We start from the raw sequence: 285544 nt of genomic DNA, 5'->3' as shown, positions 1-285544 counted from the left end.
GACATTTTTAGAGAATGACAACTTATATTTTTTAGTGGTTCAAGTAGGTAGCTGCGTCAGCATGTGTAGGCTGCAAAGGAACAAGTAAAGATTTATTCCATGCTGAAAAGAGAAGAAAAGAAACACAAAGTTCCGGCTGTGGAGCCTTCTTGGGTTGTGTCACTGCGTTTCTTTTCTCCTCTTTTCAGCATGGAATGAAACGTTACTCGTTCCTTTATATTTTTTAGATTATATGTTGATTCACTACAAGAGGGTAAATCTTATTTACCACATGTTTAAGTGAAGGAAATGGAACAGATCAAAGAATAGTCTATCCATCTGTCCATCAGATAACCAGTACATATCTGAACAAACTCAGGGAGTCATCTAGTTTGGATAAAAGCAAAGATTTTGTGCACAAAAGTACTTGTCGTCAGGTAAACGTGTTTATTGCTGGATTTGTCTATATCTGGTTTCAAATGCATTCTCATCACACAAGCCTGGACTGAGGTATTTTACAAATATTAAACAAGTACAGTAATTCACCTTACTGCTTTTAAAGTTTAGTATAGTACTTTCCTTAAACATGAATTTCAGTTACTAATGTTTTCAGAATCAGTGACTCGCACTCTCTGTCAGCTTTGAAGCATGAAAATTGACTGATTACTGACACAAGCCCCTGGGACCATGCATCATAGGAATTTTTCAAGGAGCAAAGCTTCCTAATATAACATCAAGGATTTTAGGTTGCACAATGGAGGGCCAAAGAACTGATGGAAATGTCAGAGAGTCTAGGCCAATGCTTATTTCTCCCATCAGGAATCTGCCCCATCTGCACGCACAGACCACAGCTTCAAGTCCACATTTTAAAAGTTTGGCCAATGTCTGGACAAGATGAGGCCACATTTCAATCTGTTAATTAACCATTGCAAAGGAATTTCCAGAAGGTTCATTTTAGAGAAATACTTGCACAAACATTTGCTCAGTGGGGTTTAATGAAGCACAACATTTGTAAAAAATGAAATGAAATTCAGTTCATCTGTCAATCTGAAACATCATCAAGCCAACAGGGGTAACATTGATGGATCATCGCATCTTACCTCTTTAACATAAAACAGAGGAACTAAAGCTTTTGATTTTTCTCTGGACTATACAGATACTTTACAAAGAAGCGGAGGGTTTCATGAGCAGTCAGAAACATTGCCGCTACAGTTAATAAATGTCAGAGATATATCACATAGCTCAATAATTCAGACTCAAATGACGACATGCCAGAAAAGTATTTTCAATGCAAGCACACTTATTCTGTCTGTAGTGCAGACTAGACAAGAAATTCTTCAGAAATCTGCTTGGTGCTCCTGGATGAGTTAGGCTGTCAAGATATCTTCAGCCAAAGCTTCAAGCTATTGTCAGCATTTTCTTCTTCATTTTTCTGGTACTTTAATCACCTCTACATCCCTGTTCATTTATGGAAATATTACTCAACAATTTGAGCCTGGTTTTGTACACAGTGGAATCATTCCAAACCACACTGGCATCTAATGAAAACAAGCCAGTGACACAGAGTGCGTGACTCATTAAGGGCAATTTTAAAATCACTAATTTCTAGTAATTTACAAAACAAACTAAGCTGATAAAATGCACTGTGAAAACAAATCCATTTAAGTTTTCACTGTGGGGTCCACTGATTATTAGCTTATTATTTAGAATATAAATAACTTAAATAAGTTGCAAAAAAAGCAATACACATTCATAATATCCATGCAATTGTGCAATTTAAATACACATTACAATAAAAAAATATAATCATAATAATTCGACAAATACCCTCTCAAAGTTATACAACTAAATATATATATACACACAACAACATGGCTAAGTTTGAATGAAGCCTTTATAAAACCCCTTTTCTCCGGTAATCAGTTTTTGAAGATTAAAGTGGGTTCTAATATCATTATGCATTTCCTACATATAAACGTGATCCATGTTTCATGATTACATGGATGGTAATGGGCATAGTCACACTGGTATAACCTACCACTGTACAGTAGTCTTTAAAAGGCACCCATGGATTATTAGATTTTCAGAATCACATTCACTTTTACAGTAGATCTAACACAAGAAAGTTCTGCTTGTTGAAACAGAGGCTTGTTGTCTCATCCGATCATCATGATAATATGATGATAATCATTCACCTATACCTACAGCTATGTGGTACATGGGGAAGTAGCATGGGTGTTTATTAAATGGATTCAAAGATCTGGGATCATGTTTATTTATAGCACCATCTGATGTGAAAATACAAGCTTTCCTAAAATGGGCACACATGAAAAGCAACAGTTTTGTGAAGATCATCGCCATCAGTGCATCTTAGGAGTTCTCATTAGAATGTAAGTACATACGGTGCTCTCTATTTTATTTGCTTTTCTCATAAACCATATATCTGAAGCCTGTCTGGATCTTATATCATAACCTGATATTCCTTTAAAAGCTGCTCTCGGTCTGATCTCCCTGCTAACACTTCTCCCACAACTGACCAAAAAGCTCCCACAGTCCACCATTTTTGCCTTAATGTTGATGCAGATTCAAAAAGTACCAGTGCCAAAATGATTTCTCTCATGAAAAATGTTTTAAAGGCATCGGCAATAACAGCCGATGTGTTTTCTGTGTAGAAGATCCACCCTAAATGCTTAAGGATGTAGTGAAACACAAAATGACCTCTTTCATTACACCACCTAACCTATGAAAAGCATGTTTTTACTTTGCTCTTTGGAAGAAATATTACCATGGCTGTTTTTACAGCTGCCGCTGTCAAGTCCAGGGTCTAAGACATTCCTCGAGTTGCAAGGCTGAAGAATGAGAATGTTTCGAGTAGTAAAACAAATTACATTATTTCACTTGGTCACAAAGTGGAATTATTCATAGTCACTTCTTACATCATGTCTTCGCTTCGGTCATTTATTTTTATTTAATGGTAACGGAAGACAAAGAAAGTCAACCAGAATATGGGAGAAACTCTTAATCTGATTTTTTTTTCTGTTTCAAAAGCACAGCAATACCAGGCAATTAAGATCTTCATATTTCTCTGTGAGATTCCATACCTGGAATCCAAGAAAGTTAATGTATGACATGGAAACAAACCATTTTGCCAAGTCTTAAATCAATTTCCTGTTTAATGTACTGTATGTCCCCCAAAATTGTGCTCAGTGCCTGTTTAGACTATTAGCAAGTTCCTACACTTCAATTTTAGCATGGCTTTGCTTCTCTATTTCTTTTTTTTCTGGTAAAGTGAAAAACCTTTATCAGATACAGTTGATGGGTAAATGGCACTGTTCTTCATTTAAATGTGCAGCATAGTCCTCTTTGTGTTGGTTTTACAACGTAATAAGTCCGACTTGTGATCTAGAAGTCCAAACTTGACAGCATTCTCAAGTCAAGTCTGTTGTTTTCCTTTCCTCATTTTGGATTCATTTCCAGGACATGTATTGTTCCCACACACCATATCCTCTAACTGCCAGCTGATGCCACATTAAATAAATCAGCTCAATGGTTTAATTGGAGAAATTGATAACATCTCAGCTAAGAACGGCCAAAATGAGATGATCTGCAATGGGGGGTTGTCCATTCAATTTCATTTAAATCACTCTTTCAATTTTTTTTTTAAACGTCTCACTTGATTTCACACTAAGAAACATTTGAAAACCGGTGCCATTTCCTATCTGACAGCCACAGATTTTTCTCTTTTACTTTACTGGTGGCACTTGACCACACAGATTCTCTTTTTGAAGCCCAAAAAAATGATGTCATCTTTCTGAAATGAATGCTTCTGATTAAAAAGGTCCTTTCTTTGTAAGGCTAAACTAAACTGATGTGAAAGCCGGGGGGGGGGGGGGGTGCATCTACTGTATATCATATAGTGGAGTATTTTGTGAATCTACTGTAGGTCAATACAAATTAGTGGACAAAACTGAATGTCAAAACTATTTGCCAGCAATTCGCTAAATAGTGCATTTCATTTGAAAAAAAAATAAATCACAACCCATATACATTTTTGGTAAAAAAAAAAGCTTGGTGATTAGTTGTCACATATGCATAGTAAAGCCAAATTTGAATGTAACCAAATACTTTTGCTGCATCACATATGTATTTATTTTAAAAATGGCAGCCGTTTAAATAAGTCATTACAATGAAATATTTCAAAGAATTCCAGATGTTTATACATTCCACGCAGGTGGCTTTGTGTTAAACATCGCGCCCTTCAGAATGTTTAGGAAAAGACTGCTTGGCAGGAGGCCATTACCTGACCTCAAAATCTTCACCTGAGGAAGCGCAAGTGTAGTGTAGGTGAACTACAGTCAGAAGCCATGATAAAATCCAAGATCTTCTGGGCTCCACCCTTGTCGGCGGGTTTCAAATGAATAGAAACAGGAAGCATTTGGCAAACAAAAAAAACATTGGTTTGCAATTTGTGATTGGCCTGTGAGTTGAAGCTCTGATGCAGTCCAGGCCCTACATTTAAAAAACAGCAACATTTTAACAGTAATTTAAGCGCACTTAACCAGCTCTAGAGGACAGATCAAGTCACAGGAGAACAGGTCTTCGCTGCGCTAATTCTTTTGTGCCGGAGATGAGCTGGAGGCCTGCTATCTCACCTCCAGCTTATTCACCTGCTTTCTCTGTGGTCTTCCCAGCCACTTCCTTAACTGACCTGATCGAAAAAGAATTGCCCATAAATGGAGAAAAGTCCTGGCCCACACTACGGTATGTGCACAGAATTTATGTGTGTGTGTGTTTTGGTAGAATGCAGAAAGGCAAAAGATATGTGTGTGTACGTGTGTGTGCGTGCATGTGTGTGTAAAAAACATTGAAAATTTAAGATTGTTCCACCAAAGCCTCTTTGCATTCCAAACCTTTCAGCTTCTTCAAGTTGCTTGGCATGAGGAGAAGCCAGACTTTCGGAATTTCAGCATTTCATTTTCGAGGAATGATATCTGATCAGATTAGGCCATGTGGTTCAGAGTTTTCCCAAGAGAATCCAGGGAGGCAGGATGGAGAACAGAATACCTGGACTGTCATTATGAAACACTTCTGCAGCAACCAGGTGAATTAGTAATGATAAGTCAAAACTGGCCAAAATCATCACAGACATAAATATTATACAAAGACACTTAAACCTAATAAAATCATCAACATATTCAATTGCTATTTGTCTTGGAAACAATATATGGTTTATATACTGTAGCTCCATCTCCACTTCAGAACATGGCAGAAATAGGTCCAAGAAACTTGTATGATGAACCAAGTGTGTCTTAATCTTAAACTGAGGCTCTTCCTGCACAGCATTACAGTGCACCTTACCTTCCACTGCATCTAACAAGGGGAACACAAGTAATTTTACAGAGCAAAAAAGTTTGTTTTTTGCTTCCAAGTAGTGATGGTTCTGTGTTTTTCCCATCTGATGTTATTCAAACACTGCTCTAAAGAGAGATGAAGCCCCCCTAATGTGGAGGCTGAAACGCAGTCTCCTGTATGGACGTGATTACCTCCACTGTATCCGTATCCTGTCAGATCTGTTATTTGGGAGTAAGAATGGCCAGACATAAAAGCTTAACGTTAACAAAACAGATTAACTTTTTGGAAGTAAGGAATTTTACAATCAATGAGTTAAATTAATCACATTACTCACCTCCCCCCCCCAAAACAAATTACAAGCATGTGAACAAAATGGTTCAATCTCTACGTCTGAGCAGAAACATTTCCATATTTTGCCTCAACCAGCTCTGCCAGAATATCTTCTTTGATGCATTCAGTAATGATTTATAACTACGGATTACAATAAATCCCTCCAAAGGGTTATTCAGAATTCCAGTGATGGTGAGCATTCTTCTCAAGTTAAATATCTAACATATTTTATGTACAGTACCTCTCTGTTTTATGCACAATCTACAGTTTTCCCCCTTCAGTGGTACCACTCAAGGATGTCTTTCACCTGCCTGTACTCACAGTGTAATGTAGGATAACTAAAAAAAATCTCCTAGAAATGACCACAGTTTTCCATTCCTTAACAAACACAGATAAGAGCCACATCCGTTTGAAGCGGGAGACTTTCAAAGTGTCCAAGTGTCATTTCACAAATCTGTTCTTGCTAGGGACAAAAGTTTGCAGACTTCATTTCCAGGAGTGGACTTCTAACCCTTGTCCATGACGACATGGGCTTGTTCTTTTGGCAGTCTAATTTATGAGCAAAGGGATAAAACGTCCAAGCGTGTACTTCCAGCTGTTTTAAGATAACCATGCAATATACATTTTCAGCATGAGGAGCCGAAAAGTCACATTTAACATCTTTTCAGCTCTTTGTGGGTTATTCACCATAGCCCGGCCTGTTAAACGTACACATGAAAAACTGAGGAGGTGGCCAGTCCCTGAGATGAAACCAAAGAAATAATAAAAACTCACCAAAGGAAATAGAAGTTTAAAACCCAAAAGATAAAGAAAGGTTTGCGAATCAATCTATACATTAAAGCCTTTTTTTTGTAGTGTGTATATATTATATTTGTAGTACTCATTTATAATATATTTCCAAAACAGCTGAATCTTTGCAAATGTTTCCAATGCATGAAAACAGTTCACACTTTATATACTGTCAGAATCCCTGGCACCCTTTGAGATAGTGTAGACACCAGTCCACTTTTAGTGGAGCTCTTCTAAAAGCACAAGTTTGAATTTGGAAACCTGAGCCTGCTGGATATCCCAATGTCTTCATCACAGCTCCCAACCCCCTTAAGTTACACTTTAGCTATAACTCAACAGGGAAACATATAACAACCCTACGTTCAGGTTAGCTTCGGCCATGTTTGCAGTAGAAAACTAAGATGTTACCTTATCTTAAAAGTAGCTCTCTTCAGTGTATTAGTTCAGTAAAGTATTAAACAAGGATCTGTATGCCTGCCTTTCTTTGCTTATTTGGCAATATGGTGGACATGGATCCACATGAGAATAGTATAATCTGAGAGGATTAATAAATTCATATAAATTGACATGGTTTACCAGGTAATAGTCAAGAGACTCAAATTAAATAAATTCTGCCTGTTTCCTTGTTACCATTCAGACAGATATAATTAACACCATTGTTTCATGGTTATTGTCTGACTATTTCTCCAAAATATGTTTCACAGCTTACAAATACTGGCAGACACAGCAGCTAAGGCCGTCTTCTGATATCATGCTCTTTATTTAGTCTGTTTTCATTAAGAAAACAATATTTGGATGTGTCAGGACAGGGTAATGGCTTCCAGGACTTAGGTTTTGGCACAAAACACCTCCGATTTGAAGTACAATGGTCAGCTTCAGAGCAATCACTCCAGTGTTCAATTCCCCTGCCTGAATGTTCACATGTTTCTGCAGTGAAACACAATTTCAGGATGGCTGTGGCAAATATTCCTTATGGCACAGTTTCACAGCAGGAAAACTGTAGTTCTTCTGTGTTTAGATAATTTTTTCCTTTACAAAAACGACTGGACCCACACTGCAGCAGAACTATAAATTATCAATAATGACCATTCAAGAAAACTTTACAAAAAAAGCATTGTTTTCTGAGGTACAGCCTGAAAACAGTAACAGTGTTTTGCAATATTTCAACTTTTGTGGTGCTGAATACCTCATAATGAATTTCAATGCTCTCAGCTCATTTTCTCCCTTTACTCAAAAGAAAATGTGTTCTAGGCTCACATTCAATTTACCAGTCTGTATTATTACCATGCATTTGCGTTAAATTGTTCTAATTACCAGGTACCTGTCAAGGGACTCAAACTGAATAAATCCTGCCTGTTCCCAGACTGTCCTTCCTTGCCACCAGAATCGGAAAACATTACGAAAAAAAATGTAAAGGGATCAAATCTCTAACTGCAAGGATACCTCAATTTGAGTATTATCTGAGATGTTTATTGCTAAGAAGACTTCGCCCATTTATTTCAAGCATGTGAACCCCTTCCATAACTCCAGATACATAATGTAGGACACACACAACATGTAATGCAATGCATACAACTAGTGCTATTACAGAGACAATGTGCCAAAACAGCTTTTATAATATATGAAACTATACAGAAATTATACAGTACACAAAATGTGCTAATTTGATAAACATATGATGCACGGGTAAAAAAAGAGCTGTCTTTTTTCCATTCAGTCATTCTGTTAATTCTGCGGGAAGCTCTAATCACATGCAATAGTAGGTATGTTGGGTTAGGTCACCGAATTCTATACATTAATGTGTTGGAATGTGGTGAGCAGAACAGTGCTTCACAGATTAAATATGAAACAGTCCGGGCGGTTTCTCCACGGTCACCACAATTTTCGAGACACTTTCAGAGCAAAACAAACATTGCCATTTGCACATACTATTAGGTTGTCAAAGGTTAAGCAAACATGTCTGCTGCACAAGGAAAAAAAGAAGGCCTACATTGGCAGCCCTTCATCAGTACAGCTGTCATCCATGAGGCCAAGAGACAAAGATGATTTTGATGCAAAATTTGCGAAGTTTTCATGTTTTCAGCACCTAAACCACTGAGAACCTTCATTGCTGTGGTCCATACAGGAAAAAACAGCAAATCCAAACAGACGTAGCATATAGAGAGAGAGTGGGATAAACTGGTATTATTTCTAATTTGTTCAAGCATTTGTAAATACCCGATCAACAATGTGCTAATGAACTATTATATTAATGGCCATTTGCGATATTGTTCATTTCTACAGTTTTGAACATGAGTTGAGTCTGTGAACATGCATCTTGTGAAAATCTGTACAGACTCTTACAGCTTCTGTTTTTCCTAAGAGTTTGTTTTCACATTGGAAAATCTTCTTTTGTTAAGCTGTATCTTCAGACTAACCAGACAAAGATACTACACATCTACATTTGATTCTGCACCACCTTCCTCCCCCAGTGCATTTAAGTGCATACATACTATACATATGTAAAATCTATTATTAATTACATTATACCGCCATAAAAAAGGCACTACTTTCAGCAAAACTTCAAATCAAATTGAAATCAAATATTCATTCCAAAGTACCCCTAGTCTTATAGTAAATGTTATCTATACTTCAACAAACCTTATGTAAAAAAAGAAGTCACAGTGATAAATTGGAAAAGAAATCTGGGAAAATGCTAACTTTATTACCATCTCTAGAATGATTAAGGTGAGAGAGAAATGCATCCTGGCTGTATATTTTAACAATTCTCATAATTTCCCTGCAGACATTATAGTTCTAGCAGTCGTTTTTAACGGGGATTCAAAACCGAGGGAGTTTTTAAAGAAAAACTAAAAAAGGAGTTCAATTCTAATTTTACAAAGGAAAAAAAAAAGGAAAGCTCTTGGCCCACTCCAAAAACAATCCAGACGAGAAAACATATCTTCCTAGACAGGACTAAGTTAACCTCCTGCTGTTTTCATCTCAATGATAACATTAACTCCCATGAGCCCAAGACACAGTAAAACCTTAAGAACCTGCAGACTATTCTGTGCTCCACAAATATGGTAACGTGGATCCAGTCATATGCTATAGCTCTCAGCCAGTGTCAATGAGTGGCATAGCCTGAAACTGAACCACCAACTCCAGGCTGCACTTGTCTTGCATTCCAGACAGAGACCGAGTCTCTTAGGAACCTTGACGGACAAATAAACCACAATTGCTTCACAATTACTATCTGGAAGGTAAAAAGCTTTCCATTTTAATATAGTGCAAGTCCCTGAAGACAGACCACAAGACTTAGAAGATTTATAGGTATATGGAACTACAAAAGTGCAGTGTTAATAAAACAAGTTAATGTAATAGTTTGAGAAAAGGTATGTTTTTTTAGGGTTTTTTTTTCCATTTTCTGTTCTGTACCACTAATTGAGAGCATTCTATTCCCTCTATACACGTGCTTCACTTGAGGAAAGGTAAATTGTTCCCAGGCAGCAATCTGCATGTTTTCTGCGAAGACTCAGCAAACTTAAATGCCCAGCTGCTAGCTCCAACTAGTCTGTGCCAGGGCCATGACTGAGACTCTTGACCGCCAGTGCCAAAAATCACAACAGCTGGAATGCGTGGACTGAAACAAGATTTTTTTTACTTAAATCCTTACTGAGTGACCATAAAAGGCTGAGAGAATTGTTCAAAGACTTTGAAAAAATGTTCATGTTACCTTTAGGTACTAGAAACAGCACAGAACATGACCTCGATGCAGAATACTTTCTACCATGACAGTTTAATTCCCAATTTAACCCATTTTCAAAACCCATACAGGAGCAGAACAGATTGCATATACAAATTATTTTCTTACAGCAAAGTGTTTGCTAAAATGAATGATAAAGGGCATCTCTGAATGTAGATATGGACCATTTATTTGAATTCTTTTTGTAGAAGAGACAACAACATCGTAGGAAAAAAACAATGTAGCTTTATCTCAAATAGAATTTCAGTTGGTTTTACTGGTATCTGAAAAAGTTGCATTTACTTGTATTTCGCTAGCATATAATATTATAGTAAACCATCCTCTGCTAATATATATAATAGTACCATTAGATTTACTAAGGTGGAGCTAAGCTACATGGAATTCAGACTAGGTGATTCATTTAGCATAGTCTGATTAATACTTAAAAGTACTTAAGGTAGCATGGAGCTAAAATGTACACCATCTTGAATGTAAGAAACTTAAACTCCTCTCTAAATATTACAGGCAGACAGTGCAAAATACACAGGACAGGAGTTACAAAATTCATTACTGACTAATTTGCAATTAAATAAATAAGCAGTTGTGCTTATTTAAAAAATCTTCTTATGTTTGTAAAAGGCACAAACACATCCTCTCTTTTCTCAATGGCATAGGGCACTAATCTTTTATTGCCTAAACCTGTCTCATTTACCTCCTAAGAGCACAAGACTTCAGAGCACATTATGGAATCAGCTTCTCTGTCACAGGCACCTGTGTCTGGGCTGTATGTATGCTTAAGCTTAACAGCTAGCTTGCTTTTGGGGTCTCCATTCTTTAAGAGCATACAGCATGCTCCATTCACAGTTACACAAAGCGAAAAGGAACCTAATTGAAAGACAAACATTTAAATACACTCTTGGGACTGCATCTTTTTATCTTTGTGCCAAAATCTACGGATGTCATATTTCAAATGTAAAGCAAAACTCAATGACTGAAACCATGCTTGTTTGTTAGTCACACTGCAGTCAGAGCCTGCTGTCCAACCATTGCCTCAGGAAAACATCCTAACTATAAGAGCTTTGTAGCCACAACAAACAAACTCATGAAGTCAAAAGACTGGTGTCCTGACGTGAATGATTTTGAGAACCACTCACACTGACATCGCTATAACACCTCATTGTGTTTGGTACCCCCTACTGTAGTGATACTAGACCTTTTAATAACCAGATGCAAGAAGATCACTTAGGTTTAGTGAAAATTATGATATTCAAAAGATTTAGCAAAACATAATCTTCACTAGAAGCCTAATGACAGGGATTGACTGGGAATTGTAGAGGTCAAAGGGCCTACACAGGGCTGAATTCTCTCCCCACTGGCTGCTGAGATTGAAAATGTGCACTGATTGGGAATTTGTCCATTAATATCCATTCCAATACATGTTTCAGTTTTAAGAACATTGTTGGTTATCATTTGCTCTGACTAAAATTTATACATTTGAATCTGCGATGTATGCCTTGTGACTAACTCCGTTAAAGACATAATCACAATTTGGGTGACTGAGAATGTGGAATGTCGAAAGGCTGCCATGTCTTGTTATCAGGTGCTATGTTAACACGATTACTTATTAACACCAGCACCCCACCCCAGGTCCCTTAAAATGGAAGGCCATTGCAAGGAGATGGAATTAATGGTTTAACACAATCAGTTGTACGGGTTTTTATAATGAAAATAATCACCCAGAATTAGAAGAGATGAACAAAATAAAGAAGCAAACAAATCTCAATTTTAAAGTCAGTATTTTGTCACCTGGCATGCAGTTTAAAGTCTTTTGCGACTAGCTTTTTACGAATGTGTTTTTGGAGATATTCACAAAGTCCACAAAGAATTCTAAAACCAAAAACTGTACAGTTTAATTCTTCTATTTTATACATAATTACAAAAACTGGGGGAAATTCTTAAATGATTTTAACCATCCCCACTGGAATGCAAAGAGCTCTTCCTGTACAATAACAGATGTATGTCTAACTCGCTGATAATCTTTTTCTCCCATGAACAGGAGAAAGAATATCATGCCCTGTTCAGTCATCAAACAGGAACCAAGCAGTAAGACAGCATGTCTTTGGGGGGTGGCAGGATACCAGAGCACCCAAAGGAACACATGAAAATGGGGTGAACGTGCAAACTCTAGATAAAAGCTGCCCCAGCCTAAAATCAAACACAGGGCTTGAGATCTATGAGGTAGCCGTGCTAGTTGCAAATCCACTGTATCACCATAAGAGTTAATGGCATCTGCGGGTTTTGCTTTTCTTTTTCTGCAGAACAGGTCTGATTTATTAGGCACCACCTTATCTTCACCCACCACCACCTAATCTCCAGCACCACCCTATCTCCATCTACTGATAAAACCTTATTACGAACCCTTTCACTTCTGAATGCTAACTGCATTCTCTGTGGTTTCACATAGAAACTATACCGCAGTGAAGCTGAAAGGGTAGATGCCACATTTCTAGCAGAAGGTCGCCACCTTCTGGCAGATCTGTAAAAACAGCAAACAACAGATAAGTAGATTTTTTTTATAGTTTAATACCAGATCAGAAATCGGACAGGAATCGATTTCCCATTGTGAGCAATAGAGTAAATAATTTAAAATCCTAGGGCTTATCTTTAAATTAAAATAAAATGATCATGAATTCTTCTTAAAAATAAAAGCACAGTTGGAATAGGGAATGACAGTACACTCGCATAAAAGGGAAAAAAATCTGCTGCTGTTTTCTGCCCTTATCTAAGTGTTTTAAATTTAGTTACATAGTATTTTCATCTTTTGTCATTCAAACCTTGTATTATATCCATACAAAATTCAAGGCCTGAAGGCCTAGGTCATTTTAAGCATCTTTATAAAGATATGGCTGAAGAGTGCTTAAAGTGCAGGTAATAGTCACACTTTCTCATTGATGTTTTTGTTTAACTTAGCTTTTAGAGAATAACTGTAATCATGAAGGGCAGTACAAGACGATTCAGACGTCTTCAAACATACAGTGTGACGCTTATTTGGTTAAATAAGAAGGCCACACTCTATCATGAATACAAAATGAAGGAAACAACCAAGCAACAAAGAGGAGACAATATTTTGTTTATATGTCAGCAGTGGCACACCAAGAGCCAGAATTATTTCTTGTGCTGAATCTTCATCCTGCAGTCACAGAGCTGACCTTTTCTGACTGCTCTCTCTACCACCCCTTCCACCGTATCTGTGCAGTACTCCTTCAGGCTTGCATGAAGCACAGTGGACACCAGCAAGAACAAGAGCATGCAGACTCTGAGCCCTGCAGTGACTATAATTACGAAAACGTGGTCTGCTGTGTTTATCACTACCCTCATCAGGTTCAATGGGACTGCCACCAGCCGTAGCTGAAAAATACCCTGTTCAAAGACAAGGAGAAAGGGTGGAGAGTTGGGGTGAGTTAAAATGTGACCTCTTTTTCTGCATCCTTAAAAAAAACACTTTATAAGATGGCAATAGGTTTTTGTTCAATGTATAACACCTTGCTAAAAAAATCAAATGTAGTGGAGCTGAATGTATAAATCCACCACTATTAACATTCAATAAGTCTGCATAGTGATACAAAGATTCATATTAAAGTAGACAGGTACATTCCTGCAATAAAGGAACAAATGACAAAACAATTCCAGTTCAGTCCTAGCACAGTACAGAAAGCATGATTTCTCTAAGGTACAACAGCTCAAAACTAGTTCTTTTGGTTACTGTAAAAGTCTACTGATAATATCCCTTACCTTTTCTTTCAGTATAATCATACACATTCGTCCTGTCATGCTTGCGAGTTTCCATATCACCAGTATTAAAACGGCAGCTACAATGATCACCCTCTGTAGCAGATTGTGCCAGCATGTTTTCAGAGGCACCAAGGGGCTTGTTATTTTGTGAAAGACTGTACGGTACAGTAGGGGACCGGTTGCCCATACAACAAGCCACATGACCTTCAGCATTGACTTCGCAACAGCAAACAAAGATGGCTGCATTCAAATAGTAACAAGAAAAATTTTTAAAAATATTAATAACATCCACATCGGAAGTGTCAGCAAAATATGCCAGTTCTGTAATTATAATCCTTGTGGCCAATACTTTTAAGGGTGGAGTAAAGTGTGTCATAGATAATAATGGGAATCTTGTAGATGATGAAAGGGAAATGGTCAATGTATTAACACAATTGCGGTCAGGTGATTATCAAGGAAGAAAATAACAGCAAGTTCTACATCATATTACCTTAGAGGAGACAGAAGGTTTACAAGACTCACTCCAAAATGTACTTCCTTCCCAAATTGCATGCTTTATAGTCAGGCAGAACAAACAAGGAAACAAACCCTAGACACAGCATTACTTCATACTTCAAGACTTACCTCTGGTAAGATCCTGCCACCTTGAGGCGATTCTTCATTATTGTAGCTGCAAGGCTGAGGCCAGCCCTGCCTGGGCACAGGGAGAGGAGGAGTGGCTGGGTGAGACTCACACCAACGGAAGACAGGTGACTTCTGGTTACTGGGTGGATCCACAAGGCCTTGTGCCCACTGGCAGACCCTGTCTCCATACTGCTCTGTCTTTCTGATCACCGTGCTGTAGAGGACCTCTCTGCTGCTGAGAATCTGCAGAACCACAGAAAGTCAAACAGGCTGGAATACATGACATGCTGTAGAATATAGGATGAAAGGGAAAAAAAAAAAGAATTTCCTACAGTAATTCGAATCATGGCTTTCATCCGCGATAAAGCACCATGTCTTTGTTTCAACAAAACCTACTGGCGTTTTCATAGATTTTAAAGAATAAAATATTAGGGAAATGAGGGATATTTTATCGAAAACACAAAGGAACTGGTTTATGATTGATAATATAGCAATTATAATTGGAAAAAAGGGTAAAAACCAAGAAAAGGAAAATATTAGGCACACCTAAATGAAGAAAAAGGAAAAATACATGAAGACATTGCACAATAAATAAGCAAGAAAAACACTGAATTTTAATCTTTCTTGATCAGTCGAGTTTCACTGTGCACATAATATGAATATTTAACTTTAAAACTAGACAGTTCCCCAGAAATTGAACCCAGAGCTGCAGAACTGTGAGAACCGATGCTAACCACTGCACCGCCCTGCCGCCCAGATCCCTCATTTTAGAGTTTGTATATGTAGTGTTTGCATGGCTCATCTTATGACAGCTGCATAGAAATCAATTGGTTAACAAATGAAGGTCATTCCCATCAAATGGCTGAATTTGTATATTTGGAGCAAAACATATCAGTCATAAAAGTGCCCTAAATGTAATCCCTCTTAACTGTATATTATGTAATTACAACTACTCAGTCGACATGATTTGCGGTTTTTAAAGGTCTCAGTCCATACCGACTCACCAGAGAGACTATGTTGATTAGCTGGGTGGCCAGGCTCACTAGGGTGGGCGGGGGTCTCGGCTCGCTCTCCATGTCTTTCACCCGCAAAATGAGCTCCACAGTCCCAGCCAGACCCGCAGCTCTCCGGCACCCTTACTGTACGTCATGCCAACGTGCGGAATCGGCTATTGTTTGATGTGCTGCTTGTAACACTGAAATCGTGTCGTCACAAAGAGGAAAATGTCAGACAAATATTTTTTATAAGATATTTTACTCTCCATACACAATATCAAGGAGTGAGCATTGGTACTAATCGGTGGAATATAATAGCAGGTAGGCGTCTGAGTCTGAGTAAAGTACCAGTAAAGTTTTAGATGACTTTATGGTAACTGTCTCGTATTTCTTACACATTTTTGCGATTAAGTTGATTTTTTAAAAGTATTTTGATGGTCCATTTGCGGCTCTGAGAAAATATCCTCTTTTGAATGATTTATGGGTGTGTAAAAGTACTCGTGTCTGCGCTGCCATAGTTAGCAATGCACCTATTAACCCACCCATGTTTCCAGAAAGCTGATTATTCCTCGTCAAGTTTGCAGCAACCCGGAACCTCTCTCTAAAGCACAGAGCGCAAGGAGGGACTACACACGGGATGCGAGTGCATTACTGAAGACACCCGGGGACGCAATTTAGAGATTCCACTGAGCCAGTATGTTTTGGTAGGAAACCAGAACAGGCCGATTCCACCCAGTAAGCGCCACAGTACCGAATCGAACCCAGGACCCAAGAGTACAAGAGCTGTGTTAGGCGGCAACAGCGCTACCTTCACGTCACCGTGCACCGCTTAAATAAACCCACTGCTCACAAAATCCTGGACTCAGATTTACAAAGCACGCCGTCTTCACGTCGTTTCGAGGATAGCCTAGCAGAGAACGATTCGTCGCCTTTTGGGGAGCTAAACACTTTCTTCTTTCGACTGCCTGGGATATGACATTGTAACAAGAAAGCTATTCTCCATACGGTTGAATATCAAGCACGTAGCCTCAGCATTGTTATTAGCGGCATAAGCTCTACAGTCTTAATTAACAAGGTGACTGAAACTCGTATAATTCCGGTGTTTTACAGGTTTTGTCGGGGGAGTCCTTTTTTCTTCCTATGGGCACACTATGGCGTCTTCTATGTAAACTACCTTTAGTATATATACATGAATATATCTTTCTTGCAATATCATATCCTAATATTATCAGTTATCTAATAAAAGCCTAACACGTGCTGTTTCGCAGTTGTTAAAGGACACTAGAGTTCTCTATGTGAACATATTTTACAGTACGTGATCAAGGATGCAAGATGCAGCAAACATTCGGTGCATGTTCCAGTGTTATTTGTTCAAATATGGTGAATAATATAAAAAGACTGAAATCTGCTTACTCCATTTTCTTCAAAGCTGTCCCATCGTGCTGCATCTGTATGTTTTCTTGGTCAATTAAGCAGCAGAATTGGAAGATATGAGAGAAGTTCATAAATTGGTCCAGTTTTGTCAATGATTGGGCTTATTTAGCATGTTAGGAGCTGAGGTAGTATGAAACCTAGTATATGCTGTACCAAGAACAGAATGGGACAGCCCTGCTTTTAAGTGTCACTATATACCATAAATACTTACTGTAATTACCCCCCCTGCGACATTATAATCCCAATTTAACTACTCCTTCAACAAAGATATACCTTGCAGTTAGTATGAATTCAGAACATGTGGGGAGTAAGCAGCACAACATTTTCCAGACTACCATGATATATTTCAGGTGAAGTCAATCCTGGAACTATTCCAGTGCATGCTTTTGCTTCAGCAATTTCTTAATAATCAAGGTGTTCTTCAGCACTTGACTTAATTAAGCCATTAATGATCTGTTCAGTTATCAGCTTATTATAACGTTCCACATCTGTAAGTGGCATGGAATGGAAGTGGTCGACAAGCTGTGTTTCCGGTATTCGTGATTTCCACAGCTCACGAGAGACTTCATTTTCTGTTTCTAGGACTGAAAAAGATGAGCATGGCTGAGGCTGGCAGAACATTTTCAGAAGTGAAGGATGTAATACTTTCTGCTCATAAAGAATCGACTGTGGAGGATAAAATTGGTTTCTATAATAACTGGGCAGAAAACTATGAGCAGGTACACTATGTTCCACAGTCATTCATGAAGTACAACACAGTATTGAGACACCACATACTTTTCCTGTGCATTGAAGGAGTCTGGTTACTATTGCCTGATTAATGACATGTTACCCATAGATCCTTTCAATTTCTGTTTTTTTAATTCATTTATTTATACTTGGCATTGCCCTTTCACCAGTACCTGCACAGGCAGCTGTGAATAAGGGCTGTGAAGAAGATGTATAAGGTATTAAAGGAAGATGCCCCATAGACCTTAAAAGGTCAGCCAGCCCTCAGCCTGTTGTCTTCCCTACAGCCTGAGCAGTCAGAATGAGGGATGTCCTCAAAAACATTTGTATTTTAAGACCTCTGTAAGATTGCTCGGATTGTGTTTTCTGATGCAGTTTGTAATTGGTCATCTGTGTTTCCAAAATGCAAAACCAAGCTGTTTTAAAACAATGTGTCAATTAACAAGGTGAAGAGAACAGAAAAGTAATGTTTTTGTTTTCATTTGTATATAGTGGTGGAAATTATGTGCAGGAACAAATCTTGCCTTTTAGTAAAATTCTATAAAGAAAAACTGGTGCTTCACTTCTTTTGAAAGTCCTTATTTCCCTTGTATGTGATGTGCATTTCCAGGATGTTGCGATACTGGATTACCGGGCTCCGTCCCTGGCTGCAGAGTGTCTGTCTGCTGCATTCCAGGCAGACAGAGGGAAAGCACTGGTTCTGGATGTAGCCTGTGGTACTGGCCTGGTTTCCACCTTGGTAAGAAACTCTGGGCATTACTGCATGAGGCAGGAAGAGACTGGAACCTTCCCTTTAAATTTAAAATGCATGTCGTTCTCAAAGCAGTGGCCAACAAACTACCGAAAAACACATTTGAAAGCTTAAAATGTTGTGAAGGAACTTCCATTCAATATTTTAAGAGGTCTTTCCTTGTAAGAAAAGCCCTCAATAAACATTGCAAGTGAGAGGGACAGGAAAGTTGCTCATTGGGGTCTGTAAGTAAAATGTTTTGCCAGTAGAATTGAGATAGGAGGTGTTTTTCAATCATCGCTTTGCTATGTCAAGTTTTTTTAATGACAGGTGTGTGAAGTAATACAAATGTTTGTCTTTTTTAATTAGGTTGGCTGTGCATGACGTGTCTCTATTAGCCTGTGCTTGTAGTTGCAGAAAAAGGGGTTTCAGAACTTTGCTGGGGTGGACGGCAGTGAGAAGATGCTACAACTGGCCAAGAGCAAAGGCCTGTTCCAGGACCTCAAGCAGTGCATTCTGGGATCTGCACCACTCCCAGTTCCAGCTGGTATCTACTGTATATAACGTTTCTCACTTCCTAAATCACACATGTACACAGATACTAATAGAGATTAGACTGTTTACTGCTCTGGCTGCATAGCCTTAAAAGTACACAGGGGGGGTTATCTATGATAGCTATTTAAAGTGCTTTGGGATTCTTTAAAAAAAGATGCTATATAAACCCTATATAAACCAGTAATCCTCAGTTCAAACTATCACTTAAAATATAGGATAGTACCCAGTTCATCCTCCATTGAAGAGCAGGACCCAATTGAGTGATGCCAATGAACCATTAAGTGACAGCAGTCCCACTACACAGTAGCTCACGTGGAGAATTGAATTAATCACATGCTAAATTGTGCAAGAGCAAAGTGGAATTTGACTTCAAGACACCAGGGACGTCACCTCTTGCCACACAATGCCCCAAGGTGGCTAGCAACACCACTTCCATCAGCAGCAACCTGGATTTCTTTAGAGCTCTCACATCCCAGTCCCTGCTTAGCTTCTGAGATCTGGTGAGATCAAGCTACATAATGATAAAAGTGCCGGAAAAGAAAACGTACCCCCAACCTACTGAAGACTTTCGTGATAATGTGCCTGCATGCAGATGAAAGAGCGGCTGTGCTGTGTTTGATTGGAGATAAATGACTCAGTGTTTTCTTTTTGGTTTAGAGTCCTATGATGCTGTTGTCATTGTTGGGGCTCTAGGTGTTGGACTAGTGCCTCTCTCAGTCATCAAAGAACTGTGGGAAGCTGCAAAGCCAGGTGAGTTGGTTGTAAAGCAAAGGGGGTAGTTATTGTAGAATTTGCACTACCTTGTCCAACTGAATAAAATATTAATAATAAGTTCAACCATCTGTATTTCTCCTATTATTACAATAAATCACCTTGACAGCTTAAGATACAAAAAGGATACAGAGGTGTTAACACTTATTCGTGGTAATAAACGTGGGAGAAGGGAACACTAGAGTGGGGGTGGAGGAACAAGGTTTTCCCTCTTCTTGAAATATACATTTGCGGTCAAAAAGGTAACTAGAGACCTTGCAGTAAAGACCCTCACTCAGACTGCAGGTTGACCCCCGTGATCTGATTGAGTTTGTTGGTTGCTAATTCAGCAGCCGTCCCACCCATCCAAGTCTGGTGTCGGCCTGAGGGCTTGAGAGGGTGCCAAACAGAAAAAATACTCGGCGACAGCAAAATGAAGAAGGATAACGTGAGCACCCTTTCTCAACCCTTGCTCAATGCTTGTAACGAAAACCGAATTTCATTGCAGGTGGTTATGTGTGCATGACGACAAGGGGCAACACATCCAATAAGGAGTTCAAAGCCCAGCTCGAGTGTCTGCTGAAGGAGATGGAGAGAGAGGGACTGTGGGTCTGTGTGTCAGTCACAGAAGTGGAAGACTGGGAGAGGGCTGTGTCTGCCGATGAAACAGGCTACATACCTGGGGCTGTGTATCTGTACAGGAAGAGTACGCAATAAACACATCTCTGTTGAGATTCACAGTTCGCACTGCCAGCAGATTAAGAACAAATGAGAATGGTATGACTCGTGGATATTGTTATGGCTTGGGCTGAATGTGCCTTTCTTTTTTCATGTGTTACTTTAAATATCTCAAGAGGATTAAATTTGTATCTCAAATCTGTGAAAAGCATTTTGTTTTTAATACACAAAGCAAATCTGAAGTGTGAAGAAAGCCAGAATTGTAATTAAAAAACAATTGTTCCCACAAAGACGGGCTGTAAAGGTTTATATAAAATACCCAAAGGTGTGTTAACAGTTGTGTATAAATAGCAATGACTTCATCTTATACATGCAGTTATATTGCAGTATTTATTCCCTATTTGCTTCTACACTGAAATCCATTCCAATATCAAAGTACATTGACGTTGTCTAGTTCCCCAGTAGCACAAGATTCTTTAAGTGTGCAAACAAATGTTTGTCAATGGTGTCAATGACAGAGACGGACACAGCATTGCATCACACAAGGTTTATTTTCAAAAGTAAAGGTGCTTACAGAAATTTTGCAAAGAAAGAAGAAACCTTACATTTGTATAAACTAGTATCTCTCCACTAATAACATGCATTAAAAAATCACTGAGATTGGTAACAATCAGGTTATTCAAATTGAAAGATCAGAAAACAAAAGACAAGCAGCCCGGATCTGAAGTGAAGGCGGAGTTATTTTACATAAGGCGCATGTTGCAGAATATAGAGCAAACACAAAAAAAGCTTTAACATAGTAAGCAGATTTATCCCAATAAGCCCATACCTGTCAATAAATAGATCTCTCCCTCTTGGTTTCCCAGTTCTACTCTACTGAAGCAAATAAGCAAAAACCGCTAGTCAAGGAAATCTCTCCTCCTGCTCTCCTGTCTGCTTCTCTCTCTTTCTAAAGTCCTCTTGCCACGCAATCAGTGTGGCAGGCATCAATCTCCACAGACTGAATTACCGACTGTTTGCAGAGACACAAGGTGTGTAGAAGTAACGGCACTGGGAGAAGAGCAGACCTGGAGCAGAGGGACAGAAAGAAATGGGAAAGGAAAGCAAAAGACAGAACTCCCACTCCTGTCTTGCCACGGTAAAGAAATTTTCATTTCCACACAGTTGCATCTCTGTGCTTATCCTCATTACACTGAAAAAAGGGAGCACTGGAATGATCAAGAACAGATTGTCGCAGGTGTTCAGTATTCGGTTCCTTTTGTTCAGTTGGAGAACACCTGCTGCAGAAGACAGTGCCACCACTGACCAGCTGAAGCCACCCAGCCAATACAGAGGGCTACTGCCAGATCTCTCCTCAAAGACACAAAGTGATTTAAGCCCTTTGTTGTGTTATGTGCTGTCCAGGGTACAGGAACAAGCACCACTATTCCTGCCAGGATGAAAAGAGCTCCGGAGATTGTTTTTATCTGTACATTTCCAAAGCTTAATCATGGCCTCCTCTATGAATTGGTTTCATCACTCTGTTCTCCTCTCCACTGATAGCTGAATTGTGTTGAGTGGAATTATTAGAATTACTAAAATGACGTAGATCAAAATGGAGAAAATCCCTGTGCCAAAATTCCCAGACAGGTCCAGGAGGGACATGTAAAAGCTACACTGCAGTCTGCCTTTTACTGTGATGTTCTCAGTCCATCCACATATCAACCCAGTACCCCTGGAGCTCCCCAGTGTTGTTGTCAATGACACCAGTTGCTCTTCACGTAGGCAAGCACCTAGTCAGGGTGGCAGCAACGCAACCCTTTGATTGTTGATCTCCAAAAAGCTCAGCACAAATGCAGCAATCTCCATCATGCTCTTCTCCATGATGGGGCATGAGTTCCCATGAGTGAAGCTGAGTAACAAGACAACAGGAGAGTTAACCTGTGTTGTCAGATTCCTTTACAAGGTGTGGATATCGTGATAGCAGACCTGCTTAATAATTGTGCCCCCAAAGCAATCAATTGCTAATGTTTCAGAACAGTTTTTTTTTGTATCCCTTAAGAAGGAAATAATCCTACCTTCTGTCTTGCTGTTTGGGGGGCACTATGTACAGTGAAGATCATGTGTTGCCAAAGGGTAATGGATAGGTTTATTAAATATATACAGTCTCAAACTGTAAGGACCCATGTTAATTTACATGTTACATGTTACATGTTAATGTAAGGACCCATCTTTATAAACAAATCGTATACACCTGTTTCTACATCCATCACTATATTCCTTTCCTTTGTATTATGATATCTCTTAAGTGATATGGTAAATAGTGCATTATGCAGGACTGATTATAGCAATGACACTATGTTTTTCATGCTGAAATGAATCACTTTTCCATTTCTCCCTTGATTGATCTATAGTATTTGTTGATCTCCTTTGTTATTGTTTGAGATGTATGTGCACACAACTTTCTATAGAAAATAATAATTTTGTCATGCTTTACAAACCTTTACCTAATTGATTGTCCTTTTAAATACTGTAGATAAAGCTCGATATGTGAATGACATTGAACTTGTTTTAGCAGTGTAGTGTTTCATAGCCGTTCAGGGACGCCAAATATGTAATCATAGTGGCTCTCTGAAGGCACCAGTTCTGTAGGGTTTGGGCATTTACTGAGACAATTTTCAATTGTAGCAGTAAATCACAAAGTTGATTCTTTTGATGGCTTTAGAATCCAACCATGCGATATAACTCAAACAACGCACACACACAGGTACTAATACACGAGGATACATTTATTAATACATAGAATATGCATGTAAACCTAACAGATCTTATCGTGAGGGTTATCAGAATACAAAAGGTATATATTCAATCAGTTACGAAGTGTTACACATCAAGAGGACATACGTTCAGTATATCATTCATTAAGACCGTTTCGTAAAGTGAACTTGGTTACAACTTCTACATTAGATACTCAAAACAAGTACATAACTCTTAGGAATTAAATTGATATCAACTGGTTGGGATAACAATTGAATCCTCGAGCTGTAATGCATTGAAGTTGAATACTCATCCAATCTCTGGGGATTCAGATCTCCTGCGGGCACAAAGAAACAGTTGCAGGCTGTTGCTGTCCAATCCGCGCTCTCTGGCTCGGTGCCAGGTTATGCTGTGCGGCTTGCGACGGTGCGCTGCAGATGCTCACTGGCCGGCTAGTTAGTGTTGGTTTTAACTAGCAAAGTTTGTGCACAGGAGAAAAGATGACTGTGGGTCCCAGCAAGTCAGGAAGAGGACCGGTTCGTTCCTGATGAAGCTAGTTCTGAATAGTGATTCAGCTGTCCACAGTCCTGACCTGTCCACGAGGCCTGCTGCTGGTTACTCTCTGGCAACCTCCACTCTAGACTCTTAGAACAAAGGAAAGTTCTGGCACTCGGACACACTGGCCGTTCCGTGGTTGTCCGGGCTGAGTCTCAGGATGGTCAGGAGGCGCGCTGCGAGAATGTCCTGCCCTTGGGAGCCTTCTGCTCCTGGGCCGTCCTGCCCTGGAATTCTCCTTTGAATTCCCTTTAGAACAGTCCACAGAATCCTCTCCAGAATCTTACTGAATCTCCCGAATCTGAATCTTGTTGAATCTCTTGTTGAATCTCGAGTCTCCAGGCCTGTGTTGCCTGTTTTTACCTGGAGGAACTTCAGCTCGTTGATTGGCTGAAAGTTCCATGGGCATCAGAGTCCCACGTGGGTTACTCGGCCCTACCAGTCCCTGATTGGTTGACCACGGTGAGATATGAGTCACTTACTCCTGACACTTAGGAATGCAGTCCAGATGTCCAACTGGCACTCCCTAGACTGATAGGCGCCAATGGATGACCATTGATCATGATAGCCAGGCTTAGCTAAGTGCACCCCCCTTTGGGAGCTGTCCTAGGAAACCTTAAATCACCCTAATGGTCTCTCTGTGGCTGCACCACAGAGATGAACAGAGAAATGGGGCCTCATTTGGGAAGCTCAGAAACACTTAATTCTGCCTTATTATTAAGCCTCGCCGCTACATATCCCCCCTTTTTGAAGGTCACGAGGTCCTGAGGCGTTGTTGCCTTCAAAACAAAAACAGAGTTAAGTGATGTCCCTTGCCATTAGAACATTAATCTTAAATGTCCACATTACTCCTCGAGAATTCATACCGGAACCAGCATTGGATGCAAACATTATGAACAACATCTGGAGTATGTATAAACACGGTAGGAGACATTATCTAAGTCTAGGAATTACACATCAGGAAGTTCACTGTCAATATCTGATACCTCTGTAGGCAGATATTTGGGGAGAAGTCACTTCCTTTCTTTTGACATGCTACCTTTGACTCATTCATGCTACCCGGAGTACATCTTGATGTGAGAGTACAGCATTCAGAGTACATCCAGTCATGATCCAGCTACCCGGCAGTAGTGTTACAATAACAACAGTTCCTGTTCCCAGCCCCCCGATAAACCACAACACCTGTGTTGGGTATCTGCTAGGGTGGTTTGGAGGTTTGTTCCATTAAAGCAAACTAACTACCTGTACCTCTTCAGGGCTTACTGTTTCTTGGATTTCTATCCAATTCCTTAGTGTGGCACCTGAAGGCATCCATGACCTCAAGTTTGGTCTTATGTTGTCTGGTTCTAGACCGTACAGTGTTAAGTTACCATGCTGTACTATGGCCTCCTCAGGAACTTAAAGGAACTGTTTTATTAGGTAGCTGCATCATGCCTGTCACAAGTCACAGTGTCAGTTAAACGTGGTGTGCTGACCAGCCATTTACTTCCCACCTGCTCTTCATGGGGTTCATTAACCTTCCTCTGCTCGTTAGTAGCTTTACACCCTTCATTGGTGAATCGTTTAGACACAGCCAATGGATAGCTTTGGTAGCCATACCCATCTCAAGATTTGGAACCGAATTCAATCTTGGATTGCCTTCTGGGTGAGCTATGAGCGATGGGGTTAATGTCACATACTCCTCTACTGAGAAGAGTGGAATCAAGTGGGTTGGGATTTGTGCCGTGGCTAGACTGGCTACAGTGGCACTAAACTCCCTTAACAGGTCTTGTGTCAACATTCTGGCCTGTTGCACACAAGCATAAACCCACTGTATAACACCAACAATCATGTCCACTGGTTGGGGAATAAGGTTTAACCCTGTTGCATAGGAGGTTGCCTGTAGGATTTTCCCTAAGCTTTCCAACTTTTGCTGCTGTCGATACAGTCTGTCACTACCCTCTGGCCTCTCTGACACCTGCCTTCTTGGGGCAGTCAGGGTGAGAGTGCCAGTAGCACACAAACCTACCAAAAAGAGCAAATGCACAACAGTGGTGGCAGCAATCAGTCCTCCCAAAAGTCTTTTAGGGTGGCTGATCCCAGTCATCTCCTTCTGAGTGACTGTTGCCTTTCTAAGCTGGCGCAGCGTGTACATGGTGTCTTTCTCAGTATGCCATGTGGCATCTTGGGCACCAACATCCTGGAAATCTGGGGAGATCTGACACAGCTGCTGATGCTGCTCCTCCATTTCCAGGGCATCTGCTTTTTCGATTTGTTCATGCCGGTGCTCTAGGAACCCTGCAGGGGGCGGTGCAGCGGTGGACCATGCCTGACCCTCGGCTGAGTGGTCATCTGGAGCACCTGAGTGATCTGGGATTGTTACCCCATTCTCACTGTTCAGGTCCACCCTGCACACTTCCTGATTGAGGAATCCCTCTATCGGCATGTTTACAGTCGTTCGCTGGGGGTAGGTGTAGGACACCTGCTCGCTCCCCCCTTCCCTCGCTAGGGGTTCAGGGAGCTGCCCCAGCACTGGGATAGCTAGTTCATTGTCTTTGAACTTACTATCACCCACCAGGCCCATGTCAGTGCAGGCGGGGATTCTGACACCCCTCTTTGCGATGTCCTGCACTGGCAGGCGGGTGACTTGACCATCCAGCTCCAGTCTGGGTGAACCACTGTTGGTCAGACTCAGACTGACAGACTGAGCTGGTGGCTGTAAGAAAACCGGCTCGGCTTTCATTCCCTGTCCCTTCTGGGGGACTGGGTGTGTTGGCAACCCTGCTGTCGAGGCAGGAACAATCAGGTCAGTCTCACTCACTACCTGGTAGTTGTGAGAAATAATGTTACCTGACTGCAGGTTCCCTGGGTCACAGCAGAGGGAATCGGCATCTGGGATCAGGTGTGTCCACAGCGCAGTAGTCTCAGCGTCCAGCTGGACCTCCTGTCTAACCTGTGAATGTTGCACCAGGGGCACCTGGCGGTGGCCCTGTGACAGCTGCTCAAGCAGATCCTCACTAATAGAGGACCTCTCAGGGCTAAGGGCGAGGGCTACATCACCAACCTGCTCTCCTGCCATCTGGATCCCTTCCACCACTGCAGGGTGGTGGTCCTGACCCCTCTTGGGTGCCAGGGTGCACAGGGAAAGCTCCTTTTCATCGCCAGGTGGGGAGATCTGCTCCTCTTTAGGGATGTAAAAGGTGTGTGCTTTACCTGGTGGATCAGGCGGCTGCTCGGAGCACCGCTCCTGTGGCATGGAGGCTGTTGGGACCTTGGCCAGGGCACGACTTCCCTGTATATCCGGGGAACAAGAAAATATTTTTATTTCTTGTCCAGAGGGAACAGAAGGAATCTCCGCATAGGCTTCTGTGTTCGGTGGGCACTGTGTAAGCACAGTCTGCCTCTTGGCCCCCCTTTCCTTCTGTACAGAAGGCTTAGGAGCCTTGACCTGTTTCCACACTTTGCCTTTCTGGTGATCCACCAAAGGTTCCACTCTGAGTCGCATACCCTTTTCTTTTTCTACCCGTTTGAGCTTGCCGTGTGACATCAAACACCTTTCAACCTCAGTGTCAATCAGTGTCTCACTGGGTAAGACATCTCCCATGGCAGCCTTGAGGTAAAAGCTTCCTGCTTTTCCTCTGTGTTTTACTGCCTGCTCTGTGACTTCAGGGGTGGAGTCAGCACTCGCTTGGGAGTGGCTGACCTCATCCTGGCAGGAACCCTTCCGCTCAATCAGATAGACTGAGGGAGTGAGAGGGGGCGGGTCTCCGCCTCCTCCAGTGGAGAGTATCAGCTCATTCACGCTTCCGGCAGCCTTGGGGAGCGGTTGTCCCTGTCCTAATAAAGCTTGTTCAAGCCTGGCCAGGCGGGCGGCTACTGAATCCTTTTGTTCAGCCTTTTCTAGCCCTTTCCCTTCCCCGGTGTTCTCATGGCACTTAGGACGCTGGGTGCGGTCCTGTGTGAGTGCTTTGGAACGGGGCTTAGCCAGCTCAGGAGCCTGTGCTCCTTCGAGCAGGGGGGAATTAACCCTGCTGGCTCTGACGGCGAACACAGTCGCTTTAGCAGCTTTTTGCTCAGAGCGACTTTGGACATCATACTCCCAGGCTTTCTGCGCGAATCTCTTAATATCAGTCATTTTCATGGTCTGTGCATCTGTATGCATTAAGATCATCTTTCTGACTGACGGGTGGAGATTCGCAATGAATAAACCCTTGAAATGTGTGTTCTCTTCGCAACCCTCATAATTTCGCCCTGCAAAATAAGTTCGTCTAAGTCTCTCGTAATATTCGCGAGGGGACTCTGCTCTCTCGTGCTTAATGTTAAGGGCGGCGGCTATCGCGGCAGTCGGGTCAATAAACGCACTGTATTCTTCGATAAGTGCTTGACATAGCTGCTCAAAGTCATTACAGACTTCTTTCATCTGCCTAGCCATCCACTCATGTACAGCTCTGCTGGTAGTTTTCCTGACCAGAAACACTTTCTCCTGTTCTGTGGCGTTTGGCAGGAACTGCAGGTTATACCTGAGGTCTTGAATATAACTCTCGATATTATTCTCTGACACTGCGGGGTCAAATCTCTCTACGTCCTTCGCTAGCTCTCTCAGAGAATGGAGATTTATTCTCCTAGCTTCTCCGCTGACGGAGATATGACGGAGATCGTGGTCAGACTTGTCGCTGCTAGAGAGAGTGCTTAATAGCGACTCGAATTCAGACCTTTTAGCAACCATCGTTAAACTTAAAGAGTATTACTTTTAAGTACGAAATCACAGTTTTACCACAGAAAACCACAAGATCAAGTATGCAATCAACCCGGTAGATTGCAAAAGATCACAAAACAATCAAGCACTGCTTAAAGAGCAAGGGGAACTTTTTTCCTTTCGGCTTTCAGCACACTGTATTGTCGTGTATGAAACCCGCGGCGTTTTATATGAATTATTCCGCTTGGTTGATTCATTTCAGTCTTGCCACGCCCGTGCCAGGGACGCCATAAATGTGGTGTTTCATAGCCGTTCAGGGACGCCAAATATGTAATCATAGTGGCTCTCTGAAGGCACCAGTTCTGTAGGGTTTGGGCATTTACTGAGACAATTTTCAATTGTAGCAGTAAATCACAAAGTTGATTCTTTTGATGGCTTTAGAATCCAACCATGCGATATAACTCAAACAACGCACACACACAGGTACTAATACACGAGGATACATTTATTAATACATAGAATATGCATGTAAACCTAACAGATCTTATCGTGAGGGTTATCAGAATACAAAAGGTATATATTCAATCAGTTACGAAGTGTTACACATCAAGAGGACATACGTTCAGTATATCATTCATTAAGACCGTTTCGTAAAGTGAACTTGGTTACAACTTCTACATTAGATACTCAAAACAAGTACATAACTCTTAGGAATTAAATTGATATCAACTGGTTGGGATAACAATTGAATCCTCGAGCTGTAATGCATTGAAGTTGAATACTCATCCAATCTCTGGGGATTCAGATCTCCTGCGGGCACAAAGAAACAGTTGCAGGCTGTTGCTGTCCAATCCGCGCTCTCTGGCTCGGTGCCAGGTTATGCTGTGCGGCTTGCGACGGTGCGCTGCAGATGCTCACTGGCCGGCTAGTTAGTGTTGGTTTTAACTAGCAAAGTTTGTGCACAGGAGAAAAGATGACTGTGGGTCCCAGCAAGTCAGGAAGAGGACCGGTTCGTTCCTGATGAAGCTAGTTCTGAATAGTGATTCAGCTGTCCACAGTCCTGACCTGTCCACGAGGCCTGCTGCTGGTTACTCTCTGGCAACCTCCACTCTAGACTCTTAGAACAAAGGAAAGTTCTGGCACTCGGACACACTGGCCGTTCCGTGGTTGTCCGGGCTGAGTCTCAGGATGGTCAGGAGGCGCGCTGCGAGAATGTCCTGCCCTTGGGAGCCTTCTGCTCCTGGGCCGTCCTGCCCTGGAATTCTCCTTTGAATTCCCTTTAGAACAGTCCACAGAATCCTCTCCAGAATCTTACTGAATCTCCCGAATCTGAATCTTGTTGAATCTCTTGTTGAATCTCGAGTCTCCAGGCCTGTGTTGCCTGTTTTTACCTGGAGGAACTTCAGCTCGTTGATTGGCTGAAAGTTCCATGGGCATCAGAGTCCCACGTGGGTTACTCGGCCCTACCAGTCCCTGATTGGTTGACCACGGTGAGATATGAGTCACTTACTCCTGACACTTAGGAATGCAGTCCAGATGTCCAACTGGCACTCCCTAGACTGATAGGCGCCAATGGATGACCATTGATCATGATAGCCAGGCTTAGCTAAGTGCACCCCCCTTTGGGAGCTGTCCTAGGAAACCTTAAATCACCCTAATGGTCTCTCTGTGGCTGCACCACAGAGATGAACAGAGAAATGGGGCCTCATTTGGGAAGCTCAGAAACACTTAATTCTGCCTTATTATTAAGCCTCGCCGCTACAGCAGCAACAGGCAAAAAAGTGGTAAAAAGAATAATTTTCAATCATATAACACAATACAAGGAGTTCTATATTAAAGTTAATACAGTCTACATTTATCGAACTCCAGAAATAATAAGATTATAAAGATATTAAAATAGCAACATAATCTCCATTTATCATAGACTGTCTTATCTCCATGTTTCTCATTTTAAAAACAATTCAAAATCAAAGATTTAAATAAAGAAAATCTAGGTAGTGTACATAGCATTAAGGCTAGGAGATACATAATGGGTCTAAGGAGTAAATAATATTTTTCTACAAATATAGTCTCATAGCTAAAACAGAGTTACGCAATGTCTAATATAGTTAGAATCATGTTCTCCTACAAAGAAATTGGCTTCAAAACTCTTGTGTCACAATAGTTCTTGACCTGAGGACGTGTGAAAATGTACCAGACATTTGGCTGTGAATAATGAAAGTACAGTTTGTTTTGCAAGCACATGAGAATCAGGAAATGCATTAAATGTTTTGATATCCCTGGAGTCATAGTTCCTCTGGCTCCTCTGCTACTTGAGTAAGACTGCCCTCCATGCGAACCATCTGTCTGCCTTCAGTTTACACATAGTTCTTCATGGCATAGCTGCTGTGGGTGGTGGACTTGGCAGGTGTGTACCTCATGGGGTAGGACTTCTCCTCAGGAGGGCAGTTGCTACAAAGAACAGCCCCACCTAGAAGCAGGAAACCTGCTGTTCCCCACCCAACGTAGAGAGCAGCACCCAGCTCCCTCTTCAGTGCTTCAGGGACAAGGGGATTGTAGAAATCGTGGATGATGGAGTTGGCCGTCCAACAGATGGGGACTAAGGTGGTGACACCTGAAAGAAGAAAGGTAACTCCAGAAGCCAGCACCATGCGGGCTTTGATCCGGGGGTTGTCCAGACAGTTGGTGCACTGAGCTCCCATCAGGAAGATCAAGAATCCAAGACAGGCCAGCACAATGGTGATGACCACCAAGCCTCTGGCTGCCTGCAGATCAGGGGACAAATCCAACAGGGCATCATAGATCTTGCACTGCATTTGGCCTGTGGTCTCGTAGACACAGTTCATCCACAGGCCCTCCCAGAAGACCTGAGCCACCACGATGTTGTTTCCTATGAAAGCTGTCACCCTCCACATTGGCAGGGCACAGATCAATATGGTGCCCGCCAGCCCAATCATACACATTGATATGCCCAGAATCTGGAAAGCCATAGCTTCTACAGTGGCAGGAATCTAACTGAAAAAAAAGGATAAAAGACAAGAATTATTCTATTGACAGTGCCTTCATGCATACTCGAGTTTTGTTCTTGTAGGTCTAGAGGAGTTCATCACAAGGCAGAGGTCCTGTGTGAAACTGTTTCTTTAACTTCTGTTGGTTTTAGAATTATTACACAATATACTTACATATAAAGAATTAAGTCCAGAGGGGATGTTTGCAGGGTATTGTTAGTTTATTTCTGGCCTATTTCTGATTGTTGGATGATGACCTCCAATGTAAGGCATGCTGCTAATTGAAAATTGATTGCTGATCAATTACTTTAGCAGCTCGACAATTCTACTTCACATGAAAACAGCCTGGGAAAGCGCTAAACATTTTTTTCCTAGCCCTCCAATACAGTGCTCAAAATTGTTTTTCCTCAATTATTAACAGACATTCCCAGCATGATTATTAAAACCTTTCCAAGAAGCACATAGAGCTAAGGTTAAGTAGTTTGCCAACAATTGTGCAACACAGTTGGCTACAGTCAAAGTGTTAACCAATCTGAACTGTTTAGCCTCTGTTTCAATAAGAAAATATGCACAGCACCACTAGAGAGCACTGTCATACAGTAATTTCATTACATTAGAGCAGCTGTGGGATCAGATTTTCAACAGCTGATGGCGCTTCATTAACATAATTCTCTTAAAAAAAATCATATATAAAAATCATTCTCTTCTCTTTTAATGCAAAACTTTCAAACTAGATTTTTCACCACCATTTGTACTGACTTTAGAAAATGCCCACCGTCATTGCATATTCCTAAGTGAAGAACATTCAAAATATTGAAACAAAAATGTTCTTATTATGAATGAAGAAACTTTAAAAAGGAGAGACACAATCCTGTGAAAAACTAAACTCCCAAGTGTACATGTAAATCCACAGAACAACACCAACACTGTTGGAGTGTTCAGCCAGGACTTAAAACAAGCATTCTTGACATAGAACTGTGGAAAGCATTTTCATTTAAATAATTGTATTTCTACAAGGCCAAGATTGTGTGGTGATAACAATATTGTAACGCAAACGGCCGATATTAGAGGTTGTGCGAGCCGGCTTACCAGCACGGTGACGTCACCGCCCTTCCCTGTGAGTATGCGTTACAATATGAAATAAATCTGAAAGCAAGAAAAAATCCCCTCAACTCCCAGTACATTTCAGTATTTTGGTGAGCTCCAGTTATAGAAGATCCAGATTATTCTGTGGGCACTATTTGTGTTAATTCCAGATCACACAAACTCACAAGACAAACACACCACTGGGATCAGTTTCAGTTACAATTCTAGCTCTTAAAGCAAATTGAAAACCAACTAGAAAGGCACCAAGGACAAAGAGAAACATATTTCCGTCCCCTATCAGCAATGTATCCATGTCTGTCTAACCTGAGCAAGATTGTCACCTCTCCGTACTGAACACAGAATTCCAGATACACAAATGTCTGTTGTGACAACTTCTACAGCGGCCAATTTAAAACCTGTATAATATGCCCCATTTCCCTCTTATTCAAGCAGGGACAGCAGAGATTAACTAGATGATCAGACTTCTCCATTTGCAGGCGAATGTTTCTGTATTTGCTTTTACAAAGAACCTTAATTTATATTGCAAAGTAATTTAACCCAGCACCCACATCTCACAAAGAGTGTGGATGTTTGTTTCAGTTTTCTTTTGTCGTCATGATACTAGTGAAATATGTAAGAGTGACAAAAGTCGTCAGACTACTGTTGAAGGAGAGTTTGGGATGCTTTTCCAAAGTATTAGCTGTGTTTTGTTTAAGCAGCTGTGTAGTCTCAGACCTATGACCCCATAGTGACTGCAGTGAATATGTGGAAAATTGTATATCAATCAGAGAACTAAGAAGTTAAATTTTTCTATAATTTTTCTATTAAAATTCACACAATCTCTCACTTCATCAAAGTTTATTTATCAAATGCACAACAATACAGTGTGCAGCAGTAGTTGCTGGCAAAGAAATGTCTTTTCTGCGAGCTCACAAAAACACAACAATCACAAACACTGATTTACAAACACTGAATTACAAACACTGTGTACTTTCACAAGTACACAGGGGACAATTTAGAGGCTCCTATTAACCCAGCCAGCATGTCTTTTGAAATGTGGAAGGCCACCAGAGGACCTGGTGTAACCCCACATGAATACAGCGAGGATATTCATACCGCACCAAGAAGGAAGTAAGTTCGGCGTCTCTCGGCTATAAGGTGAGATACCCAGAGAAGACTCTCACTATGTAACATTTACCAATAAATTAAAAAAAAAACATTTCCTGGTTTCAGTTAACATTTTTTTCCCTCAAGAGTCACATACAGTATGCAGTGCATGAGTCATAGTTAAAAAACTAAGAATGCACTTGATTCTTAATATAACATTATATTATTGTTATGTTATTGATATAACATAACACTACATGTCTGACATATTGAATTATTGTTTTTTTTAATTCAAGAGGTTCATTATTAATTCATTGTAAAAAGTACAATTCTGTCATTTATTTACATGTACAATTCCAATAATTGTCACAAAAAGTAACCAAGAATAAAGCAGATATTGGTGAGTGTTCACATCAGTACACAGTATTTAACACATAAAGAGTAAAACTTTCAGAAAATTCCACATTGCTACAAACTTCATTTTATACAGAGACAAAAATGGTATCTGTGCGGTTATAATCAAAATTAAAAACAAAATTAAAGGTAAAAGGTCAATTTCACAACCAAACACAAACAATAAAGTATGTGACTTAACAATAGACTCTTTATTTGTAAATACAACACATCACAAAGAACATGCATGTAAAAGTATGCACACCTACATAAAATAAAAATTGCCTAGACCTTATCTACAAGCCATGCTTGTACGTAATCTTACAAGAAAAGATATGAAAGGTACAGACAGTGGTACATTTCCAAAATACTGACTTCCAAAAAAAGGCTTGTATCCATTAGAGGTCTCTGTACCGCTGTGCAGTCAGAAAGGGTTTTTTTATATTTTACGTGGAGTATCACACGTATGATTTGGCTGATGTTGTAGACCTTGGAGCAGAATATTTAAAAGAGTAGGCTTTCTCTTCTTTGTGTGGACAGGTGCTACAAAGCAGGCCCCCTCCAAGGACCAGCAGAACTGAGGCTCCAAAGCCAATGTAGAGGGAAGCGCCAAGCTCTCTTCTCTGGGTATCAGTGAGCAGAGGGTTGTAGAAGTCCCTGATGATGGCGTTGGCAGACCAGCAGACAGGAATCAAGCAGAGGACTCCAGTAGCAATGAAAACTGCACCAGCCGCAATACAGGCTTTCCTTTTAGCTTCTGCCTTTTTCACAAAGTTAGTGCACTTTCCACCAACAAAAGCCAATATGATGCCTATCATGCCCACCACTATGGCGACCACAATAAGGGCTCGGGCTGCCTGGAGGTCTGTGGGGAGAGCCAGCATGGAGTCGTAGACCTTGCACTGCATCTGCCCGGTGCTCTGCACCACGCAGCTCATCCATATGCCTTCCCAGAAGATCTGAGCCGTCACAATGTTGTTGCCGATGAACGCTGTCACCCTCCACATGGGGAGACAACAAATTATTACAACCCCGATCCATCCAACAAGAGCCAGCGTCACACCCATTACTTGCATTCCTACAGACGCCATCGTAAAATTTTGCCAACTTCTTCTTTTTCTGTTGTCTTTCAATTTTGAGATCACCCTCCTGCAGCACAGAGTTTGTGAACGCAGTCCCTCCCGATGTGATATGTTCAACAAACAAAAACTCACTTGAAAGAAACGAGCTGCTGGTTATATTCTGGCCTGAAAGGGAGGTGGTTACCCTTCTCGCAACTAGAAACCAGCTCCAAGCTAGAAAATTCCAGCTCGACAAGATTCTTTCAAATGTAGCACAATGAAGCCGAGAATGAACTGAGGCAGTCCCTTCATGCATTGAGATCAGTTTACTAGGTTTTGTGTTTCAAAGGATTTTGAAGAATATAAGCTGTACAGAAAACTAGTTATGGAGCCTCTTCATCTCTTTGTTGGGCTTAAACACCTCAACTTATGTGATTTTAACACGAAAAAGTGAATTGTATATAGTGCCTTTCATATCAGGACAACATTGTACTTTACAGTGCAGGTAACAGTTCATCAACTTTTGAGGTATTTATTTTCTAACCCTGACTTAGTCACTACTTGATAACTATTATGTTGCAATATTGGGTAAAACTAATTTATATACAGGGAGCAGGAGCCTATCCTGAAAAGCAACAGACACAAGGCAGGATACGCTATGGACAGGACACCCGTCCGTCACAGGCACACTCAGACACAAAGGCCACACTCACTGCAGGACCTTTCCCAGAAGCCAGTTAACTACCAGTATGTCTTCGGCTTCCCTGAGGAAACTGGAGCACCCAGAGGAAACCCACATCACCACAGGAAATGAACTCAGAGGCAGTAGTGCTAACCACTGTGTCACTGTACCTACGATTTCTATTAACCACTGCTCCATTTTTTACTAAATCTATTTTGTTCCATACGTCATCGAAAAATAGGGGTGATGTATTCGCAGAAAAGTCAGTACCACTGCCTCACAGTTCCAGTGTCCTAGATTCCATTTCAGTTTGAGGCACCTGTCTGCGTAAGATCACACACTCTCTAACACACAGGTTAGGTCTGGGGGAGGGGGGGTTCCATGGGGATTTTACACTTCAGTCATTTTTACTGTTTCGACAAGTACTGGTTATGAGACAGAAAAACAGAAACAAATGAGCCTGGCGGTTCCATTGACCTTGTCTCATTTGTGCTCTTTTCTGATGTTAATAATTTTCTAAAAGTGATGCTTTTGCTAACTTACAGCATGTATTTCAGTTTAACATAGCACATCAATGTAATATACAGCATCATTTGCCTTTAGGCTCCTTTTTTAAAGTTTTCAGATAAAATAGTATTTAATTTATGTGGGGCACCACAGTGGAGCAGTGGGTAGCAACACTACCTCACAGCACTGGGGCCCTGGGTTCGATTCCTGGGGTGCTATCTGTGTGGAGTTTGCATGTCTCATTGTGTTCATGTGGGTTTCCTCTGGGTGCCCTAGTTTCCTCTCACACTCCAAAAACATACAAACATGGAAGGTTAATTGGCTTCTGGAAAAAATGGCCCTGTTGTGAGTATGTGTGTATTGATGTCTGTGTGACGTCTGTGTGTGCCCTATGATGGACTGGTGTCCTATCCAGGATGTACCCTACCTTGAGCCCATTGCTTGCTGGGATAGGCTCTGGCTCCCTTGTGACCCAGAATTGGAAGAAGTGGTTAGAAAATGAATGTAATGTTTCCTTTGTTGAAATGTTGAATTGTTTCTGTATGTTGCATCCAGAAACCTTGCAAAAACATTACAAACGTTATATCATTTGGCATAAAACTTTCATTTAATAATATGTCAGTGTAACGAATAACTAGAAGATAACATGCAAAACTACATTACTCTTGGATGAGGTCAGAACTGTTTTTTTCCAAAAGCAGTTGAACCGGTTTGTTAGGTATAAGCAACAAGGTGTAACAGACTTGCAAAGCAGGTTTTCAGCTATCATTTTTATAGGGAAATCCTACAACTGCGCATCATGCATTTTCCTGCCTACGGAGGAATGACAATTGAGATTTTGTGTAAACGTTTCATCAGTATCATTCTTAAAATTTCACATTTAAATCATTTTCGATAAGAAGCCTACCTACATAGTTTACATGGCTGATACAAATATGCATTCACAAACACTCAATATAAAAAAATAACTTGGAGAAAATCTAGTTTTTTTTAAATGAAACTTTAATCTTTCTCCTCAAAATGATAAATACAGAAGGTACATTAACATTGGCTAAAAACGTCAAATGAGCAGCTTACTGTTTAGAATTGATATATGATAAGAAAATGCTAAGACAGTTCAAGACCAGAAAAATGATTCCCAGACGTTTTACCTAAAATGTCAAAAGATATCCAACAGAAGAGAATCATTGTGAACATCCTTTAAGTATTTAAATGTATGTTACCATTAGTAGGTATTCTTTTATCAATGCATATTTATGATTAAAATAAAAATATCATACAAGGAAGTGCTGAAGGAAATTATCTTAGGTTCTGACAAAGAAACAACATTCTTTGCTTTTTCTATTTGCACCCTACTTCCATTCACTTTCACTGTGTGCCGATTTCAAGTAAAACACTTTGGGACAAATCAGTTTCCTCAGGCTTTCATTGTTTTTTGTCTTTCAGGTTGCAGAAAACAACATAACTAAACTTAATGTCCAAAATCATCATGATTTCTGTCTCAATCCGCAGAACACATGTAGTTTAAAGCATAAAAAAACAGCCCTGTCGATAATACCATCTCTTACAAACAACAATGTATTATCTTCACATTAACAACCGTGACAAAAGAAGGACAGAAGTGTTGCTGCACAAGAAAAGCAGTTAAGATGATCACAGCTCAGCATCAAGATGAGTACAGTTCATGTTTCTTCTTATGCACTTAAAATGTCTTACACGTACGCTTTGCTAGTTGCTGCAGACCTTGCTTGGGAGTACTTGACAGGGTATTCGTCCTCATTTTTGGGTGGACAGGAGCTGCAGAGCAGACCTCCTCCAAGAAGCAGAAGAGCTGCGGCTCCCCAGCCAATGTACAGTGAGGCTCCGAGCTCCCTTCTCTGAGCTTCAGTGAGCAGAGGGTTGTAGAAGTCTCTGATGATGGCGTTGGCAGACCAGCAGACAGGGATCAGACAGAGCACCCCTGCGATGATGAACATAACGCCACTGGCAATAGCTACTTTGGCTTTGGACACCTCATCCTCCATGAAATTGGTGCACTTTCCACCAACGATGGCCAGCAGGATGCCGAACGCAGACACCACAATGGAAATCACAGTCAGGGCTCGGGCTGCCTGGAGATCCTGGGGAAGAATTAGCAGAGAATCGTAGATCTTGCACTGCATCTGCCCCGTGCTCTGCATCACACAGTTCATCCACAGCCCTTCCCAGATGATCTGGGCCGTCACGATGTTGGCGCCGATGAAAGCCGTCACCCTCCACATGGGGAGAGCACAGACTATGATCACTCCAAGAAATCCAATCATGGCCAGAATAAGGCCTAGCATCTGCCTCTTAACTGACACCATCGCTGTGTCTTTCCTTCCTTCTGCACTTCGGCTAAAAAATAATGCACTTGCTGCTGCTGTTGTCTTCGTCTGTCTAACAGTGTTTCACAAGTATACGATGAAAGGATGTGATCGACTAGTTATAGTCTTTCGCGAAGGGAGGAGCTTTCGCTCTTCGTCCCCTGAAACTTGCTCTCGATCAAAGATTCTGGTCTAGCGAGATTCTTCTCAGTTCTCAGTACAGAAAGGCACAGGGGAATGTAATCAGGTTTCGGTCTAGCTACACCTTAGCCTCCAAGGGTTCCAAATATTTGAAACCGGTCAGTCTATTGACAACAAGAACTACCTTTTCATCCATTGTCATACCTGTACAGCTACTCAGACCTGCTTTGCAGCAGAAGAAACCCATTACAAATTCAAATGTAACATCTAGAACAGCCATAGTTAGTTCAAAACCCAAGGCTCTGTAAGTACATTTTACTTCATTATATGTGAGAGTTCAGCTTTTTAGCAGACTTTTTCAGGACTTTTGCATGCTGAGTGGAAGGTCATTATTTGTTTTAAAGATGAATAATTTTAGCTGCAAGGTTTCTCAGGTTTTGGACGCAGCCCTCTTTAACTTACAAGCCCCTGCTTTGAATACAAAACCTGAAGCAACGCCAGTGTCTCTGGAAGAATGCGGATCACCAGACGAAACACATAACAGAGCATTGTGAGGCAAAGAGTCAAGAGAAAGGGAGATGGGGAACGATTTGAATACAAATTGTTGAATCGAAAACGCTTGCCACTGAAGTATTTTTCATAGAAAGAAATGTGTAGACCAAATGCAAGTTCAGATGACCACTGAACAAGACAACTTCAATTTCCAAAGAGATTTAACATGAGTGTAGACATGTTAGAATTGTTATAATGTTATAATTATAGAACAGAGATAAACATTGCTTGGTGTATAGACAACAAGCTGGACATCCAGATATAAAGCAATTACTGTGCTCGTGTGCCTACCTAAGTACTTTGGTAGAATATCACCAACAACCTCAATGATACATCAAACTACAAAGACAAGATTTACGCAATAAAAATGTTTTATTAACAGATACATTGAAAACCGTATAAAACACTTGAATTTGTACATGAGATAGAATAAAGTAAAATATGGAGTGCAAAATGTGTTAGAATATTCATAAAAACAGTACCAGTACAGTATTTACTGGATATATCCTACAGCTACAGATGACCCCTTTGTCATGAATATAATTGATGTAAGAATCTTAAAAATGACCAAATGAAATGTACTTTTTAATTCTCTCGGGACACTTTACATGCTAGTACATTTTTATACAATTATTACATGTGTCACATATTCACATATTGTTTTTAATTAAGGTTCACGTTCAAAGCCATCTGTCTGTATTGTTCTCACATACAAAAGAAACTTGTCAGTTCTAGAATGCTAGACCCCAGATTCAGAGCAGAAGTCATTTATCAAACAGCTGACCTCAATGCAGAAGAAAACAAACGCAGACATCAATAACAGATATATTAACGTAATTTACACATGTAATGTAATTTTCTGGATTGCCGTCCTCCCCAGAACATAATATTGCCCCGTGTTTCCAGGATTGTCTCCAGGGTACCCCAGCTCTTGGCTTTCTGCGCATGGATTGGTGTCAATCCTTTTGTAAAACACAGTTCCCTGATCTTAAAGTTATAATGATTCTAAAGACCAGTGGAAATGCCATATGAGAAGCAAAAGTGCAAGACATAGGAAATACATCTATTTTTAGAATTTTGAATATTTTACAAATACGGGCCAGTTGGTGGTTTTGGCATGTATGACCCAACATACTGTCTGTTTGGTCCATATTGTCTGTACTGTACATATGGTCCATATGGGTGGTTGGTTACAATAGATCCTGTTTGTGAATACCTGGCACTGTAGGGTTGATACTGGTACCTGTCGTCTTGGGGTGGACAGGTGGTACAAAGCACAGACCCTCCAATTAACAGAAGACCCGAAGTTCCCCATCCAATGTAAATTGCAGCGCCAAGTTCCCGTTTCTCAGAACTGATAAGCAGAGGATTATAGAAGTCACTGATGATAGTGGCGGCAGTCCAGGAGACTGGGATCAGACAGAGAACCCCAGAAATGATACAGATGACTCCCCCAGTAATGACAAGCTTTGCTTTTGATGATTCGTTTTCCATGTGCCCAGTGAATCTTGCTCCTAGGAGAGCAACGAAGATGCCGAGGGCACCCACTACAATAGAGATAACAATCAAGGCTCGGGCTGCTTGGAGGTCCTGGGAGAGGACCAGCAGAGAGTCTTGGATCTTGCACTGCATCTGCCCCGTGCTCTGCATCACACAGTTCATCCACAGGCCATCCCAGATGATCTGAGCCGTCACGATGTTAGCTTGGATAAAAGATGTCACTCTCCACATAGGAATAGCACAGACTATGATCACTCCAAGAAATCCAACAATGCACAGAACTAGGCCCACGATCTGCCTCGCGATGAGCCCCATTGAAATGTTCTTTCTCCTTCTCCAGCACCGCCAGTTGCTGGTGTCTACCTAACAAAGCGCCTTCAGTATTTTCAACTTCTAATTATATGCCTTTGCAAAGGGAGGGGTTTGCTCTCGCCCTGTTGTAGAGCAACAGGATTCCAGACCAACAAGATTTTTTCTGTTCTCAGTGCTGTGTGAGGGAGAGGGGAATGTAGTCGGGGCAGTGGAGATGGGTCAACTACACACCTGGGTATTCAAAGTCTTGCAGGAAAAGTGAGCTGACTGGTGATAACATGACTGCCTGGGTTGTTTTATTGCGAGACCTGTATTGCCACAGACTGGCTTTGCAGCGAAATCAGAATAGCCACAGATTCAAAAGTAACCATCAGAAAAGATTGCATTAGTCTAATGGAGTACATTGTATTGGTGTTTGTTGGTGCATATTGGTGCACAGAGACTTTTTTTCTGATCGTAATTCCAATACAATGTTGTTCTGGACAAAATAATGTAACTTACAATGTGTCTGGACATTAAAGCTTTAAGATAAAAACAGCAAAGTAGTAAATGTTTAAAACAACACTTGGAATGCACACAAGTCACGTTAATCATTACAACACACTGGAGTGCAGGGTAAGGTACCACTGAGTTCAGTCCTCATGTTTTGAATGAAAAATAAATATGCATGAGGCAGAGGTGTATCTGGGAAAACTGAACTTCAAAAGATAGTTGTGGGTAAATGTGGGCCAACAGGGACAAAGCAATCTGAGTGAGAATGTACTATTAATAACATTGAACAGATTGCTGCCGTTTTCTCTCACTGTGAAGCACAATACACCTAGCTTTGAAAACATTAAAAGCATGCATAAAAGTCTGTTGATGTACAAGGTACATCTACTGACAAACTAGTAACCTTCAACTCACCCAATCAACAGAATCACGACAGCATGTATTAAGATTAGTTCAGCAGTTAGATAATACTTTATTAATCCCGTAGGGAAATTGATGTCATTTTATAGTAGGGACAACCCTACAGTGAAATCAAGAGTGTGATACAGTTCGCTCCCCTCTGCCACTTCATCCCTGCTTCTTTAGAGCCATTTTAAGCACAGCTAAAGATTGAGAACATGCAGCAAAACTATTTGTAACTATAGACGAGTCTAGTGTCAGTTCCCTACTGTAGAGCACCTGTGGGCTAAAGCTTTCTTTGCAAACCTGAGATTAGCTCCCCAGTGATAATGAAAACCAATAAAAGACGTTGTAGAAAAAAAAACCATAGGTCCACATTCTACTGGGTAACATTATCTCTTAGCAGAAGAAACCTTAAATCCCGACTGATTACAGTACGAAGTGTTGGCAAAAGGGAAAACATTCCAATACTCTTAGAGAACGTAACCAAGAACCTCGTGGAAATTTTTCGCCGCTCCGAGCTCTTAAATCGTGGGACCATCGCTGGAAAAAGTACAATTGTTTTATTCAAATCCGTCTAAATGCAGACATCACCTCCAACTAATTCAGCGTCGAGCTGTAATTTGAAAAGAGTAACGAGTAAGGACGTTCAAGGGCGATAACCGAAATATAAATGGGAAAAAAGCTGAAGAGTCGCTCGACGGTTGAGAAAATGAGCGGAAAGCCCTCGGAACAGTGATCCCCGCGCTCCACAGAAATCAATGTGGGAGTAAGCGTTTATAGCAAACCGTTAAAATTTAGAACCGGAGGAAACTGAACCCGGTAAAGAGCGACTGTCGGAACAGGGCGGTGCCAGCATGCTCCACGCGCTCTTAATTACAAGGAGCGAACAACCACAAAAACCTTAAGTTAAAAGCACTCTAGAATAAAGTACTGCCGTTGTAGAAGGATGGTGAATACACTGCAGGCTAGTGTGCCTAGCTACCCTTCCCCTAACCCGTTTTAAAGCATCCGAGAACACGCAAGCAGTGAGGCGATATGCCAAAAGCATGGCAACATGCATTGAGGGTTCTCCCGCTTTTACATATATCTAACCGGTTAAAGTAAGGAACCCCCCCTCCGCCTACTTGGAGAGTAGAAAGTCCCCCCCCCTTCCCCCAGACAGTGGGGTCTAAACCTCGATGCTCAAGCTTGTATAACGTTAAGTAGAAGTAGAGGAAATAAGTCAAGGTATTAAAGACTTTGGGATTTTATTGCATTTCTCAGCTTTGATTAAAAGCTAGTTTAAAACACTTTACAAAACTTCAAGAAAGTCCAGCACAATAAAAAAAAAAAAAGGTACACCAGGAACGTCCACCTGAATTTGGAGTCAGTCTGCAAGCCAGCGGGGAGATGAAACCGGAGCCTCTGCGGCACGCCTGCCCGACACCAAGTCTAACTCGTGAAGTTGGAGGCTTTACACATAAGCCCCTCCAGTAGCGTTGGACCTTGCTGCAGAATATTTGGCGATGTACTGACGGTCCTTCTTCGGGGGACAGTGGCAGCACAGCAGCCCTCCTCCGACGATGAGGAGCCCCGCGGCTCCCCAGCCAATGTAGAGGGAAGCGCCAAGCTCCCTCCTCTGGGCATCGGTCATCAGAGGGTTGTAGAAGTCTCTGATGATGGTGTTGGCGGACCAGCAGACGGGGATCAAGCAGAGAAGCCCCGAAACGATGAAGAACAGCCCGGATGCGATGCCGATCTTGGCTTTGGTCGATTCCTCCTCCACGCAGTTGGTGCACTTGCCCCCGGCCACCGACAGCAGGATGCCGAAGATCGCCACCAGCACGGAGATGACGACCAGGGCTCGGGCTGCCTGGAGGTCTGTCGGGAGAGCCAGCATGGAGTCGTAGACCTTGCACTGCATCTGCCCAGTGCTCTGCACCACGCAGCTCATCCACAGCCCTTCCCAGACGATCTGGGCCGTCACGATGTTGCTGCCGATGAAAGCCGTCACCTTCCACATGGGGAGAGCGCAGATGATGATGTCTCCAAGCCACCCGATCACCGCCAGCGAAACTCCCAAAATCTGCAGCCCCACAGACACCATTATAAAAGTGGTCTTTGCCCTCCCTGATTGCTTAACGACTACTAATAAGTTTTCATTAAAAGTGCTCACAACAGCAAGCCCCTCGGCTGTGGTTTATATACCCCCCTGAAGGGGCGTGGTTGTTAATCATTTAAAATTAGAAACGTCCGGTGAAGTTAAGTGTTTGGGGCCACCACCTGCAGTTTTCTTTTGTTCTGTGAATATTAGGATTAGGACAAAATGTTTGTGGCCGCCCTGCCCTTGATAAATTAAAATCAATTTGCCTTTTGAAAATCAGCATCACACCCGTCAGTGGTTTAATCGCCCTACAAACATTTCAAAGTTTTATTTCTACTTTTTAGTGCTATTGTCCTCCCAGTGATCGGAAACAAGCTTTGATTTCTTTAGATTGAAACATTCATGCAGGACTCTGTCCATTTGTCCTTAGCATACATAATTATAGAGCCTGTATCATTGATGTTTACATAAACTAATTCACTTCAAAAAGTTCCAATAATCTAAGTTAAATAATTTTAATATGGTTATGTTTGTATTTATGTGAGTGCATGATTCGTTTGCAAATTAGGAGGCCACTCGGACCATGATTAGTTTGATTGTTAGCAGCTAATTGATCCCACGACCTCATCTTGCAGTTTCTTAAAAGACTGAATGGTATCGGTTTCATTAACATGAATGGGCACCGTGTATCGAGACTCACTTTCCACAGCACTTGTGTAAAGACGTGTCCCGCTATTCTCATTTTTAACCGCAGATCTCTAGTTTCAATGTGTCCTCTGATGAGTGCTTAATGATTGATTTTGATGACATTCATAGGGTTAATGTTGTCCAATTAGGAAAATAGCATTAGTGAGACTGAATATACCTAAATGCTATGAACTACTATTCAAACTCGATTGAAGACAGATGTAAATTGCGGGAATTCATGTTTTTTCAGATCTTGTAAACTTCACAACGCTGAGAGACGGAACCGTCTTTATAGACGTCTACATACCATTTATACATACATTTATACATACCAGTATAAATGAGCAAAGACAACCATTTCGCCCGTATAACAAATTAATAATATTGGGCATTAATTAATAGCGACTGCTTGTTTTTGAAATAGTCCTTCACTGTGAATTGTGCTCCTTCTAAGATTAAAAATAATATTATAATAATTACGCCTAACAGTTGTATACAGTAAATTAATGTCAAGTTGTTTTTTACACAAATTCCCCTAAATAAATACAGTAATCATCTCTATCAACACGTGGAAGTATAAACGTAAGATAGAAACGAATTATCCATCCATATAAGATAAGAAATAAACTATATTGCACTTTTAAAACTAAACTTCTCAAAGCGCATTCCTATACATATTGCATAAGAAATAAATTAATTAACAGACAGCTCTCAATTTATACACCGTATAACATTTATGAAATATGAATTGTACCAAAGTTAAAACAATCCTACTTTCATTTAGTTTTGACTAATGATTATTCATTTGTTAATGAGTTGCGACGGGTTTCTTTTTCATTATATCAGTTAAATCATATTCTAATGTAGTTTTTGAGTATCCATGGAGTGATTCCATTAAAATCCAAAGTAACTTTATCCCGTTATTTTTGTACAGGTAGCGCTGTGACTAAATTCTAAACACCCCCGGGCTTCAATTACTTTCACCATTTGCTCATGTTTAAAACGCAATACATTTCAGTCTATGATTAATTCTGTGCGGAATTTCGCAGAAATGTCATTGAATGTAAAAATGTTAATATTCTGACTTTGACTTTAATGGGTATCTATAAATTAATGCTCTAATGACCAGACAGGGCGCAAGTAAAACACTCAAGAAAGGCATTTTGTCCTTCTAGCAAACGGATTAGGGAATTGGAGTAAAGAATTTGGGTTAAGTCTTTATTACTATACTTTTTAGAAGTACAAGAAAAATAATGGGGTCTTCTAAAAGGGTTTGTCTTTCTCTGTATATAATGTGGTTAACTATACCTCACTTTGTACTATAATTTAAGGAAATAATAAGCAAAAAGGAAATAATTTACAAAACAAGGAAGCACAATAAATTTTACAAATACGTTTTCATACATCGAAACAGCGTGAGATGTTCAGCGAATATTTCAACATTTCTTTCTACAGTGGAAAACTGTTTGAAACTACAGTTAAACCGTTTACTGCGTCACCCCCAAAATCAACAAGGCAGACTGAGATGGACATCGAAAAGTAATAGACTTTATTACAAAACCCTGACTAACGCTTTATTACAAAATCCACGTTGTCACTGACCATACTTTTTCTTTTACTGACATAGGAGACTTTAGTAACAATCTCAGCTACAGCTGTAAATATAAATCGGTACTTGAAGGCGGAAAGTTCGAACAAAAGACAATGAGACTCAAATAAAAAAAATATATATAAACGTCCATTAAAAACTACTTCAAACATATTCCCTTCCCACAGCGGTAGACCTTGTAGCAGAATAGGTAGCGGTGTACGGGCGGTCGCCTTTGGGACACTGAGAGCACAGCAGTCCTCCTCCGAGGATGAGGAGCCCCGCGGCTCCCCAGCCAATGTAGAGGGAAGCGCCAAGCTCCCTCCTCTGGGCATCGGTCATCAGAGGGTTGTAGAAGTCTCTGATGATGGTGTTGGCGGACCAGCAGACGGGGATCAAGCAGAGAAGCCCTGAAACGATGAAGAACAGCCCGGATGCGATGCAGATCTTGGCTTTGGTCGATTCCTCCTCCACGCAGTTGGTGCACTTGCCCCCGACCACCGACAGCAGGATGCCGAAGATCGCCACCAGCACGGAGATGACGACCAGGGCTCGGGCTGCCTGCAGATCCTGGGGGAGAGCCAGCATGGAGTCGTAGACCTTGCACTGCATCTGCCCGGTGCTCTGCACCACGCAGCTCATCCACAGCCCTTCCCAGACGATCTGGGCCGTCACGATGTTGCTGCCGATGAAAGCCGTCACCTTCCACATGGGGAGAGCGCAGATGATGATGTCTCCAAGCCACCCGATCACCGCCAGCGAAACTCCCAAAATCTGCAGCCCCACAGACGCCATCAAGATATGCGATTCCTCAGGCGTTGTTTCCTTTGCGCAAAGAAACCCCTAATTTCCTCCGAAAGCGGTTTTTCAGAAGTGATTTGTTTTCACATATAAAGGGTACCCCCTCAAAGGGCGGAGTTTGGACCCTCTTACGTCCGGTGATAATTAACTCATTCAGTTGAATAGTCCATCTTGGTTTCGGTTCTTTTGTTCAGCAGACAATACAACTGGGAAAGGGACCACTGTGTGAAACTGACAGGCCAATATTATCTAAGGAACAGGTAAAGGTTTGTTCCATGCTAAAAGGAAAAAAGGAGACACAATGTCTCGACTATGGAGCGTTCTTCAGGTGCAAATATTATCTTCATCCATTCACATTCAAACCCTTGTGCGCCGATCTTGTGCTTAAACACCTTAGGTCCCAGGTTTTGATTATTCATTTTCACTGCTGAAACGATTCCTTAAAAAGGCAGTAAATACGCTTTCTAAAATGTTAACTATTAGTACAACTCAGCTCCAATTACTTCTTAAAAAGTTCAATTTGCGTTACAATGATTTTTTGTTGGTGAAGGCTCATACACCATTTTTTAAACCCTACGTTTCCCCTTTCTTCTGACTATTTGTTATGTGTGTGTTATGGGTATGTAGTTTTACTTATATGTGTTTTTAAAGTAATAAATACTTATTTTCTTATTATAGGTAAACGGGATACTTTGTCCATCAGTAATATTATAGTATACGTGGATACTATAATAAATATTCTCTGGGAGACATTCTTTCTCATGTGTTGTGCTATTAATTAATTTTTAGATACTTTATAGCTAACTCAGACAGCTGACAGCAAAAACATAGCTCTTCTTACATTCGTGTAAATCATAAACCTACTTTCCCCACGAAAAATCTCCTTGCACCTCCCCCAAGAAGGACACGACGATGAGAAAAACAAACAGCAAGGAAATAATTACATGAGTTCACACCGGGTTGCCCAGGTTTCTGCGCAGAAACTGCTGGGCACTGGACGCTGTGTAGACATACTCAAGTCTTTCTGGTGATTTTGTTAACCTCCTGTACTCTCGTTGTACTGTTCAAAGGTCACAACAAATAGGAGAGGTTATCAAAGCTGGCTGGAGAACTTTCCTATAGAGAGAAAACGTGAAAACACTACACCATAGTCCTGTCTCTTTCAATTGAAATCAGCCTGAGCATCTAATGCAACGTCAGCTTTTAAAATGTTTAAAAGTAGATATATGCGACATCTTAAATCACACAGGTTAGACTAGCTAAAAACTAGGTAACATTTGAAGCACAAATTCAGTGTTTAAATCAGGTTGTGTACCACCTCAATAATGGCTAAATGTCAATGTCATATTCTTTGACAAGACCTTTCTGACGTCATTTTTGAACTAAGTTTTCAGGAGTTTCAAGAGGAAAGCAGTTCAACGTACACCTCACGGAATTAAGATGCTTAAATCCAATTGGGATGTTTCCATAATTCATCACATATATTAGGTTTAAAACGTTTTTATATCACTACAATAATACACAATGTATTTTAAAAAGGAGCATTTTAACAGTGTTTGAATTGTGTGAAAATATAAAGAGATCACTTAAAATCCAGTAGCGCTCTTGAGTGAAAAATGGAGGTTGGAAATGTCCTGCAATGTCCTGCAATTATTCAAAATAGAATAATTCAAATAAGTCATATTCACCGTCAAATCCTTCAAAATAAGATAAACGTCTTCAAACAAAGCAGGGAACCTGTTAGGCAAATGACAGATGTAAACGGAACAATGCGCGTTTTTCTTTTCAAGGCTGTTGTTCACGCGTTGCAATTTTGTCCAGTAAACACAAAGATAACCGGTTTTACAACCAGCACCGAGAGATGCACTTTCCAATGTCATTTTAGAAGGTTCAGCTCTTTGACCTTGAATATTCAAACAAAGCTAAATTAAAATAATATGTTTTAAATAGAGCAGTGCTAAATAAACCAGTAATATATGTCGAATTTTCTTTCTTTAAGGAGACAATTGATAACCCAATGTAAACTGTTTACTTTAAAACTGAGGATTCGATTTTACCCTCCAGTAAGGATGAAAACAAATAAGTTTCCAGCCTGGCAGGATATTGTGTTCACATAATGCATTCATTTCCCTGAAAGCAACCAGCTTTCCATCCTTTCAAGGCAACCACGTTTCCCTGTATATCCACAAAGAAAAAGCAGTGCAATAAGAAAAAGTCATTCCGATTTTTTATTGCAAGATTTTAAGCTGTAATTTTCCAAATAATGAAAGGTTTCCTTAAAACCAAACGCATCAGGTAAAATAAATGGAACGAAATATACAAATTAAGGAGCAAGATTACTTTAACTTGCAAAAACCAACTTTACTAGAATAAAGCAGCTGTCCTCAAAATGATCCATTCAATAATATCGCAACAGAAGAGTAGATTTCTTTCAACAATACATATGCTTTGCCTGCTCAGCTATAAGATTTAAAAATAGACAACTTATGAAAAAGGCACAAAGGTCCCAAATGTCAGTTTCAGCTACCTGGCATAAGGGATCTGGAAAAGACAGAAACAGCTCTATTCAACGCTTCAAAGTCCTTACACATAGTTCTTAGATGTGGCAGTAGACTGCACTGGGGTAAAGCGACCCCGGTAATTTTGATTTTCTTTGGGAGGACAGTTCCAGCAGAGCAGACCTCCTCCAAGAAGCAGAAGAGCTGCGGCTCCCCAGCCGATGTACAGTGAGGCTCCGAGCTCCCTTCTCTGAGCTTCAGTGAGCAGAGGGTTGTAGAAGTCTCTGATGATGGTGTTGGCAGACCAGCAGACAGGGATCAGACAGAGCACCCCTGCGATGATGAAGATAACACCGGAGAGGATGCAAACTTTGGCTTTAGTTGCCTCATCTTCTATACAGTTGGTGCACTTGCCTCCAGCAACGGATAGCAATACTCCCACGATGCCCACCACAATAGAAATCACTATCATGGCCCGAGCCGCTTGGAGATCCTGGGGAAGAATTAGCATTGAATCGTAGACCTTGCACTGCATCTGCCCGGTGCTCTGCACCACACAGTTCATCCACAGCCCTTCCCAGATGATCTGGGCCGTCACAATGTTGGCGCCGATGAAAGCCGTCACCCTCCACATGGGTAAAGCACAAACAATTATGACCCCAAGCCATCCAATCATGGACAGAGTAATTCCCAAAATTTGGATTCCTACAGATGCCATCACAATGCTTGTTTCTCCTTGGCTGTATGCAAAAGACCTTTTGGATGTATTTGTCCTGGTGAGCACTTTCCAAATGTTCGGTAAAACAATATGACCGTGTATTTATACACTTTTTGAGTGGGTGGGGTTGTGGTTCATGCAAACAAAGAACAGTAGTAATTCGAGATTGTATGGGTCTTTTTGTTTTGTTTCCCAGCACAGTGAAACAGGTGACCTCAAACAGCGCGGATGTACTCTGATGATTTTCTCCCAAACGGAATGGTTTTAAGAAGAATAAAAGCTATTCAGGTTCAGGCCTCTCACCATGTCTTAGATGTGATATGAATTTAGTTTTACCACCAGAGGGTCAAAGTTTCAATTTGAATGTTTCAGCCAGTCTGAGATGTATACTTAATTACAAATTTCTTTTTAAGGCACTTTGCTGTGAGAAATTCTGAGCCTAACTTTAGCTTTACCCTAACGTAAGTAAATCAGTAATATATTAGTTTAATGCAATTTGATTCATGTTTATAAGGTGAACTAACAAAGAAATCTGAGATCTGAAAAATATGCTCTAATTGCCTGCTTTGCTGAATTAATTACTGCCTCGCATGCCTTACATTTATAGATCTCTTTTCTTCCTAAAGGATCCTGAGGTGCTTTACATAGAGGGCGGCAGCTATTATCTGCAACTGAGCTGCAGCACAGACCTGATTGACAGGTTTCAGCCATTATGCTCCAGCAACCTCAACTGCTGATCCAACAGATCAGAGAAGAGAGAAACTGCTCCACCATGTGAATTAAAATATTACAAATATCCCATGTTTAAAATCTTTTAAATTTTTTTATTTCAAATTATAATTGGATTGCAGTGCTTTAGTAGTCTACAAATAAAAATCTGAAAACAATTAATAATTCTAGATTTGCTATTAAAATCACCTGGTGTAAAATTATCATTTTAAAGGCGATGAAGCTCAAATCTACGTCCATATTAAAGCTGACACTGAAGTGGCTGTCTCTGCACTAACTGCATCTCTGACATTAAAACATTGATGACTCAAAAGTTCCTTTATTTAAACTAAAGTCTTTACAGCACCTCCCATCAAGTATGTTAAGCCAATGCAGTAACCATATCTGTGGATGGTACTGTTCTTGAATTTTAATCTCAGCTAAAGAACTTGTAGGTGATATTTGATCCAGGCTTGATGTTTGTGCCACATGTGCAAAATATTTCAAATATCTCATTCTTCCACCTCAGAAATATAATCAGCACATCTTATGTTGTCGCTAATTGTTGCTGAAAAGTTGATCAACGCTTTCGTTGATTACAAATTGATTACTGTAACATTTCAGAGAGTCACCTTTCCTGAGCCCTTTCAAATCCAGACTCAAAAACTTCCTCTTTAGGGCTTTTATTTAACCCTTTAAACCCTAATTGTAGTTAGGTGTTAGGTTTACATTACCTGTAAAGCGCTTTGAGTGGGGTGTCCAGAAAAGCGCTATATAAGTGTAAGCAATTATTATTATCATTGTTATTAATTATTATTATGTATTTCTGCCGTCTCATCTCATTGTGTGCTTTTTGCTTTTTTTTCTTACTGTAAAGCACTTTCTTAAGGTACTTGTAAAGGCACTATATTAAATAAAGTTTACTATTATTTTTTAATAATTACAATAACAATAATAATAATAATAATAATAAATCTGAATTCAGCTCTGAGGAGGTAGGCTGGTATAATAAACAACACTGTGCTAGACTTCCGGAATATTTCCTATCATGACAACAATGAATCAGGTCTTCAGTTCCGCAAGAGGAATTCCAACATGTTACTGCAACCCTGTCTAGACAAGCATTGACAAGCCCAGCTGACAAACCATCTAAAAAAAGATTAAGCATAGGATAGGAGTTCAGCTATTCAGGAATGATTGCCTATGTTATATTACGCTAGACCTCACATATAACTGAACATCATGTGTTACCTGGTTATTAAAAAAATATTTATGACCTTTATATTTAAAAATGTATATGGGATAAAAGCACCCGAAATCTGTTGTGGCTAGTTTGCTTCTGTTATTGAGCGGACGATATCTAGAAGGCATCTATTTTCGCAGAACATATTGCAAACCCAAATTCTAGAAATGGGAGGGGCCAGGGTGAAATTAAAAATAAATCTTCCCATTGCAAAGTTCCTGAGTGGAGACTGAACCACACCCAGGTACTTTCAACTTTCCTAGGAAAACATCCTAGGAGGTGCACAGAATTACCTGCAAGACTCTTGGTCTGGAAGGCTTTGTTTAACAATTACCAAATAAAAAAATAAAATACTGTTTTTATATTCTCCTGTCTATACGTTATTTTACTATGAATGTAAAACATTTAATACATAAGGGTATGTGTTCTTATTTTTCCTCTTATTTGTATTTGTGCGGTTAAAAAGGAGAAGAAAACTAAGCCCAACTGTCTTTCATCACAGACATTTTGTTTATTTCCTGTATGTGGGTGTAGATTCCAGTATTTATCCTTAGGATTTTAATATTGCCTTTTGTACTAATATATTTCAATGCTGAAATGATGTGACACCATAGAAGCACAGATATAAAGTACAAAACAATTTATTTACAATGTGTATTGTATTATGTCACATGTTAGATATTCAAATAACAAATGTTTAATTAAACAAGACCATACAGTGTCATTATTAGCGGTGTGTGTACATAAAACACATTTCCACATTAGTCAAGGCTTTTCAAGCAAGCCAAGACAATAACATATACAGACTTGAAAATGCTTAACAAATATAAAAGCTTCCAGTCACTAGATATTCACAATAGTTCACAATATTTTTTTTCTCCACAGAATCCAACAGGACACTGTTTTAGCAAAACATGAAGGTTTTGTCTCCCTTTACTCCATCAATATAAACTGTTACATACATGTACAACAAAATGTAACAACAAATTTAAAAACAAAATTCTCAACCAATCTTTCAGTGGCACTTTTGTTCCATCCACAGAAAATCTATATTTGTCTGTTTGTCCGGACAGAGTTGCAAAGTGAACACATGACCGTTAACACTTACAGAACAAGTCTACAGTGCCAGTTTCAAACAGCGGGAACATAGCAAAAGTCCAAACCAAAGTCCTTTAACTCTTTTCATATCCTGATTCTCCTTTACACATAGTCCTTAGTTGTTGAGGCAGGGTTTCTTGCAGCAGAATATTTTGCAGAGTAGGATGGATCTTTGGGTGGACAGTTGCAGCAAAGCAGAGCTCCTCCAATGATCAGCAGGGCAGAAGCTCCCCAGCCGATGTACAGGGACGCACCGATCTCTCTCTTCTGGGCCTCCATCACCAAGGGGTTGTAAAAATCTTGGACGATTCTGTTGGCAGTCCAGCAGGCAGGAATCAGGCAGAGGAGTCCAGAAACGATGAAGACCACACCCGCGGCGATGCCGATCTTGGCTTTGGTCGACTCATCTTCCACGCAGTTAGTGCACTTCCCGCCGGCCATGGACAGCAGGATGCCCATGACGCCCACGATGATAGATATCACCATGAGGGCTCGTGCAGATTGGAGGGCTTGGTCAAGAGCCAGCATGGAGTCGTAGACCTTGCACTGCATCTGCCCGGTGCTCTGCACCACGCAGCTCATCCATATGCCTTCCCAGTTGATCTGAGCCGTCACGATGTTGTTGCCGATGAACGCTGTCACCCTCCACATGGGGAGAGCGCAGGCAACGATAGCCCCGATCCATCCGATAATGCCAAGAGCAATCCCCAAAAGCTGTAGCCCGGCAGCTGCCATCTGAAGTCTTTCTTTTTCTTCTCTTGGTTCAGGTGAAGCTGTACTTAGAAATCAAGAGGAATGTTTCCTCTGAAAATCTCCCTCCAAAATGTTCTCTGAAATGGTGAGAGCAAGTAATTATATGGATCCTCAGATGGGAGGGGCTGTGTTATGCAGTGATAGTAGAGGGAAGAGAACTTTCAAAGCGGGCTTCTGAGTCACCCAAACCATTTGACTATCTGTCAGAGTACAGAAAAATGACCAAATATGGTCACTTCCTGTGCGACGTCCTGGGGCTGTTCTGAGAGGTGGGGGATGAAAGTCATTTGGTTTCAGCTTAATGAAGAGACCTGTTCTTTTTTCCATTGCCTTTAAAAAAATCTTTCATTTACAACAAAATATTGAAATACAATACTTTTAAAAATAGACACAGCTGGGACTACCTTTTAAAGAGACTAATCTGCACACCTTTGAGGCATAGCAAAAGATCCTGACTGCTACAAGTTCCAGATGAAGGATAAGATCTCCAAACTCTAGCCTCACAGGCAGGCATCCGACAAGCAATTTGTTTTTGCTTCTTGTTAGGTCAGTAAATATAGCAAGGCTTAAAGATCCAATGTATCTCATGTGACAAAGACCCCAATCCACCCGGTACAAAACCCTTATAAAGTGCATTTTACAAATATTGTTGTGTCATTAGCAACAACAAAAAATATTTTGCTTCCTGGGGATTTCTCGGTTGCTCTGATACAGCAGTCTTTTATCAGCTTTAGAAGGAGTTGAGTTACATTTTTACGGCGAGAATGAGGCACCTGTTGGGGGATGGGATGGAGCTGAAACTCTGAAACCACTCAGGCAAGGAAGAAAGAGGTGTAGTTTGTGCGAGAGAGTCAGGAAGTCTGGTCTTCGATTTTAAAGACTCAAGTATTTGTGTGTTAAAAGGTGAGTATTTCAAAACAAAATAAAGTTTTAGGAGGTTATTAAGGGGGCACACTTTCATTACTTCAATCAGTCTAGTTTATTTCCAGCAAATTCAATCAAAATCCAGAATTACAAGTTTCTTTATTTTGCACTGCCACATCTCACATCAAAGTTCTGCCTCCCTAAATCAGGAGGCGGCAACTGTCTGCGTCACACAACAGTTAGATCATGGGAACAGCCAGAAACAAGATTTCATGCCTGAAGGGAAAAAGATATTGGTGCAGTCTTTTGAAATACTGGAACATTTTGTATTTCAGAGCTACGGTAATCATTTAAAATGCAAGAAAAATACAGTTTCAGAGTTCAATTGTAATGTTTTCAATTTGGGTTCTGTTCATTTTGTGTGTCCAGTTCAATTTTAAGGACATTAGGCCAGTTCATGCTTTAAAAGTGTAATCAGAATACTACCCAGAGCTAATTGTCAGTGTCTAATCTTCATTGGTCTGTACACTGATTTTTAACATTTTCAGTTCCATTCATCAAATACTTAAATAATGGGGTACAGTTCAGGAATTGTCCAGTCATAGTCGTAGAGGGCCAAGGTGTCTGCAGTTTACCTAAGTCTTTTTAAATTCAGCTGCACCTGAAGAGCTGGGAGACATTATTAAATTGGTGCTGTTAAACCATTAGCCAGCTAGTTTCATTCATTAAGTGCTGAGCTGTATACACACACACTTTCCGATCAGGACTGGACACCCATGGAATATACCATTCTCTTAGCTTGTGATTGCACTGTAATTGATGAAAGCAGATATTCTGAAATGAAATTAATAAATAACACAGTGAAAGGTAATGCCAAGTAATTGCTTGTGGATCTAAAAAATATCTGACAGCTTCTTTTTATACATTCATATATTATGGAAGATCTGAATCTTCAGTAAATGAATGCAAAGTAAGATATAATAACCAGTCAGAGGCAATCTGAGCATGCTTAGATCAATGCATTCAGAAGGGAGCAGCAGCTGATCACAAAAAATGACAGAGAAGTTGCAGGTTTTGTGCAAAACAACTATGTTACGCTGTAATGAGCCACAAGAGAAGAAGACTGATGTGTTAAAAAATGCTGTTACATTCTGAACTTTAATAGTTTGGAATGAATAGTTGAATAGTTCAGTTGTGCTAATCTGTTTTTTACCAATTTCACTTGAGAAAAGTTTGCATGACTTCAGTTTCTTTTTTTGCAATGATTGATTACTGCAAAACATTTTGCCGAGCTTTGGTACAATGAAAAAGTAGTTTTACTGACAGAATTATCTTTGGTGTATTTCATAAACTCAATAAGCTTTAATAAGAAGCTCAAGAGGGGATAACTAACCAGTGCAGAACTAAAGACTGTTTCTCTGCATTTGAATGTGATCTTGCATACAGTACCTAGTATAACAGATTTATAAAGGCTACATAACCACACTTTAACTTTATGCAATAGTATTCACAATCCTTTACAACCTTTATAGTTTATAACATAGTCACACTTCATTCTTCATACATTAGAATTAGTAGTTTTCAACTATAATTGAAAATTGTGCTTACAGCCATTGCCTTTCAAACAGCCTCTCCAGTCTCTTTATTGCACAGTGTAATTCTCTGCCCATATTCTGAAAGAGAACTGACCATTCCAATTCTGACATTTGCTCAGTAATAATAACTGGAGTCTTGTTTTGAGACCAATCTCACTATTCCAAACCAAAACTCTTGCTGCGTTCAGCCCCAAGGCCCGCAATGTCTTTATTGTTCTTTGTGTTTCTGAGGGAGAAAGAAATTCTTTGCCCAACTAGGATTCAAAGAGGTGAGAAGGAATTCAAGTTAGCCAAGCAAGACTGTGAAACTGAAATTAACTAGATATGCATTTGCCATTTCCAGTTATTTAGTCTTTGCAGAGGAATGAGCAGTAATGCAAACTGTCACCACTATTATTCTTGTAGGCGTCTTTCTGTTATATGCCTGAATATGAGGATGAAGAAACATAAATCATGTACAAGCTTTTCAACTGCAAGACAAGCAATATTTTAGAATCACTGCATCCCAGCATCACACACACTGTATCAAGTAAGCTGCCCACTATGTAAATCGGACAGGATTTCATTGATCTTGGATGCACTGAAACTACATTCGACAAGTGACGCCTAGGTATCGTAAAAAGAACATTTGAAAAACTCAGAGTACCAAAGCAATATCCTTATTTAATACTCATCACTCTTTGTCCAAGGTGCATTGAATGGTGACCTCCAAATCTTAAAAAAAATCTATACATGAAAGCTTTGAGACAGAAAGAAAAGAAAATTCAGAATTCTGACCTGGCACCAGATGTCGGCAAGTCCACCGGGATTTTACAAAGGCTCAGCTTTTCCAGGAAGCAAAGGGAACTTTTAATTCTAACTTCTCCAGGTATAAAAACAAGTAGAAGTCTACAGAAGAAGGTTATAAGAAAAATGATAGAAGGATTGTAAATAAACCAAGAAAACTGGGTTGTTGTATTCTTTAAAGAGAGAGAGAGAGAGAGTGTCTAAAATAGCTGATTGTTTCCCAAATGAATGAAGGTATTGTGTTTGAAAGCCAAACCTGCAATTAAGGGTCCCTTTTTCCAGGGCGTCTCTTGATAAGATCGTATCCTCAGATTGAGTTTCATACGCAGGTATGCATGAAATTTCTACGATTAAGCTTTCGAAGAAAGATATTTTGAAGAAAATGTCTTTTAATCTAATCCCAACACCCCAGAACAAGAAGGTCATCCAAATACTGGGCCTCCCCATTAGCTCAGAAAAAAAATTGTCTTGTTCATGTTCTCGTTCTTGTTTTCTTGTTAGATCTATTGCACTTTTTGAGCATCTTTACAGAATATTGCTTTATAGTGATTCATAATCAAGTTGCTAGCCATTCTTTAGATGTTTTTCTACAAATGCTAGAGGAGCAGAATCCTCAAAGAGACTTCAAATTCTACATTTGCACAAGTAAAATCAAGGTTTAAAACCATAAACCATAAACAGGTACTGTACTTCACCCTTATTAGGGACAATCTTCCTGATATAGTGAACTTTGAACAGTGAACTGGAAGTATTCATGTATCTAACGAGAAACACTATTCATTGTGACTATTCCTGTGTTAAGAACATGTGGTCATGACAGTTCCTCTTCCCTCAGCATTGTGAAATGGCACAAGTTTAATAATATAAGTTCCTATAATTAATACCTACAGTGTCTATTAAAAGAAGTAGCCTTTAAAGATAGGGTGCATGTTAAAAGCATACATCTGCATGGAGTTATGAGTATGGAAATCAATTAGGAACATTAGTGATAATATTAAATAATTCTTAAACAGTTATTCAAACTCATTGTGACTGCTTTTAACACACATTGTAACACAGAATGGTATTCCTTATAATACAGATGAATATGTGTATTATATGGTCAGAGTTGGCTGAGAAACAGCTGTCTAATTTTGAGTTTAGGTAGTTGAATTTGACACACTTGAACAAGGCCAAAACCGAAACATTGTTTTTCTTTTCTTTTCCTTTCAGCACAGAAAAAATCTTTACCCATTCCTGCGAAATTTTGAGTTTATATGAGCTGAAAAATGGACCGAGAAGCCAAAAGATCATTTGGTCTCCCATAGCACTGTGATAAATAATATCTTTCAGTGAGTACATGCGGAACACAGATTCTTTTTTATTTTCTGAACATTTTTGTTCCACCATCAATGTCCTTAAAATGTGTTGTGGGTTTAACCTTAAGTGTCTGCTACCAAGGCATCACGATATTCCTGAAAAAAGCATCTCAGTGAATTTGCATCTCAGTGTGGGTTAGCGGTTAACACGGAAATATAAAATTAATTTACTACATAAAAATAAGTCAGCTGGCATTGCTTGTGTTTCCGTGAGTGTACCTCATTTAGTTCATGCAATAAACAATTGCTTTTTCACTGAACACATTCCTGTTCCTGTTATTTAATGCTTGGTGGTCATGGCCACACAAAAGATATAGAATACAGCAGTGTTCAGTGACAAAAGGTTCATGTGTCTGAAACCCAGTCACTATTGTATACCTTTTCATACATTCTACACAGATAGGACTGTATTATCTTAGTGTTTCATAGCTTTCATTGAATATCAAAAACCACTAAGCAGGCTGAATTGAAGACATATGATCTGGGTCAAATTAATATCATTACACAAGATCAGACATTTCTATGTCATAAGGGGTCTTCAGGAGAGGACAATAGGAAATTCCCATAGAGTGATGTTTGTGTGTGTATGTGGAGGGAGGAATGGGGGGAGGGGGGGTGTTGGTAAAGTGAAAAGTCCATAAAGTATGACAGTAAATTCCTGCTTCATCACCTCAGACTGGCTCATACAGCGGGGCTGCATTCACAATTTATGCATGTGAACCGAGTGAATTTATAGTTCTTTCAATCAGAATGTAGGGCACACAAGGCTGAGAATAAATGCACTGAGAGGTAGGAGTGGAGCTGACAGTTATGCTACAGTACCTGTAACAACATGTTGTGAGCAGGCGAGCACACCTTGTTTCCAAAGCTTATTGCAAGTGCAACACAAGACCCACCCATGCACCTGCCACACCTGCTCGGGTTCCTCTTTTCCAGCGTTTTGCGTGCAGAAACTGCAGCAGTACCCGCACATGTGACACGTCTTCATCACGTCAGGGACGGCTCATTGTTGAATGTTATGCTGCAGTTACAAAATCTATGACATCTGTTGGATAGGTAGCCAGGATACATTTCAAAATCTTTCATGATTTACAAAGAAACCAAATACAATCATTTTCAATTCCGAAGCATAAGTACACTGATACCGTAATGTTATAAAAGTCTGTACGCACTTCCCAGCCTCTAACACAGGATCAGAAAATGTTTTTAATTTCTCTGCCTAAATGATCTGAATCTATGATCTCAAGTGTTATCATGTGATTTTGTCAGATGTTCCAGTTGTGGGGTTTTCATGAAACTCTAGCGTTTTTAAGTCCCGTCTGAGCTGGTATCTGGTTTCATTTATTTTGAGCTTCCACCCTCTACATTAGAGACTGGAGAGCAAGGCTTCATAGCAGGTGGGTCTTGCATTCAATTTCGTTCAGCGACAACTTCTCTGAGTAAAGTTTGTATGCCCTTCCTGCCCTCCTGTGGGTTTTCTCTGTGTTTTCTCCTACATCCACGAACACACACACACAGGGCATGGGACTGATCATAGCTCAATCTGAGTGCAGTGCACACCTTCTCGGTAGAACTTTTATGAGACAAGAATAGAAGGAAAACTGCTACCTTTTTTAATTTATCTAGCATTTTCTTCAGTAAGGAGAAGCTTTATCATTATAGCTTTATGTTTCAACCCAAAGAAGGGGTATGTAAATAACACACCTAGACGTTTTTGAAAATATGCATAAACAAGCTAGTGACATGTCACGACAGGTAATGAGTGCGACTCCCAGCTTTTGTTTTGAACGAGCTGGCTGGAGCCGGTCTGTTCAGCAACTTTCCAGCCCCGCAGTGTTCTCAGAGCTTCAGCCACACCTTTCTGCATCTCTCCTGTTCGCGTGAGATACACTGTGAGGTGACTGGTGTACTGATAACATTTGTACAGGACTGACTCACAGAAAGTGGTTTCAGTTAGCGGTTTTTGCATCAGACAAACAAATATATATATTCCTCTTACCTTTAATTACTTCAGACTTTGCAATTCTGTGGTATTTAATTCTTCATGACCTTAGTTTTTAAAAACATGTGTGCAAATACATATTGAGGCCACTGAATAATGCACTTTAAGATATCAAGTATGAATGTATGAATCTGTTTAACATCACACTGATAGTTGGGTACAAAAGTTCATTTTATTTTTGGAAAGTGCATTTTAGGAGGTTTTAGCAAAGTGCCAAACAAACACAGCGGTAAAAAATGGACAATATATTTAACATAATAATATATTTATTCATGACAAATATTTGGCTTCAGTTAATGACCAGGCAACTAATAACACGAATAATACTTCTCGTATCATGGGTTATAAGGGTTTTATACATGACTTTGAAACCCCTATACTGAATTGTTGCCAGTTTCATCCCTTCATAATGATATTAAGAAAGGTCCTCACTCAAAAATGCTGATTACAAAAAATGCCCTACTTTCTAGACTCCAACCCACAAGACTGAGTGTTTAAATCCTGAGTAGGGTCCTGCTGGTTATTTGCTCTGAACTAAATACCCTGATGGAATATTTTTAAAATATTCAACAAAATAAGAAGAGAATTAATTCATCAGCATTCATAAGGCAACAGGAATAGCAACAATATAAGTATTTAGAGAACATCTATTTCTCCCAAACAGAATACATTCATAATTAGTGATACAAAGCAATGATTCCCTAGGGCAAAAACCTAGAACAATCCATATCCATATCATTATTTAATATCATATCATTTATTATTGTGATTGCTAGTGTTATTAAAAGAATTTGAGAAACTAAATTAATCTGGGAGGAACTGGCATCCCATCCAGGGTGTATTCTGCCTTGTGCCTGTTACTTGCTGGGACAGGCTCCGGCTCCCCCACAGCCTTGGACTGGATCAAGAAGTTGAGAAAATGGGTGGAAGTAAGTCAGTATAGGCTTTCTATTTTTAAACCAGCATCAGCATAATGTAAATTAACTTTAGGGGATTTAACTTTACTGAAGTTCTCAAAAGAAACACAGTGTAAAAATTTCCACCCTTTTGTTATGGAGGATGCATTGTTCATTAGATCGTTTGAACTTCCAAATAATTAGCACACAATGAAGGCTCAGTCTCTGCGCGTGAATGACTTCATTCTGTTGGGCTCAAGGGCGATGGAACAATCACGGAGCAGAAACTGTCTCTCCCTGCAGTTTCAGTGGCTAAGAGGCGCATGTGACACTGCAGTCACACCCAGAGAATTAGCAGGTATTGTCATCAGTTATTTAATAATGCATGGCTTCCCGTCTGCGTTACCCAGCATTACACAGTAATCTAGTCTCAGATCACTGACCAATCTGTACGCTAGATGAGCACTCTGACATTAAAATTAGCATTGGAAAGGTGCATTAGCGATATCAAAGATAAAATAGATCTGAGAGCTCCTGGTTTGGCAGGAGAAATGTTACAATTGATATTAACCATGTGCACTCCAAGTCCTTTCCTCATGGATGACAGGCCAGAACATTTTGTAGGTCTCCTTAAAATTCTGCACCACAGGAAAAGACTACATTTGCTCAATAAATGACACCTGAAGAAGGCTACAGCCTTTTCTTTTCAGCATGGAATAAACCTAAATTTATCTGTTCCTTTGCTCAATAAAGTCTTATATGAGACCATTTAAGCCTCATTCACTGGTCTGAAGCTGATGACAATGTAAGGATTCTGACAAAACCTCCTGGTCTGTTTGTCTTGAGATAAGACTTGAGGACTTCAATCCCTAGTATCTCCTTTGGCTATGAGTAAGGGGTTCCAGTTTTCTGATTAATAGGTACAAATTGAAATGTTTTTGGAATGAAACATAAAAAAGTGCCAGGTATTTTCACAGCACTTTTCTTTTATGGACATCTGGATAGTATGTTGGCTTCTCTCGCTTCTTAGGTAAACACCAAACACCCAAAGCACATCCACATTTTCTGACATTTTAAAGATGCTGCATAGCCAAATCATTTGTTTTCTTTAAATGATGTATGTGCATATACATATATATTTAATCTTGTTCTTTATCATGCAGTTCTATATGAAACAGTACTGCTGCATCTTTTAAACTAAAGATTTTAATACATTCTGGTTTCTACTCAAGATGGTCTGGAAGACCTGGAAGTGTATTAGTAATTTCAGATGCTAAAGACCCGATTGAGTAAGAAGGGGTGGGAATGGAGGCTTAGATTATGTAGGATTGGTTCTGCTAATTCTAAATGCTGCATACATACAAATGCATGATATATACAGTATATACATGCTATATATTTTTATCCTCAAAAAATAAAAAGGTTTATCTCTTTCACATAAGATAATTGGTTGTAAAAGCTGGCAGACAGCAGACACTGTAGAGCAAGAAAGACAATTTGTTTATTCATTAAGCACATAATGGTTTGGGACAGATTGCTGATGAAAAACCTGTTTTGTTCTATTAGAGGCCCAGAAAGGTGAAACCTGTATGGCAGATGAGAGTGGAACACCCCTATTGACTTTCATGTCAGTATAGAGAGGCAAATTTGCATGCTGGCCTTCCACACCTATCCATTAAAATGCACTTACTTTCCTTTCTCACATGAACAAGTGGATGCTCAAGAGTATAACAGCAGCATGAGACCTGATCTTGCAGTTACAAGAACCCTAACCACTGCCCCACACTTCTGCCCACATACACTAAAACTGGAAAGATTAGCTTGGACCCCGCATAAGAATTACTTTATAAAGCTTTCTGCCCACTCTGCTTGTGGACCTTTTAGTATTGTGCTGCCATATGCTCTCTGCACTTTGCAATGCTTTATCACATTACATTATGTCTTTTCCATGTTAACCTTTGTGTGGGAAGATACATACCTCGGTATAGCATTAAAATACAAGCAGAACTTATCAGTACTGGTTGCCAGAAAAATCATCCTGGATGAACGATTTCTGAAAAACAGCTGGAGTTCAGGACCCTAAAACATAAAGGGGGCAGAAGACGATGGAGAGTAAATGGTTCACAGCACACTGATTCCAGGAACAATTGTATTTCATGTGCAAAGAAAAGTTAAGGGAAAAAAGGCACTCTGTAGCTACCCAGTTGGATAAGCTATTAACTGACCTTTCCAGACCCTGAATTGTAATCTCCTTTGTCAACAATGTTTCTTTTAGAAGAGGGCTACTCAGACCCACAGTCCCCCTTAGAATTAAATTCTAGTTGATATTTTATTTCACGAACTTTTAAACCTTTTCTACCAGATATCACTGCTCAGAAACTGGATTGGGAAAGGGTTGTTGAATTCCCCACAGGGCACACCTGCTCAGGTAATAAAAAAAAAGCTCCCTTGTGCTCTTTTGCTAAAGGTGTTCTCATGGTAACTGTTCCCTCCTGCAAGCTCTTGCTTGAACTATGAAGGTTTTGTTTGTGTAACTAAAGAAGGAGGTTAAAGCACCCTTGATTATCTGAACTGGTTCAACTGGTTCTGTGTTCCATAATATGTAAACTGTACCATGGAATTGTATCAGGTGGATACATGGCCTAAATCCTTTCACAGTTTCCTTGGAAATCGTGCACTTAGGTTCTATGTAACATTTTTACAATTATTTTTTAACATCCCATCCCAAGATTTGCTTGGGAGTTCACTTGAACAGAAAAGCCCTATGGGTCAGAGTTAGCACCAGATTCAACAATGAAATTAGAATTCTTTCCCCTCTTTACAGCAGTCCCTTCAATTCAGATTCAATTCCATTTCCAAAGCTTTTGAATTCAGCATAAATCTGTTTATAGTTTGTAGCCTGGCCCTAAACCAACAAGGAATGCACTTTATATCTAGAAGCCTTTTCAATCTATGTTAAAAAAAATCAGTGAATTGTATTTTTTGTAAATACAAAACACCTTCTTATACAGAACAGAAAGCATAAAGAAGCAAAAGCCTGTATTAATATGCTCTGCCAAAGCCTGGCCAGCCTTGTCATTATCAGGGAAGGAAAAAAGAATTTTACAGTAGCTATAGGATTCAGCAAAATGCCTGAATGGTCCCATTTGCCTGTTTCCTCCCGGCTGGGTTAATGTTCAATAGTGGTTGACTAGCCAAGGTGAATATTGAGTATCTGACAGTACACGCTGAAACTATGTAAAAAATTTAGTAACAATCATTTGAGAACACAGTCTGAGAGAAAACAGACACCAGTGTCCCCAGTGTTTAAGAAAATGTAATAAACTAAATAATAACTAAATGTGTGTTCTGTGGGGTTAATACTTCATAGTTCAGGTCTCTGAAGAAGCAGTTACCTCAATGTTAATTCTGAATCTTCTGTTTTAGGTTCCGTATTAGATCGTGAGAGATAACATTGTGGTTGAAAAGCAGGATGTATTTGTGTCGCATCTAATCAGTTCTGGAATTTATTTTAAAATATGTTTCTGATTATTTTATCCTCCCCACACCCCCAGTTTCTCCAGCTTTTCCTGCCTGCATCTGTTAAATTTAATCTTGTACCTGTAAAAACTCCCAATCTAGGCACCATTCAAACTGACCAACGAACAAATTTGTTTTTCTTCAGGGAGGCCCAATCACAGCTGAAGGGGACAGGTTTACTGCTGGCAGAGGTGTTTGAGTTCTGCTTTAAAGGGATGTTATCCATAATCCACCTGAGTTTCTGTGTATTGTGAGAAAAACAATGCCCTGTAATTTGACACAACCAACACAGAGACAATCATTGTTTTACTTCCTTTGAGTACGGAGCTGAGGATGATTAAACATTAAGGAGGCTAACCAGTTCTTTTATTGCTTTTTCCCAGAGTCTTAGCATTAAATAATGGGTCAGTGCTTTACAAAAACAAGAAAAGAAATTCTCTGACAGAAACAAGATTAATAGTACTATAAATGCTGAAGATGTGGAATTTAAATCACTTTTAATCACAAGCATTTACAGTGATCTTGTAAATTTACAAGGGGCTGATCTAAAAAACCCGATTAGCAAAACCACAGTTTAAGGGCAGTAAGAGCAGAAGCTAAATATAGTGGAGGAGTATGTGGTCTCATAATCTTTACATGAAACTTCACAATCTGGTTCTAACCATGTAACAGATATTGCAGAGATGAGTCTAACGCACCCACCATGAAACTCACTGTGGTTACTTTAAATAGATGATGAGTACCTGCTTTCAGTAAATAATGCAGGAGAAACAACCCAGACTGATGACAAAGTCCTCAGGAAAGGAGAAACAGAAACTTCATGTATGTGCAATTACATGCCTTAAGGCCTTTGAAGACAGCATGGGATGGCTTTCAGACAGTTTCTCCTATTTGCACTTAAGTAAAGATCCCAGTGAAGGCAATCACAAAACCCCAGAGACACAAGGACAGGGGACAGGATAGGAAAACAAGTCTGGAAAACATTTTTATAACTCATTCGTGAATGGGACACCTCTGAATTTTTTTCTTTAACCTTTTTCTGTTTTTTTTTTTTGCTGAATGAACCATCATTTCTGAATTTAGTGCACATCCATCAGCTAAGCTGCAGCCCATCCACCAATATAAATGAAACACCAGTGAGACATCCCAGCTGCATGCCCTTACAAAATCAAACTCTTTTAGCACTAACCACATTATCATTTCCACACAGCTGAGACACAACTTCAAAAGCAGAGGAGTAAAAATCAGCAATGCACAGACTAATATAGTTCGAACTATGCTATAGTTAAAACAGTTTCAATGATTGCAGTACCTTTTACAAATAATCAATAGCAGAAATTATCCTAATTGTATTTCCTGGTAGATAATGTTTACAAAGTTAATATTTCTTTAAAAGATATTTAAAAATCACAACTACATCTTACTTGATACTACACTATACCAAAATACTTAAATATGAGTAAAGCATGCAAAAAAAAATCGATAGTGTATGGAAGTGGTTATTAATAAAATCCTGGTAATGATCACAGGTTATCGGTGTGGTGAATTCAAGTTAGTATTTACCATTGAATTAGCATTTCATACATTCTGAGCTAAAAACAATTGGCAACAGTCTTAAAACTAAGGCACTAATTGGCTTTATTTTCAAAACAATTCAGTCTAAATGCAGTGAAAAACAAAGAATATACTTGGGTAATAATGTATTTGAGTTGTTATTATTATTATTATTATTATTATTATTTGAGAATACATTGTAATGTAAAATCTATTATATTATATTGGATATAATTTATACTTCATAGCTGGACGTGTTATTTATTAACAAAGCAGTTAATAGAAAGTGGACAAAACCTTAACCTTCAAGATATAACAGTCCTGAAGCCAGAAGAGATTTAGAAAATGATTTTAAGATCTTCAGAAATGGGATATTACCTAATACATTGCCGTATGAATGATGCATTATCACTAATACAAACACTGCTCCCAGTGTGAAATGTGAAATGTATGTGAAAACTATTCCAGAAAGGACAATTTGTCAGACTACAGATGCAGCATCTGCATAAGTGCAATGGGGATTACATTGTACTGAGCAAACAACATTGTTGTATTTGTTTTCCTTACCCAGCTGTGTGTGAACCAATCAGTATGATGTACACATACAAGCATCACTAGCGCCCTCTGTGACCAGGAGTATTCAGTAGATCTCAAGCCTGCTTGTTTCTTTTTGTTATCTAAAAATATTCTGAAAATGCGTCACATAGATTGTTGCCTTTCAGTTTCAGCAACAGACAAGTCTTTAAGGACTGTGGACCTACCTCTTGTCAATTCTGCATTCCAATTTGTCAACATTTCTGAAACACTAGGGATATACACATATATTCATTTCAAACCGCAAACAAAATGAAAGAACAGGAGAGAGGTAAGATATGTGAGGAAGCCATATTGAGCTCATCTTGTTTGTTAGGTTGCTAGTACCTGGATGATACAAGAATGACGTCAATCCTCTGTTAATGCAGCCCACAAGTTTCTGATATGGCTTTCACAATAACTTACTGGAAATCACTGGCATTCATAGAAATATGTTTTTTTTTTGTTTTTAGTATTTTTGCAAGAAGGCATAACAAGAAAATAAAATATACAGATTGCTCACAGAAAAAAAAAGTTTTAAGATAAGAGAAAGCATCTGGTTTTTGTACTAGAGAAGATCTCCCTAGTCATACTTCCTTCCACAAGCACAGTTCTGTGATTAACTGTTACCAAGTGTTACCAAACAGTATAAATCCTATTTTTCTATACATTTTCTAATGTCTAAAGGGGAACTACAGTCCCAATATCTCAGACACGTCATTAAATCTCGGTAAAAAATAAATGAATTGACAGCATTGCAAAATTTTACAAATTCCAAAAAAGTATTGTACTGTATACTGTATGGTCTCCATATTGTCAACAACCACTGGCCTGGGTGGTGCGGTGGCTCTGTGGCTAAGGATCTGGGTCTGTGGCTGGAAGGTTGCCATTCTGCATGCAGAGTTAAGAAGTACTATTTGTCAGAAAAACAGTTTCAAAGTAAAGAGCAATAATTCTCTTGTATTGTAAGAAATGTAAAAAAGCCTGCTTATTTACAATGTAATAGGGCCTTTTCACCTCATCGGTAGTTGTGTTGCCACGTTCTGAATCGTAGAAAATGGTGCTGCACACACCTGCAATTTTCAGCAATTTTGAGATGGAAATTTGTGGTATAAATTTAAAAATAGCATTGCAGTGCCCCCTTACGTGTAATATAAATAACGTGTAATATTAGACATTTTTTTTAATTAACAAAACTCATTTTCTGTTAATCCTTCTATTAACAGAACAGAAATTGTGACAGAAGTTTGGAAGAAGATTAAATTCCTGATCTTGTCCCAATCCCACTCTAGCATTAACATCTCATCGGCCGAGCTCCCCCATTTTCTTTCGTCTTTCTCGCACCCCTCCCTCCACCCCATTTTCACTCACGCGGGGGCTCCCTGACTCATTCCTTGTGAAAAGAGGGGGTACCATCAGCCTCGTGCTCACAGGCAAGCTTTGTCTCAATGTCTCAGTAGTGAGTTTACGTCTAATTAATTCGGATTTGACTACTCCCTGTCTACTATGTGTTTCACTTTGTTTTTGCAAAAAAAAAACCCCATCAAAGTTCCATTACACTGAAAGCACATTCCTAAAAACTGAGATTAAATGTAATTGGCTGACTTTCAGATTGAAACATAGCTTTTGTCTAATGGGAGAGGAGATTTAAGGCACTTATGGATGCTGTTAGAAAGAGCTCATTTATCACACTGACCTCTCAATCTCTATTATGACCTCTGGATCATTTTCAGTTGTTTATTAAACTCACAGACAACTGTCGCTTTCACATGCTCCCTATCAGAAGAAGGACGTGACCCGCTTCACAATGTGTACTTACATTCTGCAAGTTTACATGGCTGTCGCCTTCACATACAGAACACAGATGCAGCAAATTCAGTTCAATAATATTTCATAACAGACAGAAAACCGCTTGCCAAAGTCTGATTAATAACAGATTCTAGAACTGATTGCGTAATGAAGTGATTATAATATTGGAGACAGTCACTGTACTGTGCTACAATAACCTCAAACCCCCCCCCCTCTCCCCCCCCGAAGAAAAAAACCCAAGCATTAAACATGGCTTAAATTGTGTTACAATGAACACTCTTTATCCTTAATGGATTAATGGCTTAATCATTTATCATAAATCCCAATTATCCAACTACAGAATACAAACAAAACATATAAAAAGCCATCAAAACAGAGAAGCAGAAGCATCCTAAATCCAAAGGTTCTAGTGAATTTCTAATCAAAAGATGGCATTTCCTTTTAATCCTTCGTAGTGGTGTCTGATTACACATGAATGGCTGGCCCTCATATGGTCATTCTTCCAGTATCAGTGAGTTTAGATCTGCAGACTGCAGGGCTGGACTGAATCGGATTCAGCGGGATGATACTGTATGTCTACTGTATTTTACTAGATAAGAAGCACATTTGTTCTGTGTTTATTTAATGTTACAGTATTGGCATGTTTTATTATGTCGTAAAAAGAATGTTCTCTGATGAGCTAAGAACCCATTGACTTCTTTCTGTGTTCCTGCGTGTCTCCGGAGCTGGAGTGAACTTCCTTGTAAGTGGACAATTTGACTCAGTTCAAGGCATGTCTGAGTCGAGCCACGCAAGCCTTTAACATAATAATGAACGCCACCACCTTTGTGTGTCTCCCTCTGTTGCAATGTAATGTCTTTTAAAAAACAATCAGGGTGCTATCTCTTGGCTTTTGATCACTTATCAGTGTGTCAAGGTGTCAATGCCACTGGAAAGTGCCCAAAATCTCTCAGATGTAAGGTAAGATCAGATAACATCACTTTATTGGCCATATACAAGTTCTTGCATTCAGAATTTGTCTTTTCTCATACCCCCAGCTTGCTCTCAAAGGCATGGGCCAGGGACGATATTAAGGGAAGTGACATTAGGCTGCTGCATTAAAGAAAAATAAGAAAGAGAAAGAAAATAGAATATGCAAATACACAAAACATACCAATCGTGTGCTCATTAAATTAAAAAGCATCTAAAATAAGTTTCCAAAAATTCTTCGTTTTTAATTGATGCCATTTTTTCTTGTTAGTGTTCCATAAAAGTAGCTGAAAATTTTAACGAATGATCTGGGAAAAAAATGGATTTTTAATTAAATAAAAATAACAATGTCACAAAGCCTGCGTTTGGAGTCCCTGAGGGTACAGTCCACCCGTAAGTATTGTACCCTATGCTTCTGGAAAGGCTCTGGCTTGCCATATCCCTCACCAGGATATTGGCTTCCCAAAAATGTGTGGAGATAGCATCGCTTCCTGTCCCTGCCGGGATTCAGTCCTGTTCTCTCGGTGGCTCTGGGTGTGCATAGCTTTACTCCCTAATCAGCAGGTAACTCCAAACTCACTCCTAAAGATCAGGTCCTCCGCCAGAGTTCTACACTGTTCCGTTTTCAGTGGTGGGTGACTGAGCCTTTTTACTGATGCATGGAAATTCTTCTTATTTCGATTAGTGTCTGGTCTGTAGCTAAAGGAAATAAGTGCTAGGTTTTGGTGGCTGACCATACAGTGCGTTCTTCATGAATTTGCTGCTGCCACCTACTGGTATATTATGATGTCTGTGCTGCTGTATTGAAATTTGGTTTCGATCTAGCAACATTTGGTGTGCCAGACTGTGACCATTGCACAATGTCCCCTAAGGTCAATGTTTTTACACAGAAACAAACACTAGAGAGCCATAGCCTTAAGGCTACTCTTTTAGGGGAAAACAGAAAACACTCCCAGAGTTACAATGAACAAAGTTGCATCTTGGATAGATCCAACCTAGGCAGTGAGCACTGAAATTTAAAGAACCATGTGCATTTCCAACATGATTAAATGTATATGAAATACAGAATAAATAAAGCAGAAAAAAACTGAACTAGCCAATGATGTACTTTAGTTACAATAAACTATGCTATATTATCTTTGGTATAACCTGATTATTACAAATATAACCTGATTGTAAGGCGCTCTTTTTAAAGCCCCATGTTTCAAATTCTAAAATGCCTGCTTCTATAAAAAATTCAAAATGGTTGACACAGTATTAAAAATGAAAATAATTCCAAAACCCAACAAGTTTTTGTTTCATTGAAATTTCTATTTGCATGAGCATTTTAATAGGAACAGGGCAGACCAGAGCCTGGCTCACAACAGGCAGCTATGCAAACACAAGAGGAGATGGGAGATCAGGTCACTCCCAACTGAAACTGTCAGGCCTCCGGAGAGGAAGCAGCTAACAGAAACTGAATTTGCATGACTTCACTAGTGGAGAATTAGGGAGGGAGTTTTCTCTAAGTGTTAGGAGTACAGATGCTAGCTAATGTCCAACATTGATTTTTACCAAAACCATACTTATACTTCCTCTTATGAGGTACTAATAAGGTCAACTCTAATACAAATACTAATGCCAATAATTGGAGTTGGGATTTATTGTCTAAAGTTCTACAGCTTGATACTACCACAACAGAGTGATGGACAATCATAGTGTTTAGAAATATACTTGCTGTAATCATATCTGAATTACAAACATAGATTTAATATAATTATCAGTAGGCATTTACTGCTTAAATAATAAACGAGTAATGCTACTAGTATTCATGTGGTGTTGTCACAGGGCATCACTGGGCACCTCAGGTGCTCATCAAAGCTTGGAAGCAATTTGTAGATGTGTTCATTAAAAGCCATGTAAATAGACTCTTTAATTTGTCATTTAAAATGACCCGATTGGTATTTTTCATGATAATAACATGAATCACATGCAAATCAAGGGTATCCAGCCTTGAGCCGGGTCAAAATCTTTTAGGTTTCATTCCAGCTGAGATCTGGATGACTTAATTGGAGTTGCTTAATTAAGGGGAAGTAATATGGTGGTGGTGGAGGGGATCCCCATTACCTGTAAAGTGCTTTGAGTGGAGTGTCCAGAAAAGCACTATATAAGTGTAAGGAATTACTTAATTAATATGATATGTTCTGCAGATATCAGACCAGATACCCAGATTTAAGGCTATCTTTAAGTATTATGGCTCCAGGATCATCGGTGGCCACCTTAGCTATAAATAGTTTATTTTCAGTTCGACACACATGAAATAAAATTGTACCAAATACCTGACAATGCTGACAGTCCAATTCTGGAGACACTGAATAATGCTATATGACTGATATAAACCAGTGGTTCTCTCTCTGAATAATTAAATACACATCCATTCCCAGTGACTGCACACTGTATTCACAGGGGTTTAGACCTTATTTGCAGTGTCATGAAGGTGACCGTTTTGGTAAATTACCTTATTTACTTGAGCACACAGGGAATATTTTATCTTCATGTCTAAGTCCACACTTAATGGCGTTATTTGAATTGTCTAAACACATTAACCTCAAAACCTTCAAAATGTATATCTTATCAGTGAATACCTTATTGTTTGTGTCAATAATGTACAGTATAGGTAATGCTATGTTTAGCTGATAGGAGAACCTGCTTTGTGATAAGATGAATAATATAACCTGCAGAGTTATTATTCAGTATTTATTAATATCAGTCATGCAGTGCTGATAGGAGAACCTTTCTTGTGATAAGATGAAGAATATAACCTGCAGAGTTATTATCAGTTTTTTATTTATATCAGCCATGCAGTATCAGAACAATACCAACTATTTTAGATTTTCCAGCTGTAGTTGTTCATTACTATATTACATTAATAAAACTATTTCACTTAACCATGATTTTTTTTAAATTTTAAACTTTTAAAATTTGAAAAAGTATGTAAATACATTTTGAAGAACTTATGGGTTTGGACAACGTTAAAAAGAACATGGGATTGCTACCTGGGATATGGTTGGGGGGTCTTCCTGGTCTTCTCATAACACATAACACATATTTTGTTCAGCAGTTCCTGGTGCCTTTATTTGCTAACCCTGTCTGGAAAACATTTAATCTGTCTGCAAAGGCATATTAGCCAGGTCTGCTGTTGCCTTTATGCTACAATCCATAGAAATACCACATGCTTGACCATTCCTATTATTTTGTACAGGCTACTATAAGCATAATATTTTGTAATATTTTGAGAGGGTTGCATATATTGGTGGGTCAGTGTATGGTGTCTACTTAAATAAAACACACCCCTACACTATAGTATCTAAATCTAGATCCATTGAGAGTTGAAAACGTATTTAAAAAGAAAGAGGACTGCATTAAAGTTCTTTCCCCCAACATAATTTTATCTCAAAATAGTTTAATTTAAGCACAATTATTAGGCACTTCAAAATCCGACAGATTATGTTATTGATTAAGTTAAATAGCTAATTCAATTATTATTCCCTTTTGAAGACTAAGAGGCATTAAAACACAACAAATGCTACTGACTCAATATTCATTTGTTGGATTTTCAATGCTTCTCAGTATTAATTTACAGTACTGTATCTTATCTGTGTTAGCTCGTTAATTCGATTTACCAGTAATAAAGCCAATTCAAGGTCCGATATCTCTTAGGTTGCATGCAAATTTCTATGTCAGAGTATTAAAGGTGGCTGATACTGAAAATGAAAGCTGGGAAATATATCCTGTACACAAATTCAGGGGCAACGAAACGTGGATTTTTCCCTCCAAATGTGCTGATCCTGTAGTGTGTGACATCATCCCTGATGGGAGGTGCCAAGACCTGCCAGTGCAGGAGAAGAATAATGATACAACCTAAAGTGGCAACTTTCACATCCCAAAATATGTCCTCTTTTTGAGAGAATAACACGATGTGTTCAGCAGTGTTTACAGTTACAAAAACCTACCAGGATGCATCTTCTTGTGCTTTTGTTTCAAATATTTGTGAGCATGTAAACATGCCAGCTGTGTGTGTTTGTAACAGTGTAACAGTGACAGAGTGCTCTGGGGTTATAAACAGTTAACAGTTTTGTTCTACTTGAGGTCTCAGTGACATCATTGTACTGGTTATGAATTTTGTCTTCTCAAAGTCAACATTTCTTCCTGGTGTTAAGTGTTTGGCTTATAAAAAAAACTATACACCCTAAAGCTTTTCAGCCTAGGTTGGGAGCAGCATGGAAAAGCAATTTTGCTGTTAGATCCCATAATTTCTTCAGGCAGACTTAATTTGAGTTTTTCTGCAAAAAGCAGCTAATTATACTAATTTTGTATCCACTACAATAATATATGACAGATATTTAATTTAGTTTTTTTAACATAGTGTTCCAATGGCCTAAAGCTCAAACAATTCAACAGCACAATATTTTATGAATGCTGGAATAAAGAGGAACATATGTTTAGATCATGTTCTTTTCTTTTAGGCAGGTTGTTAATGTTTTAATTGTAAAAATTAAGTTTGGAATCTGAAATCAATGCAAGAGTTAAATGTTAGCGCTTGCACTTAATTTCAGTATCCCTTTCCTTGCAACCTTTAGAAACAAAGGCCACAATTGTATGGATGCACAGTTAAAGACTGCTAAGAGCAATCCTATTGCTAGGGTGATTCAGCAGCTTTTTCCAAGGTTAATGAAACTGAAAGGCATACAGCTCTGCAACAAAGTCTTTTTATCAAGAACAATTCCTTTAATTCTTTAATGAGATGTATTAATTAGTTGGTAACCTTTTAGTAATGAAAGAACTATGGCAAGGCACTGCTTCAACAAATATGTAAAAGTTGGGTACAGACAGTATACTTTTTAACAATGTATTTTATTTTAAAATTACACACACCGGCAAATAGTTACTTGCCATTTTTTATGTTAAAAATTGTGAACTGCACAATATGCTATTAATGTTAATTACTTCAATTATGACACAAATCTGTCATTGTTTCCTGGTTTTTATACCTTTAGTTTCAAGAAAATATTTCTAAGAACAATATAATGTGTCCTCTACTCTTTGAGAGAGTTTCTTCTTCTGCAAAAGCACTAGATCAAAATATTTTTAGAAAATAGTGCACAAACTTCACTTTGGGTAACTGTAGTAAAACGTAGACTAACACTTAAGACTAATGTGTGTTAATCTCTAATTGGGAGAGTGTTGCAAGATCAATAGTTTGACATTTCAACTGAATCAAGATAACTTAAAAAAATGGAATGTGGTCTTTTACTTTACTTTTTACTTTTACCTGACTAGTTTGTTCTTAACATATAATTCTAAAGTTTAATTAAGTGAAGTTTTCAAAGATACATCACCTTTAAAGAAGTAAAACATTCCCCCTACTGGTAACATTATTAAAATCTTTACTTTGGAATACTACGCGTATAATTTAATCTTATTTTATTTCAGTGCTTGCATCTTAAACTGACTCCACCTTCCACCTTCTTTGCAGTATAAAGAAGGCATATTCAGTTTCTCTCCCACTCCCTCTCCCCATTATCACCTATTCAGCACTGTGAGCAAGGGAGATCTGATATCGCCATCTAAAAGGGCGCTCCTCAGGCAGAGAGAACACCTGGTTTTCTGAGTTCTAGAAAAGTTTCCAAACATTTTTAAAAACGAAGACGTGACAAAATGTATTCGGCTGGCCTAGAGATACTTGGCGTAACGCTGTCTGTGGCTGGATGGCTTGGCGTGATGGTGGCCTGTTTCCTGCCAATGTGGAGAGTCACGGCTTTCATAGGGCAAAACATTGTGGTCGCCCAGGTGATCTGGGAAGGGCTGTGGATGAACTGCGTGGTGCAGAGCACCGGGCAGATGCAGTGCAAGGTCTACGACTCCATGCTCGGTCTCCCGGACCACCTGCAGGCTGCGCGAGCCCTGACTATCATCTCCATGCTGGCTTGCGTCGTGGGCATTTTCCTCTCCGTCGCTGGGGCCAAGTGCACCAACTGCACGCCGGACAAGGCCAGCAAGCCCAAAATCATCCTTAGCGCGGGCATCACTTTCATTGTGGCGGGGCTCCTGCATCTCATCGCCGTCTCCTGGACCGCCAATGCCATCGTCTTGGACTTCTACGACCCCTTGCTGGAGGAGACCCAGAAGCGAGAGTTTGGGAACTCACTCTACTTTGGTTGGGGTGCTTCTTCTCTTCTCATCCTAGGGGGAGCTCTGCTCTGCTGCTCCTGTCCACAGAAGGGACGTGGCTCTCAGTCGCCCACAGTGGCATACTCAGGAGCGAAGTCCGTCTCAACCGCTAGGCACGAAAAGAAAGACTACGTGTGAGCAGCCTGCAGCAGCAAAGTCTTCTCAAGTACCTCTGATGCTTCATAGCTTCCACAGGTGCTTGTAAGGACAAACCGGCATGTGTAGGATCCAGTAATGACAATTTAGCTGCAAAGCTAAATGGCTGGTGAATGAATGAACTCATCTGGTTTCATCTGGACATGATTAAGGAACAGCACAGGTTGTACCAGCTTCAGCTCTTCAGCTTATACAAATGTCGTGCCAGCAACTCTCAGTATTCATTAAGGCTTGCAATTTGTGGTTAGTTTGTAGACAGGAAATAATCTGCACCTCTACAAATATTAATCTGTAAAAAACTGAGCAATTGATATTAGAATTAATTGAGAACTGAAAGGGAGGAAAAGAGTGTTACATGTTATGTGTCAGAAGAACAGGTATTATGTAAGCAAATCATTAGGTATTTTGAGCAAAATAATCTGGTAAGCATATGATTATATCTGCCTTTATTCAAATACAAAGCCTCTCATACGAAAGTATTGCAAACATCATGAGTGCCCTAACTATTTCTGCGCAGTAGATTTTATGTTTAATATGCTCTCTACACATATGCAAAACAAACAAAAAAACAGCCAGACCAAAGATACTACAATGCCAATAAAGTGCTTTCTTCTTCTTAAAGAAAAAATAATAATAACCCAAATCATTTTTGCTCCAGGATTTAAGTATAAAATTATTTTCTTTGCATAAACTGAGAATCAGCTCTGTAGTATAACAGCTAACAGCTTGTATTTTGATAGTTTTAGGAGAGCAAAAGTTTTTAGGTGAACGGCATTTTTGGATAAATTGTTCATTTTTAGCATGGATTTTATTAGTGTTTTTTTTCTCATTTCCTTGACTGCATGTAGGTGATTTTTTAGTTACATGCACTAGTAAAGAAAATAGTGATAAAGCACTTTCTGAGTCTCTCGGAAAAATGTGGACTACTGAGAGTATCTGTTCAGAGTGAAAATGATCAATCAGCAAAGTGCGATTTGTAAATAGTGTATGTTAATTGGTTAAACTAAACAATAGTATGTGTGAAATCTTACCTGCCCATTCTGAGTTTAATTAAACTTCATTAATTTTCCTTTCATCATGTTTTGTTGTGTTTTCTCTGCTTTAACTGCTCTTTTCAAAATCCTTTAACTATCAATATTTGGTGGAAATCCAAATTATAGCCCATAGAGGATGAAAATACAATATTGTAAATATATGTTTAATTTTCTGAATGTGTGCATCATTCTTGTAACTTGCATATTATTTAACATTAATTTTATGACAAACATTATACATGAGATAATATTTAACCAGAACAAAACTCCATTTTTTTAAACCCTTTAGAGTACTAATTAATTTAGAATCTTACAGACATAAAATGATTATTTTCTCAATTCTGTAAGTTTTTTAATTTCCAATTTGAGGTAAAATATCTTGAATTTGTTATTGTACACATCACATTATATTAATACTGTTTTAAAGGTAGGAGAATAAAAAACCTTGCATCTATAGGGGATAATAATATTATCTTTGCTCTTAGACAAAAACGTTAGTACCTACTGTATGGTTGGCCTATCAGTGGAGTTTCTTTTTTATCCAAATGAAAACAGCACACTGTCGTAGTCACTCATTTACTAGGTCCAAGGTTATATCTGCTCCAGTGACTCACATTCCCTGTATTTACAGCTATTGATAGATGTCTAATTGCTCTTCAGGGACTACAAATTCAAGATACAAGATTCAAGAATACGCCCATTCCACATAAATTGGGATTTATTTGTTTCCTTTAACGTCAGAAGATTTAAATTCAAAAAGTCAAACCTTAGTATAGATTGGGTAATTTACATATGAATGACTAAATGAAAGTGGGGCTTAAAGCTGAAAGGTATTTGTTTAGATTAATAATGTTAAGCAACCGACTTTTAAAAGCTGAAGGCGTACTCAGTTAGCCTAGACCTAGCAGATGTGAGTACATTGCAGAGAGAGAGAGAGAATGGAAGACATGGGGCTGTGCACAGAAAATAGTAGGTCTTCCCAACTCTCTACAGAGGACTGCACTGTTGCAATGAGCGCTGTCATTTGAAATCTATACAGAATCCAAAACTCTTTATGCAACACTGGGCTTCAGGTGGTTTCGGTTTCAAGCTAGCAAGAGGAAACAACAGTGTGCTCTTTTTAATCCCAGGGATAAAAATCTTTTTCTCATCAGATTTCAGTCTTTAATAAGCAGGAAGTAAAAGCATATACACTGTTGCTTAGAACTTTATCAGAATGGGGATTTTAGTAGCTGTTCCAGGTTTCAGGTGCAACCCTTCCTGTCTGGGTGACTCATGATGAGCAGCAAAACAAAAAAAAATGCAAATTGATATAAATACAGTTTTAGCAGCTGGGCAGGCAGCAACTCGGTGTCATGCTGATTCTTTAAAGCCAGCATTGTTTGAAGTTTTATCATTATCCTCTATAAATGCAGTGTGTAATTAGCTTCTGTTGAAAGATGTAACATAATATGCCAGCAATTATTATTATTACACAACTTTTGATAGTCTCAACTGATTGCCCACATGTTTGCAGATTAATGAAATGCATTTTTTCTGTAAAAAACCCGGGGGGAGGACATTTTAAAATATTTTTTTTCTAATCTCACAAGATCTTTGGCCTTACACTATTCTCCTACATTTAGTTTATTTACTGTAGTTGAATCACGGAACAGCTCTGCAGTTCTTAATCTGGTTTAATGCTGTGCTCGACACAGATACCAGATACCAGAGAACCATGATTAAAAACCTACTGATAAATTTGATTTAACTCTACGTGTACAAAAAGGTGATAAATACAGATATGGAAAGGAACTTTCAGACATCACCTTGCACAGGAACTCAAAAGCCAAATCAGACTGACACCACTTACTAAACATCATTTTCTCATGTCTTGCTCAGAGGTTTGATATATATCTATAATCAATAGATGTATCCACTAGCAGGGGTGGCCCAATCAAAGCATTTGGTGTCATTGGTGTTAATTGTAACAGTGACCACCCCCTGCAGACAGATTTCACCATACACGTCTTAATTATGGAGTCTAACCAAAGCAGGCTGGAACTCTTGAACTTAAAAAAAACACACCATAAAGCAAAATGACACCACGTTCCACAGATGCTTTTTCATAACTGAAAAAAACAGATATAAGTACATTTCAAAACCAGATATAATTAATCCTGAAGCAATGTTTGAGTGATGATAGTTTAACTTAAAACTCTCTCTCTCATCCTAGCGTTAATCCCGCATCAGCAGGGTCCGCTTGTCAGCACGCCCGTCTCTATTTGGTGGTTTGAACCAAATCTTTGAGCTGACGTTGCCATTAACTGCGACCGAAACTATGCCACACATATGCTATAAAAACATCAGATGTCTTTCTTTAGCAAACCTCCGCACACATTCAAGAGCAATCACTTCTAGGGACAATATTTCATAAAACCAGATCAGTTTATCAAAAACAGATTTCTTCTTTACACGACCAGCCTGGAGAGTTCCTATTGTGAGCAAAACATTAACTGAAGCATTATGAGTGAAGCATTATGCTCAAGAGAACAACAGTAGTATCCCAGTAGAATCTGGACCAACAACTCTTCAAATCAGTGCTCTCCGTGAAGAGTTCCAATATGTAATGTTTTCTATTGGTCATAAACTGAAAAGAAATACTTAGGCTCGGTCTTTGTAAGTGGCTGGGGGGCAGGTTAGCTCGCCTACTGACTGGAAAAACAGTCTTAAAGTTGTCAAAGATAAGAAAAAAGGAGAAAACGACTTTGAGCTTTCGGCATTATTCAATGTTGCCAAGTAATCCTTGAAAAAACCAGGCTCACACTGGCAGCTCTTCAAGTCAAAGAGCTTTACCAAGAGTGCTTTGTGAGTGCCACTGCTGTAACACACATTATAAAAAGCATTTTCCTCAGTCTTTCACACACCATCAATTAAAGCAAAAGGAATAAAGTTTAGACATCCGAGGAGCTACAATGCATATTTTAGTATGAAAACTACCAAGAAGATCTCTTTCTAACTTGTGATTTAAAATGGAAGTGAAACTCTTTAGCATGTCAATTGGTAAGCAGTACAGAGTCCTTAATAATTATCAAGCTAACTGATGTTTTCATGTAGCCAAAAGCTATCTGTTAATCTTTAACCATATAACAACAGGGCCTTGGTCATTTATTTACTTTTCTCTTTCCATAAAGATGACATGGTGACAACTACCACAGGCAAAAGGTTAACTTGCGATAGTTGATGCTCAGAACACATATGAAAAACTTTTCAGCCCATCCCTACGTGATGTCAGCTTCGAGCTGGCTCCACCTTCTACCTGTGGAGAGTTATAAAGATACCAGGGGGCAGGGGGAGTAAGTTTCTTCACAGAGGAGAGTTTCCAGTGCTCAGGCTGATAAGCTTTTCCTTGCGATCTGATTCCACCAGTAGGGAAAAAAATCAAATTGTCGAGGACTAACACTACAAAGGGATGGCTTCACTAGGCTTAGAAATATTAGGAGTGGCTTTGGCAGTTCTCGGATGGATTGGCAGTATTTTGGCCTGTGCCCTACCCATGTGGAGAGTATCGGCTTTTATCGGAATCAACATCATGACGGCCCAGATCTTCTGGGAAGGCATATGGATGAGCTGTGTGGTGCAGAGCACCGGGCAGATGCAGTGCAAGGTCTACGACTCCATGCTGGCTCTCCCTCAGGATCTGCAGGCAGCCCGAGCCCTGGAGGTCATCTCTATCATCTTGGGCTTCTTGGGCATCTTGGTGTCCATCGTCGGAGCTAAGTGCACCAGCTGCATCGAGGATGAGGTGACCAAATCCAGGGTCATGATCACGACTGGCGTCACGTTCAACATCGCTTCAATAATGCAGCTCATTCCAGTCTCCTGGTCTGCGAACACCATCATCCGGGAGTTCTACAGTCCTATCATACCCGAAGCGCAGAAACGGGAGATCGGAGCTTCCTTGTACGTTGGCTGGGCGGCGGCTGCACTCCTGCTTCTCGGTGGCTCCATCCTGTGTTGCAGCTGCCCACCTCGGGAAACCAAATATACTCCTCCCAGACTGGCATACTCCACCGCCCGGTCAGGGGTGCCCAGCGGCTACGACAGGAAAGACTACGTTTAAACTCCTCGAAGTTGGGCTTTTGTTTTTGCCATGATTGATTGACGCCGACGAGCGTGGATCCACGGTAAAATAAAGACCTCCGGAGGTCTACAAAAGACGTCTACATCAATGATACAAACTAGAGTAATGCCAGCAAGGGCATTACTTTACTGGTTTCAACATTAATGCACACAGGTTGGATACTGAAAGGTAACTCCATTTTTTGTTGTTGTTCTGGTTTATATTGAAACTCCATTGAATAAATTGTAAGACAAAAATGTCTGTTTTAGTTTTTATATAGATTTTTATCTATTGCAGGACCATACCCTTTTTTAAAAAATGGTTTAGAAGTAAACGCTAGCTTGAAAAAAATGGTTTGAATCAGAACATGATTCCCACAAGACTGGGTTTTGTATTTGTATTCTCCTGAAGACTGTCCATAATTACTCATAATTGAGAAGCATTCGACATTTCAAAGCATATGAAGACCACAGTTCTCCTGTTTCTGGCTATGAACCATAGCATTACAATATGTTTCTGTAATTGGTGTTTAAAGCAGCTGTTAACTGTGTTGTCAATAAATGACAAGGATTTGGCAAAATACATAAATGTTATCTCATTTTTGAAAGAGGTGCTGGGGTAGCCAACTGCTGTAAAAGGTGAAAATATATACAGTAATATTTTAATATTTCATGAAAAAGTCATTTAACATAAGAACAATGGCAGATGTATTTTGTACCTAACCACTTGTGTGTAACATGTATTTATATAGCAGACATGTAAACAGTTTTATATTTTAATTTCTTTTGTAAATATAATACATTTTTCTAGAAATAATCTTGCCCAGTAATAAAATGAATCGAATGTCAATATGCTATTTGTCCCACAATGTCAATAAAATTTTTCAAAATTCAATATTGATGGCTGCAGTCTGTAGCTGTGATGTTATCCACAAAGGCACACATCTCAGAGGAATCTGATGCAAGCGATTTGTTCAAGTCCATGAAGTGGTCTTGGAACTGATGCCATCTCGGGCAAAGGTACAATACCTGCTCTGTTTACTATGCCTTACCTTGCACAGAGAAAATCTATTTTTGAAGCATCATAAACTCAGAAAGGGGTGGCCATCTGAAAAATGAGTCAACGCTAGTTACAGCACTCTGTGTTCCATCTTAAATATCACTAAACAAATATAACTGCTTTCCTGGACATAGACAGCTGTAAAACGACTGTGATTTCACAACAGGACTGAGTGGACGTGCGTATCCTCGCAACCCTCGTTTCTCTATTACAACGCATTGTTTAAAGTCAAACTTATATAATTTCTCTGGGAACATCTATATGTTCCAGAAATAAGTCTTATATAAATAATCTTTTTTTCTTTTCTTCTCTAATTCAATATTGTGTTAACAAAGATTTGTTTAACCTAACTTCTTTCTTATCATGATTGTGATATGGACAAGCCATAATGGGTGGCACCGCGGTAAGCATGGCTGTATTGCAGCACTGGGGCCTGGGATGTTCAGTTCCTGGGATGCTATCACTGATCCCTGAGTTCATGTGGGTTTCTTCCAGGTGCTCTGGTTTCCTTTCATAGTCCAAATACAGCCTGGTACGTTTATTGGGAAACTGGCCCTGGTGTGAGTGTGTGCATGTTGTGTCTGTATATAAACATACAAAGGGCACTGTATTGTCCTTTGAAAATCCTGTGGCAGTATAGAGGTGGAGGAGGAGCAGCTGAAGTTTCTTTTTTTGAGGGAACAGCAGCGGGAAGTCAGAATTACAGCCTACAGGTGCAAGTCCACAGCCTTTACAATCTAAGCCCCTTCCCTCTCCCAAAAATAAAATGAATGACATTTTAATCTAAAATGAATTCACTAATCGGGAAATGCTTTTTTTAGAATGTTAGTAATATTACCAAAACAATATTACCAAGCATTGTAATTGCATGAGGTTTATGGGCAAAGATCATCCTAAAGATGGCTGGCAGGTTCTTAAGGAAATGTCCTACACCTGCCAATATGACTTAGAATGACTCAAAATTGAAGCGCCCGTGTGGATGTTCACCTTGTTCACATCATCCATACACTTTGGCTTGCCACGTTTTGCTTGTCTTTCCCGTACCTCCTTATGCCTTTCCATGGTCTCATTGTGTGACTACATTATAACCCAGTGGGTAATTCTCTGGACTCCTGATTGCTGGGTTCCAGGTTCAAGTACCCACTGCAGACACTGCTGTTGTGCCCTGAGCAATGGAATTGTGCTCATTACTCCAGTCTACTCAGCTGTATCAGTGCAGCCCAGTTTGGCTGGGGGTTATTCCTAAGATGGGCAAGTTTCCCACCCACGGGAGAAGTCACAGGTTGGCTGCTTGCTCTGCAAACCAGGATAAACTGGTTTCAGATGCAATTCTGAAACTACATTATAATTGTACTATTATACTAAACTCTTACCATGGAAAATGTTTATTACGGATTAAAGAACTTGCTGTGTGTCTTCTTAATATTTCTGGTTTGTCTGTTCCTTAGAATCTATTGTATTGTGTTATACAATGGATAACATGTTAAATAATAAGGAGACCTGAAACAACAACACACACAAAGCCAGGTAAAAATGCAAAGTGTGATGTCAAATAATCTGCTCTCCTGACACCCAGGCGTAAACTCATCAATGGAAGGCAATAAAGTAGTTTCATTATGCAATTTCACCAAATATCATTTTCCATATACGGAATTAAAAACTAAATTAAAAAAAATAGAATTCCTAAAGGTACTTTGAAAGAGCCCAAGTGATTTCTGTAAAAGGTAATGACCTAAAAACTCATGATCTATTTAAATAACAACACTTGAATTAAAGCCTTGACTACTGTGCTTACTGTGTCAGACTTGCTAATTCTTCATTACTTAGCGTCAGTTGTAAAACTTGTGTGAGGTACCTTCCCTTACTTACAGTACAAACAACCCTGTACAATACTTTTATGTCAAGAGGGAAAATAGATCCCAGTCCTATCTTTCAACAAGGATTGTCAGAAGTCAGAGGTAGTGAATTGTATCTGCATGCTTGAAACACGGTTTGGAAACCATCCAAACTCTAGAGAATTCAGGAGCAGCAGAGTGAATGATTGAAATACTCATTAAAGAACATCAAACAGACAAGTCACTGAGCAGCCCATTCTTAAGAAAACAAGGTCACAACAAATCTTCCAGAGGACACGTCTTTGGTAAGGTACTCAGAAGGTTTGACAGAGAAGTTTAAGCAGAGGTAGCAGCACAGAAATGCTAAACTATCCCTGAAAGAGAGTCATTTATTACAGATTCTAATTGAATGGCCTTTTGTGTACAATTAAACACATATAATGAACTATTCAAAGACAATCCAGACATTTCACAAAATAATTTCATATTACGAGACAGGTTTTGTTCCTTAAGAGGTGGATGTGTAGCTGCATAAGTGTAAAGGAAAGTGTCAGTCCTTTTAGAATGATCTAAAAAAACTGGGCACAAACTTTTAATGCCCAGTTTTTTTAAATAAACTTTATTCTGAAATAAAAAGGATATACAAAATTGCACTTTATTAATGGCTCCAAGTTTTTAACAAAAACATGTAATGTTTTACTCAATGGTGAGTTATTGACGTTTTCTTTAATATTTGACCTAATGTCACCACAGTTAAGGATGTCGTTAATCAGACAATAGCATGGGGATGATGAGCCTAATGTCAGACATTTACTTCACATACTAACACTTCTTGTTCAGTCATTTTTTATCTGGAGACATAAGAGCTGAGGTGATCTGGCAAAGTCCAGACCTGCCCACATTACTTTCAAAACAATTCCTCCTTATGCTGAAAAAAAAAAAGATCTGCAGATAAAATAAAAATGATTTTGTTTACTAAGCAAAGAGCCTGCACATAACTGCAAACAAATCTTCTCAGCAGATAAATAGGGTTGTTCTGGGTTAGACCTGATGTTATATGTTATTCCATCATATATATGCATATTTGACTAATCTTTGGTCACACTGCATGAACTCAAACACAATAAAATGTGAATGTCTTCTTACATATTCTATACTACTCTTTTAAAAGAGAACCAGTTTTCAGAATCGTGTAGCTTTATCCTGAGTACACAGTACATCTGTCTTGCAAGCCATAGATAATCCATTGACAAATACTAACAAAGACACTCCTTGTATACTACACCTCAGTAAATAACCAAATTCACCGAACGAAAAAGAAAACTTTTCAAAGAATTCCTGAAAAGGAGTGGTTTCATTCCAAGCACGAGAGAAGCTATAGGACAGAATTATCTTTATGAATTTATAGCAAAATCTTTGATTAAGTTTCACCATGTTCTCACTGGAGTGAAGCATGGCACGACCTTTGTTAAATGACAGAATATCTGAATATGCAAAGAGTCAAAGGTCAAATGGGGCAGCAGAATATCAGAGCTCAATTTTGTGACTTCAAAGGTCTTCCTTCGAGTGATGACCGTGTCCGCCCAAAAGCCATCCTGACACCTCCTTGAGGAATGCCAGCCAGATTAAATAAATCCATGAAAAGGACAGGTGCATTAAAGATGCAGACATCTGCAAATACTAGCCTTGCTGTGTGTACAGTTTTGTCAAGATGGCTGTTTGGCAGGTTGCTCCAAATGTTCAAACATGGTTATTTGAAGATACTGAATTGATGTTAAACTGAAAGCAATTACCAGGTGCAAGGGAAATGATCTTGAATTTACCTACTGTCCATCCAGTGTAATACACCGGGAGCTGGCAAAAAATACATTTTACAAGTAAAACATATTTGTAGATTTAGCAATTGTCACAGCGTTTTGTGACCATTTTAACGCCTTTTTTTAGCTTTTTCTCTGATGATGAGCGCAGTGCTTACAGTATTTGTATACGAAATATTGTGACCCTTAGAAACAGGATCTGGTTGTACGTGTGTATACAGAACATGCAGTTTCAGTTTTACGTGCATGGTACGCCTGTTTTTTTTTTAAGAAAACCTGCTTTACTGATTCCGGCTTTGACAGAGTCCTGCTTTTAACGTAAAAAATAAAAAAGATTACAATTAATTATTTGTCCAAACATTATCAGCTGGGTTGTTTTTCTTTTATGGGCTCGTTACAAACTTTAACATGTAAAGTGCATCTGGCTTTCTTCAAAAACGAGTGCGAGACGTAAAAACCGATTATGCCGTGGTATAATATATTGAAAGAAGGGTTTTGGAAATGCATGTGTTCTATCAAACATTACAGACGTGCAGTGTGCAACACTCCTACTAAGTCAGTCACAGCACACACTGGTAGCATTTTATACCTCCCAGATTTCTGCTGGAGGTCTGCTTGCTATTCGTGCTGTCTGGCCGTTCGTCATGAGAAACAGCTTTTATTTGGCAGGAACAGGTTTCTTTGGAAGAGCGATACTATTGCTAATGCACGTGTTCATGACATTTGTTTTTCTTTTAGTTAAAGAAAAAAAGAACATTCTGCTCTCCTTGACTGATTTCTTCCTGTGTCCCGGGAAACAAACCAGCTCCTCACAGCGCTTTCAATCCCTTTTTTTTTTAAAAAAACAGTATTTTCGTTTTATCACAGAGCAAGTGCTATCTGATCCCTTAACCAAATGTTACGAGATGTAAAATGTGTATGTTTACTAGCTTGACAACCAGAGAGAATGTTTAATTATTACATTTATTACAGTTCTCAAAATATTGTACATACTGGAAGCCTAATAAAAATATATATAGCTTAAGCATCAATCTTAATGAACATGAACTGCTATGCTTACTGGCTCAACTACAAGAACAAAGCTGGAACATTGAAGAGGATTAAATATACACTTCATCAAAGACTGATTTTTCTGTTAGTCTTAAGTGCTTTAGGTAATACATCTAAGTTGGTCCTTAAACTTCTCAAGAGAAGAAATAATGTTTTTAATAATGTGCTTTTCAGGGCTGAATATTAGTGCAATTGTAATTTCTTTGCATGCTCTTTGTGTGTTTGTGAACACATCTTTAGCTTGTTGAATGACAAAGAATAACTTTAAAATCACAGTTAAAATGTGCACAGTTAAAACATATGAAAAATTCAATTTCTATTCAATTATATTATTTCAGATTCCAGCTCGAGTCTCCTGTTTTCTTGGCGGGCTGTGTTTCCTTTTCCTCCTGTGCTCTCACCATTCCTCATCCTTCTGTTTTAGTTTTAAAGTCCAAAAACTTTTACCTTTGCTGTTAATGAATAAAAAAAACCAATACTGCAGCTATTAAAAACTGATTCGTGGAAAACAAAAAGCTCAACATTTAACTGAAAATGAAAGCAAACTGAAATTAAAATGAATAAGCAAATGTTAGATGAAAGAGGAAGATTGATTGCGTCTGATTAATGTTGTCATTTTATAAATTCCTGTAAGCATCTTTACAATTCTGTTGTCTAAAAGCAAAAATACCCCCAGCCACAAATTATTGCTGCCTACATAAATGGCACATAAGCATCTTTGTGCAGGTTAACCCCACCCTTACTGACAGAGCTGTGTAAAGGGACAGGAGTTGCAAAGATCTTCAGCCCTTCCTCCACATGATGTAATCTCCTGAAAGGACTCCTCCCTCTACCTGTTCACTGATATAAAAGATACTTGTTTCCCAGCACAGCCACATCATCCCACAGAAAGAAACGGGATCCTGTTTAAACTACTGAGTACCACAAAATATTCTCCGGCTTGAATTCTCATTGTCTTAGAACAGAACTAGAAAAAAGAAACAGGAACAATGTCAGCAGGGTTGGAGATTGTGGGGATCGCACTGAGTGTGCTGGGCTGGATTGTTGCAATTATTGCCTGCGCTCTCCCCATGTGGAGGGTGACGGCTTTCATCGGCGCCAACATTGTGACGGCCCAGATCATCTGGGAAGGGCTGTGGATGAACTGTGTGGTGCAGAGCACCGGGCAGATGCAGTGCAAGGTCTATGACTCTATGCTGGCTCTCTCTGCAGATCTGCAGGCAGCCCGAGCCCTGACTGTCATCTCCATCATTTTAGCCATTTTGGCTGTCTTGATCTCCATCGTCGGTGCCAAGTGTACCAACTGCATAGAGGACGAGGGCTCCAAAGCCAAGGTGATGATCATATCGGGGGTGATGTTCATCATCGCTGGAATCCTGCAGCTCATCCCTGTCTCCTGGTCTGCAAACAACATCATCAAGGAGTTCTACAACCCTTTGGTAACAGACGCCCAGAGAAGAGAGCTTGGAGCATCCCTGTATATCGGCTGGGCTGCAGCAGCTCTCCTGATCCTTGGAGGGGCGATGCTCTGCTGCTCCTGCCCGCCCAAGGACAAGAAATATCCCGCCTCGCGAATGGCTTACTCTGCTCCAAGATCAGTAGGTGGCTACGACAGGAAAGACTATGTCTGAACCCTTTGAAGTGTAGCTTCCTTTCACATTGTTTCAACAGTCATTTTGTATTTAAAGAAAGAAACAGACAGCACGGTGAATTGAAGTAGGTCAAGGGACTCCGCCATGAAGGAACTCCTTTGTTGTTGCTGATATTTCTGCCTCTTTGCAATTTTCTCTCTCTCTGACTCAGCTAGGGATCTCTAGTAGTTACTGTTATTGAGGTGGTATCTGATTGCGCTAAACCATCAAATGCTTGCCATTCAGCTGACATAATATATCCTTTCTATGCTTTGTACATTTTTTACGACGTTTCATCTTTTAACAAAGAACTGCACATTTTGTACATTTTAACTGGAAACAAGCTACGTCCCAGGAACATATGGAGACTATAGGTGGGTGACAAATGTCTTGCGTAGTCGTTAGCTTGCAATATTTTCCTTGGTTGTGTATATTGTACATTGTATTTTATATTGCTTAACTGACAATCAATTTATTTAAGAAACAAAAAGTTGAGTAAATATATCAAACAACAATGTCAAAGAAGAATAATTTCAATTGCTTTCTAGTTTCACTTATATTGCATTTTGACAAACATTTCAGTGTTCAGGGAATGTATAAAATACTCAGGCACAAATGTTTTCAATTATATGTATATAGGCTTTATTTCATGCACAAATCTTTTTCAGTGTTGAGGTCATTATAGTAGATTATAATAATGATTTTAATCCTGACTACTGACTCCCTCTAAAGTGTTTAATGCTAAAAGAGGAGTATGGATGTTAATAAGCAATAGTTATCATCAACAACTATATTCATAAAGACAAGGAAAGGTTAAGAGACAGCTGCAGTTTGTATCTTTGCATTTGCTTTGAATAAGGAAACCAGAATGTAAATTAAATAAAAAGAACTATTCATATTCATGTGCCCCAGTGATAGTTCATATAAAGTACATACAAAAACACATATATAATATTTCCCTGCATTATGCAATTAAAATTAATGTTGTTAGATTATTTTTGTGAATTTTGTTTTATATTTTCTGTGTTGTATTTTGTAGCCTTTTGTTAAATAACATATGCTTATGTGTGGACAAAGTGTATAAAACGTTTAAAACAAAAAGCAAAAATGTTTTGACACAATATTTGTATGGGGCATGACTTTTGTTTTCTCATGTTTTTACTGTGTTTTAGTAAATAGAAGCCTTTCAAGTCATCTTGAGCAGTAAACAATGCCTGTGTAAAACTACACCATGACTGCAGAATAATTTTGGTATTTCACATTAACAGAGCTAACATTATTTGTCTTAAATAAAGATAGTAATTATTTGAAAAAAACATGAGGCTTCCTTTTCTCAAAACTCTTAAATTTAAATATGTTGTCCATCTTGTGCTAAAACGGTCTGGTAAAGAATGTTTTAAACAATGGAATGAATGGAGTATACAAACAGAAACATTAGTTTCTGTACTTCAAAATTGTGCTAGACCCATTTTCCAGACTCTCAAACGCTATATCTGGAGAAACACAGGATGAGGGTGAATTGATTTTAATGTTGATGACTGATAAATTAGCCATAGATTACCATTGAATTGATTATATCGATTATAATTGCTTATAGCGCTGCAAGGGACCCAGGTGTAATTTATTTACTGTTATAAAAAAGGATGACTCCCAGTTGGTCTTTTTTCAGAACCAACTATGTTTAATGGTAATGGTGAAGGACAGACCTTGGCACACTTTAATTATGTGAAATTTGGGCAAGAATTATTTATAAACTTCTGCATTGTGGGAGAGGTCTCTAATGAGTCATACAAATATCACCTTACCTTAAAAACGGCACTGTTACTCAATATGCATCATTGTTAAACACACAATCGGCTGTCACCTGCTTGTGTCACAACATGGTAGCTACTGTATCTCCATTAATAATGGCAGCACTCACTGGCACTTTCTAATTTCCTCAGAGAGAGAAGCTCAAAGACAATTCCACTTGAAGGGTTTTGCGACTTGTGATCTTTGTTACATGGTGCACACCTAGCTTTTTGTCTTATCACCCAACAAAGTAAACCTGTCTAATTGAATTAGCATCTGTAGCTCCTTTATCCTAGGCCTTCAGTCAATGCCTGATAGGTACTGAACCCAACTCACTTCAATTTCACTGAGAAGATTTGCCACAAAGTTCCTGAAATTACAGTACAAATAATTAAATGCAGTGCAGCTGCTAGTAGCCAAAAGCTTGCTTGCAAACCTTCAGATTCAAACCTTCAGTAAAAACCTGAAACAACAAGTATTTAATGTCTTTTTTTGGTAAAGGAAGCAAACTCTTCAAAAGTGTTTCATTTATTTTTTTAATTCAGCACCATGTAAAACAATGGAAGATCAGTCAAACCTAATAATTACTTTACACACAGATGTTGCTTTTACTATGTGTAGCTCTTTGTGCTGCACCTGTTTTCCTGTCCTCTGATTTGCATGGCTTATCTGACTGTAGCACATGGACAGAATAAGACTTAGCTATAACATTTGGGATGCGATATTGCCTGTTTACTATGGGAAATACCACTGAACTGTCCCCATTTGAAAGTGTTTAGGCCATCTTCACTGCACGAAAATGAAGTTTCCCAAGAAAATAGCTGCCAGCCTTGTTACAGAACAACAAAACTAAACTTTCATGAGAAACCGTTCCAAAATGGTAAATGAAAATGTTGTGATACTCAAATATTTAACAGTTGAAGCCTCCAAAAAAAAGAGTTTACTGAACCTCTTAGGCAGAGGAGAAATACCACTTGTTTCTCTAGACCACAGAGACAAAATACAGACCACAGAAAAAAATCAAAGACATTTGTTCGAATTGCATCAATCACTCCATTAAAGCAATGAAGTGATCAGGTTCTTTTGCCCTTCAAGTAATCTCTGACTTTCAGCAAAGGTGGTTTAACCTCTTGGGTTTCAGTTATTTTGGAAGAAGGACGCCACACTCTTTGTAAACTTTGTTTCCATAGCAGCAAAATCCCAAGGGCCAGCACACATTCATTTCCATTTCACTTAAAAACAGCTATGCCTGACTGCACACACTGGGAGTTTGCTGGTTGCCTGGTCTTTAGTTTCAACAGCTTGGTTTTATAATCTGCACAAAGAGGCGCTGACAAGATTTATGATGAGAACCAGAAATCTCTTTCATCCTCTTTGGTCTTTTTAGAAACATTCACCCGCGATAAATTCAGTGTAACGACTGCAAAACAGCATTTCTGACAAAGCGCAAAAGAGTTCTGTGCTTTACAAAACACACATATATTTATAAACATTGTTGTCAATATTTATTTAAAAACCCATGTGGTATGTGAATGCTTTGGACTATACTGTATACAACCAAAACTCCTTAGATTTTTTAAAAAAGATTAATTTGTAAAAATACCATTTGTTGCCGTACAGGACAATTAAGCAGTCTTTCCAAGAGTTCTGATCAAATTAAAAACAAACATCCAAGTGTTCCCAAATTTCCATCCTGTAAAAAAATGATTGCACATCCAAATGAATTGGTGGCAAAATACCTTGCATCACTGTTTGGAAGCCCAGGGGCAACTCCAACCTCATCAAGGTCATCACAAGTTTCATAACAACTGTTTGCTAACTTTAGCCAAACTTTATCAAGCAAATATTTGTCTTAAAAGTAGAGATAGCCACTCAAAATAACTCCTTTATCTTCTCATCCCAGAGAATATAGCAAGCACATTAATTAAAAGGGGGGACTGGTAAAGTATGTCAAAAGTTGTCAAAAAAAAAGTTTGTTCAAAAATGGTTTGTGAAAAAAACCCATCTTATTTCCATTATAGATTACAGATTGTTTCTTTGCTGGTAGTTTGGAATTACCTCTTAGAGTTGTGAAATAAAAACTCTTGGATTCAGGACAGATTTGGATAAGCACTGAATAATGGAAACAGTTGATAATAATTTATATTTCCTTACACTTATATAGCACTTTTCTGGACATCACACTCAAAGTGTTTTACAGGAAATGAAGAGTCCCCTCCACCACCACCAGTGTGCAGCCCCACCTGGATGAAGCAACGGCAGCCATAGTGCGCCAAAACGCTCCCCACACACCAGCTCTCAGTGGGGAGGAAATCAATTCATAGATGGGGGTTATTTGGAGACCATGATTGACAAAGGCCAAGGCCAAAAGGAAATTTGGCCAGGACACCAGGATAGCACCCCTACTATTCTTGAGAAACACCCTGGAAATGTTAATGACCATGGAGAGTCAGAACCCTGGTGTTACATCTCATCCGAAGGACTTTAAGTAGGTAGCAGCGTCAGCATGCATAGGCTGCAAAGGAACAAGTCAAGGTTTTAGCTGTGGAGCCTTCTTCGGGCGTGAAGCTCCACAGAGGAAACATTGTGTTTCCTTTCTTCTCTTTTCAGCACGGAATAAACCTTTACTCATCCAAAGGATGACACCATTTTTATAGTATAGTGTCCCCATCGCTATACTTTGGCATTAGGACCCACACAGACCACGAAGTAAGCGCCCCCTACTGGCTCCACTAACACCTGTTCTAGCAACAACTTTAGCTTTCCCAGAAGGTCTCCCATCCAGGTATTGGCCAAGCTCACACCTAATTAGCTTTAGTCAGTTGCCAGTTGGACGTTGCAGGGTGATATATCTGCTGGCTATACCAGTTTGCTGGCTTTCAATTTCATGTGCTTTTTACAGAAAGGTAATTGAATGACAAACTAAGCTACAACAGAGTAAAGCAATCCTCACATAAATATTTAGAACACAATTATATACAGTATATATCAGTTACCCTACATTTTATTAAGCCCTGTTAGATTGACAAATAACAGGATCTTAAGTGGGCTCCCTCTTCCTTGACCCATCAGAAATTCTACTTCAGATTACATTTTGTGTATGACAAAATTAAATATTTATTGTAGGGTAGGCTTGTGATTTTGCAACCACATTTCTTTGCTGGAACATTGTCAATACAGCTATATCTCAATAAATCTAGAAATTAGAAAAATACTCTTCACGGCTCGGAGGTCACGATGAGGATGAAACTAAGAAAACTTTGCTATCTAAATTGAAGCTGGGCGTTATTTTAAAACCACAAGATACAAAGTCCAGTGAATAGCTGTGGAGAACTGTTTAGGATTGGTGAAGATATATTATGTGCATTTTTGGCTGTGGATTAGATGAGAGGAAAAGCAGCAATTAATTATACTCATGGGGTGCTATTACTGTCAATACCACACTGAAAGCAGGAGGTCTCACTCATTTTGCACTGCAGAGAAGGCTGGATTGTGATCACGTCTTTAATTTAAAACACCTTACGATGCTTTTTATTTGGCCAAAAAGGTACAAATGTACAGTTCTGGACAACTCAGGATTTCAGGAATGTGAGAGGCTCAGATACCATCTCCCAGGTCAACATTGATTGATGTATTAAATCATTATTAAAGAGCTTGATTCATATGGCATCGCTATTAAAGGTCAGGAATTACAGAATTAAAGCTTATGAGCTCCATTACATCACTACATTTAAGCAACTTAATTTTGGTTTGAACTACTTTTTATACAAACTCAAGTCCATTTGAGCTGTAAACATCATTGATCAGAAATCAGAACACATGCAGAAAACCCACATGAACAAGGGGGAGAACATACAAAATCTGTTCATTTTGATCACTCAGCTTCATGATGTGTCCTTCCTATAAACATCATTTATCCATCCATTTTCTAACCACTATCCAATATAGACTCGAGGGGGAGCAGGAGCCTATCCCAGCAAGCAAAGGGGTGTAAGGCCGGATACACCCTGGATGTATGCCAGTCAAAAGCAGGTCACACACAGTCACAACCAGAGCTAATTTTCCCAGAAGCCATTTAAGCCACCAGTATGTTTTTGGACTATGGGAGGAAATCAGAACACATGCAGAAAACCCACATGAACAAGGGGGGGAACATACAAACACCACACAGCTAGCACCCCAGAAATTGAACCCATCTGAGACAGCGATGCTAGCCACTGTGCCTCTGTGCCCCTGCTACTCTCTCTCCATACCTGTGTAGCATTTTTATATTACCAGAGATCCCCTACTTCAGGTCTACCAGAGGTGGTAGCAGTGCCAAAGTCGCTCGAATTCTGAAGAAATTGTTTCTAAAATAAAAGGAAGGGAATTGTAAGATAATGAAAAGGGACTTAACAGCAGTGGATTAAAGAGCAACCTCAACCGTACCAATTAACATGCCCAAAAAGTTAAACTGATGCCAGCTTCAAAAATCTCTTTGTCTCTGTGTACTGAACCTTGATAAGCCAGGTGCATGAGTTCAGTCTTTGTATTTGCAAATACGGTTAGAGTCTGTTTTTCTTTTTCCCCAGGGATGCATTCCAGACAATTCAGGGTCGAGCAAAGGCTGTTACAGCCAAACAGATGTAGGTTAGTTCAGGAAAAAAGGTGAATTAGGGCTTGGCTGAAGGACTTGGCTTCTCTCTCTGTTTCTGGTTACTTTTTCTTTTTTCATTCTTAACAGCATCTCACAAAGATCTTGTTTAAAACCCACTCCTAGGAAAGACAGGCATTCTCAATAATTAAACAAGTGCTTGTCCAAAAATTGCAGGAATTGAGGAAGTCTAGAAGACCATTCATATTAAAAATATACTAAATGCATGCGATCTAGAGAGATTATATGCATAATCTTCATATGTCTCCAAAAAAGCAAAGATAAAATTATTCAATAGTCCATGTGCAACTGGAGAATTCTATAAAGCAGAAACAGATGTGTACTTCCCCATGCTTTTAAACAATAGTCTGTAGCGTGCCATTTATTATTGTTGGTTATTTGCTTAGCAGAAACACGCTTGCAGGAAGACGTATTAAATGGCAAAAGTTACAAAATAAATAAAATACAGAAGAAAACGAAAATTGTAAAAATGACAGGTACGTCATAGAAGCGTATGCTCGTGTGCACGGTGAAAAACACGTCACCCTACTGTAAATATAAAGCACCATCAACATATACATATATATCTTTCTTAATGAACTCAAAGTTTTTCAGACCGTCTGAAAAAAAAAGACGGAGCTTAGTAAACAACAAATGTGTTGCAACAGGTGGAATTCAGGGGCACGATTTAGAGTGATGTAAAAGTCACCGGCTTTTTGTTGCGCGAAACTTATACACCGTTACCAAATGCTCTTCAATTAAAAACCAAGAGCCTCCAGGAAACTCAATTCCTCTCTTCATCTGTGCTCTAGTGATTACAGCGAAACTGGTGTCATGTGACCGATACTGGGAACAGGGAAAAGAGAAGTTGCTAGGCACCTGACCTTATCAGAACTAGGGCCTTCCCTGTTTACACTGAGGATATAGCAAATACCGTCGCTGTTTTCATCACCTTCGTGGGCAAACAAAAGCGCTTTTCTGGAAGTATAATCACGCAGAGGTGCTACCGAAATCGGAGCGCCACTCTTAGCCCTGTATTATCTTAAATAAAACTAAAGGGGCTGTTTTTTTTCCAGACTCTGTGATTATATCTGAAACTATGGTGAATACTTTGAGAAGGAAAGCTTCCCTCTGGTTTTCAGGAACAATGATACTTGAATGACAAGCTTTGTTACTTTTGCAATATGTCAGATGACATATCAAATTCCACTGACTAACACAGTGGAGAACCCTATACCTTCATTTCTTGAAAAGAATTAGTTCTGAGCTAGAATAGTACAACTTTTTTTTTTTTACTTTTGCATTCACAACTTTTTATATCAATAAGATAACATAAAAATCTGTGATCATGGAAAAAATGGAAGGATATGACAGTCATCGCAGTGAGTAAACATTTGTCTTTCAATTGGGTCCACACAAAAGGCCATTTACCCTCTCAACAGAATTAGGAAGTGAGACTAGCAGGTAATCTGCCAGGTTGAGGTTTAGTTACAATTATTAGTACGTGAAGTAGTTTAGAAAAACAACGCACTATCATCCTAATTTGGAGCTCAAAAGACTACCCCACCGTTGCGTCTTTGGGCACAGTATTCAATTGCAAAGAGATTGAAATCAAACCAGCAAGACACCATAGAAAAAATACAGGTCCAGATCCCATTCCCTAATGGTAAAGCGTTTTTGCACTGTCAAAAGTTTGAAACATTTATTAATGCACACCCATCCTGTACACATAGTCCACCATTCTCATACTTCTGCTGACTCTCAGGCTATTAACCTCCCTCAGATTCCTGCTTTTGGTTGTAATATCCAACACCACAGGCCAGAATGATCCTATGCAGGGATTTTTTCTACTTGTGCTTCCTGATTTACTGTCAAACTCTCTGCTTTATGAGAGTTAAAGAGTCATTAATTTAGGAATGTTAGACAAAGCAATATGTAGTGAGTCTTTATCCTCCAGCCAGTGATGAGAGTTCTGGGCAGTTTCACGGCACAGGGATCTGAAGTTGGCACCATCACAGGAACAAACATCACAGAACTTATTGGTTTTACTGAGTGGGAGGGTTCTTTGATGACCACTTCCAACATTCTTAATTTTCTTTTATTATTACATCACCACAAAGCGTACACATGGGGGCATCCACCCACCCCAAAGTCCTGAGATACTTATCTCATTCGCACCAGGGATCAGATTTGTGTTTCCATCATCACAGCTAGTCGTGCAGAGTTCCTGTGGCACCGAGACTATAAAAACACCTTGGTTAGTGTCAAATTCTCCAATAACAATTGGATTTTCTCCCGAGAAAATGGGACACGCTCACGGCTGTAAGTAATGCTTGTACCGAGAACAACAAAGAATTTATATTGAATTTATATTTATACTAAGAAAGCATATTGCAGAAAAAAAACCCTGATGTTCTGCAAAGCACAGTGAAATGGCCGATGGTGAAAATACATCTGCGACAAACTGTCTGCGCAGACTATAAACACAAACCAGGAAATAGGAAAATAGCACAAAATTGATTATTTTTTTAAGAATGATAGCAATAAACAATTGTATTAAACCTGAAATAAGCAATAGTTTTAATATGCTATTGTCCTGAGGTACACATTTTATCCAGAATAAATTAAACTGCATGATGCTAGGAATCCACATTTCTCTCCATTTCTCTGAATTTTATTTTTATGTTCCCTAAAGAAAAGCCTACGCCTATGAAAATGCTGAGAAGCCGGTCTTTTAAACAGCTGTATGAGGCATTTCCTAGAAAACCACTATATCTATATTTACAGTACATTTATGATTATTGGGTCCCTAGGTTAACTGCTTTCTGGGAAAATGTTCGTCAGTGGGAGTGAATGCATGTCTGTGTCTGCGTCTGGCCCTGCTCCTGTCCAGGCTGGATACCGTCTTGCAGCAGCTGCTTGCCTGGATAGACTCCAGTGTCCCCAATGACCCTATACTGGATAAAGTGGTTAGAAAATGGCTGGATGGATTATTGGGTATCCAAACACTGCAAAGAAAAAATGGCCCCTTTACTTCTCCTACAGTAGGTTTCACGTGTGTCACTTGTTGGTTCCTATCGTGTCGTTAGGCGCTGTAATAATGGCCTAATTGCGGCTGTGTTCAATCAAAATTATGTGGAGGAGGACAGCACTTTCTACTTAGCTGGGTTTCCCATGTGCATAGCAGCGTACTTACACTTTTTAAAAATGAATGGGCACACGCTCAGCCTCCGGATCAGGGCACTAATCAGGTTAGGAGGGAAATCAGAATAGCATCAAATGGAATTGCAACAGCAGAGGCAGCAGTCAAGCTGCACGTAACAGGTTTGCAGACGGATCACGTTTGCTGAACTGTGCCCAGCCAATCTCAATGTCAGTGTTGAACTGTCGCCCTCTTCCGGCGTGTCTGCAGAGTTCAAATTCAATTTTGCTACAAAGTTAATTCTCGGGAAGAAATCTTTTTTTTCCGCGGAGAAATTCATTATTCGGCGGATTATTCTAAAATAAGCAAACAACCGTGTGCATTTGCACAGAAGAAATGTAAAACAAAATCTGTTTTTAAACCTTAGGTAGGAAAGCAACAATTCTACGTCTACAATGTCAATTTTCCTTTAGATATTCGTATTTTTATGCCAAGTAGTGGCGGCTTTTAAATCACAACAATTGAAGTAAAAGCTTGACTATTAAAACATTAACCAAAAACCCATCCCATGCATTGCTGGCAATGTTGTACCAATTTCATTTTTATTTAATAAAAAATATGAATTTACTGTAGGGTCAAATAAAACGTCTCGTACAGAGCTTGTTCGCGTTTTAATCGAAGACTCTGGGTAAACTATGAGTCAGGTAAAGCCTTAATTATACAGAGAAAGCGTATTTTTAATAACGTATTTCCTACAATGCGTACAGTACATTTCATAACAGCCGCCTTTTATTTAAATACCTGGAAAATTTGTGCACCAGCGTGAAACGTCACCACGTTCAGCCTGCGCGCTGGAGTGAGTCGACTTCCTCCGTGTGGTGCCCGTGTCTAATTTTTTTTTCCTGGATGTGTCATTTTGCACTCCTGCATTTTCTCCGATTGTGATTCTTACCTACACGTATGGTGCGGGGATAGTGGAACAGGACGCCGCGACAGCATGAGTCTCCTGTGTCGGATCTGCCCCGCGGGGCTGCTGCTCAGACGGACTCTGGGTCTATGTGCCGGTTCCGTACTTTTGGGGTCTCGGGGGCTGTGCTCCGACGCGTCCCGCTGGAGCAGTGTGCCCAACGCCAGCGTTGGTTCTGCCAGGTGTGCCCGTAGGAATTGCAGATATTTTCGGTAACGCCTGTTGGTGTTGGAAGAAACGAGAGAGGAGGGGGGGGGGGGGGACAAAGCAGGAGTGCGGTGCATTAATTTACTATTGCACTTCAATCGCGAACTCCAGATGCGGGTTTCGCGGACTCTGACCGACCCCATTGCGTTTGCTAAAAACTGAAGTCTGTGCAACGAGTGTAATGGAATAATTCGTGATGTAATACACGCTGCTGTACATTGAACTACTCGTTGTTGTTGTTGTTGTTGTTGTTTTAGAACAGCTTTTTAAAAACGTGTTATCATTTTATAACAACCTTGACGTTATGGGTGCGCCAGGATGAGTATCTGCTTTGTGTTGGTTGCGAGATCGTTTTATTTAAATAGATTCTGGCAGGCAGAAATCGTTGAACTCGTTTACCATCCAGGCCTCACCTGTCAGTTTCTGGCTCAGCCCAGGCCCGAGTCGCCGGGAGTGAATAAAAATAACAAAGAATAGGCAGCAATACACAGTCCTACAGCCCGAGGATTATTTGCAATAACAGTTTCAGGATCTGGTGGGAAGGTTGTTTTTTTTGTAGCATAGAATCGCCAGAATACAACGTCCTACTTGGAACTTGAGCGTTTTTATTGGGGGGTCCCCAGCGACACCCACATTTCATTTTAAAGGGGATGGGGTTAGAATTTATGGAGCAGCTGTCATTTTTTTTGACTTAGTCCCTTCACCGCTGCAAAGGAGAGGGAAAATTCCAGGGCTGAGGAATCCGGGCAGATGACATTAATATGATTAAGGATGTAACCTGCTTACATGCGCTTCAGGCGTGTTGGTGTGCAATGCGCGATTGTGAACGGCCGGTAACCTGGGCGTTTTTCCCTTCTGTCTTCCAGCCCCGTCAGCCTGTCGTACGACGTGTTTGACGGAAAAGGGACGGATGCCCCCCTGGTGTTTCTCCACGGCTTGTTTGGCAGCAAAACCAATTTCCACTCGATAGCCAAATCCCTTGTGCAGCGGACAGGGAGAAAGGTAGCACCGGCCTGCAGCTCCGTGGTTCCGTGGCACATTTCAGCTGGCGAAAGGATTTTTACGTCTGTAACAAAATCACTTTGCATAACCACGGCATCTTAATGTGTTTTACTTAATATTTCTCCATTATGTCCTGCAGATAACACCCCCCCTTCGATTTTATTTTTAATTCTGCTTATCTTAAGCGTTTAAAACCGTACATAAATGATACTGCACCTTTTTAAAAGTGGTGCACCAATACAGGTGAATTCGCTTTGACAAATATCCTAATAGAGTTGCTGGTCTGAACTGAACAGGGGACTATTTACTGCTGAGAATGTTTATCAACTATTTGTGTGTTAGTGTCCTAATTTTCCCTTGTCCAGTCAGGTGTTGACTGTGGATGCTCGTAACCATGGCAATAGCACACACAGTCCTGTTCTGACCTACGAAGCTATGACCAATGACCTTCAGCACCTCCTTAGCCAGCTCCACATCGGGAAGTGTGTTCTGATTGGCCACAGCATGGGAGGGAAGGTTGCGATGGTGACCGCTCTGCTGCAGGTAGGCCTTGTTTGCAGGTCAGGACTTGTTCAGATAAGGAGCAGGGCCGTTGAGCCAAAATATGAGGTTCCTAATCTGCCCAAATAGGAAGCTTTTAGTTTGTAACTCTTACTCTGTGGTAGAGATATTTATTAACAAAACGGCAAATTCAGTTACTGCTGCCTTAGCAGTTTCTGGTTTGTTTTGTTCAGTTTAGGCCTAGTTTTGCTGGTGTATTTTGGTGTTCTTTTTAAGCACGTAGAGCAGGCCTCCACTTAAATCCAGTTAGTACTTCAGCGTCGATCGGATTAGGGCTTTTTAGTGCACTTTAACCCTGGAGTGTCTTTGCTGGGTTTCTGGGGTGGCCCTCCCTTTAGTTTCTGTCTTGTATTGACTTGTCTTGAGTACGTTTGCCGGTGTGACCCCTACTCCTCTGTTTCTCACAGCCGGCCCTGGTGGAGCAACTTGTCGTGATTGATATCAGCCCCAGACGGACAACGGTGCGCACCATGTTCCCCTCTTACATCCAGGCCATGAAAGCTGTCAAACTAGACAGTAACATCCCCAGGTCCACTGCCAGGAGGCTAGCTGAGGACCAGTTACGTGCACATGTAAAGGTTGGTATTCTGTAGGGTAGTGGTCCTACAGGGCTACAGTGCTTCTAGGTTTTTTTCAAAGCTGTTATGTACCAAATGGTAATGATCTAGTTACTAGCCACACTGGGTTTGCCTCTTCCCTGCCCTTTGGCTTCTGGAGATAATAAGTGCAGTCCTGCAGTCCTGCAGTCCTCCAGGGCTTAAACTGTGCACTCCTGGTATTATGGATGATGTGCTTATAGTCAACATTTAAGTCTTTTTTTGCTGTATTTATCTCAAGTTGATGTTGTGTTATTTTGTATCTTATTTGATTGCATTGGTAGGAAAATTGCATAATAATGCATTTCATTTTTTTCCCAAACTCCCTGCTGCCAAGATTAAATAGGATCAGTTCAGATCCTAACTACCGCTTTTGTCCCCCTTGATAGGAACGTTCCATTCGACAGTTTCTCTTAACAAATCTTGTGGAGCAGAACGGTCAGTATTCTTGGAGGGTGAACCTGGAAGCCGTCGCTGAACATTTGGATGACCTTCTGAGCTTCCCTGATTTCAACATAACCTACGAAGGCCCAACGCTCTTCCTGGGTGGAACCAATTCCTCCTATATCAGGTAAAACTCTTAAACTTTTACATGTAAGGTAGCAGAAAGTATTATAAAGAACTAAACTAAGGATCACCTATATGGAAATAATATCCCAGGAAAGTCACCATGCCTTTAGAACAGGTAGGTCTCACCTAAAGAATTTGTTAGAGCTCTTTGAACAGGCAACGTTAGTGACTACACAAAGCACATGATGTTTGGAGGGCATTCAATAAAGTTCATCATAGACCCTTGGATCAGTTACCCACTAACTTCAAAACTAGCCAGATGGGCTAAATGGCCTGTTCTTATTTGTAACTTTATGATCTAACTGTATGTGTTTAATTACAATCTTTCAACTAAAATGTGGTTTAGCTAAATATACAAGCCGGATTAAATACGTTGTGAAATAGTTTCTTAAAGACCTGTTAACAGAACTTCAAATGCTTAAGTACTGTATATTGTGAATCTAAAAATGAATCATGATTGCTGTAGGCGTCCTTCAGAACAATTACAGAGTATTGGAACCTCTGTGCTTTTCCAGGCAATCACACTGAAAGGTATTACAAAGAAACCTCCTGCCCTTACATAGAAACCCATCTGTTATTTCTGATGTCTTTCGTCACGTTCGTGCAGCTCTGAGGATTACCCTGAAATCCACCGTCTGTTCCCCCATGCGGATATTCAGTACATACCGGACGCTAGCCACTGGATCCACGCGGACAAGCCTCTTGACTTCATCAGCTCGGTCATTTCATTCGTGCAGTCTTAGCCTCCCGCAGGGAGTCTCCGGAGACCACGGTGCTGCCACCGGAGAGGGAAGAAAGCCGGAATTTCCGTTGTAAACCCGCTGCATCACTGACCCTAGAAAGTTAGTGTTCAGTCAAAGAAATAATACATATTTCCAGTAATTATTGTGCTTTTATTTTAGTATTAATCAATGTTTGTGTATGTTAAAATAGATAGATATATATATTTTTAGTGCGGATGGGTGGATTTGGATGGCAAGGGTTTCCTCTTGACTCCTGCTCTCAGAGGAAGAGTTTCGTACTTCTAAAACTCACAGGGCGATCTGCTGTGTTGAAAACTATGCACTACTGCCTGCTTTAACTTTGCATTCCAGATCTGAGCTGGTATCATCCGAAGGGCATTGCTAGCTATGCAAAAGAAAGCAATCAGTGATGTGTTAGGTTTCTTAGTGTAATTTCCATATATATGAAAACATTTATACTGGATATTCAGCTACTGACTGTATACCTGAAGTATACAAAGAATATATCTCAGCTGCCTCAGAGCTAGATCTTAAAATGCTTTACAATACTTTAAAGTACTTTTACAGTTTGTCTAAAGGATAACTCTCAAGTCCATCATCCCATTTTTATCTTCAGAGTTCCCATTAATATACTTGATGTTCAGCATTTTTTTAAAACCTTTATTTTCAGCAAAGACATGGCATCCAAACAGGGAGTTCTTGGATACTTCAGAAACACAGGTCAGTCTGTGGGGGTAATATAGCACAACTCTATGATCAGTGGCAATGTTTCAGTTTAACGTGTCAGTGTTTGTGAAATCAAGTAAATATGTTTAAACTGCAGCTGTAACATTTACAATTATCCAAATGATGTAATACTGACATCCATTTGTGTATATAGTTTTTAATTTGTATTTTATACTGTTGAGGGGAATACAGCACTGCCTCCTGCCAGTGTCCTTGATGAATTGCTTTGTCCACAATCACTGTTACAAGACGGTTCAGTCATGTTACCATCTTTTTTGTAACTTAACTCATAAACATGTTAATATAAAACTACAGCTCAGCTAAATATTTAATTTTGCAGTGGTGTGTCTTTCTTGCTTGTGTTATTGTGTTAGGGTCTCTGGGTGGGATCCTACTGGCCTTTCTGATGAGATGTTCTCCACCTTCAGTGCTGTCTGTTGTGTGTCAGATGCACATCATTATTGAAATCCAGAGAGGGCCTCTTTCACATCAGTAATAAAATAATTGGCTTGCTTCTTTTTCTTTTCCAAAAATGTATGGACACTACAAGTCCAGGGATATGCGTCTCTGCAGTGTGCACATTATGTATGAAAACACTGGCCTTTTCATCTTAACAGCTTAACAGCATTACTCTTAAGCATCCAAACCATGTGAGCACTTAACTTAAAATCCATCCATCCAGCTGCAAAGCATGAAGACTGGTAAAGTATTTTTTTTACAGAATGTGAGCTATGAACCCACCACTTCTTTCTAAAAACTAAAGAGACATGCCTCCCCCCCCAAGATTTGAGGTATCTTGGATGAATTTGCGGATGAATACGGATGAAAATAAACCAGCTATTGTTATAGTGGGAAAGCAAGTAGTGGCTGTTAAAGTTCACTTAAAGCAATTGCCTTAAAAAACAGGTGTTTTGCTGAAAAACTTTGAAAGGCATCCTGATTATGCAAAAAGTGTGTTGAGATAACGCTTGAAAATGGATTTACCATAAGGCAGCCATCTATACAGCCTCTATAAAATGATTTTATTTCTTAGTACAAACAATACAGCTTTATTTGTCCCAGAAACACACATTTCAATAAACACAAGGTATAAAGCATGGAAAGTACTTCTTATACATTCTCTTGTGATTGGTGAAAATAATTATAAATCTTGTTTTAGATCTGGTAAGATAAAGGACATAGGTACTGGTAACATTCAACATCATATCTAAGGTCACAAGAATCACAGTGAGGTGTTTTTTTTACATATTAATAAAATACTATGGCTACATAATTATTTAAATGATCAGCTGATGTTTCACAATGTGCCTACAATTTGTTGATCAAACTTCAAAGGGTTACTTTTTTTGCTTCTTTCCTTTACACTTTAGTGATTACATTAGCTGTTTGCGTGTACAGTTTTCAACAGCTCCTTCATTGAAACACTTTTACAGTACTACTGACAGACAGAACAAGTAGCCCTGTGATTCTTTAATTAGAGAAACATTTTAGACATTTTTTTTACAATTTAATACTGTTGAATGTAACATTTTCCTTCTCAAGTTTTCAAAAGAGCATATTGGAACAGAGTATTTAAAAGCTACCACTGGCTCAAAACACCACCCAACGGAAGGGCTCCCATCCCCTCTCCCCAAGAGTAAGCTGACTCTCGGGAGAGTGAGCCTGTGTCTAAATTGAGATTGTGCTCTTATTGGTATCTTATTGCTCCTGTGCTCATACCTGGATTTCTCCAAATCCCTTCAAAGCAAGTTGCTGAAACCCGATGACAGGTAAGGGGTATTTCTGCTGATATTCCAGCTGATTAATGAAGGCTGCCTGCCTACTGTCAGGCTGTGGAGCACTACAGATTACGTTTAGACCAGGGATGTCTGATCTGGACATCCTTCTAGGGGTGTCCAATGCTAGTCCCAGCTCCCTAGGACCTCTGGAGATTTTCTAGTCTCTTTAAAGCACCAGCGCCTAACTAGCTAGCTAAAAAACTGCCAGTTTGGTCCACTTAAGCCAATAATGAGTTGAAATTAGGTCATTAGATACACCTGCACACCCAGGACTCCAGAAAATTGGAGTCTCCCATCAGGACCCGACACTTCGGCACATCTCTACTGTTCCCAACCAAAAAAGCACCAGCATTACGGCCACCCGCTGAAATCCATCTCTCACATTGCACCTTGACAGCTGGATTATGAGTCTCTGATATTGGCTGAGCACCCTTTCCTGACATCCATTAGAAGTACTTCATCTCGGCTCTGTAGCCAATCAGCCTAAAAGTCCAAACTGGCTTGTGTTGAAGTTTCCACACATCGAGGGATACTGATCAATTCCACACGTTTTTTTTTTCTGTCTGCATCATTCGTGAATTCTTACGAAGCAGGAAAGACACCAAATCAATTCATTGCTGTATCCTTCCTTTTTAGTTGTCTCGCAGAAAGAGGAACCGAACAATAGACCACTGTGAGTATATAAAGTAATGGCCTACACAGCATCTCTTTACACATCCTTAGAGCTAAATTCCTTCAGGATACAAACGGTAGGCCACTTTTTTAAAAGAAATGACTCCATCTTCCCACATGAGTAATAAATAAAAGAATCGGAAACGGATTCTTCCAAGCGCTCTCCAGCAGATACTGCTGAGTAACTGTCCCACTGTGTGACACAGTGATGTCCAGGGCTCAGGCTGGCCTAGCCTAATTCCCAGGCTGCCCCAGCTTTCCACCTTTCAGCCATTCCTTCCAGTGAGCCGGTGTGCGCCTGGGCTCTGAGGCCTGGGAAGACGTAGAAGAGAGGTGTCTGGTTCTCAGCGTTGGGGTGCTGGGCCGGCGCAGGAAGGCCAGGCGGCCGGTCCCTGTGGACACAGAGTTCTTCCTCTGAGCCTGGTCTGTCTGCTGCTGGCTCTTCAGCTGCTGGTTAATAATTACTTGGATATCATCCTGCCAAAACATTTTAAGAAATAAAAACAGTCCGTATTATTCAAGTGGACATTTTAAAAGCTCCTGTGGCTGAAAGGCCTTGAAATGTTTCCAGATGTTAGAAATTGTGTCTTTGGCTTCCCATTTAGAAAACAAATGTTACGCTTCTCTGAAACGATGAAATGATTGTATTCCGGCTGTTTTAACTATCCGTTGCCACTAGAGGGAGCACGATACACGGGAGAGAGAGAAGCCATCGGTGTGCAAATCTGAAGAAAGTGAACTTCGCCTTGGTACAGATCTTGGAACACAGACTTTAAACAGACCTGTGATATCTTCATATCAATTAGCCACTAGCAATCAAACAGGCTAGATGGGCAGAATCTCTCATTTGTAGACTCTTATGTTCTTTATATTTTCCATGGCCTCCAACAGATCCACAGCTGTCTACATCAGTGCTGAACGATTTTAATAATTATCATCGTTACTCTGCATTAGTATTTTATGCTTAATTTTCAAGGCTATATTATTTCGCAAAATCTGCCATATTTGAACATTTTAGAAAATGATCTTAAAAAAATAAAAACCCACTGTGAATTGTTGTGGCATTTTCTTATTTCACTGTTAAAATAAGATGAGATGAAGTCTTGAGATGAAGTGTTATTAAAGGTACTATATCAAATAAAGATTATTAATATCTAAATGTAGCCACTTAAAAAAGGCATGCCTGTAACCAAAGTAAAATTCTATGAATAGCAATGGTTTAAAGGTTAGATCAAACCAATTCTTGACCCTAATAAGTTTTATTTAAAGATGGCAGTTGGCTCCTCCTGAAACATGGCATCCAAGAACCTCCCAAGCATTCCTGATGTACCACTGGCACCCCCTACAGGCAGCTCTGAGTACTGTACCTGCCAGGCCTCCAGCTCCTGAGACAGCTCCAGCTTGCGTTGAATGGCTTCAAGCAGCTGATTGTTCAGTGACATCATGTCATTCTTGCACTTAATCAGCTCATTCTCCATGGCGTTCTTCCTAAACACAGAATAAAAACGTCCATTTAAATAATTAAAGTTTTGCTCATATAACAAAACAAATCCATTGCCGCAAAAGCTATCAAATTGACAATTTCCGATATTGTTTGAGCTGTTTTTCATTTGTAATCCTACAAGTATTTTTGAATATTAAACTGTTGTTAACTACGAAACCCAGAGCAAAGTATATTAATTTATCAAAAAACAATGGCTCACACAACAATGTAAGCTATGAAAAACACTTGCTCCGGTATATTTTTAATCAATAATACAATATCAACATTCTCACATGACACGGCTACTGGCTTCTGCAGCTCTGTGAGTGGGTGTCTCTACTCACTTGCCAATGGCCTCATCCCGATCCCGGATTGCCTGCTGTAGGATCTCATCAGCCTTCATTCTTTCCGCACACAGCATCAGCTCCGAGTCCTCTTTCCCAAGCAGAGCGTTCTGAAATGACGGGACAGAGGAGAATGCTGAGATTAATGCTAATCGGCAATGCAAGGTTCCAAGAACCACTTCATGGCTCCAGACGATCTTGAAACCACCCTCAATACAATAACCACAACCTTCATTTGTAAGTGTATTTTTGCAAGGTTCTCCTTGTACATTTGTCTTGAAGACACAGCAGTCCCCTTTCTGAGACTAAGTTCTCTTGCCAAATTTGTTTTGGTAACCTCCGAAGCATGAACACCATTGCTGTTAACAATTCTTCACAAGATTATAAGCTGCCTAATAAGATTCTAATTGTCCTTATTGTTAAATGGATAGTTAAAAGTATATTAATAATCAAAACTCTAATGACTAGTGTGTTCTGCTCTACTGGACTCTAGTATTGGGTGCCATGCTTTGGTGATGAAAACTTGTGAGACCACATTATCGCATAGTGGCACAGAGTTCAGAACCTAATCTTTCATCTGCAGAGAAATAACATGGAGCGGGGTCTGATGTATATGATTGTTTTCTATTCTGTTTTGTGTTGGTTTTTAAATTTACTGTCATCTATACATAAGTCTATACAATCAAATTAGGGTTTTTAAGGGACCACTTCATATACACTGTGTCAAATAGTTATTTCTTGTTCCTAACCTCTGACATTAGCAAATAAAGCCAAATGATTCAGTCAAACAAAATAATGTGAAGTTAGGATCCTGTGCTGAGATTTTGCCACTAGATTTTGGATTTTTCTTTTATGAGTTCACTCTGTCCACATTTTAGCTATATACTAACCATAAAACCTTTAGAAATATGTACCTGGAGCACATTTAACATTTTTATTAACTGGTCTAAGTCAGGTTTCCCAAGAGCAGATTTAAGCTCATGTGCCACCGTTACCTGATCTTGGAGCTGCTGTATCAAGTTCTGATTCTCACAAGGAATGCTCTTTTGCAAAACACTGGAGTGATTCAGCTCCTAGGAGACAGGACATTATACGGAGATCAGGTGTCAGTAAATCTATGTCACAGACATCTCTCTGTTGGTCTCATTGTGCATTGAGAACAAGTCAGAGGAGCCTTGGGGAAGGGAGAGGGCTCGGTTTCAGTATCAAATGCACCTCCCAAAATCACCTGCTCTTTCACTCAATCGGCTGACCACATACTGAAAAAACATCAAGCAACACAAAGGTAGTGACAATGCTATAGATAAAATGGCAGTGTAGAAAGTGTTGGGTCAACAAATAGGCTATCTGCAAAAATGTTTTTTATAATAAACCGATAAAATCTTTTAAAGTACGTGGTGAACTGGAATTCTATAAGGATATCAGAGAGTCACCTTTCCTGAGCCCTGTCAAATCAAGACTCAAAACTTTCTTCTTCAGAAGGCCTTTTTTTATCTTGTCCTGTTCATACTGTACCTCATGTATTTCCTACTGTCTTCCAAACCCTTATTGTAATTGTGTAATCCTGCTGTCTCCTCCCACTGTTCACCTTTTTTTTTTTACACCTTTTATATTACAGACGTGCTTTGATGACCAGGTGCCAGCATGTGCTTGAACACAGCTGCATCCCAAAAAGGATATTTCTCCCCCTCTCTCCTTAATTAAACCCTGTAGTCATCCCACCAATCCCATTCAGTCTTTTGTATTCACTAAAAATGAAAATGAGATGATGTAGGTGTGAGTAGTGTTTCACTGATTGCCTAGTCGTGACTCTGATAGAATGAGGTCAGCTCCTGTTCAGGTGGGTGTTGATGTAATTTTAGCTTCACAAAGAGTGGTGACACAGGAAGAACCTCAGCAGCCTCACCTGAGATGAGTGGCACTGTGCCAGCCTCTGTGCCATCTTTTTGATCTGCGACAGCATTACAAGCAGACTGTCCTGCTGGTTTTGAAAATCCTCAAGTACTTCTTCTGGGGCGCAGTCAGCTATTGGAAGCAGCAGCTTCAGAATGGACAGCACTTCTCTGGTCACCTGCAAATGTTGAGATTTAGTATTGACCACAGGAGACCACATTGCGGAACAGCCTCAACACCCTGAATTTAGACTTTTCAACCCCATTTTAAATGTTTCCAAATCAGAACTGGAATTGCCCAATACAGCTGAACTGAATGAAAACTGAAAACAACCTGTTAGGAAGAGACTGATAAAAAAGAGATTCTGACAACAGTAGCTTTAAGTTATTGGCACCTCCTGTCTGAAAGCAGTTAATGCACATATGCACATGGAACGTTTGCTACTAGGTTGTAAGTTGCTTACTAGGAGGAGTCAGTGTTTAAGAGTCATTCAGTGAATAATATTTATTGTTCCACATGAAGGGGTCATGCCCAATTTTGTCAAGAGGAAAAAAATAACGGATGTAAATTGTAAAACAAAATCCAAAATAAGCATAAAGGAAAAAAATGCAAATAAAGTCATAAAATAACATCCTACAATGCTATAATTGTTTATGCTTCCTGCCTATGACACCTCCAGGATTACTGAAACATGCTTGCTTGGAGACTGATGTGGGTGTTTTCAGGTGCGTTCTTTGCAGAGAGACAGGAAGCCTCTTCATATAAAAGAAAGGGCAGATTGAAAAACATTTTGAAATTCACTTTTTACTTCAAGAAAACCAACAATGAGAGAACAATATTTTATGGGATGAGTCACTTTGCTGTAATAGATTAAATTAGTGTGAAAATTGTTTGATTCTAGTGTATTATGAAGCATGAAAGGGGGGGAAATTATTTTGCCTTTTTGGCATCTAGCTTGGAGTACAGCATCTTACTCACCCTACCATTAACCTACCTAAATAATGACATGACCAAACTTAATTATATGCCTGAATATGTTAGAGAAAGGAGATATACTAAAAGGCATTAAAAATGCAACAAATGCTAATGGATCCAACATTCATTTGTTGCATTTTGCAATACCTCTCAGTATATTAAATATAATGCCAATGTTAAATTTCTATTTACTTCAATTTACGATCAAAAGCTTTGATGAAGCTCTGTACCAGACCAGGCCTGGAAGAATTATTTGATTGTCAGCATTATACGCAGGAAGCACAAAAGCACACTGTATTTGTTTTAATTTCGGAGATAAAAACCTCTAGTGCATCTTCGTACCCAGTGTTCCAGATAAGTAATTATGGTTGACGTCAAGTGTCTGGGATAGTTACAGTTACCAGGAGTGACAACAGTTCCTGCACATGTCGTACACAGTCGGTAACAAAAGCTGTTTTAAACTTCAAATGTACAGACCACAGAAAGAATGGCTCAACTGAGTGTGTGGGTTTTATTTTCTATTTATATACAGTATGTATGACTTGCTAATCAGAGGCAGTTTCCTTTAGGTTAACCACTACAAGAGACCCAAGTCACATGCCCATGTCACTGTGTGATCATGAGAAGAGGATAAGAACACTGCATAGGCTGAAGTGTTTTCTGCTCACTAAAATGACCAGGTTCATTGACGGTATCCTCCAATCCAATCTCAGATAAACAACCAGAACTTAATGCCACTGTCATTTCAGAGAATCTCTGTATCTTAGAAATGTGTTTAATTAAGCATAACTTCTGAGTAATAAAGATAACAAAAATAAGAGCAATCACACACAGCAAACAAAATGGTTTTGACAATCCAAACCCAGACAGATCTAAGTGAAAACACTATCTTAATAGGTTAAAAAAAGTTCTGAAGCATTTAGCAAATGGAGAATATGGAACTACCCCCCGGATGGGGTGCTAAACCCCAGCAATGCAGTCACGTGAACAGTTGAGGTAAAGCATTCAGTAGCTGTGTGTGCCGTAGTGACTCAAACCCACAGTTCAGAACACTAACCACTATTCTACACTATATTAGCAATATGTTTTTTATTAGCTTGTCAGACATTAATCTGGTTCCTCTTTTAATGATTAAGCAGTCAGATTGCTAGATGATTTCCATTAGATCGGATTTAAGAATAATGTGTCAGAGTGTGATTCACAGTCCCACTTTCTGCTGTGCTATTACATTACTTAATATAGACAGACATCCCGAGCTCGACAGAAACAAAATCTTTGAAACTCAGATTACTATAATACAGAATCGCACCTGAATCTGCTACTTCAAGTAGATAAGAACCTAAACTAACACCATTTCTGAAACCGATCTTCTGTTTTCTTTTGTTCTGCAGTATATACAGTAATTTAGCCTTGCTCAAACAGGTCCTACAGGACCTTATACAAACGAAAGAGAAGAGGCCATTTAGCTAGCATGTATGGTAGCGAATAGCTAATAGATCCAAAGGATCTCATCCAGCTGTTTCCTGAAAGAGTCCAGGTTATTGGCTTCTACAACTTGCAGCTTGCCTGATTAGCTCGTGCCTCCAGGTCTCAGTTATAAATGCACTCTCACAGTTTCCACTTGTGGCCCCTGGTTCATGCTTCCCTGTTTATTCTGTTATTTAGTCTGTTAGGTTGACTTTCTCAATGCCTTTGAGGATTCCAAGCACTTGTTATCAGGTCCCCTCGTAATCTACGCTGTTCAAGACCTAACAATGGTTCAGTTCTATCATCACATGGGAGATTAAGGTGGGAGTGTTTCTGATTGAAGCAGTACATTATACACATGAGGAAAGGGAGTGGCACTATGTTTTGATCTCTGTACATTCTGCAGTAGTTCAGAGCAGTTCTGGGATTTCTCCCCTACTCCCAGCTCTTGCTGTATTAAGTATCATGACAACAGCATGATTTGACACTGGATTGCTGTACCTGCTCCTTGTCCTGGCTCCAGCTCATGCTGTCCAGGCTCTGCTCCAGCTCTGACTGCAGGGACACCTCCCCCCTGCTAGAATCCCGCAGTGAGACCTCCTCCTGGAGCTCTTCGAGCTGAGACTGGAGATGCAGGCTTCTTCCTCGTGCGATCTCCACCTCCTGCTGACAGTCCTTCAGCTACACACAGCACAGAAATACACAGTCTGGTCAGGGCCAGCCCAGCAAACCACCCGGCAAACATGCATTCGACCCCAGAGGGAGGCCTTCAGCATTCATCTCTGAGAGGCTTGCAGGTACACAGAGAAAAAGGTTTTTAATTAGTTGATCTGTAACTGCACGGTACATGGAAAGAGAAAACACATATAACAGGAAAAACAACTTGAGGAATCATCAAATTTGCATTCAAAATGCACGTCGAGTCCTGCACATTAATGTTTAAATAAAGTGCATTGCCCTCGGATGTAAACAAATGCACGCTACATTCTTTGTTAACCAAAGCGTTACAGCTATGGGAGAGCTTGCAGATCCAGATTCCAGTTAGTCACTGACTGAACCTTAAAAACTTCCCAAGTATAGAATCTTGAGGTGCAAGTTAAACAGAAATCTTACAAGAAAGGATTCTAGACAAATAAATCCAGTAATTCTGCATGCTGATACCCACAGAGAGTGGAAAATCATGGTAAGCAGTTTCTGTTGGACTGGTGCTCTATAAGCTTAGCCTCTCCAAAATGTGTTTATCACAGCAACTAATTAAGCAGTCAGGAAGTCTAAGTAATGGTTCAAAGAACCCATTTTTATTAAACACTTAAAGCCCTCTAACCTTTTAATAGCTCCACTTGTTCATTTTCTGTGCAATGAAGGTAGTTCTCAAGACACAATGTTCCAATACTTGTGCAATCTACCGAATAGTTATGCATTTTCTCCCAGCACTATAATAAATGCCCTTATTCTTCACTGTTACAGAGCAGCCCACTTTATAAACCTATTATCAAAGCATTCTCCTGCCGCTCTGTCTTTGTGAAACGTGATAGAATTAAGACCCAGGTGAAAAGTCCTTTGTACCTGGTACTCTCTGCCCAGTGCTGGTCTCAGTATATGTACCTGCAGTGTCTGTTGCCTGCTCTGCTCCTCCAGGCTGCTGACGTGCTTGTGCAGACTGGCCATGCTGTCCCGCAGAGCGGTCTTCTCCTGGCACAGCGCCTCAACCTGCCTCTCCAGATCGAGCTTCTTCTCCGACAGAGACGCCACCTGGTTCCCGGAGAGACACGCGCAAGTAAGCACGGGACCGAGACAGTGGGGCATCCTCCATGACGTCAATTGAATCTCAGGTTTCATAAAAGTCAGATTTGTTTAAATTTTTGCTTTATCAAGAGTGGTAAATATATTCAGTAAAATCGTGTGAATGAGAGCTATCTGGAAGAGGTTTCCTTTAAGAGCCACAGCCAGCACTGGGGTGCATGTTATGTCAGACATCCTGACAACCTTCGTGTTTAACTTGTTCCAGTGAGCAGTGGGGTGCTGTCTCACCTGTTCCCTCAGAGTGTGGATCAGTTCCTCATCCTGTCTCCGAGAGCGGGCCTTCTTCTGAAACTCATCCTTCAGAGCCTGCACCTCCGCTGTGAGCGCCCTCTCTGCTTCAACTGCCTGCCCAGAGGAGAGACACATCCTGTCAGCTTTCAAGCCCCAGACACTCACCACCACTGATCATTCACCTCCCTCTTTGATGGAGGTGTTATGATGGGAGTGACCCAGGGGCCAGTTACGCCATGATACAGCGCCGTTCTCTTTGTGTTAAAAGGCTCAGTAGGTTTGGTCAAGCAGTTTAACTGTAGTACTTGGTGGGCAGAGAGCCTGGACCGTCCTCCACGCTCAGTGAGTCACTCATTTCATGAATGAACCCACGCTAGTAGCAACATTTCTTCACTTGCCTTGGGTCCCCACGTCAGCAGTGACACAATGAAAAAGCAGGAAGCCACATGGGTGGTTTTGACCACTCATTAAAACAAAAAAAGCCTTTGTGGATACTTAATAGCATATTTGTATTTTCACAGTGTGTCAAAGTTTATCACTCTTATGAAGCATTTATTTTGCATCACTATGATTTGTCATGCATTGTATTATACTTGAATTATATTACCCTGTTTTACTGCATCCAACACAAGGGTTCTCAGCTCTTTCCCTGCCCACCCTGAGCTATAATATTCTAGGCTGTTCTGACAACGGCCTGCACTTGTTTCTGGATCTGAGAGAAACGGACTCATTCCTCAGGGTATCCTATTTCATGCGTCTCGGACGCTGTTCAGCCCTTTGTACCCATGTGGTATCAAGGGACATTGCCATTCATCTGGTCATTTTAATAGTCGCAACAAATCAGATCTTTTTTCTCATCTAAAATCAGTCCCCTCCCTGTTACTTTTATAGAGGATAGAGCACTTGATTTCTTAGAGAACCTGATGGATGATGGATGCACTTTGTGACGATCATTTCTCTTCCTGTAAACACCTCATTCATACCAGCTAATTCAAGTTTTGCACATGCACCTAAAACTCCCCAAAACAAGTAACATCATGGCAGCGGTCCCAGATGAAGACTTCTCCTAATCCTCTCTCACTCAGGGTCTGCCTGGTACCTCCACATGTTTTAGTAGTATCCTGTAACCGAGAGTTTACAGTTGTGTTGTCCTTTTTCCATTTTAAAAATGCAAACAGAAATATTTAACGAATGATTCATTCTACTGAGCCAGAAACACGAAGTTTCGATACAATACTGCCTCAGTCCCCCCCAACTGATACAACGTTGCCGAAAAAGACCAAAATTACAGTTCACTTCACTAACGCTGCCCCAGTGTTCCATTTGCAACAAAAACAACAATTCAAACATTAGAGCCTAAGTGCAGAGCAAAAGGTTCCCCATTCAAAGCCCTGAATCAGCAGTTTGTCAGAGCTGTGTCAAGTCACATCACACGGCGACAATGGCAGATGAAAGCCCAGCAGCAGATGGAGCGTGGTATCTTGGTCTTGGCAATGACATCATCACGCCACATTAGACAGAGCGTGGAAAGCACACAGAGGGAGCACGAGAGGAGCTGGGATAGAGAGAAAGCCAGAAAAAGAGTAAGACAGCAAGAAAGATGAGTCCTTTTTTTTTTTTGCTTGGGATGCCTTGAGCAATTGACCAGCAACGATTTAAGCAGTGTTATGGTGGGATACTATAACCTAATTTATTCATTTGAATAGCACTTTGATTCAAAGACACTTACAGTTGTACTAATTTTTATAGCCAGGCATTATTAAGCAAATGTGGTGCTCATGGATACAACAACCGTGTCTCACCTGGGATTCGAACCTGCAATATTCCAGCACCCTAACCCCTGCTCCACACTGCTGTCTTCCCCTCTTCAATGGGGGGGAGAGCACCTATAGCTTATGCATCAGCTGGGAGGCCCGTTGGCTCAGGCGGAATAAGAAAGCAAACACAGAATTCGGTCCCCCACCTCGCGAGCCCCACCCCCCCAGCTTGGGCAGCACAGGCCAGATTAAACAGCTGACACCCCAAGCCACAGAAACCCCCAGGGGAACTCGAACGGCTGCTATGATGGACAAACGCGTCCCCAGAGAGTGATTTAGGAGAGTCACGCGGGCTTCGGACACACACCGGGCGAGAACAAACACAGGAAGGATTTACTGGCACGTGCAACAACAACTCTAATTTTCACTGCATTACACCGGTCTTAGTTTGGATGAGGAAGGAAGATTATATTTAAATATATAAATTTATTAAATACTGGCTTAGACATATTAAAACCAGTTTAAAAAAAATGTATAACATTATAAAAGTAGCAAGAATGTCTGCCATTGCACTCTTTTAAAATTCTACTTTCTTGCACCATAAATTAGTTTTTGCTATGATTCACGACTTGATTATGATAGATTAATTTTTCATTTATCATACATTTATAATGGGTCTTAAGGCCCTCGACTAAGAAGCCGCTTTCGGGTACAGACATCTTTTAAACCCCATACTGTGGGTGTAGAAACTTCTTTTCTGCCTCTATGCCACAAGGGTAATAAAACAGAATTGTGCTCTGGGTGAGATATCATATAACTGGTTGACTGACCTCTATAAACTAAAGAACAGATTAAGCTGAATTCTGTCATTTTTGGGATGAACAGGGTTTCAGTGTGCAGACATAAAATAAAGCATTAAGAGTTACCAGAGATATTTTTTTTAGATAAATAGCATAAATAGCATAAACATAACCTCAGAAAATACAAACAATTCTAAATACTTTTCCAATTCTAAAAACATACAGAGCTGCAGTTTTGAGATTCACTGACAAAGTCAATGACAAAGTCTTGGGGAAGGAACACATCCAGACTAATGATGGCTTTCTTAATGTCATATATTTTAATTCTGATGTAAAGGATTTAAGACAAAATTACTAAGGTTAAAAATGATCATGTACTTGTGAAGTCTGGATGAAGATCTAATCTTATTTTGACACTTGCTAGACTGTGAGCCTTTTTAATGAGTGGTATATCTTTAAAAACCCTTGATGTGTTCTGTCTTTTCACTGTCATGTTGAAACGCTTGATTCACTGTAAATATATGATTTTCTGCCTTCAACGTATGAAAGTGAAAAACATAACATCATAATGCTGAAAGGCACTTGCTAAAACTAAGTTGTTAAAACAGAGGAACAAAATACTTTTTATTCCTAATTATTGTACAGAACCTTGCCAGCAATTTAAAAACAAACAGGAAAGAATGGGTGTAACCCACCATCATAGGTCCCTGTGTAGCAAGTGTAAGATAAAAGATTCAAGAATCTTTTGGGCAAACGGTCTGTTTATAAACCAGCCATTTTAGTTATCAGCACTTTCTAGTCCGTAACAGTTGAAATGTCTGCTAAACAACCACTAAATCAGAGCCTAACTCTTGTGATGCAGTCTTGTATGCTTCCTCTTTGCCCTCTGAAAACACTTACAGCTCTCCCCACCCCAATCCTCCACATTCACCTCCTGCCAGGAGATGGCAAACTTTGACCCCTGTCTTGGAAGGTCAGCTTCCTGCTGGTCTCTCCTCCCCATTTGAGCTGAAGGAGACCTCATTCACACAACAGCTCCTTCTTTGCTCTATGATATTGGTCCAATTTATATCCCTGTCTACATTTTCATACTTTAGGAAGCACACTTAACCTCCAAGTGTGTCACCACCAAATCATAAAGAATGCCCTATATCTCTTACCATTGCAGTGTTTTAAATTGCTACAGATACTGCCATTTCAGAAGACATAACAGGTACGAAAAGGCACTTGTCAGAGAGATACGAGTCCTGAAAGCTTCACAGTTCATTGGTTCAACACAAGGACTCTGTCTGAGGAAAGTGCCCAGATTAAAGGCTTAGATTATAAAATGAAAAGAGCAGGCTCAATATTTGTATTGTATTCCAGAGGCTACTCAAGCTTCTTAAGAGCTTAACGTCTACAACAGCTCATTACACACTGCTCAGCATCCCTACTCCCTACAATCTCGATTTCTCTGTGGATCACTATTTTGAAATCCAAACTTTCAGAAACATGCAATATGCTTATGAAAGCGGTACCTCAAAGTGCTACAATCATAGCCGAGCACAGAACATCTTGTTCAGTCAAAAATTACTTCCAGAGAGGTTTATAGTAATGTCCATTCTTAATTAGATTTTGAATAAAAACACAAAGACAAAAATCCATCTACCTAGATATTTAGTGTGTCTAGTCACAGTCCTGCAAAAAGTAGAAGCAAGAGATTACTTTTAAAAAGATCTCATCTTGTCGGCAGAGTTTACACGACAAAAAACAAACGTCATAACTGTGTCAGAAAAAGGGCCAGAATCACTGCAGAGCACAGAACATCTTGTTCAATCAAAAACTACTTCCAGAGAGTTTTATAGTAATGCCCATTCCATGTTAAATTTTGATTAACATAGAATTATTAAGATAAAAATTCTGTTCAGAACACAGTAGGAAATTTCACTTGCATGATTTATTTCCTCATATTTATGCATAGTCTAGCATGAACATTTGATATATTATAACTCACAATGGATTAGGTTTTGGCCAAGCAAGCAAGTGATAAAAAGAATATTTGAAAGCTTGGGATTCAAACCTACTGTACATGAACCCCAACCAATTAAAAACATTTAGCAAAAGAACACGTTCTCAGAGTGCACAAAAGAACACTACATAATGATTATTCATAATATTGAAATTAATGTAGCTGCATAGCACGTAATGATAACAGCATTGTCTTTATCAAAGAAAACCTCCATCAACTGAGGCTCTGCACCAATCTGTTTGAGAAGCAAAAACTTAAAGTCCAGAATATGTCAGGTTCAAGGGCCACTTGAGATTAAGCTGTCTGACATTACTGACCACACACTGCTCATGAAAGGATAAATACAGCTTAGGCTCATTTTTATAAGCTTATAGTTTTGGTCCTGCTGCTAGCACAATGATTAATTCACCAGTCAGATCTGGTACACTGCCCAAGTGATCTATTAACAATGGCTAAGAAAACGCTAACTAACAATGACGGTAAATTCTCTACATAAGGAAAACCGTCTCCCGTCAAAATATGTTACCCCACTGCATTCCTGGAGCAATGCTCACATGAAGCTTTTCTTGTGCTGCAGGGGTTTGAAAACTGGCCCAGCTTGAAATGAGTATCTCAAAAATGCATAGCATAATTCAGTGTTTTGTGTGCAGACTACAACACTGTACAGCTGGAATCCAGGGAATGCTCTTGAAAGATTTAGGTGCTTACAAGCTGACCTATTTTATTAATTGTAAAAATCATAATAAACTGTTGCACACTTGTTCTGTACAGAAACTCTCACATGTTAAGCTAACATTATACTGTTATTACAGAAATGCAGTGAGATGTGATTCTAAGTGTTTAAATACAAAAACAAACATAAGATATTACAGCGATATTGTTTCAGGTGGGCTGCAAATGTTGCTCATTGCCAACACAACTGTGTCAACATTACAAGAATAACTGATGGTGGGAAAATATTTAGAAATAGCATGGCTGCTGGAAGTCACAGTACAATGGAAGCACTTGCAAATAGTTTCAGATTTTGTAAAACCAAATGTTCTCTTCAGAAAATGTTGATAAACAAGGTAAAACTGTAGAACTTCTCCCACTGTTCACATCATTAACCTCCCCCATCCCTTTCCTCCCCCAGATTCCACACAGAAATGGCACAGATTCAAACCCAGGAACGGAGAGATACAGCTCTTACTCACCATGAGAGGTACTGACGACCTCCTCTCAGAAGCGGTATTTGTCACAACATCAGGTAAAGAGCTGTCTGCAGAGGGACTGGGAGAACCCTTTGCGGTATTAAATTCTATCTTGACAGAGCAACTGGACTCTGAAGACTCCCAGTTCTGCCATTCATTCACTGCTCTTGGAAACACAGATGAATCCATAGTCTCTTACTCAGGCAAATATCTCTGTAAGACTTCCTTCTCTGTAAGTGCTCAGATGGAGTGATAATTTTGTAAACACGCTTTTCCTGCCCTTGGAATTCTGTAAAACACTTGCCATAGGCCAGAGCTGTCTTCAAAGCATGAGACTAATGAGCAATGTTTTAAAGGAGACTACGCCTTCTACAATGAGGGAGAGACAGTCACAGAGTATAAGATGTAAACTACAGGCCTTCTCAAAACCTATATCCAATAAATGTTTTGAGCATCAAAACCAGCTTGTTCCGGATCTTATGAAAATATTCTTCAACCTAGGTAAACACAGACCTGTAATACTTTCCACTTCCTGTGCTGTGGATTGGAATAGATTTGGAGGCTTTCAAGTTTCATCAAGGACAATGAACTAAAATGAATTACAGATCTTGAATCTTGAACACGCCAAATACAGTTGATAAGAAGTGAGAAAGATACTGTATACCACACTATTACAGTTTCATATTAATTACTAACATACCAGACAGAACATAACTTCCAAGGAACAGAAAGAATTCTACATATTTATAGAAAATGTAGAAATCACCCAGGCTAAACAAATATAATATATAATTGAAACAAATGCAGAAAAGGTCTGGCTACCAATTCCACACCTATAACTATTATATACAACATGAATAAACCAACTAAAAGACAAAACAGGACCTCTGATAGCTTTCCATTGAGGTCCCAGCCCTTGAATTATTTTTCTTACATGTGATTTTCAACGGTTCATGCACATCGAGGTCTTGCATTTTGAATGACACCTTTTACTTATTTCCTTAAAGATCTTTCAAAATTTCTCAGCTACACAAAACATAGTCTAACTAAACCAGGAACTGCAATGTAGGCTGTTTAGTGCCAGGAATCAAGATCCTTCAACTCTAACGTCATGAGTGAAAAAAAATCTTTCCTTGTTTCCTTGTTGTTCTGCTGGCCTGTCTTGATTTGCTTCCTGTAACTCATTACACACTTTCTTAAGGAGTTTATAGAAAAACTTATAATGTCCAAATTAGCCAGTTTTCAAAGAACATCGTACTGTATACCTTCCATTGAGATTTCAGAGTATCAGAGTCTGAAATCTTAATAGTTAAATTTGACTATTTGTTACACCACTGTTAAATGTTGCTGACAGGTGTTGCCTGTAGTACATTAAGTTTCAGTGGTAGTGTTCAACAAAGCCACACCTACACTATTTTTAGCTCAGAGACAGGTATAAGAGGCAGGTGAGGCCCAACTACAATCTAAGGCTACTTTGATAAGGTTCCTAGTTATGGGAAAGTTGATTTTCCTCCCTACTGTGCAGAATTGTTTAAAAATGATGTCATGCTCCTTTTACTGTAGCCATAATGAACCAAGAGGCAGGTAACTAACAAACTACTAACCTTTACATCATAGAGTAAACTATCATATCAAGAGAACTTTAGAACGGTGTTATAAGAAATAAAGCATATTTAGTTACATGCATGAAAAACTACCCACCACCAGAAAAAAAATCTAACCTAATGATCAATGAAAAGAGGCATAACTCATTTTTATAGTAAATGTTTATTTGAAAAGTATTGTGATTTAAAGCAATTACCAGTAGAATCCCTCAATTGTCTAAATTTGGTTAATATTCAAATCACTTGCATTGAATATCTGCATTGACAAAATGCACTAAAGCATAGTTCATGCTCCATTACCTCGAGCCTGTATGAAGATATTTTCAACAGTGCTTTTTCAACATTTCCACAGGCTAAACAGCTAAACACGTCCTGTCACAAGATGAAAGGAGTATGTGGGAAATTCCAGCCAATTTCCTTCATGAAACAATTCTTGCAGGCGCAGAAAATGAAAATTCTGTGGCCTCGATCAAAGGTATGCGTGGAGGGCTGACGAGTACTATCAATGAAACGGCTTGAAATGTAATCTGTTTCAGGGCAAGCCGAGTTACACAATCCTACCTAAAAATCCCAGAGTTTGGAAAATCCCTTATTTAGAGGAAAATAGACTGGCTTATTGTCATAACCCACCCAGCTGGGGGAACGCCAACTTTCTTTGGAACCCCCACACCCCGCTTTTGTGAAGAAAGACCCAGGGTGTGACTAAAAGGAGAAAAGGAGTAAAATAAAGGCAACACTTTGGCAGAGAGAGGGATCCACAGGTGCTGATACTTTCACTTGGGTCAGCAGAAGTGGATGAGGTTAGAGAGATGACCACCTCTTGAACATTCATTTAAAACTCTATTACTTCCCCCGTTAAAGGCTGTATGTTTTAGTTGATTGCTTTTTTCCCCATTTTTAATCTGATATGGCTCCACCTCATTTTAAAAACCGCATACCTTATCGAGCTGCTCGAAGAGCTGGTGGTTCTGCTCGGTGAGCTCTCTCGCCATCTTGTTCTTCTCCCGCTCAGTGGTGCGCAGGGCCTGGGTCAGCCTCTGCACCTCACTGCTCAGCTCCCTCACATCCTTCTCCAGCTCCGTCACCTGGCTCTCCCACTGGGACTGCTGCCCCTCCAGCCTCACCTGCAGCTCATGTCTGCCCTGCTCCAGCTCCTGGGGGGGGTAGACACAGACCAACAACCGGGTGAGGCACACTGGTCAGCTTGGCCAGAAAGCAGGAACTTAGGGGTTTCAAATGCTTCCAGTTTGCTCCTTTATCTTCAATATGGTAAAAACACAGCACGATGCCAAATGGAGACTGGGCTGGACAGACTTCACAGAAGTCATTATATGTTTACCGTATTGTGATATATAAAGAAAAATCACAAAAGAGACTCAGACAGACTGTTTTTGATTACTTGTTTGCTGAAGATTTTTTCTTTCACATGGTCTAGATTAGAAGGCTGTCAAAGGAGGACAATGCTGTCTCACTCTCCACACGATCATATCGTATGTACTGTTAAAACACGTGGGACATTTCCTGTGAAATATTTACCTGGTTAGTTCAATACAAAAGTATTTAAAGGGAGAGCTCAAACTGCAAAGACATTTTCACAGTTTGGAATGAGCAGCTTTCTTCAAACACTTTGTTAAACATAGAGATTTGGCTGAAATTCAATATTCATTTTAAGATCTGTTGTTAAACTTAGATATCTGATTTTTGCACTTTACTACTGAATAAAACGGTCCGTTTTTTACATTAAGACCTAAGAACGTTCTACAACAACACTTAACACTATTTGATCATTATTCATTCACGATATCTTGCTGTTAACCGCCAGAGCAAAGCAAAAAGCCCTGTTTTGTGAGCAGCATCAGGGAATAAAAAGATAATGTCATTTATCAAAGAAAGATTAGTTTTCACCTAGACACTAGACTAGACACGTCTCTCAGGCGAAGTGCTCACCAATCTCAGCAATTTCCTCCTGAGAAGTTCAATAAGACCATGTCACAAAAAAATATCAATTGGCACATAACGAATGTAGGTACGCTTGTTCAGCGGCGCGACCTAAATACTGTACATAACGGTAAAAAAAAAAAGTTTTTTACCTCATAGATTAACTTTACCAGAAACAATACAAAAACAACTATGTAAAATAGCTTAATAAGAGTGAGAAATACAAAGGCTTTTCTGTCTGATCGTGACGTACACTTCTGCTTATCGTGCAAAGTCCCAACTACAAGGATTCATAAAATAAAGAATGTATTTGAATTGCCTCTCTCGGGGTGGTAGTTTTATGCCCTTGTTAAGCTGTATTTCACTCCCCTGGCTGCACCAGAAAACCTACCACAGGTATTTACGGTGAACAAGTGCCTCTATAACTTACGGCTTTTGGTTGTTCCACGAAGAACAGGGAACGTCTATACTTTGAGTTCCCAGCGATGCGGTTTTCTGCACTCTGGTTTCTAGGCAATTCACGCAGAGATGGCATGCTCCCAAGATCACAGAGAAGGGTCACTATCAACAAGTCATTTAATGTCCCTTCTTTTATCTGCGGGATAGCGGAAGCATGATTCATCTGCAGTAGAAACGATCCAAGCACTATCCTAACTTTTCCAACACACATCGCTCTGACGCACCAGGTACGAGCATTCAAACATGATGCCTAATCCATTCCATCGAAAAGAAAATTATTTTGACACCGTTACCATTTTCCGTGTGGATTTGTTTTATATAGAAAATATTTTATATAGAGGCGAAGGACCCCTTATTAGTAAAACAAAGAAGGGGGGTTTTATTATATGCATTCAAACCGATGTTGGACATAGGTATATTGTCACAATAATTGACATTTATTTAATATCGGATAATGCAACATATAAGTATCATCACTGAGGTTAAAAAAATGTAATAATTGGTCAGCTTAAAGCACTTAAAATGGCAAACACAAAATGCCAACAAATAATTGTAAAAAAATCTCATTAAAAACCCGTACCGCAGCATGAGAGCTGGAATGTGTAAATCTAAAATGCTTTGTACATAAACGTGACTCACTGTTTCTTAACACTAAAATTACTTCAGCGGGGGTTTTGTTTCTTTGTTATTTTAACAGAGGCTAGTGGAAAACCAGACCGCACACACAGTAACGGTATATTCACAGCTTGTGTGTAGGCAAAGCGAGGTGACAGGGTAACCACAGACAGTTCCATACACCAGGCTGCGTTGTGTACATGCTCTTACCTCTAATCTGTCCGTGTACTTCTCATTAAGTTTTTCGTTCTGTTCTTTGAGTTCGCTGTTTTCCCGAAGAAGCGCATTCCCCAGCTCGGCAGCCAGAATCAAATCCTCTTCCTTTTGTTTCAGAGTCACCAAAAGTTCGCTGGGGTCCTGACAGCCGGACAGATCTTCCGAGTCAAAATCGAAAGAATAAAACTCTTCCTCCGGTTCTAGCGCGTGTGACTTCACTCCCCATCCATCCAATCGACTCATGACTTTTAATTAAAACTAAAAAAAAAAAGATAAAAACTAAGTCTTAAAAGTGCATAACAGACGCGGATTTTGTACTGCCGTTCAAGCCAAGTTAAAAAAACACCATCCATACATACAGTACATAGGCTTTAACCAGGCTGTGAGTCAAGTGTGCGGTCGACTGACGCCTGCTGTAGGTTTGTTGATCACCCAGAGTGTATCTGAAAGGGAAAAAAAGTGGGCAGGTCCTTTGTAATTCTCAGGTGACTTCACTGGAGACAAAACCTGGAGAGGACACGCCGCGTCACCAAGCAACAGATGGCAATACGAGAAGCAATCTTTCCTATCATAAAAAACGATGGGGGTTTCATAATTGGAGTTTCAGATTGAGCAAATTCAGAGATCTCTCACTCCGAACCGATATGAAACCCGGGAGACTGGCTTTTGTTGCGTTGGGTGGGAATCAGGTGCTGGTGAGAGATTGAAAAATTGAAATTAGTAGGACTTTCAGGGAGCAATTTAAAAATGCCAGAGGCGCCATCAAAAAGCCCGGCGTCTCAAAATTGCATTTGTGTTCAGTTCAGTATTAAAACCCACTCCGTAAGGCCCTTTCAACAACTTTTCAGAATCCCAGCTGGTTTTTAGGTGAATATTATCATGCATTCTGTTGTGTAACGCTATGAAATCCCTTTCAAACGAATCATATAGACGGACTGATCACTATTATAATACAATATTAATTAATAAAGGTTTTCAATGTTAACTAAATGGACCATGTAATCCGATTTATACTGTAGAATACCAGATTGTGTAATTCTACTTGTGTGGAAGGAGGTGTCTATTGATCCAACACTGTAACAATAATGTAACTAAGGCATAAACTAACGTTTGCTATTCCAAAACATGCAAAAGGTAAATATACATATATCATAAATAAATCAAATCACATCCAGAGGAATATGTGTGCAGAAATAAGAACTTCCCTTTTTACCCCCAAAAAGTTAACAAAGCATTTGGGTTTTTGTGTTTAAGATATTGACTCACCTCTGCCTGAAACCCCTTGTCGGCCAGTTGTTTTCTGACACATGACGCCTGATTTGAGCTGTGTCTGTGAGGGCACCCCGAGTGCACATTGGGAAACGTGTCTCAGTGCTGACATGTGATACATCAATGTCACTTTTCTTTTGGTAACATCTGACATATGTATTACACTGCTGATTGCTTCACATTTGTTCAAGAAACTGAACCCAGTTTTTAATGCCACGACTTTTAACATCACATTTTTCTGAGCAACACAGAAACCCTACAGATTCAATATCTTTGTCATTCTGTGTCATACCTACACAAACAAAGTTAAACCACTTATTGCACAAATTTTGGTTTGGTCGGGAGGGGGGTTAGACCACTCCCTGCACCATCACTGCGCGGTCCCAGTCTGGGGATAGGAGGTGCTCTATAAACCTCAGCAGTTTTGACAGAGACACTTATCTGACAAAAACAAGGTGATTTCCTATTAGCTGAGGGTCTGTGTAATAGATTCCATCCACCTTTGGAGAGTCAAGAATTTTCCCCATCCAATCCTGCACTGCAGTTTTTCTAAAGGTGATCCACCCAGACCAACAATATTAATAAAGACTTAAAACGGAATGAATAAGGGTGATTTGCTATTGGCTGACTGTCTTAACATTGTATGTTACTTTTGATGGTGCAAAAAATGTTTTTGTCCCTGGTTATAGTTTTAAAAACGGATTGAATTTAAATATAATAAAGGATTTGATTTAATAACAAATTTCAGATACAGCTCCTTTAAAAGCTTGCATCTTAAAACCTTTTTCATTGAACAGAAAAAAAACATTTCTATGAAAAAAATATAGCAATGACAATTGTTACAGTACTATAAATGGAAGAAAGGCGCTGTAAAATCAATAAAAACGTCTAATAATCTTAGATTTGTCAAACTTGGAGATTAGTGGAGGCGATTTTAAATTAAAAAAGGACCCTCTCAAACTTTAGCTGAATGTTGAAGGAATTACAGTTAACCATGAAGAAATAACAAAGCAGGTGTTCCAGCTGCTTGTCACTTAATTAATGTTGCTATACTCATACGCTACTGCGGCAGCTGAAAGTCTTTTATTTTGATTGAAGTTCGGCTATTTACATACACTTCCGGATCATTCGTGTCGCTCAGTGTAGCTTTTTCTTATTTAAACACCAGAAATACAAAAATGGAGACAGAATAATGAAATATATACAGACTAGCTTCACCATACTCGCACTGAAGCGCATCTCTACTACCGGAAGTCGGGAGTGTTCCAATATGATGTAACACTGGGGACATTTCCGGATCGGCTTTTAGTTAACACAAGGTCGCTCTCAAGCAGAGAGACAGGAGAGGATCGGCTTGTTTCTGACATAGAGATCTGTTTTATCTTTTAGAACAAAATGCCAAGCAGAGGCAGTAGAAGCAGGATGTCTAGAGTACCACCTCCGGCCAGGTAAGAGAAAATAATTACAGAACTGTATCTGATAATACTTTTTGATCATTTTCGTGCGCAGCGTGGCCTAGCGAGTTGTGCACTGTGCTTTTCTGCCGTGAAATACCCGTAGGTATGTCCAGCCGGAAGTTTCTAGAATAAGGGCTGCTTTAAGGGAATCTGCTTGTTTCTTAAATATAAGCTACAGTGTTAAAAGATGTCGTCTCTGTGTAAGAACGGTGCCTTATTCTGAACAGGTAAAAGGGTGACTGGTGCGTTTTGCGAATACTGTAAAATGCATTAGTTAAGTTAGGTAATGCACACGGAATTAAATCTCTCATATAATTTAGTATTGCAAGAGCTATTTATAATTAAGTCACAATTGCAAATATTAAGTTTACGTAAGAGATTTAGCAGTGCAGTTTGATTAAGGAGTAACTTGTTTTGGATTATAAAAAAAAACAGTTGTTAGACCTTGAGCCTTCAGAGCAGAAGTGGCGAGCCAGGCTTGAAGATAAATAAGAGATTAATGTGTGCTTGGCACTCTGTCGCCCGGGCTAATGCTCTCTGTCTCCGCACAGCCGGGCTCCACCAAGACCGATGGCCAGGGCTGCCCCCCCCGCCCCACCCCCCCCCTCCTCCCTGCCTGCCCACCCGCCTCCCTCTGCCATGGCCGCCCCCTCCGCAGCCCCCCGACAGCCCGGGATGTTTGCCCAGATGGCGACCACAGCAGCTGGCGTGGCAGTGGGCTCTGCTGTCGGGCACACACTTGGCCATGCCATGACAGGGGGCTTCAGCGGGGGGGCAGCTGCAGAACCAGGCAGGGCCGATATCACCTATCAGGTAAGCGCTTCATGACCGGATTGTAACTCTGAGCTGTGCGTGTAAACCTTCTCAGGGATGTTTATAATGGACCAGTGGTTTTTTTGCAAAACATGCTGATCTGTTACTCTTGCAAAATAACTGTGCTGTGCCCAGAAATGCCACACAGTGGGGGGGGGGGGGGGATGTGTAGGCCCTCTCCTCTGATCTACCCACCTTAAAGCTGTTCATCTTTTTTCACATCACGGGCTGTGATGCCAGAGACTTGGTGCTGATTACAGGGGCGGCCGACAGCACTGCTTGCCTCTGAGCACAAGTGAGGTTGTGGGGGTCTCTGTGTCACTGAAAAAAGTGGTATCTCTAGCCAACTAATCCCAACCTTACCCCGGCTGGTGCTCAGCAAGCTGTGCGCCATCGCTTGGGAAATACCATTCCCAGTCAGGTACTGACATGGGCCAAGCTCGAACCCGCGATCAAAGCTCTTCATTCAGAGGTGCCCTTTAAGCTCTGCACTCGAGGATTCGGACTGCCTGTTTGTGGTCTAACCTGTGAGTTACTGTACCTAGCCCCGATAAGGGTGATTGCCTCTAGGCAAAAGGTCTGGGATGTTGTGCTCACAGCTGTGGTTCAGAGAAACAGTACATGTGTGCTTTGTGCCCACAGGAGCCCGCTCCCCCAGCTCAGCCCATGTACCAGCAGCAGGCTCAGCAGAACCCCTGCACGTATGAGCTGAGGCAGTTTATCGAGTGCGCGCAGACCCAGAGCGACCTCAAGCTCTGTGAGGGCTTCAGTGAGGTGCTGAAGCAATGCAAGTTCTCCAATGGTAAATCACTTTTAACTTTCCTAACTGGAACTCGCAAAATAGATATTCTTTTTGACAAGCCAGAATCTGGTACCTGACTAAGATCTCAGGTGGTAATGTAAGCGTAACTAATGTGCCCTGCATTATCAACAGGGAGACTAAAGATGGAAACCCCATCCCACAAGTAGATAGACATGGTGACGCTTGTCAAAACCATTTAAAGGTGTTCTTTGCTTCAGTAATTCCAGTGAAGTGCCTTCACTTATTCTTACAGAGGATAGTTTGTATTAAATTAAAAAAATTCTAATGTCATTCTTTAGGCAAATAAACAAAATGCTGATGTAATATTAAACTAAATAGAAGTTTAATATCTTCTTTATCTTCTTTTTTTCAGGGTTGGCATGAAAATCCAGAGCAGTGAAATTAGTTCAATAATTAAAGAAATCCAGTGCACAGTGAATATTTAATATACAGTAGGAACGCTCAGTGTTGAGTTTTCTCTTGTAGACTGCCTTTATTTGATATGCAACAAATTCTGCTTATTTCAGGTTCTGGGATAATTGTCTTATAAAAATTGTATGCGTTTCAATTCCTTTGCAAATAACACAAGACACCTGTTTTTTTCTGTGTCAATTTGTCTTTAAATACCATGTTGTCTTTGAAAAATGTGTACACTTTTTGTCGTAGGTGAAACTTCATTTTTGATTCTGAATAAATGTTCCCAGTTATTTTTGTCTCCTTCTTGCTTTCTGATTGAGAAAAGCTGTAGTCTTTTCTGGGGAATAAAATGGCATTCTAAGGTATGAAGGACAGACACTGTGGTTTCCTGATAGATAGATTGAAGCACAGCCATCAAGAACCGCAAATGAGATTTTAGGAATTGTATTTTATGCTAATGGTAATTCCTGACAGCTGTATTTTGTCGTACAGTAAGTAGCCTTTGGGCTTTATAAATGTCATGGTCTTCATTTGCTTCTCTCTAAACAAGGAACAGCTGACTGTAAATTAGGTAGATTGAATTGGTAAATATGAAGGGATGGCTACTACAACACACCATATTGGCTGCTCATGTGTCAGTTACTTTGCATTGTTGCGAAAATGATGTTTAATACCAGAAAACACAAGTTGAGGTTTTAGGCGAACTGTTGATGCCCATAACATATATATTTAACACAGCAGGGAAGGAATTAAAGCCAGTCCCTGACAACAGGGTTGGCATGAATCACAAAGTGGAAGAACAGAAACTTGTTGAAACGAAGAGTGAGAAATACCATGGTAGTAATTATGTACTAGAAAAAATGTTCACAAATCATACAGGGCAGTCCATAAATATTTGGACAGTGACACAATTTTTGTTGTTTTGGCTCTGTACTCCAGTACCTTGGATTTGAAATGAAACAATGACTGAGGTTAAAGTGCAGAGTGTCGGCTTTAATTCGAGGGTATTTACGTCTATAGTGGGTGAATCATATAGGAATCGCAGCCCTTTTTATACATAGTCCTCCCATTTTAGGGGACCAAAAGTAATTGGACAATCGGCTGCTCAGTTGTCAAATTACTTTTGGTCCCGTGCTGTTGGTAAGTAGTGGGATGCTGGGGCGCGATACTTCTAAGGACAAGTTGCTGTTCTAAGTGGAGATGGTAGACCAGTAGGCTGTGCTCGTCTGTCTCGCACAGAATTTCTAAACCATTGCCCTAGTTTAGTGACTGGGATTGCTGTCCTGCCCTCCGGGAGCAACATTAAACTGAGGTCTTAACTACTTTGGCATTGCAGATCCCAGGGCATGTTCATAAGTGTAAGGGGGGTTAACCCTAACCCTGGCATCCTGACAAAAATCCACTTGGGACTTGCGCAATCTGGCCTCCATAAAATTCCCCTGTGATTCCTCTGATGAAGTAATCTGTCACTTCTCCACCTGATTATATGTGTAGTACATGTACCAGTGCAGAATGCTGGGTGTGTGTTACCCAGGTGGGGCTGCACTGAAGGGGTTGATAAAGTATGCAAGTGTTTATGGAACCATAAAGATGAAAGTGCTATACAAATGTAAGGTATTCATTATTTTGGTGTTACGGACATGAACAATTATAGAATTGCTGTATCCAGAAGAGGGCACTGTAGCTTCAGTTTAGTGTTAGGGTCAGCTCTAGGTTATACTGTTCTGAATGCAAGCTGTTAAATATGTAGCAGGGATGTATCTTCACGCGTTGAAGGGTGTCTCTGGTTCACGTTGCAATTTATTTTTGGCTCTTGTCAATCGAATTCGCCCTTCTCAGAAGCCTGCAGTGCATCAACTCTCAGTTTATAGCTTATCGTGTAAGCACCTTAACTATCGGGCTTCGTTTTTTTAATTGTTTACTCATGTCAAACTTATAATTTTATTTAAAAAATGAAGGGCAATGTTGGATGTCAGACCTAACCTTGAGCGGTTATGGTAAGGATCAACGGCTGACAAGGCTTTCTTAGTATTGGTAAGAAGAGGTGGCGCTTTATAAAGGTCAAGCAATCGGGAGTAAACGTAATGACTGACGGTTGCCTGTATTGTGCATGCTTTAGAATTTTCTGCATGTAATGTGTTCTCAATGTGCCAAACTTAATCAACCTTTTTGTTCATCTTAGTAATGTTGAAGCGCTTAAACCTTTTTTTTGCCGAATGGTCTTATTTGAAAATGAAATTAAAGAATATATATCTGAAGTATGTATTTTAGCAAAGCCTTGTGGATTTAGTGGACAGCATTTGTGAATCGCCCATACCCTAATGTGAGATGACTTCCATCCGTCAACGTATAGAGTCTTGTCTATAGAAATAAACTGCCCTTTTTATCCAGGTGGTCTTGCTTACAGATTTCACACTTAGCCGTCTGAAAAATGACTTTGAGATCGACCGTAAAATCTGCCTGCTGCTCAAACAGTACTTAATTTCGAAGCAACGAATGACAGTTGTTAACGGAGTTGTGTTTTTTTTCCTTCACGACTTCTCTAAAAGCAGTGCGGCCGTAATGTAAGGAGGCAAACAGAAGTGTGTGTTCAGGATTCTTCGATGGTCGCATTTTGTCGTGCTGTGGGAACAGGCTTTTATTTAATGATAATTATTTAATATCAACTTCGGAAATGTTCGTGATCTATCCACTAGGAGGCATTCTGTCCACTGTAACCTTAAATCCCATTTTTCTACAGCGTCACCTGTTTCTTGTTATAACTTTATATATACTGTATACTTCTAATAGACTGCTGCTAATATTACAAAAATGTAAAATATGAACCCCAGCACTTAAGGTTTCACTACACAGCAAATTTGAACAAAGAATATGGAGCACTTAGTACACTAGATAAGAAATGATGCCACTTTCCTCTGTAGCTTCTCGGAGACGTCCATTGACCTTGGATATTATATAGCTCAAAATGACGAAAGAGGAGGAAATCCCGGATTGGGTGGGAGCCAATGTGTTTTATGATAAATATGAACCGAAGGAGATTCTCGGAAGGTAAATTTAATCTTTTATTCCTTTCTTAGTAATCTGCTTTATTGCAGAATGCACGTTTTAAGCAATGCACCCAATAATACAATTTTAATACAGTTGTAAAATACTGTTTGCATGCGGTTTTATGTTCTGTACGAATGACGGAATGATTGTCGGGAGTCACGAGTATTTACTTATTTCGCTTCACAGGGAAATTTTCTAAAGCGGTATCATCTAAATTCATTGGACAAAACTTTGCTATACTGTACATGCTGCATAGATCCTTGCAGAGGTTTATTGGAGAGCACCGTGGTAAAAGTAGAGTATAGCCTCAGGACAGTGTAGTCTGCTGTGCAATCATGATACAGACAATATCCAATATAATTTGATACGCTGAAATCCAAATAAGCGCTATAGCAAGTTCATGAAATAAGCTTGATAAATTGTCAAACCGGTGTGCAAATTTGCCCTGACTAACTTTGAAGCCCTGAAGCTTGTGGCCATGCTACCAGATAACGCTGTCACTGGTGTTGTTCCATCCGTAGTAGTATTACTACTAGTATTTCAATGTTAAAGCAAATGTATGTATAAATATTTTACGTAAAGTTTTCTCCTGTAGTAAAGCATCCCAGAATACCTTACAAGAATAGCCGTGACATATCCTTAGCAATATGTCAGGGTTCAGACGAGTAAAGGGCAGAGTTCATCTGATCCTGTCTGTGAAATTTACTCAGTTGAACACACGTCTATCCGTACTGTAGCTTATTTCTGTAACAGGAGCATGCCGATAAAGCTATATTGATGCATAATGAGACAGATAGCAAGACACTCCCAGAAACCCATGTAGCCATACTTTACACCAATAGGTTTGCAATTAAAAGCGCGACATACTGAATTGAATGGCAAAAGCAGAGATGTCCACTGAACGAAACGGAGCTCAGAAAACGATGCCGTATAACCTGAAAGTTACCCGCAGCAAACCTAAAATCCTTTTTTATTCGCTTCCTCTTTGATGTGTTCTACTAAAGTGTGACATGAAAAACAATTACATCTTTTGAATACTGAAAAGTTCTTGTAGATGACGTAAAAGACGTTCTATTTCGGTTAAAGACAATTCCAATGACAAATCTGATATACGGTATTAATACTGTGTCAAAGGTTTTGAAAGATTAAGCTTCCCTTTTTTATGCTAACATACTACCGTTTATTTTATTATCACGGACAGTGAGTGTAATGAATATTTCTAAAGACAATTATAATGAATAATGTTATTTTTGCCAGAAACAAATGTCCAATATATTTATGTAGTCGTACATAGATCTTTATAACGGACAAAATAACACCAAAAGGCGTTATTCGATATAGTAGATCTAATCTTACAACGCACGCCTAAAATGATATTTTTATGCATGACTGCTTTAAAGCTAAAATGAGCAGGTGCATGGACAGACGTCACTGGTAAAGTAAAGAGCTATCGGAGTTAAAATATGATTGATTTTGGCACCAGAGGTTAAGAAACCGTGCCAGAAAAACAGTCACGTCCGTCATCAAGGAGCCGTTTGCCAAATCCTTCATCTCATCGTCACAGAGGCTGGCTGTTATGTAACGCCAATTACGCTTCATATCACGGGTCTGAAACAAAGTATCAGAGCATCAGAGATAAACACGTTTTTTTACTAAAGGTCTTCATACCCTAATAAAAGTCTTTACACCCAGATAAAACGCCAACAGCAGCATTTTGCGCTGAGCGTGAGAAGACACCGGCATTGTGCGCACATGGACCTGAAGAGCGGTGCTGATTGGTTAGTTGGAGACCTGGTTACGTAATGCTCCTCACACACGAATTTTGTTTTTGAAGGCTTCTTCCAAGAACACTCAGTGCTCGGCTTTTGAGGGCTGACAAAAGATGTTCTACAGCCTGTTTACAAGATAATCAGATGGAAGAAAACAGGACTGTTGCAATTGTTTATAACCCCAGTTTCACAAGAGCAGAGTCCAGCCCTGTCTGAAGTGAATTATCCAGGACAAACTTATTGAGCCCTGAGGTCTGTCGGTGTTATCCTGTTCATTCTAACTGACGGAAAAATGTGCCTTTAATTAACTCCAGAACTGCGCTTAAAGCGTTTTTACATGTAGAAAAAAGCAGTGCTGATATGGTGACATATATGATATCAGATAGGTAGCTGAGGTGTGATTACATTTGAATTACAGTTTCAAAATGCATAAAGAAAATTAACACATTTAAGCACCACAGTAACCAAACAGTTTCACAATGTACTTTTTGCCATGTGTTATGTGACATTGTACTCTTCCATTCTGCACAACCCTTGTTTTCAGGAGCTTAAGAAACAGGGGAGGTCCAAGGAAAAAAGCTCTCTTTCTAAAGCAGTTTGTGCTGGATAAACATGTTTGTGACCATGTTTTCAAGCAGGCAAGCCAATGAGAGCTCGGGAGAGGCCTGGGGGTGTGTGAATGATTGAGCTGCTGCCCTGAGATGTGGTTGGCCATGTGCTTACCAGGGCTGTGCACTCTCAGAGCTGCTAGAGCATATATTTCAACAGAACAGTTCATTCATGCAGTCACAAGTCCACTGCGTTCACACAAAGAGAGTGCTTCTTTCATGTAGTTACCTACGACAAGAGTGCTGAAAACAGCAGTCTGCTTCAGGTAAGTCCAAAACATTTCCATAATCAAATGCACTTGCAAAGCTAGGTCTGCTATTTAACAGTCTACATTCTAAAAACAAAATTTTATGTGGTATGCAGTATTTTACAATATCTTGACTTGGATTCAATCTTCTATCAATGGCTTGCAAAACTCAAAACTTTATGCCTTGTTTAATTAATTTTTACTATTATCTTCTATTCAAACCAGTACAGTTTTTGTTTTACTTATGATGTACTAGCTGATTTCTTTCTGCACACTGTGTATGATTGTTTTACTGTGCCACTTTTCACCTGTTTCAAAAGGTTATGTTTCCGTTTTCTTGCCAAGACTAAAAGAATGTGCTTTTGAATTGGGTCGTAGTTTGACATACTTATCTGAGAAAGCCAAGGAAATGTACAGAACAATTGAAAAGGTGGGTTTGGTATCTGTGTCTGAGTGTGCCCTGTGATGGACTGGTGTGCCACCCAGGGGCATTCTGCCTAGTGCCCACTGCTTGCCAGGAAAGGAAAGAAGGAAGATAATCCCAAGAGAACAGAAAGGGTTGCTACTTTCCAGCGTAAGTGGGTGAAATGTGAAAATGAGCCTACAAGGTCAATTAGAGTGTGAGTCTTTGCTGTTATTAAGTGCTCTGATGCTCCAGTGCTTCCATTTGTCTTAAATCTGCAGGTTGCAAATTTATCACCATTTCAATGGTATCTTGTAATAATCCCCTGAAATATGTGGGAAACTCCATGTGCGTAATACAGTGTGTGTGCTCTGCTTGCTCAGATCTACTTAGGAGAGACATCTTTTGTCTTTTATCTTACTTTAACTTGTGTCCTTAGCTTCTTACTGTTGTCCGCTCACTACATATCCCTGTATGCTATTACTTGTCATCTCATGATTAATCCTGAGCTATTAAATGTCTTGAAGACTTGCTTGCAATTTGAATTTCTCATATATTACAGAAAATCTGATTTTTATGTTTTTTTACTCCAGGCATCCTCGCAAGCAGAGCAATGTTTGAGCTGTAAAAATAAGCTTTGTGAGATCAGTACAGTATCATATAGGAGGTACTGCAAGTTTAGAAAAATGCGGCATCCGAACTTGATGGACGTGTTGTGTTTTTACAGAGGGGTCAGTAGTGTCGTCCGTCGCTGCATAGACAAAAAGAGCCACCAAGACTACGCAGTGAAGATCATAGACATAGCCTCTGAGAGGATGGCACCCCAGGAGGCCGAGGAAATTCGGGTTTCCACAGCCAACGAGATTGAGATTCTTAAAAAGGTCTACGGCCAGCCATACATAAGTAAGTTGGTTCGGTGCTTCAAACCACTGTGCCTTTCCACCTTTCTGTCCTCCTTGCACGTGATCTTCATTCATTTCAACTTTTATTGCAGTATATTCCACATGTATACTTTGTTATCATTTTTTAGGATGATCGGTGGTGTAGAAAGGAAGTTAGGTTGACCTGGGTTAGGGCATTTTGTATTGATTTCCAATACGAGAAAAAGAAAACCGCTTACTGTTGGTGTATAGCATGAGAAATGATAAAGTTATTCCTTGATGGCTTATGCATTTCCTACATAAAGGGTTGTTGGAGAAGGTGGTTAGAGACTTACTAAAGATCACTTATCTCAGAAATGATTATACATGCGTTCATTGACAATATGTGCAAAGATATTTTCCATTTTACACTTATGGGAACAGTAATCCAGTTGATATGATTAATGGGGGATTTTTAAAGTCAATTAATTTATTTCCTTTTTTCCGCACAGTTCAACTTAAAGATTGTTTTGAGTCCCAGGCCTTCTATTTTCTGGTGTTTGACTTGTAAGTATGCCCTTTTGTAAGCAAATATACTAAAGGTTATTTAGAGGTTATTTCTAACTTGAAGCATTCAAGGAGCACATCAAAACACTGAAAGAATAGAATCTGATGTTCTCATTAAAAAATTCCAGTCTTTGAAAGACATTTCTAAAAATGATGATATGGTCGAGCAGATTTTTCCTACTCCAAAGCTGCAAAAATGATTTTTTAGCCAGTTTTGTAGGACTTGTGATGACAATTTTTTTGTTCTCATTGTGTTGGGAGTCTCTATCATATCACATCACAATGCTTTGTTTTTCTTCTAAGCATTAATCAGCTTTGTTTGTTTTCAATCTAAAGCGTTTCCAAAAATGCCATCACAGATAGGTGTGATACGACAATACTTTATTATATGTTTTTCTCAGAAATTTGTTTTGTATCCAAGCAATTGTGTTTTACACACACACACAGACTTACAAAATCATACAAACAGTACATGCACACATTACATTAAAAATAAATATCACAAGACATCAACTCGTTAATAGTCCTAACACACAACTTGTACAGGAATCCCCACAGTTTATCAGTGCCTCCCTGCACAATCATCCTGAGCCTCTATATGCACAATACCCCTACATTTTTGTTCATAATCCACTGATTGCCCATAAACCAGTACTCCTTTATTGTAAACATATTTATTGATGGACCTCTTGACAAAGAAATCCAAAGCAGGGAGCATAGTATATTAAATAAATATTGTTCAGAAATGTGTCTAGTGACCCAGATAGATTAAGTAGGGTTTAGAAATCGTGCAATACATACCATTGCTTAGTCCTTAGGTGTAAACATTTCGGCCTGTTGTGAAAACAGGGGCATCTTATATAACGTATAGACACAGCAGCTTGGTAATGGCAGCAACTGGAAGTTGATCCCTGCCAGTGCGCATTGGCATCAGCTGGGTACAACACTGTGAAACAAGTGCTGACCTCTTCCTGTACAAGAATAGTTCTCCATTAGCCCCCCATGAGAGCATGCCCTGACATTTATCAGATCTGATTTCAGTTTCCCAGGCTGTTCTGCTTAGACAGCCCTGATTCTCTATATACAGTATACTCCAACAAGACTTTCATTTAAAGGTATTGCCTTGTGAGAAACACCTATACTACATTGCATTTGCTTGACCACTATGTTTGTGTTTCCTGTACGTAATTTTCTATTTAGTTTATTTTTGTTTGCCATTAGATAATTTCAAAGAACATTTGTATTTCCTTATATTAATGCCAGATCAGAAATCTGTGAATCTAATCCACTGCAGTCCTTTTAAATTCTTTTTAACCATTGGAAATGTTTCGCAACACATTGTAGTCATGAGGGAGCTAGTTTGCTTCTGATAACATTTGTATGCTATTTTCTTCCTCACAGGATGAAAAAAGGAGAACTTTTTGATTACCTCACAGAAAAAGTTACTTTAAGTGAAAAGGAAACCAGGTGAGGAACGGCTGATACAAAATAAATCTGACATATATGTAGTTGTGCTCTGTAGGGCTGGTAGACTTATTGTAAACGCTTCATATGTTTCTCCTAACAAGATAACATGCTGCTCTCCTTTCTCATCAATGTACTGTTGTTGTGCTGTTGTCAAGTAAGAATGTTACAGAAAGGATCGGTCTGAGAGGAAACTGTTGCACAGGGCTATGGTACATAGCACACATTAACATTGCTACCTTTGTCTGAGCAAAGTGATTAATGCACTAATCGCAGCTCTCCTTTTGAAATGTAAAATAAAAGCGATCAGTCCTACACTTTTATTAACACCTTCTAATTTTACTTTTGCATTAGGTGACTTTTTTACTTTCAGCACTGCTGAAGCTATATCTTTTTGTATAATTTCAAGTGCCAAAAGAAGAAAAACTAGTAAACGTAATAATAGAAATTAAATATTTAGGAACAGCAGAATTATGGAAGCTAGAAAAGTATTATAATATTCCTAAAATAACAATTTATGTTAAATGTTCCTTTTTTTTTTGGTGATTAGGAAAATCATGCGCTCTTTGCTGGAAGTTGTCCAATTCCTGCATTCCCAAAACATCATCCACAGGGATTTGAAGCCCGAAAACATCCTCTTAGATGATGACATGAACATCAAGCTGACAGACTTTGGGTTCTCCTGTCAGATTCTACCTGGGCAAAAGCTCACAGGTGTGCACTGTGGAAAGACGAACGTGTGTCATTTGTTTTTTCAAAATCAAAGACATCATTGTCATGGCAAGATGAGACTTCTGGGCTTTCTGCATGTATGTTTGTAAAGGGGTAGTCTACCATCTCATCGCCATGATCCAAAGAGGCTGAAGGTCAAATATTTTTCCCCAGTTCAAAGTTGAATGTGTTTTCTGTCAAAGCTTTCAAGAGGTGATAAATACATTCTGTAGCTTGAACAGCTCCATGCCTGCTAGAAACTTGCCAGCTTAAACTTACATAAAGATGAATGAGAGAAGTAAAAGTAAAGATGCCGTTGTGAAGATGGCAGTATAGGCCAAAGCGAGCAAGACTGGGCTATTCCCTACCATTCCAGACTAGAAACATAGATCATCCCTTCAGTGTCTGTTTGTAACAAGTGTAAAACAATTTTGTTTTGCTGTATTCTTGTTTGACTTAGTTTATCTGAGAAAGATTAAGATGCAGTAGGACACTGTCATAGGTGTTCAATACTCTTGTGGAGGTATTTGCTGGCTAAGGGTCAGCTGTTGAGTGTTGTCACTGGGGTTTCCCATTAGTAACAGTGGCTGTGATCCACTGTTTAATTCAAGAATCCGTAATTTGTTGACATACTCTTGCCAATACAGTCTCGAAGTTAAACTGTAACTGAAAGCAAAGCCCCAAACAAGCAAGAATCGCAAAGGGCACAAAAACAGTCCTTTGAAATCACTGTTGAGATGGTATTTTTTCATTTAGAAGTTATGGAAGAAAAAAATGAAATAGGTAAGCTTTTTAGCCATATAAATTCAATGGAATGTTAACTTCATTTATGTTGCTTTGCAGAAATCTGTGGAACACCTGGTTACCTGGCTCCAGAAATTATTCAGTGCTCGATGGATGAAACCTTTCCAGGATATGGGAAAGAGGTTGACCTGTGAGTATGTGCTGTCCTGTCTGGTACACATTTACTATTGTGTAAGAAAAGTAGGACTTCAACATGCACAGAACGGTTCACGCTTACCACTGAGTATTTTAAACTTAAATCACTTTTGGCTGCTGCTTTTCTAAAAAAGATCACTATAGATCCTTTGCTGTTGCACAAAATTGATATATTTATTATCATATATGTGAGAGCTGTGTCTAATACTTTATTATACATTTAAATTTTCTACCAATTTTCCATATTCATAAATGGCAGATTTAGAGAATTACAGCCTTGTTCTGATATGTTGAGGTTTTCTGCATGCCAAAGCAAAGAGCTTTATATTAAATATGTTATTTGGCCTCTGTTAAGTACTTTGTATAAAGTAACAGTGATAAGAGTGTTTGCAATTCTGCACAATGAAACCCTTGTTTATTCAAACTAGATCCCAGATTCTTAGAGGTCTCTTTGTGATCCTTCTTGCAGCTGGAGCTGTGGGGTGATCATGTACACCCTGCTAGCAGGATCTCCTCCGTTTTGGCACAGGAAACAGATGCTGATGCTGCGGATGATCCTGAGTGGCAACTATGAGTTCACATCCCCTGAATGGGACGACCGGTCGGACACCGTTAAAGATCTGGTAAGCCAGACCACGTCACAGCTGCAGGCTGTCCACAAAGAGTCCAATTCCAGACTGCATTGCGTAAAACCCAGTCAGTTAAAGTCAACTGCAAACAGGGAAAGGCAGTAGGAAATGTAGGACATCCAGGAGTGGGGAAAGGAAATTTAATGAAATTACATTGAGATTCATCTGTTAACAATCCATTAACGATTAATTTATTAAATTACTTTAGTCAAAATCCTTCATGTGAGGGTTAATGGGGGAAGTATAAAGACCAAAAACATTTAGTCAAACACTGCAACCTGTTGATTCTGTGTTCAGGAGATCCATCTGAATACAAAGCACCTCAGATCCACTTAAACGAAGAAGTGCCCAGTTTTTGCTGGTGTAATAGAGCTCTGAACATTATCACCGAACTTTACCTTTCTGGTGCAGATCTCCCGGCTGCTGGTAGTTGATCCAGAGAAAAGGTACACTGCTACAGAAGCCCTGGCTCACCCCTTCTTCCAGCAATACATTGTACAGGAAGTGCGCTACTTCAGTCCTTACAGGAAGTTCAAGGTAACGCCAATATCAATGTGATTTAGAAGCCTTCACGGCTCCTGACTGTCATTGGCATGCATCAACTTTGGCAGGATTTCAGGATAGCAAAGCCCTCTTATTGGAGGCATTTCTAACTCCTTGTGCTCCTTTTGTGTCACCACTGGTGTGGTGTGCATACATGAGGTTATATGATAACAAACGGTGTTGTGTTTCTTGATTGCATGAATGTATTCTCAGATTCTTCACTTCTTGAAATAATATATAAGAAATAAGAAACTTGCAAGCAGTCTGTGCCCATATCCTATAGGCTTCATTTCTAAATGAGTATTGCTTCTTTACATGGCTTTTTAAGTTTCTCTTGCACACTCAAGTCTCTGGGTGGGGCTTGTATGTTTGTTGCAGGAGGGGAAAGTGCTGACTTTTCATTTTGTGGAAATGTTATGCACTATTTGTAAAAAGTCACAAGTTCTTTTTTTTTTTTCATGTGTTATTTCAGGTCATCTGTACCACTGTACTAGCGTCTGTTCGGATTTACTACCACTACCGACGTGTGAAGCCCGTGACCAAGGAGGTGGTCATAAGAGACCCCTATGCACTAAAGCCGTTTCGCAAGCTGATAGATGCCTGTGCCTTCAAGATCTATGGACACTGGGTGAAGAAAGGACAGGCCCAGAACAGAGCAGCCTTATTTGAAAACACTCCCAAGGCTGTGCTTTTATCATTGGCAGCTGATGCAGAAGAAATACTTGCTTTTTAGTGATCAAAGGCCCATTGGCCAACTTGTATTGTGGCAGTGCATCCTCTTAGGTCTTAATTGAAAACAGAAGTGCAAATCCCTTTCAGTGCATAAGATGCTGCAGGTGGTAAATGAAACTATATTAAGAATAGTTACTAATAATATTAAGTATAGATTTTAGTATTTTTACCCTAAGATTGCTGTGTCTCGGATTTCTTTCACACTTGTTTAAAGGAAAGCAATTGAAAGCAAGAAAATCCTAATTAACATTTTAAAGTTCATATCCATTACAAATATATTTTTGTATCTTTTATGAATGCAGCCTGAAGCTTGTAGTTTACAAAAGGACTGCGCATCTCTGTAAATACGTCTTTGTGTGTAGAATTAATGCATGATGAAATTGCAGGTATGTGTTTTGACTTGCTCACAGGCTTTCTTGACAAAAGTGCAATTGACCTGTATACTTGAATTAGCATGTACAGTTAATTGTGCACATTGGCCTGTGTGTAGGCAAGAAATTTATAGACACATAAGCCAATGGCAGGAAATAATGTGGATGGGATTCAGGTTAATTTCAAAGTTCAAAAATGTATATCATTTTACTCATAGTACCTGTATGTTATATAGTTTATATATAACATATTTATATATGTTATAAATACATTAAAGAAAACAACAAAAAGGATCAAATGCATGGTATTAGCATCAGCAAATATATTTTGTTTACAATACAGAAACTGAATGGCACTCCTGACAGGGAATAATGGGGCAATGTAAATTAGTAATCAAAATATGCCTGATATTTTTTCCTCTGCAACTAAGTTTTAGAAATATTAATTTACAGTATACCATGTAGAAGTTTGCATTAGTGTAATGCCGGTACAATTCCCACCTCACAGTATCTTTTGTAAATAGTTTCTACTATATTTTTAATCTGCTATATTCCTTATTGAATTCTTAAACTAAAGTATCCACTTAAGGTATGGGTTAACAAGTCTGTAACCCTGATTGGTTTATAGTATAGTGAAGGATAGTCTTTATAGATGAACACTGAGAATATTTATTTTATGTTTTGCACAAGCTGGTGGCCTTGGGTCTTAGATGATCCAGACAAATGAATGTGATGTTCTGGTCAGTCAGTTAATTCTTAATTTCTGTCAGTTACAGCAGACAATAACGAAATCCTTTAGATATAAAAGATCTCCAATGCATGTAAAAGCTGTCTTACTTATTTAAATCCTGAAATACATGTACAATGTATTGTCTCTGTGTATGCTCCTAAAAAGAGTTATACATTTACCTGTGGTTGACAGTTTTATACAATTTGGGAAATGTTTCCCAAGAAACCAGCAAATTCTCACAGATTGAGATTTATACTACCCAAGTATAAGTGGACTCTGAGATCAGATCTGAAGTCTATCCATTTAATAGAACAATTGACCCTGACACCTTTAGAAATGGACATCTGAAAACAGAACTGATATTAAACTACAAAAATCCTTAACTTGCTTCTGGTTAAAGCTTAACACAATGCATTTAATTAAAAACTTCCCTGCTCAGTCTTTACATAATCTTCTTAAAGTAATTCAGACCTGACTGACCATTGTAATGCATAATGACTTCCGATGTAATAAATGTCACTGTATTGTATTTACTGTAAAAACACTTGTGTCTTCATACTGTAAATGAAAAGCTTTGCTTTTTGTTAACAAGAAATAAAGTCATTTCAATTTGTTTTGAAGTTTTTTTCTGCATAAAATCCCCTTATACTTCAGTGTACATCAGATGTTCGTCATCCATCCGTTTTCTAACCTCTTTATCCAGTACAGCGTCATGGGGGAGTCAGAGCCCATCCCAGCAAGCAGCGGGGGCTAGGCAGGGTATGGGCAGGACGCCAGTCCATCACAGGGCACGCCCACACTCAGATTAGGGCCAGTTAACCTACCAGCATGCGTTTCCACTGTGGGTGGAAACCAGACGAACAAGGATGGGGGAAATATACAAACTCAAATGTTCATCATATATACTGTAATAAAAAATGAAACAATATATAAGTATTTAGCAGACAAAAAGAGGAATTCTTGTATGCCAACTCCTGCATCACTGCATTAACAGAAATGAAAACATGGTTTACTGTGCAGCGTTGCAAAGCACGATCCGCTACAAATTCACATTAGTCCCCTGAAAATGCAAACTGAAACAATGAAGACAAAACGACCGCTGTTTCCAGTCTCCACAGGAGAGATGTAATGATTGCCACACTTCCAAGGGACATTTCCCTTTTTATCCCATCGCTTTCTCCTGCCTATAGCTCTGTCCTGAGCTTGGTGTCTTGACCTGTGGCATCAATGCTGGCTGCACACCGAAAGCCCAGGTTGTCAGAAGCCGAGTCTGGTGTGTTTCCCATTCTATAATAAGAATTAATATATAAAAAAAAAACAATTTGCAACTCCATGTTCCTCCCTTGACAGAAGGTCCTTTTAAAAAACTAAATTCTACATGGCAACAAGCCAGTTTTCACCACCAATATTACTGTCTTTCCATTTGTCTTGATACACATTTCACCATGCATCTCACTTAACAGTGCTGTATTCTGTGAGGCTTGTTTGCTGTAAAGTCTGACTCTATGATGCGAAACATGGATAAAATGGATTCTTAACCAGAAACTGAGCAGGGCTCTACAGCAAGATATACCTGGTGGTGACTCGTGCCTTGTGATTGGCCGAACCATCTGCAGTGTCGATCCAGGATGCGCCTCTCAGCACGTACATGGGTTGCGCGCCAGTGAAGCGTGTGGCGGTCCACTCCCACACATTTCCCAGCATGTCGTAGAGACCTGGGGACAGACAGCCACCGTTAGCCAGCCTACTCTGTGAGCCAGAGGTCTGTCATCGGGAAACACAAAGGAGCTTTTCTAGACAGATTGAGTTTGAACAGAATCTATCTCCTCTCCAGCCCACTCAGAATGGATTTCATGAGGAAAAATGCATCCAGTAATGAAATGCATTTTAGGACTTTTTATTGAGAATCAGGAATAAGAAGCTTCATATTAACCAACCTCACACAGACAATATAAGTGCTAGCAGCCACATCACCCTGCAAAACACAACTGGCAGCCCAATTCAACAGAAGCTCTAAGAAGCCATTTGGGTTCTTGTAATTCTTGAAGATCTTATAATAATTCTCCACTATAAAATGAAGGAAAGAAGTAAATGAAGAGTGTTCGGTAAGTGAGAAAAGGCTCACCATAGTTGTTCTGAGGAGGGAATGCCTTCACAGGAGAGACTCCATGATACTTATCTTCTGCTAAGTCATTATCTGGAAATTTACCCTGTCAAAAATGAGCATGTGGGTGAACAGTTCTGTGATTTTTTTTTCATATTTAATAAGCAAGGATGCTACAGTATTAAAAACTTTCACAAATGACCTTAAGTTATACTTTATAAAAACTAAAGTATTAAGGTCAAACTATATTTAATTTTTTTCTTCAACATGTCACTGACAGAAGATTCCCCCAACTTATAGTTGTTCTTGAAACAAAAATCAGCAATCAATTTTTTACAAGGCATAATGTACAAACCAGTTAAACTATTCAGGGAAAATTTAATGTAAAGTTTTAAATCACACTAACCTGCCATAAGTTGGAGCGGTTCGTTTGAAACTTGTTGCCCCATGGATACGTTCGGCCTGGGAGATTTACAGAAAGAGACAATCCGATGATTAGCAATTGGGGATTCCTTTGAAAAGATTTTCAAACACACAGTATATTTGCATTATGGAGCTTGGAGGCATGTGTATATCAGCTGACTTCTGACAGGACTGAAATTCACCTTATTTAAGTGCAATGGCGCATATCTGAGCTCGACACACGGAACTGGATTAGACATTCGCAATCGCACACCTATTCAGAGGCCCACCTTCCAGCCCTCCTCTGGCTGCAAACTCCCACTCTTCTTCAGAAGGCAGCCTCTTCCCTCTCCACTTACAGTAGGCCTGGGCATCGTTCCAGCTCACCTGCACAACTGGCTGATCCAATCTGTCCTTTATACTGGAACCAGGACCTGCAGGCTGGGTAAGTGAGTAGGATGTACTTGGAATGTTATGTCAAAAAACAAATCAAGTTTTAAAAGTTTCGATCTGCAGAGAAATTGCACTGTACTTGCAAGGTGTAGATGCACCGGAAATGTCTTAGTACTTTTTACCTTGGTTCCTTTTGAAGGTATATCAACATGGCATCAATACAAGTGTTTTATGTTCAAGAATTCCAAATAAAAAATCAGCTAAAGGATTATCTCAGCACAAATTACACCAAATGCACAAATGAGCTTGCTTATACAGGAGTAGCAATTAATTGAGAAGACAAGAAGACTCTACCTGTCTCCAGAACACCTTTTCAGTGGGTATCCACCAGGGGGCAGACTGCGGAAATCACAGAGCGTCACTTCACAGGGCAGGATTACAATTGGAGTTAAACATGAACACATGAGGCTTTAGACAGTACAGAACAAATATAGTCGCCTTCTTTTTAAAATTGCATCCAATAAATATATGACCTTTATTTTTATTCCATATACCTGTACTTTCCACAAAAAGAAAACAGAAATGCCTTCTCGGGAATAAAAAGCACTTTGCTCCAGCAACAATACTTTCTGATTTATGTTCCAGTGTAAGATCTGATGACTATATAAGTGAGTACAGTAAAGAGGCACTTACTTCAATTTTTTGAGTTACTTTGCTCTTGAGCTCTTCGGAAACAAAATCCTGGAATACAAAACTCCAACCAAATGTCTCAGCCTCAGTTTTGTATTTCTTTGCTCTCACAAACTCTCTGAAAATGGTAGGAAGGTACATTTACACATAAACCTACGACAGAGATGTGTAACTCCAGTCCTCAAGATTAAAACAGATAAGAGTATTTCAGTTAGCAATTGTATAAAGACATACAAGCGTTGTGAGTTCAATAGCCATTAGGTATGAGATTTTGAAAGCCAGTGTATCTGGAGGAGATACCTAGCGTACAAGAATCTGTAACAATTTCACTGCACACCTTTCAGCGTGAATACTGAAGAATTTGCATTCATTTGCTACACACTGTCAAATAACTCATAAAGGTGTTTAATGTAACCGATGCGTATAGTTCATTTTCAATTAAGATAAGTTCCACAATGAATACAACTTGACAAAGAGAAAACAAAACACTGTTCCGATTCTACTTCGGATCTGAGTGCGGTCTGGATTAGTTGTGCTCACCTGAAATCTGCGCTGGTAACGGGGTACGTGTCGATTTTAAACGCCCCCACAGCGACGTCCCTTACTGGCGATTCCCCATCTCTGCCATCTGCAGCGTTCGTGCCCATTTTAAACTTCCCTCCTGGTATCTTTGCCATGGTGCTGTCATCTACAAATTGCATATGAACAATTATCTGTATGTCAATGATTAGGTAGAGGCATTCTGATATTTTAATACACACACACGGGCCAGAAACTATGCTGGTCATAAAACTACGCTTTGCATAGTCACATTGTATGGAAAACTGCTCTTCGTATGAAAACGAATAAACACTGAGCAATAAAGACGCGCCGGGCTCCTGCCGGGTTAGGCTCCGGCTCACAGCAGGACGGAGCAGTTACTGAAAATTAAAGGATGGATGAACAACGAACCTGTTGTAGAAGCGCCCATAAAAAGAACGGAGGTTAGAAATGTCGCCAAACTGTATTGCATCATGAAAGGAAACAATTATCCTGTAAGAATTGGAACCAAATGCTATAACCGCAACAGAGAGAACGGAGTCTCGCACAAAAAGTAATAATGAAAGGAAAGCCAAAGTTCTGAAATATTTCACAAAACAGCCTTTCAACTCCCTGCAAGTATCGAACATTTGAGAGGAAGTTGCAATTCTCCTTTAAGAAATCAATTTCCGGGTGGTGGAACACGTGACAACTCACGTTGCAAATCCCATTTTCTGCAGTTTTACGCCTCGCTGTTTGGGCAGTTGGATACGCAGAATCTCGACGTTTACTGCGGTTGTCGGTTTTTTTTGTCGTAAAATATAATGCAAAGCCGCGAATGACGCAGCAGTGCGTGAACTTCGATGCTTTACAATGTCTAAAATGTATTTTGGGGGAATTGGAACAGGTAAAGGTTTATTCTGTACTGAACGGACACAACCTTTCGGCTGTAGAGCCTTCTTTCGATGTGAGGGAGAGAGGGAAACCGACAGATGATAAAGCATGAGAGACCAAAAGACAGAGTAGCCAAGAGGAGGTGGAGAGCCTGGGGAGAAAGGGTAGCGACGCTCGGGCAGAACTGGAAGAGGTGTGAAGTCAAAACCTGCAAATGAATATAGAGGATTAGGAGACGAGTCTGTTGGGGGAAAGCTTATTTCTTAGAGGAAACCATTTACTCATAAAAAGTATGAGTCTTAAAAAAAAATCCTACTTCCCAGAACTATAGTTATGCTTTACTTTAGCTTTCCATATTTCATGCTACAGTATATTCAGCTACTACACAACATTATACATGGTCACCCAAGACGGTAGACAAGCAATCTATGCACTACTCTGTATTAACAATTGCAAATTTAAAAATGTATATGCAATGTGGAATTTATCTTGCATCCTGATTTGTGAAATTTAACACGGCAAACATCTGTCATGTTCATTAAATTGATCCGTTTGAAAGGTAGTTTTCACTATACCATAACAGCTTTAAGGTGGCTTTTACATCACAATCAGTCATCTGTAGTTAAATAACCCATCAGACAGAAACAAAAAAAACCCACACAGGTGATTTGTTTTGAGAGCCAAACTAAAATTTTATTGGGTACAAAGTGGAAAACTGTCCTGTACAGTTCAGTGCCATTAACAAAAAAAACAACAAATAAATAAACTGGTTTAATTTGGAAGGAAATGTTTCAATGGGGGTGAATGGTTTCTCAGACAGTACGCCTTGTGCATCATTACAGCTCTTTGTTAATCAGTTGAGACTGGTGGCATCATGCCGACGATCTCAAAAGTGCTGCGAGGGAGCTATCCACCGAGGACCGGGCCTCGGTTACTGCTTCTCTTCCTGGGATTAGCCTTTAAGGGAAGACATTCCAGCTCTCATGATTTCATCCACCAGAAGTATGTTGCTTGCAATTACTGTGCTGTAGAAAAAGACAAAAGGCATTTTACAAAGCTACACAAGCCACGTCAATCTCCCAAAACGCAAAACACTCTTACTCTTAATCTTTATGGACAGGAAGTTGTACTTAGCAAGGTGAGTTATCCAAATACAGCTCACAAATCAAATCTTCCTTCTTCTCTGCATTAATTAGGGTATGAGTGAACGATTCAAAGACTTACTTTGGGAGGGTCAAAGTCATATTGAGAATCTGACCTATTTATCACAGTCACTGAACTAAGCCATCAGTCACTATGATACCCTGCTCAGAAGGCACACAAAAACAGCCTATAAAGCCACTGCAACTTCGCAATAAAATTACCTTTCAGTAAATGACAAATTTCCAGGCTAAGTGTTTTATACTTGCCTTAAATGTTTTAGTTTTAATAAATTCAGTACAGGAATCAGAGGTCTGCATCATTTGTACTTAAGAGCTCCAAGAATTTCTCTCCCCAGCAAAACCCTCAGAAGTGTACAGCATACGTGACCTTACCATGAATGAAGAAGCTGTTTCTTGACACTGTAGTTATCCCACACACCTGCCTCACTTGCAACCATGGGTTCACCTTTAAAAACAAAATGTTCACTTCATTGCAACTCTTTCTTACAGAATGCAGACAGTGGTGTAAACCAAACCTGATGGTTTGCAAGACAAATATTCTAAGTTCCATGTATTCCAAAATAAAAATGAACAATGAGAGAAGCAGTGGCTCAGCGTTTTAAATCCTTGAGGATTAGTGTATTACCTGTGTCCAGGTCCACACCAATGAGCTGTCCAGACTCTTTATACTCAGTCTGCAGCTTCACTAAGGTTTCCTGTGGATCATAGCCAGAGTTCTGTGCAAGCACCTGCCAAGGAAAGAGGTTGAGAATCAGAGCCGTGGCTGGCACAAAGCTGAAAATAAGTAGCAAGCGTTAACAGAAGACGTTTATATCTACCTTGGGAATGATGAGCAGAGCGTCCGCAAAGGCCTGCACTCCCAGCTGGGCCCTCCCTTTCACATTAGGTTTGTGTTTCACAAGGCCGTCAGCCACTGCTACTTCCAAAGCACCAGCTCCTGCCACCACACAGCCTGACAACAGAAGTTATATTCAGGGTTCATACCGTGCTTCATAAAGAGCAACTGGTTTTTTTTTTTAGATAATCTAATTGGAAGAAATGGCAAAAGGTCAGTTACTACATACCATCTTCAATAGCATTCTTGACTGCCCGAAGTCCATCTCTTACGGCATCTTTGATCTGTGTTAAAGTGTGCTTGTTGGGCCCCTTGATCAGAAGGGTCACTGAGCGCGGGTTACTACAGTTTTCGATGAATGTGAACTTCTCTTCACCCTATAGCAAACAAACACTTTCAGTGGGTCATTCAGTAGATCACCAATCTTATCCAAGTAAAGCAAGCAACTCATAAGTACCTTAATAGCTATTAAAACTGATAATTCAACAGCATCACACTTTGTGCTAACAGTGATCTATTCTTTTGCATGGAATCTAACTGCTTTAAACACAATGCTATAATCTTCTATATAACTTGAGCAGAAACAAACTGCAAAGACATAGCTAGTTAATTTTTCTATATTAAGGGCTACCGTAGCTCAACTTTATTATAGCACACATCTGCTCATGATTACAGCATGATCACTTCATTGGGTGCTCCATTTCAATGGCCTGATCAACATTCTACAGCAAAGTGGAGAAAGAAACTCTGAAAAAATAACATCATAAATACAAACACAGAAACAGTGTATCTGCAAAAATCCAACACTTGCACAGAAAATCTTGAATAAACTTACAAGTGTGTGCTCATACATAAGACCAGCATATCCCAGGCATTCTGGTGTTAGGTCATCCACAGAGTTCATGGCTATACCTCCACAAGCAAGGCTAAGCCTTAAAAGTAAATAAAAACAAAGGACTCACAATCAGCTACAAACAGCTGTATCTTGATGATCAGGATATCACTGAACAGTATAATACAGATTGTATTCACTCTTGCGTAAAGTAGATGGATACTAAAGATCTTATCACTGTGTTATAAAGAGTGAATGATAATCTGGCATGGTGTCTGACTGCATATACTACTGACATGAGTATTACAGAATTCTGCCATGCATCCCTTTCTACAAGTTAATGAAAGTCAGCAAAGCATACCTATGTGAACAACAATTACAATAACACACATTCCTTATAAAGCCCAGACAAACAAGAAAATATTTTAAAAGCACCATCAAAATACAGGAACATTGGCCTGAGTACATATTTATAAAAAAGGCTTTGATCAACAAATATTTAAGTCACATTTATTAAAATACGTGTATTTTACTCAATCAAGATATACCATTCAACTGCTGTAGGGAGACTCACAAAAATGAATAATTATATATATTGCTTTAATTTGTCGTGCAACTGGTCAGGTCCTCAACATAAAATTAAAACTTGACCTTAAACTGTAAACAGTCAACTGTCACAGCAACATACCTCTCCATATTCCTCCTCTTAGCTCTGCGGAGAGCTACGATTCCTTCTTTTGCTAGTGCATCTAGAGAAAATGGATCAATACCCTGCAAAAAAGATAGTGAAAAATATAACTTGAGCAACTACAAAAATATGATCAACCTTACAACTGTCCAGATAAAGACTTCCAAAGAAATCTTTCCATTGCGATTTTAAAATGTACTGGTCCACTGAATACATGTAGAAGAAACAAATCTCTTCCAATGCAGAGGTAAGGACCACACTTTTCTTTAGCACAGGCAAATGACCAAGGGAGCTACAAAGCACACATGGGTGTTCACTGTGCAACACAACCTCCATACTGGAAACAAAGCAGAAATGTTTCTAACTTAAGATGAACGTGACAAAATAAGCACAACTGTGAAAAACAATGACCAGTTATGTACTTTTAACCAATCAATTCATTTAAAAGCCTGATGTATACCTTCTGATTAATCACAACAAATCCTTTGGAAGTGTCGCCACAGACTTTGTTCTTCAGGTCAATAATTTTGTTTACTCGGTCTTCGATGAACTTTCTCTCCGCTTTGACCAGCTTTTCCCGCTCTTCTGCACTCTTGTAAAAAAAGCCAGAGTTGACTTCGCTGCAACAAAAAAAGGGATTCTTAGACTTTAAAGTACTGAAAATTACAGAATATTTTAAAGAAGACACAGTAGACTAGTGAAATGACCCTTCATATATAATGCAGGTCCATTAGTGCAACCACAATAATGCAGATTAAAGATCTGGAACAGCAGTGAAACCAAAAGGATGCAGCATTTGACCGCTTTTCTAATAGGTAAGGGATCCCCAGGTCCACAAGGGGTCCTTGAAAATCCTAATCTAGTAAGTCTTATAGCTCACCTGTTTCCAGACCAGCAACACCTGTAAGTTATTAGTTTATTCCTAAATCTGTTCAATTATGAGAGCTCTGCTCCTTGAGAACTGAAGTCTCACAGAATTCTGGATTACTTCATTTAACAAATCATCTTTCATTGATCACAAGTTAAATATTCCAAGTCTTTAGACTTTGATGTAAATGTTACTTATGAAACCTGCAGGGTAGGTGCCCTCCAGGACCAAGAGTGTAGACCCCTACAACAGATCAGTAGGAGCAACAATTTTCCTGAAGGACACCAATAAAAAGCAAAGGCAGAACAATACCCATAACATTCAGCATATCTTGAGCATGCTCGTCCCAAGATATTCCACAAAACATTACTTACGTCTTTTCATATTCCAGGGAAACGTTGCAAGTCAGAATGAAAGCATCTTCAACTCTCTTCTTCATATCTGGATGCCGAGCACCATGATCCAACACCAAACCTCTGATCAGGCTGTACAGAATACAACAAAGAAATGGCCACGATTGCTTTAAACACTCACCGTTATGACACCCTTGGTTACGAAGGGGCTTAATTAAATATGATTTACAAAAGTACTTAATGATTTTTCCTAACTAGGTGGCAGAACAGTAACTAGTTCTCCTCAAGTTCCAGTCCAGTTAAACAGGACCGACTCCAGCAGTCCAACACTTTCCAGGATTACTCACGTTGTGTCGCTATCTGTTTTGTGTTTCATCTCCATAATTTCAACCATGAAGAGGTCAATAGGCTCATTTGGTTTCCGGATGGCAAGAACTGCATCTACTACAGCCTGTAAAGAAAGAAAAAACACTTTAATAGTCTGTTCTTCCCATGTGCCAATACAAACAACTTGTATTTTGTTTACATAATTGTACACATACATTGTAAAAAAAACCTGAGGTGACCTGTATTCATTTTAATTTCATTAATTGGAAGGACACACAGGTAAAGACAAACAATATAAATAATAAACAACTTACTTCTGTCAAGAGGTCTGCAAGCTCCGAGTGGACCTTGGTTCTAAGAGAAGTCCTAGCAACACTGATGAGAGTCTCTCTGTCCATATCCCTGGTTACTTTCACTTGTTCCAAAACCTCAAGAGCCTTTTCTTTTGCTACTTCAAATCCCTCAGCTATGATCCTAGGATGCAGGCCCTGAAAATGATGATAAAACCAAAATACAAGAAACTTTAAATTGGCAGAAAGGAGAGGTGCCTCAACGTTGGTGACCAAAAAGTTAAATTTGCAGTTTTAAATACGAGGTAATCTAAATGGCAAACCATCTAGACAGGAGGTTATCTCTTAAGGATCATAAAACGGTCTGAGATTGAAGAACGTACCTCTGACACATACAGATCTGCTTGCTTCAGAAGCTCTCCAATAATGAGCACATTGGAAGTTGTACCATCTCCTGTGATGTCATCCTGAGCCGTAGCAACCTTGGCAATCAAAGAGGCTGTTGGGTGCTGAATTTGCTGGAGAGGTAAATGAATGCAAAGTGGTCAGTGTGCAAAATTCAATCATTTATGTATTTTGTAGTGTACAAAGCACACACCAATTTTTTAACGTGCTGTTCCATTTCCATTTGTACTGGTCCGTTGAATACATCGAAAAGAATGAGACTCTTTGGATGCAGAGGTACAGACCACACTTTTCTTTAGCACAGATTGATAACCAAAGGAGCTACAGAGCACACATGGGTGTTCACTGTGCGACATCAGAATACATTAAACTAAAAGCTGATCATTACCTTACTTTATTCATCAATTTGGTTGAGAACTTGAACCTTTTCGCAGTGTTTAAGTAAATAAAAAAAAGTTTATAATGAAGACGTTTCCCTTACCATTTCATGCAACAGAACATTACCATCTTTGGTCAACTTTATATCGCCGGCACCAGACACAAGCCTATAAAGAAAGACATCAACAATCATTACCAATGCATACATTTCTTGTGATGAAATATATTTACGTTAATATCCATATTTAGCCTTCCAAACTAAATATGGAAGTCTAGCTCGGGTCGCTGGTTGCGGTTGACAGAATTCACATCTGGAAACAGTTACTATAACTAGAGAAAGCAAAAATCGCCAGAAATCGTTTTTTTTTTTTGATGGGGCAAAAACCGCCATCAGAATAAAGATCCGGCCAAATGCAGCTTTGAATGGGACAACTCTTTTTGCCCCACGTGTGCGCCATTTACCCCACCCCCACTGCTGCCGCGCCTCGGCCTCCGCTACGCAAGGCATATTCTCCTGCAGTTTACGCTGTTTTCGTAGCAAGCGGCAGCTAAATACTGTACGCACGTTGAAAATAAAAACCAACCAAAAAGACATTACATTCAATAGAAATTAACCCGAATAGTTTCATGGATATTGTCATAAAAGCGGCACAGTTTATAAACCGATTTATAAGATAGTTAAGAGCCTCATATTGTGAAAGTGCAGCGCAGACCCTTCAGACGAAGTAACGTACGTGGAACGCAAACTCCGCAAAACCCGCCGACAGTTACGCCGCCTGCGTTGCTAGGCCTCTTGCAAATTTCGGGTCCTTAATGAAACAGCAGAAAATGCAAGTGCACAGGGAGAGCAGAGATACGCCTCTTGAGAGGTAACGAAATTCTTCGGATTGCTTTATGAAGCCCAAATTAAAAGTGTCGTGTTCAGTTACCCTAACAAAGAATCCAACCCCGGCTCATGAATTAGGGGGGAATAAAAAGACGACTCACATTTTCATTGTGCCTTTGGGTCCCAGGTTACTCTTCAGCACATCCTGAAGTCCGCGGGCAGCGCTGATGTTAACAGCGAGAGCTGCCTGGGCACGGGCTACCTCTGCCTTCGGGTTCAGAGCTTTGACAGCGGTCATGGTGACAAAATACAGCCGGCTCTAGAGACAACCGTAGCAAAGCACGGACGGATCTGCCACCAGCTACAAAGCACGGCACGAATAGGCCGCTGCCGGTTTCTAGAACACTCTTGCTGCCTTTATTCAGCACCGCCCCCGGGTCGGTGATTGGTGCACAGCAATGGCCAGCCCTCCTATTATGCATTTTTATTGGCTTACGTTCTTGCCATTCATTTGCGTCGCATGCGTAAGACGTCTGGAGCGTCTCCGATTTTTCTACAGGGTTTGTGTTGTACTGCGTCTTTATGATTGATTATCCACGAATTTCTATGGTAAATGTTTTAAAACAAGAACAATCTTAAGAGCAAGTTGAAGTGATTTTTAAGAAAACGAAAAGGCAAACCCAGAGTTATAGGCCCTTTTTTAATTTTAAGAACATTTAACGGTATACCACTACAGATTGTGCGGTTTTAAAACGTATTGTGCAAGACGCCACACGCGACCTTGTATCGAAATAGCGAAACATAAAAAAGATAAGACACGACCTCACGGCTTGTGGTACTCCACACGGCTGAGGAAAAAATTCTGGTTTGTAACTGTTTATACTAATGCACTCATTGATGAAATATATGGAATAAACGCATAATACATGATCTGATCTTCCATTTAGCTACTCGAAATTCAGAAATGGATTCTTCAGGACACAAGGAAATCATGCCAATCAGCGGTTGTAGCTATTTGCTTCATGCAACCTGGCCATTCGTGTGTTTCGTAATTGCTATGTACAGTAGGTTGGTCGGTTCCACTCAACACACTACTGTTGCTAATGCTCACCGTCAGCCAGCGCCCAGAGGAGGCGGTCGCCTCACGCAACTCTGTAACGCGATTCGTTCAGCTGATCCCGAATTGGTCAGACCGACTCCCAGCTCATTGTACTTGCACAGCTGAAATGAACATGTCCTTGCATCTGACAGGCTGGAGGAACCCATCTGCTGTTTTTCAATGAGCGCCTTCTCAGCTTGCAAGACAGGATTGTCCGGGACTGCGGGCGGGTTTGGGGAGCGCTGCGATTCATACAGACTCAAAAGACAGGGTTCATAAAGGTAAAGAGACATTATAATTGCTATAATTAGGTTTAAATTTAGAGCCGTTTCTTTTTTTCCCCCTCGGTACGTGTTTTGAGGTGAAGTTAAAACATGTGCAATAACAAGTTGTTCCGATGTTGCCAAACAAGATGATATTGTTTACGTGCGTAAAGGGCCAATGAATTCAAAAGTTGAATAGTTGACTGTGGTTGCAGTCTTAACTGTGTGCTGTTACAGTGGGGAGTAAACTGCCTGTCAAGATCGCGGTCTTCAGGTGGTTCTTTGGAAGATGATGCAATCTTCATTGCCTGGGTCATCATGAAATTGAGACTTCAGCTTCAGAACTTAGCCGTAACAGTCTGTAAAGATATCTTTGACAGCAAGCGGCGGTTGTGTAAAATGCGAGTCTTTCTTTCGCAAGCAGTATTTTAATTCTCGACTTTCCTACTTCTGTCCTAACAGGCGAGAATTAAGTGACATGAAATTGTGTGACCTTTCATGTCTTCAGAATGCGGGACATGTTTAATCTCGTGATGAATTCTGCAATTTAATTTGAAGACGCTCAGACATGTGGCTTCTGCACTAATTAAGTTATGGTCTCTTCTTAATTGAAGTTGAGAGTATTTAAGAATGGCTTATCTTAAATCCTTACTATAGAACTTTTAGGAAAAAAAACGCATTGCTTTTTTTTTGCTAAACTTAATAGGTAGTAACGCTTTAACTAACCTATTTGAATATTTTTTATATTTTAACCCTTGAACTCGCCAAAATTGCGTAGTTCCTAACAACGTATTGCATGTTCAGTGAATGTTTGTGTTGTATTTTAGGATATCATTTTAAAAGCTCTTCAGCTTCGTACTGTAGTTAAATAAACGAAATGGACTTTTGCAGAACATCTCATAACGTCATGACTACCCTCCTGGAGACGAAGGAACTGTTTTGCAGCGCAGACGCCGTGTGTTTCGATGTGGACAGTACTGTTATCAAGGAAGAGGGCATTGATGAACTGGCTAAATTTTGCGGTGTCGGGGATGCAGTCACAGAAATGTAGGTACACACCTTCACTGTCAAAAAAAGTTATCACGAAACTAATCAAGTTAATGTTAATGGCGTGACATTTCAGTGTTTCGCACGACGTTCTCCCAGTTCCCCCAGCTGAGGGACTGAATTTAAAACTGATGTCACGTCGATAAAAGATCAGTCTTTTGCATTTTTGCATAACGTACCGAGAGCTTGACCAGCAGAACGTGTTGTTGACCAATGTTGTGTTTTTCAGGACCCGCAAAGCTATGGGTGGCTCAATGAGCTTTAAAACGGCTTTAACGGAACGCCTCTCCATAATAAGATGCTCCCGTGAGCAAGTGAACAAGTTACTCACTGACCACCCTCCCCAGTTAACCCCTGGTATCAAGTAAGTGTATACAGTTATTTTTCCTTTAAACCAAAGGTTTCAGAATATCCAACCCATTTTGTAACTTTGTGTTTGAAATATTGGGCTTCAAATCATGCAGTGTGTACACTTCCTTTTGCCTTTCCCTGGAGTTATTGAATTTTCCGTGTGGATAGGGAGCTGGTGGGGTGCCTTCAGCAGCGCGGCGTGAAGGTGTTTCTGATCTCGGGGGGCTTCCGCTGCCTTGTGGAGCATGTGGCCACGCAGCTCGGTATTCCCCTTGACCACGTCTTTGCAAACCGGCTCAAGTTTTACTTCAATGGTGAGTTTTCTGTTTGGGCTGTACGTTTTAGCTTAAAGGAGGCCCCGGGTTTGGCCCTCAATTCCGTAACAAAAAGGCCATGCTGTTCGTGTCTTAGAATAAGGAGAACTTCGGAGTAGGAGAGATGCTGTGCTCTGGGAAGCCATGTGATCAAAAGACTGTAGTTGAAACCACCTACCCCGAGATCCTAATTGTCTAAATTGTCTGGAGCCATGACTAAAAGGATTTCTTTCTGCATACTTTGTCCATCCAGTGAGCCTTTTGGGCAGATGTCTGTTTTTGCAGAGATCCAAGAAAAAACCAGCTTGCACCACAGGTGCCAGGAGAGCCTAGTGTGTTTTCTAGTAGTCCTATCTAAGTAATCGGTTAAACAGGAGGATAATCATTTTCCTTGACATACAGGTACCTGTAGATGGGATTTTTCGTAATGTCCTCAAATGCTGCTTACTCAATGCTGCTTGGAGCCTGGTTAGAAGTCTTCCCATCAGGCAGAAAATCAAATGAGTAGAACAGCTGGGTCTAGTAACCGAGAGCCTGGGCGGCACGCCAATCAGAAGACGGTAAGCCCCCCAGGTTCCCCCGACCTGCACGAGACTCTGCGCCCGCGGTTTGGGAAGCTCGGCAGCCTGCTCGGATCAGACACGCTGAGGCCGACCTTCAGCCCTGCTCCTCACTCCCCTGTAGGAGAGTACGCGGGGTTCGACGAGACGCAGCTGACGGCCGAGTCGGGGGGAAAGGGCAGGGTGATCAGTTTCCTGAAGCAGAAGTACGAGCTGCAGAAGGTGGTGATGATCGGGGATGGCGCTACAGACCTGGAAGCCTGCCCTCCTGCGGTAAGTCCAGCCCTCGACGCGTACTCTCTGCTGAAACGGACTCCATACGAGAACCGAGGGTTACACACGACTTCGGCCCATCTAGCGCGCTTGGTTTCTAGTAGCTAACCGAACCAAGGATCTCCTGCTTAAAAATATGAGAAAGGAATGTGCAAAGTTTGTTTCAAATTTGTATTTTTCTAACTAAAAGCCTTGACGTTTTGTCCTTCTTATAACTGTGAATCTGTCCTCAATATTACCTGTTCTGTTGTAATTAACACCATTAAATTTTAAATTTCAGCTTCTAAAGTTGGTAATTGGTACAGTTTAAATAGTTTAGAAATGATCTGAAATGAAAACCAATGAGCCTAACAAATTGATCAGAACTCTTGTGTTTCAAGTCTTTACAAATATATCATACAAGGGTGATGTACACGACCTGCTAGATACCCCTGAGTTAATATTACCACATGTAAGGCAGGAGTTTCGAACCTTGGTCCTGGAGATCCACACAACTGCTGATGCTTGTTCGAGGTGAGCTCTGTTACATGATTGAACTCTTAATTAACCTAATAATAAAATGAACGTAAAGAATTCACATTAAGGAAAGAGCCCAGCAGGTATGGAAACCAGCTGAGGACAAGGGAAGAGATCCCCTGGTCTAGACCAAGACTAAGCCCTTCCTCCAGGAGCACACTTGTGACACAGAGCAGGTGTGGACCCAAGGTGCACAAGCAGTCGAGGTGCGCCGTTATAAAAAGGGTCTTGGGACAACCTCACACGACAGTGACCTGGCTGTGGCTCACGATATAAAAGCTTTCTGTTGTTGCTGCTTTTCGAGCGGCAAAGTGCACGCCGGCAGAGAATATTTTAAAGAAGTTTTCATTCTGCGCTCACAGTTTGATTAAAACGAATGCCATCCGGTCCGTCCCTGCACAGAAGTAGTGACGTAACGGCCGTGCCCCAGTATCAACACTGGCGGTCTTGTGCCCCTCCATATGCGTGGTCCTGCTGGGGTCAGTAAGAGCTTAGGGTGTCCCGCTTCTAATCCGTGTTCCACACTGGTGCTCACGTGTGCCCTTCTCATAAGTCTGCATCGGAGCTGACTTCGCTGAAGGGAATCACCCCTTGATGTTGAGTGGTCAACCCTGCTTCTTCTAGGCCATTCTTAATGCCTCAACTCGTAAAGACATGGAACACAAGTTTCATTTAGGTTGGCTCAGTTAAATGAAGAATGGCATGGTGTGGTCTTTGTGGGGAGTTTTGATATGTTCATTTAAAAGGATTCCTAAACTAAGTAATTGCATAAATCAGCTGTTTAAGTTGTCTTTAGAAACGTTTCGTATTGGACAGTGGCTCAGTAGAACTAACGATGGTCCACCCAGGTCTAGCATATTTTTAGACGCATGTCATGACCTCTCCAAAAGTCTGCATTAATGCTTCAGAAATAAATGTCTTAAGTGCTTAAGGAAAATCACATGAAAATAACTTTTGTTTTGTTACTGTGGGACTTAATGCCAGTTTTATGTTAAATTTCCAAACAATAGCCTGTATTCAGAAAAAAAAGTGCCATATTGCTTTGTATACTTTAACAAATACTGATTTGTGTTGTATTCCTACGTTTTAGAATGCCTTCATTGGATTTGGTGGCAATGTCATCAGGCCCCAGGTGAAGGAGAAGTGTGCGTGGTATGTCACGAGCTTCGGAGAGCTCCTTAAAGAACTGGAAAAAAATTAAAGATCTGAGAACAAGAACGAAAAGGCGCATCTTCAAACACTTTTTAAAATAGATTTCTATACTTGTTTATCAATAAGCACTCTTTGGACACCCACATTCTTGTGCCTTTATGTATTCAAAGCCTGATTTTTCCTGGAAATGTTTTTTTCCAGACAACATTTGTCATTTTGTTATACATAGAAGAAAACTATACAGTACTGTAGCTCTGAACTAAGAAACATTTTATAGTGTGTGGTTCAGTAACTGAATATTAAAAGCTGAACGTGATACCATCTTCTACAAGGTCTCAAAATAGCTTAATATTGTACCTTGCACTTAAGTGAAGGTGGAAAGTTAGTGGCTCATGTGATACCCTTTTTGGGTTAGTAGACTCAGTCTTATTGAATCATTTCTGCTGAATGTACAAGTTTGTAGTTCAGGTATCAATATGTTTGTATCAGTTCCGTCCATTTTTTATTTCCGTCATCCATTAAAACAGAAATTTTCTACACTATCAACCACACAAGTCTTTGTCAAGAAATCCATTCAGTTTTCTTGTCCAAATACTTTTTTTCACTTCCGAATAGGGGTTTACAAATTGCACCATGCAAGAATTTTTGTTTTAACTTTAGGAATATCTGTGATGCATATGCAAAGAGTTATCAGCTTGTCCCATGTGAATGCCTAGTGAAGTATTGCTTTTTCTGTGTTAATGCTACAGACAACTGTGAACACTAGGACTTTCACACTTAAAGATTTTTTTAAGCCCCATTTTGGTATTCCCTTTATACTCCTACTCCTGTTATTACGAGTAAAAAGCTTAAGTGTGTGGTGTGATGTTATTATAAAGAATTTGCATTTATTTCCACACCTACTAATGATGCTTTAAAGCATAACATTGATTTTTAAATTATTTTCAGTTGTAATACTATTCTATTAATCATAATATCAATAATCATATACTACAGGAATAACAAAGAAATGTGAGGCATTCCAGTCAAGTATATCTCTTATTGTTCTTAACTACACAGTCATTCTTGTTCCACATCAATAGACCACAATGACTGCAAATAAAGTTTATTAATTTCTGTAAATTATACAGTAGTGTGCCTGGGTTGTAGGCCTGTTACAGCAAATTCTGATTATAAAATCACTTTTTAACAGTGCTTTTAAACTAGAAACTCTGGAAAAAAAAACTGTACACAAAATGTCCAACAAATGTTATAATTATACAATGCATGAAGCCCTTCTTACTAACAAAATCTAGACATGCACTAATCCACAGTATGGATTTAAATACAAACCATTTCATTTAGTACTGCTACAACAACCCTCTCAAGTCTGTAATCTCACAAAGGATTTGGGGTAGATAATGCAAGTCAACAGTCTATAGCTTTGTTGCAATTTAAAAAACCACATACGCAACTCAAGTACTTTTAAAAATTAACCAGGATGTATTGGTTCATTTAAAAAAACAGAACAGAGAGCAGTGCATCACAAATAGCACTGTTTAACATGGTTTCAGTTGTCCTCACTCTAGCATTCATTTGAAAACTAAAAAATGCCATATCTGCCAGAAACCAAATCTTCTATGATTCCAATTTCAAAGGCTAACTGTAAAAATTTAATTAACTAAAGATGCCACTGTACATCTCTACTGCTGAAAACATCTACTACATTTTAATGGTTTTGATGATGTAATTGTTTTATAGTGATAACCATTAATCTTATTAAACCTCCAGTATAAGATGGAACTAAATTTGGGATAAATAATACTTCAACTAGTGATGATTTTGTACCCTGCCAGTTAGTTTAATAAAATACTTTTTTTTACAACAAAATGAATTATGTATTATACTTGAGGTACATTAGAGTCGCACATGTTTGGGGGTGGTTAAAACAGTTTTAGGGAAGTAGAAGTTCCCTAGAAGTAGGTAATTTTAAAACATTTCCTCACAAAAGAAAAGTGGGTGTAGTCATTAATGCCAATTACCGATTAACTAAATTTTGTCCTTTGAATTTGGACTGCACAATATAGATGTCTGTAAGATTGATAATACAAATGGAGGCCCTACCAAATACTATTTTGTTTATTTATAGACAAATTTGCAATAAAAAGTAAATTATTGCTAAGAGGTTATAGTTCTACTGTAAATACATAAGCCTTCTTGTAAAGTGGATACTGTTGGTGTTTATGCCACACATTCACTGTTGAAGATGTTTTTGTCTTGTTAGTAAATATCTTACTACAGATGGTTTTGGATACAAAATTTTTAAAAGTACCAGATGCTGTATTCTGGTTCAGGTTAAAAAACAAAACTAAAAAACGTCAGTAGAGGGAGGTGGGCTTTTTTACAACAGATTTTAGATCACAGCAGTCGGACATCTGACATTGTTGAGTCATTTTTATTAATAATGTTTCTTCAGGATTGTAGGAGGTACTTCATAACCTACTGAAGGGGCGAGATCTTCAAGGGAATCATAATCCTGGAATCCATATGTTGGATAAGAGGAACTTGGAAAAGAAAAGAAAAATATAATTAAATAAAGTGTGTAAATTAAGCACATGACATACAGACAATTGCCCTAAATTTACCATGGGTTAAACTATGTGAATTTAAATACAGCAATACATCTCACACTAAGTTTCTTAGAGCTTTAGAAAATAGTTTTTCCTTTAAGGAAGTGGCAGTGGTACAGTACATGGATTGGTGATTTCAGCAATATTTGTAGTTACAGGGTTTAAGGATTCTAACCTCATTTGTTTGATCACCAGCTGTGAAGTCTGCAACAGCAATATATCACTCCTTTATATTCCTTTGGGATTTAAAAGCCAATTGAAAATGTGAGTTTTTACATGATTAAAGCATAGAGGGAATGCATATGTGAAATTGTTAGGATTGTTTACACGATCCTGGCAGTGCACAACACCATTAGAAATCTTCACTTACTACACGCAGGGGAGTTCACGGGTCCTGTACTTGATGCACAAAGGAGAAATGTGGCTCACCTGTGTAATATACACACTCATCCCAACCATCTTGCTGCCAGGCTGCATTCCTGGTGTCATCCCTCGACTGCAAGTCTTTGTACGCTGAAACCAAAAGACCAAGGCAGCTCTAGGAATGCAGTTCGGAGCTTGAATCGTGTGCGATTGTAAGTGTGCAAGGAAGTGTATAAACTTTAGACCAGGAGTGTTCAGTCCTAGGTTAGGAGGGCCAGTGTGCCTGCAGGTTTTCTAGGTCTCTTGAACGCAGCAGCCCTCGAGGAGCAGGTGCCTGATGCGTCAGTTAAGACACTTTAACCAGTTCACTAGCTGCTTAGTCTGTTATAATCCGAGATGGAGTGAAAAGCTGCCAACACACCAACCCTCCAGACACATCTGCATTAAACGGCTCTCTCTGAGTATGCGCGTTTAGTCTTCGTTACCCCAAAGGTGATGGACCATGTAGAGGTTTCCAATTTGAGAGAAAAACCCTCCGACCGCTTCTTCGTTTTTCTGGCGGTATTTGATAGCCCGAGCCCTACAGAGAAATTTTGTGTCAAAAGCACCACTTGCAAACGGTTATAAATGCATTTGCATAGAAAATAAATTAGAACATATACTGCATTTCAAATGTAGATTTACCATGTTACAAGCTGGCAGCTTGTCATATTCACAGATAAATTAGTATAAAATACACAAAAGGCACAACCAGCTAAATTGTATCCCCCTGGAATATTTGTAATGACTTCAGGCTTAAACATAGTCATACATTATTTGTCTTTAGGGCTCTTAGATTTGAATTTAATTCATCATCAGATATTAAATTCATTACATGGCATTTGTAATATACTATAGTAACTAAGAGCCTTATTTATCAAACTCAGAGGTGAACCTTTATTCAACTTGGCAATATCCAAATACCAAAACAAACTATGTCAAATACTGTATATATTATCGCTAAACCCTAAATTAACAAATCTCTAAACCAGAGTTTTATATTTGAAACACATAAAAATATCTTACCTTAACAATTAACAATGAAACCAAAGGAAAGGGAATTTGATATTTTTAAAATGTTTATATTAAACATTAGATACACAATTGATATTTTTTATTTTAATAAAAAATATTGGAAATCAATGTGATCCCAAAATTCATTCATTGTAATCCAGGCAAATTATTTATGAAAGTGGGAATTATTACAATTTTCAAATCAATCAAATGTAAGCAGTAAAACAAGTATTGTGGAAAAAATTACATGTGCGTAATGTAAACCTTAACCTGTGAAAGCCGCCAGCTTCAGTTTGGCATTTATACAATCTGTTGAGAGGTAATAACCAGATTTTAATACTTCCAAAACTGCAAGGCTAGTACAAGTATATCACTTGTCACCACATGCATAATTACAAAAAAATCCAAACACTTAAAGGAAACAAATATATATATACACCCACAGAAAAAATGCATCCACCCTTTTAAAGAAATACCTGGTCATGAATGATCTGTGGTGACAGCTATCCCACGTGCTATTCCCAAGAAGAATAACTTAATTACATATATTAAAATCTATAGAAAATTAACCATTAAAAATAACCTTACCAGTAATTGCCCCATTCAATCATAGTTCCAGGCTGAAAAAATATGAAAAACATTTTAAAATCTAGCCGAAAAAAAAAAGAAATTCAAAGTAATAATATCACTCGCCAACACCCATCAAATCAGTAAACGCTTTGTTCTGTCAAGCACTCCTGTGTGTTTCATAAATGATGTATGTGCACTGAAGAGGGAAGTACTACACTGTTTAACCATTAATTACCGGCTAAGGTCATATAACACAAAGTGAAAAACACACCAGGATACCAAAACCTCTGTAGTCATTGTGCTCCGATAGTGTGGTTCTTGATTAAGGATGCTGTAAATCCTATGCAAAAAGAGTCCCCCCTTTGCTGGCGGTACGATTTGAAACATGCAGGACTCACTCGGAGCTGATATGTTCTCAGCTCGTATATGTTGGGACCTTGTCTGGGTACAGGCTCATTCCAGAAGCTGAACTCCAGCAGCAGCTGATTCCTACGGGACAAAAGCATCTTCCCTCTTTCTTTCCGATACTCCATGAATTCCTGGGGAGAGAAAACTTCCATATGAGGCCAGCGATCAATAATATCGCAATCAAAGCTTTTATGCTTTTGAAACAAGTGATTGTGGTTTGGAAGAATAATATTTTACTCAACTCTGGGAAAATCAATTAATATTCAAGCGCCACATGCTAATTCTAGCTCATAATTCTAAATGTGCACCTGTTTCAATGTGCAGTACCTATAAAGATTGTGTGATTACCTGGAACAATCATAACCCTCCATACCCGTGAAGTCTGTAATATTTTCTTCCCAGCTTCAAAATGACTTATTGAAATCAATAATTTAAATCACACATGAAGCCACAAAAAGCTGGCAAAGACCAGCCTGTTTCTCCCTTTTCCTTTCAGAGATTGTAAGTTGAAAAAATAGTGGTGTTATTTACGTTTTGTATACAGATGAAGAAAGGCTCCAGTACCTTGTTTTGCCTAAGTTTACTCATTACTTCAGTTAGTGCTGGGTAACCTCCCTCATACCTCCACAGGTGAACTAGAAAACAAAATGCAGAGCACTTTATGTTACTTGATGGTTACTTCATTATAACCACATCATTGAGAAAGTATTGCTTAGTAAACCAAGAGCTATCCATGCATCTTTTTTGTTGCCGCTTGTTCTAATTCAGGGTCGCAGGGGAGCCGGAGCCTATCCCAGCAAGCAACAGGCACAAGGAACCCAGAACTATTTCCTCTTCAAATACCAGGAGCTGCACTGCTCTATAAAGACAAGCACAGACATACAAAAACAAGCAAATGCTGTTGTCTTTTCCATCAAAAGAGCAGTTCTCAGTACGAGTTTGCTGAGAGACAGGGGCTCATTTGCAGTGTCATGATGGAGTAGTTATACCTGATATTTTACAATCCTCTGGAAAAATCAAAGCATGACATTTTGACCTGGTCATACTATGGGACAGCACTAGCTAATCAATTGTGGTCTAAGGGGTGTAGCATTATGTATTCAAGTGCACAAGTAGGTTTACTGGTAAAACAGACTGCAGAAGACATTGCATGCTGGGTACCGGTGCTGTCCCCTACCAGCCTGATCCTGCTCCCCGTACCACGTATTCCAGGTGCCCACCAGCTCACAGGGGTAGTGCTTATCTGCATGGATTGATGGCAAAACCTCCTCGCTGTATGGAGAGTTAAATTAGTCAAACACTTCAAAAGCCATTGTCTCGGGCACAAAGCTTTTGCTTCACCTTCACCTTTGTCACTCTTGCTCAGACAGACCCCTTCCTCCATTGCATCTTAAGTGACTGCATTGTCATTTCTTGCAGCTGTTGCTTTACAGTCCTTGCTGTCGATTGTGCTTTTGCCTAGTGTTATGATCATCAGATTGTTCAGTTAGGAAACGGTACCCTACATGGTCATAAGCCAAAGCTATCTGCTTCCATATTCATAAAGAGCTCCCATGTGCATTCTTAATGCCAGGGCACACTAATTCCTTTCTGTAAAGTTAAATGGTGTGCAATCTTTATTTAAATACGTTCCACATATTTTTCCAAATCATCTTTTCTAAAGAGTTTTTCAAATTTGTTAGCCTACTGCATGCTTTTTACCTGTGTGGGTACAAGCAGGAACAATTACTGATACAGTGAAACAGCAGGATAAAGATCTATAATTCATTGGTCTGCAGTTATGAAACACCAAGAAGCTTTGTAATAAAGGAATGAAATCAGGCATATTCATACCTGCAAATAAATTGTAAATTCATAAGTGGCTCATGGAAACATCAAAAACAAAGAAGGGTAGTTCTTTTTTTAAACTTTAAAAAAATCACACATTTTATTTTTCTCAAATAAATCATTCTAAATGTATCTGGTGCTATAACACACTTTATGACATATTAAATCCAGTCACTCTCAGTTTAACTACAGCTATACAGATGTTCCTGTTTTTGCTTAGCAAGAATGATAGCAGAAAGCTCACCAAAGTTTGTTGTAGGCATCCAGGCACTCAGGTTTTACATTGTGAACTGGAAACAAAAATAAAAACGTTTAAAAATCTTAGTGGTCCTCTTAAGTTAAGAAAAGTAAATTGCTAAAATCTATTAAGACACCACTTTTTCTCTATTTGTGGCTTTTCACAAAGAAAAAAGGTCTTGATACTGTATATTACAAGCCTTTCAGAATAACTTGCCAACATGATGTTTGTTGCCTCTGGTAATAGCAAGGAAAACAGTGATGATCAAGGAACTTACACTGAATTTTGTACAGGTTACTGGTTTCCTTCTTAGCGAGGAGGTTAGAGTGGGCGTCCTTTCTCGGATCAACTTTTCGGACGAAGAGAGACTTGAACCAGCTGTCCTCCCCATTCCTGTTAGTAGACGCTGACAGGCCTCTGAAGGCAACAGTGAGAAGCCAAGAATGTCACTGGTACCAAGACAGGTTTTACACGAGTTTTAATACACTCGTGCCTGAAAGTGTGCATGTGCACCATAGTAGAAATACTATCATAGCAATATATAATACTTCCAGAAAAGCTACATTAAAGTTGGAGAAATAAAAAAATATATAACTAGAGGTTAATTTACACCTATTTCGATCTCCAGTGAATAATGAACTCTCTGTTGATTGATGCTTGTAAGCACATTGCCCACATCCGATTAGAGCTCCAGAAACTGAAATCTGAAATAACCTGCCTCCTTCCCACCCTAAACAGTTGTGAGGGATACTGAAGGTCTATGAGGAGAAAAATAGCCTGAAAAGTTCCCCCACCACCACCTTCATAAGCATTTTTGGAGGTCATTAGTGTTGCTACTGACCGGGCCTAACCTTGCTGTGGTACTGAGGAGAGACTCTATGCATATGAACACATATGACGAGACTGGTCGTAAGGAGGAATAGTGTTTCAATTTTATTATAAAATGGGATTACGTCCGGTATCATAATCGGTGTTATTGAATCTAAAAATAATACACATATGTCCGGATAAATTAGAAAGAATGGCATAACTAAAAATAAATATCACATAAGCCTAAGGATTACACGGAATAAACCACGCAGAAAACACTGCGTTGACAAAAAAAAAAGTGTCAAGGTCAATCACATAATTAACGGCGAAAACAAAGAAAAATGGTAGGCAGTGCCCTCCTCACAACGGTAACCATGTATGCTCAGTAAACAAAGGCATTTATAATGACCTTGAGCTGCAATTGGATAAACTGCAGGAACACCACTGACAAAAACTTCCTGCGAGATAGTCGGCCTGTTTCGAGGTCAATATTAAAAAGGGAAACGAAAGGAAACAGGAGGCCCAAAAGTATAACTGCTGTTGCTTTAAGATAATGTTTTAAACGTTGTTGTTTTTTTTTTAATCTCAGCGCAAATTGCACACAGCCCAAACACGGGTGGAAGCGCATTATTTTCCCAACCTACACTACAGTTTGGAGGGGGCGGCGACATCGGCTGCACAAAAAAGCATGGAGCTAAAAACGCAGAAAGAGCACCTTTAGTATGAAAAAACACCGCGGTGTTTATTACAAACTGCGCGGAAAGAGACGAACCTGGAGACGAAAACGAGCTGTCCTCGAGCTCGGACCCTAGCTCTTGCTTGATTCAGGTCGGCCCCCAAACTCCGAAGGACTCGAGTCGCCATCTTCCTCAGGCTAAGCATTTCCTGCCACTGATAACGACGTAACAGATGTTCTGAATCAGGATAGCCATTGGAGGGCAGTGAAGGCAATTTATGCAAAGAATCGACGTGATGTCTAAGGTCCTGAGCTTTCATATTGCAAATTTGGCGGTACGCTACTCCAAGAAAAGACTTGTTTTGCTCACGGATGGTAACTGTCCGTAGGGTGCAACCTCACATTTTGGAATGGTGTTAAGATTGCGAGGTAATCATGTTTTGAACACGTGCAATTAGGACTAAATCGAAGTCTAACTTAAAATATAGATCACAAGCCTCAAGTGAAGCTATAAATACCTTTTAATGTTTCAAAAAGCTTTTAAAATTAAAATTAGAAATGTAATTTACAATGGTAATGTTGTGCTAATAACATACAGGGAATTCCCTAAGTAACCTAGCTATATCATATATAGTATTCCCATAAATGGAGAAAACAATGTTATATAAACAGTGCAGTTAACAAATAAATCATCAATATCACAATTATATGTTGACAATTCTGTATTCCAACCCAAATTGATTTTCTATTTTGCTAAAACCATCAGATGTGTAGGGAATGCACTAAATATATTTTATATATGCAACATACGTATTCTTCAAAGGTTTTAATATTCAAATCATTTCATTTACTTGGAATGGGAGTGCCAAGGAGAGCAAGTCTACTGTACAGCATAGTCCCGAAAATCAAATGATGTTGTTATATATTTACAATTCAAAAAGCTTACTGTATCCGAGCGCATCATTTAACCAGATAACTCAACTGAGAATTCTCATTTATAAAGACGATCTGGAGAATACCGAATTATATAATTTTGCTATATACTGTAGTGGGTCAGCATGTGTAAATTACTATACCTTACTCAAGGGTACAATCGCAGTGCTCCAAATTTTGCACATTAAAAAAGATGCAATTTTATTTAATAGCTAATCAAAGAATCTTGATTCCACAGAGGTACATTTCTACAATTGATTTTTTAACTTCTAAACATTAAAGCAGTGGCGTTGCACAACAGTATATCAGAAAGCTTCAAAGGAATCAAGTACAAAAGAAAACTGTTTTAGCTGTGGAATCTTCTTCAGGCACGAGGGTTCAAGCCCTATGTTAATACCAGGCACTGTTCCTCAGCTATAATAAAAAAATAATAAACTTTATTTTACATAGTACGTTTAAAAGTGGCTACTCAGAGTGCTTTACAGAACAAAACAAATGCACAGTGAGAGGAGATAGGTCTTCCCAAACCTAAAGACTGCAGTTAAAATATTGTTTTTTTTCTTTCTGCTTTACTTTTCCTCTTGGAATTAACCTCTGCTTGTTCCTTGATTTACTTTTCAATGTGCTAACACATTTTCACATCTGAACAAACTAAATTAAAACAAAAATTGATCAAGACAGATATGGACATCATGACACATTGCAAAAAAAAAAAGTTTATTTTTTTTTCAGTCTTTTTCAGACTTCAGAAGATTTCTCTGGAGTTTTGCTTGATGCTGCTGTGATGTTTAGTTCCTGGAGCTTCTCGGTTAAAGATTCAGCAGTAGTCTCTGTGGAGTCTGAGAGGGGCTCCAAAAACAGGCTTCCAGCAACCTGCTTCCCAGTCAGTGGGTCTACAACCTTCCCAACCTTGTACACGACTTCTGCAAGTTCATGCTTAACGTGTTTTGACTTTTTCTCAGGCAATGCCTTCAAAAGAACCACGTCTCCAACAGTGCACTGTTCCAGAGCGTCGTGTGCAAAATAAGTCTTCCTTTTGTTGTAGAACTGTGAATGACATGATATACCATAAACCTGATGTAAAAAATTTAACATTTTGAAGCAGCACAGTTTATGAACTGTTATGAACTGTCAATGCAAGTTCTTTACAATACCAAAATCTGTACATCATTATTCAGAATTATATCCACTAGTTTAACTTAATTCACATTAAATCCTCGTCTAATCAACTCTGTAATCTGTTTTTTTTTGTTTGTACATTCATTCTTTTTCTACACATTTAAAACAATATCCCTGCATTTGCTAAACTGAGACTGGCATATATAGAACATTTTTATCTTGTAGACATCAGATTTTTTGCGATAGTTGTCGCCAAAATCAAACCGATTCAAATATATAATATTTACCTTCATCAGATACCGATCCAATACAAGTCTTGTCACTCGAACTTTTGCGGTTTTCTGCATTTTGGTTCCGATCACCTTGCCTATTATCCATCTGGCGTGGACTGAGGCTTGTTTTGCAGACATTCTGACAGCTTTCAAAACCTTATGGAAAAGTAAAATCAGCAAAAGGTCAAAACCATCGCGTATCTTAAAGGTCTTTATTGTACGAAAACAAACTGAAAATTACCAGCAGCAAAAACGATACTTTCGCCTACACTGACACTTTTGTATAATAAAAAAACAACTTTTTGCACTATTGTTATATCACATACATAATAGAATAACGAATGTAAGCGTGTTTTAAGCATTTCACTATAATATAGCAAATGTATAATCTAAATTTGATAAATCTACAGGTGACTTAGATTAAGCTAATGCTTAACTCTGAATAAAAAATATCTGTTGCAAAAGATATACATTTTTAATCTATTGCAAAATTAGCTCGCGTAAACAAAGTGTATAATAGAAAGCACATGTTCAAAACTAGAAGACAATGATCTATTTTAAGACACTGACGAAAAATATTTCCCAGATACGAAACTTCTTACCCTAAAATGAAATATAGAGTATTAGCAAAAATACGAAAATCGATTAAACTATGAAGGTCAGGAATTCGGAAATCTGTTTCTCCATGCCTTCTGCGATAAACCGGCGCATTATGATGACGCCATAAACAGAAACTACGGCACCTCGGAAGGGGAGAGGCGACAATTGAACAATGTCAGAACAAAACCGAGATTTGTATGCAGACGCATAGCATAAATACGCGGTATGGGACATTATATCATGTTCATACAGCAACATAATAACTTAAAAATGCAATGGCGGTGGAATGCAATCAGGTCATACACATCCACATAGAATACTAATACTTTAAAAACACTTCAGGTGTTACCAAATATCGTGGAAAAAGTTAGCAACAATACGATTTTAACGTAGCGATTAATAAAAACGTGAGAAATACAGTCAAGCCTGGTAAAAAAAATCTCTCTATTGCATAGGGTCAAACCTCAGTGATTATCTATTGCTTTGAAAAAAATCAAGCATTTTTTTTAAAAACAGCTGCCTGCTGTTCATTCTCTCACCTGTAGAGTGAAACAAAGCCGCTTTATCGAAACTCTAGAATTTAATCGCTGTTACTCTATTTAAAAAGAAGTTTTAAAAAATACTGAGAGATTTGGTTTGAAATTTTACTTTTATTTCCCAGAAATGGGAGTTTCGGAGAACTTTGATTTGTTGTTGGTCTTATTTCGTTAATATTCATCGCTTAAGGGTAAGACCTAGGCGTTGAGTACAAAGCGAGCCATTCGGTTTTTGCTTCGTTCGGACAGGATACGTGCTTGGACTTTTTTCCGGGGATTTGGCCTTGTGTTGTTGATCTACCGAAAAGGTCTGTATAAACAGAAAATAATGTACTCATTTGAACCTCTAGACATTTTTTTTCAAAGATATAATAAGCCTTTTGATATAGAAGTTTGTGTTTGCTTAAAAAGTTGTAGCATATGGTCAAAATAGATTGTCTCAGTACAGTTGTTGTGATTAGTAAAGTTTGGGCTGCTTTGAGTTTGTGTTTCTAATGTTTACATATTTTTAATACAGCTGTGTTTACGAACTCCTGTTTTAAAGTTTGGAAAGAAAGACCAACTTGTTTAAGAAATATAAAAGTAAGAAATGAAGAACCAGTCGAACGATTAAAATCTTTTCTGGTCGTTAAAAACGAACAGGAGTAATACAGCCGACTTGAGATGTGAAAGCAAGCAGTTAAATTGTGTAGTCTTAATATCCTTCAAACAGGTTTTAATGCAAGGGTATTTCTTAAAAGAAAATGCACGATTTTATTTGTATTGTAAGTGTTTATATTCCCGTTGTTTCTATATTTTATGAACAAATATAACACTAAGTTTTAAGTTTATTAGTACTAATATTTAACAATAACCAACGTGTTTTTATGAATCGCTTTTTTCAGGTGGCACATAATCCAAACATGTCGATCTTGGGCTTAAAGAAGAAACAACCAAAGACTTTTAAAGTCAAAGTTATCACCATGGATGCAGAGATGGAATTCAGTTGTGAGGTACAGTATATACATAACGCCAACATTTGATCATTTGCAAGTATCGGTAACATTGTTAGTTTAATTGGGTCCCATCAGTTCATAGCACGCATTGATTTGTGTGAAGGCCTTTCACAGTATGCAGGAGTTCTTTCATTTTGAGAGAGGTAGCGTATTGTTCTACACAAGCAAAAGAAAAAGATGAGGTGGCATCATCTTTCACTCCTCATAACGTGTTTTCTGTGTTAATGATGATTTTGGACTTTATTTGAGACTCATTCCTTGGTACAGAATACTAAATTCCAGCATTAATTTATTATTTGTGTCCTTTGCAGGTGAAGTGGAAAGGGAAAGATTTGTTTGATCTGGTGTGCCGGACTATTGGCCTGAGAGAGACCTGGTTTTTTGGGCTTAGGTATACATTAAAGGATACCTATGCATGGCTAAAACCAGAGAAACGGGTGGGTTCTTGTTATTTAATGGTTTTATGAGAGAGTGATATGGAAAAACAGACTCCATACACATCCTGCTAATAACTTTACAGTGCATCATGAAAAGAACAGTAGAGCAATAGTAGTTTAGAAATGCAAGATTTAAAGATGTTTCGTTGGGAGCAATTCTTATAACTTTGGCAAAAATTTGAAAATCAGTTTCCAACAACAAAAACTTTAAAGAAACTCAATTGTTTAATGGGATTGGAAACCATCAAATAATTCAGATATTTTTCCCAGCCTTCCTATAAAAATAAAGCAAATGTAAAATGAACCTAACACATATATTGACAGCACCTCCATAAAGATGGAGGAGTAATAAATCTTTTTTTTTTGTTGCTAGCCTAGTTTCTTTATTTTTAAGTAGCTTGTATAGAAGAAGCCTATTGTTTTTGGTGCACTGTAAAACAGAAGAGTAGTTCTCAGCTGTGAATTTACTAATTATTTGTCTTTCATCTCTTTTGTAAAATAAAATTCTGGGGACTGGGATTATAAACCACTCAGTAGATCCAGCACTTCAGCTATGAATTCTCAATTGATCTACTTCATTGTTTATCAGGGTTTTGTGTTCTTGCATCATAAGTATTAAGACCTAAAGATAAGACAGTTCTTCTCATTAAATATATGCTTTTCCCTCTAGGTTTTGGATCAAGATGTTCCAAAAGAGTTCCCAATTACCTTTCACTTCCTGGCCAAGTTTTTTCCAGAGAAAGTGGAGGAGGAACTTGTTCAGGAAATCACCCAGCACCTCTTCTTTCTGCAGGTTGGAATGATATCCTGTCTGTTCCTTCCAAGAGTTTTACCTGCATCCTTTTGCTCATTCTTTCAAGTTAAAATTCACATCCTGACGTGCTTTAGACACTATGTGTGCATAAATACTGCACTTGAAAGGGCGTGTTCACTGTGCACCTAATGCAATGGGGATCCCATCTAATGTGAAATCATTTTTAAATACTAGACCACTGGTTTAGAGCAACAAATGGCATATGAGTTGAAACTAACCCTTTTAATGCAGCGAGTATAGTTTTGTGGCAGGATTGTGATGGTGTTCTCATGAATATTCAAAAGCTAGCACAATTCTGGTTTCACAGACCACAGTGAACTAAAACTGTATAAGAACCTTTTTTCTCTAAAATACACTCAGTCCAGATGGTGCAGATTAGTCTTACCATTTTGAATGCTAAATTCACGTTCCTGTTTGATGTCTTCAGGTTAAGAAGCAGATATTAGATGAGGAAATCTTCTGTTCTCCAGAAGCCTCTGTGCTATTGGCATCCTACGCAGTTCAAGCAAAGGTGAGTCACAAAGCAGATCAATGTGGAGTCGTACATTGCCTGGTTTTGCATGTTTTACTTATAATGTGTACTATTAAGGTGTATAACAATGGTGAGCTTCTGCTGTTTGTTGTGCCCAAATGTAATGTTTACTGATTTCGTATTATATGTAATGGAGAAAAAAGTCATTTTCAATGTTTGTGTGTTAAACACAAATCATTTATGATAGGTGGGTTAAGTTGGTACTGTAATGATTCAGAAAGTTTCAAGGGGTAATGGAACATATCCCCAATGGGTGACCTCTTTCTTGAGGTTTGAGTTTATTGAGCCTCACCAATTTAAAAGCAGTAAGAGGTATAAAACTGTTTGCATGAAATAGGGTTGACTGCACATACCATCACGGCATACCAGTCTTAAGACACAAGTGCTATTTAGCATAATTAAACATTTCTGGATCTTTTCTTTTCAGTATGGAGATTATGACCCAAACTTCCACAAGCCAGGGTTTTTGGCACAAGACGAGCTGTTACCTAAGCGAGTAAGTATGAGCAAGAGCACCGGTTGGCAGGGCAGCCAGTTTTTTTCTAAATAAGTAGTTGAAAAAAGTATCATCCAAAAATGCCTTAAGAGGTTTTCTGTAATATCGCCAACCACAATTTAAACACATTTAATTTTTTTCTTCACTTTGTCTAGATTTACAGGTTACAAATGATGCATTTACTGATGATTTTTCAGTGCATGAAAAGCAGGTGGGAAAGATCAAAAGTAAAACTATCTGGTTTTGGTATACATCTCTTTTCCTGATGTTAAGGGTTGCAATATTCCTTTAATAAATGACCAATGGAGTGTTAAAAAATGTGGGATGAGTCAAATTAATGATGCTGTGGTGAGACTTTTTAACGTTGAGAGCCTTTTGCATTCCAATTGTGGCCGTGTGTGTTGCAGTTCATGATTGTTATGCAAACTTTGTGCAAACGACACACAGGTTCTGATGCAGTATCAGATGACACCAGACATGTGGGAAGAGAAAATAACTGCTTGGTATGCAGAACACAGAGGAATCCCCAGGTAAAATGTTATTTTAGTTTATTCCAGAAATCTTTAATTTTGTATTGCTGTCCACCTTAAAAAAAAATTGAATTGTGGAAAAGCATGTTCTCTGTAGGTTAGACAAATCTATAGTATTAGTGTAATTTTTCTTTAGTTTGGAAAAAAGCTGTCAAAGATATTCCTGTGAGGGTTAAAATGGAAAAAAATATTAAAGGGATAGAACCGTGTTATAATTGCTTTGAGGGGGCTCAGGAAATTTAAATGAGTTACAGGATGTTTTTTTTCTTTTTAGGGATGAAGCTGAAATGGATTATTTAAAAATAGCTCAGGATCTTGAGATGTATGGAGTCAGTTACTTTTCAATCACAGTAAGTCTCTGCTTATTGATGCACTCTTGTTGCAAAGTAAGACGGACATCTCTGACCCTCAATGTGTGCATGGTCGTGTTCTGAATTTACTGAGATGAAACCGTTCCTATTGCTGAGATTTTCACTTTCCTTTAAGGAGGTAGACCATCGTTTATAACTATTTTATACTATTGTTACTATTTTTCAAATAGTTTTTTTTATATATATTTCTGCAGTAGTATAAAAAATGCAGCAGATGCTACACTTGTTAGACATGAAAAAGATGTCATTATTTTTTCACAGTTCTGAAAACATTCTTAAATACATGGAATCACATGGAAACAATATGCATTTTATAATTATTATTTCTATCTTCAGATAAAATCTGACATACTGTGTGTCGTATAATGTATGATTATATAAGACTTATTTAATTATTTTGCACATATGAATGATCTGCATCTGTATAAGGTACATAGTGTTATGCTGTAAAAGCATAGTCTAATAGCTGGATAAACTATGAGGATTTGTCTGAAGGCTTTACGTTTTTTGTTAACATATAGCAAAACAAAAAGGACACTGAATTGTTGCTTGGAGTGGATGCCCAAGGTCTTCATATATACAACCCCAACAGCAAACTGAATCCCAACAAGTCCTTCCCTTGGAGTGGAATCAGAAACATATCGTACAGTGAAAAGGAGGTGAGATAAATCATGTAGGTTTATATGATAAGGCCTACAAAACACTTATCCTGGGATTTTTGCTTTATATACATTTCTTGAAAACCGCATGTACTGTCTTTATTTTTCATTTTTTTCCCCTCTATCTTGTAGTTCACAATAAAACCATTGGACAAAAAGAAAGAGGTTTTCAAATTCTACTCCTCCCAGCTCCGAGTCAACAAACTGGTATGTGTTTAAAAACACAAGTAGTCTAATGTTTAGACTCCTTTCCGGGCCACAAAGTGTGAGTCTCGTCATCTGATTTGATCTCACCCAGATCTTGCAGCTGTGCATTGGAAACCATGACCTGTTTATGAGGAGGAGAAAGGTGGACTCCATCGAGGTCCAGCAGATGAAAGCACAAGCCAAAGAGGAGAAGGCAAGAAAGAAGGTGGGAGTTTGGTGTCTGGAATTAAATGTTTGGGTCCAGATATGTCTCATTAGTCATTTGTTGAATATACATTTTTAAACGCACATTATAGACCAATACTGTGACAGCTTGCTTTAACATAAAAAGTAGCCACGAAATATTTAGTCTTTACACATATCTTGGGTTTAAAATCTTTTGTTATGTCCAGCAGAGCAGTTAAGACCAGCAAATAGAGTTGGTTGTAAAGGGGAAGTGCAATGCGATTTTCATATTTCAGGGTTAAAAAGAATCGGCATTAATGAGTGTATTTCAAACCAAAATAAAAGTAAAATTTATACAGTAACTTGAAAAATCTCCAACTGACATCACAAAATAGACCAAATGTCCAGGTATACGCAACGTTATGTTCTGCAATTCAGAACGAGGCAGCAAAACTTAATCCCATAGAAATATTGCTTTCCATTTTGAGACGGTTTGCCAACAAATGCTACTCGTTAACTGCTTGCAGATCACGTTGTAACATTTCTGCAATGTCTGCTCCACATCCTGTACTTATTCGCTTGTATGTCTCATTACATTAGTCATTACGAAAACTACTGAGCAGGAAGGGCCGTATCTTGTCGCAGTTTGTGGGAACTTGAATGCGGGTTTGCAACAACATGGCAACTTGCAGTACTTTCACAAAGTTCATGATTTTGTGCTTAATTCGAAATTTATCATTTTTTTCTATAACGTCAATTAATTAATTTTCTTTCCGAGGTTTAATAACCGGGCTGAGAAATTGGGAAATTGTGACAGTCCCCTTTTAATTGTGGTGTTAAAAACCTGATGGAGATAAGTACGCCTGACTACTGAAGTTTGCATGATCCCTGCGATCTTCCCCCGCGTCCGCATGTTTCCTTGAATAGATGGAGCGGCAGATTTTGGCTCGGGAGAAGCAGATGAGGGAGGAGGCAGAGAGGGCGAAGGAGGAGATGGAGAGGCGGCTGTTCCAGATCCAGGACGAGGCGCGTTTGGCGAACGAAGCGCTGGTGAGTTCAGCAGTGATGCTCTGCACAGCACGCGGTGCTCGGGCTTCTGATCCCGACATATTGACACAGGCCCGATCTCATCTGCAGATCCGCTCCGAGGAAACGGCAGACCTTCTAGCGGAGAAGGCGCAGATAGCCGAGGAAGAAGCCAAGCTTCTGGCGCACAAGGCTGCTGAGGCCGAGCAGGAGAGGCAGAGGCTGGAGGTCACAGCTTTGAAGACCAAGGAGGAAAAGAGGCTCATGGAGCAGAAGATGAGGGAGGCAGAGCTGCTTGCAGTCAAGCTTGTTGAAGAGTCTGAGCGAAGGTTATCTAGATCCTGACATCTTCTCAGCATTATGTATTACATATTGGATATGAGCACATTTTATTGAACTGATAGTCATCTAGTATAGAAATGTGATTTCAATTATTTTGGGATATAAACCTGAGCTTCTTGCTCAAAATGTTTACTAAATCCATTTTATCTATCTCCTAGATCGAAGGAAGCAGATCACCTCAAACAAGACCTGAATGAGGCAAAAGATGCTGAACGAAGAGCCAAGCAGAAGCTGCTAGACATTACTAAAACAACCTATCCTGTAGGAGTCCTTGATTTCATTTCTATAAAAGATTATGTGCAAGTGGTTTGATCAGCATAAATCATTAAAAGATTCAAACAACATCTATCTCAAAATAAAAAATCTTTCTTTAAAGATCTTAATGTCTTCTCTACAGAATTACTTAATATGTCTTTAACTATCCAATTCTTTGTCCAAGGATTCAGTTTGTACAAGCTCAGCAATTGGACAGGCCGAAATTCCTAGGAGTTTTCTCCTTCATTTTTCTGTTTTGTCTTGATGAGAATATATTTGGTCATCATATCAAATTCTTTCCTCCTTAATGGCTCTATATCTCATTTCTATTTTTTTTGAGGAGGTGGATTGTGGTGTCATGACCTCCCCTTTCTTATTTCTGTAAACCGTAAGTGAGGAATTATTAATTAGGCCAGAATATGATGTTAAATTTATATTATGTCATCACAAACTCGTATTTAAACTTTGATTTTGTCGGATGTTTTTAACAAGATATTCTAACGTAGCAATTGTTTTTTCCTGTGGCCTATGATTCTTCTGGCTTTGTTTCAGCTTATAGCGGCATACTCCAGTCCCCCTCTACCTCTTCCTGCCGATGGCGGTGGTCTCAATCTGGAGACCGGATCCATCAGGATCGATTTCAAAGACACGGATATGAAACGGTTGTCTATGGAGATTGAGAGAGAAAGGTATGGGCCTTTGTTCCAGATGGATTACGAATGATCACATAACTAGGAGTTGTCTCTTTTCAGTTTTTGAAAGTTTTCTGAGATTTTTCTTTCCTCTGGACTGAATGTTTCTTGGAAAAAACAAAACTGTTTTAAAAAAAAAAGCCATAAACGTGCATCCAGATTTCTTGTGTGGAAAATTATTTTACATGATTTCACAAATTGATATATGATGGTCCTTAGACATTCTGTAACCCATTGAATTTAGTGATGGAGATAATCTTTGTCCTGACACTGGCTCTCAAAAAGGTTCCCTGGGATCAAAATAAAGCAATACTGCATACAGTAGGTTATTTTCTCTTCCTGAAGGGCAGTGCAATTTCTTGGTTGCAGGCTGGAGTATATGGAGAAGAGCAAACACCTTCAGGACCAGCTGAAGGAACTGAAATCCGAAATTGAATCCCTGAAGCTGGAAGAACAGCAAGCTGGGATTTTCTCTCATCGTGGAGAGACCAGGGCGTGTCCTGAACCTGCCTATCTTCCCCACAGTACTGTAAGTGCTGCTGCAGTAATGCACACTGTCCTTGGTTCAAAACTCCATCTTTATCATGACCCTGAAAACAGACTGAGGTTTGTATCGTAAGCTATCTCATGCAGAGCTGTAATCTGGAAAAAATATGAAACCTTTTTTTAAAAATTGTTAGCTCCTCATCCACTTCAGCCATGACTGATAGTCTTGAATCCTGACACTGATTATTTTTTGTAGCCTGTACACCAGACAGAGTTTTGGGATTCAACAATCAGTTTCTACCTGTTTTCATCATTTTAGGACATGGATTTTAATACGTCTGTAATACGATTGAAGAATTTAAAAGAGTAAATGTAGTTTTAAATATAAATGCTGCATGTTTATTTTCTAGTTACTGTTAAAACACACTTGTTAGTGAACTGAAAAAGAACCTCTTGTAATAACTGCATGAATCATGTTCTTCAACCTGTGTTGAATTTAAATGATGTCGGAATGAGTACGACTGAGTTCCTGGTTTGTAATTTTTGTGTACTGGTTTGTTGCTTTGACTTTAGGTCGGGCACTATGATTCAGAAGTTATCTACATTTGAAAACCCCAGGGAAGATTATGGGACAAAAACCTTATTGAGGTGATAAGCCATGCTCTGTGTTCAGTGCTATATAAATGGTGGCTGCTTTGAGAATAAGCTCCTATGCAAAGTTTTCCAAAAAAATAATACTGGTTATCCTACTGTCTAAGCAGCAAAGCAGTTACTGAACTACAGTCTGCTTATATTTTCACATTTATTTTGGAAAGAGATAATTAAGGAAAAAGTGTTCCTCAAAATAAGAGAGAAGGATTTGGCCTGGAATTTACAATATTAAAATAAAGTGTCATTTCTTAATTCCATGGTTTCAAGCTGAAACAAAATCAAACATAATGCTTGAGATCCAGATTTACAACGTGTTACCAGTTTAAATGCATAAAGACTGTCACTGCCGTCAGGTAAAAAAAAAAGTAAGGTCACAAATGTTTGTTTAAAGTTGTATGATTTAATTGACTCATGGATGTTTGAGTATAGAACTTCCTTAAATCCTGCTAAATTAAAATAGTGGTAGCTAGATAGCCTACACAGGGCTTTCCAAGTGCTCACTAACTGACTTAAGACTTAATTGCAGAGGAACTGTAAGAGCACATTTAAAAAATACACTAGACAGTGCATCGTGGAAAAGGCAGGAGCTTGGTTTTTGTCTGCGGGCTGTGGTATATTAACTGCTTTAAAGCAATATGGAGAGGCTGCCGCTGCAGAAAATGTATTGTCTTTGTGCAAAAGTGCCGTTTGGGGCTGGGATGCGTGTTAATTAGCTGCAGTTCAGGGTGCTGCTTTGCAGCAAGCCTTAACATTTGCTGTGCTTCCTGCTTGCTCATCAGTGTTGCCATCGTAAGTGATGCTCAGTTTAACGAAACCTCACAAAGAAAACTTTAGTGCCTGTCATTATTTTTAACAGTATAATATATTTTATATGAAATCTTGAGTGACCAGACATTTCTTTTTTTTTTGCTTTTCAAAGATATTTTTTAGACTAAAGACTGAGCAGTGCTTCACCCTTTTCTCTCTCAAGGACGGCTTGCTTCTGAGGCTGCTAAGGTGTTTTGGTGTTAGGAATTTTAGTTACCGTACCAACCTTATCACGGGAGACTCTTGTCAGAAGAATTCAGTCTGATCTCAGCAGGGACCTGGGATACGATCTGAATTGATCAGAGACGTGAACGTTTACGAATTGTTGTTCCGATTTAAAATTAAGTCTCTGAGCCATATTCGTCAAGGTTTTTGCACCAGTTGTGTTTTTTTGACCACGTCTATAAGAGAGGAAAATGAAAAATCATTTTTGTGCAAAAATGAATGTTTCCTGACCATTGATCACAACCATGTACTTTGAAGCAAAAGCCTCATTGAATATGGCCACTCGTCATTCATCATGGTCTTATTCACCCTCAATCCAGACCTGCCCCGACCAGATTTTTTTCCAGATTCCAGTTACATTGTTGCACTCAGTGCCAAAATGCTGATACCACATGAGATTCACATGTAGTTTTATTGTATTATTGGAGGGGTCATTAAAATGGGCAAAGAGCATTACTAAAACTTGGTTTATTTTAGGAAAACCTGCCTTAACGTGCCAAATAATTGCCTTATTTGGCACGTTAAGAGAAGAGCTAACTTGATTCCAAAGGCACTGAGTTTTCATTGCAGGTTTGGATTAGGTTTACTAGAGTATATATGCAATCCATTAAAGCAATAACAGTAAATATGTTTTCTTTTTCAGCGCAACTCATCCTATATGGCTCAAATGTCCTTCTTGGAGGAGGTCTAAAAACACATTAAATGGACTTGTGGGACATAGTGCAGTCAGAAGCTCTATATTATAATTATATGGAGGATTTGCATAAACATTAACTGACACTGACCATTGAGAAAAGTTGAATATGCATTTCTTGTATTTAATTTTTTATAAAAGTAAAGCCCAGCTAGACTGGGTTAATCTAGTAACTTTTCATTTTGTTTACCACTACACTGTACAAGCAGATGATTTTTGCTGATTTCTCCTCATTATGTTACTGTATTGGGAACATTTCCAAGCTTTTATTCCAGACACTAAAATGTGTGTGTGAACACAAGTGGACTTTCTAAATAGTTTTCAAGAAAATGTTTTCTATCTTTGACATATAGTAACCATGCATTCTCCTTTTCAAGAATCTAGATTATTATTGGCTCAGAGATATTCACATGTATGATTAGTTGATAGCCATTGATTTACCAGATCAAATGTACATTTGTTATGAGTTGTTCCTTTTTAACAAAGGCTCAGTTGAAGATTGAATTCGATTAAGTATGCTGTTATCAGTTCTGCGAGCTGGGCAACACTGCCCTCTAGAGCCCATTAAAGACCGTTCCAGTACATGCTGGTCTGGATCCAGTGCTTTACTTCAACCACAAATTGTTCATTGCTTTCACGTCTTCCCATGCACATGCTACTATATAAAAAAAAAAGGTTTTAAAGTTTATTTTCTCACTTTCATTTTATTTTTATGAATGATGTGTTATCTTTCTGTTTGATCATAGAAGGGATGTAAGTGAGCAGTCCGTTTTGTAATGTTCACACACCATGGAAAACTTTAATGTAGGACAAGTGGGCATGGGTTAAGCATATGTCAAACTGGGATGTAAATATGTAGCTAGCACACAATTGTCATGCAACTGGGATAAAACAGCCTTTCAGTTGACATAATAGCAGGGCTTAACAAGGGGCAAATAATTAAATCCCCATGTACTCAGGATTGAGATCAAATTCCAGTTTTCACCAGGTATTGTTTTAAAACATACATAAGTAGCAGAACTGAAGAGTGAGTTGTTTGAATTATTTTGCTGTTGTATGGGTGTATGGACCATAGAGTCCAGTCAGTGTTTGTATATGACCTTAGTTTCCCACACACTACTACTTCTCCTATGCATTCCCATATTTATTATATTTATGTTTTCCACAACTACACTTTTTTTGAATTGTCACTTTAAAAATTCATGTTTTAATGAATAACAACTTCATGTTAGCATAGGCTGAGAAAGTACCTCACGGGCTTTACAATGTACTTTAATGCTTTTTTTCTGAAGACTTATTGCTGCATATTTTCTTAAAGAACAGATTTTAAACACTTTATTGATCTTAATGAACATGACATCATTACAGGGAGCTCTACCACACCACCTGTTTGTGACTAGGCATTTTTTCTCGTTTGGTTTCTTTTACAGAATATGTAAAAAGGAGCACTGCCCAATATCATGTGATCTACTTGTTTTGTTCAAATAAAATGTGCCTTAAAGTTACACGGAGTTGTGATTGTGTTCCAATGTTCCACAGAGTTTTTCAGATCAGTCCGATGCTTTCACCGAAGAAGTTCTATAGCTCCTTTTAAGATACCTGGTTATTTAATCAAATCCAGAAAGATTGTAAAGTGATACCATTGCCTATAGACCTTTTAGTGTACATTCATATTGGTTACCTCTCAGGTTGGTAATTATGTGTATATTTAGGTGGCAGAAAAGACCATACTCTGCAAGATTGTTTTAAACATTTTATTTAAGGTTTGAAAGGTTTAAATATTTATAAGTGTTTGTGATATGAACTGAAAACAAACTGTTTTACTCTTATATTGGTTAGCACTACCAGGAAAGATTCAAGGGTATTCTGGTTTATGGGCTTGTTTAGTACCCTGTCCAGTAGTTTGTCTCTCTTCCTGTCCTACAGGAGATAGCCCTTAGTTACTGAACCAATCTGAACTTCAATGCGTTATCTATATATGGGTGTAAACTGGAGAAATAGGTGCAAATGTTGGGAACAACAATGCACTGATTTGTGAAGAGGAATAATCCTGCTATCAGATTTGGAGAAAACATTAGGTTGATGCAAAACACTTCACCACAGCACCTATTTTAATCAGAATTATGTGACATCACATTACAGCTGGTTCAGTAAGAAACTAAAACTGGTGAGTTGAATTAGTTTCATTTAAGTGCCTTTACTGCGATGTGAAAGTATGTCAAGGCCTACAGTACTTCAGCATTCTTCATAATGAGGCATATGCTATCACATGCTAAAAGCAAATATATCCACAGTATAATAAGAGGACATTAGTTCAAACATTAAAGGTACTTAGATGGAAGATCATCAGCACTGAAAACAATGGTCATCACTCAAATACTTATCTAGATGTCAGTTGTGTTTTTGACCTTATCATCACACACCATTCCTGATTTTACCACATTCCACACACTGCACTAATTTATACTCAAGTTGAAAAGTCTGAAGAAAACTTAACAAAAAATAATCTTAAGATCCAATACAAACATTTGTAATAAACATCTTTTGAAAATTACTTTCAAAGGGCTTTTCATTTGAAATGCAGCAATAATATATTCATTCATATAAAATATATTTCTGTATATTTTCAGTTTAATAGGAGCTTAGTTTTTACAGCTACTGTAGCTCAAGGGAGCTGGAGGCTTGGAGTTGTGGCTTGTCTACTCAAATTTTTCATCTCCTTCTTCCACGTCCTTCAGACTGAGCACCTCCAGGGTACCTTTGCCCTTGGTGTCACAGCGGATCAGCTCGTCAATCTCTCGGAAACAGCCCGGGTCAATCAGGCACACCTGTGGGATGGAAAATGATTCAGATATTATGCGAGTCTCCTTATACTACTGGACTAGAGACATCTGTTTGTTTTTGTGGTAGAATGCAACTGCCATAGAATCTTTACAAACAGCAGATGACAGTGTTATTTTCTGGATGCTTACAGATATCCTTATTCTCTTGGTGTATATATCACTTTTCAGCTCATGCTAACAATTTCATTTTTCTTCCTGTTAGGAAGGCCAAGTGCCTTATTGTGCAAATGACTGCACCTGTGATAATCACAGTTTCCAAAGTGCGGTGTGTTTGTCCTGGTGGTTTCTAATTTATTATGGTTATACTTCAATTGTAACTAATGCAGTCTGAATTTCACAAAACCATGTATATCGGACTATGGGACCTCACAGTGTCTTTTTATTTATTTATAAAATTTATTTAGTCATTTACTAATTTACTAGTTATTTAGTAATTTTTTTTTGCTCTTACCATTTCCAGCTGCTCATCAAAGTCTTCACTCTCAATCACCTTAATGAGAGGCTTGAGTTTCTCTTTCAGCTTCTTGCCCTCCTTGGCTGGCAGGATGAAGCGCAGCCTCATGTGAGCTCGCTGGATCTGCATGGACTCTTTCAGCTGCCTAATTACCTCCAGGGCCTGAAAGGGGAAGAGTCACCCTTAGGAAGAAAAAGCTCAGCAGAGACAAAACCTGTGGGTCCTGAGGATAGAATGGCTTTGTGTCCAATTCTGTTACTTTAAAAAACTGATTTTATGAGGAAATATGAAGACCTCCTTGTGAAATGTACCTGGGCCCTTTCAGCTCTCTCAGAGCTGGATGGGAATAGGGGAAATTTATCTAGATGTGAAGTGAAGGTTGAATTTAATTCAGCATTCAATAAACAGGTGTAATTATTACAAGCTGCTCTGTTACACCTAAGAGTACAGGAGGGTGGAAGATTTTTTAAATTTGTAATAAATGGAATACCACAGCTAATATTATTGTAGTTGAAATAGAGGAAACCAGCAATTGAGGTATGATGGAGTTTGTACAGTCTCCCCGTGTTTGCATGGGTGTGTGTGCCCCGTGATGGACTGGTGTCTAGGGTTGACCCGCCTGCGCCTCTTGCTTGCCGAGATAAGACTCCGGCTCCTCCGCAACTCCACGTATTGAAAGAAGCGGATAGATGGATGCACAGCTGCCAAAAGAAGAGCTAAAGAATCCCGAATTTTGGCACTGGAATGCCAAAGAAAGCAATTGTCACCTGCTGCTTGGTGCTCTTGTTGGCTTTGACAGAGTAGTGGATGTCCTTCATCGCTCGTTCGATCAGGATCACTGTGTAGGGTCGCTTGGTCTCTGGGTTCACACACTTCTCCGCCACTATAGTTGCAATATCCCTGAACATCTGCTCCAGCTGACTGTGACGTTCCTTATCTGAAACCTGCAGCTCACCTTTGGCCAGAATCTTAAAAAGACAGAACAGCTTGATCATTCAATCCCCAGCAATCAGTTGCTTTGAAAGAAAGCGGTTTCCTACATGAAATGACATTATTCATTCATTTTAATTAAAATCTCCACACATCTTTGCCTGTGGGAGAAATCATTAGACTGATTTCTGGACCTGAACAATTCAGGAGATGGAGGTGCTCAGTTGACTTGTTTTGTATCCCCTACCCTATGATAAGATACACATATCCTCATCATTAATTAACAGGTGATTGTTTGTGAAACAATTTTAGAATTTGGTCTTTGACCTAAGTTTCAAAATGCATAAATCCGATTTTTTTCATTCTTATGTATGTCATAGTTTAGACCCTGGTTTACACCTCTTGGAGGTTTTTGTGATGTGCCTGCTACTGGCAGAGGTACAGCATAAACTTGAATAAAGGGATGAGAATTCTCCATATTGCCTGGATAATGCAACACTGAGAAAACTCAAAAGTGAGGAGGTTAACAGGTGATTCATTTCATATGGAATGAAAATTGTACTGTGTCTAAAGAGCAGGAATGGATTTGTTTTATTCTTATTCAAGTGATTACTCACTTGTTTACATATCTCTGTCAGGTCATCAGTTTCAAACGCTTTTGACAGATCTTCCTTCTTTGCCACCTGACCCTTGGACACATTAACGAAAACTGTACTCGTCTGCAGAACTTCGTCAAGATCCTTCTCTCTGCAAAAAGCAAATGTTTTAATGTTTAAAATATATTACAAATACTTGACTGAATTATCAGACAACTGAATCAGGGAAGTCTGATTATCTTTCAGTTCAGCTTAAGTTTGCTCAAGTAGTGAAAGCTGGTTGCCTGTTGCTGTTGACAATGATAATATCAGTAGCTAACAAAACAAATGCGTTATTGTAAAACTATTTTTAAAATTGCATCTACGTATAAGTCTGCATCACCACACTGCCCAAAAACTGTTCAATGTACTACTGATAGTAGTGAAAGCGAAGTAGTGCGGACAACAAAACAGGCGCAACTGTCGGGATGAAAACTGAACTCCACTTTACTTAAAATAGCAGTACATTCCTATATTTACTCTAACTACTCATTAAAGGTCGGTAGTGTGGACCAGTAAGTCTTGAAAGAAATGACATGTAACTGTGAAGTTCAATACTTACGCTCCCGATCTCCAGCTCATCACTTTATTTTTGTAGCAGGCGATCTCAAATCTTTTTCCTCCTTTCTTCATCCGCACAACGGCCACATTCGTGAGCCGAATCTGGTTTGTGGGCGTGAAAATCGACATTTTCCCGTCGTTTTATTCGTGAGCAATAACAAACCGCCTGTACTGTTTTCTTGTTCTGCGTTTACCAGTATTTACTCGGTCATCACATGAAATTCACGCCTTCGCTTTGCTGTGTCTTTCAACATATAGCTCCGAAGGGAAACGGCAGAAAACTAAAACCGTTCCGCTGGAACACCCACGAAAATTGTTATTTTTCGTATCACGTTCTCAGTCGAATGAATATAAACATTATTGATAGATTTACACTGACCTGTGAAATACCCACTACTGAGTCATATATCTAGGTAATACAGTAAACATTTTAGACGTACACGTCAAGTGGCCTGAAAAGCACCTCACACACCAATGTTTTAAATAAAGTATTTTTGAATATCCCATCATTCCTTATTTCAAACAGTATGGCTGCCCCCTTATGGAATGTGTTGGCTTGGTCTTGAATTTATGCTGCTGCACATTTTAGGTTTTGATATCGAGTATTGATTGTAGATATGATATTTTGATAACAATTATAGAGGTTTGAAGGTGTAATGATTATGTTGCTTTGGGTTTCTCACATCTTGTGTGATCTGATTTTAGTCACGTTTGCTGCTGAAACTGAGGGTAAGTGATGACAAAGCTCGCAAAATTGGGGTGTAAATGTTAAAAGACATAGTCCAAAACTTTGGGGAAAAAGTCATATGAAATTAGTTTTTAGCCGTAAAACACCGTTAAGATAAAAAGGCAACACTCTATTGAAACCTAACTACAGCTGCATTACCTGTACCTAGGTTTCGGAAGAGATCAGTCACGTGAGCATGTTACCTGTCTTTTAAATCGCTGGGAACTATGTCGCTGAACATGTGTTTGATCATCTTGAAACGCCTGTTTCCTAAACGGGAGGAAAGGTTTACATGAATTTCATAAAGTATGAAATTGAAGCGATTATTCGATAATTATTCCAAACTTTACCAAGTTATACACATTGCTGTATTTTATAGCTGTAGGTATTACATTTTATTGTGTATGGTGGTAAGTATTTTTGAAAAGTAGTGAATAATATAGGTATAGCTGAAATTTATATGAGCGTCTCGGGCACATCACTACTGTATTGGATGTGTATTAGCACAGTATTGCTTGAATTCTGAATTCATGAATTCAAACGGATTTGATATTTTGAAAATATGTAACCTATATAGATAGATAATACTTTATTAATCCCATAGGGAAATTGATGAATATAACAGAATATAGTTGCAGACAACTATATGTAATAGACCTAGAAAAATATCTAAGCTGAAAACAATTATTCCATAAGCTATTTATTCGTCTTTGTTTTTTGTGCATCTTTGTGCATATTTTAAACAAATTAAAGGATGGTACAAGCATAACTTTATCTTGAATTTGTGTGGAAAAATATACTGTTTTCTAAATTTGATTTGCAGACAACTGGAAGGATGGATGGGGCTATTTTCACTCCTGTTTCATGTCAGCATGGCAGAACAGATTCTTTGTGTACTCTGTGGCAGCTGTCTGCATTGCTGTCTGGTTTACTTTTCAGATGGTTACAAAGAAGGAGGTAATTGCTTTAAATTGTCAGCCAAATTGTTTTGCAGTTTTGTTTTTTTTTAATATAAATAAACAGTATTGATCTGATTTATCCTTAAACATTACAACATACTGTGCTGACCTCATAAACTGTTAAACAGTAATAAAACTATCTCAGTGCTTGTTCTTTTGTTTTTAACTCATAATTTTCTTGTAATTAACAGACTTATTGGCTTTTACTTAGATTGATTATATGCAAATCACCTGTTAATGGTGTTAAAAAATGGAAATCACAGAGGTGACAGAGGTGATGCCATTATCTTTTTTTTGGTAGCTCACCCTAACCTGGGCACACAATTGCTTGGCAATAACTGGAGCTGGATGTTAAAAAAGAAACAGAATGGTATCAAGAGCAAAGTCAAGACATGTCTGCAGTGCACTGATGAGCCCTGATTAGGGAGAAATTAGTCTAAAAGATTTGACTGCTCGTTTATCTGTGAGGGAGCTGGGAAAAAAAAACAATTAAGTGGAATGTCTTCTGCTCCTGTGTTTTAATTATGTTTTGCATATTCTCCATTATCAGGCTGTGTTTTCGTGTCTGCTATGCGGACCTCTGTAATTGATTTACTGAATGAATTAACCTTTATTTGTGCATTGGGCAAAGTGCGATGCTAACTAAAAGAGAATTTGATAAATGTTTTCGATTTACTTCTGAATGCTTTGTTCATTTTTGTCTTTGTAAGAATAAAGGAGTAAGTAGCACCCTGGCTCAGAACCCCAAGAATAAAAAAGAGAAAGGGATTGTGGCTGAAAAGGTCAACAAAGTTTATGTCTCAGGGGTGAAGATATTCTATGGTTCTCAGACCGGAACAGCAAAGGTAAAAGGAATTTTGAATTCAAGTCTTAAATTAGAGGCAATATTGCCTGTCTTGGTAATATGGAACCACCTGAACTATCTTGGTCATATGTTGCTTATATAGCTGGAATTGCATGTAATTGGATGTTGAGTCCGTATTGAATTTTGTAACACTTTAAGTTGAGTTTTTTATTTGTTACCATTGATGATTTGCTCAATTATATTGAGAACCTCTGTTTTCATTTTGTGTCATGATCTTGAGACTTGGTGTACAGCCCTGCTACATTTATTTTTTAAAATGCATTACAAAGGAGTTTGTTAAAACATAGTAGGTGCAGTTCTGTGTTGTAGGGGAGTTGCATTTAAAATAAGACCTACAAAAACATTCCTCGGTGAAGCAAAAACTGCTGCTGAATTGCCTTAGTTAAGAATGAGCCATTGTACGTTTTAGAGTCTGCAAAACCTGATGTATTTCTAAAGAACTTTAATTACTAAGATGCATGTTGACATGGAAAGGCTGAGGTAACCAATTTCACTTGCACAGCTTATCTTAGGTACATTTGCCAGTGGTTGTGTATTTTGTCAGCCCTCAAAGTCTCTAAGCCAGGCTAAAAAAAGCAGTTCTTCTAAAATTCATGACGAAAGTAATTTCGTTTCTACCCACTAAGTAAGCTGTAGACTGGAACAGTTCAGCGCTATAACCTCACGAAAGTAGGTCAGTATATTAAAGCCCATTTTCTCTTTTATAGTAAGGTGGAAAGCTCTTTAATGGGATTCAGTGAAAGTGCTGACTGTGGGAATCTGTGTTGCATGTGTACAGGGCTTCGCTGAAGATCTTTCTATAGATGTGCAGTCCCTAGGCCTGCCTTCAGAAGTGATTGATGTGAAAGATTATGATCCAGATGACAGTTTGGCAGAAGAGGTGAGTGTGTAAGAGCTCTGGTGGTTAATTCTTTACATGGGCATCAGGCTTGGGATCAGAAGAGCTTTTTGTGCTTAGTTGCTGTGCATGTGAAGTTGTGCATGACTTTCTGGACACTGTAAAACACAATTTTTTAACATTGATTTTAAGTCAATCTAATTGTGCCCAACTATATCCAGTTGCTAAAAAAGTAGATTTGCTTGATTTAAACTGTCGTTTATATGGAATCATTGTGTCCAAATGATTGTTATCTTTTTCTGTCAACCCTGTTGTAGCATTGGTAGTTGGTAATATTTCTGACTTCTTTGACGTATTCCAAAGAATATGGTTAATATGAATTGGAATAAAACTGGGAAACATTGATACACTTAATAACACAGTTATTAACTGTATATCTTTGAGCCTCATCCAACTCTATTGAGCTACAAAAGGGCCCAAAGTTTGCTTTTCCTTTTCCTAGCTAGAGCTTAGTGGGTGTTGACAGCACTGTTTTTTTCTGCTGAGTACATTGCAGTAAAACACTATTGAAAATTGGGAAAATGGTTGAAAGCAGTGCCCGAGATTTTAAATTTGAAAATATATACAACAATTCCTACTGTAGCTGCCTAGCTGATATATTGCGTGGTTGGTCCCATGTCAGGCTATTGGATATTATTTCTGTCAATATCCAGTTTTAGGGTGGGCAGTATGTTACCTTTGAAATGAATTATTGATATGCTGGGGTGGCATATTTCACCCAGTTTCAAGGGATTTGTTACACTGAATGCTCAAGATGGAAAATTTTATCAAGAGCGATGACGTCTTGTAACAGCTTAACTGGATTCTGCCAGATAGACATTAGGCTCCACGGCCAAAACTTTGTGTTTTCTTTCTTCTCTTTTCAGCATAGAATAAACCTATTACTTGTTCCTTTGCATTATACCCATTGATTCTCTGGTCATCCGTGATCAGTTATGGTGCATCACATAGAATATGCCAAACGACCTTATCTTTTCTGTGACAATGGTGTGCAATGGAGGTTGACCTTTTTCTGTGGAAACTTGTCTTGCAGATGAGTGCTCTAATTAGTTGACAAGGGGATGGTGCTCTGCATTACATTCCACATATGATTAAAACTCGCTGCAGTTCAATACACTGCTCTTTTCCTTTCTCTCCTTGATCCTTCTTACCTAGCAAAGTGATCTGATGGCGTTTTGCATCTTCACCTACAGAACCTTATTTTCTCAGCCGAACTGGCAGCCTGTTCTCTTAGTGCTGAATTTAGTTTCACTGCTATTATGCATTCACTCATAACACAGTCCTTTTAATTTTTTCTATTTCTTTTTTTCCAGGCTACAAGCAAGTCAGTTTGTGTGTTTCTGTTCGCTACTTACACTGATGGTAAACCCACAGAAAATGCCCTTTGGTTTTGTAAGTGGCTGGAGGAGACATCCACAGATTTCAGATATGGAAATACCTATCTCAAAGGCATGAGATATGCAGTCTTCGGTCTGGGGAACTCTGTGTATTCCAGCCACTACAATACGGTAAAAATATAACCATTTATTTGCTGTAGCCTCGAGTACTGTTATATCTATGTATATTTAATTGAAATCTCCCTGAAATATATTTACAGATAGCATAGGAAAACTAAAATTTCTCTGTGTACAGAAACAGAGATTGAATGATGGATGGTATTAGTGATGTTTTTTACTGTAGGACTCTTTTGCTAAATATTCATTCAGTTTTATTGTTTGTTTTCTTTTGCTGAGAATGTTTTAAGAGGAAACACCCATCAAAAAGATGGAAGAAGAAACCCTCTGAAAATGAGCTGGATGTTCTTTTTGTAAAGCAGTGTCATAGCTCTGCAGCAGTCTTAAGTGTAATGATAGAAACACACTGATTATGCCCAGAGGCTTTTCCTTGTGAAAAATAAAAGTTTGTTTGAATAGGGTACTTACACTAATTATTACATGACTCACACATACTGTCTTTTTAATGTGGTGTCTGGATTGTGTGAGGGCAATATTAGTGAAAAGCCACAAACAATGGGAAAGTGATTAGATAACACAGCTTAGGAGAGGCTGACAGACTATACAGAGATGTAGCGTGTGCGTTAGTCAGAGTTCTCTTGAAGACTTTAAGATTGTGGTGTCTTAATTGCAGTTTGTGAGATCTAAATTATGTCATCTGGGTAGAAAGATGATTTCTTTGGTGCCCTCGAGACATGTAAATTTAAAAATCTACTTTTCTTGTTCTCCTGAGGTTGAAGTGTATAAAATCAAATCAAACCGAATCAAATCAAATCAAAGTTTATTTATCAAATGCACAACTATACGGCGTGCAGCAGTAGTTGCTGGCAATGAAATGTCTTTTTCTGCGAGCTCACAAAAATTACAAGAATCACAAAAATCACAAAAATTCACAAAAACACAAAAATCACAAAATTGAGGTTACATTTTTGAAATTGAATAAAACTCAATGTGAGTAGAGCTGTTATGTGTCCATGGTGTGTGCAATATATACATGTAGTGCAGTTATGCTGAATATAGTGAGAATTGTGTGTCCATGTAGCCATTACAGGTGATTTGCTAAGGAGCTACAGGTTGGCTAATTAGCAGTCTTATTGCCTATAGGACACCTGTTTAATTGCAGCGTTGGTACCTTTTGTAAACACTGTAAATAACACTACAAGAACGAATGAAAGATGGCAGGAGAAAGAAATGAAAAGTTTCTGCCCTGGTGTCCCCAACCCCCCCCCTGCTGATGGTGTCCCTCAGGTGTGCAAGAACATGGACAAGTGGCTGTGGATGCTGAGTGCTTCGCGCATCATGACCCGCGGCGAAGGCGACTGCAACGTGGTGAAGAGCAGACATGGCAGTATAGAGGCCGACTTTGCTGCCTGGAAGTCCAGGTTCCTGACCCGCCTGCAGAGCCTCGCTAAGGGGGAGAAGAAGTCCTGCGGCAAGAAGTGCAAATCGGGGAGGTGCAAGAACAAGAAGAAGCACCAGCAGCCCGCGGAGGAGGAATCGGAGTCCTCCCCTGGCAAAGAGGAGCACAGCTCGGAGGTGTGCCTTCAGTCCAGCCCACTGCTGCCCTGTCCAGTCCAGTTCAGTTTGTTTGTCATATGCACAGGTGCAATGAAGAGCTCATTTGCACGTACGCTCCAATGCAAAGACGACGCCAAAAAAACCACCCCAAAAACACCAAAACATCAACACAGCAGCAGCCACAACAACAAAGTTAAATAGCGTACAATGTAAATACAAGTCAGTACAAGCAGATTGAAAAAAAAAACCTGAGTTAGTGGTAGGTGGAGAGTTTAATAATCTGACAGCTTGCGAGAGAAACTGTCTCTGAATCTGGAGGCTCGTGCCTTTATGCTCCTATAATGCTTACCAGAGGGCAGGGGAGAGAAAAGCGAGAAACCAGGATGACTGTTATCTTTAGCAATACTTCCAGCCTTCCAGAGATTTCAGAGCTGTAGCATCGAAAACACCAAAGAAGCGTGGCCAGCAACTGTGGTCCACTAAAACAGCGTGGGATTTCTTCCAGTCAGTCAGTAAATGCCAGAACTTGTATGAACACAGTGTTCCGAGATTCTGGGGAAATGTTTTGTAGATTTCGGAATCAAAGGGGCTAGACTGCTTGTTCTGGACTTTCAGATTTCCTTCCAGGTGTAAAATTGAGTCTTTGATGTTCCTTTTACATGGCGTAATACACGGTACCTTTTTAGTTTTTAAAAGATCCAGAGATTTCATGCGCATTTAAAATGAAGTGTTTTACTCTTGGGTTGCTACTTTTACTATTCATTGGCACTAGTTCATTGGCACATGCTGAAATTTTTTTAAAGGTAGCAGTCGGAATTTAGAGTTTTTTTTGCAAAGACTGAATAGTGGCGAGTGCAGTTTTATTCTTCTGGAAGTCCAGGGACGCAGTGAAGGAACTTGAAGAGTTCACAGTGCCTCTGTTCTTGTAGGAGGAGTTGTTTGAGACCAGCAGCGAGGAAGACTTCACCCAAGATGAAGTCGCCACTCATGGGCCTGTGATTGACGTGGAGGATCTGGGCCAAGTCATGAATCAAGTGAAGAAAGCCAAGGTGAGTGCTTTCTAAAAGGCAGCATTTATCTTATCACCTTTAAAGTCAATTTCGTGGTGGTCAGTGTAATATTTCAAGCCAGGCCTGTAACATTTAGAAGTTCTTGATGTGATAATTTAGCCGGCTGTATTGATATTGTGATTTCACCGTTTGATATTGAAATATTGATATTTCAACATGAAAGCATTGCTGTATTTTTTAAGGTTTCTTCCACACGCATAATTGAATTGCAAATTCTAATTAATTTTTTTTACTGCTTTTCTGTTCTACAAACTACAAAGGATGAGATCCCTTTTTCTGCAGTTTCTGTTTTAACAAGCCTGTTAAATAGACTCTTTGGGGATCCTGAACGTGAGGAAGTGCAATCTCGAATGCGTTTACTGTACCACTACCTTGAAACTAAGCATTAGAGAAGGCAGCTAAAAAATCACAGACAATGTGGTAGACAAATCCAAACGAGGCTTTCTAGGATTTTGCAAAATTCTGAACTATGATGATGGCTGACACCCACTCAGCAAGTCTGTGTGGAGGAGTAATTCATGAAAAAATATATAGAGAAAAAGCAGTGTAATTTCTACCTTTATTGATTGAATAATCGGGACACAGAACATGCAGGCAAAGTTTCCTGGGCTTCTTCACAATTTCCCAGCAGTTTCACAGTTTGCTTGTGTCTCTTTCAAATCCCGTGATGGGAATATTTTGAATATCTGCCTTTGAAAATGCTTTAAAGCAGTAAGCCTAATGAAAAACCTGATGGATCATCTTTCTTTATTTGGCTGGGATTAAATGGTGCTGACAGATATGGAGTGTGCACCATTTAGCCAGCATTCTGGTCATTGGAGTGGGAAACGTGCTGCTTTTTTGTTAAATTGAAGGCAGCGGCTTGAATAGTTTATTTTTACAAATGCAATTCTGTTGGCATTTAATAATCCACTCCTCATAATTCAGAGTAAAGAATTGGACAGCACATCGTCTTGCTTGTTTGTACAAACAGCCCACCTCAGTCTCAATTAAGTTTGGCTGTGCTCCTGTTAGACTGGTAGGCTCACATCTATCCAGGTGATTCTCTCAGTGAGAAGAATTGGACGCCTGCAAAATTTAATTAGGGGGCACAAGTATTTTATTTTTAGCGTAGTTGGAATCATGATAAGTTTATTGTCAAATCACTTTAAACTGTCAGGTGTGAAGTGTCGCCACCTAAACCTTATTTTATATTTATTCAGCTTGCAATAAATTAATGAGGTAAAAATGGCTAAAATAAACAAGCATCTTATTCTGCTGCCATCTGTGGTAGACTCTGCAGAGCACAAATTAATGTCATGAATTAAACAATTCTTATGTGTCGTTTTTCTCAAATAAATGGAGGTCTTTTTTTAATTGATTTCTTTCTACTGGTAGCCACTAGTCATAAATGTTTCATATTTTATTGTTATGTACATTTTCAGACATATTTTAGCAATGCACTGAGAGTCTGGCTTAATAACCCTCCTCTTACATTTTCTTTCCAGTACCTTTCTGTGCACTCAAACAATTTTCTATGTCATTTATCTAGAGGCATACTTATATGTATATATGTGTATTATTTTTCTGTATGGTGTGTTTCCAAGTAAGGCTGAAGAATATAAATAAAAGCAGAAGGGTTGTATCATCGGGTGGTTCGCATCACTGCCTCGTAGTGCTGTGGCCCTGGGTTCAATTCCAGTACCAGGGTGCATTCTGTGTGGGGTTTGTATGTTCTCTGTGTTCATGTGGGTTTCCTCTGGATGCTCCGGTTTCCTCCCACAGTCCAAAAACATATAGGTAGGTTAATTGGCTTTTGGGGAAATTGCCCCCGTTGTGTCTGCATCTGTGTCTGTGCTCTGTGATGGCCGGGGATCCCTGTCCAGGATGTACCCTACTGCGTGCTTGTTGCCCGCCGGGATAGTAGGCTCCAGCTCCCCCACGGCCCTGAATTGGATGACGTGGTTAACAGATGGATGGGTTATAACGTTTTTGTGTTTTTTACGTGTTTCTCCGGTTAGAAATGAAGGGCATTAGGTACATGTCTGCTTTCCTTTTTCCATTTTGCCTGTGTCTTATTTTATATTTCTGAGTAAATTTATACTTCGGTTACTCTCGTGCTTCTCGAATGGTCGGAGACCCATAAGCGAGCAGGGAAGGCAAATTCATGCCACCCCAAGCTGAGAAGTGTCATGGCAAGGGAGTTTTGGTGGTGTAACATCGCATTTTGCTCTTTACTTATCTGCATTCTAGCTTTGAGGGGCATTACTTGGCATCGTCACTGTGGGGTCATTGTCTGTTCAGAAGCTGTTTTATGTCTAAAATGATCATTAAAAGAGAAACCACAGCCGTCAACATCACTTTGACCAAGATCGGTTTTAAGATTCTCAGGTGTAGCGTTAGAGCTCAGAAAAGACAGCAGACCTCAGTCATTTAAAATACTGCAACAGAAAGAATTTATTTTGTTGTACTTGAAATGTATGGGAAATCGCAAAGCCTTTTATAGTTGTGCAGAAGGCAAGTGAAATATAGATGTAAACAGAGGCCAGATGTAATTAACTTTATATGGAGGAAGTGCAGCATCAGTCAAGTCATAGGTTTGATATGTGCAGTCTTTTTCAAATAGAAAGTTTAGCCCATCCATACCTAAAGAGACAGCTTAGGGGTACTAGCTTTCCAATTCAAACACCTTTGTCATTTAAGCTAAAGATGCCTTTAAAAGCTTTCTTGGTGACGGATATGGAATGAAAGACTGTAATGAAAGAAAATCGCAGAAAGACATACTTAAAATCATTTAGCTGAATGAAGTATGGAATGAGAAAATACTGCACTCTGTTAATGAATTACCTTAAGGTATTGTAGCTCAGGTTTGTATATGATGCTGAATCATCATAAATATTTGTAAAATATTGTTGCATTCTTTTTTAATTTAGCACTTGCAGAGTCCTGTTATTGTTCCTGTTTCATAATGGATATAAATGCATTGTAGGATCCTTTGCCTGAAACGTCTTCAGCTGGGTTTTGCCTAACACTTTAGTGCTTGTTTCCATTTTCTGTCACAATCTGCTGTGCGGACTTGTTCAGAACACACGCTGTACTTGATGAGTGTACGTGCTTGTTGGATTTCTTTGCAAATCCAGTTGTATTGATCTCAAGTTGATTGAAGCCCACTAGTTCTCAGCACAGAAGTTATTCCTCTTAAAATCTTCCACACTGAAAGGATTTATTTTTAAATTTGTGAAGCGAGACAGGGACAGTTTTACTCCAGGAGCAAGGTTTACTCTTTCTTTTAGACCTGATTGATTTACTCGTTTGGCTTTGATCATACTCTGTGTACACAAGAGCCCCTTTTAAAATTAAGATTCTTGGTTGTAAACACAGAATTCTGACATGTCATCAGTATTCATACCCTACAGGAAAGGAAGATGGAACAAACTATCTTTCTGGTACAGCACTTGGCCTAAAACTTTTATAACATTACAACTCTATGCCGGTTCTCATGGTAAATGTAAGGTTTTTGACCAAAAATAAGGGAGAGAAGGGTCATGTTTTTGCAGCCTGTCTGACTTGGGATGCCACAGTGTAAATAATATATGGATGGTCTTACATTTCCAATTCAACCCATGGGATCTATCTGTTAATATCAGCTGCTGTGTGTCTTTTTAAGAAAAGGAATGGTCTCAGGGCTGAAATCAAGTTGTTTAGTATGTGTGACAAGTAAGAGAGTTTTGCGTTGTTAAAAATCACTCTGCTCGTGTAGTTTTGAATTCCATCACAAGAGGGCAGGAGAGATAGAAGGATTCATGTGGAAAGAGACCCAGCAATAAAACCTTTTTTTGGTGACATTTACACAATGACTTTATATTTTAATAGGCCCCGTCTGTCTTGTGGTGGTATTTAAAGAACGCTTTAAGGTTGGATAGTTATAGTTGGATAAATGTTTGACTGAAATGAATGCCTGAATTTTTTTTTCGATATTGTAAAGCCTTTTTTTCCTATTATATGGCCACAAGTCTGAATTTACCACTAACCCTTAGAAAACGTTACTGTGGTGTACCACAGTAAAAGTACAGTAAGGTAAAACTCTGAAAAAATATGGTAAAACATGGTATTGAGCAGACTGTGGGAAATGTTGGCAGAGAAAAGGTAAGTTCATTGTATGAGTCACTTAACACCTTGAGATAAAATGAGTGAATATGGCTAAATGGTCTCCTCTTAATTCTCCTCTTAATTGCACCCTTTCTTGTTTCTTATAACATAAGTGTGAAAAACTATTACAACAGAAGGTTAGATATTCAAATTGCGGAGCTGAATGTTTTCATGCAATTAGAAGTGTTTTGTAAGACAATACTTTTCTGTTGTAGTCCCATAAAATACCAAAGAAGTATATCACCGAGATTCAGATCACAAACTCTGAAGGAACACACACAGGTGAGCAACACACCTGAGTGCTTGACTGCAGATGCAGACCTCTTAAATGGAGTCAAACTTATCACCCTTAACGCAGCCTTCTAGGGTGTCGTGATACACATAGCATGAAGGTTATTAGCTACAGAGGGTGTCAAGTAAGGGAGGATTCACTGTGCAAAATACACAACTCAATAAGTCTGGCAAACAACTGAGGATACGACTTAATTAAGGCCATAACTGGCTATTGCGAGCTGTAATTAAAGAGTAATGATTTGTGCTATCCTGGTTGGCCTGGTTTCCACCATTAATGTAATGTCAATTTTCACTTTTTAAGCATGTTACCAGGATAATGTCTAGTGATTTTGACTGTGCTAGTTTGGGGGGGGGGGGGGGAAATGGCTGGAATTGTTTGGTTTTTGTGTATTGTGAAAGATTTTTTTTACTCACTTTAATGATTTAGCACGATTAAAGATAGACACTGGAATAATGTGCTTTGTGGCCCCCACTGTCGCATAGACCAAGTTTGATATTGATATTTCCTCATGGGTCACAAAAAAAACAAAGGGTACACTGATGCAAAACTGGGGTTTAAGAAGATGAGAGCTCTCTATTACCTTTCTAGCCTTGCTTTTGCGTATCTCAGTGGGATAATGTTCTTAGAATCAGATAAAGCCAAGCCCATTGTTCATTTTGTTCATTTTCCTCTGACATTAAAGTCGCAATCATTAATCATGGGTGAGAGGTTGCAGTAAAGGCAGGAGGAGCCAACACAGCTGGGAGACCCTGATAAAAGTTGAATCACCATTTATATGGAGCCACTCATTCATTGAGGCGATTGCATCTTTTTCTTTCCTCCTTCATTCCTTCACAAATTCTCCAGTTCCTGTGCTTATCCATTCTTACCAAAGTGAACAGTATTTGTCGAAACTAGTCAAATCAATTTTGACAAACCATATGGAAATGGCCTTGGTTGACATGGAAATAATACAAAACACCAAGCATAAAGCAAAACAAAGAAAAACAAATCGAATGTGATAGCTGATGTACATAATGTAGGACAGCCTACAAATGAACAATTCCAGTCTGAAAAGTTAGAATGGAGCAGAACAGCACTAATGTCCATGCAGAACAGCAGATTTTCCTTCTTCCAGCAGGGCTGTGCTAAAAAATTATGTATCTCCTCTATTTTTAGTACTCTTGGTATGATATGGTGCTTAGTACGATATAGCTTGTCTCTGTAATTTACAAAGTCCAACACTCAGCTTGATGCTTGTCGATTTGTCAGCAAACACAAGGGCACAGAGCCACAGAACTGCTTTTGAAACCAGGTCAAATCTCTGCCATGTCATTTAGTATGAATATTTAACCGCAGGTTCATTGTTTAAAAAGCAGTTTATTTCTGCTCTTCATTAAACCAGCTCTAAATCTGCTGTGAGTTCTTGAAGACTTCTAGATTTTTGTAATCCTTGTTATGTGTAAGTTAGCTTTACCTTCGACATATCTGTCTTTTCATTCCCTGTTTATTCAGCACATTGTGACAGAAGGAACTGTCTACTTAAAACACAGAAGAACTGGAGCCCCTGTAGTTCTTCTTATAATGAGGTTCCAGTATGCTATTTGTCCCTTTTGGATTTTCATCCAGCTTCAGTTACTGGAGAGCTGACCAGTTTTTCTACCCTAATTAGTCTTTCTCTTACTGATTATTGTTTAATCTGATGCCCAGTTGTAATACGTGCTTTTTCTTTTTTTGATCCCTTCCAGTTTTCCAGTTTATGAGATCTATTAAATGTCAATTTTAATGAATCCATTCAGTGAGGGAAATTGTGAAGGCTGTGTTTATTTATCAGGGAGCTTTCGTGCATTAAGGGAATGTTTGTGTGAAATGAATCTGAATCCGAAAATAGTTTTACTTGGAGATTAGTCATCGTAAGACAAGTTGTTCAAAAGCTGTGCTCAGAAATCATCGGTATTAAACCATCTTATCTTTATCTCATATTTTAGAAGGACTGGGCTGAATCAGTTTAAGACACACTAATCTTGCCAGAATGGTTTTTACAAAATAATAGAAAACTAAATACAGGGAAATTAACACTCATAGTAATGTTCCTGAGTTATTAATTTTGTGTGCAGCTATAGCAGTATCCATCATTACTATAGTAACATAGCATTATGATTTTCAGGTATAAATCATATGGCAAATTGCATTTCATATCAAAAATGCAGTTACATACATTTTTCTTTTCTGACTAGAAAATCTATATTTTCCAATCAATAGGCATTTTGCCTCTAATATTGGAAGAGTGTGACTTTTAATGACAATTGCATTTGGAAGCTCTTTTATGTTTGCACTGCGTGCGTGGGGTAATTCACAGATTGAGTTTTATTTATTCATAAATGCATAAAAGGCCATTAGATTTTTTTTTGGGCTCCCTGTCTGGGCATAAAAGTTAATTGATTTGTTTTGCTTGCAGCAATTCTGACTTTGGAGTTGGCTCTTTTTTACATATTGCTTTTGTTTATTTTTTGTAATTGCATTGCCATGTAAAACTTTCAGACATTTTGCACTCTTCTTTTCATTTCAGTTGTTTCTGTATGCAGAAGTGCAGTTTAATGGTAATCTTCACTGGACATTTTAGCCATTAATTCTGAAAAATCTGTGTGATATTGTATAAAAAGTAGCACTTTAGCTTCATAGACATGTAGAAAACAATAAATGATTTTTATGATGAGGACCACCAGACAGTAAATCAATTAGAGATGATAGGTTAATGTGATGGATTAGCTACTAAAACACTTCAATCTGTGCATGTGTAGTTCATCTTTTGTTGGTGTGATCCAGATTTTGATTACTTGTGATCAATGTGATTCATCCATCCTTCCATTTTCTAACAGATTCGTCCAATTCAGGGTCGGGGGAACCAGAGCCTATCGTGGATAGCAGTGGGCACAAGGAGTGGTACACCCTGGATGGCGCGCCAGTCCATCGCAGGGCAGACCAATGTCATTTAATGACTTGCTAACTGACCAGCTTGGTTATTCTCATCCAAGCTAAGCTCAATGCTGATAACATACAGTGCATGTATTTTAACATATCTTGCATAGACGTTTATCTACATAAAGAGTAGCTTTATTTGTACGTATATTTGTTTATTTAAAAGATTTAATGGGAGCAAACAATCAGTATTTTTCCTTACGTATTTAGGTATTAGGTTTAAGTATTAACTTACGTATTTATGTTAACATACATATTTAGGTATGTACCACACAAAGCAGTGAGCATGACTGACAATTACTGTTTTATAAATCATAATGTCATGTGCCTTATACTCTGGAAGAAAGAGTTCACCATTGAAACGACCAGTCTTTGAAAGGCTCAAATGTAAACAGTGCAATCGACAAATGCAAGTTTTCTCATGAATGTATGTTCTATTACATGGAGAACAGACAGCTTTGTGGAAACCATAATTCTTGCAAGCATTTGTGGGGCAAAGAAATGTTTACTGTCCCCCCACCTCCTCCCACCCCAAAATAAAATAGATGAACACATGTACTGGACACCTCAACAGCAGCTGAAGTTGTTGCACAGTTAGCATGGGTCCTGCTTAGGTCCTGCCAAAAGTTCTGTGACGTGAACGTTGGCCTCCTTGTGCAGGCCCATGGCCATATGGCTTGCGGACTGCTCTGAAGTTACATACAAAAGGCAGCTGAGAGAGCCTCCTTTTCTGTCACTTCTGGAAGTCAGAACTGTGTACACGAGAGGGAGGGATATTAAGACGTGCATGATAACATCTCAAAAGCTGCCTCGTTTTGTGCAACCGTTTGAGGCCTTTTTGAACAGCAGCATGTAGCTTTTTAAAGATGAGTTTGTGAAACGCTCGCCTGGAAAGCTGCAGCAAACGCTGGACTTGGCTGACCCTTCTTGTTGGAGAATTGCTCTAGGGATGCTCAATACATTTTCAGCAAACAACTAAGACCATTAAGGGCTGTGAAGTAGAAGGTGCAGTGGAAATGTTTTCTGCACTCATCTTTCACTGACCCTGAAAGAGTGGGGAGGGGGGCTGACTTTAAAAGATCACACATAAAGATTCAGCCTGTGTGAGTGGCATGAAAGAGCCCTTTGAAGCCCCTCCCCCCACCAGGAAGATTGCACAGAGTTGACTGGGGATCTAAAATCATGAAGAGCTTGACAGACTGTCGTCTTGGGATGGCAGCCTACAGCTTCGGGCTATCTGAAACGCAGAAAAAGTAATCTGCTTGGGGAAAAAAAGCAATTCTGCATCTATCCTCCCTCTAGCTTGTACACCACAACAAGAAGACATCCAGCACATGTATCATGTTTTATTTGCTTTCAAAGTGTACCTTTATTTTGTGAATCCAAGTGAATAGTATGTTGCTTGTTTTAATGTTTTTCATGACTTTAACCAGCATACATTTCCTTAACTATGAAAATAAACTGTACAGGATTTTAAGCAAGTTTAGTCAGATGGGTGTCCTTTTCATGGGGTATTGTTTTAACCACAGTGCATTATTTGGAACTCTGCACATGCTGGTAGGAGGCATGTAGTAGGTAACCTTCTTGTAACAGGTGGGTTGTGGGTTCAGGTACCCACTGCAGACACTGCTGTTGTGCCTTAAAGTGAGTACTTTATCCCAGTTGCTCCAGTCCAACCAACTGTATAAATGGGATCAGCATTGCTGGGGGATAATTCCTAAAATGGATCATTATCACATCCAGTGGGAGGAGTCACATGCTCTCTATTCTGCTAACTGCTACAGAGCCCAGGGTGAGCTCTGGCCCGATGAGCTGCTGTGCTCAGATATGGAAATTGCCCTGCCTCCAGGTGGCAGAATTCCTATGTATTGAATATGATCCTGAGGCTCTTGCATCCTTTCATGAGGATGAGAGAATGGAGGAAAGCTGGATGTTTTACACATTATAATCAGAATTGCACATATAGTATATGTAGAAAAGATGAAAGCCTTTTACACATTAACATAAAGCAGAAAACACCAGCGAGAATCTGAAGCAAAAAATATTGCAGACACTGGGAAAAATCCCTAATGACTTGTTCCATGCTCCTTTTTAAAGGTCATGCTGCAGTCCCGTCATTCACATGTAAATCGCTGTGACTGAAATAGTTGTGTAGGCATTCAATATCATCGAGCTCTGGGATTTGAATCACAGGTCAGGGTGGGGAGTCTGAGATGGAGCTCTTGGTTGGATTACCAGGAACGGAGTATCCCTTAACCACAGCAGGCGCTCTCCAGGCAAGAGCTAACACGTGTGGAAGAAAGTCACCCTGCCTTTTGAAAGATATTTGTGTTTTATGAGTTGGTCAGAGGCAGCACGCGTCTCTTCACTTTTTTCCTCTTCACTTTCCTTTGGGGAAAAAAATCCTCACTTTTGCACATGGAACATTAACCCACAAGATTAGGTACTTTTTCTGTCTGGAGACAGATCTGATTTAAACCACAGCATAGCTGTAGACCAAGAAGCCGTCCCAAAAATAAGTCAGTAAAAAGCAGAGGAAAATCAAGGGGCAGTGAAAGTGAAGGTCATTTTTTATTTTTATTTTTAACAAAACAAACGCGTCATAGCCACTTGCTTTTCCCACAATGCCTACAGCACATTCCATGTTAATTGGAGACATGCTGCAGCCCTCTTTGCAAGATCACAAGAGTCAGGCCTTTTCACAAGGCAAGATCACAAGGGGCCATAGTTGTGTAGCAAGCTGGTTAACTGAAATCCACTCTGCCCAGGTAGTGCTTAAGCAATTGTGCAACACATCTGGGAGAATCTGGGCCATGGGTTTCTAATGGTAATGTCCTTGAATATACAGATCACCATGAATACCAGTGAGAACCACTTAAGTTCCTTTTTTTGATTCTCTTCATTTTCTTTGTGCTTGGTTTTAATGAAGACTTGATATTTTGTTTGCTTAGGCATTACCAGCCCAAAAGATGGATTTAAAACAAAGAAAAAGTTATCTAAAAGCTGAGTTGGGGAAAAAAAAGCTCTAGGTTGCCAGTTTTCTCTTTTGTCTGACTACTTACGTGTTCAACATGTAAAGAGGCACAAATACACAGCCGGCTGGGAGGGTAGGCTATCTGCTCAGTTCATTTATTTCATGCAGAGTAATCCAGGTTACTTTTCAGCTCCTGTTTTGCCTACAGTGTTATAGGAAGCAGCATTTGCATTTTATTTTCTCCCATGAAAAATTTACACGATTTCAATCATGCATACACATATAGTTGAATTTTAAAATTGAGATAATGCTTATCTGTCTACATATATAATTCTGTAGCTTACTCCAACTCTGTCATCAAATGGACTTGTAGTATCAAAAGGAAATTTAGAAATGCAGAAAAACAATGCAGTAGAACCTGGACAAGTAAGTCTTAGCTGGTGTAGTAAAGTGGATAGTGTTGCTAATCAGTCAGATAAATTGTTAATCATGGTTCCTAAAGTGCCCTGGTACTTATTCATAAATTTCATAAACTTTCTGTGGCAGGAGTTCATCAATCATAGTTGCTCCTCTTAACAGCATATCTGGGAGCACTTTCATTATCCCTTTTGTAATATCGTCACGTACTGTAATTCATTGAGCTGACAGATGGGCAGGGAGGTAACTGGATTTCTCTGGAATTGCTCAGAATAATGGGTCAGCGTACTGAGAGTGTGTTGATCCTTGAGTACCTGTTTGGGCTATTGATGCAGGGAGGCCAGTGGGCTGTACTGTCCACAAACCTTAAGGCACCTGAAGGTCCAAAAGTGGAGGTCTTTGAACTTCATTGCAATCTTAATTTCTACACTTTGTACTATGGGCAAACATTCCTGCTCATTTATATACTCTGGTTCTGCCTGGTACTTATTTATTTCTTATACTTGTGCCAAACGTGAGATTGTGAAAGAACAGGGCAATATTAATATTTAATACTGAACTTTATGCTACTCTAAACTGTTAGCAATGTAAGCACAGCATGCGTTTTTGTTTTTGTGTTGGATAGAAGGAATAGCCAACAGGCATATTTTCACCTGGTGGTATTTTCATATTTGGTGGTAGCCAAAAATACCCTGAAGACTTAAAATTTATAGTCAATCAATTATTTACGGTATACGGAATGTGTTACTAATGAATTGTGGCATTGTGTTACAAATCCAAATCACTGCAGGTTACAACGTAGCTATTTGGATGATTTCTTCCATCAAATGAAAAACTGGAAATGTATAAAATGATATATTTTGATTGTCGGTCCATAAAATGCTTCTCCACTTAGCTACTATTTTTTCTGACATTAATTTTTCCACTCCCAGAAATAAATAGCGCCGATTTCATTTTGTTGTTCATAGCACAATAAATCAATTGAGTATCTATTGGCAAGCTTAAGTTGGTAATGCAGACTGATGATTAATGTGCCATAGGTACTGCAATGTTCTAAAGTACCCTTCCATTGCCAGCATTATTCTTAGTTAAATTTATTGCTGTAATATCAATATGTTCTTCTCTGCAGGCCGTGATTAGCTTTTCTGAAGTCAAGGGTATTGCATAGTTTTAATACAAGGAATTAGTTTATATTTAAAGAACTAGGCACAGACACTTATAATTCTACGGCACATTTCAGCCAATGCAACGTGTTGTCTGATGCAATATGTATAGCTTTGTTACAGAAACTGCATGGTAACTTTCAAAACAGCTAATCAAACTGTATGAATATTTTTTTTTCTCTGGTCATACTGTATGTATAAGCACCGAATGGATGAGATATTTGCTGTAGCCCTCAGAATTAGCTCGAGGAATATTCTCGGTAGTCCAGTGTAATGAATGAACTCTTCTTGCGGTAAATGAGTTGCATGGCTGCCAAGCTTGCATTCTCGCAGTCCTATATGTTTCTTAGTGGAAATTCTCAGAAGGTTATGTTGATTACTTTATATCGGAATTATGGGCTTTTCGGCAGATTAGCGCTAGCCTGAGTGTCATCAATGAACCTTAACGCTGATGTTCTGTGATCTTCAAGATGTTTTTCTCCTGTGCTATATCGTGCAGAAAAGGGGGGAGATGGAGGAGGATCCTGGAAAGGTCATGCTGTCCAAGCAGAGCACTGGGAGGAGTGACGACGAAGAGGCGAGAGAGATGATCACTCCAGCTTTGAGAGCTGCTCTGACAAAGCAAGGTACACCGAGCTGTTTTAATAAACCGTAATCCTGGGAAGAAATGACCTTTTTATCTGCCGAGTTGGAGATTGTGCCCTGTTTCTTTGGTCTTAGACTAGCAATCAGGAGAAGTGTTCTGTGTTTTTGTAATTGTACCTCTTCTTTGCTGTCCTTTCCTGCAGTACGTGCTCTGATAGTCCCTATATTTGAACAGTAAGGGCCTCAGCAGGAGTTTGATATCTCAGGTTCTATTCATGATGTGACTGCAGAAGTAAATTGCACAAATGTTTCCCACCTTCTTGTGTGGTACTGAAGAATCATTTTTAAAAGCCTTTTTAAAAGCATGATCCTCCATAAAAGTTCTTCAGGCATTCATAGCTTCCCCACAGAAATTTTTGTCTTGTCACTACAAAACGTTTTTTCTGCCCTTCTTATCATTCTGAACCTAGTCTGGCAACTTACTAAAGGGAAAGGTGCAAATGTTGAAGTCCCTGAGAATTCTCATTTATAAGTCTTAAAAGAGCTTTTGAAGGTGACTATAAGATTGTACGTTTATTGCCAGTCTTACCCTCACCGATTGGGCAGTAAACTAGGGAGTGGATTCCGGGTTATGCCATTTCTAAAATTATTGAAGAAATGTTTTTTCCATAGGCCGTGTGGTGTCTACTCATGTATTTATTTTCCACAATACGTTGTTATTTTTCTTTTCTTTGTTTATTTTACAAGAAGTCCCTTTCACATGCAAAAGTGTTCAGATTGCTAATTGCTTAATTGAATCATTCTTTAAAAAGATATTTAGTGGTAGGGAGGTAATTGCATTTTAACTTCATCATTTACTTCACCACTCTACTGGGGTGTTTTAAGCAGGTTTTAATGAGGTTGGCTCTGCACTGCAGTTTTTTTTTTCTGTTGCCAGATGAATCCCTTTCCCTAAGTAGTGTAGCACTCTGCTTTGCACGGTTATAAAAATACCATGTCTTTGAAAGTAGTGTATAATGTCATGGCAGTGTCCAGTTATTTTACTGTTGTTTGTGAATCCTAGGAATTTTAACCTTGCAACTTTCAAGGGTAATAGCCTTCATGGCCATGCACCCCAAGAACACAACCCCCAAAACCATGCAGACGCCAAACCTATTCTGAAACCTCTTTGAATGCAATCGGACAGAGACCAAGTCACTCAATCAAGTGTGCTATCTCTCTCAAAAGCCAGTACATGCTTGTTCTGCATTATGAATTGGGAATGGTCTAGGTTCTGTTCTGACCTTTATAATTTTGGGAACAATATGGGTAGGCTAATATGCATATTAATGCTTTTCTTAGTTACTGAGGCTGGTTATGTTACAAAACTGACATTTCCTTTTCATTGAAGCTGCACGTTTCAGTATGGATTCAACCATACTAGGGTTTTTACTGAGGACGTAAGACCTACACAATGAGCATAAACCTGACTGGACAAGTGATGGCCAAGAATCTGTTGATAACGAAACCTGAGGTCGATCGTCCTGAGTGAACTTCCAAGAAAAACTTTGGCAACCCTGTTGCCAGAGGGTAGAATCAAGAACTGAGGAAAATACAAGCAGGTTGAGGCTAAACATTATGATAGAGAGTCAGGATCTCTTGCATTAGCTACTGAAATCTGAATGCTGATATGCATGACTGATGTTAAATCTTATTTTAAAATACCAGTTTTAGCTGGAAATCCTTCTGTAAGAATCTTATCTAACAGTTTGTACCATTACAGATTTGTCAGCTGCAGAGTTACAATACAGTGCATGCATTTTTACTTTTAATTAATGTCTGAGGAGAAGCTGTAATGCAAATTGACACCAAACTAGTGTGGGGCCATTTAGACAACTTTTCAGAGTATTGTCTTGCATGTTAAAATACATGTTCTTATGAATATTGCAAAGTGCTTTTCCTTTAATGTCCACTGATGGTAAATGTTGTAAGAGTGCCTAAGGGTATTGTGGCTATAGGTGAGTTGTGAAAAAGAGAATGGTGTATTACTTTTACATTACAACGCTGCACAGACTGTGCTTTTTGAAGTGTTATGGCTTTTATTTTTCAAAGAGCCATTTTTATTTATGTCTTTATGTGTTAAGACATAAGGCTCTGAGATCTGTGCAGTAACTGAACATTGGACTCAGTGATGTTAGTTGGCCAGTGAGAAAAATTGGGTACCAGACTGATCTCGGAGAGATGAGATATGGTTCTCTGTCTGATGGGATCTCTGAAGCCCTGATGCAATTATATCACTTCAATTCTGAGCAGGTGTCGGAATTGTTATGAAATATTTGTCAGCATGGATTTGCAAGCCATATGAGTTAAAAAGATTAGTGGCATACATTTCCAGAACTTAAAAATATAATGGCTTTCTGTGTAGCAAGTAACACAGTGGATTAATCGGTATTAGACCATCTGCTAAACTGTATTTGTTTTTTGTGTGTATATTAGTTTCACTGTCTAAACTCACATGTTACACTGTGCATTGTCAGATCATACCCATATCAATGTGGTGTTGTGGACAAGATCTCATGGTAGATGTTTTAGTTTTTTATCAGATGTTTGATTGTTCCACTTTGTTCTTCAACCATTTGTATTACCACCTCCTGGAAAATACAGAAGATGTACTAATACAGTCTACTATTGTATTGACTGTGTTTGAATAATTCAATTTTTGAGTCTGAGGGCTTATAGAGAGAGTTGCAACTTTTTTGTGTCCATATTTATTAAGTTAGTAAATTACTTGTTAGTGATTTAATTCACAAACTCTTTCTGGAAGCATGTTGGAAAACATAGTGGCATTGGTGGCAAAATACACAGAGTACTTAGTACTTACAAAGTGACTGGCTTTGACTGCATTATTCTCAAACGTTTTGTGTTGTTTATAAATTGAAATAAGGTGGATGTTTAGCTAGTCCAGATTGTGCAAATTCAGAGTGGAATATGACTTTAATATGACAATATTTAATGACCTTGTTTTTATGTCTCATCTGAGGAATAGCATCTCTTATAGCATAGCAAACCCAGTCACTAAATTGTGGCATTGTTCTGGAAAACTAACACCTACTTGTTCACCAAAAACATTCACAACACCACTGACCATGTCCAGCCTTGCTTAAGACCGCAATTTGATTAGATCAGTATACAAGCTGGTAACTCTGCTATACAAACAATAGCCATCATTTTCCCCCTTGAACTGTTGCATATTTAAAATACCTCAGTAGTTATTAGATTCTGTAGAGTAAATTATATTCCTTTACACATTGTTTTAACATGAGATTTTTGTTCTGTGTTTTTAGCTATTTGATGCAAGCACACTTAGTTTAAATCAAAATGCTTATTTAAATAGAGGTGCAGTATTGATTTTGAAATGTATAATTTAAACATGTCACGACTATATTAAAATGAAATGATTTAGCTTGTTTGGCAACAATTTTCATTTGAATTCAATCTTTGGAGCATCATGTTCTCTTAATAGCTTTCCATTTCTATTTTTGGTGTTGCTAATGTTTGTTTTGCAATCTCTTGTTGTTTTGCAAAATGTCCTCGGATCAATGGCTGAAAAAAAGGTTTTTTGTTACAGAATACAAAATACGTGCTTTATTAAACAAGCAGGACTGTCAGATTTTTAGTATCCTTGAATAGCAGAAAATATTTGTTTTTTGTACCAGTTTTATTGTGATGTTTTACTAATATGAAAGGAATGAGAATTCCTTCAGTTAAACTAATCAAGAACTAATGCATCTGCTGTGTTTTACTAATTAAACAACTTTTAATTCAGAAATCTGGAAATGCCATTTTCTTAGATTGTACTTAAAAGACACAAGATATCTGATTCTCTCTAAAATGAGGACGTCTCATTTTTTCTTTAGGTGTATAGTTAATGTACAAAAAAAGAGATTTAGTTTAAGATTGCTTAGTCACAGTCTTCCACAGCTCTGACACCCTGTTGTTCTCAAGCACTTAGACAGCTGCTGCTTGATTTCTTTAATGCTTCTGACTGACGTGCTGAGATAACAAAAAGCCACATTTTGGAATGTGCAGAATAAAATGCTTAGCTGGCATATGTTGTCTTCTTTCTGTATTTACCATTATTCTTCAAGGTTTTGTTTCACTGGGCTCCGTGATTTCGTTTTCTCCTGTTTGCACAATGGCAGTTTTTACAAAGGGTCTTGCTGACAATATCGTGAAAACAGGAGCCCAGAATTTATACCCATGTGCTCTCTTGAGGCCTCCCTCCTCTGAGATCAAAAAGCCTGTGTGTGTGTTCACCGCTTGTTTTGACGGGACCAGACTGTGAAATAAATTATTGAATGCTTCCTGTCCATGCAATCTGCCATAGGACCAGCTTCCATAATTGCATTTTTTTTAAGGTTAATCAGTAAACTGGATTTCATTCCTGCAGTGCTGCCAGGGACTGCAGCGCTTGTGACGTGAAGTTATGAAAATAATCTTGGCTTTCGAAACCTTTGAGTTTTTAAAAATCTTGAAGGTCTTCCCTCCTAATCCATTTAATTTTTCTTTATTTTTTAATTGTTTTACAAATGGAGCACTGTACAGTTTCCTCCCTGAATGCCATAACATATTATTATTTCCTTTTGTATAATGGACTATAATGTTATTTTAATTTGAAAGATGGGTATGCTGTAAACCTGTTCCTTACTATTAACATTAAAAGCAAATAAAAACAATGTAAGAAGTATGTAGAATTTTAACATACAGTAACAATGGAATACATGCAAGGGTGTTTCCCTCTTCTGTCTATGAGAATGGGCCTCCAGTCCTGCTCTAGTATAGTCTGTCTTTAGCAGGGTTCAGAAGTGGCCAATACATCAGCAGACACCTAGAACTATTCAACGGTAATTAGTTAAATATGGATTTTTTTAAAATAAGCAATTTAGAAATCATTCTGGGGAAAAAAAAGTACCTCAAGGAGCAGAGTTCCCTTAATTGAACAAATGGCATACTTAATTGAATGATGGCTTACAAGGATTCTGACTGATGTGAGCCAAATCTTTTACTCAAAGACTTTGATGAAGACAACAGAAAGAAAAAGAAACAATTGATGACATGTCTTTTGAGCATCTTAAGCAAAACATCCACAAAAAAAAGACTCCGAAGTCTGGATTGGTTAGTATTGATGGCATCGCCTGCCTTGTTTTTCTGTATTAAGAGAACACATCATGTCTGATGCCTGGGATTAGTAGGAGTTGTCAAACATAAGGTGATTTATTAGTGTATATGGTTCTGTGTGACAGTTTTAGACCTGTGACCTCTTTTTACAGTCATCGGCACAGAAAGGTCTTCACTCGCGCCGGCCTCTCATTACCACTTTACAAGGCTTCATCAGTTATGAATCCAAGGTCTTTCGGTGAATTTCATTCAAAGGAAGGGGATAAAAATGCCACTATAATATATTGGTATGAAGAGTTGGGAAGGCAGAATAATTTCATTGTGCCTTTCTCTTTACTTTAACAGGGTACAGACTAATAGGGAGTCATTCTGGAGTGAAGCTCTGTCGATGGACTAAGGTAAATTGCTGGTAACCTCTCTGACTTTCAGATAGTGTGTGGGAATGATCTTGCTTGTTGGATTACTGCCATTTTTATTTCAATGTAGATACATGGTAGAAATATCGTACCCAAGTTGCTTTATTGCTGCAAACAACTGTATCCAAATTACTGTATGGAACAGTGTGTTGTATGTAACTGTTGTGCTTATTCTGTTTTTATTTGCAGTCAATGCTGAGAGGCAGAGGAGGCTGTTACAAGCACACATTCTACGGAATTGAGTCCCATCGCTGCATGGAAACCACTCCTAGCTTGGCTTGTGCCAACAAATGTGTCTTTTGTTGGAGGTGGGTTGGCTTTATTATATTCTGCTTTGCAAGATGTGGGATTGTGAGATGAGTTACAGGATTTGAGTTGCAGTAGTAAAGTATGCCCATTGCAGTGGGCACTCCAAACATCATATTTTGTTTAGATTTGGGTATTCTGGACTGGAGAGATTTATTGCTACTTGTCATGATTCAATGTCAAATGGTTATGATGTCAAACTAGAAGTTGCAAGCAACCTTATGGCTTCAGTGGTGATATGCACCTGTTGACTTGAAACCCAGCGTATAAGAAATACTATCCATTTTCTTCCACTTCTGCATGTGATAATATCTTTTAGTCCTCTAACGGAGCCTGTAGGTCTTTTCAATTAAAGCACATGCTTGTTAAGTAACCTGTTAGCACATTCAGATTCAGGGAATCTAAAAACATATATTTTGTCACCGTTTTAATTCCAATATCACTTTTTAAAAAGTAACCACTTTAATTGGTGGTGGCTAATGTCGTTTGTTTGATGAATTTTATAATAGTTCCATTTCCAAAATTACATAAGTAAAATACCAAATGGCCTCCAAACCTAATAGCTGATTAGCTGCATTAACAGGTCTGCATTAGATCTTTACAGCTCTGTGATGTGTGACTTTATATCAAGTATGTAATATTTGAAAATCTGACTGACCTGTGGTGGCAGTGTTTTGTGAAGTAGGCCTATACTCTTTTTTTAATATCATTGATAGAGAACAGAACAGAGTTCATGTATACCAAGGATCATGTTACTTGGCTTAAATAATCCTGAGTAGTTGTGATATACATGCTTCATACAAAAACTAACATTGTAATTGTACATTGTGACTTATCCATTTTTTCTTAAGTAGAATGAGTGGTGGACATCAGAGAGCAAGGTGCACAGTGTATCACAGTTTTATTATTTACTGTTCCTGAGAAGGAGAGTTCTTAAAATCTCATTACTATGTCATATCATGTGACCTTTAACAATATTTTCACCTAGATACAGATATGCAGAGATCTTTATCACTCACTGAAGTTACAAGAACAGTAGGCTTCTCCTCATTTTAGCTTGATTGTTCTGGCCTTGATTGATCTTGCCTGATTGTATTGACATTTATAATGCATGGTTAATATTGTTTTCTCACATTATGAAGTCGTAAATTTGGTTTGTACTCTGAGTGATATCATTTAGTCACTTGAGAAGTTGCGTCTCGCAGTGTCCTGTTCACTGTCATTCTTGGGAATGTGAAAATTATTCATCGATTCCTTGGGGTCATAGCCGATAATAGCTTGAACTTTTTAATAGCTTAAGAATTTTTATTCCTGCCCAAATATTAAAAAGAACACTGACTCAAAATGATGTTGTTACAGACAGTTATCAGAAAATCCAAATATTATGTATAGTATGGTGTTAATTTGGAGAGTAATTAGATGTGTAAAAAACTGTATTTTGCAGATGCAATTTAACAAGATTAGGGAAAGGTTTTCTTGGAAGTTTACTCGGGAGATTGAAAATTATTTTGGGCATAATTTAATGGTCAATTTTTTAAATTTGATGCCAGTGTTTTGCAAGTGTTTTTATTAAATATTTGTTGATTTTAAGAAGGAAATGAAAAAAGAGAACGTAACTGCAGGACTAAGATTTTTATTTGGATTGACTGCTAATCCCCAGAACTACTAAAGAGAGATGGAAGACGAGCAGCTGTCAGCAAGTGACAGACCCTTGAAATTTACCATGAACAGACATAACCTGAAATGGCCTGTCAAACTGGGGAGAAAAACAGTCCTTTAGAGAAGCTTTTAAAGTACTGTTAGGGAATACTGCCAATGTTAAGACAGGATGCCATCTTACAGCTCCATGACAGAATGAAGATAACCTCTGATCAGTCCCATGAACAAAGGATTTTGTCCTCAGTGGTGTTGCAATGAACACACAAGCACTTGGGGATCTGGACGAAGTAGACAGCGGAATAAATGAACCATGCAATACAAAAGAAAAACAAGAAAAACTAAATGTTTTGACGTTGCAGTCGCCAACATGTCAGTAATGTCTTGGACAACAGCACCACTTTAGACAAGCTACTGCAATCCATTGGTGTACAGCTCTTTAATTACTTTGAGATATACAGTACATATTTTTTCTCACTTGATTATTTGTAATGAATAGGTCAGGTTTAATGATTCTATATAAGGTGATATGTATGAAACTGCAAGTCTTCAGAAGATAAAACTATTTTTTCTCATATCTCAGGAGCATTTGTATTGTAATTCTGTAATTTATCAAAAGTTAAGCTGCAGTCTCTCTTATCATGTTTTTGAAACAAAGTTAATATACGAAAATGCAGTAGTCTGACATTTCTGAACACAGGGCCAAGTTCACGTAGATAGTTACTGTATTAAATAGCTAAATAAGTAGAAATTGAGTGACCTAATTTAGGAGAAATGGAGCAAATCTTTACCTTCCATTTCAAGACGTGGTATAACTATTAAACAGGCTTCTCGAGAAAATTGGATTTCATGGAGTGAAGCAGCTGATGTAGCAGCAGAGGCTGTTTCAGTGGAGTTTATTTGCGGTTTCGTATGCTATTCCAGTAGCTTACAGACTTTATCAGCCGGGGAACATAATTAAAAGTTCTTTAAGCCTGGGTTGTGAACAGCAAGTTATACAGTCGAGAAAGACTGTAAAAGAAGAAAAAGTAATAATGATGATAATGTTTAAGGGCACTGTGGGAAATTTAATAGAGCAGGTCCAGGTAGAAAAAATGTAGTCTGATAATATAGGATTTTCTGCAGGGATACTTTCAATAGACCTGAATGGAAACTACCTGATTGTTTTTTGTTATCTGGGTTGCTCTGCAGGAGTTAAGTGTTATTTCGTGACTCTCAGAATATTGCCAGCTTTGTCTTTTTTAAAATAAACTCTTGTGAGTAAAGCCCTGCTATAACTCCATGGTCAATTGATTTATTATGCAAAATATTACCCTTACAAAACCTGAACAGGGAATACCTTTTTGTGACAGCAGCAAAACCTGTTCTGTAAATTTGTTTTATTTTTATTTGCTGGAAGTGAGTTTTAAAGCTTAATGTGCAATGTGAATTTCATTGTTTCATGAGGGAGTTACATAATGTCTTTTTGTAACAGCATTGCTCTCCAGTGTACAACTGGAGCTAAAGCGATCTGGAATGATATACAGAATTTACTAATTGCTAATTCAATGACTCATCTAATTAAAACAAGCTCACAGAGTTTGCTCACATTTTGTGCCATGCAGTATATAACTACCTTCTTCATGTTTTTTTTTTTGGTTCAGTGTGTTTTTGATGCTCTTTACAGGTCTGATAGAGTTACTAAGGGGTAATAGGAGAAAGAACACTGGTGAACAGGTGGAGGTTTACCCTGCCTAGTATATCCAGATGGAAAAAGGCACAAATTCCAGCAGCTGTTCTTCACTTTGAGTAGTGAATCACCCCCAATCAACACCAACCCAACCCAATGTGCCTGAGAGCACAAGCTTGCTAATAGAGTGATCTGTTGGTTTAGCACCACTGTATGGTAAAAAAAACATTGTGGCATAGGCAAAGCAATATTTAAATATATTTGAAGTCAGCTTTTATTAATTCTTTTTATGCTACCCACCCTCAATCCGGAGCAGTCAGGTATTACTGTAGTTTCCATAGCTCATAGAGACCATATATGCTTCCTTCTCGATGTGCACACTTTGAGCCATCAGCACAGGTCCTGCGGTATTCACTGAAGGACTGATGAAGGGCTTGCTGACAGCGCTGCATGGTCGCTGGAGGCTAGCATATGATGGGATACTGTGGCCACGTCAGGCCTCTACACATCCCTGCTGGTTTTTGGGGAATGCTGGGAACAGTAGCTTACATGACAGCTCGTACTCGAATTGTCCAATTTACAGTGCTCATCCTGTGTTATAAACGAGTGTCTTTACTGGTCATCATGTACCATATCAAGTCTTGATATCCCTGAGTCTGATCAGTTTGGAATAGATGTTTGCATCCTGTCTTACATAGTGTCATCACTTTTGAGCTAGGAATGTTGCCTTTTTGATGGTGAATGAATTTGCCTTTTTGGGCTCTGTCTTGGCAGACATCACACTAACCCTGTGGGTACTGAATGGCGCTGGAAGATGGACCCCCCAGAGAAGATCTTGAAGGAAGCTGTGGAGAACCACCAGAACATGATCAGACAATTCAGAGGTAAAGTTATGTTCCCAGGTCCCAGGTACACAAGCTTTCTCGTGGAACCATAGCGTAGTACTTTCAGTTTTTCAGCAGTCTGCATACAGACTAAGGCTGAAATGACTCCTTCCCTAATCAGCATTGTTTTTCTCTTTTTAATTTAAAACAAAAGATCCAGTGTGAGCAATTAACAATAAAGATAATGAAGAATTTTGTAAAAAGATGGCTTAAAGTGTGTTTTTCTGTGTTTTCAGTACAAGAAGTGATCCTTATGCCCTTATGCTTGACTGTCCAGATTTAACCAAACCCTTAAATAAGCAAAGCAATCACTGTAATTGTCTTGTGGAAATGTGTCCTGTAGTTTAACAAATAAGAAGGACTCATTGACTAAATTGTTTCTCTTAAATGCATTTCTGTAAATTCTTAGCACAGTCTCTGTCAGTTATACCCATGTTTTAATCACAAAAACACATAAGTGATCGATAACAATCCTTTCCCAATTGCCTTACAGTCAGATATTTTTTTTGTTGAAATGAGAAGGATTGTCCTCACTCCTTTGTTATTATTATTATCAGCACAGTGCAGTGCTGCTCTCAGAAACTCGAGGGGATAATGGAAATATTTCAGCAATGATTAATTAATAATCAGTGAATATTGCTGTGACTCACTCTTTGCATGTAACATGGGGTAGTAACTGCTAGGCAGGTTTTATCAGTGTCTCTAATAATAATCTGCAGTGATCATGAACTAGATGTACAATTGACAACAGTTATACAACAGAAGGGCTTGATCTTCAATGAAAGTAAAAGATTTAGAAAGGTTTTTTTTATGGCAGGAACCTTATAAGAATTATACAGTTCCATTGTGATGCAAAGCATTTTTAATTCATTTTGACTCCAGCACAGAGCTCTTAGAGTCACTGTATTCATGCCATAAATGGAATGGAACCCTCACTGAATTTGCAGCCCAAAGGCTGCCCTACTTCAGTCCACTTAACGAACACATTTTTTTGTAACGAACACATTAGTGATGCACTCATTGGGCTTCCATTGTGTTTGCTACAGAGAGCTCAGTGTGTGTCTTCATACATCTCCCAAAGTGAAGCTTATTTGATCTATTTTTTATACTTTACAACCGTTCAGATTTAATTATCATACTTTACAAAAACATGGCTTCACAAAAATTTTTAACTTGTAATATTTAAAGATTTATTCCACAAATTTGTTCTCAGGTGCTATTTAACCTGTTTTGCAATGCATAGTGTATTGTTTGCTGGGGGATAGATGCACCTTCACCTACATCTTCTGTTTGCTGGATTTTAAGATCCTCCCAATGTTGCAGAAAGTTTGAGAGAAAATGGCAGCCTTTTCTGCAAAAAGCTCTGTAACATGCTTGGAGCATATCTGTCTTGCTGCAAGGTACAGAAGTATTGCAGAAATACTAGATCTTTAGAAGGTGCAGTGACCACAATACCAGACTCAGCTCAAATAAAATATTTCTTTAAAATATGTGTTTTAAGGTAAATTGCACAGGTGGTTCAAAAGGATTTGTTTTTAAAGGACAGGTTAGAATTGACCCAGCCAAATGAGAAGGCAGATAGGCATTTTTGTAGCAAACATTGTTATTATATGTTTGTGCTTTAGTGGCAATTGAACTAGAGAGATGGAACTTTAAATATGTATGCAATGCTGGCATCACTTTAAATTCTTTGGGTATTTAAGAATTTAAGAATCCTTAAATTCTGGATTTTTCCACATTCCATCTTATTTTGAGAGGGTATTGTATTCACTGCCAGTGGTAAAGGACACTGCCGGACTATGTGTAATCATTTTTATTCCTGAAGGATAATAACACAGATGAGTTTGTGTGTATATATTTTAGGTGCCTTTACAACAGTTTTAAAGGCTCACCAATAAAGCACGATAATAACTGATTTGCCTTTTATAAAAGTAGGTAATAAAACTAGACCAATCTCATCCTGGGAGTAAAAAGAAGGCGCTTTTGAGTCAGTTGATGGAATGGAAGTTTCCTTCCAAGACATGTTTCAAGATGTCCTTCAGACAAGGACAAATGTTATGCAAGATGACGTTGCATTAGAAAATGAGAGACTGAGCTGAATCCATAACTACTTCATTGGAGAGAGACAAGTGGAAGGCATTACTAATAATTGAGAAGGCATACAACTCTCCCTGTTTTAAATGATTCATACATGATCCCAGCTGAATTTATTTGCACAATATTATAATATATATAAACATACAAGAGCTTTAATGGTTTTGGAGTTTTGCATGGCTTTTTAATTCATTTTTTCAGTATGGGAGGAAAAGGTTGTTCTTAACTTCTTTCATGTATTTTTAATGGAATAAAATATTATTATTGATTGATGATTGACTTCTCATAAAACAATGCTTCTTGACTTCCTATGAAGATTTATGTTTGAAATGTTATCTGGCATTGGGATAGTGAGTCATTTGAGAAAGTAGTTTTCAGTTCAAATTTTGATGAAAAAAATAATCTACAGTTTTATGCCGAACTGCATTCTTGAGCAAGCCATCATCTTAGTTTTTCATGTCTGTCTCTGTCAAGCTTAATCAGCTTAATTTGATTTATTTTTTTAAATCCCATAAACCCCAAATTTTCTTTTCTGAAAATATTATTATAAGTATTGTACATTCCTTGAGACTATTTGTCTACAAAATTAAGAGCTGAGCTCCTTCAGTAGATTTTTGACATGAAAAAAAAACTAGACAGTTCGGAAACACGTTTTAATTCTGCTATACCCAATCAGGTAAACCAACTATAGGGAGGTACGTTTGATGACATTAATGGTTCTGGTATTTTGTCAAGACTTTTTAAGGGTTGTATTTGGTTGATAGACACATATGAACAATAAAGTGGATATTCTTCAGTTCGTGATTGCTTGTGTCAGTGCTGCTTACATTACATGTTCAATGTATAACATGTAATTCCATTAAAGACCCACTTGGGGTTGCAAAAGGCATCCTCTTGTCTTATTTATTTATTTTCTACTGCTTGATGAAGATATAATGTGATTTTGGTAAAGGCTTGTCTCTGTAATAGCCTGATGTGTGATTTGTCCTCCAAAAGTGTATTTGATGAATTTCGGCTGAGGTTGCATGCGTTAATCAATGAAAATGTAATTTTATTTTGATTTTTTTTTCTGGGTTTAAGAATTTATTATTTCTTTCTGTAGGTCTTTGTGGATTAAAATCCATAAATGCCTTTTCAAATAACAATGTGGCTTCTTTGTATTTATTGTATTGGTGCAGCAGGGCCCTGTTGAAATCTAGCTAGGAAAACTGTTCCAAAGCCTCTGTCCTTAACCCTCGTGTACATTTTTCCTGCTGTTCTGCACACGCATTTTAGTTTATAAAAAAAACTGATATATTGAACAAAGTGCATTTAATACAACGCAATAAAGCATACGTTGAGTAATTATACTATAGTGCAGAGCTGGACTGTGAAGGTCTTATAGAGGTTAGTGGATAAGCTGTGACATACTAAGAATCAGGCTACAATAATCCCTGTAAACCCAATGTATAACTTAGAGTTACATGTTCAGTCAATCCAGCATATTGTAATTACTAAACAGTTAGATAAAGCATATAGTTTGTGGTGGTCAGTTAAAGTATTTCAGTTATTGTCATTCTTTGGTTGATGGATTGATAGATCTTTAGAGCTTAATTTTAAAATAATGAAAGCTCTCCATGTCTGGAGTCATAGAAAACATTAGATAATGGCAGGGAGATTTCACTGCATAGTAACTGATTTCACTGTGCTTAAGATGGCTGGGTTTTAAGATGTGGTGCATGAATTTTCCTCCCTGATGTGGAGTAGCATAACTTCGATTTGGTCAATTGAGAAAAATCGTCAGTGCCTGTGGAAATGTGTGAAAGCGATTTTGGATGCTGTCTTTTTTTCGCTCAGTTTTCTGGTCGGTAGAGGAGAGTTGTTCTTAAAATAATGGATGCACTCACATTGGAAAGCCACATTGCATTTCATTGGCTTTGATGATTATTCTAAAAAAAAGGACATGGGTGTTGAGTGGGAGTGCTTTTTCACACCTCAGGGAAAGTGCATTACTTTTCATTTCTGCTGGTGAGGATATGTGCACTACAGCCTGTGAAATGCTGATGCACTTCCATTCGTCATATTCACACGCTTTGCCTTGGTGTACTGTATGTTGTTCAGAAGGAGTTCTGCCTTGGAATACTCAAAGCACAAGAAGCAGAGAATCACTAATGATGCATGCCAACTAATGAAATCAATAGAGGAAAACAAAAGCTGAGGGTATAGTAGAATAGAGTACGAATTCATATGTTGTTTCACACATTTTCAACATCTTAAATTATACAATACCTTTGCATTTGAAGATATTCAAGGTAATTCTTCTGAAGATAATGTATACGTATTACCTACAAGTTCTCTGCACTGCATTTAAGCACATGAGCCCAGTGCACGTGGCAAGATAAGTACTTTATACAGAATAACCAAATGTCCAGAGTTTAAAGGCTGGTGGAAGTGATGCATGTGCACAGATGTTAATGGCGGTGCGTGTTGCAGGAGTTCCAGGCGTGATGGCAGACCGCTATGAGGAAGGAATGATGGTGAAGCACTGTGCTCTGTCCCTGGTGGGAGAGCCCATCATGTACCCTGAGATCAACAGGTTCCTGAAGCTGCTTCATCGCCACAGGATTTCCAGCTTCCTGGTGACAAACGCACAGTTCCCAGAGGAGATCAGGTGGGGACAGAGTTCTAAAACATTGAGAAACACTGGTCCCTTGCATGCAGACTTGCCCAGCATCACTGTGGCAGTCTGCCTCTGAGTTCTCTATAGCTGCTTTTGAAGTCCATCAATGAGAGAGGAGTTTCTGCCTTTCCTCACTTCTTCCTAAAGGTCATCTCTAGCCTGGCTGAGCACTCTGTTACCAACTTTTGATCTGTGCATATTTTAAGAAAATAAATATCAAAGTGTTCTTTGCAACTCTTAATATATCTTTGGTTGCCCTGCCAGAAATAAGCAGCTTTGAAATTGAAAAGCTTAGACTTTTGAAAATGTTAAATGTTTGGTTTCTGATCGATCTGTGAATTCTCAGTTCTCTGAAAAATCAATTTCCCCCTTTTTCTTTCTGTGAAACCCTAGAAGTTATTTTTGAATCGAGTTAAACAGGCTGATGTTAATTTAGCCAAACATTTATCTGAAGGAAACAAGTCACACCACTGAGGATACTTAGAGTGAACTTCAGTAACAGTACAGATACCATTGTAACTCTGTGAATGAGATCACAAGCAGGCTCTTAGTTCAAAGCATACTTTACAACGTTTCTAAGATGCTGCTGTTGGAGTGATGGATTTAACTGAAAAACTCCCCTGCAGCATACCCACTGAGTCTTTCTCCTTTGCAAAAGAGCTGGCATCGGATTTCACTGAATTAAAAAATACACTAGAAACCGCAGGCATTAATATTAATAGAGGTCCTACGTTTTATTGAAGGTTTATTCAATGAACAACATGTCAGCATTACAGATTTACATTTTCTGGCATGGGTAATGTTTCTGAAGTATTAGGATTTTTTTTTCTTATCTGTTCTAAAGAAAATGTGGAGAAAATATGTTGTAGGCCAGATTTTTTGCACTTTTAGAGTTTAAATTGACTCTAAAATTTAACTGTGATCTTTAGTATTATGGGTCCCAATGTCGTGGGATCATCCTAACTGTAAATTAGAGAATATTGAGAGGAGTCCCTTAATCTGACCACTTTCATTGGCCTTCAATTATTTGATCTAGTAGCACAACTCTATATTACAATAATAAAATGACCACTTCCAACACAAACATCTTATTTGAACCTTAAAACATTACACAAACTACATATAAGTCACCAGCTGACTTATATTTCCATTGCATTGACACACTTACATAAAGATTTCATGGCTGCCAACTCCCCACACACGTGGACTTTGCTGGTTTGGTAACAAATTCCTGTGAAACAAAAATCAATATTATTTGCAAACTTTACCTGTAAATAAAAGAGAATTGAGAGGAGAATAATCGGGGCCCCTTGTTTAAGCTATGCAAGAATTTGGCTTAGTACCTGGCCCCGAGTTCCCCTGTCCTAATGGAAAGTATCCAGTCTCTCAGTACACTGTAGAACATAGAGGAAAAAGCTGCCAACAGGTACTGGTGACATTTCACCTTTGTGCTACATTACACATTTATTATTACCATATGAAGGTGAAAAAATAATATTTTCCTTCTATGTGCTCCTTACATTAAGGATGCATGGCAGAAAACGTCTGAAAAAAACGAATACGTTCTTCTTTAACATTGGCAGTAATGGATTCAATTAATGGATTGGGGTTAATGTGGTGTCTCCTGGAGTAATAAATAGGAGTTACTGTGATATCGTCTCACCCATCCTCCTTGAGGGAGTCCTTCTTTGTCTGGAGGCTACAAATGATTTTTTTCCTGCTTCTTGAGCGGAAGTAGCAGTTTTCTTTAGGTTATTCCATCTGAAAGCAAACACACCCCTACCCTCAGACACATCTGGTGTGTGTGTTTAGTAAAATGATCCAATTCCTTCTCCTTTTTTCAGTCCGCTGGCAGGTTGTGCTAGCGGCTTTGTGGCATGCCTTTGCTCAGCACTTTTAGAAATCCATTACAGGCTTTGTTGCCACTTTTGAGAAGCCTTAAAAAAAGGTATGGTGGATTTCCTTGGAAGTGCCTTCACCTGAAACAGAAGCTTAGCTGAACTTGATGTTTGTAAAGCATTAAGCGCATTGATCTTGATGCTAATCTTCTTGGTGCTCATGATTTACTCTAATTTAACTGTAAGAGGGTAAATGGAACAATGTAGCCTTAGGTTAAAACTGCCGCCTCTTGAATTTCCTTGTCAGAAAGCTCACCGTGTTTGTTAAGAATCATTCCTTACAGATGTCTGTTAAATGAATGAAGAGACTGAGCACTGTGACTTACTTTGCTGCTCTTGAATGTTCTGTCCTTCTGAGATGAAGGGTGTTGTGGGAACTGCTTCAGCAGAAGAGCAGGAGACAGTCTTGTGCAGATTCAGCCTTTATTGAGCTCAGTGCATACAGTAACACAGAGCTGAATCACCCCTGCAGAACGGACACATTTTTCTAACCCTTTTTATGCAGCATAGTCTCAGGTAATATGTGACAATTTGGTTCTGGCTAAGGTGGCTTACCTCCTGTTCTTTGAAGTTGATCGCTCTTTTATCTCGGCAGCTTCGTTAGGAGCAGATCAATTAAGTATTCTTATTATACTATAATGAAACCTCGGGCAGTTTGGTGACTGAAATGGCTGTATACTTCTTCCAGTTATAATTCCGTGCATATTAAGTACTTCACTATATGTGTCCCACTTGAAAGGGCTTCAGGTTTCAGTGTGGGGTACAGCTACTGTATGAGGTCTGAATTTTTTACATGACATGGTACGGTGTGTGGCAGGCTTTCCTCATCAAATGTAAATGAAGTATGAAGTTAGCCACACAGTGCCTAAAAAGGTTTTTTTGCATACGGTTATTGTGAAGAGCATATCTAGGTCAGAGCGCGGTGTGCTCAGTTGTACGAGTGCACATGTGCTTTATCATTAAATCCATTTCATCCACAAAGGCTGCACATAATGTTAACTGGAACTCAGAGCTGCATACAATAGCTAAACATTTTCTGTCTTAAAGTGAAAATGGAGTAGCCTTGCTACATTAGTTATTAATTTTAAGTAGCTGCCCTGTTCTGAAACAAAGATATCCTTTAAAATGAGTAAAGATGTGAAAGGTTTTAACCCTTGATTGGGACTGGTTTGCAGGAGGACAGTCCCCTGGCCGTTTACGAGCTGATTCTGGTAAAGAGGCAGAAGCAGTGACTGCGAGCAACAAACAGGGGCACAGGAAGACTTTCAGATTTTCATTTTGATTCTTCCCGCTTCCAGTGTGCTGGAACACCCTTGTTTCCAAAGTAATTTTTTACTGAAATCAATACCAAGTCTGACAACAGGTTCTGATTTACAGGCAACAGTCTACAGCGAAATCCGGAATAGTGTAAAACATTGTATTCCAAATCTACAGTCTCTTTCTAATTTCTATCAACCTTTTGTGTCATTGCTGTTTATGGAAAAACTCTTCTTATTATCACAGTGGGTTAGTCAAGCCGAATAAGGAATATTCTACACCTGCCATGCAGTTAATCAGTTTAATGCACAATATGTCCTTTACATCAAAGCTTTAAAGAACTGGCAGAATTGTAGACTATATTAAACATTATTATTACTACTTCTTACTGTTGTTCTCTCATTCTTCTGAATTTTAATCAAAAGGCCAACAAATATCCTTATTTGAATTCAGAGGCAGTAGATGGGTAGTGGTGAGGCACTGCTGCTTTTATCTTTGATCAATTTACAGCAGCTGTTCAAACTGTCACCCTGTTGACAGCCCTCTCCTCTCCTCTTTAGAGGTTTAATGAGTTCAAATAATCTGAACTTCAAGTCTGTGAAAGATAAATGAATACTGTAACCTTTAGCTCTGTAAAAGCTCATGTCGTTTTATGATTTACCTCCCTTGTGTCTGTATCTCGGAGGGAACGCACTCCTTACTCTGTTTTCCCTGATACTAGTTGACTTAGACCTAACCAGCTTGCCCGTCAGAAGGAGATTAATATTAATCCTAAAATGCTATACCAGCACTTAAAATCTTACAATAGAAAAACAGTCTTTTCTGATAGAGCGTTTGTTTGACAAAGTTTTGCTGGGATTTACTGCTTGTATGCAACAGTTCTTTCCAGAACTCATTAAAATAGCAATACCGAAAGCTGATTGTATCAGTCTTGATTATGTTAACCGCATTTAAACAAAACGCCAGGTGCTATAAAATAACTTTCTTGGCCTGGCATGAGGTTCTGTGGTTTGGGGCTGGATATCAAGTTGTCATAATGCTCCTGCAGAATGCTAATCTCTGAATTCAGACCTGCATCCCTGATGTAAAACCTGCAGGATGTGAGAATATGATTCTGTCAGTTGTGCAGTCACAGTAAAATTGAATTTATGCACTAATGTACTAGTTGGCTTGATTTTTGTTCCCTTTCGTGCAACTCATTTCCTGCTGGATTATCTGACTGTATATTTTGCACATTCCCCATCTTTCGTCTGCAGATTTTCGTCGGGTAGCTCATTTAAACCAGATGATGAAGGCTACCAGGTGAAGGCTTTAAACTTTCTCGGTAACTTTGAAAGTCAGCGACCTGAAGACGCTTGTGGGAAAGAGTGGAACTGTGCCGCAGCCTTTACACGACTTTTTTTCCGAACCAGTTTCTGTGCAAAGTTCAGTTCAGTTCAGGCTGCTGAGGAATTGATAGCAATTCACTTAAGTTTTTCTCGTTTACATGTTAAAGAGCCTGAGTTGGGGCTTTTTGGCAGCATTCCCAGCCCAAGGTGTAAATGAAGGCTGCAGAAAAGACAGGCTGCCTAATAAATTGTCCCTCCCTCATACTCTTCTGTCCAACAGGAGCCTTGAGCCTGTAACACAGCTGTATGTCAGCCTGGACGCCAGCACCAAAGACAGCCTGAAAAAGATCGACCGCCCACTCTTCAAGGATTTCTGGCAGCGTTTCCAAGACAGCTTGAAAGCGCTGGGAGAGAAGGTAAGAAGGCCAGCAATTTATGAAGTGGTGAAAATGGCCCGTCAATAAGTTTGAATACTGTAAAACATCCATCCATTCATCTGTTTTCTTACTTCATCCAATTCAGGGTTGCTAGGGAGCCGTTGCCGTTGCAACAGCATGAATGGGACTCCAGTCCAGTCCAGTGCAGGGCAGACACAGACACTAACATGCACACACTCACACCAGAGTTGGTTTTCCCAGAAGCCAGTTAAGCTAGCAGTACATTTTTGGACTGTGGGAGGAAACTCATGCAATCACGGGGAGATCATGCAAACTCCACAATCGGACCCAAGTGGTGCGAGACTACCTCAAAAAAAAAACATTGTGATGTTGTGTGATTGACAAGGGTACAAGTTCAGTCAGGTCCTCCATAAAATTTGTGATTCCCCGTTAAAAAGAATTAAAACACTGGGTTATCTTTCGAAATCCAGCGGTCTCATCCTGCATGTGCAAAGAGGTCTTGCAGGGTCGGGACACTGATGGCAACAGTAGAGCTGTAATAGTCCTGGGTCTTTGTAGGGACTCTGCTAGAGGCATCAGCCTCTGAGCTGATTAGTTTTGTACTGCGTACATATCAGTCTTGCTCTATGATCATTGCTTCTCTAATATTGCTACTGAATTTTTCACGGTAGGGTTTATTAATATTTATTATTTTCAATTTGACTTGGTTTAAAAGGTAAACATATTCCTAAACCTCCTTACAAATAGTCTCCCCAAATATCATACCTTGAGTATGTCTACATAACCTTTAATCACATACAGTAAGTGTGAGTGGAGGTGACTTGGGAGGCTGGGAAGTGTTTTTGAGAATTGCCTGCTCAATAAATACTTTTTTGTGTTATTAGTATAGGATACTGCATAAGGCTTTAAAGTACTGGTGGCTTCTGCACTGTATTCTCAGTCACAGCCGTGTCCTGCGTCCATAAAGCCAGATTAATAAACCAGGATTGATGAGCACTAAAGCTAGTGCTGAGTGTACTTCAAGACAAATTAGGACAGAAGCTTCAGAAGGCTCAGTGATGTCTCGTCTTCTCCTGATTCCTCTTCCTTCCTACCTTTTAGCTGATTTATACCTGCAGTTCAGCTGTTTATTACTTGCTGTGATTAAAAAAAATAGTGATTTCCAAGGGCCGTTCTACTTTGTTGTCAATACAAGGGGAATGAAGCAACATCACTTCTAAGGTCATCAAAACAAAATTGTAGATATGCTGTTAATCACATCAAGACATGGAAATAAGCACTTCGTTTCTCCTGACCTTGCGCATACCTCTAGACTTTACAAATAACTTGTGATGACCCACTATAGAGTGTACTTGATGGATGAATAAAGAATTGCCAGAAGTCACATATAGTTATTTCTAAGGTTAGTTATTGGGAAATCTATGAATCACCTTCCAAAGAGGTTTCTGAATCTTTTGGCTGCCACTGATTGTTAAAATTGTACATTAGCAGAAACCTGATTGTGTCCTTTTTACCCATGATTAACTTTGTGGAATAAAGGACACAACCTGAACATAATTTGACAGGTGTTTTGAAAATCTTATTTATTAACAGGAATAAACTTTTGTCCTGTTTGACACCATTAAGTAAAATGGGCAGATGAAAAGCCATTCTCAGGTCTGTGGGCATTGGATACTTGGCTTCAGCTGCCTGATTCGAAGATTATAGCTTTCAGAAAGCAAATGTATCATCGCAGAATGATTCACGTTGAGGTCAGGAAGATGAGGGATTTAAAATTAATACTATCGGTCTGTTTTTTATTAGCCTTACAGTTTGAATTCAAACAATAATTAGCTCTTAAAGGTTGATCAAATGATTAGTGAGACCTAATTTGAATAAGAGATAACAGAGTGCAAGTACACTAATTGCCAGTAAATCCCAAACATGTCAGTTCCAGCCAAAGATGCAGAATATTCCCAGAGTTTCCTATTTTAATAAAACGTGGCTATTTTTTCAACATTGGAAAAATAGTGGAACATTTGTTGTGTAATAAGATTTAAATTTAAAATAATGTTTGCCTGATTTCCCAGTTTTATCCTGAATCAACATGTTCAATCAGTAATCAGTAATACACACCTTTATACGGGACTTATAAGGGACTTATGTGAAGAATATAGGAAACTAGAAGTTTTCCGGTAACCAATTGCTTGCCAACCGGATTCAGCAATGCAAGGAATTAGGCAATTAATAACCAGCTAATTCCTGTTTGACCAGAACTGTTGTAGGTGTTGGAGAAGTCTTTGTGTTTCAGATTGTCTTATCTAGATTTTTTTGTATCTGTCTATTTTTAGAGTTATTATAATAAGCATTACAGAATGAAAGGAGGCCATTTAGCCCATTGTCCTGGCTTCGTTGCTCGTACGTTATGGATCTAGGAATCATTACATCAGTTTTTTATAATAAGGAACTGGATGCAGCAACACAGTTTTCAGAATGCCACCTTTTCTGTGTTCTATTTTCAGAACTAAACATGACTGCTCTTAATTTCCTTCTGTGACCCTAGTTCCTCACTTCACTGTGGAGCCTGAATTAGTTGCGTGGTTTGGTTGGAAATTTATTGGCGTTTTGCTACACAGTCTACCTCAACGGTATTGAGCTGAGCAGGGTCAGCTCTTTGTATCTCAAATATAAGTCTGCTGTTAGCAAGACTTTCCTACAGTTACCTAAAAGAAGACATTGATGCTCTTTGCTTGGTGAGTTCTGTTCTTGGACATGAGGCACATAGTCTCACTTGTTTTTCCTTTCTTTGATCACAAAAAATCTGATGGGCTTTGTGCTTTACTAATCAGAACAGATGGTAAAAGAAACTGGGATATCCCAGACGTAGTATTGTGATCTACAGTATAAAGCTTAAATTATTTTTTTTTAGCAGCAATTCACTTCTGGATTATGCTTTTTCTGATTGTACCTTAATGAGGTTAATATTTGTATAGCTGTTATTAAAAGATTATTTGCATTCTTTCCTCGAGAATGCTTTGGAAATCCTACTGTTGCAAACTTGGTAAGAGCAGTCTTTAGGATTGTTAATGCTAGTGAAATACTGCCATTTATCTTCTGTAATTTGCACATGTTCATTCTCTTCTGAGTGTACCTTTGTGTTTTAGTTCAGCTCAGGTCAAAATTTAAATACATTTGCTAGAAATTGTTCTGCTGTCCTTTTTTTTTTAAAGGCCACTTTCCCTCTTCAATAGACTAAAAGTGAAAAAAGCTCTCAAAGAAACTCATCTTTCACTTAAGCGTTGTGATTTCTTGCAGAATTACGTGAATGCATCTTGAATTAATTATTAACAGGAAAAATTAATAATCCCTGCTGTTTTTTTTCTACAAAGTTCCAAATTTGACTATGCTTTACTAAACAGAAATCTGCCAGGTTTCTTCTCTGCATGTGCTGCAATTTAAAGCTTTAGGAATGCCAAGCTCCAGTGATGAGAAATAGTCTGATTCTTGCACTGGGAATCATTCAGAGTCAATGATCATTTGCATGATGCTTGTGTGCTTTTAAATTAATTTGCGCAGAGATGCTCTGAAGTACACTCCAGCCTAGCACTGTGTCATTAGTGGCTGGCTTATTTTGAGGTGGAAGATGGAATACGCACATACAGGAGGGTAGTTCATGGCAAACTGAAGGAACTTGCAGTCAGCGTGCAGCAGCATAAAGTTGCACTAGGAAAAATTAAATTTATCCGCACTGTAGCACCCCTTCTTAGTAATCCATTTATAGCATGTCGCTGTTGGGAAATATTAACTGGAAGGGCTGCCTTTGGTTCAGGTGTTTTTAGTTCCATTCGTCTGAACCAGCCTGCCTTGAATGCACTATTCCGCAGGGTTATATGTGTATTAGGACTCCAGACTGACTCCTCAGAAATAAACAGATGCAAGCTACGCTTTCAAGTGCAGAGCTGTGCAAGCTGTACAACATGTTTTCCTTCCCTTATGCTTGAGTGGCATTACAGATATACTACAATACCCACCTCCCCCTTAGGAATTCTTGATTCATGTTTTCCTCCCAAGAATAAGCTGTTTTTTAGTGAAAGACAGCATTCATGCTGTGGACAGGCGAACTGCGAAAGAAGAGCTTATGTAAATACAGATTTCTATTTTAATACAAAAAAGGATGGAAAGTAGGGTAGAATTAATAACCTTTATTGATCATAATGAGAACGTCAGTAAGCCAGTTGCTAATAACTTTAATATAAAAGTGAATCTTCTGTCTGGTATAACTATTTATTAACCCTGTAATGAGGTCGAGAGGTTATATTAATAGCGGATTATACAACGCCAGTGTCAATATATTGCTTTTTCATATTTTGTGGTCTAAGAGGTGTCTTTCTCAGTATCTGCCTGCAGCTGCAAAATCCATTTTTTCGTGTGTGTGAGTCACCAAGTAAATGAATTCAGACTCTTAGTAGTTCGCTCAAGTCATTGCTATTTGAGCAGTAATGGAAGAGACTTCCACTTTCTCTGTGTGCTGCATGGATGAATGCAATTACTAGTCATCAGCCTGTAATTTAGTATGGAAAAAAGAAGCAATTTAAGCAGGCTCTTACAGGTAACTGACTCAGCAATGTGAAATTATTAAAATGGTAGGGGAAGTGACATACGGTACACGAGAATGTAGTAGTCTTGGCCATCAAATGCAACAGTTGAAAATTATTTGCTTATGGTTTATGTCATATCAGCTCCAGAATGTTTGCTGGAATTCTGATTCTAATGAACCCAAGGAAAAATGTGACAGGGGATTGGTCTCTCGAAGTGCGCAGAGGTCGTAACAACATATTCTGTTGTCTTTGTCATAATTAAGTGCCAGAAGATTTTATTGTATATTGACCAGGCTTACATTATTTCTGTATAGAATGATGCAGACATTTTTAAGAAACTTGTACAGAGGCTTGCTTGAACTCATTTTCTAACACCGTGGAGTCTCTTATCAGTTAATATTAGTCTCTGAAGTGTAGACTTTCTCAGTTTACTTCATTAACTTTCGTCTTCAGAAAAACAGTTTTGGATTCATTTTTTCTTGGTGAGGTTTATCTTTAAATTGAGACCTCACTATTGACGGAGTTGTTGTTGCTTGTTGTTGACAGAGACTGGAATGTTTTACATACTTCATTATAACAAATTCCTCGAGTCATGAAGAGAATGTAGTCTGTGAACTTGTTAATTCTAAGGCTACACAACATAGGATGTTTTGATGACCTTTAATGATCTGTAGATTAGCCTACACTGTTTTCCTGATTTTTTTTAATACTATCCAGCACTGTCTCGTGAGTCCTTGAATTAATTATCTCAGAAACTAAATTTATATGTTTCAGTGGCTATTAATCCTCTCTCATGAAGTGGTGCAAAACTGTGCTTTGGCCTAAGGACTTCAGGGAATCTGCTAAACAAAACTGTAGATAATGTTTTGTCATTTATAACCATTAGTCTCAATGCCTTAAAGCTTGTGCACATCTTTTACTTCTAAGGCTGAAATCTCCTGAATGTTGGTCAGAGTGATTAAAAGACAGGTGCATGGAAAAATGTTGTATCCTATGAATAACCAGTTAATCAAATCAGAGATTCAGCAGTCCTATGATCTAATATTATGAGACATATTAAGTAAATGCAGAGAAATTCAGGTGATTTGGATCTAATTAATAGATGTTTTTTTTTATTTTTATACTCTTTCATTTGACAGAGAAACAGAAATATGATTAAATCTAAGGTGCTAGAAGTCCCAGCACAGGACATAGCTCGGGGGCATTCTCTGCCTCTCACTCCTGTGAGACATTTCTCTTCTCATAATTAAAATATGGCTTGAGCTATTAAGTGGCACTTGGTGTGTTCTGCAGATAGAGCCATGCTTTATTTATTAGCCAATCTTCTGTATTGAATTTCTCCATTTTGATTGAATTGTGAAATTTGGATTTGATTGATTTTGATTGATTGGACAAATGAAAATGGCACTCGTGGAGAAATATAGTTCTGAAGAGGGAGTGTATATTAGTATGTTTACTTATAGCATTGGGGAAAAAATTGAGAAAATAACAGCATCATATTTTTATCCACAGAGAAACCTCCAGTTTTCTGTGTGCTGCTATTTGACATAAATATTCACTTTGCCATTTAAGATTCTGCATGGTAATAATCAGCCATTTTGTTTCATTAACTAGCTTCAGCTTTCCCCACCTTCTTCCTTTGTGGCCTCAGTGCTAAAGCTGGTTAACATGTTTTTTATGAAAAGTAAAGGCAGACTACAAATGATTTGAAACACCCCTTTAAAGCCCGTCATTTCTCAGCATTTTTTGTGCCGTTAAAGTCGCTCATATAGCTGTTCAAAGCTGGGATTGAAGGCTTCTGACCTTAAACGGCTCTTCAGAAGCTGATTGGTTATTTTGTGCGTGTCAATGCATTTTGGAAGTCACCCATGTACTGTTTACCTACGCAGGCACTGTTTAAGGTTAGTCAGACTAGGTTTTCTTGTATGTGTTCCAGTTAAAGAAATGAATAAAAAAGAGAAGAAGCTATAATTGCTGTGTGCAGAGCAGAAAGCAGTAAGAGATTTTCTGCTTCCTGATTACCATCACTAATCCATTCGCCAATTAACTCCAACACCCCTCTGCTTTCTGTGAGCTTCCTGAAGCATGTTGTCTCTGCGGGCAGTCCCGGCTGATGATTAATATATTGAAGCCTGTTTTACTCTCAGACTGGACTGGCACAGAGGAGCCCACTTTTCCACCCTTTGTTTTCATGTCTTTTTGGGAAAAAAAGGCAAAACTCAACGGAGACTGTTTTGGGTGACAAAGGCTTATCAATGGACAGACTAAAATAGGCATTTATGAAGTACAGATAACAAGCTGCACTTTTATTGTAGGCTCTATCTAAAGGTGTACTGATAATTCAAAGGCTTGTTAAGTGCACCAGTGAATGTGTGTCATTTGTGTTGGTTTTAAATGAGCAAGAACTCTTGTCTGATGTGTCAGTTGCCTGGACTTCCCAAGCTAGATCGCCAAATATGTTTGAGGAGGGAGGAACTGCAGAGGAACAGAAAGCTCAGTCAGGAGCATGGAAGAGATGAGGAGGAGCCCAGCCTGGCCTGTGCCCGCCAGAGCCTCAACAGTTTATTTCTGCACTTGAAATTAACAGCCAACCTCCCCTGGGGAAAGAGCTTCAATGCTAAACGCGCAACTGAGGGCAAAGTTGGTGGAGCTGCAGAAGGTACAGGCAGTTTTCTTAGGGAGGACTTAACTCAAAATGGTGGGTACAGACATTTTTGTTCTGATGGCGGCTGTTCACTTTTGGGAAGTGGGGGGAGTGTTGCAAAAATTTGTGGAGTCTGATGAGGGGGGGGACAGTTTCCAGTGGTGACTTCGCAAGCTCAAGATGTCCTGTGCACCTGGGGCTGTCTGAGCACCTCACTGCTTGCCTCCCATGTGGATAAGCGAACAGTGGAGGCTGGAAATGGCAGATCAGGGCTTCATGCCTCCAGCTTTGGAGGGTCACGATTTGTTACCCAGCTACCTTGTACTTCTCGAAGTGAGGATTCCATTAGAAATGTAAATGGACATGCTTTATCTGGGATTTGATTCATCTCATGTTGTCTTGAAATTTAGCATCAGGGCCTCGAGAATGCAGGTGTCAGAAACATTTGCATTGAATTTAGTTCTGCTAAATTTAATACAGAGAGATGCTTGAGGATTTTTGTCAAAATTCCTGGGAGAGGGAGTGGTGAAATGAGCTGTACTGCTTTTCTTGTCATATGTCCATAAATGCCCCTAGGAATCAGGCGTGACTGTCAAGGCAGTAGTCGAGGATCAGTGAAGAAGCAGTCCAGGATATTTGAGTAAGCATATATTCGTTCTTTATTACTGCAATAGGAAATCATTAAATACAGTTTTATGAAGGTTAGGTCCATAGGTTTAAAGCATATGTTGGCCATGGTTATCGTTTTTTTATCTCCATTATGTGACAGAGAATTATGGTCTTCTGTCTTTCAGAGATGGGCATTGGATTTTATGTCAGAATACTGTGTACTGTGACCTGCTCATCAAACATTTTTTGTCAGGGCAGTGGCTAAATGTCACTTGTTATGTGTTTGTAACGTAGTGATTATTTTGAGCATCTGAGCTCTTGCTTATGTTTGTTTCGAAGTTGTTACACTGTGTGTCCCCCACCCACCACTGCCGTTAGAAGCATCATTTTAGTATGCTTCAGAGGCTCTTCTCTATATTAAGTGTGCCCTTGATTTATCTGCGATGCAGAATCCTGCCGTTTTCTTAGCTGAGTCCTGCTGGGATGTCAGCAAGAGGTTTTCTGGTTTCCCAGCATCCCCTATCTTGTCCTCCCTCTTCCTTTTTGATCATTCGTCCTTCCTATTTTAGTTGAATTTGCATCCATAACTTGTGCAGATAATTTAACTTTGCAATTCCTGTGGTTTTCTCTTGCTTTCTGGATTTTGCTGTAGCCTATGAGGTCGTGTTAATTGGATCGGGCTCTACCTGGTGAGATGCACTGTTGTGACCATTTGCCTGCGTCCTTTTCTTCCCCAGTTTAATTTCTGCTACGTGACAGATTGTGAGAAAATACATTTGCACTAATTAAGCTGTGTTTCATCTCTTATATTTGGAGTTGATGCCCCTGCTCGTGCTGTAAGCAGACAGTTTTTCCAGCATCTGCAAGAATATTTCTATTAATGTTGTTTTCCAGGTGCACGTTTCTGTATTTTGTAACCACTAAACATTTGAGAACAATTTAAAGGAAAAGGTTTGCTTATTGTACTTTATGGGTGACTCTACATGATGGAACTACTGTATCCAATGTTGAGAGAGTTTAAAGGGTTTTTTTTTTTAAATCTGTTTTCATTGTTTGTCAATGGTGACTTTAGTCTCTTATTTACTTTTAACATCTCGGTTAAGCACCCAATCTAATGATCTGAGATACAGTACAGAGATGTTTGACATAGAAAGTCAAATTAACCACGATCAACACTTCTTCAGCTTCTGCATTCTTTCTTTTCTCTCACTGGTTACTGTCCCATTGATTCCTGGCTCGAAGCGCCTTGTTCTCTAATGTGAAATGACAGGCATCGGAATGTTTCAGGCAGGACTCCCGGTATCGAACTAATAACCTCTCTTTCTCACGTCCTCTTTTCTTCGAATGGGTCTTTATTTAGTTGTTTTTTTTTTAGAAGCAGCAGATTGGTTCAGGGAACATTCACTCTGCCAGACAAAAGGTTTCGGTATATTTAGAAAGCCTGAACGCACCTCTCGCGCACCTAATCACCGGCAGACGCTTTCACGGGCCAGCGTGGGGTGACGCTAATAGCCCTGCTGCGAGCACACACCAGCGACATGGCAGGACCCTGTTCTCCGCGTTAATCTCCCTCCCTCACACGTAAGCCTTCACCTGCGCGAATAAGAAATGTGTCTCTTAGCCCGCAGTCACCTCCACCAAGCGTTTCATTTACATCCTGCCAGTGAGTCACACCGCGTTGTGGGGGATAACTGCACAGTCTGTTTGTTCCAGCTCAGGAGTCTGGGATTGATGGACCACAACTGTTCGATTAAAATAAAGATGCTGCTCGAAGTCTCGCCTCCCACCGCATCAGGCTAGTTATCCATCAAGTAGTTGCAATGCTTGTAGCACTACAGAATGTAATCTGTTCCTTTTATTCTGAGGGTTACCTGGAATATTCTTTGTGGTGAATGTACTCCTACCTAAATTCTACCACATTTGACGGCTGCTGCTTCTGTTGCTGATATCAGAAAGCTGATAATATACTTTGGCCACTTGTATTGTGCTGCTGTGCAGCATCCTTTAAGAACAGACAGGACAAATTGTTCTGTATTTGCAGTGTGAGTTGTCTTTTTCTGTTGTCACATGGCTGGCAGAAGCCGGAGAATCATAAAAGGATGTGGAATTTTATTTTTTTTGTCACAGTTTCCCATTAATGCATGGAACAGTTAGAATAACATATAGGTCTATCACAGAACGGATGATGCCACGAGGCATAAATTTGTAGCTATCAGTAACATAAATAGTATGTATCATGACCTCGCTGGGCTTACTTAGTGTGCTAGCCTGTTTGCTGGTCTCATTGATCAGCATTGCAAATGAGAGTTGGGGACCTGCTGCCACATTGATGGAGATGGCTAAATGTGTTAGCTGTCTTGTTACATTTGTTGCAGTTGTACTTATTGATTTTGATTTCTTCTTCTGGGAGAAGGACATTTTAATAGTGCTTCTAGATTTTTTCATGGATGGCCATGTCTTTGTTTGGCTTTGGGTGACTTGAAATCCCTCCTGAGATTCAGGTGAGCCATCTTCAAGGCTTTCTACCCTGTCTTACATCCTTCTTACAAACACAAGCGTTGGAGAGAATTAGGAGGGAGGTAGCACACAGGGTTAGTTGCTCATCTGGTGAGAATGTGTTCCTCCGCAGGGCCCCTTCTTGAGTCTGAATCTCGGGAGCAGCTAAGTGTTACAGCCTGGGAACAAGCGAAGACTTGGCTTATGAAGACAAGATCAGCAAATAGTTGGGTGTTTTTTTCTTTATTATTTTGCAGGAGGATGGGCGTGAATCAGCACCCTTTGGAATAAAATCAACTGCATTAGATGTCTGTGCTCAGTCTCTCAGTTTCATCCAGCCCAATAGACATGCACACAAGATGCTGGTCTTGCAGACAAACATCATGCAAATACATAAACTTGATATATTCTCCCCGTGTTCTCATGGGTTTCCTTACAATGCACAAAGGCAGACTAGTAGTTTAATTGGCTGGTTGGAAAATTGGCCCTGGTGTGAGTCTGCTTATTTCATGCTGGGATAGGTTTGTACTCCCCATGACCCTGTATTGGATACAGTGGTTAGAAAGTAGCTGGATGGATTAATATCCCAATTCTTCGCAAAATGGTGCACTTGAGTTCATTTTCTGGTTTAGATTATAGTACAAAGTAATGTAAACCAGACATAATACCACATCATGGATGTTTTTTGAATATTCGCCTTCTAAATGCTAGGTCTCTAGCAGTTGTTTTGTACTTATGTACACAGTGCTACTCAGAAATATTATTATAACTATTCCCTGTTTTCTTCTATAAAACATTTTATTAAGCTTTTGTTCTCTTTTAATCTGTTTAGACATTATGCATAAGGGCCTTATACTTGAGTAGTGTATGTTGAATATTGTGATGTAGAATGAAATTAAAACCCTTTACTGCTTAATGCTAGATGATAGCAGTTGTCTTTTTACCTTTTTTAACATCAACTATAAAAACTGTGGAGCGGTGGCACTGTGGCTCAGGATCTGTGCCTGTGGCTGGAAGGTTGCCGGTTCAAATCCTGCGGCCGGCAGGGGAATCCTACTCCCCAGCTGCTCCAGGGGCGCTGTACAATGGCTGACCCTGCGCTCTGACCCCAAGCTTCTCTCCCTGTCTGTGTGTCTGTGGCTCTCATGGAGAGCAAGCTGGGGTATGCGGAAAGACGAATTCCTAATGCAAGAAATTGTATAGGGCTAATAAAGTGATCTCTCATCTCTCTAACTGTTCTCCAGTGTTGAGAGGGTTTAACAAAATTTTTGTTATTGTCACTTGCTGACTTTGATCTCCCGGGTAATAGAATTAAGTGTTCCTGAGTTTTGGACTGAAAGGTTACAAGTACAGGGTTCAGCCGAAGAGGCAGACTGGAAACTGATCAATAGCGATTGCAGCTGAGAAAGCGACGTGTTTTAAAAAGGTGCTTCAGCTGAAGAGACAACTGTAAATACAGGTATTTGAGCCCAGGAAGGGAAGGCTTGGCACATTATTTATTGAATGAGACTATGTGGTAATGAGGTTTTTGTCTTTGCTTCACACTGTTTGAGAAATCTGCCCAAATATGTCATTGTGGTTATTGGCTTAAAGAAGCTTTTTGGTCTTTTAAAATGCGCTATCACATTCTGAGATTGTGCAGACCTCACAGTGCAGGGTTTTGCATCACTGTGCTGCTTCCCAGCACTAAAATGACCTCACAATAAACCACATTGTATTGAGAACACAGCATAAAGTGGGTATGCAGCTTAATTTACAGGTGTGTACTGATTTTAGGAAATGTTCTGCTTTATATCTGTAATTTCTGGAAATGAATTCCATGTAACAATGAGTGTATTGATTGGCATCCATTTTTTCCTCTTGCTGTCTAGCAACAACGCACAGTGTACAGACTTACACTGGTGAAAGCCTGGAATGTGGATGAGCTCAAGGCCTACGCAGAGCTGGTAGCTCTGGGAAAACCTGACTTCATAGAGGTGAAGGTAGGTCTCTGGAAACAAATGTCAGTTGAAAATGTCAGATTCTGTTTTATGCATGAGTCTGTAATTGTTTCAGACACAGGTGCAAACTTTTAACAACTTTTATTGGGGGTGCTTGTCTTTAAACGTATTCACTTTATCAAATAATCCCCCCCCCAAAGAAAAAATATATTTTTCTTAACATATCCCTTAAGCTCCTGCTAATGTTGGCAGAGTCTATCCTGCACAGACACTTTTTGACATGAGATGTCAGTTGGCATGATTGACTGATAAGTCATTAAACGATCAATCAAATGAGTCGCAATTAACTGTCTGTTAATTAGTTATAATAATGCTGATGATAATAATAAGGTTACTGTGGAGTCCGTGACATAATAGTTATTTAACATTGTGAATGTGTGATCCTGCAGTATTCTCACAAACATGTACGAAGTAAACATTCATTCGCCCCTGCTCTAACAATAATATGGTCAAAATTCTTGGGGTGCTTTAGCAGACGCAGCACCCACAGAGCTGGTGCCTTTGGTGTTATCGTCTGATTTATTGAATCCCCTCTCTGTAGGCTTGAAACATGCAAATCCCCTAAAGCAAGACCACTAGACCACTTGTTATGTATTGCGGACATTTAGTACTTGATGCTCTTTTTTTTAATTTAGAAACGTATACTTTTTGTTTTTTTTGCAGTGTAAACTTAAACACTCTAATGAATTAACCGCACCTGGACAGGTTAATATGCTGGACTGCTGTCAGTTTGCAAAGGGGCTATTGGGAAGCAAATGAACTAAGGCAGCACAAGGCTGATTATCAGTGTACTGGGTTCTCTTTTATTGGGAAGAATTCAAAAATTATAATAATCTGTGATGTTTAACAAATATTGTAATTTGAATCAGAGGGCACAACCAAAGAATGTGTCTTAAAGAGTCTAACGTCAATGCTGGGTTGTACATTGCACTGTAAACCACCTGCAGTGTCCTTACTGAATGAAGACAACAGTACAGTGCGGTACAGACCATTGTGACCATCAAAATAGAGGAGTTTAAAAGACCGCTCCCATTACTGAATTAGTACTAAAGCTAAGAAGTGCATTTTTGATAGTTACCTGTGAAATATAACCTTAATAATATGACAGCCTGTCATGACAGAATTACATTTTCATTTTCAGTTCTCCCTTTAAGATAGTAATGAGAGTAATTGCATTTTTATTTTTTATATTTTCTTGGCTATAACAGAAATATGAGTACATTTGTTTTTGACTCAGAGTTCATAAAAATAACAGAGTGTCATACCTTTTAAGTTTTGTTGTTGAGATGAGTTTAAACTCTTTAGGCGGTATTAGTCACTGTACTTTGCTGTCGTTATTGATCCAAGTAGACACTAAGCCTGAATTTCTGTCTTAGAATAAAAGAATACTGAGCTGCTTTAACATTTTTCAGTTGTATTTTTTCATTGTTATTATTTGATTTTCTTTCTTTATTCAGTTAAAGTCATTTAATGGAATATTACCATACTTCTGTCTAAGAATATCACATGCCTTTCCTTAGATAATAATCTTGGCTTCTGAAATTTTTTTCCTGAAACCCCTGAATATCAGAAACTGAGAACTGGTTCCATGTTAAGTTCCAAGCTAATTTATGTACCATTCATCAATATGTAGAAAAGGTTTTTGTAATATCTATATATCTTTATTTGTATATATATATTGCAAAATGTCTGTCAAGTAAATGTCCATCAGTAATAGCACCATATTGCATACATTATATTTAAAAAGCTCACAATAGACTGTGAGAATAGAAGTCTCATAGAGCAGAGCAGTTTCACTCACACATGGCTTTATTTAACCTGAATATTGTATCATAAGCATGGATAAGACTAGACTTTTAAGCAAGGCGGTGTTAGAAAATATAGTACTTAGGTCTGCCCATGTTCTATGTTTTTTGTTCTGCAACATAAATTCTAATTTCCATTGAAAAACTGTTGCATAGCAACTTCTTGAACTCGTTGTACATTAAGAATGAGACGGATATATGTAATTTTATTTGACACTTACAGTATTTGACTTGCTTCTTCGCGTATGCAGTTTCTTTTTAAAGACAGCTGGCTCTGAATATTAATTCCGAGACACACTGGATATTTACTATAGTAAAAAAAAAAATAAGCAAGCAAACCTAAATTCACCAAAAGGATTCACTTGCTTTTTATTATTATTGTCAAAGTGTGAACTTGGTACACTACAATAGTCACCTGTGGTCAGACTTTGGCTTCATTTTATTTTGAGATGAATTGGCAATATTCTGAGCAAAACTGGCAGTACTGACTCAACATTATCCCTGTCAGTGCTTCTGTACCTCAGTCCTATCGGTGCTTTATCAAATACTGTCATCCATATTTTCACAGTTGAAATGCAGGTTAAATTAAAACTTATATTTTGTTATTTATAATATAAGAGTCAGCAGACAATTGTGCTTAAATTGGTTCTGTTGGATCTGTCCAACTTAAGAACACCCTGCTGCACATTTTCAGTTGCCAATTCTGTCGATTTGCATCTCTCATGGGACTGTTAGGCTCATTTTTGCATTTTTGAATTGCAGTTTTAGGTGTTCATAAAAAGAGAGAAGCTTTACTCTTTAAACAGCATCTTAATTAATTCCTTCAGGTGCTTTGTCCTTTGTCTTGTGCTCTCCTGCAATCTACAGTATTAGCTAATTTCGTTTCTGCAAAGGAGAGAAGCAAGCTGTTGTTTAATGCAATCATGATACTTAATGTAATGACATCATTCTCAGCCAATAGTACTATGTATTGGGAAAGGCACATTTCATTCAAAGTAAGCACTCAAAGCAGCGCACACTTAAAAGTATGACATGCTGTAACCTAGCAACAATAACCACCCACTTTGAAAAGACTACAAGAGCCTCTGAATTCATTGTGGTCTCTCCAAGCTAAAATGAACGATTGTGAAATACCTAAAATAAATAAACATTTAAATAACAGCCCACTGTATTGGGTATTCATACTTTTAAAAAGTTGTTATGCCTGGTCTCCGTAATTGCTTATGGGTCATTTTATGGGTTGGTTTGTAAGGACAGTTTTTCTTTTTTCAATTCAACCGGCAAATCATTTTTTTCTCATTAGGCAGACTGGGGTTTCAGTCACAGGCCATTGTTTTTTTATTTGTTTGTTGTATTCAAACTCAGCCATTTAGTTTTTGTCTGGCTCGTTCTGAGTCATAGTGTTAACAACAGGGAGCTGACTTAATTCAGTGTGAGTATGTCTAAAAACCTCAGAATTTCCTGAGTTCATTGAAAAAAACGAGTTCATCTTTTTATTAGTAAAACCTGCTGGGATCAATCATCGGTTGCATTTTGGTTTCCTGAGGTTCTTTATGATCCTCGCTCATAACTGCAAATGCAAGAAGTGTAAGCTGGTTGTTGTTGTCTCCATTAACATCGAAGCTTATGCAGCTGAACTTTGTCCAACTCTTTTTTTTTTAAATCAGTAGTAAATCATGATTTTAGCGTAACCTGTGAAAGATAAACCCACTCTTCTTCAGAATCCGTAAATGCTGTAGATGAGTCAAATTTTCGCTTTTGAAATTTATTCAAAACAGGGGAGGTGGGCAGGATGCAGAAACCTTTCCAACCGCCACAGCAATCTAATCTGAAAGTCTCTATATTATTCATTCTAACGTACCTCTGATTTAAAAGGTGGCTCTTGTGTCGGGCTTGTGAATTATTAAATTAGCTCCGAAGGCGTGCCACATGGAGTGGACCGTGGAGGAGTGCTGGAACTCCCTGGTGTGGCGCCACATCAGTATTCTGTGTAAATCAGAGTGACCCTCTTGATGGCCTGGGGGTTTGTTGATTTATGTTTTAAATAATGAGCTCCTCTGCAAGTCTTGACATGCTTTATGGTGTGCGCCCATAACTTGCGGTTGTGCTCGACCCCCTTGCAGCTGCTCCTCCTGTAATTCATATTTCCAGCAATTACATTTCTGAACAACATCTGTTCGTCTTTAGTTTTTGCATCTACGAAACAAACTTCTTCCTCCATTAGTCCCGTATTTATTATGCGCAGCCACCTGTAGTGTTGTTATCTGCAGGTATGGCAATCTATGTGAGGTATGCACGTCGCCTCGTCTACCCGGTTGGAACAAGGTGAGCAGAAAGGCAGTTTGGATCAGGGAATCACTCTGGGGATTTTTGTCCGCTCCGTCCTTTGCTCCTCCGTTCTCTCCATTTTAAAAGCTGGATTTGTTTACAAAAGAATGGTTTTAATGTGGTACCAGTTCACAGCTGAGAAGAGGGAGTCAGGGGACTGGTTGCATTCATCAAGGTATAGGATTGAAAGCACGTGACTATTGGTTATAGGCTAGCAAAGCTCATTATATCCCCCAAATGCTTTCCTGGTACCAGGCTCCTTTAAATGTCCTTCCCGTTAGAGTTGCAAAAGGGCAGGGAAAAGGCTTTCAATTTGTCAGCTTGAGACTGCGGGCTTCAGTACTCCTTGCTGCAAGATTTTGGTAGCAGTCTGATGCTCTTTAATGAATTTTTCCTTGTAGTTATTAATTTCTGAACTCTACACTTCTGCTATTTTGAGATCCTAATGAACTATTGTGATTTTGTTATTTTTAAAAATGAATCTAAAACCAAGTGGTGCAAGTGGTGGTAATCTGAGGCTGTAGGAGGTTCAGAGAAACAGTTACGTTGTCTTGAAGGAAAGCTTCTCTTAAGCATTGAATTTTCTATTAAACCACAGAGGGCAGCGCTAGCCTTGCAGAAACTGTCATCTTTCTTTGTTAATATCCACACTGGGACCACTTACTTCAAGATCACCTTCTGGGATTCTGAGTCACTGGCTCAGCCTTCTGTTAGCAATTTGTTGGCTTTCATTGATCTTCATGTGTTATGCTTGGCATTGGCGGAATAAGAGATTCTTGTTAAATTATAGAAGTATTCTGTGTGGACTGTTACTTGTCACTTCTTGGCTTGACAAGGGAGTGAGGTTGACAAGGCAGCTGCTTTTGTGACTTTTGTGCATTAGATCCATGGTCTCTGTTTCTGTCTATATCTATAGGGGCCCAAAGGTCTCCTTCCAGGTGAAAATGACTGATTCCATTCATCAGCTGAGGTCACGCACCTGCATATCATCTCATTAGCATTACAGGTTCATTATTTGTTGTGAATAATGTTGCCTCGTCCCCTGCAGAAAGTCCCTACAGTTGGAGATAGTAGATGCTACACTCACCATCATGAGGAAAACAGCCTTCCTAAACATCTTCTACTATCTCACCCAGCACAATCTAAGGAAAATGTGAATGCGTACACCTACTGCTTAAGTGCACCAGTATACTGATGTGTTGAGCTGTGGCAGCAGATTTGAAGATTGATTTAAAGTATAGGTATAATAGAGATTCCATGATGATGGAATGGTGATTGAACAATGGTGTTATAAGTCATAAATGTATAATATGTCTAGGCTATTTTCTAAATTGTGTATTATATATATATGTGTGTGTGTGCATGAGTGGATCAATGCATACACACACACATATATATGTAATACTTATATAATATATAATATATAATAATATAATATATAATAATTTTGCTTGAACAGAAGGTTAAAGATTCCATGATAATATTTTGCAATACATGGTCACCTTTTATGGATATCGTATTTGTTAAAGAGCAAGTATCAACTTTCATTCTGGACAAAGATTTAAGTTCTGTTCTGAGTTTAGATAAGATAACCACTGGCTTCGTTTGTAAAGTGCATCCGTATTTTTTTAATGACACAAGGGCCCGTAATATTTTTGGTTAGTGTTGCAAACAGTCGGACCTTTCTCCACTCTTGAGTCAAATTGATTTATTTAGGCAGCTTTCTAGCTTATTACTGTTCTCTATGACTGGAGAGCAGGTTGATAAAACCCCGTGTTGACCACAGCTTGAGTTGTTGGGAACTGGAGGGTAAATGTGATGGTCATTTTTCTTCAAGGCTTACTATTTTTAGTATAATTTTTATTCTGCTTATAGACTTTCTCCAAAGTAAAGTCAATCAATATGGAGACAAAGTAAGGGCTGGGTGTAGGGTGAGCTGGGGTGTTGTACACAGATGTAGTAGAAAAGAGCAAATGGGATGGAGAATTTCTGCTTAAATAACTATGAGCAGAACTTTAAGTGATGTGAAGTGTGTACTCCAAACTTTATGTATTAAAAAGAATAAGGCAGTTCAAATTGAAATAAAAACTAGATTCTTAAATCCTTAAAACATAAATATAAAACAACTGTGGTAATTGGCAAGATTCCTAAGATAAATTTTGTCTGATTATAGCAAAATGTAAATTAAAAGCAAGCCTACAGTTCCATACTGGTTTTGCCTCACATCTCAGAACAGATGACATCTCTTAGATTAGTATCTTTTAGATTAGCACTCACAAGTGTATTAATTTCCTTTTTGATTACATTGTCTTCAGCTGATGGATATTTTATGTGAGTTCAGACCTCAAGACTGAGGCTTGAGGACATTATGTAGCCCTGTGTATAGTGCTGTACATTAGCCTTTGTTACTGTTGCAATTGCAATCCCAGTGGTTGTGTGTGGTTCTGCATAAAATAACAGAAATGGTGGTAATTATTTATTAAAAGTACCAGAGGTAAATTTTGGTGGGTAATAAACAGAATGTTTCTTTGATTTTTATTTCAGAGTCTGTCAGTTTAGTGTGTCGGCTGTTTTACAGACTGAATAAGAGCCTGCTAAAGAGCTAAGCAAATAAAATTAATACCTTTCTTCTAGTGTGTCAGGGTATCATGATTCTTGTTAATGGTCTGTGTACTCAGTGCCACTAAATGCCTTGAAAATTTCTTGCAGGCTGATGAGATCCATATCTGACTTAGAAAAGAGTTATATAAACTATATCAGTCCTAATATTTGTTTGGGAGCCTTACTTAATTTGTACTCGTGCATCTTTTTATTAGAAGTTCTATGGATGTTTGGAAAAAAAAAGCACTGTCATCAGTCCATGGTTTCATAGTGGTGTCAGTTTAGCATGCAGTTCTTTGTGTTCACTATTGCCTGCAATATCCCTCCCCAAGCCAGCCTTGTTGAAGACAGGTTGCAGAGGCCAGAACTGCAGGCTACAACCTTCCTTGTGAATAGTGGGAATGTTAATGGAGACTGGCATCTTGGTGCTTTGATCTTGATGTGATATCTGTCGATAGGAAGAAAACTGGTGTCAGTCTGAATTCCAGCCTGTCCCCGGGGAAGCAGGAGACCTGCTTCTAAATTGGTCTCCGGTGCCATGTGAGAAAAGCCCCTGGGCAGTGCCGACAGGTTATTTTCTCCCCCCGTTATTTTAACAATCCACGTCCCCTGTACTTTTTAAATTTGACATCTGTCCTCAAGCTTGTGCTGTCTGGTGCCAGAGCTTGGTTTGAGCTGCTTTGTGTGGCAGCTGATAGGTTTTTGAAGTGACACATGCGGCCTGGCGACCAGGTCTTGCCTATCACCATTTGTCAGGGGGCACCTAGGAAAAGTCTCTTAACCCATCTGTGAGCCTGTCCTCTCCAGCCGATCTTTTCTGGTCCTGCCTGTGCAGCATTAACATCTCTTTGATTTCCTCTCCCCCCTCTGCGACCAGGGAGTGACGTACTGTGGAGAGAGCTCTGCCAGCAACCTGACCATGGCTAATGTTCCCTGGCACGAGGAGGTCACCCACTTCGTGCAGCAGCTGGCAGACCAGCTTCCCGATTACGAGATCGCCTCAGAGCACGAGCACTCCAACTGCCTCCTCCTCGCACACATCAAGGTAAAACGGACTCCTCGCCCGGCGCTGTCTGACTCCCCTTATCCATATGTGAATGGGGCTCCAGTTTCATGTTCACATGTTTCTCCTAATGTGAGAAGGCCCTCAACCAAATTCTTTCCCATTGACACAGCCTTGGATTTGCAGTGCCTTAACCGCCTTCTGCTTTTTATGTTTAGAAAATATATAAAACTACTGTACATTGTCAGATGTTTGTCGTCAGCTGAATCCCTCTGTTGAAATAGCCTGTTCAGGGTCCGTATTCTTTTTTTTTGGTCTTTCTGCCATTTTGGCTGAGGTGATATAGTCTGCTTATTGGACTTACTTTCAGCTGTCAAAACAAGAACCTGCAGTCTTTCCGCAGAAATCTTAATTTTTTTTCTTAAAATGTTTAACACTGAATTCCTGATCTTGATCTTCTTTTGATGAAAAGTTCCTGTTAATTTCTGCATATCCCAGTTGCCATGTTGTATACAGTTTGACATTTCTTATGGTTAAATCCTTTTAACAAGGTGTTTGTTTGTTTTTTTTTGTTGGACCACATTCACGTCTGACAGTATTAGTATTTTTGTGGCAGACTTCCATTTGTGAAACTCTTTGTGCTGGTCTATTTATAATAACAATTATATGCAAATGTTTTTTTTTTTCCGCTTTCCAAATCAGCCTCTTAAGCTTGTGGATCAGACTGAGAGTTAAATGCTCCCTCATTTAAAAGTTGCCAGTGTAATGAAGTACTCTTTGTGTGCTTTAATGTTGCAGCATTTCTCCAGCAGTGATTGTTTCTTGTCACGCAAGCTCAACAGTAAACCAGCCATGGAAAATAAGCCTTTACCAATATGACAGCATTCCATAGATTCTGCCCTCTGTCCCGTGGTATTAATTTCATGAACTGGAATCCCATATACCTAATTGTTAATGAGTAATGATTCATTGTGTTCTAGTTTTTCAACAGTGGAAAATTCATCACTTGAAAAAATATCACTACACAGTTCTGTTGCAAAGAAAAGTTCTGTTTAAGATGCAAATCTCTCCCAGGAGTTCATTTTTTTTTGTCCCTGGCTGAACCTTTTGATATTTAAACATGAAAGTCATTATTTTGCCCTATTTATTTTATTAAATGTATCTTTCAGCTCGGTGTTCTAGCACTTAAATTGCAACCTCTGATTCTTTACCTGATTTGTATTTCTACGAAGGTGGAGATACCGCCAGTTTAGTTTTTTGTGCCGAAAACAAACGTTTGGTGGAAAAGACAGCTCAAATATTTTATAAGCAAAGATTTGCAAAGTTCCAATGCTGTGGCTGCTTCCCTTTTGTACCAACACTAGGTGTTATGACCTGTCAAACTATAACCTGATCACCAGCCACCATCTTTGACTGTGAAAAAGCCACAGTTTTCTGCATTAAGGTGTTTGGGGTTGTTGCTCTCTCACTTGACCTCAACTGGCGTATCAGCCAATTATTTCAATGCAGAGATTCGCAATAACTGACTGAAGCCTGACAGGTCATAACCTGATCCAGACAGCTGGAGGTAGTGAGACTGTTAATGAGTTTTCCAGTGAGTTAGATGGCAGATGATCTCTTCGTCACTGGTGAATGACTGAGGTTGGAAATGGTAGACCAAAACGGTAGGATACTCATGAATATTTGCTATAGCTATTTAAATCTTATTTAGAGTATTTGACTACATGCCAGAGAAATGGAGGGAGATCAGTCTTCGATATTTTATATACAAGGTTTTTGCTCTTTAACTTACAAGAGGTTAGTTCAAGAGCAAAAACCCTTCATATAAACTATAGTGTTTAATAAATTGCTTAACTCATTTATCACTGCAGTGAAGCCTAGCAGGACTGGATATTCCTTGTGCTCAGGAACTCAGTGTGGATAATGCATTGTGTTTACTGAATGTTATCCGAAATACAAAAACACAGATTCTTGGGAAATTTTTCAAAATTGTATTCTGTGCTCCTTTACTCTTCCAGAGTTAGCCAACAGTAAGGAGGATTTATAGATGTAAATGCTCAATTATATGTAATTTGCTTTGTGAAAAAGGCTAGCTAGGTGGCTCCCTATAGCCTGACCCCAGAGCTTTCCAAACTGTGAATAAGTGTTCCATGAAGAAAATGTCAGTGCTTGTAATGTTTTTCTTTCTACAATATTAAATGTGAAATTTTGAATGTTTGAAAAAAATGAACTTTGGCTATTTTCCTATGCTTGGTGACTGAAATTCTACAGTCAATGAGGATATTTGCGGTACCACTGCACTGAACCTACACGACTTGCACTATGCACTCTCAGAATTCTTCCCTCCTACAAACAATGACCATGCCTGGGTCAAAAATTGGTTTGCAATTAAGATCAAGCCATTTGGCCGAGCAGCGCAAGATTATGAGAGTCGATTAACTTGATTTTCGGCTCTCAACTCAAACAAAGGTTTGACAGATTTTCTCTAAATAATTTTTGGAACAGCCTACTTCAAGAGTTCCAGAATATACTAGAAACATGTGGTTTGAGTTCCCTTTGATATGATACGCTCATGTGAAACTCATGTGAAACATGTGAACATTTTTGTATCACACTGCAACAAAATTAAAATACAGGGATAGACTTGATGCTTCATCTAATATGAGGATCTTGGTTTCTGGTCCTGTTCCCAATATTAAGTGATTTTGTGATTGAAAGACACAGAAACACTCTTTCCATTAAAACATGTCAAATCATGCTTATTTATATATCATTATATAATTCATTTACTGTATGGAAATAGACCAGATGGTTCACAGCAGGGTGAATATGGATGGGGAGACCAGCTCGCCTCCTAACTGCTAGATGGTGCTCTGGTGCCAGGTGTTTTAAGAACGGACTGGCAGCTGTCCAGCTACTATTCCTTTATAAGTCACTGAAGACCTTAGCTGTGCTTTCATCTTCCTGTTGTGCTACCTTCTTCCTCACCAAACCAAAGAGTAAAGCCAACATACAAGCACAGCAGTACACCTATTTACATATACATTATATGCAAATCGTTTCCTTTGTTTCCAAGAAAATGACTAAATCAGTATTTCTGACATGCTTTACTGAGCAACCACTAAAAGTGAATCTTGGGAGTCAGTCCTTCCTGTCATCAGTTTTGACATTTGGCTCAATTGAGGGTTAATTGTTGCTGAGAACGTGAAATTATTTTTCCAAAACAGTTAAAGGTCAAGTATAGTTCAAACAGCTTTTAGTTTCTTGTTTTTTGTATATTTTCTGATTATATTGTTTCTGTGATTTTGGCTTCACAGGCAGGTCTGTCTGTGAAGCATTTTCAATATTTTATTGATTTCTTTTTGTATGGGGTCCTTGATGGTTCCCTTATTCCCTTTACACCTCGTATCTGGTTTAGTCCTTCTCATTAATTTACACCTTCCTGTAGTCTGAATCACTGTGAGCCCCATGTCTTTGCACTTTCAAATGCATTTTTGGTCACACCCACTCATCAAGAAAAAAATATTGAATTTATCTTTAAACATTTAGATGTTTACAGGTTTCCCCTTAATGGTTTGTGTTTTATAGCATAAATGCAAAGGGCTTTGTAAAGAGACAAACAAGAGTTTCAGTCTAACTTGATTTTTTCCCCGCTTTAACACTTGTGTAATGAAATAAGTGTTTAAAGGTTGGGCACAAATCCACTGCACAAGGCTAGCTCTTTGCTTTAAGTTTGCTGTTTGGCAACTCATACAGCAAACACAATTTAAAGGCATTAGTTAAGAGCTTTAGCTTACTTTTATTACACTTGCAAACAACAGTATGCTTTTATTTAGGGAGGCAGCCAAAAGAGATGGAACTTAATTTTGTGGGTCATTAATGGCATTTAAACGAATGCACTGCAATTGTTAGCCCTGAACCAAAACAGATGCTAGATTTATAGAATTTATTGTGGAACTTCACCGAACAAGCACATAAATTATTTCCGCTCTTTCAGCAGCTAGTCTTTGTGTCATGTAATTTTCAAGACTCTCATGCTCACAAGCTGTTGCCCAAACAGTTCAGGTTATTTCAGTTAAAGAAGTACCAGTCAGTTTTAAAATGCATTGCCCTGTTCTTTGAGAACTGTACTATATCTGCAAAACTACCTGTAATTCTTTTTAAACTGTTTGATACGGGCAAGAAATAGAAATCAAGGCTATAGCTCATTGAGTATTTTATAGGACGAAAAGAGCCCATAGCTACCAAAGGATTCACAGTGGCGGGTGATGTTGTGGTCAGTGGCAAAATTCATCCCAAATGTGGTAAATCACCAGGGCTAAAATAGAGACCCCTCATGAGGCGGGTAGCCACACATGCAAGCATATTCACACATTAGACTGTTTGGATTGTAGAATGATTTGATTGTAAAAATGTTTCATTCGTTTGGGAAAAGTCCGATTGGAAACTTTACAAACCCATATCATTCATCAGTAGGTGAAGATGGATATTTGGCCATTTCCTCTGATCCAGAATGCATGCCTTTATTTTCTTCTGCATTCAATGTTGTTGCACTTCCATGACGGGTATCTTCAAACCAATCCGGTAAGGAAGGACTGTGGTGTTTTTAGTATTTGAGTTTTCTTCATGAAAGAAATCCAAAATGTTGTTTCTAAAGATCTCTAAAGCTACTCTCTGCACAAATCTAGGGGTAAGGAACTTTCTGTGTGTTCTTCTGCAGATATTTGAGTTTAACGTTATCTACCATTCATAAATAATTCAATATAAGATTTACAAGGTGTTTCACTTTCAAGTAGGTTAAGAATTGCAGCATTATATTCTTGGGGCTGAATAAGAAAATTCTTTATTTTTAGAACTTAAGACCTGAGAATGTACAGTAGATGTTGTAAACAATACGCCCTTTGAGTTATGAAACGGGTTTATGTCGATATACCCTACCATTATCACCTCAGTTAAATGGGATTTCCAAACAGTCAGAAGCCAAAAATTGAAATGGATTTCTAGCCTCCTGTGATGAAGGTGACGAAGAAAGTAGCTCCAGTATTTCCTGCGGTGACCTATTGACAGAGTGTGTTGTTTATTTAGTTTAGTCCGGAGACCAGTGGGAGTGGAGGTGGTGATTCATAGATGTGAATTGCTATTTAATGAAAACATGAGGCCCTCTGGATGTGCCCCCTGGAAACCTTTCTTGTAAAGGGTTGTAGACAAACAAGACTGATAGGGTTTTGAGTCATCTGCTTTGAAGAAGCCTAAATACAAGGATAAGAACCAGTATGATATAAAAATCCACATTGGTCTCAACAAATAATGCAGAAGGGGAATTTTTAAAAAAAAACTTTAGACATGAGTGATCGCGGTAGCCTTTATTCTGCATCAAAATTACAGTTTCTACAAATAAACTTGGAAGCTTTTGTTGTTACGGAGTTAGTTGAAATCGCTGACTGCTCAGTCATCAGTTTTCTCTTTCACATTTGTCCCACATGGTGTTTGCAATGCAGCCAGATTCATAGGAAGCAAGCTTTTTTTTATTTTTGTGAAAACATTCACCCCTCTAATGAGCTGTGTAGTTTGGGAAATAAATGTATCCAAAAAAATAGCTGTGTAGTTAATATAGAATATGAAGCAAAGCAGTTCCTGAGCAAGGGGACTTCAGAGAGTTCTTTCAATGTGTATAATTCAGACATTTACATATGCCTGCAACCCCTGCTTGTATCTGTTTCGGTCCTGTCTGCCACTCAGTGAGATGAAAGAGATTTGACATTGCCCACGCTGTTTCTATGAGTTTCAGAAAGATATTAATCCCCTTAGCTGTCAGATGCAGGTTTGAATGACAGAACAGGAAAGAAACCTCTGTGCTCGTGCCCCGATGTTTAAGAATCTATAAACAATTAAATCCATGCTCAGAGTTGTCTTGTATTTTAATCTGAGAAAATATGAAATCCTGCTTTGCTCAGTTTGGGTCTTAATATCAGTGGAGGAGAACAATGTGGGTTGTGGGTTGTGTTTTTTTCTCATTTTACGTATGATAGGTCAGTGCATCAGCTGTGTTCAAAGCATTCGGTAGCAGATAATGCACCGCCTCCCCCTTCCTGTGATAGATGCAGTGGTAGAGCTAATATGAAAGACTGAAATTGAATAATGTGACTGAATCCCATTAGCAGATTGAAGAAGTTATGCAAAAGGCAGAACTGAGGATGATATGTGCTTAATAGGCCAAATTGCTGTATTATTTATTCTGAGATTCCCACTCTATAGTGATTTGTAGTCCAATTGTAGGCCTGTGTTTCTCGAAGATCCTTTTGGCAGACTATAAAATGTATAACAATCTGCTGTGGACAAGCACCAGCAGCTATGAGCGATCGCCACATTTGCACTTGGCTTTCTTTTTTTTTCAATCTCAGTAAAGCCTCTTCTAATAATAAGCCAAGGATAATTTTTCAGAACCCGTTTTGGTGGTGAATTAAACAGGAAGGCAGACAGAGCATGGTTTGGTGAAAAGAACTAGAAATTCCTTATGTCTTTGTAGTGGATTTAAAAATGTATGGAGCAATCTAGAGACTTAAGAAACTTAAGAAGAAGAACAAACAGACCACCGAAAAAGGGCAAAGAAATGTTAAACTGGTGTAAACCTTATGACTGTATTTACTAACTATTGCGAAAGTGTAACTGATTGTACCTTATGACAGAATATTGGTTGCAGGGTTTCTTTCTCAAAATCAGGAGTGAATGAAATTTAATCAATGTACTGTAGCTCACTGGATTTGCTGCATGTCTGTTCAGAAATGGATTAAGAAACCTTGGGCCTTTTTGGAGCAGCCGTGACTGTTAATGGTTATTGCTTTCCAAACAGAGCGTCAAGACACAGCTCTGTCTTTGTGTTCGTGTTCCTGCGTATTGAGGAGACTGAGATATGTAATGGAATATATGCCTACATATAGACAAGGATAGAGAGATGTAGCTATGAGAAGCAAGAAAACACCTGTGGATTTTCAGTCTCTTGTCTGATGACGGAATTGCAAATAAACATGTTTCAGCAACATTCCAAACCATGAGATACAAACTACAGTGTTGGTAAATAATTTTCATCCAGTGCTGCAGCCTGGATTTATTTTATGCAAAGATATCAATTTTTCCTTTTAAAATCGGGAGCCTGTCTTTGTATACTGAAGTGTCAGATATGTTCGACAGCCAAATTATTTTTTAACATTAGAATGATGGATTATAGTTCTGGATGCAGACGTAGCCTTCATCAATGTTTTGTGTACGTTGTTTTTTCTTTCTGACTGGGGAATAATCACTCATCGTTCTGTTGGTATTTTCTTCAAGCTGGGTAATAGTTGCCACTAATAATTTCCTATTACTATTGCAGCATTGGCCTTGCCAGTGTTTTGTGCTTGCTTAAGGGTAAAACAAGGAGCAGAGGGTCTTGTATTCAGGTAACTCACGCACCAATGAGTGCCCCGTTGGCACCACACCATCTTTAGTTTGCACCAGTCCAATTGTTTTCCAGCTGCTTTAGAGCTAAATTATTAGGTGAGAAAACGGCCTATATCTGTGACAAATTGGTTGGGGTCTGGGAGTAGGGCCAGAGCAGTTTCTCAGCACACTGTGATAGGGAATGTCTGCGTCAGAGAACGTCCAGTACAGAACTCCCCTGGCTAGGAATGCAGACTTAAACTCTGTCTCGTTTGAGAGTAGAACTTTTTTGCTTGAGAGTAGAACTGTCACAACCCCCTCTCTTAACAATGGGTTTTGTGAGTTCTTGTAGTCAGTGTCTGATCCACGTTTGAAATTGCTTTCAAAATGTATGGCTGTTGAACAACACGTCTTTTCAACCACAGGGTGATTAGCACCTTACCCTCACCACACTCGTGGTATGGACACTTACACTCCCACTGGATTTTCAGTGGTGCTCTGGTTGAAAACTCATTACAACCCACTAAGTGCAGTTGGCTAAGCCATAGATTTCTCAGCATTGTAATACTAGAATCAGATGTCAGCAGTCTGGAGAGTGAGGGCTGGAGACAGACTGAACTACCCTCTTACTGTACGGTGGAATGGCAGTGGCACATTGCCAGAAATAACTTGCAGAATCTTTATCCTAACTGTCCCCTCTCTGTCTCTTTTATGTACAGGAGTTTGACTGAAGGGAGCAGATTGAAGTAATTTTTTTTTTTTAAATGCTACTTTAACTTCACAAATTGCAGATAAATAAGGCAACAGAAAGTGGTTTCTTTTGAAGTGAGCTTGACTTAAAGTCAAGTTCTGCGTTAAAGTCGCAGAAACAGGATTACCTCCAGGTCTCCTCAGGTGTCCATGTGCATTTTATCCGTCATGTCTGCAGAAATGGATAAATTAGCCGCCTTTGTTTCTTTGCCCCCTCTTTCCCATTGTTCAGTTTAAAGTGGCTGGGGAGTGGTGGACCTGGATCGACTACGAGAGGTTCCAGGAGCTCGTCGGGGAGTATGAAGAGAGTGGGGGCGCAAACACCTTCACGGCTTTGGACTACGTGGCAAAGACTCCCAGATGGGCCGTGTTCGGGGCCAAGGAGAGAGGGTTCGATCCTGCAGACACCCGCTTCCAAAGAAAAAACAAAACTAAGGATCTTTCCGGATGCTGACACTGGTTGACCTTCCATTAGGATATCTCTTTCCTTGTTCAGAGGGGGAGACTGAATGTTGTTGGTGGTGGGGGGTGGGGTAATGTTTTTTTTTGCCTGGTTTTAACTCATAAAAGATCAAAGCTGGATGTGCCCAGTTATTCTTCTGTGAAAGGATGTGCATGTGAGTGGTGATATCATCTTCCAATTGACAGACACCTGTCAAGATCATTTTGGGATGCATTTGTGGAGAATGAATTTGGATTTTTATCCCTCCGCTGGTGCTTTACCAGGATTTTATTCTCTAGAAATAACTCTCCATAATTCCTTTTTAAAGGCATATCTTTAAATTGTCATCCCTTGAGTTTTTGCACTTGTTAATCATTGGTTCACATGAACAGGTCTCTGTACTTAGGTCTACAAAATCAGGGATTTTAGGTGCTTTTTGTGACCTTAGCTGAATTGTCTGATAGGAACTGTTACTTCTCCGTAGTTGGTACACTCTGCTGTTGAGCCAAGTCATTTTAAGGTATGTTTTTAGAAAAGTTCAACAAAGCAGTTGTTTTTCTTCCTCCCTCATGTGATCCCAATAAAAAATAAATAAAAATGAATGTGTGGCTTTTTTCAAAGTAATTTGCAAAAGAACTGGTTTCACATTCCAAAGTTAACCTGTGCCCTAGACATCAGCACAGCAGATGAACTACCAAACCCTGATGAGTCTCCAGTAGGCTAATGTAAGTAATTATTGTGATTGTTTTGTAGCTGGGATTTCCATTCTTTCTCTTGTAAGCAAGAAGTAACAGCCGCTGGACAGACAGAAGACAATTTAACGTTTATACGCTCATAGATTTTGGGGGCATTTGCAATGTTTTCTTTAACAAACTGCTTAACATACAATAAAGAAGATTAAAAAAATTGACATTTGGGTATGTTGCACTTGTCCGTGTCTATATGGATGTAACATTCCTGTACAGATCGTAAATCACAACATCCTATTGGAGTGCATGAAATATTATCTAAGGATGACTGATGTCCCTTTGTTAGTTTTAGCTTCTATTTGGCTAACAGGAGCCAATTCATAACTCTGGGTGGTTTTAAATCTAGTGTTGTCCCACTTATCTGCGGTGTCTCACAAAATTCTGTATTGGGACCTTTACTATTAAGTATTTACAGGTCAGATTATTTCACCATTGTCTGTGGTTTCACTGCTCCACTGATGCCTCTCAGATTTGCCTGCAGACCAACTGGATACTCCTGTGGCGGTTTGTGCATTTAACGGGTGTCATTGTGATCCTGTGCCAGGGATGCAGCAGAACATTTTTAAGGTATACCCTGTGCGAAAGCAAAGGTTGTGCTTTCAGACTCCCGACTTCAGCTTTACAAAACAAGTGTCGCCGTTGGTGGCAGTAAAAGTGAACCCTGGAAGACCGAGACCTAGGTGTTATTTTTGACCCCAGAGATGCCATTTGAAAAATGTCTGGGGACATCACAGGGGTATGTTTTTAATGTCGGTGTCATGTTGCTCATGCTTGGTGTTGCTATATCTATCTTATGTTGAAATATTGATAAGTGCCTGTACTTGAACAGGTTTCAACTACTCCATTACCTCACTTGCCTTGGGTGTTACCTTAGGGTTCCGAACAGGTGTCAGTATGTCCAGAATTCTGCTCGTTTTGGGGTCTCTAAAACTACTTTCCATCAACATGATTCCTGTGTTTTGTAAATTGCACCGGAAAATTTTGAATACACTTTTAGTAAATTACCCTGTGTGATAAGGCACTGTATGGTCTTACTGCATCATTGATCATTTTAGCATGAGCTTCGGTGGTGGTACTCAAATTTGGTGACTTAGGCCTTCTCTGCCTGCTGAAGACTAAGTTCAACAAAGTATGGGATACAGTCTTCCCCAGCACAGCTCATATCTTTGGATCTCTGTTCAAGCCTATTAAAGACTCTGCAATAGTCAACATTTTTAAATCTTCCTTGAAGATCTGTCTTTTCTCTGTGGATTTTAATCGAGTACTCTTGATTAAAATAGGGTCAATCTAATGTGCTCTTTCTTTCCATTTCTTACTTCTATTTTGTATATTACACATGCATTGTTGTACAGTGCTTTCAGCTCGTTGAAAACTGTTTATAAATTGAACTTTTAGTTGATTGTGATTATAATCATTTAATATATTTGAATTATCTTTCTCTGTTATTAAACCCAGAATTAATTTTCCATGGAACTGACAAGCATAAAGCTATATATTCAGCTTTCACAATTTTTCAACGCGTACATTCATTCAGATTGCTGCTTTTCTGCACAGTTCTCCATCGAGGTACTGTTTGTCTACCGCCATGCTTGTGTCAGCAGAAAAATGCAGTTCATCTAGTCCCACAGATTCACACTGATCGAATGTGGATTTTGACCAGTTTTAGCTGATGCGGTCATATTCTATTGTCCCCTTTTGTCTTCCTTATTTTTGTTTTACTGCTGCTTCTGTTGTTCAGGTATTTTTGCACATTATTTTAAACCTTCCTTTGATGGCAGGACATAAAGAAGGCTTTATCAGCCAGTAAAGTAGGTCACGGTTGTCTAGATGTTGTATTATGATAAATTAGCTCTGAATGAATACAGTTGAGTAAAAGCTGTTCAGAAAAGGGCACTATAGGGTGAAGAAAGAAAGCAGGAAGAGAGGAGCATCTGATTCTATAGGCTCAGTGGTGACATGTAGTTATCTTCACGGTGTCTCCTCTAAACTCATTATAGGTAATTGTGTTTTAATAATCTTATGATGGAGAAACATTTTGTAACAAAAGGCCTAGTTTCTCTATTCACTAATCGCCTGCTAATATCATATCACTTTTAGTATATAGTATGGCTTATTATATCATCTTTATTTTTTATTTATTCAAGACTTCTGGGAATCATAAGCTTTTTACTGCTCCCTACAGAGACTTTTTGTCTTTTTTAAACATGAAAGAATTACTTTGCTTTGGTAATGTTAAGTAACTGTGCCTTTGCGTTAAAGGCAGTGTTTAGGAACAGTTTATACAGTTTTGGTTTTATTCTGTGTTTATGCTGTAGGGGAAACTTCTTTGGAGAAATAATTTCGTTTTTGCAGTTAACGTCAGAAGTTATTTCAAAAACATTTCCTGTCAAGCCTGATACAATGCACGCTGTAATGTTGTCCATCTTTGGCTTGAAATGAATGGGGAGAGAAAACTGAAAAATAAGACAAAGTCATTGTATGTTGATTGTGACTGAATCGTAATTTGGCTGTCATTGTAATTGTGAGACAGACAGCTCATCAAAATGATTAACATGTTTTCGAACTGGGAACAATTATTTAGTCTGGAGCACCAAGGTTTGTGAGCTAGTGCACACAGATGGGAAAATAATTCAGACACACAACAGCTCAAATAAGAGTGTGTACTGTAGGCGTACAAATGCTTATTGAAGACAAATAATGTATAGCATGTACTCCTTGTTTAGAAGTAAAAAAATAATGACTTCTATTTGTCAGATTGTTTTATAGAACAGTGTTCCAGCCTGTTTTGGAAGGCCCCTGAATTTAGCTCTCCTGGTGCTGGACAGATAGTGTTTGAGCCACTATACAAATTCTGACAATATATTTGGCAAAAATCAGAATTGATGTGTTTGGGAATGCAAATTTGGAATGACTTTTTAATTCATTCCTTTTTTAAATGCAGAAAATGGAGTGATCTATTCAGGCATTTCAGAGAGTTTTAAAAACAAGGCAGTCTGGCTGAAATAAAACATCAGTTTGTTGTCCGAGATGCTGCTAAAAATGTAACGTTTTTACTTCATTTGGTTCTAAAACCCATTCCCTCCCATAAAAAACCTTTCATCAAAACCGTTGTCTGTGTTAACTATAGTGGCTTTGACATTAATGTGTTATCAAAAATGGAAAAAGCTCTGTACAGGCAGAATTTTGCCTGCTGGAATTAAATCTGGATAGGACATAATGGCAGCATGAAGGAGAGAGAATAAGATGTTGATTTAAACTTTTTTGGTCTTACTGCCCTGAAGCACAGCTTTCTTTGGAGAGTCTTTTATTGAACACTTTTACTGAGCAGCCACCAAGCGTACTGATTAAATTCGCAAGAACTCTGCGACCCAGCTTGAATCAGTGGCTCATGAAGAACCTAATAAGAAAGGGTTTTGCCGAGATGGCCATGAGACGCTCTGTTCCAGCAGACTGATCTGTCTTGCTTTGCCTTCTTGATTTTTTAGGATGTGTTTACTGTTCTTTTTGGGGTTTGTCTGGTGTCTGCGAGTAGACATATCACCTGTGGTTATCTGGATATTATTTTGTCTTACTGCCTATATTTCTCTCCATCTTAAAAACTCATAAGAAACTAAAGGCAGAGATTATGAAAAGGTGCTTCACATGTAGAAGCCTATTAACAGTTTGGAGGAAAAAAAAATCTTATATTATTATTATTGATCCTTGCAGAGCAGTTGAAAGATTTTCTAGCCTCACAAATTCTGTCAGCCCAGACTGTAGTTAGACATAATTTCTCAAGAGTCAAAGGCAGGAAACAAACTGACAAGTGATTTACACGATTACTGTTTGCATTGACAAAAACCTCTTAATGGTCTTTGTGCAGGAGGATAAAAAAACAAGTGATTTGGTGCGAAAAGATGGCAAAACAGTATTGACTTCAGCTTCCCCTGCCTTGCCTGAACATGTAAAGATCTTTATTCCCTTCCTACTGGTGTGCTCAGTACAGATCTAGGTTAATGTACCATCTCTCTCACATTTTAATCAATAGGCACCCCTGGGAGCTCTGAATACAAAACTGGCTATCTTAGCATTTCTCAGCATGGTATTTTGTCAATAATCTAGAGATTTAATTGGTTTTATTTTTAACAGGATCGGAGGAGGGCTATTAATACACTCCCCTTTTCAAACCTAGTTTAAACAAATTGACCTCACTCGGTTGTTATGTGTGCTCTTCCTGTATAGGGCACTGTACTGTCCTGAAGACCACTACATTCGGAACATTTCTTCTTCATCCAAAATAATTGTCATTTTTCACTTAAAAACCTATTCCCTATCTTATAGCAGAATCCTTTACATAGATGATATTGCTTAAATAAAGCAAAAGGTTAATATTTTCAAATTAAATAAAGAGCAATCCAAAAGGGAGTTAAAGACTGATTCCTTGTTGTTCATTAGCTGAGAAATCACACAGTGACTAAATGCCTTACTTTTATAAAAATAATTAAATGAATAGCAGTAGATAAAGTTGTGGATGATGGCACTTTCAATTACCCTCAAGCGTTTCGGTACCAAAATTATTTTCCTCGAATAGTATTGAAATACTAAATTATGTGCTTGTCATGATTGATGTGGTTGAAAGACATTGTTAATATTTAATTTTTGTTTGTGTCTGCTGGTCTGTTCCTTGCTTTTGATCCACGGAGTTCAGTGCTGTTTTAAGAAGCTTATTTTCACTGATAGAGAACGTTGCATTTCTGTCTTAACTGTTTGGGGTAAACTGCATTGAGACTGGCTTTTGTGTTTTCTGTATTGGTCATTTAATGCTGTTGCTTTAGACGACATGGAGCATTGTACTTATGAACAAACCTATATTACCTCAATGTTCTTGAACTGAGAAGGTGCTTTGGTTACAGGAGAACTAGAAAGCATGTTCGATTGGAATCCATACAGAAATAAATGAACTATTACGGAGAACAGTGGGTGTTAAAGATATATTTATAACTGTTTATATTTTTCATTACAAAACAATTAGTGCAACAGGACAACCAGAAGCTGCAGTTTGATATCTACTTTGAGTCCGTATTTCATGTTGGTGTGCTAGAATAGTGATTCAACAAGATCAGGAAGCTCTTGTTACAGTAGTAGACTTTTGTCTGCTACATTCATTCCAAATACCATAAAATAATTTTGTCTTATTGCCTATTTTTTATGATTTCATGATGTACGGTTGGAAAAACATGCTCTCATTTCAGAATATGATCTCTCAGGGTCGGTACTATATACACTGTGGGGGATAGAGACACATAGTGGTGGGCGTTGAACTTTGAAAGACCCCGAAGAGCTATCAAAAAGCCTGATTTATGCCTACTTGTTTTTTTCTGTAATGAGACTTCTGTCAGTAAGAAATTTCAATCTGAGCCTGAATGTCTGTCAGCTTACAAAGTGAAATGCAAAATGTTGATTTGTAGAACAGCGTGCATAATGCTTGTATAGAGAAAGAAAAATTACATTTTGGCAGACATTTAGGAATTGCAATTGTAAAGAACAGTTACCTCACCAGGTAACAACTAGTTAAAAAAAAATACTGACTGGCTGTCTTTTGATTTGCTAGGGACACGTGTGAACACAGATGGCTGGATAAAATGGCTGGATAAATAATCTGTACCGTGTCAGACCTGTAAATAACGATGACTGACTTCAGAGACCTGCACAGAAGCATTCATTATTCAGTGCTTGGAAGGGCAGTTACACAAGATGAGAACAAAGTTGGACAGATGGGGAATTAAACTTATTTGCAAATGGTCGAGGGAAAAAAAAAGCCATTCCAAAATCAATGAGGGAGAGAAACTCAGATTTCCACGTGCAGGGGAAATTAGAATCGTCAAAAGAAATGTGAGAAATCCTGCAGGTGTGTCTGTTGGAGGTAAGGCAAAAACATGTTTTGCGCTGTGTTTGTATATCACTGTTTTCCATGTTAATGCAGCCTTGCTTTATTACAGGTTTGCAATAGTTGCACATTAACTCCATTGTAATTAGAATTGGAAATCCAGGTCATCTCGCTAACTTTTTCCATTCATATTTGTACAGAGGCCTGGTTCTAAATTGACACAAACTAAGGTTGGTACTGCATGAGGTTAGCTCTTCTTTTACTCGTGCAACATACGCTAGGTCTTGGAGCTAGAGCCTGTACACTACCTGAGCTGTTGGATTGTTATAAAAAGCTTTCAGGAACTTCTGCATATTCCTTGTGATTTGGGCTTTCATCGGTGGAGAGAAATTGCTCATTTCCTTAAATATGATGGAGATACGCACTCTTTTTGTCTCCACAATTTCTCCAGTGTTTTTATGTTAAAAATTACAGCCAGCAGGATAACAAAGAGGGACTTGCATTGGAGGAGGTGACGTACGTGGACAGCTGCCCAACAGTAAAAGAGGTTCCTCACAGCCAGCCGAGTAAAAGGTGTGAGGTCACTAGGCCGCTTATGTTCAGTTGAAAGAAGCTAATGATCCAAAGGTGAGAGGTGTTACTGTGAAGTGTGGCTCAGACTGTCAGACCAACAGAAAGCTGTATTTCATTCTTTGGTCAGGGTCAGTTTTGGAAAAGGATGATAAAATTGGTTCAGCTTCAGCAAATAATGACAACAGGAGTACAGCCAGAGTCTCTTTATCCATACTAATTTCACTTGCTCAGGCTGCTTTCCTCCTGCTGCTGGAGGTGGGTGTGAAGAATTAAAAATATATTGATAAAGAACATTTGACATTATTGCGGATAAAGGCTAAATTGAGCACAGGGCATTACAGATGACTTGCAGGCAACGCCAATGAGATCCAGGCCTTCTCTGTCAATGTGATAAGACTTTGTGTATCTGGGCTGTCAGTCCTTTCTCATCATGTTTCTTGGGCCTGTCAGGTTTTCACTGACAGACGTCCTTTTCAGATCTAACCAAAGAGTTAAGAATCTTAGGAGTGTGATTTGCTGTGGAGTGACAGGTCAGAGCCCCCCATGTGTTTTCTGCTGACTTTAGTGGTAAACTGATCAACTTATGAGACGTACTAAAAATAAAAAAAACAAACTGTTTCCTGTCTGTTTCCTGCCAGTTCCAAACAAGCTGTAATTTGTACATCATGTTTATGTTGTTGTTTTTGTAAGAAAGAAGGATTTTCATATTAACCAGCTGTCAGTTTCTGTCGGCATGTAATGTGCCTGTCTGCACGAGCCCTGGATGTGGTATTGTCTCTGCAAACATGGTTGACGCATCATAATAATATGTACAAAATGAATTGTTTCACGTTTGAGATTTGGTTTTTCTGGTACTGGTAAGCCCACGGCACCCTTACTAAGTTATTTAGATCACAGTTATCTGTTTGTCAACTGGATCTGCCTGTGTATAATTCTAAGATCTGTTTTCTCTCTGCTTTTAACCTTTCAGCAAAAGCCCAAGCAGGGAGTATGTGGGAAGGTCCAAGAGGCACAGATTGCAGTGTTTAGTGAGCATATTTACAGGGAAGAAGGAACAAAAAGAAGTCAATCTCCCCAGGCTGAAAGGAAGGATTCTAGGCTTTGCGTCAAGCAGGCAGCAGATTTGGCCAGAGAGGGAGCCAAACTGAAATTGCGTTTGCCAAAAGGAAATGGATTAAAACAAACCCTGACACATCAATACAAAGCAAGCTGACACACATGGTGACCCCAGAAGCATCGAGCCAAAGTTAGTATAGTTCTTGAGACGAAAATACATACGGTATATATATTTTTTTTTCTGTACCTGAATCCTTCTGGTATAGACAAAACAAGTCTGTCCTCAGCCTTTGGAGGTCAAAGAAAGGGAAGATAATATGCAAGGATCTAAGGAAATTTAACTAGAAAATTTCAGATATGTGCTCTATTGTCACTTTAGGAAAATTGAAGGCGTGGAAACATTATAGGCTGAAACATAACTAGACAGTTGCTTCAGTTGTGGAGTTACCAGGCACACTGAGCTCTGAGGTAGTAAGAGCTCTGAGACAGGCTTGGCTATGTAAAGCCTTCATAAACTATAGTACATCTTGCAACATTTGGAACATCCCAAGAACTGTAATCATCTTGGCCACAAGGGTGCACATTTTTCAGCCTTCACCTTAACACCTAAAATTTATTTTGTTACTTTATTTTATAAAACAAAACACACATTTAACAATTTTCTAGTATCTGCATGAATGTTGCAGACTTACGCAGAAGTTCAGTGACTTCACGGTTTTGCTGTAACCATGCGAGTTTGGTGGGTAAGAACAAAGTAGTGCCAAATGGCACACTGACTGACTTCACGCTGCCTTGGCATTTATAAAAAAAAACCTGACCTAATTATATCCACAGCAATCGGGGTAGACCTTTGGTCCTATACTGGCTGCACATCTTTGATATGCACCATTTGAATTTCACAGCAATAATACGTGTCAGTCCTGTATTTACTGCTTATCTCCAGGGCTGGTGTTCCCCCCGCAAGAGGTCTGTTGAAATATCTAGAGATTCAGAATTTGTTTCCTCTGTATGTGTGCAAGGAACGTTTGTTTCTTTCTTGACCAGAAAATGTATCACCCTCACAACTGGCAGCCCACTGGGGCTCAGCAGGTGTGAGCCAGGCCAGTACCTGAATGGGAGACCTCCTGGGATAAACTAAGATTGCTGCTGAAAGAGGTGTTAGTGGGGCCAGCAGGGGGCGCTCACCCTGTGGTCTGTGTGGATCCTAATGCCCCAGTATAGTGATGGGGACACTAAACTGTAAAAAGGCACCATCGTAAAACCAAGACGTAAAACCGAGGCCCTGACTCTGTGATTATTAAAAATCCCAGGGCGTTTCTTGAAAAGAGTAGGTGCATTACCCTGGTGCCCTGGCCAAATTTCACATTGACATTTGCCCATCATGGCCTCCTAATAATCCCCATCTCTGAACTGGCTTCATCCCTCTACTCTCCTCCCCACTAAGAGCTGGTGTGTTGGGAGCGGACTGGCGCACTCTGGCTCTCCAGGTGGGGCTGCACATTGGTGGTGGAGGAGAGTCCCCATTACCTGTAAAGTGCTTTGAGTGGAGTGTCCAGAAAAGCGCTATATAAGTGTAAGCAATTATTCTTAATGTCTCTGCAACAGCCCCACAGCTACCGCTAGGCTCGAGCCCCCCTCCATGACCACCACTACATGTAAACATCCCCTTGTGCACATGTGAAAAGTCAATCATGCATTCTGTTTGTTTTTGGATGTAGGTTAATTGAAGAGCGGTCAATAGCACAAGACTTACTGCTGGCTAATGAATGGGTAATATTTAGTATGGCTGAGATGAATGTTTGAAGTCAAACATCCAGCTGAAGAGCATTTATCTGTTCACGCTTTTATGCAGATGATAAGTTATCACAAGGAACACATGACAGCAATGGGTACAGTGTTCTGAGACTGTCGATTTGATATTTTTGACCTGCTCTTCCATCGTTTTCTGTCTCATGAAAATCTGATAATAGGTGGATAATTCTTATGCATCACATTATTCCTCTTTTTGCTGTTAGTACATTGTTTAATAGACACAATATATTCACAGATTGTATCACCAGAAGCAGACAGGAAGTTCTTTATCTGAACTGGGGAATCAGGTACCTTGACTTGGCCTTTATTACAGCAGCTAAACGCAAACGTACACAAAAAATTACAAATTTTCAGAAAGCAGACATGTCAAAGTCATACATTCCTCCTACTAAGTACATACCGCCTGCGGGTAAAAATTGTTTCATACTGTATAACCATTTAATTATTCTGGGGTAAAGTTGTTTCTGTTTGATTTTATGCAATTAGAAATTCAATTTCTTACACGTACTTATGAAGGATCGAACATGATGAAATACTGGGGACTAATTGCAATTATGAGCATCTATCAGTCCCTTATTATGTTCTTCTAGGACTGACTTGTTAACTAACAGTGTAATGTAATTAGAGTAGCAAGAGAGCAATGCGTAAACGAGGGGGCTGATTCAACACTCCACATCGCACAATGTATATGAGCAGCGATTGCTAGCTGGATAATATAATTAGCAATTCAGCTGCTGACATTGACAATGAAATCTTACCGAAGATGTGCCGTGACTTCTAGCAGAGTGATTAAGGAAGTTTGATGAACTGTTTCATTCTGCTTGACTGTAATTGTTACTAAACAAAAGATGCCATCCCAGTAATGACGTTTAAAAAATGTTGCATGTTTGTAGAATCATAGGCTTCATCACCTTTCAGCTATCAAGTGTAATCAATGATTTGCAAATTTAAAGCTGAATCCTGGTAGGACCACTTGCAAATTTTGTATGCAGATAGAGACATGCCCTTGGACATTTCAGAAGGATAAACTACTTTAATAAATGCTATATTTATTACAAAAATAGCAAAATCTGTTACAGAGTACATTTTTCATGTGTTGAATTGGCGGTAATGTTCTGGGTGATAATGAACCCAGTAGCTCAGTGCAGTATGTTCTCTAACTCAGAACTTTATAGCAGTACCTGTTACTTGCAGGAGGCAACAGGACCTGTGTGCCTAATTCAAGCACCTTCTGTCATGCGCTGCTCCCCAGAGATTCAGGTCATGCAGTGACTGTGACAGAGAGGAAAAGGAGCAGGAGTCCAGCGACAGCTGTGTCCTGAAGGTGTGTAAATGATTCATTGCTGCGCTCCGATGACATCTGTGTAAACTCTGTGTAATGCTTGTTTGTGCGTACCCACAAAAAATATGGTAAATAACATGAATTTCAGAGGACGCATGAATAATACAGTGTATTTGAAAGAGAGAATGTGAGCGATAGGAGGAGTGATGGGAAAATGCGGTAGGAGCGTAATAATATTTTAGCTGAAAAATGTTGAAAGGGCAGTTCAAAAAACAAAAGTAAAAGCAACAAATTACCAGAATGTAGGTATCTAACCTTGTGTTTTCATATTTTCATATTCTCCATCCACTAGTCTCTTGCAAAAGTTGGTCTATGCTACTACTGAGTCTTTTCTGCTGTGGACTTTAGAAGAAATAAAATAAAATGTCTTTTCCTTTCAAAGTACAGAATAAGGGGAGGTGGCATACAGCTGATAATCTCTTATTCTGTCTTCACCCTAACAGGTTTCATTGAATGGAAAACAAAGACTAGATCAGTAGCCTTTCTCAACAATGTGTTATGATATTTTGATCAGTACTGTTCTGTCTGTTTTGTGGGAATTCTGCACTGAAGGCACCAAAATGAAGTTACACACTGGTCCACTATACTGCTTTAACCCGTGAACCGCATTCTAATGACACCCAAAACATGCACTTTTTTTGCTGTGCTTAGATTAATTTTTGCAACGTAGTTTCATAAGACCATTAGATGCTCTTAAAGCATGTGCACTTTATTTAGAACGCTGCTGCATTCCCCTTCTGGAAAAGAAGGGCCTTACTAATTTTTAATTGGATTACTTTTGGCTGAGCAACAGGGAATCAGATGTAATGTCTGCTGTGTATGCCTGTTCTGTGATTTTTTTCTGACAGCTCCACAAGTGTTCCAGTTGATTCAGAAGGCTCATCTAATTGAGGATCAAAGGATGATGTCACAGAGTCTTTGAAATGTGCTTATCCTACTGGCAATAGCAAGCCATCCATTCTCTAGTTACAGTGGCATGCTCAAGAAAGTCATTCATAACCTCAAACCACAGCCAGGAACGATGGCCTTAAGCTCGGATTCTGGAGGCATGTTGCACAGATTACAAAGAATTTGGGCTGTTTTTTGCTGTACGCTTCAGAAAGCCATGTCAAACAGAACAGCCTTTATCATTTCTTCAGCTTGGCACCGTGCTGATCCTCTTGTAAATAAGACTGTAAGGTTTTCATATTTCTATTTAAGTCACTCCATATGGAAATATGTTTCCTACCATTAAGGAGCCAGAGGCTGATTCTGTGAGCAGTCGAACCTCTGTAACTCTAAATGCCTAAAGATTCAATTCACCTGTTCAGTTTGTCTTGTCTATGTATTACAAAATATTGCTACAGATATCCTGCTATTATTTTATTCCTTATCAGTCATAGACTATATACTCTCTCAAAATTTCACTAGCTAATGAGATATGGTAAGATATCAGATCGAATCCAGCCATTAAACTTTATCTTATGTTACACAAAATTAAAAAAGGGTGTTGATCTAATATCAACATTAGGTAATCACAGTGAGTCTGGCTTGTTTAATTAAACAAAGAAACAAGGGAGCTCGATTGAAAATTAAAAGAAGTCTAAAATACTGTAGATAAGTAAATTAATCTCATTGATACTCTCTAAGAAACCTTAAACCTGCCTTGAGATTCACACAAACCTGTTTTTTTTGTCGTGGGCACTATCTTCTATATCAGAGGCATCACAACCATGTCTGACAGTATTATTTACGACAGAGGAGAATTTTGATAAAGTACCCAAGCATTTTTTCTCAGATGCATTGGGACTTTGAGATGCTCCAATGGACACAAACATAGTTTGAAGTACTGGTAGTTTAAGAAGAAGAAAAACACCAGAATCGCTCCCAGCTGTATTCAATAGACTGACAGCAAAGATAGCTGAGGAAAACAAGTAAATGAAGTTGCTAAAAGAAGTAGAAGGAGCCAAAAGCTTTAACATTGCTGGAAGTCTGATGCATGGCTGTGTTTGTGAGTATTCACAAGGGCAGATTGTGTGCCCTTCCTTGAAAACAGTTCTTTTTATCTTTTGTCTCATCATCACCAGGACTGATTTAACGGTTTCTAAACCACATGCCTTTTCTTTTTATGGATACAGTAATTACTGCCGAACTGTATATATATATATCTGTTTTAAAATTGTAGTGAACTCCTTACAGTCAAACCGAGCTCAGTATTGGCAGTATCGGCAATGTTACCTCAATATCAAATGATCCCATTTTAAAGGCAGACCCAGCTTTGTATACTGTAGTTCAGCATTGTATGTTAAAAAAGCAAATTAATATACAATATGGGCAGGTCTTTGGCTTAATTCTTATGAACCCAAGTAAGATCAAATTTAGTCTTAAGACACTGTCTTTCACAAAATATTGTACAGATGCAGAGACCACATACTTAAGTTCATCTAGATGAAAAGTGCAAGAACGGACAAATGAAAGTGATGTCTGAGAATCATTAGTAATGTTTGCCCAGTGTGAACAGGCAAAGTTGCTGTTTGTTTCATTGTCCTGTGAATTTCTACAATTCAGGAATTGTCAGTGCAGGCTAAGCCGGTTGTCATTGACCCACTGTTATTAAAAGCCATGTGGTCCAGAAGCGCCTCAGGTGTATGAAGCACCATTTCACCAGTGCCATAGTAATCAAAGTCCTGAGGCTAATCCAGCTCATTTCTGAAAATAGGCTATTATGTTCTCCCAGTAGGAAGGCATCGCATGTGTTTTGAGTCATTGTTTTGGGAAGCGATTAAAAAATTGAGTTTATAACAGAAACTAAGGAGGAAGCTCAAATCCTAATCTCAGGCTTCCACTAACTTAGATCAGCCATAGTACTGTTTGCAATGTAATAATAATAGTATTATGAACCTCCAAATGTGCAAATGGTAAGTTTTTTTAAGTGACCACTTTATTTTATTCAGGTTGATATAAACTGGAAATCAATCTGTTCGTACAGCAGGAGCAGAATGTTAGAGTTTCCAAACATTAGTAGCTTTCGCTGATACCATATTATACTATCATGGCTGCAAAGCAGTTTTAAAACATTTTTCCCATTGGGCACTGTATATTTTTTACAATAAGTGCAGGCTACCCAAAACAAAATGAGCTATTTTAAGATGAGCAAAAGCCTGCATCAGTTGTCTTTATTTCCAGTCTGTTGAACAAGTCCTCAATAGTCCTTCCATGTGATATTCTGTGTGGTCTGGATATTTAAATATTTTAGGCATTTTTGTTTTCTCTGATGCAAATCACCAAGATTCCCTTGAAATTTGAGTAGAAGACTGCCATCTCTGGCTGCACGGCTAGCGCATTTGAAATCAGGAAGCATAGAGCTGTTGTGTTTGTTCTCTGGTACGGTCTAGTGTGCAGCAAAAAAAAAAGGAATGCAGAGAAAAATAAACAGCAAATGAGAAATGATGCAGAACACAGCAAAAAATAGCTCTAACCTTTGGGTTATAGTAACATAATAAATTTGCCAGTAAATCTCTTAGAGGAAAAAATAGTGTCATGTTTGTTTCCAGCTACTGCTAATGATGTGCAAAGTACTATATTTCTACATTTCTGCAGGCCTCTGTAATGGAGTCTTTGTTTTCACAGGTGATTCATTTAGTCTGTTTATTTCTCGTCTCCAGCACACGTTGATAAATGATTAGATGGTGCCCTTCAGCCAGGTCCTTACTGGAGCCCAGATAGTGAAATCTGGCGGACTGTTAAAGATTGTGCTGGGCTGTTGAACAGATGTTCTGTTCTGAGATGAAAACTGGTCACCATCTCCATTGCATTAATTTAGCCTTCTTCCAGTTGCATGAAGAGGAAAAGCAGCAGGTTGTGCCATATTGATTTATGCTATTCACAGGTGAAATAAGAACTGCAAACATTCAAATGATAGCATTGCCTCTTCATTTAGAAAATAATACTTTGTGCTTGGCCTTCTGAGGAATAAGTGCTGTTAACCCAAGGTTACAACCTGGCCATTTCTATGTCCTGAGGTTTAAGAGGTTGCTAAGCAAGTAAAATAAATGTGGAGTTTTAATGGATTTATTATTCCACAAAATTATGCTGATGGAGATTATATTTTCAGTGCTTCAGATTAGAATAGTTGGTTAATTTAGGGCAAAACTGGTAACATGGGAGACCTTCAGCAGAGTAACATCAGTTTACATAAATTAGATTTAAATGATCTAGCAGATTTAAAATAATCCAACATGGCTCATAGTCAGATAGAAAGATTTTATAACCACCTGTGAATGTACATCTGTATGAATGAATCTTGTGTCCTTTCAATATGCTCAGCAGAAAGATAAAGTGCAGATTTGTTAAACTTTATTTTAATCATTGAAACCACTTTTCACTTTTGAAAATCACAAGACAATATCAAATGATAATTCGCACGGTTTTGGTGGTTAGAAAAACCAGTGAACTATACGTGTATACTTGCTGAAAGGTCTTTAGAAAGCTTAATTAAACCTTTGTGTTTTTTCATCATATAGATTTCAGTCTTGTGAGTTTCCAAAATGTGGTGTCATATTTGAAATCTGGTAAATAAAACAGAGCATAAGGTTCTGAAATATGCTAAAGTTGGAAGAAACAGATATTGATTAGAAAAATACAGCAATAAGAAATTGTAATAGCAAATTCTTACCACAAGGTGGTACTGTGCACTATGCAAAAACAACTTTTAACAAACCATTATTTTTCTCCTTCCTTTAATTATTAAAACAAATGGAAAAAAAAAACAGAACATATGGCCCCCCAAAAAAACTGATGGAAAATAAAGACTACATATAACCAACCTATTTCTAACTGTATTACAATACTTTTGATTTGCTGGAACTAAAATGATTATGCTTAATTCAAATTCAATGACTTTTTCATTATTAGATGCAGGTGCTTCAAAGACGCTGAATGGCTCACCTTTGTGAACTCTAGCTGCAGCATAAAACAAGTGCTTTCAATCATTACACTGGCAATGTTGTGAATTAAAAAAGCAACAGTTACATCTTTTGTTTCCAAAAAAAGTCTTGATTTGTTCAGAACATGATATTGCTCCATCGTGGAATTTCCATGTGGTGAAGAACAGTTTCAAAAGCCGTATCACTGTGAGATCTCACAGTTCAGCAGCAAAAATGCCCACTTGCATGCAGATTTAAGTATGGTGTAGGTGCACTATAATTGTGGTCCTGCAGAATGGAGAGCTTTACAACTGCAACTGGTTTTTGATTTTGTCACATGCCATCACTGCAGACTGTTTTGTGCTTGGCTTTGTTTCCTTTCTTTGTACATTTTCAATTACAAATAAGCCAAAGTCACATCCAAAGAGGGATCTCTAACGACTTGACTGTGCATTCCTATAGCAACGCTACACTTAAATTATATGCAAAGCAGGACAGTGCTCCCGCCCACCCGCGGTTCCTAGTGGCTTGTTGTCCCCTGGGATAGCACTTGGAAACGCTTCTAATTCTGAAGCCCATTAGAACTTGCAGTACCGGTTTGCAAGGCATGTTTTATTAATGCTGCAACTGAATAATGATCTTTCCAACACCAGTTGCTTTAATGGGGTTTAAATAATGAGACCCCAAGATTCCTTGTGCTTCAGACTGACCAAAACTCAAAGTTTATTTGCTTTGCTTCAGATTAATGTTCTCATTGGTTTTTTTTTCTAATTAATGACCATTAGATTTTCTTGACAGTCCTTCGCCAGCACTGGTGGTTACTAGCATGACAATTATTTTCTTCACTCTTCCATGTCTATTTATGATTCTTGGACAGCGATGATAGTGTTAATTGCTTATTCGAGGAGTGACATTACATATGAAAGTCTCATTATGAAAATTTCATTGCCCATCTCTTTGTAATAAATGTTAACGTTACCTTATGTGTATATATCTGTTTCCTTACCACTAACCTCACCCTAAAACACATGGGAGATACACTTGATGGACACTTCCAAAATAACAGATTATGCTGAACTTACTATGAAGTATTTTTAGCCATCCTGCGTGGTCGTCTTACTCAACAGCAGTAGGTTTGCACTATTGACAGTAAAGATCACCCTTTCCTAATTCTATCGCAACTAATTAGGGATGCGTTTTTATAGTTCCAAGCAAATTAATTCAGTTAACGTACTGTATGTGCTGCCATTACAGGGATCACTTTTCATAGCCTTTTAAACGAAATACCTTGATGAAGATTTAGATGAGTTTTTTTTAACGAATCCAGCACCAGCGCTACGTACTATGAGCTACGTTATGTAACATTGTTCATGCGTACTGTAAGTATCACTCCTTACAATTACTGACAAACTTAACTAAATCTTATATTATCTAAGAGTCGTAGATGTGATGCAATTCGGAATGACAACCACTGACCATTAAGCAGCCTTATGGGTTGCGTTTAAACTGCGGAGGTGACCGCAGATGTGCATATACAGTGCCATGTGAACATCTGGAAACATCTAGAATTTTCATAATCTGACCTTGAAATCTCTTCAGCAACCTGGGTCTTTACGTGAAGTAAGCACTCAGTGTCTCCATCTACCAGGCACTCTCAAATGTATTCGCTAGAGTTCCACCTGGGTCATCCGTCACGCCAGCTGCGCCTGTACACAGAATGGCGCATTACCTCGGTCGGGACCGAAGGTAGCTCTGTGCAGTCTGGAAGGGGTTGTGGGGGTCTTTTTCTCCATAATTTTCTCCTCTTGAGTAAGTAAATGGGGGGTGGGGGGGTCAGTGTTCTCAGAGGTGCTTGAAGTATTATCCACGCAGGATAGTGAATGTCCCACAAAACGATTCCAATAATCTGAAATCAATTATCTGTTATTTGAATCTGTGGAAACTGAAAATGACTCCTCCTTTAAATATTAATAACCGCTAATTGGAAATGGTTGGAATAGGGACATTGCCGTAAACCCTACAGGCGATACATAAATGAATAAGTTTGAATAGCCGGCGACTGCCTCCAGAGGAAAGCAAGGTGTAATTAATGAAGAATGTAATTAGACCGAATACAGTTATGAAATCCAACACAGAAGCGTGCTAAAATATTTATAACCTGGAGGTTACATAAGTATACTACAGGATCAACGAAGCTTTTCAAACCTAGGTTATTTTACTAACAACGTGGCCGTTAAATCCTGCGTTAGCTCGCAGGACAACAGAAAATAGCCTGCTTGTGGTTGAAATATTAATTGTTAAGTGGAGGGGAACTGATTGAGGAGTGTGTTTCAGGGTCTGACAGACATTACAGGCGTGTGTTCACCTTTTTTCAGGGCACTTTAAAAATATTTTTGTTTTGGCGAATGAAAATGAAAATATTTGTACATTTGTGAAGGAAACATTTCCCAAATCCCACATTACACAACAAGCTAGGACAATTGAAGAATTGATATCCCTCGTTTTCGTATCGGGTTACATCCGATAAAATGATTATCAATATGTGAGATGGCTCGCCTCGTGGAGTCCTAAAACTCCACTTTTGATATTCGAGGTCAGTGCCGAATGATCATTCTTGTCATTTATTTGTGAGTCATGTTTGTGCCACCGTGAAGATAAAGCGATATGAGCCAATTACGAGCGGCTAAAGCAGTGATTCAGGGATGAATCGAAGTAAACCGAGGCTGATAACGTTCGTGTTGGTTCGCTCTGCCTGCTGCTCGCAATCATCGTGTAAAAGAATTTCACTCCACCTGCCAAAGATGAGAGCGGAAAAAGAACGGATTGTAGGCTGCGCCCATTGACTCATGACTAGCTTTTGAGGCAATGCGCTCTGTTCTTATAGAGATGTACGGGTTAAACATACAGTCTGAGAATATAAAAACACCGTTAGTGTACAGATAAGGAAAAAAAAACGCAGTTTTTATTTTTCACTGTTGCAAATTGGAAGTGGGAGAGTAACGGCGCACTGAGCGTGTGATTAACTGGTTTAGAAGCTGATGCTCTTCAGTCAGACACGCCGGTGCGTGGATCCCCGTTTGTGAATTTGGGAAGAAGGAAAGGGACAGACCTCTTCAGCCTCGAATATGGGGATAGAGAAGAATCCAAAGGAGTATTAAAATTGATGGGGAGTTGAGGATGAGTACAACTCCTGTTCCATTGCTCACGTTGGAAATGGGACATTGAACGTGCGCAATCCACATGGACTTGTCACCGGAGAAAAGGTTCGCTGCAATCTCTTGTGGTGATGGAACAATAACCAGAAACGTGAAGAAAAAGATAGATCAATTTTATTTAAACCTAAGCACAAAAAACCACAAGCACCGTGGACGCTACCGTATAAACTGGGCTTCAGTTCTTTTGTGCGTCGGACATTAGCGAAGGGTTTGGATAATCGCTTTCAGAGAGACAAGATTACCTTAAAAGGTAAGTCGACAAAGGGAATGTTCAGTTTCATACCTTTTTTTATCATTCTAGTACTTCGCTGTGTAACTGTATCAATTAATATTACATGCCCTGAGTATATGGTTTATGGGTTTTAAGTGTCCAACAGCCATTACATTATAATAGTGTAGACCTAAGATGTTTTTCGTCACCTGTTGTAATTGGCCATTTACTGTAGCTCGAGTAGATTTAACACTTTCATAGCAATGGGATCGGCAATTCTTTGTGCATACGAAATAAATGTTTTAGCTGTTGCTGTCTTCTGTAATCTTTTCAGATGCATCGGGTTTTCACACCCTTGTTCCCGTGTGCCTGATGCCTCTATCGTACTTTTAGATTTACTTTCTAAGTACTGTACAGCTAAAAGGGTTATTCTGAGTACATTTTTGCAATTGACTCTTAAGAGACAGAATTGATCAATAACGTTTATTCATTTCTTACGCTACATAAGTGTGATTGAGTCTCTGATATTTAATTTAATTCTATAACACGACTTTGTATTGGTGAACCGGTAGGGAGATTATTACGTTGATCAGTGGTAACATAAGAACGTTGTCGTTATAATATCGTTACAATAAGACAGTATGTTATTATTATTTTATTTTTATTATTGTTGTTCAAACATCTTTGATTTTTATTATTGTTGTTGTTCAAAGCATTCTCTTTAGAGAAAACAGGTATTTAACACCCCCGTGACACAAACCATGTTTAATCTTGCAATGCAAAATGGGTGCAGTTGAATTAATTATTCAATTGTAGGTTAATTAATGGGTGAATTGAAAATTATTATTGTGTGTGAACTGCTTAGCACAGAATATATATGAATAGAAGAATAGATGCAGAACGTTTAGCCTGTACTGTAGATCATTAACCATTTCAATTGCATTTAGTTATTTTAGCTTTTATATGTTCCTTTCCTGCTAAGACTTTAATTCCTGGCTAATATTACTACAGAATAAGGTGGAAAAAAAAATGCATTTTGCTGGAGGGTATGAATTATTCCTTTAAAATAATCCTTCCGAGAGATGGAGCACCTCATCAGACTGAGCTGAGTGCTCTGCACGGGATCACAGCTCCTAGCTTTCAATGCTGCACAGATACAGTAAGATCAACTGACTTTTTGGATCCTTAAGGCCTTCTAATTAGTTTTGTCCAGTGCCTCCCATGTGCCGGAATGTGGGCACAAGTCAGTCCCTGCTTTGCACTACTGAAATATTATCGGCAGATTTCCGGTAGTGATGCTGCCTTGGGAGAAGCCCAAATCTGGGAGGCATTTAGGCGAAACCGTCCAGGGGCAGTCTACAGGCTCTCCGAGTTGCTGCTCTGACAGATGGAGGTCACAGGCACATCTAGAGAAGGAGATTCAGAGGGTCCATGTACCTTGTGTGACATGATGGAGACCAGGACAGGACAGCCAGTTCTGCTGCAGTGCCCACTAGAATATGATCCCTATGGGTAAGCAATGCCAGGGCTCTTCTGCTGAAGATTTGGTATACCGTCCGATACAAACAACATGGGCAGGTTGGCATTTGTGACTGTGGGATCTATTTTTTCCCCTCCTGCTACTGCCTAATGTTTTCCTTAAAAAAAAAAAAGGCTGAATTTCTCACTCTAATCCCAGTGTTGTTTTTTTCTGTTCCTTTCCAAGCTGGAGTTACTGCCCTCTCTGTCTCTTTCAAGCAGTCTGCCTGCGCCGGGGCTGTTTTTTCAACACCTTTTGTCTGGGAAAACTTTGGGAATGTGATTGTACCTGCAGTCTTCACTTGCTACAGGCTGCCAATCCGTTTACCACTTGGTTCTCAGCCGTTTACAGAAGTGTTATGTTTGGGTGCGAGCTGGAGCTGTGCCTTAGTGTTTGATTTTTATTGTTGTCTATGCATAAACTCTTCCAGAGAATCAGAAGGTGAGCGGCTCTTTTCAGGCTTTCAACATGCGCAGGGCTTAGAAGGTTTCAATTTGTAGCAATTAGTCAACTCAGGAAACAAAGGGTGCTGCTATTGTTAAATTGTGTGGTGCCTTCAGAGCAGTGGGGGGACCTGCAGGTAACTGTGTCTGAGTGTTCGGAAGGCTGAAGGGGTGGTGTGTGTCTGACCTCATAGCCTGCGCAAGTGTTTGCGTTCATCAGGGTTTGAGATCTTCCAGCTGGTGCTTCTACCGGAGAATGTAAGCATGCTGGTTCGTACAAAAAATAGTGCACATGCTAAAGAGACGGGCCCAGGTCACCTAAGTACGGCAACACAGGGAACACCTGGCAATGAGTCAATCTTGTGGAAATAAACTAGGATCAAACAGATTCACTTTCTGTTTTTCACCCAGAGTTTTTTAAGCCACTACAGAATGAAGCTGTCTCCTCTTGCTGTCCGTAGCTGTGTTAACACGCTCAGTATTTTTGAGAATATGGTTTATTTGTTTCACATTTGGTTCATTGTGTTACTGTGTGTTTTTAGAATATTCGGTGCTTTGTCAGCTCTTTGGTTTCCTGGCCCTTGGTGTCTGCATGTTAGAATGAAATGAAAGATTTACAGGTGTTCCGGCGCACAAGGGAGGATGTCTATAGTAAAAAGGAAAATCCAATGTTCTCCAATGGCATTTTGGAATAAGGCGAAAGAATAAGAATAAGAATAAATCAGATCCCCGCAGAAAGGGGTACGTCGTAAAAAATTAAGGATCATATTAAAAAGCTCAGTCCTCAAAGAGTGAATTTCATGTGTTACATGATCTCAACTTTCTTTATTTTCCAGATACTTATTGAGCCTACATTATAGAAAGAGATATTTTTTCATTTTCAGATTTTTTATGTAATCCATGCCAGTGTCACAGTATATTTTGAATGAAGAAGACACAAGTGAAAACAGATTTGTTTTGGATACATTTTCCTAAGAATGCTGTTACTGAACAGAGAGCATTGACAGATATCTCAACTGTGACAGTGGAAGGATACTGGGTTCAGTGTACCTCACATTGTCGTTTGACATTCAACCAGCGGGGTGTGAGAATTTTTATAACATTGGCATCAATCCACTGAAAAGGACCTGATGTTTAAAACCCATGATGACAAGTGTGTCGCCAATGGAATCTGCTTCTTAAATGCAAGTCTGTGTGGCCATGAGAGCTTCTGTTCACTTGAAAAGGTGTTGTCCACAGGATGGTGAGATTATTTGCATGCAAGCGCCTTCAATATATAACATCAGTTGGTCTGCTCCTCAGCGGTTTTGAAGTAAGAGATTGCCATCTGTTGTTCTCTGTGGTGTGTCTCGCAGAAAGCGAATGCATAACAGTACAATACATGGCGAGAGGGCTGGCAAATTAGTCTGGCCTGCACTCCACTTTCTCAGCAGAATTCAGCATTCTGACTCAGTGCTGCTTAGTAACAGGGGCATTGTTGTACATGTTTATTGAGAACTGGAATACACACTGGATTATATCACACATACAGAGACCATCGCACAAACTACAAGTTCATTTTGTTAAGATAAGTCAATCTTTCAAAACTGTTAAGTTAATACCCATTGGGACCACTTATATAGTTAGTACTTTGCAAGACTAATTTAATAAGGTCTTTTCCAACATCGATTTAAACAATGGCTGAAGCAGGGCAGTCCCATACTGCTAAGTGCACTGAATTGGCTCTGTTTTTTAAAATTTGTTTTAAAATCTTGGCCTGCTTCTAATGTTTCTGATGTTAGTGGTTTTGACAGTTTCCATTGAGAAGAGGCCAGAGAACCTTCAGAGTCCGGCTGCATTTCTCTTAGTCAAATATAGAGAGGAAGTCAGCTATTTGATTGGCTGTCAGTGCCAACAAAGCACTGGCGATGTATCTGTGACTTCTGCACATTTTCTGTGAGCCCGAGACCCTTGCTTGTATTATTGATTTAGAAGAAGATGATGTTGTAGGTTAAGTAATTGTCTGTCTGTGAAACTGCATAACCCTGCCACTTCATGCTAGTGTTAAGTTGTAAACACATCTGATGAGATTATTAGAATCGATCGACAAACAAAATACAACAATGAAACTTGTGGGTTTCTTTTAGGTTTTGGGGTATTTGTTTAGGAAAAAGAACCAAGCTAAAGTGTTGACAGTGTTCACTTTTTATGACTATATAAAAAATGGTCATCAGCAAGTGAAAAAAGCTTTCTTATGTATCCTCTATTGCTCAGTTTGGAATATGTTTCAAATATGTTTTCAGTGACAGCACCTGTAAAGAGAGGATGGATTATTCTCTGTTTATCACATTTCAGTCTGTTGGTCAAAGTCCCAAAACTAATCAAAAGTGCTGTGATGCATGTATTTTCCATAATTGCTTCTTTCAGTACTCACCAATTTCATTGTTTGTCGTCTTTTCTTTGAAGGTGTCACAGTACATAGCAGCAGATTCCTCACTGGACTTCTAGATACAGTATATCACTGAATTTCCTCTGTCCCTGAACTAGAGATTGCATTTATATTGGGGTTTTTTTCTTCCTGCCTTCTATCGATAGTGAGGTTAAGGAGATTTTTTAATTCAATTCATACTTATATAATTAAAATCCTAACACCGTAAGAAATTGAACCCCATTTGGATTTGTAGTCATTGTCTTTCTAAGACAATGGTGGACAAACAGTAAGTTAACATTTATGTTTAGTACACCCATCACCTCTGAGTTTCTGGTATAAAGTAAAACTTTACAATGAATGGATATTTTAAAACATATTTAAAAAAACCAACAACAATTCTTATGAAGAAAATAATTTAACACCTCTATTCAGACTACTGTATGTGTGGTTCAGACCATAAACAAGAAATATTATTGATTTTGACCAACCTTTTTGGTCCTTTCTGAGATACAGTATGCAGCTTTAGGAGAAACCAAAGTGAAAAGTGAATATTGTCTACATTGCTTTGACCTCTATTAATCTCTGAGATATTTGTCTTAGTTTCTATGCTGCTGTAAAATAACAGATGTCTGCAATTTTCTGGCCACAGCAAAGTGGAAAGAGTCAAGATCGACACTTGCCTGTTGGTACTGGAAGCTTGAGAAGTTTCATAGTTCCGTACTGCACAGTATCTACTACTACTGCTCAAGTCTTTCCTACTTGATTCTTAAATCTACAGTGGTGCACTGTGACCTGGTATCATAACTCTTTGTATTTGTTAAGGGAACTATCAAGGTGTATCTGATAACATTTATGATTTAAATACCAATTGGGTTATGTAAATATTGTACAGAGGCAGAGTACTTGTGCCTGGATTTCCTTTGAAGGTTATTAACATAATTTAAATATTTATTAATTTGTTCACTGTGTGTGCCAAGTAAAGCTTCCAAACAAACATGCTCTGTCTGCTGTCCATGCAGCTGGATGGAATTCTTGTAACACTAGCTGAATATACTGCAGTCATCTGAATAAGTTACTCAATGACAGAGGGACCACATTACAATAAACCTGGATAAAAGGAACATTTCCTGAAAAAGAATTATCCATCTATCCATTTTCAATGCAACACATGATCTCTGGGATACACCCAGGACAATACGCCAGGCCATCACAAGTCACACACATACGCAAGCATGTGCATGTTCACATCAGGGCTAAAAATAATGATCTCTGTAATAGCTATAAAGAATTATCAAAAGTCTAGTTGCAGCAGGTGGCTCATCAAGTATTGGTATCAACAAGGCAATAAGTTTCATGACTAAGGATTAGAATGGGACATCAACCCATTTCCATGGTAACAGTGGGGAATAAAACTCAGGGTCCCAAGGTTATTATCACCACATTCAGTCTTCCTGAGTTACTCTTCCCCCAAGGAAACAAATAAAAACATTCAAATTAAGAATGACTCCCTTGACATTAAGAAGCTTAATCTAGTATAAGAATGAATATTAACTCTCTCTCACCATTTCACAACACCATCTAGAGAGAATTCTAAACCCACTTTTGCATATAAAAAACATAAAGTCAAAGGTAGCAGCCAAGCTCAGTAGTGATCATTGGCTGATATACTGTAGCCGTCTTTGACTATTGAAACAGACATGTACAGTACAGCATGCGTATCTAATATGGAACACTTCTGAGGTGTGGCATGTTTCTAAGATGCTAAAACACACCAGAAGACTTAAAGGTGTTCCCTAAAAATGCTTCTATGTTTTACACATAAAAATAATTTATTTTTGGATGTTTCAGACATATTATTCAGCTGCTTAGGAAGAGCACGTTCAAAACACAGCACCGTAAATTTGAAATGACAAGCTTACCCTACTGCGTTTGTGCAGAATTTGCCTGTTTGCTTGTTTTTGTTGATCTATGGTATCTCAACCTTTCATTCTTTCAAATACTTCAGGTTTATGATCATGAAATATAACAAAACCCTAATGCAGCCTTAGCAAAACTTGGATGGAATATGCTACCATATAATGGAAGATTCTTTATGGCTTCATTTCAGTTTCACTGGCATTCAGTACAGAGTGCAGAATGAATCGATCATAGATTACAGTTCAGCTCACTCCCTAGAATCAGCTTCGTGCTGGTTTAAAGCAACAGGAACAGATGTGTTATACCAATATCAACAGCACTTTTTGCAATGCCCTGAGACAAGTGTATTTATACATTTAAAGATGAAAAAATGCAGCCCAGATCTATTTTGCCAAAGCAATGAAAAAAGGGTGCCAGCTGAAATGCTGGAAATGCTTTATTCTTAATTAAAATGCAGTAGTGTTCTGAACACCAATGCGTGCCTTTTTTGTTAGGACCTTGGATTTCCTTTATCCCATTTGACCTAGGGGCTAGAATCATTTTCTTCCGCACCTTGCTCTGGATAGCCATTGGAGGACTGTGTTCATCTTCCTGGGGTCTGTGTAAAACTTGAGTGCTTTCTTGAATACTACAGCACCATTCACCATCTGTATGTACTGTATATGTGTACTGTGTAACCTACTAAAACTCCATTTAATGACCCTAAACATTCACTCATAATATGTCTGCTCAGTCTTTGCACGGTGTCATTACTGTTTTCTTATAGGGTATTTCTGAATTTATTGCTTTTCATGAAGCATTAACTTTTTGTTCTCAAAAAATCTAATAAGAAAGATGAAATATATTGTTTTGTCGTTCACTCTCCTTTCAAAGTTAGTTTTTGCCCCTAGGCTGAGGGCTATTTAATTATTAAACTTCCCTTATTAAACTGCTGTTATAGTTTTGATATTATACACATATTCTAGAAAGAAATGCCTTATAAAAAATTCAGTACATTATTTAAATAAAGTATTTGAGGGAGTATCTCTGTGTCAACTACCATACCTATTCAGTGCTAGAGAAGTATCCTCCTTGCGAATCCTAAAGAACTCTTGAGTTTCTTTTAAACTTAGTATTTTTGACTGTATAATTTTTTTGTATAGGTATTTTTATATCAACAAAGCAAATGTGTAATTGACCCCTTTGTGGTGTTACTTGACTTAAATTGCACTCATTTTGGGAATGTTGTCAGTTCTGAAATAATGTAAGTTGTTTAATTTTAAATGTCATGTCATATTGATCCTGTGCCCTCGAAGTGTGGTGTATATTTAGTGATCTAGGAGATAAATTGAGTGATGAAAACAGGTGGTTGTCACGGTTCCTCCAATCTGGCTCTGGTGACATGAAAATGTGCAGCAGCTGATGAAACCCAGCTGGTTGCTAATGAGTCCATCAATAGGCTGTGTGGTCCAGCCACTGCAGCAGAGTCACTGGAAGTTTGGAATTTTGTTTTTCACTCAAGGGAGTAAAGTTTGTGCGGGATTTCAAACTGGCCTGGCATTGAGTGTCTCTAAAGGGGCGAAGCAGAGAGCCGTTGACATTTACGAGTATTTAGGCATAAAAAAATCCATTCTTGGTGGACATTTTGGTATCTGCTTCTCTTAAGGAAGCCATTCCTTATAATCATGCATGTACAGCTTTAGGCAGTAAATATCTTTTTAGTCCCACACTCTATTACAGTGCTTCTAAGCATACAGTGACCACTGACAAGACATGCACTCAAGAGATTTCCATGTCAACTAATTGCCTCATGAACTGACAGAAAACACTTAAAAGGCGGTGAAATTTATCAATAACGTGTTAATCGGAAAACATGATTCACCATATTTCTCTGCATTTTAGGGTACGTGCTAATTTCGGCAAATTAATGACATTCAGAACATCTGCAGTATATGCCTTCCCTGTGAATGTTAAGTAGATGCTTATAAAGACTATAGTTTATTTACCTTTTATGTGAGGTGATATAGATAAAGGACATTGCTTTAATAATGGGGATTTAAACACACTGTATATTTCCAGTCATGACAAACCCTGTCATTTGCTTCTCAAGGTAGCCAACACTTGGTTTGTACTTGGTTGCACTCATCTGCTGACTTCACAACTCCGTTCAGAATTAATCA

General features: G+C 39.0%; 24 protein-coding genes and 3 non-coding genes across 38 annotated transcripts; 10 read left to right on the top strand and 17 right to left on the bottom strand.

The window, feature by feature from the left end:
• Positions 1-16207: 16207 nt before the first annotated feature.
• mettl27 (methyltransferase like 27) lies at positions 16208-20751 on the top strand. Of its 2 annotated transcripts, none has more exons than XM_088906969.1 (6): positions 16208-16320; positions 17602-17738; positions 18359-18487; positions 18890-19025; positions 19691-19783; positions 20292-20751. In XM_088906969.1, exons 2-6 carry the CDS (start codon positions 17613-17615, stop codon positions 20498-20500), a joined length of 693 nt encoding a protein of 230 aa, XP_088763095.1. In that variant the 5' UTR covers positions 16208-16320; positions 17602-17612; the 3' UTR covers positions 20501-20751. The 2 variants fall into 2 exon arrangements, with proteins under 2 accessions (XP_088763095.1, XP_088763094.1); XM_088906968.1 differs by having other exon boundaries at positions 16208-16660.
• Positions 20752-30784: 10033 nt separating this feature from the next.
• Positions 30785-31420, bottom strand: cldnj (claudin j). The gene has a single exon (XM_088906938.1). It carries the CDS (start codon positions 31415-31417, stop codon positions 30785-30787), a length of 633 nt encoding a protein of 210 aa, XP_088763064.1. The 5' UTR covers positions 31418-31420.
• A 1944-nt stretch (positions 31421-33364) lies between these two features.
• LOC148814265 (claudin-like protein ZF-A89) lies at positions 33365-35229 on the bottom strand. The gene has a single exon (XM_088906937.1). The coding sequence runs from the start codon at positions 35110-35112 to the stop codon at positions 34480-34482; it is 633 nt and encodes a 210-aa protein (XP_088763063.1). The 5' UTR covers positions 35113-35229; the 3' UTR covers positions 33365-34479.
• Positions 35230-36859: 1630 nt separating this feature from the next.
• LOC148814264 (claudin-4-like) lies at positions 36860-38712 on the bottom strand. Its single transcript, XM_088906932.1, has one exon. The coding sequence runs from the start codon at positions 38614-38616 to the stop codon at positions 37984-37986; it is 633 nt and encodes a 210-aa protein (XP_088763058.1). The 5' UTR covers positions 38617-38712; the 3' UTR covers positions 36860-37983.
• Positions 38713-39662: 950 nt separating this feature from the next.
• On the bottom strand, positions 39663-41162 carry LOC148814263 (claudin-4-like). The gene has a single exon (XM_088906930.1). The coding sequence runs from the start codon at positions 41122-41124 to the stop codon at positions 40396-40398; it is 729 nt and encodes a 242-aa protein (XP_088763056.1). The 5' UTR covers positions 41125-41162; the 3' UTR covers positions 39663-40395.
• A 2306-nt stretch (positions 41163-43468) lies between these two features.
• LOC148814262 (claudin-like protein ZF-A89) lies at positions 43469-44147 on the bottom strand. The gene has a single exon (XM_088906935.1). The coding sequence runs from the start codon at positions 44099-44101 to the stop codon at positions 43469-43471; it is 633 nt and encodes a 210-aa protein (XP_088763061.1). The 5' UTR covers positions 44102-44147.
• A 2172-nt stretch (positions 44148-46319) lies between these two features.
• On the bottom strand, positions 46320-48539 carry LOC148814261 (claudin-like protein ZF-A89). Its single transcript, XM_088906936.1, has one exon. It carries the CDS (start codon positions 47166-47168, stop codon positions 46539-46541), a length of 630 nt encoding a protein of 209 aa, XP_088763062.1. The 5' UTR covers positions 47169-48539; the 3' UTR covers positions 46320-46538.
• An 849-nt stretch (positions 48540-49388) lies between these two features.
• Positions 49389-50470, bottom strand: LOC148814260 (claudin-4-like). The gene has a single exon (XM_088906934.1). It carries the CDS (start codon positions 50388-50390, stop codon positions 49758-49760), a length of 633 nt encoding a protein of 210 aa, XP_088763060.1. The 5' UTR covers positions 50391-50470; the 3' UTR covers positions 49389-49757.
• A 2496-nt stretch (positions 50471-52966) lies between these two features.
• Positions 52967-54281, bottom strand: LOC148814259 (claudin-4-like). Its single transcript, XM_088906931.1, has one exon. The coding sequence runs from the start codon at positions 54172-54174 to the stop codon at positions 53542-53544; it is 633 nt and encodes a 210-aa protein (XP_088763057.1). The 5' UTR covers positions 54175-54281; the 3' UTR covers positions 52967-53541.
• A 21533-nt stretch (positions 54282-75814) lies between these two features.
• Positions 75815-76465, top strand: LOC148814258 (claudin-4). The gene has a single exon (XM_088906927.1). It carries the CDS (start codon positions 75815-75817, stop codon positions 76463-76465), a length of 651 nt encoding a protein of 216 aa, XP_088763053.1.
• Positions 76466-80850: 4385 nt separating this feature from the next.
• LOC148814257 (claudin-3-like) lies at positions 80851-82513 on the top strand. The gene has a single exon (XM_088906929.1). The coding sequence runs from the start codon at positions 80969-80971 to the stop codon at positions 81617-81619; it is 651 nt and encodes a 216-aa protein (XP_088763055.1). The 5' UTR covers positions 80851-80968; the 3' UTR covers positions 81620-82513.
• A 5746-nt stretch (positions 82514-88259) lies between these two features.
• cldn3c (claudin 3c) lies at positions 88260-90327 on the top strand. The gene has a single exon (XM_088906928.1). The coding sequence runs from the start codon at positions 88370-88372 to the stop codon at positions 89009-89011; it is 642 nt and encodes a 213-aa protein (XP_088763054.1). The 5' UTR covers positions 88260-88369; the 3' UTR covers positions 89012-90327.
• A 9108-nt stretch (positions 90328-99435) lies between these two features.
• Positions 99436-104281, top strand: abhd11 (abhydrolase domain containing 11). 2 transcript variants are annotated; one of them, XM_088907199.1, is made up of 6 exons: positions 99436-99726; positions 100618-100753; positions 101123-101296; positions 101722-101892; positions 102300-102481; positions 103088-104281. In XM_088907199.1, the coding sequence occupies exons 1-6, from the start codon at positions 99575-99577 to the stop codon at positions 103221-103223; spliced, it is 951 nt and encodes a 316-aa protein (XP_088763325.1). In that variant the 5' UTR covers positions 99436-99574; the 3' UTR covers positions 103224-104281. The 2 variants fall into 2 exon arrangements, with proteins under 2 accessions (XP_088763325.1, XP_088763326.1); XM_088907200.1 differs by lacking the exon at positions 103088-104281 and adding an exon at positions 102996-103066.
• Positions 104282-104950: 669 nt separating this feature from the next.
• On the bottom strand, positions 104951-125605 carry LOC148814254 (BICD family-like cargo adapter 1). 2 transcript variants are annotated; one of them, XM_088906753.1, is made up of 10 exons: positions 125177-125605; positions 122893-123108; positions 114593-114709; positions 114167-114313; positions 113063-113242; positions 110133-110297; positions 109222-109299; positions 108227-108336; positions 107767-107887; positions 104951-106876 (listed from the first exon to the last, which is right to left on the bottom strand). In XM_088906753.1, the coding sequence occupies exons 1-10, from the start codon at positions 125423-125425 to the stop codon at positions 106634-106636; spliced, it is 1626 nt and encodes a 541-aa protein (XP_088762879.1). In that variant the 5' UTR covers positions 125426-125605; the 3' UTR covers positions 104951-106633. The 2 variants fall into 2 exon arrangements, with proteins under 2 accessions (XP_088762879.1, XP_088762880.1); XM_088906754.1 differs by lacking the exons at positions 122893-123108; positions 125177-125605 and adding an exon at positions 120354-120576.
• A 2141-nt stretch (positions 125606-127746) lies between these two features.
• Positions 127747-130230, top strand: chchd2 (coiled-coil-helix-coiled-coil-helix domain containing 2). Its single transcript, XM_088907161.1, has 4 exons — positions 127747-127899; positions 128460-128721; positions 129364-129523; positions 129897-130230. The coding sequence occupies exons 1-4, from the start codon at positions 127847-127849 to the stop codon at positions 129905-129907; spliced, it is 486 nt and encodes a 161-aa protein (XP_088763287.1). The 5' UTR covers positions 127747-127846; the 3' UTR covers positions 129908-130230.
• A 1538-nt stretch (positions 130231-131768) lies between these two features.
• Positions 131769-144173, top strand: phkg1b (phosphorylase kinase, gamma 1b (muscle)). Of its 4 annotated transcripts, none has more exons than XM_088906744.1 (10): positions 131769-131937; positions 132862-132988; positions 136744-136919; positions 137389-137443; positions 138845-138910; positions 139458-139621; positions 140462-140552; positions 141027-141180; positions 141598-141723; positions 142202-144173. In XM_088906744.1, the coding sequence occupies exons 2-10, from the start codon at positions 132906-132908 to the stop codon at positions 142460-142462; spliced, it is 1176 nt and encodes a 391-aa protein (XP_088762870.1). In that variant the 5' UTR covers positions 131769-131937; positions 132862-132905; the 3' UTR covers positions 142463-144173. The 4 variants fall into 4 exon arrangements, with proteins under 4 accessions (XP_088762870.1, XP_088762869.1, XP_088762871.1 ...); XM_088906743.1 differs by having other exon boundaries at positions 131776-131974; XM_088906745.1 differs by lacking the exons at positions 131769-131937; positions 132862-132988 and adding an exon at positions 132996-135631.
• sumf2 (sulfatase modifying factor 2) lies at positions 143141-148329 on the bottom strand. Its single transcript, XM_088906748.1, has 9 exons — positions 148103-148329; positions 147692-147839; positions 147155-147269; positions 146816-146860; positions 146359-146509; positions 146073-146128; positions 145688-145772; positions 145136-145277; positions 143141-144849 (listed from the first exon to the last, which is right to left on the bottom strand). Exons 1-9 carry the CDS (start codon positions 148164-148166, stop codon positions 144747-144749), a joined length of 909 nt encoding a protein of 302 aa, XP_088762874.1. The 5' UTR covers positions 148167-148329; the 3' UTR covers positions 143141-144746.
• Positions 148330-149231: 902 nt separating this feature from the next.
• On the bottom strand, positions 149232-155946 carry cct6a (chaperonin containing TCP1, subunit 6A (zeta 1)). The gene is made up of 14 exons (XM_088906742.1): positions 155691-155946; positions 154807-154870; positions 154304-154438; positions 153945-154118; positions 153651-153754; positions 153325-153435; positions 152543-152702; positions 152083-152165; positions 151398-151494; positions 150792-150939; positions 150546-150679; positions 150353-150455; positions 150100-150172; positions 149232-149589 (listed from the first exon to the last, which is right to left on the bottom strand). The coding sequence occupies exons 1-14, from the start codon at positions 155825-155827 to the stop codon at positions 149517-149519; spliced, it is 1596 nt and encodes a 531-aa protein (XP_088762868.1). The 5' UTR covers positions 155828-155946; the 3' UTR covers positions 149232-149516.
• On the bottom strand, positions 151583-151716 carry LOC148814250 (small nucleolar RNA SNORA15). The gene has a single exon (XR_016086164.1). It is a non-coding gene; the product is annotated as a small nucleolar RNA SNORA15 (small nucleolar RNA).
• LOC148814249 (small nucleolar RNA SNORA22) lies at positions 152274-152406 on the bottom strand. Its single transcript, XR_016086159.1, has one exon. It is a non-coding gene; the product is annotated as a small nucleolar RNA SNORA22 (small nucleolar RNA).
• Positions 154547-154678, bottom strand: LOC148814248 (small nucleolar RNA SNORA22). The gene has a single exon (XR_016086160.1). It is a non-coding gene; the product is annotated as a small nucleolar RNA SNORA22 (small nucleolar RNA).
• Positions 155554-162229, top strand: psph (phosphoserine phosphatase). Of its 3 annotated transcripts, XM_088906751.1 has the most exons (7): positions 155554-155572; positions 156781-156909; positions 157783-157938; positions 158168-158302; positions 158458-158603; positions 159288-159436; positions 161043-162229. In XM_088906751.1, the coding sequence occupies exons 3-7, from the start codon at positions 157799-157801 to the stop codon at positions 161151-161153; spliced, it is 681 nt and encodes a 226-aa protein (XP_088762877.1). In that variant the 5' UTR covers positions 155554-155572; positions 156781-156909; positions 157783-157798; the 3' UTR covers positions 161154-162229. The 3 variants fall into 3 exon arrangements, with proteins under 3 accessions (XP_088762877.1, XP_088762876.1, XP_088762878.1); XM_088906750.1 differs by lacking the exon at positions 155554-155572 and having other exon boundaries at positions 156691-156909; XM_088906752.1 differs by lacking the exons at positions 155554-155572; positions 156781-156909 and adding an exon at positions 157281-157353 and having other exon boundaries at positions 161043-161653.
• Positions 162194-170072, bottom strand: nipsnap2 (nipsnap homolog 2). Its single transcript, XM_088906749.1, has 10 exons — positions 169755-170072; positions 168450-168589; positions 168179-168224; positions 167285-167379; positions 166672-166742; positions 166098-166238; positions 165718-165749; positions 164562-164656; positions 164143-164226; positions 162194-163647 (listed from the first exon to the last, which is right to left on the bottom strand). Exons 1-10 carry the CDS (start codon positions 169976-169978, stop codon positions 163583-163585), a joined length of 993 nt encoding a protein of 330 aa, XP_088762875.1. The 5' UTR covers positions 169979-170072; the 3' UTR covers positions 162194-163582.
• An 89-nt stretch (positions 170073-170161) lies between these two features.
• mrps17 (mitochondrial ribosomal protein S17) lies at positions 170162-172700 on the bottom strand. The gene is made up of 3 exons (XM_088906883.1): positions 172585-172700; positions 171998-172138; positions 170162-171638 (listed from the first exon to the last, which is right to left on the bottom strand). The coding sequence occupies exons 2-3, from the start codon at positions 172118-172120 to the stop codon at positions 171330-171332; spliced, it is 432 nt and encodes a 143-aa protein (XP_088763009.1). The 5' UTR covers positions 172121-172138; positions 172585-172700; the 3' UTR covers positions 170162-171329.
• A 594-nt stretch (positions 172701-173294) lies between these two features.
• Positions 173295-185007, top strand: nf2b (NF2, moesin-ezrin-radixin like (MERLIN) tumor suppressor b). Of its 4 annotated transcripts, XM_088906739.1 has the most exons (18): positions 173295-173426; positions 174003-174110; positions 174425-174550; positions 175221-175343; positions 175792-175875; positions 176324-176392; positions 176840-176922; positions 177197-177272; positions 177815-177952; positions 178085-178159; positions 178251-178364; positions 179252-179374; positions 179462-179679; positions 179851-179953; positions 180500-180636; positions 181009-181168; positions 181699-181773; positions 183452-185007. In XM_088906739.1, exons 2-17 carry the CDS (start codon positions 174021-174023, stop codon positions 181732-181734), a joined length of 1755 nt encoding a protein of 584 aa, XP_088762865.1. In that variant the 5' UTR covers positions 173295-173426; positions 174003-174020; the 3' UTR covers positions 181735-181773; positions 183452-185007. The 4 variants fall into 4 exon arrangements, with proteins under 4 accessions (XP_088762865.1, XP_088762864.1, XP_088762866.1 ...); XM_088906738.1 differs by lacking the exon at positions 181699-181773; XM_088906740.1 differs by lacking the exon at positions 183452-185007 and having other exon boundaries at positions 181699-181869.
• Positions 185008-185242: 235 nt separating this feature from the next.
• sbds (SBDS ribosome maturation factor) lies at positions 185243-189408 on the bottom strand. The gene is made up of 5 exons (XM_088906741.1): positions 188927-189408; positions 188347-188476; positions 187567-187767; positions 186797-186961; positions 185243-186330 (listed from the first exon to the last, which is right to left on the bottom strand). Exons 1-5 carry the CDS (start codon positions 189052-189054, stop codon positions 186202-186204), a joined length of 753 nt encoding a protein of 250 aa, XP_088762867.1. The 5' UTR covers positions 189055-189408; the 3' UTR covers positions 185243-186201.
• Positions 189409-189439: 31 nt separating this feature from the next.
• tyw1 (tRNA-yW synthesizing protein 1 homolog (S. cerevisiae)) lies at positions 189440-257966 on the top strand. The gene is made up of 16 exons (XM_088907244.1): positions 189440-189654; positions 190476-190609; positions 191322-191456; positions 192255-192356; positions 193688-193882; positions 195116-195403; positions 196315-196434; positions 208890-209016; positions 214478-214530; positions 214738-214856; positions 218954-219063; positions 223630-223807; positions 228580-228715; positions 240895-241005; positions 248635-248802; positions 257159-257966. Exons 1-16 carry the CDS (start codon positions 189582-189584, stop codon positions 257378-257380), a joined length of 2271 nt encoding a protein of 756 aa, XP_088763370.1. The 5' UTR covers positions 189440-189581; the 3' UTR covers positions 257381-257966.
• Positions 257967-285544: the final 27578 nt, after the last annotated feature.

Source organism: Atractosteus spatula, chromosome 27 (assembly GCF_055471065.1).
Source record: "Atractosteus spatula isolate fAtrSpa1 chromosome 27, fAtrSpa1.hap1, whole genome shotgun sequence".
Lineage (NCBI taxonomy): Eukaryota > Metazoa > Chordata > Actinopteri > Semionotiformes > Lepisosteidae > Atractosteus > Atractosteus spatula.
This window is presented reverse-complemented; position numbering and strand designations above follow the sequence as displayed.

Coding starts and splice junctions, on each gene's coding strand:
- cct6a (XM_088906742.1), bottom strand. CDS start 155,827: ATGACCGCTGTCAAAGCTCTGAACCCGAAGGCAGAGGTAGCCCGTGCC. Junction 150,680..150,791: donor CAAGAATGCTATTGAAGATG/GTATGTAGTAAC, acceptor TTCTGTTGTCAG/GCTGTGTGGTGGCAGGAGCT. Junction 149,590..150,099: donor AAACAGCTTCTTCATTCATG/GTAAGGTCACGT, acceptor CTTTTTCTACAG/CACAGTAATTGCAAGCAACA.
- LOC148814263 (XM_088906930.1), bottom strand. CDS start 41,124: ATGGGGCTCATCGCGAGGCAGATCGTGGGCCTAGTTCTGTGCATTGTT.
- LOC148814258 (XM_088906927.1), top strand. CDS start 75,815: ATGTATTCGGCTGGCCTAGAGATACTTGGCGTAACGCTGTCTGTGGCT.
- cldn3c (XM_088906928.1), top strand. CDS start 88,370: ATGTCAGCAGGGTTGGAGATTGTGGGGATCGCACTGAGTGTGCTGGGC.
- LOC148814254 (XM_088906753.1), bottom strand. CDS start 125,425: ATGAGTCGATTGGATGGATGGGGAGTGAAGTCACACGCGCTAGAACCG. Junction 123,109..125,176: donor AGTACACGGACAGATTAGAG/GTAAGAGCATGT, acceptor TACCCCCCCCAG/GAGCTGGAGCAGGGCAGACA. Junction 109,300..110,132: donor CACAGTGCCACTCATCTCAG/GTGAGGCTGCTG, acceptor CCTGTCTCCTAG/GAGCTGAATCACTCCAGTGT.
- LOC148814260 (XM_088906934.1), bottom strand. CDS start 50,390: ATGGCATCTGTAGGAATCCAAATTTTGGGAATTACTCTGTCCATGATT.
- LOC148814259 (XM_088906931.1), bottom strand. CDS start 54,174: ATGGCAGCTGCCGGGCTACAGCTTTTGGGGATTGCTCTTGGCATTATC.
- LOC148814262 (XM_088906935.1), bottom strand. CDS start 44,101: ATGGTGTCTGTGGGGCTGCAGATTTTGGGAGTTTCGCTGGCGGTGATC.
- nipsnap2 (XM_088906749.1), bottom strand. CDS start 169,978: ATGAAAGCTCAGGACCTTAGACATCACGTCGATTCTTTGCATAAATTG. Junction 166,743..167,284: donor CGGGGAGCAGGATCAGGCTG/GTAGGGGACAGC, acceptor TTTGTTTTCTAG/TTCACCTGTGGAGGTATGAG. Junction 164,227..164,561: donor CATGGTCCATCACCTTTGGG/GTAACGAAGACT, acceptor TTTTGGTTTCAG/CGTACAAAGACTTGCAGTCG.
- cldnj (XM_088906938.1), bottom strand. CDS start 31,417: ATGGCTTTCCAGATTCTGGGCATATCAATGTGTATGATTGGGCTGGCG.
- nf2b (XM_088906737.1), top strand. CDS start 174,021: ATGTCGATCTTGGGCTTAAAGAAGAAACAACCAAAGACTTTTAAAGTC. Junction 175,344..175,791: donor AGCACCTCTTCTTTCTGCAG/GTTGGAATGATA, acceptor TGATGTCTTCAG/GTTAAGAAGCAGATATTAGA. Junction 179,954..180,499: donor TTACTAAAACAACCTATCCT/GTAGGAGTCCTT, acceptor GCTTTGTTTCAG/CTTATAGCGGCATACTCCAG.
- LOC148814261 (XM_088906936.1), bottom strand. CDS start 47,168: ATGGCGTCTGTGGGGCTGCAGATTTTGGGAGTTTCGCTGGCGGTGATC.
- mettl27 (XM_088906969.1), top strand. CDS start 17,613: ATGAGCATGGCTGAGGCTGGCAGAACATTTTCAGAAGTGAAGGATGTA. Junction 18,488..18,889: donor CTGGCCTGGTTTCCACCTTG/GTAAGAAACTCT, acceptor CTGTGCTTGTAG/TTGCAGAAAAAGGGGTTTCA. Junction 19,784..20,291: donor GTGGGAAGCTGCAAAGCCAG/GTGAGTTGGTTG, acceptor ATTTCATTGCAG/GTGGTTATGTGTGCATGACG.
- psph (XM_088906751.1), top strand. CDS start 157,799: ATGACTACCCTCCTGGAGACGAAGGAACTGTTTTGCAGCGCAGACGCC. Junction 158,303..158,457: donor CAGTTAACCCCTGGTATCAA/GTAAGTGTATAC, acceptor CCGTGTGGATAG/GGAGCTGGTGGGGTGCCTTC. Junction 158,604..159,287: donor GCTCAAGTTTTACTTCAATG/GTGAGTTTTCTG, acceptor ACTCCCCTGTAG/GAGAGTACGCGGGGTTCGAC.
- sumf2 (XM_088906748.1), bottom strand. CDS start 148,166: ATGATGCAATACAGTTTGGCGACATTTCTAACCTCCGTTCTTTTTATG. Junction 146,510..146,815: donor AAAAGGTGTTCTGGAGACAG/GTAGAGTCTTCT, acceptor TCACTTACCCAG/CCTGCAGGTCCTGGTTCCAG. Junction 145,278..145,687: donor CCCTCCTCAGAACAACTATG/GTGAGCCTTTTC, acceptor GTCTGTCCCCAG/GTCTCTACGACATGCTGGGA.
- abhd11 (XM_088907199.1), top strand. CDS start 99,575: ATGAGTCTCCTGTGTCGGATCTGCCCCGCGGGGCTGCTGCTCAGACGG. Junction 99,727..100,617: donor GCCAGCGTTGGTTCTGCCAG/GTGTGCCCGTAG, acceptor TCTGTCTTCCAG/CCCCGTCAGCCTGTCGTACG. Junction 101,893..102,299: donor AGTTACGTGCACATGTAAAG/GTTGGTATTCTG, acceptor CCCCCTTGATAG/GAACGTTCCATTCGACAGTT.
- LOC148814264 (XM_088906932.1), bottom strand. CDS start 38,616: ATGGTGTCAGTTAAGAGGCAGATGCTAGGCCTTATTCTGGCCATGATT.
- LOC148814257 (XM_088906929.1), top strand. CDS start 80,969: ATGGCTTCACTAGGCTTAGAAATATTAGGAGTGGCTTTGGCAGTTCTC.
- phkg1b (XM_088906744.1), top strand. CDS start 132,906: ATGACGAAAGAGGAGGAAATCCCGGATTGGGTGGGAGCCAATGTGTTT. Junction 137,444..138,844: donor TATTTTCTGGTGTTTGACTT/GTAAGTATGCCC, acceptor TCTTCCTCACAG/GATGAAAAAAGGAGAACTTT. Junction 138,911..139,457: donor TTAAGTGAAAAGGAAACCAG/GTGAGGAACGGC, acceptor TTTGGTGATTAG/GAAAATCATGCGCTCTTTGC.
- LOC148814265 (XM_088906937.1), bottom strand. CDS start 35,112: ATGGCGTCTGTAGGAATGCAAGTAATGGGTGTGACGCTGGCTCTTGTT.
- tyw1 (XM_088907244.1), top strand. CDS start 189,582: ATGATTATGTTGCTTTGGGTTTCTCACATCTTGTGTGATCTGATTTTA. Junction 192,357..193,687: donor ATGACAGTTTGGCAGAAGAG/GTGAGTGTGTAA, acceptor CTTTTTTTCCAG/GCTACAAGCAAGTCAGTTTG. Junction 223,808..228,579: donor CAGTTCCCAGAGGAGATCAG/GTGGGGACAGAG, acceptor TCTGTCCAACAG/GAGCCTTGAGCCTGTAACAC.
- mrps17 (XM_088906883.1), bottom strand. CDS start 172,120: ATGTCTGCAAAACAAGCCTCAGTCCACGCCAGATGGATAATAGGCAAG. Junction 171,639..171,997: donor TGGATCGGTATCTGATGAAG/GTAAATATTATA, acceptor TGTCATTCACAG/TTCTACAACAAAAGGAAGAC.
- chchd2 (XM_088907161.1), top strand. CDS start 127,847: ATGCCAAGCAGAGGCAGTAGAAGCAGGATGTCTAGAGTACCACCTCCG. Junction 127,900..128,459: donor AGAGTACCACCTCCGGCCAG/GTAAGAGAAAAT, acceptor GTCTCCGCACAG/CCGGGCTCCACCAAGACCGA. Junction 128,722..129,363: donor GGGCCGATATCACCTATCAG/GTAAGCGCTTCA, acceptor TTGTGCCCACAG/GAGCCCGCTCCCCCAGCTCA.
- sbds (XM_088906741.1), bottom strand. CDS start 189,054: ATGTCGATTTTCACGCCCACAAACCAGATTCGGCTCACGAATGTGGCC. Junction 186,962..187,566: donor ACAAGAGCACCAAGCAGCAG/GTGACAATTGCT, acceptor TTCCCCTTTCAG/GCCCTGGAGGTAATTAGGCA. Junction 186,331..186,796: donor TTGATGAGCAGCTGGAAATG/GTAAGAGCAAAA, acceptor TCCATCCCACAG/GTGTGCCTGATTGACCCGGG.